Here is a 288,358-nt window from a genome sequence, read left to right as displayed (position 1 = left end):
TATAGTGCCTAACCTCCCTTCCCTTGCTAGGAAGAAGTATTATTATATAATAGGAGATATCTGGGCTTTGTCAGCAGACCCCATACCTTAGCCTATAGATGGTAAATCCACATCATAGGTGCTGTCTGGCTCTTCTCCCTGGAAATGTCCCTCTCCAAGTGTGCCTCACCTATTCGTGTACCCTACTCAAAAACCCAAGTATGCTGTCCAAACAACAGCTGCATCTGTATGTTTTGTTTAAGGGCTAAGGTCTGACCAGAACAAAATAACAAGGGGCATTGTTGTTCTTCCTTGCACGTAATGTTCAGTAAAATTCCAGGAAAATGCAGAGAGCGAGCACAGCGATGAGTTCTCCTGTGAAAGCAGTCATTGAAATATTGCAAAAATAAAGACGTATAGTAACCAGCGCAAAAGCAGTAGGCAAGCTGCAAAGAGCTCATGCTAACTTAGTGAAAAACAACAATGTCTCAATGGGCCACGTGACAGTACATTTGTTTTCCAGCTCTCTCCCTCATGTGTTTCTTGCCCCACTTAATACCTTCGCTCCACTTTGCTGGCTCCATGGTTTAAGCAATCATTTGCTTCTGCCCCATACTGAACGCTCTCCCTGCCCCGCACTGTGTTGCCTTCTCACTCTTGTGCTTCTCCCCACATCTGTATTTATTCTCCCTCGAGTACTGCTCATGGGAACAGTCCAGCCCGAACTGCCAAACCAGGTCCTCGCTGGACCTGAAACAAGCATTCTAAGACCGGTTTTGGGTTTCACCCCTCATCAGCCAGGATAGCTTGAATCCAGTGGCACAGTGACCCGGGCTTGGCAGTTCGGGCTGGACTGTTCCCATGAGGCACATGGTCAAGAATGATTTGTACAAAAACAAAAGAATGGGTGTCAAGGGAAAGAACGCGCAACCTGCAAAATTTCACACAATTAGTAATTTTGATCCACAATTGTCCTAGTGCGGTGCTTTCAACTTGAGGATAGGCACCCTAATCCTCAAAACAACAATCAAAGATTGATTCACGTATTTTCTCTTGTCGAAGCACTCGCAAATTAACCATCAACGTCTCCTGTTACAGTCACAAAACTAGATACACATTAATGTGGGCTTCTCTTCTTCTTTTATTTTCATTTGAATCTCCAAACTTCTTTATTCATAACATGGAAGAATGTTATGAATAAAGAAGTTTGGAGATTCAAATGAAAATAAAAGAAGAAGAGAAGCCCACATTAATGTGTATCTAGTTTTGTGACTGTAACAGGAGACGTTGATGGTTAATTTGCGAGTGCTTCGACAAGAGAAAATACAAGAATGATTTGTATATAGGCAGGTCTAAACTGGGGTGGCATGGTGAGCAAAAGAATGATGGATTTAACCCAGATCTCTTGACTGGGGGTGAATATTTTGATTTGTTCTGCGTTCCGTCCATCAATTGTGTGTCTTTTGAAAAAAAACTAAAGGCGCGGCCTCCACTGTGTTGTCCCGTGGTAATTTAAAAAAGCGTTAGGAGAGAGCGTGTCATGCCGGTAACAGCAGGCAGGTGAAAACAATTTAACTAAACAGTGCTCTGAGGCTGTAATTAAAGCCTATCTAGTAACAACGCATGTAAGAGGGCCAGTCCTTATGGGAGTTTACAAGATGAGACAAGGCCGTACTTAGAAGGAACTACTAAGCCTACAGACCAATGAAAAGTCACAGTCTACAAAGGACAATGAAAAAAGCCAATAAAAAAATATGGGCAGTGTGAGCGGAGCTTCAAGTATATACCTGAATACAGCATGCCTTGCAGAGCAATCCATGCGCTGCCCAGTCTCGACCTAAAAATCTATGTTTTTATGTTGAGGATCATAATTATACTCTGTGATTTCAACTCTCATACCTCATAACAATGATGTGATAACTATGAATCATTTTTCCCCCATAATTAACGGAAAATATATTACCACTGAAATAATGAAAAGGTCGGAAAGTGTTATGTAGTATTTTTCGCAAAACACATTTAACTTTAAAAAACACATAAAATTTAAAAACGACATATTATAATAATAAATAATGTTGATCTTTTGACATTTGCATACCATTCGACTGCATGGTTAATGATCGTGTCATTAGAGCCCCACACTTGCATTAGAAATGAAAGGGCTTTGTGAATTAAAAACTTCTTCCACATAAGGACTACCTGTTTCTTTTACTTGTAAGTCTCACTGGCATCCAGAAAGAAAGGCGGGTGTGTATGACTCATTGGAAACGGTATGGCAGCGTGTGCTCACAAACCTGTTTGGTAGTGGCAACCGTTCTGCTGCTGTGTAGAGCATTTATCTTGCTGCATTTTAAGGTTTTAATTTTTTTCTTTGCTAGTTTAGTACTTCACAATGCTGGGAAATTGAAAGAAAAAATTATGCCCATCTTTAGTCTTCTAACCTTGGTACAATCCTGTCTAGAAGTTTACAAAGTTGCCCATAGTTTATCCCCTAAATGTATACATAAATCACACACACACACACACAGATACTGATATCATTGTGGCAGAATAGTGCTACTATAGCTAAGGGAAGTTATTCTTTCCACAAGGAATTAAAAAAACGATTTCATATGAATTTTTGAAAACTTTAAATACAGTTGACCAAAATAACCTACTGAGATGAATATGTAGTTACACACAAACGTTGGTCGACTTTGGATTGCACAGTTGGTACTATTCACATTAAAGTATGTTTATCAAAACTGATCCCATCAAATTTCACTAAAAATGTGCCATTACATATAATCATTTTGACCCACATCTAAATTAATGTTAAGCCCCCAATATTTGAACTAAAAAAACTTTAAACATGTTTAAGACATGGGTAGGTATGTGCAGAAAGAACACATTAATATTTAAACAGTAGTTGAAAAAATATTGTGCTGGCCACACCAATTCAAGGTCTGCAGGGCAGGTTACCATCTGGTCAAATGGGAAGGACATTTCTTAAAGTACCTGGAAGTCGATGGAGCCTCTCATTACAAATAGCCCATTCATTCCTTTGGGTTTGGTAAAAGGAGTTACCATGCCCATAAGAATTATGTTTATGAGAATACTGCTACCAATGATATTGCACCCAGAGGATTTATCTGCTGCAAGCAGGTGAAGTTTTTGGGTGTACTACTTTGAAAAAATATGCAGCAATCAGCACTGTAAATCCAAATCCTACAATAAATTCCCCCAAACTCATAATCCATGTTATTTACGCGCTGCCATAATTTACTGAGACCCTCACTTTAAACTGGTAAACAAAATGAAAACAGAGGAAAATAACAGGTATTCTCACACATCACTCATAAGAAGGGCCTACATGAGCTATTTGGAACACACACAACTACGTCTAATCGAACGTACAATCACTCAAATGCATAGGCGCTGGAAGCAGGGATGCTGGGGGTGCTGCACCACTCCCTAAAATAACCGTGCTGGAGTTCATTGAAGATGCATGTATGCAGAGGTCAAATGTCAGGCTGTACCTTCTGACAAATGTATGCTAGCTCTCCTAAAATGAAGACTAGTGTTTACTATTCTTTCACTGACTGCAAAGTGAGAGGATTTTGTAAAGTGAATTATGTGAACTATGCAACAACCTTGCTTGCATCCCAGGAGTGTGACAAGAAAGGCTGTACGGTGTCAGGCTTTCTTCTAACACGCAACAAAATATAAATACTTGTAAATGAACTGTACCAATATTTCTTTTTGTAATTCTGGAGTGTGATTGAAACTATGATTTCAATAGGATCAAAACCAATCAGGACACTTTACTTGGTGATGCACAAATGATAAATATTCACTGAAATACGATTTCCACATATTGTTTGTGTGCAATATAGTTTTATCAGTAAAACTGTATGCCTGTGCAACATTTGTGGCTATTTCAATGGAAAATGTGATGTCTGTGAATGACAATACGCTACTACACCATGCTTTACAATTTATTTGCAACAGTGTGTTCCAAAGTACACCATGGATAAGTACCACTCCCTTACCACGATCCTGCTGAATGAACATGGCACATTTGCTAATTTTTTTCTCTGTCTGACCGACAAGTTACTTACCTTTGTAAACATCTTGTCTGGTAGAAACATATTCTGGTTGCAGATTCCTTACCTGTGGGCTGCTAGGCGTGGGGCTGTATCCGGTAGAGTTTAGATACCAGTACACCTCCACACCAATAGGTAGCGTCGGTCGACTCCACGTAAAGTCGTAGGCGTCGGGTTCATCGTGAAGTCTGTGTCATCTACATAGGCAACACCCCGGGGCAATGACGTCAGTACTTTTCATAACTTTCCATGCTAGAAGCATGGAGCCATAAAGAGACTGACCATGGTGTCTCAAAAAACAACTACGGCCAAGATGGGGAAACAGCCCTCGTACTAAGAACTGAACCACAGTTCGGGGAGGATGGGTGAGTTGGTAAGAAAACTGCGGCTAGATCATGTTTCCACCAGATAAGTCGTTACCGAAGGTAAGTAACTTGTCCATCTGATAGAGAGTGTCTGGCAAATGTGTGCAAGGATGCCCATGTGGCCGCTTGGCAGATGTCACTAATGGGGACAACACGCTGAAGAGCCATGGTAGTTGCCTTCACCTTGGTAGAATGGGCCCTAAGACTTTCAGGAGGTTGCTTTTTCACTAAGGCATAACATATTTTTATACAGAAGATGACCCCGCATGAAATGGTCCTCTTCTGAACTGCTCGCCCCTTCTTTGCCTCCGACGTACCCTACAAAGAGTTGGTCGTCCACCCGGAACTCTTTAGTGCGGTCAAGGAAGAATGATAACGCTCTTTTTGGGTCCAGAAGGTGGAGACGCTCCTCTTCCTTGGAAGGATGCGGAGGGGCACTGAAGGTGGGCAGAGTAACAGTTTGACCCAGATGGAAAGGTGTTACCACCTTATGCAGAAAAGAAGCCTTAGTGCGGAACACTACTTTGTCCGGAATGATGGTCAGGTAAGGAGGCTGAGATGACAGTGCCTGCAGTTCGCTCACCCTCTTGGCAGAAGTTATTGCCACTAAAAAGGTTGTTTTGATAGTGAGCAGCCAGAGGGAACAATTGTGCAGAGGCTAAAGCAGTGCACCCATTAAAAAGGTAAGGACCAAATTAAGGTCCCACTGGGTCATATTAGAAGGAGAAGGGGGAAACAGATGGGTAAGCCCTTCAAAAATCCATGTTCCAGAGGTGATTTAAAAAGTGATGGCTGATCTGACAGACGAAGAAAAGCTGACAGCGCTGGAAGACAGCCCTTCAGAGTGCCCAGAGCAGAGCCCTGCTGGGCCAAGAAGAGGATGAAAAGAAGGATATCTGATAGGGAGGCAGATAAAGAGTCAACGGACTGTTCTGTACAGTATTTACAAACTTTTTGCCATATGCAGGCATATACCGACTTCGTGGAGGGACGCCTGGTTGCCAAATAACCTCACAGACTTCGGTAGGAAGGTCAAAAGCTGTCAACTGTCAACGCACAATCTCCAAGCATGGAGGCGGAGTTTGGACAGGTTTGGGTGGAACACCCTCCCCTGCTGCTGCAACAGAAGATTCTCTTGAAGGGGCAGCCTGATCGGAGGATCAATGCTCATCCGCAAAAGGTCCGAATACCATACTCTAAGCCCTGGAGTGACCAAGAAACTCAGCGGCGAACTGCGCTTGGTCACGCCTGTTCGCATTGAATTTCAGCGGCGGGTGTTTGTCCTGTGCTGGAAAATCAACTCCAATGGCACCATGCGCAGCATAAGAGGCCGCTGCTTCTTTTGTGCCGCTCGAGTAGATTTTCCACTTGAACTGCAACTTTCTCAACGCGAACGGAAGGTTTCTCAACGCGAGCGGTTGCGACCACTCGCATTGAGAAATCCAACACCCCGAGTTGAGAAATCTTGCCTACAGGTGGATTTTTCTTTCTGGTCAACTTAAAGTTGGGGAGTGCGAAGTAGGAAAAAAATCAGAATTTTTGGGAACATCACGTGCTTTGTGGAGCGCAGAGTGCAGAAAACTCCGCAAATGGAGCAGAGTTCACCACCTGAGCTTTCCACACTCTCCGTGCCCAGTCCAGAGCCACAAGGATGACTTGGACCCGGTCACTCCTAATCTTCTTGAGCACTCTGGGCAGGAGTGGTATGGGCAGAAAGGCGTAAAGGAGGCCTGTGCTCCACTCGTGACGGAAAGCGTCGCCGAGCAAGCCCCGTCTTGGAAACTCCAACACACAAAACTGCTGAAATTACGCATTCTCTTCGGAGTCTAACAGATCTAACCAAGGCTCTCCCCCCTTTCGAAAGAGACCTTGAACCACCTCCAGATGAAGATGCCAACGTGATCCGCAAGGCACTGGCAGCTGAGTTTGTCCGCTCTGGCGTTCAGAAAACCGACCAGATGTTGAACCACCAGGGAATTGCCCTGTTGTTCCAGCTAAGTCCAGAAATGCAGGGTCTCTTGACAGAGGGTCCACAACCCCACTCTGCCCTGCTTGTTGCACATGGCAGTAGTGTTGTCTGTGAACACCTGAACTAGTCTTCCCTTGAGGGATGGTAAAAAGGCTTTCAGTGCTAATCACATGTAGCTCCAAGAGGTTGATATGGAGCTTGGCTTCCGCTTGAGACCAGAGTCCTCTGATCTCCACCTCTCCCAAGTGGCCACCCCATCGAGGAAGGGACGCATCCATCACTACTGTGAGATCTGGGTGTGGAAGAGAGTGGGATCCACCTATGACCAAATCGCATTTCTTCAGCCACCACCACAGGTCGTTTGTGGTGCCCTTCGATATCTGAACTAGGTGGATGAGATTTCCCCAATGCTGTGCCCATTGGAACTTCAGGTCCCACTGCAGAACCTGCATGTGTCATCTGGCATGGTCCACCAGCAGGATGTAGGATACAGGATGCAGGAGGCCATGAGACCCAACAGTCTCAGTCATCCAGGATAGAGGCTGAATCATCAGTATCATAGCCTGAATATCCCGGACTCGCCGGTCAGGAGGATAAACCTGAAACTGCACCGTGTCCAGAACCACTCTGAATAAAGGGAGCATCTGAGAGGGAGTCAGGTGTGACTGTGGAATGTTTATAGTGAACTGGCCTGGGAACCCTCTCTACAGCTCCCTTGGCCAAGAGAGTCATGACTTTGTTGCGTAATAAGGCAAGTTGATCCTCTGTCAGCCGATCGTAAATTGAAGGCATGGAGGGACGGGTAGTTTCGAAGGGAAGGGAATAACCCCTTTGGACTATTTGCAACACACACCTGTCCGAGGTGATATCTCACCAGTGGTGAAGGTGAAGGCGGATCCTGCCATCAACTGGACGTCCGTGATCCGGAGGGATCGGACTAGGAAGGTTTTGCAGTGGAGGAGGGGTTTGTGTCTAGACCCGACTTCTGGCTACCCGACTCACAGGGTCGGGGTGAACTGCGTACCTCAGCCCCGCAAATGTTGCAGAACAGGCGCGTTCCTCTGGTCGAGATAAGGCTGGCACAGTTAGAAGCCCCTACCGTAGCCACGAAAGAGGTGAAAAGCAGACACAGGCCGGGATGATTTGGTGAGGCCTAGGGATTTGGCCGGAGTCTGCAAGTCCTTAAAGTGCTCAAGCACTGCATCTGCCTTGTCTCTGAAGAAATTATCGCAACGCGAAGTGTGGTGGATCAAGTCATTACAGACAATGATGCCAGGTGGACTCGATGATAAGCTTGAAATGTTGTGCTTTCTCTAAAATGTTACGTGTGCTCATGTTTATTATCTTTTCATCCATAGAATCTGAATTTCTTCTTAGCATTTAGCCTGTCAAATATGACTTACACATGGCAACTCAGTCTTTCATTTTGCACGACTTTTCACAAATTCTTTTTGGGTTTTAGAACACTATCGCACTCCTTTTGACATTTCAGTGGTTGCTCATAGGCATGCATTATTTAACGTTTAACAGTTTTCCCATGTTTATATTGCCAAATTAAAATATTATTAGGGACTATCCCTTATTGTTTCTGGTATTCTAGAATCCCTTTTGCTTTCACAGTGTTGCCGAACACACCCACCTGTGATGGTGGTTTAGATCCAATCCACAGGAGCGACGAGAATATCCCAACACTCCCAAAGCCAGTCCACGGATGTGTGATTCAGAAACACTCACCCAGTAGAATGATTACGGGAGATGTGGGGACCCAAAACGTAGAAGGATATGTTTCAGATCCCCCAGCTGGCTTCCTCAGAATGGGTAGTGAAGAGGACACCTATAGAGGAGACATAGAAGAAGCTATTAGAGACGGACCTCCCCTCCCTAAGCCCAGAAATCTAGCACACTCTCCCAGTGCTGAAGTTAACTAAGACACACTCCTTTTCTTACCAGCTGGACATCTCTGGGGTCACAAAGAAGAATAGTACTGACGCAGCAGGGCAGGTTTTCACTAAACGAGGTTTCAGCAGGGCCGGAAGTCTTCAGGAACAACCTAGCCAGGGTAGGGGACCTGACTCTCTTAGGTGGAGGGAAATGGCGGGAGATTTATGGTTCTCTGCTATTTGCACTCAATAAGCAGTCTCTTAGGCTTCGTATTAGCAGCAGCGCTATAATAGGATATGGGGAACCCCAATGCTAATAGAAAAAACCTGTCTCCCAGGAACAAGAAACAATGTATCCGCCGTAACAACAACTGAGGCGGCCCAGATTAAGGGAACATCGTTCGCCACAATGCCTGGGGAGGAGAGGAAATACTGGAAACCCAGTAACAATCAAAACGCGGCTGCGTTTCCTTTGCGCTTACAGTGCGGCCGCGAGTGCAGTATGTGTTCTTCAGGGAGCGGAGCAATTCTCTCGCCCTTTCTTAGAACACACCGGTAAAGGCTCTTCCTCGAGGGCAGCGAGATGGAACCTCACAACACCGGGAAACAAGGATTAGGAAATCGCAGAACAGGAACTCTGCCTGCGGGGCATGGGAACAGGATCCAGGGAACCGAAAGCCAAGCACTGGCTTCTCGGCAAGACAGGCTATTTAAAGGAGGGAACGTGTACAAATTCCACCCCCTAGATAGCATGAAGGGAGCGTCCACAAAGTGTGTATCCAGTTAAGTTCAGCACTCACTTCTCTCCCTGAGCCCAAGTGACTACACAGGAAGCCCGACGTGTAACACACAGCACGACTTTGGCATCAGGATCGGTTCTTTGATTGTATTATTGCCGCAAGCAGGTCTTTATTCACTTTGTAAGATGGCGCCTGTGAGAAGTTGGCCTGGTATATGCTGCTCACTACTTCTAGTGATCACCTTGTACCATGCCCAACAACCCTTATGGTGGTGGTTGAAGTCAACCTTGATAGACCAGCTATCCTAGTGGTAGCGTGGACAGTGCAGTCTGCAGGCTAAACTCTTGAGGGCATGTGAAGCCAGCTGTTTTACCATATGTAACCTCCTTGAATACCAAATGAAAGGACACCACACAGATATATATTCAAAATGTATATGTATTTATTTACTTAAAAGTATCCCCTATACTCTTTATGAGCACAGAAGCACATTCGTTAAAACAAGGCAGTGTTTAAATATACAAAAGTTGCACAATTATGGATGGGCCAGGTGGCCAGCTAAACCATATACTAAAATAGTGGTATAAGAACCACAAATGGAAAGGAAAGAAGGCCTAGGGCCTTGGGAATCGCTGGGACGACAAGGAGCTAACTGTATTTAGTGACCAGGAGGCCCACAGGATGCGTGTGCAGTGTGAAAAGTTACACGCGTGCACCTATTGATTTCAATGGGTGCGTAAAAGTCACAAAGTTAAAGGAAAAGGAACCTTCCGGATGGACTAAAACCTAGCAACTTGAAACGTAGACACTAGAGATGTTTCTCTACACAGGAGCACCGGAGTGCCAGCGTTACCTCACCCACAGGAAGCGGGTGCATAAGTGTCAAAGTACGTCGGGTTTCGTCGTGCAGGTCTATGGAGCCTGAAGATGAAGATGCTGCAGGCGGCCAGGCAGGAAGAGTTCGGGTGGATCCAAAGGTGGATCTGAAGAGTAGACGACCTGTAAGCAGAGGGGACAGGGTTCAAAGTCACTAGCCAGTGACCGGCGTGGAACCAGGAAGGAACCAGGCGATGTTGGGTGCCAACAGGTGAAGAAGGGAAGCTTGTCTCCGCAGCCACGTGGAAGTGAAGAGATCGACGACAACCAGGAGTCACTCACGCGCTGTCCCACAAAGGCTCTAGCTGATGGCGGTGTCGGCTTCTCGATTGGAGCAAACAGGCCTTGGCTAATGCAAACCACGCAGGAGTCGATAAAAGCTTGGTGCTCTAACCAGCAAGGTCAGAGGGGCTGCTCCTTTTCACAGGAACAAGGGCCAGTCTGGAGCAACCAGACCAGTGGTGTTATTCATTGATTTCGTTGCCAAGATGGCCACTAGCCAACGGGCCAGTAACCGGGATGACGCATCGAGTGGCAAAAAGCAAAAGGGCCCCACGCAGATCTCGTGGATGCTGGAGGGCTGTTCTTTGGTGCAAATTCTGCTCGGTGTTGGGGCTTCTCAGGGCCCAAAGCATAGCATTGAAGATGCCTCAGGTGCTGCGCAGTCAGCTTCTCGTGGACGTTTCAAGATGGCCGGTCTCACATCTCTCGGTGCCTCCACGGGTCTCTTCTTTGCAGGGACTGTGGATCTGGCTCAGAGATGTCTGGGAGTTTGGGTCTTGTCGGGCTCTGGGCTCGGTCTCCGGCGGGAGGCGGCGGCAAAGCAGTCGTCGAGTTGTTGGATGGTGCCTGTATTCACAGGGTGGTCACTCCTTGACCACAAGGGAGATTCTCTTCAGTCTTCTGTGCAGCAGAACGTCGAAGTCCAGTAGTTCTTCTTGTTTAAGTCGAGTTTCAGGATGATCTGAAGTCTTGGGACACAGCTCCTACTCTTATTCCAAATCTAGGGGCCGGATTACCTGCTAGGTCCCTCCTCTGGGTGGGACCAGGAAGGGGGGTGGTTACACCCCCTTTCCTTTGTCCAGTTTCGTGCCAGGACTGGGGCTGGAGAGCCCCAGCTCCGGTTTGAACTGGCATATGCACAGGGACACCTTGTGTGCCCCAGGCATGTCTCAATCTATTCAGCCCTCCCTAACCCACTACACAAAATCCTGTCTGGGGTGGTGCTAGCACCTCCCCTGGCAGGAAACCCTTTGTCCAAACCTCCCAAGCTGGAAGGACTCCCAGCAGCAGGAGGGCAGACTTGTGTCTGTGGTGGCAGCATCCATTTTGTGATGCTGAGGCTCTGTTTAACTTTACCCGGGTTTCAGGTTAGGTACATGTCGTGTCCCTCTAGAAGGGTGGAATTTTACCCCCGTCACCAGAACTGGCGAGGGGATAGTATTCCAAATCGTATGATACCTTACTCGACATGTTTTGATAAAGCCAAATCAAAGTTAGCATTTGACCGCGAGGTACATAATGCACTTAAGAGTATATGGTATGGCAGTATCATGAAACAGCTAAAGGACGTTGTTCCGAAAGCTGCAGACAGGCTCAGCTCATGCCAGAGCACCATCTCACATGAAACCAAGCACTCTGCCTCCAGGATTGTTAAGGCCTGCCATAGGAGTGACTGATAGGTTACCATGTGTCCATATATGTTAGATATAGATATACTATATCTAAGTAAGAGGTGATTACACCAACTTACCCCAGCTGAGTGATCAGCCAGTTGTGTCAAATAGTGAGGCCAGGCCAGGGGTGGCATAATACATGCTGCAGCCCCTGGTAGGCCTAGGGTACACCTATGCCCTGGGTACCTAGGGTACACTGTACCGGGTCCAATAAGTTGATCCTTACCAATTGGGTGTATACCTAGGGTACATGGAGTCCATTTTAAAGGGAGAGCAGACAGCCTGAGACCCTGAATGGCAGGATCTCAGGCCAACTAAGTCGAAAAACCAGCTAGACACTAGGCAAAAAGTTGGGGGTAACCATAGTCAGATATCCACCTTCCTACAGCGCCCGCAAAAACTTTTGAGTTCCTGTATAGTCCTCTTTTCATTTAGCTTGACACATACGGGTCATCGAGCACCCGGCAGCCTTCCAGTGTTTTAAACAGCGGTCGAGTAAGAATGGTTGTTAAACACGGCGGGATAAACCCCAGTTTGCAGTTTTTGAGATTTCACGTTGGCGCTGCAGCAGCCATCATTGCGTAAGTTCTTGTGTACATTGCACATTATATGTTTATTGAACCGGGGATAGAATCAGTCACTTGATTGGGGTGCAGTAGCGCAGTAGTGTAGTATTAGCGGCAGGTTCTCTGGTGCATTCATGTACTTTTTTTGAGTGAGCGAGGCGTAGTATACCTCCGCTGTTGGATTATTTAAGAATCTTTATTTAACGTAGGTAATGAGTCTTAGTAAGGTTATCTTGTGCCATAAACTCACTACTAGCAGGAATTTTGGTATTTACTATGTGGGACAGTGTGGGTGTTTTAATGAGCTGCTTATTTGTTGTGAAATTCGTGTCGGCTAGGGTTGCGTGATATATTTTGTTTATCTTTTCCAGGTAGCTTGGTGGCTAGTCACTAGTATAAAGCATTCCGTGTCTTCTTGACTGTTGGAATTAAACCACAGAAGTTTTCTTTAAAACCACGAGAGAGGTATTCTTGTTTTCGTGATCAGTTTCATGCATGCCATCCACAGTCCACTTATTGATTGCCTTGCGGCACACTGAGTTTTGTGTTCATTTTTCACAGTCGGCTTCCAGTTTTTTCGTAACTCCAATGTCCATCAGCAGGTCTTGACTGCCACAGCTTTGAGTGAGTTGGTTATCGCCATTATGAGTGCAAGTAATTTATGAAATATGGGACACTTTGCTCTAATAACACGTTTTCTCAGCATGATTACATTTACTATTTCTTTATCACCTATGGTCTGTGCACTTTTTGGTAGACTGGTCTTGACAGTCTCATTTTCTTCATTTTTTTCATTTCCAATTCTTTTTGTGTATGATGCACTTTTTCACGTGAATGCACTGGTCTTGCCATGTGTAAGCATATATAGGTGCACTGAATCTTCTACCTTCACTGAACGTTATTGTGTTTGTTGTACATAATTTTTTCACAGCAATAGCAATGTATTGCATTATTGTTTGTTTGCATTTTTACAGTGGCCCCTGAAGAAGGAATGATTAAAATCCAGAAATGCATTGGGCTGGGCTGAGGGAATCTGCCAAAAATGTATCAGATTATGTTGTTATGTGCTGGACGCAAAGTACTACGCGTAGAAATTGATATTTGATTCATTGTATATCAATCTTTCGTGATGTAACTTCGACCGCAAACTTGAAATGGTTATAAATTAGTAACAATTGTTGTCGGTTACAATACATACGTTGTTTTTTCATTAATCTATGAAGTGTTTGCTTTTTAATGAAATTGAGTGAATAAGTGATTCTGTTGATTATGCTGTGCACCTGGTATACTGGTGAAGATTCACCTGTTGTCATTCTATTCACAGGAGCCCATGCGACGGGCTTGGATCAGGTGTCCAGGAAAACATCCACCAAAGCCTTGTTGAATGGCAGAAAGTGTTCCAAGGTGGAGACACCAGGCTTCAGGACCTCTGTCAAGATGTTCATCTTGACTGCCACCGTAGGAAGCTGCAGGTCCAAGACCTCCAGAGGCCTATCCACCACCAATGCAAAAGAGGCTTCAAAGCCAGGCTAAGGGGAGACAGCATGCCAGAATCTGGATAAGTGCCCAGGCCATTGGCATCACCCAGGTCCTCATACCAGTCCAGGCCTTGATTGGGTTATGGGATTTCTCAGGGATCATGCTGACCCTCCCAATCATCATCATCCATTCCTAGCCCTTCAGAATAGGGCAGGTTGAATGGCATGGAGCTTAACGGCTGGTTTCCCGACTGACTCCATGTCGTCTGGAATGACAATAGCAGGAGGTGTCGCCTGTGGGCGCTGGCGACCCCGAGGGCCTCTGCGTCAGATGCAGCGCAGGGGAAGGTCGAAGAGGTATGACTGGTGCCGGTCCGGATCCAGGAATGGATCCAAGAAGGAGCAGTGGCGCCGGGGCTGAAGCTGGAGGCATAGAACCCATAGGATCTCCTTGAGCTGAGCTTGCAGGGTCTGAAGGCATGCCGGCAGGGTCTGGCCACCCAAATATGGCGCACATGGCGTCATTAAATTCTTCAATTGGGCGGGGGGTCCCGGCCTCGGAAAAGGACGGAAACTCGGAGTCGATTTAGGAACTCGTTCCGCAGAACAGGGCCTCGAACGCTGAGGATCCTCCGTCGCGTCGTGCGACAGACTGAGGTGCTTTTATTGGTGCTTCTTACCTGACCACAATGACTTTGAGGAAGAAGACTTTGATCCCCCGGAGCGGTGTTCAGACCTTCCTCTCAACCGGGAGCGAGATTGACAAGGCTACCTCCGTGGAGCCGTACCGCAATTAGCTTTAAGGACCGCACCCTCAAAGCCTTCGGCGCCATGGCTCGGCAATCAGGGCTTTGTGTCGTGGTCGCACTCCAGGCACCAGAGACACAACAGATGGGGTCCACACGGCTTGAACCCCGAGGTCTTCTTGGAAATTCATACATACCAAAAGACTCGACAAAAAGTCGAAAAATGTCTGTCAAAAAGTGACACGGGGTATGTAGGAAGCTGGCTCTGTATATACTATACCAAAGTGAGGTATAGTGTGCACTGAGTCCAGGGAGTCCCCAGAGGTATACCAGAGGCTAAATTAGGTAAGCATTAACAGCTTGCTTTGTGGTAGTGCGGGCGAGCAGTTAGACTTAACCAGAGGGTGGGCTAAGCATTTATTATATTTACCCAATCAAGATTGATGGCAAATACAGAGAGACAGAATACAGACCATTTGGGTAAGAATAAACAAGCATTGAAAATGCAATAGGCCTCGCCTTTCATTAAGTTAAAGCCATTTGCTTTGCTAATGGTATTATATAGCAAAGCAAATGGCTTTAACTTAATAAAAGGCGAGGCCTATTGCATTTTCAATGCTTGTTTAACAGGGTGAACACCGTCCATCCCCACTGAATAATGTGCTGAACTCGTCCCGGTGTTATTTCCAAACACCGGGACACTTTCAGCAGCGCCTGCACGTTGTCTGCTTTTCACCTGCAACAACATGCAGGCAGGAACGGGATGGGGCTGCATCACGAACCATAGTTTGTTTTTTCTTGCTGCATAAATCATTCAACCATGTCGTATAATTTGGCCCTCCAGCAGCCCTGGCTATAAGGACTAGGAATCGATCCCCTGATCACTCACAAAAACAGTGACATGCGGTCCTATTTTCTAACATTAGATGAGAAAATTAGCAGTTGTCAGTTCTTCAGGTAGAATGCACAGGAATTTCACACCAATTACGAGCACAGAATTTAGTCTGCTTTTTTAAAAACATGACACAAACTACACACTACACTCCCACTATGATCTTTCGCAATCAACACTCACATCTTCATGGTCCCTTTCGGGCCCAGGTTGGTCCGCAGCACGTCCTGCAGCCCAGGAGCCGCGCTGATGTTAGCGGCCAGAGCTGGCTGCGCCCAAGCTACCTCAGCCTTAGGGTTGAGAGCTTTCACGGCAGACATGGCTGAATCGGGAGGGTTCCGGGCTGGTCTTTTGGAACGGAGCAATGCGTGGCCTCCAACACGCCGCCTCGGAAGGAAAGGGAGCAGGAAAGCGCGCAGCCGGCGTTTCCAGAACAGTCTAACGTGCTGCGCGCCTTCCCATTGGCTGTGAAAGGTTCCCCTTTGTGACGGAACTGTCTACTATTTAGTAGCATGTTCGTATTCAGCACTAGACCGCATAAAGGCATATGCAGCCATGTTAGGTGTAGAAAATAACTCATCCATGTTAAACTGCAAGTGTGTGAAAAGGGTTTTGCGGGTGGGGTGGGGCATGGCAAACTAAGTATGTCCCAGCAACCAGCCCGTTCATGCTTTGACCTAACATGTATACTATCAGAGGTGGCCACGCCCACGCAAATTGAAATCCTTCAACGCCAAACACAGCGTAATCTTTCAAGCTAAATAATTGTTTACGAAAGACGGCATTACCTTACCTCCCTTGTCAGGGGGCTGACTTTAAGCACTCTAATGTGAAATAGAACATTACAAAGACTAACAAGAGAAGAGCCCCCCCCCCTCCGCTGCCTGCTAGGCAACCTGCGAGGCTGGGCCAATCCCAGCGCGGCTGCGGTGACGTTGGAGCTATATGAAGCTCCAGGCGGTAATCTCTTGTCTTTATGGGGCCATGTGTTTGAAACATATGCCCCCATAAAGATAAGAAAAGGCTTTACTACAAACGTAAAGCAAGCGAGCCAGTCCAACTGGGACGGCCTCTAAAAGAGAAAAGTGTAAGTCACTAAACGCTCTTTTCCAATGGCTGGCCACCGTTTAGTATATTATGAAAAAACAATGGTTCTGTCGGGAGTGAACAAACAATTACTTTGTCTTATCAATGGATCAAGAGAAACAGAATCGAAAAAATGAATAAATCAATCATGAAGGAGAATATTCCCTCATTGGAAGGACCACATGAATTAAGAGATCCAGATCACATAAACAAATGACAAATTACAAATTACAATGAGATCAAATTTGATGGGTGGTATGCTGTTCTTTATATATAAATTGCATCATTTATATTGACACCCATATCTTTTATAGCAAAGCACGGTTACCAAAGTTGTACAACAAAAAGTGAATTTGTGAATCAGTGAAAAAGTGACATGTGTGATAAAGTTGTGCATAATACATACAAAGAAATAAATACAAACAGATTTTTATGTACACGATATAAAAGAGGCCAGTTTTGGAGAAAGGTAAAATGACCAGGTTTCAACATATAAATCGAGTTGTGTATGAAACCGAGTCTTGAACTGGTCCTAGCTATTGTCGTCGACGTTTCAACCCAATGCAAGCGATATTAATTCATCATACGGGTCTTCATCAGGACTATAAAACAAACCATGGCAACCTAGTCGAGAGTCTAGGATGGCCTAACATTCAAATGCTGTAGAGACGAGTCACTCATCAAATGAGGATTCTAAAAACGCAGCTTGCTCGCTGCAATGCTAAGTTGGTGGGATAAATCTACCAGCGTCTCAGAGCGCAGCTTAATCGCTGCAAAGCTACGTGGATGGAATACTGTCAAATGAATCCAATCAGATGTCGGAGTCAACGAAAAAAAAAAATCTACCAGCGTTTAGAATGAATTCAAAACTTTGCTGACAAGCGGTATCGAATCACGCTACCCGGCCACCTTTCGTTGTAGTGGGGGAGCCACTACAACGAAAGGTGGCCGGGTAGCGTGATTCGATACCGCTTGTCAGAAAAAGTTTTGAATTCATTCTAAACGCTGGTAGATTTTTTTCCATTGACTCCGACATCTGATTGGATTCATTTGACAGTATTCCATCCACGTAGCTTTGCAGCGATTAAGCTGCGCTCTGAGACGCTGGTAGATTTATCCCACCAACTTAGCATTGCAGCGAGCAAGCTGCGTTTTTAGAATCCTCATTTGATGAGTGACTCGTCTCTACAGCATTTGAATGTTAGGCCATCCTAGACTCTCGACTAGGTTGCCATGGTTTGTTTTATAGTCCTGATGAAGACCCGTATGATGAATTAATATCGCTTGCATTGGGTTGAAACGTCGACGACAATAGCTAGGACCAGTTCAAGACTCGGTTTCTTACACAACTTGATTTATTTGTTGAAACCTTGTCATTGTACCTTTCTCCAAAACTGGCCTCTTTTATATCGTGTACATAAAAATCTGTTTGTATTTATTTCTTTGTATGTATTATGCACAACTTTATCACACATGTCACTTTTTCACTGATTCACGAATTCACTTTGTGTTGTACAACTTTGGTAACCGTGCTTTGCTATAAAAGATATGGGTGTCAATATAAATGATGCAATTTATGTATAAAGAACAGCATACCACCCATCAAATTTGATCTCATTGTAATTTGTAATTTGTCATTTGTTTATGTGATCTGGATCTCTTAATTCATGTGGTCCTTCCAATAAGGGAATATTCTCCTTCATGATTGATTTATTCATTTTTTCGATTCTGTTTCTCTTGATCCATTTATAAGACAAAGTAATTGTTTGTTCACTCCCGACAGAACCATTGTTTTTTCATAATATTCATACCCAGGTTCTGAGGGACACAGGGTTACCCCATTGTTTATATAACACCGTTTAGTATAAACGGTGACGCCAACCAATGGAAAAGAGGGGCGGGGCTTAAAGCCCACTAGAGAAATCTCTTCAAATTATTAAATCTCGCCAGCGAGACTGCGCATGTCTGCGCAGTCTTACACCAGGCGAGACCTAAAAAGGTATACTTGTATTTTATTTCTAAGCAGGACTTGGTACAGGTAGATAAAATAAACTTCCAATTGTAAACTTTAACATATAAATAAAGTTGAGGATGGATTTGCAGTTATTCCAGGTTTGTATCACTTTAAAATGCAGTTTGAATTCCACAGTAATTACTTTCAGAATACTTTTTAGCTACTTTTGGATTACTTTGAGTACTAGGGGTGATATGCCTAGACACCACACCTAGGGTTCTTACAATACACAGTAAGTAAGATTTTTTATACTTTGCAGTTTAGTTCTCTTTTCATCATACGAAAATCAGTTCAAAATTTTAGGCCCAAAATCATTTAACATGGGTTCCTATAGGAGAAAAGGTGTTAGAGGTTTCTCAGGTAAGTATACGAATTACGAGGGGGCGTTTTGAGGGTTAGGCTCAAGGTTCCCCAAGGTCCAGATGGGCACTCGAGTTGCACCACCAGCGGCCTTAGGGGGGCCGGGTTCGGAGTGCAGGGGCCCAATGTTAGCCAATGATGCGAAGTGGGCCTTTGGTAGGGACTGCTGACTAGCAGACCACTTGGTATGGGAGCAAAGCTCCTGTGGTTAAGGTCAGCACTGCAGAGGCCAACAACCAGCACATGAGCTGCCCCACCAGCGCCCCTGGGACGGCCGGGTGAGGGTGCAAAAATGACGCCAGGGACCCTGTGCTTTTCAATGGAGAGCTTTGGTTCTGTGAAGTTGCTGCAGGCTTGGGCAGGGAGACTTCCTGAAGGCAACCCCAGGCTGGAGGTAAGCTGGGATCTTGGGGGATAATTGGACACCATCAGTTGGCCACCCAAAGCTGTGGGGTGCCGGGTGCAGAGGTGTCTTCTGACGTCTGGTTTTCTCGCAGTCAGGGGGACCCTTCAGGTTGAGGCTGCAGGCGCCGTCTTGAGGCTTGAGGGATGTCGGGGATCACCAGATCCCAGGTCAGTATTCCTGGAGAGGCCTAATTGTGGTGTTGTGCCACTCATACTCGGGCCATGGGCATCCGGTGCACAGTGGTGCAGAATAGCATAGTCACCTGAATGAATGAATGAATGAATGAATTTGGGATTTGTATAGCGCATGGCTGCCCGGAAGCGTCCCAGCGCTGTGATTGTAGACCAACAACTGAGGGTAGAGGCTAAGGAGGAAGAGAAAAGGTTATTGTGGGAAAAGGTGAGTTTTGAGAAGCTTTCGGAATTTCATATGATTAGGTTCAGACCGGAGTTGGATTGGGAGAGAGTTCCAGAGGGTTGCGGCGACCACCGAGAAACGGCGTCCACCAGTACGAGCTCTTTTAGTTCGGTGGACCTTGGCCAGGTTGCCTTGCGCTGACCGTAAGGGTCTGTTCGGGGTGTATGGGTAGAGCATAGATTTCAGCATTGGGGGTCCTTGATTTTGCATAGCTCTATGGGTGGTACAAAGGGACTTGAATTTGACCCTTTCGCGCATCGGCAACCAGTGCAGTGTCTTAAGGGCAGGTTTGGCTGAAACTCTACGGGGGGTGCCAGTAAGTATCCTTGCAGCGGCATTTTGTGTTCGCTGCAGGACATTGAGCGTGGCTTCAGGGGCACCCAAAAAAAGGGCATTGCAATAGTCCAATCTTGATAATATTAGACCTTGCATAAGCATTTTCTGGGAGGTTGCGGGAAGTAGTGGAAGAATCTTCCTGGTGGATCGAAGTAGACCAACACAGGTGCCGGCTGTTTTTTTGGCTTGTGTTGTCATGGAAAGATTCTGTTCCAGCCAGAAGCCTAGACTTTTGATTTCAGTTTTAGGCTGGGGGATGGGTCCTAGGCATGAAGGCCACATGGTAGTGGGGAGGGATGGTGGTTGGTGTCCCAAGAGCATAAGCTCGGTTTTTGACCCATTGAGCTTGAGCCTTGAGTTAGACATCCAGGCATGTATACCTTCTAGGCAGTCATGAAGGTTTTTGATTTTTTCTTCCTCGAGTGAAAATGATACGATCATTTGGGTGTCATCAGCGTAGGTGACGGCTTTTATCCCAAATGGGGAGACCACATCCTCCAGGGGGGCCATATATGTATTAAACAGTGTAGGGCTCAGTGAAGAGCCCTGGGGGACCCCACACTGGAGGGAAAGGATATCTGATCGGACGTTCCCTTCACAAACCTGGAAGGTACGGTTTTCTAAGAAGGAGGAGAGCCAACATAGTGCCGTGCTTCTCACTCCTAGTTCAGATAGTCGCTGTATTAGGATCTTGTGGTCCACCGTATCAAATGCAGCGCTTAGATCCAGGAGGATCAGTAAGACCGATCCCCCTGAATCCAAGATGCATCTAGCCTCCTCTACCACTTTCAGGAGGGCTGTTTCGGTCCCCTGGCCTGGTCGGAAGCCTGTTTGTGAGGGTCGAAGAAGATTATTGGATTCGAGGAAGGCTGACAATTGCTGGTTAACTGCCTTCTCTGCGATTTTACTCAGGCCAGGCAGGAGAGAGATCGGTCGAAGGTTGGATAGGTCTGATGGGTCGTGTCCTGGTTTTTTCTGTAATGCCTTGACCATGGCATGCTTCCAGCTGGGGGGAACCACTCCTTGACCCAGCGAGGTATTAATAAGGTTAGTGGCCAGGTGGGCTATGGTAGGTCCGACTTGTTTTAAGATTCGAATAGGAGCAGGGTCGTTGGGGGAGCCGCTTTTCAGGTCTGATAGGGCTTTCAGAAAGTCATCGTTAGACAGTTAAAGCTGTCGAGGGTGGGTCTTGGGGAAGAGGGGAGGGGGGCAGCAGGGGGATTGCTGTCTGATTTGGGCGGGAGTGACTGCAGAATGTTAGTAATTTTGCTTTGGAAGAAGCCCGCTATTTGGTTGCATCTGGCAACTGAGGGTTGTTGAAAGGAGGGGGGGGTGGGTATTTTGCGCAGTTCTTTGAATATTTTGTAAGTCTCTCGGGATGAGCTAGATGCAGCTTTGATTTTTTTGTCAAAGAATGAGGCTTGGGCTGCTTTCCGTGCTGCTTTATAAATCCTCATTGCAGTTCTGTACTCTTCCTTGATAAGGGGGTCCCAGTTTTTTCTCCACTTTCTCTCGTGGATTTTACAAATTTTTCGTAGGTTCCTGAGTTCTTGTGAGAACCAAGGCGACTTAAAGGAGTTATTTTTCTTTTTTAGATCTTGTTTCGGGGCGATAATGTCCAGAGTGGACGTGAGCCAGCTAGTAAGGTTTTTATCTGCATTAACCGGGTCAGGAAGTGGCAGGGGAGCGGAGCGAACTAGCTCCTGAGTCCAATGCTCAGATGATATTTTAGACCATATTCTGTCGTATTCTCTGGGAATTCGTGTGTGGGCCTTTCTTACTTGGATTTGCCAGATAAATGGGAGGAGAAAATGGTCAGTCCAGGGGAGAGGGATCGCAGGTCGAACCTCAGTTTTGGGGAGATTGGTGAAGAGAGGGTCCAGAAGATGACCTTTGATGTGCGTAGCCTCTGAGTTGATTAAATGAATATCGAGTGCTTTTAATTGTGAGGTGAGGTCCACAGCCGTTTTGTCTGTGTTGTCCTCGAAATGTAAATTTAAATCACCTAGCACGATGAAGTTAGGGAACGAGATGCAGGAGGAAGTAATGGACTCAAGCAGTGAATTAACAAAATTTCCTGGGCTGCCGGGTGGGCGATATATCAGAGTGCCCGTAAGTGATTTGTTAGGGGTTATCTAAAGAGAGAAATGGGTGCTTTCGCAATCCTCTATTTCTCCTTCTTGTAACCTACATACAAAGGAGTTTTTGTGGACAATTGCTAGTCCTCCTCCTATTCCCTTCTTTCTGTTTTGATATTGTATAAGGTAGTCCTGGGGGAGCATGTTAACAATGTCCGCTTCGGAGTGAGATGTTAACCAGGTTTCCGTGAGGAATAGAATATCTAGTTTTGAGTCTTCGATCAGCATTTTGATCTCTATGGCGTGTTTAGGGGCTGATCTGCAATTCAGCAGAGCTAGGCTGATACCATTGGAGGGCTGGTGGGTGGGTATCTCAGCAGACTCCTCATGGGGCTTGGGAGATGGTAAGGCTCCAGGGGAGGGAGTTGCCGTGCTGAATTGAAGGAGGTAGTCACGTGAGTGTGTGATCCGGGGGCTGTGAAAAACGGGCATAGTGGATGGCCCTGTGCCCGGCCTGGCCCGGACGGGCACAGACGGGCTTGCCTTAGGCGCGCCTTCGGCGCGCAAACGGCGCGCCCGCTGCGCTCGTCCGCTGCGCTTGCGTGGAAAGCCCATTTGGGGAGAGAGGAAGTGGGCGTGGCCTGACGTGTGGGCGTGGCCTCGCGTTCGAAGCGATGGCGGCCCTGGGAACTTGCCCCCGGTGCAGCGCTCGATCCGCTGACAGTGGGAAGTCTGGGGAGGTACTCAAGACAGAGGAGAGCTCTGTTTGAGCTGAAAGTGCTTTTAAAATTAGCTAAACACAATTATAACAATTTTAAAAAAACGAGTGAACAAGCCTCCGGCTTCCGCCTCAGAGGTAAACAATCCTAATGAAGGCGCTTTCAATCAGCGCTTCTTATAGGTCCAGAAGTGGGCGTGGCCTGACGTGTGGGCTTGGCCTCGCGTTCGAAGCGATGGCGGCCCTGGGAACTTGCCCCCGGTGCAGCGCTCGATCCGCTGACAGTGGGAAGTCTGGGGAGGTACTCAAGACAGAGGAGAGCTCTGTTTGAGCTGAAAGTGCTTTTAAAATTAGCTAAACACAATTATAACAATTTTTAAAAAACGAGTGAACAAGCCTCCGGCTTCCGCCTCAGAGGTAAACAATCCTAATGAAGGCGCTTTCAATCAGCGCTTCTTATAGGTCCAGAAGTGGGCGTGGCCTGACGTGTGGGCGTGGCCTCGCGTTCGAAGCGATGGCGGCCCTGGGAACTTGCCCCCGGTGCAGCGCTCGATCCGCTGACAGTGGGAAGTCTGGGGAGGTACTCAAGACAGAGGAGAGCTCTGTTTGAGCTGAAAGTGCTTTTAAAATTAGCTAAACACAATTATAACAATTTTTAAAAAACGAGTGAACAAGCCTACGGCTTCCGCCTCAGAGGTAAACAATCCGAATCCAGATTCTGGACTTGAAGTCTTTGCTTGAGCAAACCTGGTACTCATAGCAAACAAAGTCTGTAAGGTGATTGCAGGGCAGGTCCTCTGGGCTCTGGGGGGCTTCTGGACATGCTAGTTACTTCGCTGTAGGCAGGTCGGAGTCGAGACAGGCCAGTAAGGCTAGAGCCAAAGCAGTAGGTGTCCTCCTCTTTATGGGTCAGCACAGCACTTCAGTCCTTCTTTCTTCCTCGAATCTCAGGAGACAAGGTTCAGGGTTGCCCCTAACTACTAGATTTAGGGGCATTAAAGCGATGTGCAGGTTGGGACCAATGGGTCCCTTCCTTGGGGTGGGTACACCCCGTATTATGCCACCCTCCAGTGGAAGGGGACATGAGCCTCTTCCTAATTGGCTGAGTCCCCCAATCTTCAAGTTGGAGGGGACTGAGATATGTGCTTCACCGTGCCTCCCCCACCTGAAGGGTGGGGTTGGCAAAGGTGGGCACATCTCTCTTCCTAACTTGGTTTTCCCGCCGATTCTTCCACCCAAAGTGGGGGCCAGAATCGGTGGGAGCCAGTTGCACTTGTGCATCCAAAGGCAGGGACAGTTTCCAAAGGCGGTAGGCCTTTGAAGCCACCCCTTCATGGACCCAGCCCATCCTGGGGAGAAGGCATGACACCTCTGCCGAGATTGGGCTTTGTTTCTGGACCCAGAGAGCGGAGGCTCTCTACCCAGGGGTCCAGAAATCTGTCTTGTGGTGGAAAATGGGCAGTCGTTCAGGAACCACACCAAGGCTGGTCGATTTTCAGTGGGCATCTTTAAGATGCCCCCTGAGTGCATTTTACAATAAATTCCACACTGGCCTCAGTGTGGGTTTAATGTGCTGAGCAGTTTGCTACCAAATTTCCCAGTTTTTAGTAAAGCCATATGGAGCTGTGGAGTTAGTAATGACCAACTTGCAGGACAAATACTCTTTATGGCATTACTACACTTACAGTGTCTAAGAATGGCCTTAGACACTGTAGGGGCACATGACTCATGACACTCTGCCCTGACATAAGGGCTAGTGCACCCTGCTATAGGGGTGACTTACCTAGGCCTCAGGAAGTGGGTTGTAGGTTGACTCTTTACTTTTCTCTGCACCAAAACAGGCAGCCTGCAGTGGCAGTGTGTGGGTGGTAATGTGCAGGGCCTCTGAGATTGGCACTATAGGTGCTGCAGCCCTTAGAGGCCTTCCCTGGTCACAGTGCCCTTGGTACCTTTTACAAGGGGCTTACCTGTAGCCAGGGATGTGCCAATTATGGGTACAAATGTACAGTCTTGGGAAAGAACACAGGTCCTGGAAACCTGATTGGTAGGGACCCAGGGCACTTCAAGTCAGGTTGCATCAGATGTCAGGCAAAATGTGGGGGGTAACCATGCACAAAGGGTCACTTTCCTACAGGGTAGCTCTCTTCGACGGATCTGCGCTGGCTGGCGTGGAAAGAAAAGAATTAACGTCAGCGCAAAGGGGTAGCGCCTTTGTAGATGATGCAGACATCATAACGACGATGTCTATGACTACACGTGGAGTCAACCTACGCCACCTGTCGGTGGCAGGGGTACTGCTATCAAAAGTCTTCTGGATCCAGCCCGACGCCTGGAAGTTCAAAGGTAAGGAATCTGCAGCTAAATGTCTTTGTCAGATACATGGATTTTTGACAGTCCCTATGACTTCAGTGATGCAACACTGATGGTAGCACCACCACTCTGAAAATTGTTCCATCTCCACTGATCAAATGAATGTACTTTAAGACAGAGAAAGTGTAAATTTAGTCATAAAAATTCATACAAGTTTTGGTGATTCCCAAACTGTGATCCGACCCCTTTCCATCCTGGCACGAGTCTGAAATTTACTCAATCGAAAGGCTAGAGTAACTCCCTTGCCAAGATAGAAATGGAAATGGATCACTCCCACATTTGGTGTGATCTTAGGGAAGGGCTTTTCCCACACTGAAAAATATTATCAATGCAGTGAGAGAAAAGAAACGTGTGCATTAATACAGGGTTCTCCATTACCCATGATGATTTTTCTGCTAAGCAGAACTCAATACAGGAGGAATATGAGCCCTTAGAAATAGTTTGATGACATTCCCAGAAGTATAACTGGAAACGTGCACTTGCTCAGCTTTCCAGATACATTTCTGTAAATTCCAAAGAGCAGTAAAATAGCATTCACAATTATGTAGGCGCAATGCAGATTTACTACTTTTTTGTGAACTGGCCACTAAGTTTTCAACCGGCATTAACCGTACAATGAGTGCAAACATGACAATAGACCCGATTCAGGCAGGAGACGCATGAGTTTTTATGCCAAAAATGTCTACATTTCAGGTGTTTGCTGCTAAAATTGCTTCTCCTTCAATATATACGAATGGGGAAGCTCCATTATCTGATTTGTTTTTCAAAATCTCCCAGTTTTGAGATTCTTGGCATCCTAGTGTAGATGTCAACACTTAAAAGAATATAACACAAGGAGAAAGAAGTGTCTTGGAACAAACATATCATAGTAGTATAAACAAGCATTGGAAATGCAATAGGTCTCACATTTGCTTAAGTTAGAGCTATTGCCGTTGTAAATGGTGTTGCATTTGCGAGAGTTTAAGCAAATAGTATTTTAAATGACAATGCGTTTTATTTATAGTTTAAAACCGAAAACCTAAATAAAAGTTATTGTTATTTACAATGCCAATAGCTCAAATTTGCGTAAATGTGAGATCTATTGCATTGCAAATGCTTGTTAAGTAATGACAACAGGGAGGAGTGCTCAGTGGGTTGAATATTTGTGCAGGAAAGAGTCGATCTGCAGGTCACAAGTTTGAATACCTGTAGGACAGACTCTGCTGTAATTCTTCTAATTGAGAAGAATGTTTAACCGTTGGAGCAGGTCATCCAGAAACTACACTTTTTTTAAAGCAAGATTTGAGCAGTCAATGGTTTAAAGACCATAGGTGGTACTTCTTTCCCTGTTCTTTTTTTTTAATTTCTGTTTTTTGAGTTTCGAACAGAGTTAGTACAGAAATCTACCATGTGGCGGTATATTATCGACCACAACAAACAACACAAACAACTAGAAGTGATCAGTTCTATCATTGCACAGATAGTCAATAGATGAGCTAGTATACATTGCATATCTGATATTGCATGGAGAGAGCATATTATACATCAATATTACTGGAAATGATCGTAGAGTCTTGCTGAGAGGTCGTCAGTAGATACCGTCGCAGCGGTTCCCAAAGGTCTTTAGGCTTAGAGGAGGATGGTAATTCTTCCGCATACAGCTCGAGAGTCTCTTTACAATAAACCATATCTGTTAGCCAGCGGTCACATTGTGGGATTAACGAGCTTCCCCAAGTCATTGCAACCCGCCGCTTTGCCAACAATTATGCGATCCTTAAGAATTTACCCAGCGTGCCCTTAACATGAGGTACATAACTCAATAAGCACACCACAGGTATACATTGCAATTGTTGCCCAGATATATTTTGCAAGCGCTGTATAACCTCCTCCTCCCAGAACTTTGCGACCGCAGCACAGTGCCACGCCAGGTGCCAGAAATCTGCATCAGGTTGGCTACACCGTTTACAATCACTATTTTCCCGCAGACCAATCTTGCACAGTTTCAGGGGTGTATGGTAAACCTGGTGTACAAATTTAAAATGAATGATTCTGAGATTGCCGTTTGGCGTCAGTTTACCCGTTAATGCACATATATGTTCCTGAGCCACCAGGTCCAGTGGGGGATCCAATTTGCTATTCCACTTATTTAAGCTGGCATCCTCCTTCCTTACCAGTTCAGAGCGCACCGCCTTATACAGTTTAGTCACCAACTTATGTTTGGAAGGGGCCACTAGTAACAGTTGTAGCAGTTGCAATGTGGGTGGCTCCTCCGGGAAGGAGCTATAGTGATCTTTAAGCGCTAGCTTCAGTCGGTGAATGGTGAATTGGAACAACAATGATTGATTAGCGATATAGTGGAGGTCTTCAGCCGTAAGAAAACTACTTCCTATAAAGACATCCTGCATACACTGAATGCCCACCATTTTCAATGATCGAATAGCTCCTGTTTCCTGCATCACTGATAGGGAAGCATGGTGTGTGAGCAGGAGCGCTGGAGCGTACAATGGTAATTTAGCTGTTAATTTACCGATGGCTTGCCAGGCTGCTATGGTGGCATCAACTGTATTTATTTCGGCTCAAGGTGTGCCACTGCGCGTATGTGTGAGTATTCCGTTCAGTGGTATAGGGTGAGCTTCCCCATCTTCGACAACCACGTGGGGCAGGAAGGCATGCGGATTGTGCCAATAGTAAGCATATTGCGCCTGCGCGCATAAATAGTATATATAGAGGTCAGGGGCACAGAAACCACCCTGTGCATAGTCCAGAGTAAGTCTGTGCCAGCTGACCCTGGCTTGTTTTTCCATTCCATATTAGCCGTAGCAGTTGGGCACGCAGAGTGCGAAAGAGCTGTTTTGGTAGTGTAATCGGAATATTATTAAAGAGGTAGAGAAAGCGCGGTAATACGATCATTTTGATAATGGCTATGCGGTCAGCCAAGGAGAGGGCAGCGAGGACCACCTATCGACCTGAGATTCTAAATCCGCGCAGGATGTGCCATAATTGTCCCTGATTACTATCTCTGGATACTTCTTTCCCTGTTTAAGCAACCAAACTAGGGAATTCATTACCAAACTTAAGATACACGGACAACTACCTTATCTTCGGAAGAGTACAGGAGTTGCCTCTTTCCTTCATAAACCCCATACTAAAACACTAATGTACATAATATGCCTGTGTATGTAAACTTTTATGATTATATGCATCTAGATTTGTATTTCTTTAAATACCCTGGTATTTGTAATGCGCAAACTAATCACCCCTGAGGGTCTCAAGGCGCTGGGGGCAGTTTGGGAGATTAAGCAACCTATTACCCAAATCTTGCAAGAAAAAGCAAATTATGCGACACAATAGTATTACTTATTTAGTCCTGTTTACATATCACACCACTTGTGCAAAGATTTCACCTTATTGGTAGCAGATGAACAGCCAAATACAGCAGTAAGCAACTGAAAGGTGACCAGCAAACCTTTGCAATGGGGTTTCCCGGTGCAGGACCGGTATCGCCATGTTTAGTAACTCGACCAGTGCCAGCTAGAAAAAATATTTTGTTTAAATACGCAGATAATGCAGTTGACGATTTATTATCTATCATTACAAAATGAGGAATGTTTACAATAGTAGATTTATCAGTGTAGAGAACTTTTCTTTGTAATGTGAATATGCCCGGGTTCTACTAGGGGATACAGGTGTCCCCACTGTATAGACAGTGATGATTAATTATGTGGCAAAGCCATACTAATGCAGAACGCCACAGGACCGCATCATCCAAGTGGCCCTGCATACAGGCACTAGGCAGACAACCATTAACCCACACCCTACTAACCATGCAAAACAGCAGCCTCATACTACAAACCAAAGCGCTGTGAGCCACAATTAGATATGCGGGGGCTACATAAATACTACAACAAAATGCTCCAGTGAGAAAAAAGAGTTTCTGTCACCTTAAAAGGATGCACTTATCAGGTCAACCAGCCACACCTTGTAGAGGTGAACAGACAAGCTGAGGAATAGCCCAATCGCATTTTGCACAGTAATTGCACTAGGCACTTTCTGCAATTAAGGGATTGTTGGCGCTCAAGATCCTGGCAAAAAATACGTTATGCAAGCACCCTCTCTTCACCTGGCTGTCCCCCTTGGTGACGAATATATCATTTATAGAGTGCACTGGCCTGCCTTCTGAACGGGTCGCTCCCATTCATTTTGGTGTAACCCTAGAACTGACCTGGCCTTAAGCAATTATCTACAGTTAAATGGTGCCAGCAACAGCTCAGATGTGTGAAGGGCCATGTATTCTATAGGCTTGGCAGCAATGGGCATTACCAGATGTGATCACAGCTGACCCTAGTGCTTCGATTCCAAGAAAAAGGAATGGTTTACATAGAGTGGAGATACCGAGTAAGAGAAGACCAGTTACAAATATATATATATATATTTTTTAAATGCTGCACCTTTCAAAAGATCCAGATCACAGGGATGCGTAGACTCCGCATTTCATCCAGAAGTGAATACCGTTTACTGCTAAGGCAATGGAGAGCCTAGAGTGCGCTGTAGATAATTATTAATACTTTGACATGCCCTAATCTCCTGAGCTCTTAATGGCGCAAGTCTTCTTGTGACCCTAGTGGCTTCCTTTGCACTAATGGAGACACTTACTTAAGTCAGATGCCTTTGCAGGTACGCAGACTGTGGAAGAGGCCTAGTCAGCTTTCCATCCTTCCGTGGTCGGTAAAATGAGTACCATTAAATTGGTTAACATTAACCCCTGCAATTTACAGCCATTATAAAATGCGTAAATGCCGCAAGAGGGGCAAAATTTAAATAACGAAATCCACCAGCTTCTTTCTGAATGCCCAGCGTCTCAGAGGTTTAATGAAAAACAAACTCGACCGTTCCCACCTCTTATCTCTAAGGCCGGGGGAGGGGTAGTCAACAGCACACCGACCACTGAAGGAGCATGGTTATGGCAACACTCCCGCTTAACATACCCAGCACTGTTTAAACTCAACACAAGACAAAAGTTATGACTGTCGACAGAGCCGTGCAAACCACCATCACAACAGCAGGGAACAAGTTTACAGTGTGTAAAAAAAAAGTCAGAAACAAAAAAAAACTGCTTGTTGAAGAAAAGCATACAAAACTAGTAATTATGCTCCTGAAATGACGCAAAGCCCGAGTGCATTAATCATTAAAGTGAGGGGGCCGTATTGACAGAACCCACTGTCTGCCCCGGAGAACACTCGCCTTGTGCACAGCAGCTGCCAGGTTGATTTAGCTGGATAAAAAGGGGACACTTGTGAGCGCGAGGCAGGCCAATGTAAAGGGCAAACATTTGTTACCCCTTTTCGCGGCCGCCATTATTCAATGTGTACAAAAAAAATGTTTTCGACGAGGTGCGCAGTCCGGCCCGCTAGTAGTGGTTGTGAAAGTGGGAAAGTGAAAGCATGCATAGCATGCTTCAAGAACAAAAGAAAACTAGTGTACACAAACACACTGCCTCCTGTGACCGTTTGCAGCTGTGGAATGGAATAAAAAAGTGCTTACCCACTTATTAGAAGACTGTGTCTACCGCCGCCAGTAAAACATCCAATCCCGGTGGGCGGGGCCAAAAGAGGACAGGGTGGCAACCAGGAGGAATTAAAATGCCTCCGGAGCAATCATTACACTATATTTAGTATAATCCGTGACAACAAATGACGTGCAAGAATGAAAACTGTGGACAGATTTGAGACACGACTTCTGGAACCATTTTGATTCCAATAATAAATAAAATTGACCACTTACCTGAACTTGGCACCACGCTATCACGGGAATCCCGGAAGCACAATCTAGGCCGCCAACTTGGGAAGGGCGCACTCTAGTAAACGGGGGCATTCTCTATAAAACATGCGCGCTGCATGGACGCGAGCGCCTTAGGTGAGAGGTGAGTCTGCTCTTGTTTCCCCAGGGCTGGAGTGCTGGATTGGGTGATTAGCGACTTTGCTGCCACTCGTGATCGTGTTGTTAGGCTATTTTAATCTCTTGCACTTTTCAATCTACAGCTGCTATTGCTTTTATGAACCTGACATCACTTTTTTGTAAAAAGTTGACCGCTTACCTGCACTTGGCACCACGCAATCACCAGAATTCCGGAAGCACAATCTAGGCCGCCATCTTGGGAAGGGCGCGCTCTAGTAGACGGGGGGTATTCTCTATAAAACATGCACCCTGCGCGGACGCGCCGCTAGCATGCCGAAGGTGCACCTAAGGCAAGCCCGTATGCACCCGTCAGGGTCCCGGATGCGGCCAGCACCAGCCATGATGTCCGTTTTCCACCGAACGTACCTTCTGTACGCAGGTTCTGAAGCCGAGAGAAAATGGGGTTGCTCGGTGCGTCTATGAGTAAGTGTGGTCATGTTTGGGCGGTGCTGGATAATATGGCAAGCATCTGTCTGACTTGCAATTTTCACTTCAACCACACTGTGAGTCCGATGCCCATACCCAGTTACACACCTCCTGCCCCTTTGTCTGCTCAAGGTATTCAAGCAGCTCTGATTAATGCGTGGTCCATGGCCAAACATGCTGCTGACATCTTCGAGTTGTTGGTAGATAGCCAGTTAGATCTGTTATTTATAACAGAGACCTGGCTTAATGAGTGTTCTGCTCCGGTCATCGCCTTGGCGTCCCGACGGGGTATAAAATTACCAGGGTTGACCGCAAAACAGGCAGAGGAGGTGGGGTTGTGGTAGTCTTTAGGGAAAAGTGGACCCTTACTCTGGGACATGTACAGGAGTTTAGAGAGGGAGAAGCGTTGGTTTTCTCCCTTACTATTTCTCCGTATTTCTTATTGGGAGCCATGTTACTATATCATCCCCCTGGGCCATCAAACTCTTTTCTTAAAACTTTTGACGAAGCCATTGTGCCTAGAGCCCTACAATATTCTAATTATCTATTGCTTGGCGATTTTAATATTCACTTTGATTGTAGAGAGGCTTCCGACACACGTGCCCTTTATGAAATGAAATGAAATGAAAAGTAAATTTATAAAAGCGCGATTGCTGCCCGGGGTCGTCCAAGCGCTAGGAACCAACAGAGAAGGCGTGACAGAGTAGCTAGGTAAATTTACTGAGGGAGGTTAAACAGAAATGTTTTTAGCTGTTTTCGGAATAAAGAAAGGTTGGGGTTAGATCTAAGATGAAGAGGGAGTGAATTCTAGGACTTGGCGGCATTATGGGTGAACGTCCTGCCGCCAGACCTTGCCTTTTTTATTCTCGGAGCTATAGCCATGAAGGCTTGGCTAGATCGGAGGCTTCTGCTGGGTTGATACTGTTTTACTAGGTCACGGGTAATCATAGGACCTGTGTCCCAGAAAGCCTGGTGGGCAATACACATGGCTTTGAAGAGGATTCTCTGACGCACTGGTAGCCAATGCAGGCTAATCAGTCCAGCTTTGGCTGATAGTCTGCGTGGGAGCTGTAACAGTGTGCGGGCCGCACAGTTCTGCACTGTCTGAAGTCTACGCAAGGTGTACTCCGGAGCACCAAGGTAGAGGATATTGTTGAAGTCTAAGCGGGACTGTATCAAACCCTGGATGGCCACCTGCTTTGCCTCCATAGGTAGAAGAGGGAGGATTTTCTTTAGCATCCTAAGAAGGCCAAAGCAGGTAGCCGAAAATTTTGTAGCCTGGATGTTAAAAGAAAGGGTCTTGTCCAGCCACACCCTGAGGCTCTTAATATTGTCCTTGGGTGCTGGAGGGGTGCCTAGACAGGGGGGCCACAAGGAGTTGAAAAAGATGGGGTTTGAGGGGCCCAGGAGCATCAGCTCCGTTTTATCCCCATTGAGCTTAAGGGATGATGAAGACATCCAGCCCTTTACCTCCTCTAAGCACTTTCTTAGCCCACCTGACCGTGGCACGTCGGCCTCCTGCGCCAATGAGACCACCAGCTGGGTGTCGTCCGCGTAAGAAATAATCTTAACCCCAAATGGACGAACAACCTCAGCCAGTGGTCTCATATAGATGTGGAAAAGCGCAGGGCTTAAGGAGGAGCCTTGTGGGACTCCACACCTCAATGGTCTACTCATGGACACTGTCTCTCCATCAAATACTTGAAAAGATCTATCCCTCAAGAAGGACTTGAACCAAAGCCAGGCTTTATCCATTATTCCTACACTCGAAAGACGGCTCAGCAGGGTGTCATGGCTGACCGAATCGAATGCCGCGCTAAGGTCAAGGAGGATCACTGCCACTGATCCTCCCTGATCTAGTCCCTGGATCTGGCCCAATTGACCCAATGGATTAACTCCCCTTCTCATAATGGGGGACATACCATTGATGGGGTCTGTTCCAACTTTCCTCTAGTAGTTCAAGATCCCCTCCCGTTCTCTTGGTCTGATCATTTTTTAATTCAATTCTCTTGGACCACTGAGCTATCCCATTCTTCCACGAAAATTTCCGAGGCTAGGCCCCCTCCTCGTATTGAGCCTGATGCCTTCGGCAGAGTCCTGGCAGACACTCACCCAGGCACCTTTGGGGGCCTGACGGAAGAGGTGGGCGAATTTAATACTTGGGTGGCCAGAGCAATGGAGCATTTCTCCGCTCCTCTGGGTCATAAAATAGTGAGAAATCCCCGTCCCAACCCTGGTTCTCAAAAGAATTAAAAGAATTAAAAACATCCTGTAAAAAGCTTGAGCGTTGTTGGAGACAGGCATGTTGTCCTCTAGCTAAAATAGCGCTCAGGAAGGATCAGAACAACTATTATTCCATGATTAAGGTGGCCAAAGGCCACTTCTTTGCAGAGCGTATTGCCCAATCAAAAAATAATTCAAAAGAAATATTTGCAATCGTTCAAAGCTTTCTGAATCCATACGCGGAACAGATGGCTTTGACTATCTCTAATGATTGGTGTGAGCAGCTCTCGGGTTTTTTATTGATAAAATCCAAGCCATACAGGATAGTTTTGGGACCGCTATTCAATTGCAGGTGATTCATTCACACCAGACAGTCGGTAACTCTGACCCAGCCCTACCCTGTTTGACCACATTTACTACTATCCCGTTGGCAGATACTTTGGCAATACTTAAATCAGGGTCTCCTTTGGATCCCTGTCGAGCAAGGTTATTGGCTGCAGTAGCGGAGGTAGTTAATCCGGAAATTAACAAAATAGTCAATCTGTCCCTCTTGACCGCAACGGTCCCGCCTGAGTGGAAACAATAAAAAACTCCTCCCTATGTTGAAAAAAAACTACATTAAATCCCACTACCCCGGCTAGTTACCGCCCTATTTCACTCCTCCCGGCTGTGGCTAAGGTGTGTGAGAAGGCTGCTCACAAGCAGCTCTCGGAGTTTGTGGCGACTTCTGGCGCCCTCCACCCTGCCCAGTCGGGTTTCAGGGCCTCTCATAGCACTGAGACAGCCCTGGTCGAGGTGGTGGAGGCGATTAGGGAGTGCCTGGATGCCGGTGGCAGAGCAGCTCTGGTGTTATTAGATCTCTCTGCCGCGTTTGACACCGTACCTCACCTCCAACTGTTGGTGCGGCTGTCTCACATCGGCATCCCTGGTCAGGTGTGGGATTGGATTGAATCTTTTCTGGCCAATAGAACACAGCAAGTATGGCTGCTTCCCTGTTCCTCAACTCCGCGAAGTCTGACCATTGGGGTTCCGCAGGGCTCTACATTGAGCCCGCTTTTATTTAATGTCTATATGACGCCTCTTATCTACTTGGCGGAGGAGGTGGGTGCTAAGATCATAGCCTATGCTGATGATACCCAGCTCCTCTTCTCGTGGAAGAAAAACAATTTTTCTCCGACCATTGCTAAATACTGTCTTGCGGGAGTCTTTAAATGGTTAGCGCAGGCCTAACTGAAGTGCAACGAGGAGAAATCGGAGGTGCTCCTTTATGGATCCTTCCCTCCGCATTTCAGAGAGGACATCTGGCCTGTGGGTTATCCCTTGCCTAATTCTAAGGGGGAGCCCAGCGAAAAATCTGGGGGTCTGGTTCAGCGAGGAGTTACGATTTCTGCCTCAGATTAATAAATTTGCCAGTGTGTGCTTCGGCACACTTAAACGATTAAAGAAGTTCCTGCCCCTATTGCCCAAAGGGGCCAAAGAAATGGTGACTGCGCGCTCATCCTGTCACGACTGGACTGTGCCAATGCTTTGAACATTGGTCTCCCGGCATATCAGCTAAAAAAGCTGCAGATTGTCCAGAACGCAACAGCGAGAGATTTATTGGGGATCCCTGTTAGGTCTGGCATAAGGCAGTTGCTACGGGATCTGCACTGGCTTCCGGTTGACCAGCGGATTCTGTTTAAGGCTCTTACACTGACCCATGGTGCCCTCTACAAGGCAGGGCCGCAGTATCTTAGGAGACGCTTCACGTTCAATGTGCCACCCAGACATCTGCGCTCCTTAGGCCAATGCCTTGCTGTTGTACCTAGATACCGTTTGGCTAGAATGGGCGGCAGCTCCCTTTCTGTCAGAGCGGCCATGGCTTGGAATGCCTTGCCCTTTGAACTTCGCAGCATCAGTGACCTTAGGCTGTTTAAAAAACATTTTAAAACTTTGTTATTTAAATAATCTTTCAGCCGGATCAGCTCTCTTTTATCTCCTGCCTTTGGCTTTCGCACCGGGACACTTCAGAGTAGCCGTGCGCGTTATATATGGAGGTTAACTTAACATAACAAGAAGCCTTCGCATGGCAAGTGCAGCACATGCGCGCTGCTAACGCCAGGCGAGACCTAAAAATTCTTAACTTATTTAGAACGATCTTCAATAACCTATGCAACAATCTATGCAACTATTTGAAACTCTGCATTACTCAGGAATAGTTATCGGATTTGTATAGTACTATGATGTATTTTAAAGCACATTAACCAAATAATTCACTACTTCTGTGACTTTTTATGAGTTGGAGACATTTTAACTATTCCATTGAAACATTTTTTTTCCAATGAAAATAAATGGGAGTTTTGGTAGGTAGAACTGCAACATATGTTGCGGTTTTGTCGCAGTGTAGACAGGTGTTCCTATCAGTGGCGGCTCCCCCATAGGGGTGTGGGGGCGTTGCCCTACTGCTTTCTCGCAGTGCGAGAAGGCAGAAACATAAATGGTAATAACTACCATTTTATGTTTCTGCCTTCTCGCGTGCGAGAAAACAGAAGTGCCTGGTTGGAGGTGGGTGGTCCAGCTCGAGGGCAGGGGGGAGTGGCTTCCCCACTGTTGTGCATACTGACTGTCTGGTCGGCCCTGGGGCCGACCAGGCAGTCAGTATGCCCAACAGTGGGGAAGTCAATCCCCCCTGCCCTCGAGGAGGACCGCCCACTCTCCCTTTTTCTCTATGTAGGCTGCTGCATGCAGCAGTCTACATAGAGAAAATGGCCCAGGTGGGGCACACTCCGCTGCGCCTCACCAATCACAACGCTGCCATTGCAGCGTTGTGATTGGCGGACGGAGGCTGTCTTACCTGGCTGGTGATGACAATGCAGGAATTCAATTCCGAAAAGGCAGGACGGCGGGAGTCGACGGTGGACCCATCCAGAAGCTGAGGTGGCAGCTGCGCAGGACGGTAAGTTTTAATTATTTTACATATATGTTTTAATTTTTTTATTAAACAAACTCCTCCCGCCTCCCCCCATACCCACGGGACGACCCCATTTCCTCCCCCTCCCACCCATCATGCCTGCCACGACTGACCACGACGACCCCAGAGGCCCTCCAGGGTCACGGCATTATCTTTCCCCCGTGAATTCGTATAACACCAGCATGGCCAAGGTTAAGAGAAAAATCCGTTCACGCAAAGGTCAGGCTAGGGTGTAGCATGTGATAGGATCATTATCTGCATAAATGTCATGGTAGCGTAGGTCAAAACTACCAAAACTACCAAAATCCAACACATCACGCTCCTCTGACGGCTGAAATGTTAAACCGGGATTAAGACTCAAACTCCGAAATGCCATTTAATGTCCGCACAGGAGTCACCATTTGCAAACACGCGCTACCAGAATATTGTCAGTTGGCGCTACTTTATTTTCATGCACTGCGCAGCCTACAAATGGTAACCTTTTGAGAGTTACGCACACAGTTGGTTTACACAGCAATATCTTAGTGAAACAGTGCAGTGTCGTATCTACAAAACGTGTGCAGTGTACCATGATGTCGTCTGCGATGCAAACAGTGCTGCACTATCGTTTCAGATATCCGTACCGCTGCTGCTCATTTCTGCTTTAACATTTTTCTGTGTTTTCTAAGCCGTTATTTCAAGCACAGTGAACCGTCACCGAGGCCAGCAGCCCTCTGATTCAGAGCACACTGGGACCCGGGGGGACCGTGGCGCGAGCCGGGTGTCCCCCTGGGACGGTTCGCGCGATGGTACAGACCACGCAGCGAGTTGCGTAGTTAGGTAGGGGGTGGGGCTTATGTTTTCACCCTAGAGAGGCGGTTGGGCGGGAAACGAGTGCTGAGGTAACGAGACGGTTGTTTTTTGTGCCGTTTTTGCCTCAATTAATTATTTAATCTGGCATTGCTCTGGAGAACCTTGTCATGGCTGACGACTCAGCTGTTCAGAATGCGCTCCGTGTTCTGTATGAGGCAGGTCGTGTGGACTTACTGGCCCCTGGTGTTCCTGACTTAATGTCTTCAGCTGTGAGGCGCCCGAAGAGAGTGGCGGCGAAAGGTGTGAGCGACGCTGTGGCAGCTTGTCTTCCTGTCAGAGGCCGTGTGCAGGAGATTGCCACCAGCGGTGAACTCGCTCCTTTTTCAACTAAGGAACAACGCGGCAGGCCTGCTAGTTTGAGCGCCCATTCCCGGCTCCTGACAGCGCGCTGCGCCTCTGCACCATCAGTCACGGTGAGGGAGTCGGGGGAGGTCTCAGTGTCTCGGGTGGGACGAGCTCGTCGTCGAGTCAGCGCCAGGGGAGGCGCGGTTTCTAGAAGCCTGCCTGCATCATCACACAGAGGTATAGGTGGGAAGGGGAGGGGAATGTCTAGTGAGGGTGCTGATATTAGGTTTATTGAGTCTCCTTCTCCTGCTAAACGGGCGTAGTCTCCTTCTCCTGCTAAACGGGCGTCTTTGAGGGGCACAGAGTACTTTTTGAACAGACCCGGTAACATTTCTGGGCATAATATTGACATCGCTCCTCCTGTTTTGTCATTGGGACGTTCTGCAGCTTTGGTGGACTATCCTAGCGATAGTGGGGGGGAGGAGGAGGTTTTTCAAGAAAGGTCATCTTTTTCTATCCCTTCTGAGGCTTGTGGGGAGCGCCTAGCGAAGGGAGCTTATTTCGGTAAGCATTTATCAGTTTCTGGGGTGTCCCCTTTACCTAGAGGCCCCCCTGGGACCAAAGGTGTTTTTGCTCTTACATCAGCAGTTGGCTTGGGGCAGGTTACTCCTTCTTGTCTCCCTTTGGGCGAGGATGTGTCAGAGACTATGGCTACAGTGGTGCAGAGGTCATCGGAAGATGCTGGGCCCTTGCAAGAAGATAATGTTATTAACCCTTCAGACATTGTCTCCATTTTCCCGGCTTCTCGCCCCCCTCATTGTCACCCGCAGGTGGATTTTGATTCTCCTTTTGGTCCTCAACGTGGTCAATGGATTTGGGTTGACCATGCTGTTCCTGACTCGTCGGAGGCGGATGCTTCTAATCATGTCTCTGGTCATGGTAAGTTATCGCATTCTGGCACGAGCGGCGAGGAGGCGGTAGGTTATTTAGGCCAGCAGGCAGCTCAAGTTTTTCCTCATAAAGCATTTCAGAAACAGGTTTCGCCTTTTAGTAACGTGTCATTTTCATCAAGCGGATCAGGTGCGGATCTCAGTACAGCGGCCGGGCTCTCTAATCGGAGGCCTGTGACCAATTGGGAGTTTTACGATGGTGGGGTGGGTGATGGCGAAATGCCAAGTACAAGCAAGGATGTTTTGGAATTTGCAGAGGTGCAGGATATTCGAGGTCTGGGTTATTTTGAGGGTACTGAAGATGTTTTTCCAGAAAAGGATCTTGGGGGTAATGGTTGTTGTTCCGAACATGTCACTTTCGTGCCTTCAAAGGGTGCGGGGGCAACCAATTCTGCTAGTGTCTTACAGAAGTCAAGTGCGGATTTCACGTCGGATCAAGAGCGGCATCGCGATTATCAGCGTCGTGATGATCCTCGGGAATTTCAGAAGCGTGCTGCACAACTAACGTCAGGTAAGCCTCATTGGTGGGCTGCTTGGTCACAACCTTTGGTAGGCAATCTTATGCCGGGCTCGGTGGGGGTGGACGAGTCAAATACGTCTAAGGTGTTGGGGGTTGGTTTTGGTGGGGATACAAGGGACAAGGCTTTTCGAACATCTATTTCTGGTAATGCGGATAGTTCCAGCAAATGGTCTTCTTTGGGTAGTGGGGTTGCTGAGGTTGGTCCAGCTGGTTCAAGTCAGGTGAAGGTTACTGTTAGGACTAGGCAGAAGCTTCCCTGTATGGGTCTTGCCAAGCCTTTAGGCATACATCTGTCAGTTAACACCAAGAATAAGATTTGGCTGCATGAATTTGTCGACATTTTTAAACTCCTTCATAGGGATATCCAAGCCAGAGAAGGGTCCAAGGAGGAGGAGTGGGAACTTTCTAGGCGGCCCAGGGTCCCAAAGTCTATAGAAAATTGGACTGCAGCTTTTTTGATATATGCTAGCGTGTATTGTGAGAGGTATCCGGACAGGGCTATTTCATTGTTTAAATATATGGACACCATTCGTAAGGCACATTTGCAATTTGGGGGCTATGCATGGCTTAATTACGATGAGGAATTTAGAGCGCGGATCAGTATGTTTAAAGATAAACCGTGGGGTGAAGTAGATCAAGAGCTTTGGTTGCTGTGGATGTCCTCTGCTCAGCCGGTTGCGTCAATGCATACTGCAAGTAGTCTGACGTTTATATATCGGCCCTTTCTGCCCCGCCCCGCTCCAGTTGGGGCGGGGGTTACAGGTAGGGGTCACTTGCCGACACCAGGGGCCTGCTGGAATTCTAATTGGGGCTCATGCATTAGGCAATTCTGTAGGTTCAAACACAAGTGCTCTCAATGTGGCGGTAGACATGCCATCACCCACTGCTTCGCTAAACAGCCTCAAGGGGGTTCAGGGAGTTTTCCAAAGGGTGGAGGGGGATTCCCTCAACTTATGTCAAAGGGCTCATACCCCAATTAATCTGATGCGTTTGCTGCCTTGGTTGGAAGTTTATCCTGATTATGAAGCTGCGTCCAAACTGTTTTGGGGTTTTAAATAAGGTTTTCGCATTGGCTACCAAGGGCCTCGTTATCACCGTTGGGCTGACAATTTAAAATCTGCTAAGGAACTGCCCCATGTGGTGCAACAGAAATTGGAGGCAGAAATGCAAGCTGGTCGTGTAGCTGGGCCTTTTAGTCAATACCCCTTGGAAAATTTGATAATATCTCCGTTGGGGGTAGTCCCTAAAAAACGGGTTGGTGAGTTCAGAATGATTTTACACCTGTCATGGCCGGAAGGCCAATCTATTAACGATTTTATTTCCTCTGAGGATTCCAATGTTTCTTATGCGTCCGTGGATGATGCTTTGAGATTGGTACGGGAGGTTGGGGCTGGTGCAGAATTAGCAAAATGTGATATTCAATCGGCCTTCCGTTTACTCCCTATCCATCCATCGGATTTTGAATTGCTAGGTATGTTTTTTAATGGAGCTTTTTACGTTGACAAAGTACTTCCCATGGGGTGCTCAGTGTCTTGTGCTATGTTTGAAACATTTAGCACGTTCCTACAATGGTGTTTTTCGGTGAGGAGTGGCCACACACATGTCTGTCATTACTTAGACGATTTTATGTTCATTGGCGATGCACACCTCAAACAGTGTCGTAAAGGTCTTGAATTCTTTCAGGACTTGGCTGAGGAGTTTGGTGTTCCGCTGGCTCCTGAAAAAACGGAAGGTCCCTGCACTAAGCTCGTATTTTTGGGCATAGAGATAGACACGGTAACTATGATGGCTAGTTTGCCAGCTGTAAAGGTAGAAGAGATCAGGTTTTTTCTTTTGGAGGTTCTTGGTAAGGATAAGATTGAGCTTCGGCAAGTCCAACGGCTTTTGGGCTATCTGAATTTTGCTTGTCGGGTTGTTAGGGCAGGCAGGACTTTTTGCAGAAGGTTGGGTTTTGCGATGTCTGGAGCCTACCTTCCTCACCACAGAATTCGTCTTACCAAAGCCATCAAGGAAGATCTTCTGGTGTGGTTAACCTTTTTGTCAGATTTCAATGGAGTTTCTCTATATTTTCTTGGTGACAATACTATTTGGCAGATACAGATTTTTTCGGATGCCTCTGGGGCACATGGTTTTGGACTTTTTTGGGAGGGTCGTTGGTGTGCGGAGGCATGGCCACGCCATTGGTTATCACAGGGGCACAGTATTGCTTTCCTTGAGTTGTTTCCACTAATTGTGGCCCTGATGGTTTGGGGTGTGGAATTCAGTAACAGATGTGTAATGTTCCACATTGATAACATGGCTGTGGTTCAGCTCATAAATAATCAGAAGGCCAAAGATCTACGGGTTTTGAAGCTTTTACGTTTTTTCATGTTACTCAGTTTAAAATGCAATATTGTTTTTCGTGCAAGGCACATTCCAGGTCACAGTGTCAATAACTCAATTGCAGACGCCTTGTCTCGTTCTAATTGGCAGAAATTCCGCAACTTGGCGCCTGGTGCAGACACCGACAAAACTCCAATCCCGCAAGACATCTGGGTGCTGGGGGAATGAGGATCATCGATTTGGTCGAGAAATCGATAGCCCCTGCTACTAGACGCACTTATCTACAGGCTTGGTCTGAATTTTTAACTTTTACGAGATCACTCTGTTTTGAAGGCCCTTTAGTGGATTCCAAGTTCTGTATGTTACAGTTTGTTTTATCTTTAGTCAATAAAGGTTTATCACACACAACCATTTCTGGCAAATTGGCTGGGATTTCTTTTTATGGACAGCTATGGTGGGGTCAAGATTTAGTTGGGGATGTTTTGTTGCGGCGGATGCTAAAAGGTTTGAGCAGGGAGCGAATACAGTCCGGGCCTTTACGAGAACCTATTACTTTTGGACTGTTACAGCAGTTACTAGTTCAATTGCCTTTTTGTTGTTATGACCTTTGGGAAGTGTCGCGCTTTCGTCTATGTATGATTTGGTGGTTTTTTGGTGCCTTTCGTGTTTCAGAATTATTGGGGTTGTGAGGACAAATGGGGATTCGGTCCAGTGAAATTGATTTTCAACGTGGGGTGTCAATCAAGTTATTTTTGAAGAAGTCTAAAACTGATCAATTGGGCAAAGGTGTTTGGGTTAAGTTGAGTGGTAGTGGGGTTCAAGGATGTTGTCCTATTTGGGAATGGGATTCATTTGTAGGTTCCCCTGATTTGACACATGGGCCCATATTTTTGCATCAAGATGGGTCAAAAATAACTGATGCTCATTTATTGGCTGTTTTACGCAAATCCTTGAAGAGGATTGGGAAGGACCCCTTACTTTTTGGAACTCACTCATTTAGGATCGGGGCAGCTACGGAAGCGGCTAAATTGGGCTGGGACTGGGAGGACATTAAGAGGATTGGTAGGTGGAAGTCTGCATGTTGTTCTCGTTATGTCAGAATGTGATAACTTATCCGTTTGCTATGATGCAGGCTAATTTTTACTTTTTCTACCTAGGTCGTGCCATCACTTCTTTTTCCTCAAAAATGTGTACTTGGATCATAGGTCATTCCTTCGTCAAGTGGTCTGCTGTTTTTGCAGAACGGCAGATCTACGGCAGGTCGCTCGGACTTCCTAGCAAAGGCCACGAAGTTCTATGGAAGGGTAAAGGTGGGATGAGGTGGAGCAATTTGTTTTCTACGCTATCTGAATTATCAGCTGAAAGAGGTTTTCCAGACTTTTTAATAATACATTTAGGCGAGAATGATCTCGTACCTTTATCTGGGTTATCGCTCTTGAAACAAATGCAATTGGATCTAGCAGTCATCAAGAACAACTGGGTGGGTACGTCTCTGGTGTGGTCCGAATCTATTTATAGACAACAGTGGAGGGGGGCCCGCAATCATTCAGCCATGGAAAAAGCTCGCAAAAAATTAAACCGTGCGATGAAAATTTTTTGCAATGCAATGGGTATTCAGGTTTTGTCTCATGATAACATTACCAGTGTCGAGCATCATCTTTTTCAGGAGGATGGGGCTCATTTATCCCAGTTAGGTCAAGCCTATTATATGATGGAATTACGGGACTTGCTGGCGGGTTTTTGGAATGAGAATCGTTGGTGTGATCATCTTTTAAAATAGAATATGTTGGTTTTGAGCAATTTCCTTTTGGTGGGGGGCCAGGAAAACTCTTTGGGTTTTCCTGGGTGGCGGTTTTTTGGGGGTTTGGATAGTCTGGAGCGGGCTTATCCTTCCCTCTGGGGCGGGGGGAGGGTGGAAGAAAAGCTGGACAGGTAAACCAAAATGGTCAAAAAGGAAATGATGCCATTGGGGCAGTACATGGGGTCATTTATGGTAAATTTTGGTTGGGGTATTTTTGGAATTGTTTGTGGCAAAAAGGTTTGGGAAGCAATTTGATAATATTTATATTGTCTCAATAAGTGCTTCTTAGTTACCTGTCCTAATAAAGTGACCTTTTCTGCTAAGTCAAAATTTTGTGTGGTCTGTCTTATTGCGCGATGGGACCCGGGGGGACTGTGGCGCGAGCCGGGTGTCCCCCTGGGACGGTTCGCGCGATGGTACAGACCACGCAGCGAGTTGCGTAGTTAGGTAGGGGGCGGGGCTTATGTTTTCACCCTAGAGAGGCGGTTGGGCGGGAAACGAGTGCTGAGGTAACGAGACGGTTGTTTTTTGTGACCCTCCCTCCCACCCTCTTTTTCTGTAAAAAAAAAAGAAAAAAAAAAAAATATATATATATATATATGTGTGTTTATATTTATATGTATATTTATATATATATATATATATATATATATATAAAAAAAATAAAAAAATAAAAAATAAAAAAAATATATATATTAATGAAATTTTTGATCTTAAGTCACGTTAGGACAGGTGACATTTTGTTTCATTTCATGTGTGTCTTTCAGGCGTTTTTTTGGGGGTTTGGATAGTCTGGAGCGAGCTTATCCTTCCCTCTGGGGTGGGGGGAGGGTGGAAGAAAAGCTGGACATGTCAACCAAAATGGTCAAAAAGGAAATGAGGCCATTGGGGCAGTACATGGGGTAATTTATGGTAAATTTTGGTTGGGGTATTTTTGGAATTGTTTGTGGCAAAAATGTTTGGGAAGCAATTTGATAATATTTATATTGTCTCAATAAGTGGTTCTTAGTTACCTGTCCTAATAAAGTGACCTTTTCTGCTAAGTCAAAATTTTGTGTGGTCTGTCTTATTGCGCGAACAATCCAGACTGGTGCAGCTCCTAATACCAAAAGCAGTTTTCCCATCTGCCTGGATATTCCTTTGTTAAAGAAAGATACAGCCAGCGAAGAAACCCTCCTTCTACGATCCCTCGAAAACAAGCAATTAACCTGGTGGTGTAACGTGAAACCCTAGAGACAAATTGTTTCTCTTTCCACCTGCTCAACTACTGAATAGCGCCTGCCTCCCCTTCCACTGATCCCTCTAGGCTCTTTTCGTCGCTGACCGACTTTTTATTGTTATTGTCCTTCTCTGTCATATTGTTATGAGCTGGTATAGTCAATGCAGAGCACGCCAATAACCATTACCTGAGGTCTCTCTTCCTTAAATACTTCAGAAGAGAATTAAATGAATAGACACATCTGCGCTGCTTGTCAATGCGAGTCTTTAAATCAGAGATGTGAATTCTGAAGGCCAGTTTATTATCTAATGTGTAATGGTTGACCTGATTTAGTGTTGTGCCGATGAGCACAGGTCCCGATAAAGTGCTATTTTGCAGTTGAGCGCTATCGTCACTTATGTGGCCCCCCTGAGAGTGATTTGGGTGCTATCTGCAACTTCCACAAAGGTTACACATATTTAGGCGCTAGGATTCCACGCACAGCCAGGTCACACCACATTGCATGACCAGCTGATGTGTCACTGCACGGATATGTTTGTGCTGTTCCTAGGGGTGTTTGTGCTATTCCTAGGGGGGGTTTGTGCTGTTCGTGGGTGTGTTTGTGCTGTTCGTGGGTGTGTTTGTGCTGTTCCTAGGAGTGTTTGTGCTGTTCGTGGGTGTGTTTTTGCTGTCTAGAGATGTTTGTGCTGCTCCTAGGAGTGTTTCTGCTGTTCACTAGAAAGCAATTGCAGTTTTTATCGGTCAATGATCTGTGTGCTTTTTGGATCCATCCCCGGGGGTGAACCCCAGGAACCCCCGTAGGTGGTTCTGCCTCGCCGCTGTGAAGTACGACAATTATTTTACGCCTCGCCACTTTCAAATGTCACCAGCCGCCACTGGTTCCTATTAATCCACAACTCAGTGTTAGAGAAGAATGAAATGCTGAGGCTTCCCTGATGGGTTTGAAACCAGTGTCCTGGAGGTTACTCTAACATCAATGCCGTAGGAACTACACTTACATCCGTCTACATTTATATAGATGCTATCATTTGGTAATGGACTTATAGCTGGTATAATAATAAGAATAAAAAAAATAATTACTAAGTAAAGACACTCATTATGGTATCTTTCTAAAGTACTTTTCTTCGTAAGGTGAAAACATCGTCATTGCTGGTTATTGTACAACTAAAGAGGTTAGGCATTGAAAAAAAGGACACTTTTCCAATTCTAGAATATGGGTGGGCCAAGGGGGCACCCTTCGCGGATCTGGCTCCCTTTCTAGAACCAGACCTACATCCAGGGCCGTTTTCCGCGTTGACCTCCCAACCCATTTCTTCGGGTAAAGTCCGCGCTATATAAAAACACCTAAAATAAATAAATTAAAAGATTCAAAACAGCAGCCAATCTCGCGACAAACTTTCACCATGGCCAGTAACGATCTCGGGGCAGCTAAACCCCTAACCACACCCATTATTCTATGGCAGTCCACGGAGGCTCTGATTATGCTTCTCTTTGCTTTACTGCAAACACACAGCAGCCAATAAAACAACTTTAAACATCGGCATACCCCGGAAGTACAACCCCCTCCAGTAGTATGCCCCAATCACTGTCCACACTATCATATATAAGGTCCGAATCACGACATCACTTCCTCTTTCTTTGCTGCTGCAGCAGCAGATAAGTGCTTTTCCCTTACTTTTATCAGCTTTGGTAGAGTGTGGGGATATAGTTCTTTTAGTGAGATTTATCGCTATTACCTGTTGTTTTCATGGATATTGTGGTTTGATTGTGTGGCGGCGAGTCGGCTCCGAAGCGTGTGTTCTCGGCTCCGTTCTCGCTCAAGTTGTCGCGCCTCGCAGCGCGCGCGCGTCGATAGCCTGCTGCGGGCGTTAGGGGGCGGTGGAGAAGGAGGAGGCAGACGCGACACGCTCGTGCGCAGAGAGCGGTCGCGTCGTTATCAGGACGCTCTGGCTGTGCGCGCGAACTCGTTCTTCATTCAATTTGAACGAACGGCTCCTCGCGCTTAGACCTGCATGACTGCACACATCTCTGGCCTCAATTATTGAACGCTTACCGGAGCGTGTGACCGGAATAGAGCACTGCTCTAGGGGAGTGTACTGGGGTTGCTCCTTCCACCTTGATTGTAGCGCAGAACCTTTAGTTTAGGTTGTTCTTTTGTGCTCCTGTTGAGGAGCAGGTTCTGTCAGACCCCTGGGCTGCTCCCCCCCGTGAATCTCCTCCAACCCCTCTGAGCTTAAAGCAATGGCGTACTACGCCGAAGAGGAGGATCAGTGGGTGGAATGTGACAACTATGAGGACTATGAGGAACCTGAACACTTGGAGGAGAATTTGGTGGAAGCCCTGGATACCCACGTCCAGGGTTCGGTTAACATGGCCTTAATCAAAGCCCTCAAGCCTTTTACTAAGCCCCTCCTTAAGTATGGCAAGAGGAAAATGAAGTCCAAGCACAGCGATGCAGGCAATTCGCAGTCCTCGGCCAAAGTATTGGCGCGTATGGCAAAAAATGTAATGCAAGACCATGGTTCCATGGCTGCGTATGACACGGATGACTCGTTGCCAGCTACTACTACCACTTCTGACTCGGATGTGGAGTCAGTGAGACCCAAAAAGAAAACAAATAAGGTGAAGCATACCGCTTACAAGGCTGATGACAGCCAGGCTCCTAAAAATCTACTGTTTGACCCGCAGAGCCTTATTCACCCGCGATCCTCGGAATGGGTTCCCTGTCCTGAGGTGGCCCATTATGTGGGGGTAAACTTACGGCAGGGCTTCGAGAAGGAAGTGCGAGCCACATTGCGATCAGAATGCCCAAGGCCATCCCTGACTGGCAAGGTGACGGACACGCCAGAATTAGATCCTAATATGGCTACATTTATGCGAAAGTTCGCTAAAGACCCGAAAAAGGGTTTAGATAGAGCCTGGCGGGGGTGCCAGGATAAGTTGTTGGATGTTTCGGGACCCCTCACTAAAATTCTAGACGCGGCGGTCAACGCGAAAAACCAGAATGTTCCTTTGGACACCTCTGAGATTATGGAGTGGGCTCAGCGGGCCCTGTGTTTTCTAGGAAATGCCAATGTGGCGCTGTCAACCGAAAGGAGGCGCTCATTCTTTTTTTTTTTTTGAAAATTTTATTGAACAATAAATCAATTACAAGCATGGCCTACAACCACCAGGGCCGGCCGCTAGATTCAGAAAGGATCATACAGATGTTAAGGCAGTAGTCGACTCCCGGGGCCCAGCCCCGTACATGGCTCCGGATAGTCCTAGGGAAGCAGGATACATAGGTTTAACATAAATAACAAATAAAAACAAAAGGCGAGGCATAAGGGCAAAAAAAATGTGGGTCAGGCTACATCCGGGGGACTCTACTTCAGACCTTCAAATAGCTATCAAGAGGAAGGAGTACTGATAGGTCGGGGGGGGGGTCACGGGAGAGGAACGTCTATATTCGATTATTCCAAAAGTCGCAAGGAACCATCAAGGGTCAGGGGGACAAAGTAATATCGGTGTCCACTAGGGGGGGAATACAGATACCCCCGCGATACGCGTTCCATTACCCCCAGATTCTACCCCATGCCCCCGGTTTACCACGAGCCACATACACAGTCTTCTCCCTGAACATGCACCAGTCCATGTTCTCCTTCCATACGGACACGGTGGGAGGCCGCTGGGAACCCCAAAGCTGCGCTATATCTCTCTTGGCAATCATGTTCCCCAGGGCCGCCCACCGAGTCTGAGCCGCGTTATAATCATTGGGCTCCCACACATTCAGGACACAGCGACGCACCTCCGGCAGCAGCACAACCCCGGTGACTTGTCCCATGACCACATGAACCCGGCGCCAGTATTCCGCCACCTCGCGACACTCCCAAAGGATATGGAGAAAGGTGGCACTGAGTCCACATCCCCGCTTACAGAGCCCGTCTTCAGAAAATCCCATCGAGACCAAACGGGGACCCGTCACATACACCCGGTGGAGAATCTTAAGCTGGACCAGGCGGAGACGGGCTGGAATGGCCACTTCCTTGGGGGACGACAGTGCGGACTGCCAGTCCTCGTCGTCCAGTTCCACCCCATCCCCCGTCCACGCCTCCCAGAGGCGCACCAAGAGGTCAGCCCGATTATTGATAAGTTTTTTATAAATTAATGAGATAGTACTGTCGGGGACATGGCCATCGAGTATGCGGTCCTCGAGGGGCGAAGAAGCCGGGATCTTGGTCCCCTCCCCAAAAACAGAGAGCAGGGCATGCCGAATCTGGGCGTAGCGGAAGAACTCCCTTTCCGTAAGTTCGTATTCGCTCTGGAGCGCCGCGAATGTTTTAACCGCACCCTTAATCCATAAGTCTCCCACTCTACTAATACCAATCGTGTCCCAACGTTCAAACCCCTTCGTTGTCCAGAGGCTTCCCAGGCGGTCGGAGGCAAACAGAGGAGTAGCACATGTTAATCGCTCACTCCAGCCCAAGGCTACATTGGCCGCCTTCCAGATCCATACCGCAATCTTAGTAGGGCCCGTAAGGGTCCGTCCAGCCGAGCTGGAGTAAAGTGCCCTGTTATAGTTTCCGCCGGGAAGCAGGAATTTATCCATCTCATACGCCGGATTCAAGCCAGGCGCATACGTGGCATGGTTAATGGCCGATAGCTGTGAGGCCCAATAATACCTGCGAATGTCGGGAAGCGCGATGCCCCCGTCGTACCAGGGGAGAGTAAGCTTTGCCAGAGCGATACGCGCCCGTCCGTCCCACACCAGTCTCCTCTGCAGGCTCTCCACCTCCCGAAAGTAGGACACAGGAATGACATCGAAGGAGTTCTGAAGTGCATAGAGGAATCTAGGAAGGGACATCATTTTAAACAGTGCTGCCCGACCCAGCGGGGACAAGGGCAGCTTACACCACCGAGCCGTGTCCTCCCTCAAACGCCGAAGTGGAAGCAGGAGATTCTGCTCATAGCGAGCCACCGGGTCCATCGAGACATATATTCCCAAGTATTTAAAGCCGGACAGAGATAATTGGATCGGAAGCCGAGGCGGCAAGAGAGGAGGGTCACCGGAGATAGGATAGACACAGGATTTAGACCAGTTGATCGTTAGACCCGAATTTCTCCCAAAGGAAGTCAGAACATCAAAGAGAACATTAAGCGACTGCCGCGGCGAGGTGAGATACAGGAGAATATCGTAGGCGCTCATTCTTAATGAGAATAGATTCTCAATTAGCGGAGATGGCCACGACCGAACCGGGTTCTTTGGCCAATGGTATGCTGTTTGGCGACAAATTCGTCAAAGAGATGGGCAAGTACGTGGCCACTTTCTCAGCTTTAGACAAGGCGCAGGCTAACATCAAGAAAGTGTTCCACACTGGTGTTTTTGATAGGGCCGGACGCGCTAGAGGTCGAGGGTCCGGCCGAGGCTACAACCAGACCTCCCGAGGGGCGGAACAAAGAGGCAGAGGCGGTCAGAGGTCGCAGTTTTACCCCTCCCGCAATAGAGGTGGCCGAGGTCGAGGCCACAGAGGATCCTATCGAGGACAGCAAAACTCCGGAGATAACTCCTATTCAGGTAACGATGTTGAATGCCTCAGAATGCATGGTGGGAGGTCGTATTGCGTTGTTCCTTCACAGGTGGCAGGAGATTACGGTCGATCCCTGGGTGCTACAAACAGTCCAGGGTTTCCACAGTCCAGGGTTTCCACATAGAATTCTACACCACTCCGACTCAGAGTCGGGTGCCTGGCGACCTACATTTTTCCCTACAAGAACAGAGTTTCATCGACAGGGAAGTGGAGGCACTACTCCAGAAGGGTGCAATAGTGAGGGCTATGCCCCATCCTCGGGGTTTAGTAAGCACGATTTTCCTAGTCCTGAAAAAGGACAAAGGGTTCCGTTTAGTGTTGAATCTCAGAGAGTTCAACGCTTGGGTGGTGTATCGACATTTCAAGATGGAGGGCATCCATTTGCTGAGGGACATCCTCTTAGCGAAGGATTGGCTCGTTCGTTTAGATCTCAAGGACGCCTATTTGGCGGTTCCTATCTTCCCACCACACAGGAGGTTTCTCCAGTTTCTCTGGCGCGACCAATGGTTCGAGTTTTTTGCGATGCCCTTTGGTCTGTCTTCCGCCCCTTGGTGTTTCACCAAACTCATGAGACCGGTGGTCCAATGGTTGAGAGAACGAGGGGTCCGCCTGATCATTTACCTCGACGACATTCTAATTATGGCACAGTCACGGGAACTCTTGATGAGACATCTAACTTGGACTCTCCAACTGTTACAGGATTTGGGTTTCCTTGTGAATCTGGAGAAGTCGGTCCTGATTCCATCGCAATCGATGGAATTTTTGGGCTTTCAGATCAACTCCCTCACGTGCCAATTGCTCCTTCCTTTGAGGAAGAGAGTAGTTATCAGGAAGGAATTGAGGAAAGCGCTTGCCTCTCCGACAATATCGTTACGGACGTTAGCTCGCCTAGTAGGTTTGCTGGCGGCGTCCATTCAGGCGATTTTTCCGGGGCCCTTGCATTACAGGGCCCTTCAGAGACTGAAAATTTTGCATCTACGCAAGGGTCTTTCGTATGCGCAACAGATAGCCCTCTCACCGGTGGCACGTACGGAGATCAATTGGTGGTTAGACCATATGGAGGCCTGGAACGGCAGAGCCATTTTCTCCTCCAGCCCGGATGTCGTGATAGAGTCAGATGCGAGTCGCTGGGGCTGGGGAGCGCGGTGCGGGACCATGGAGACAGGGGGTCGTTGGTCTCAGGAGGAACTAAAGTTGCATATCAACTGCTTGGAGCTTCTGGCGGGAGCGTTCGCGATTCGAACTCTGGCCCCGCAGAAGGTGTCTTGTTGCATTCTTCTACGTATGGACAATGTGTCCGCGGTGAGATACATCAATCGACTCGGGGGGACCCGATCTCGCCTCTTGGCAGAGATAGCCAAGGACTTCTGGCATTATTGCCTGGACCATCGTCTGGTGGTGACGGCGGAATATATTCCCGGGTCGTCCAACGTGATTGCCGATTGGAATTCACGGCATTTGCGGGACAGCAGCAACTGGAGACTGCATCCCAACAGTTTCAAAGCGCTGAATCTCAAGTGGGGACCCTGTGTGTTGGACCTGTTTGCGTCCAGACTCAACAGTCAACTTCCGAGGTTCTCCAGTTGGCGGCCGGACCCTCTAGCGGTCGGTTCGGACGCCTTTCTTCACTCGTGGACGACGGGCATTCTATATGCCTTTCCACCATTTGCCATGATTCCGAGAGTGTTGGCTCACGTTCGCAGGCAGAAAGCAGAGTTAGTTCTGGTTACACCTTGTTGGAAAGCGCAAGCATGGTTTCCAACCGCCTTGAACTTGACTTGTGCGCCTCCGGTGCGTCTTCGGTCGTTTCCGGACATTCTCACGGATCCTCAGGGACTGCGCCACCCGTTAGTGTTGCAGAACCAACTGGGCCTCATGGCCTGGAGACTTTCAGGCGTCGCTGGCAGGTGCCGGGAGTTTCGCAAGACACTCTCTACTTCTTGTCCCAGGCTTGGGCTCCATCCACACACAAGCGATACGAATCGGCTTGGAGACGGTGGGTTGGTTGGTGTGGTGAGCGACAGTGTGATCCCGTGGGATCCGATATTCATCTAATCGTGAACTTCTTGTCGGAATTAGCCAAGTCCGGTTTGGCGTACCGGACGGTAAATAACTTTAGATCGGCTATTTCAGCGGGCCATCCGCATGTGGAGGGCAGACCGGTGGGGGAACATCCCTTGGTTTGCAAGGTAGTGCGAGGGATTCGATTGGTGAATCCTCCTCAACCTAGGTACACCGCACTTTGGGATGTGTCGGTGGTTTTGCGTTTTTTGAGGAATTGGCCGAATAATGAGGCACTTTCTAGAAAACAATTATCGGCAAAATTAACAGTCCTACTGTGCTTAATTTCATGTAGACGGGTGTCGGATGTGCGAGCATTGGATTTGGCAGGTAGAGTATTTACTCCTTCGGGAGTTTCCTTTACGATTTCCAGACGTACTAAGACGCATTCTCAGTGTATTACGTATCCTGCATTTCCTCATCATAGCAAGTTGTGTGTAGTCAAGTGTTTGAAGGTTTATGAAGATTGTACTAGGGAATTTCGATCTGATGTTTCAGGACAATTGTTAATTGCTCTTCAGCGACCTTTTCGCCCGGTCTCATCTGCAACCCTGGCCAGGTGGGTCACTTGGTTAATGGGCCTTGCGGGGGTGGATGTTTCCATATTTGGAGCTCATTCTGTTAGGGGAGCTATGGCCTCTAAGTCTTTGGGGGCGGGTTCCCGGTTGCAAGACATCATGACTGTGGCGGACTGGTCGGCTGATTCCACATTCAAAACGTTTTATCATAAACCTATTGTGGATGTAGCTTCGGTGGTGGTAAATCAACTTTAAACTAGCATAATCAGAGCCTCCGTGGACTGCCATAGAATGAAAAATTGTCTAGCAAGCGCGACAAAGAATTTTCAATTCTATTAAGGACACGGAGGCGAGGATTATCCCACCCAAGCAGTTAGAATGTTGGCATTCTTATGTAATTATTATGATGTTGTACCCACCCGATAATCCTGTACATTGCCTTCAAGGTTGTTTTGTACGGGTGTTACGATGTCAGTTTCCATTTCAGGAGAACAGACCAAGCAATCTTGAGGTCCAGGAGGTCTGGCATCGGCAGGGATGATTCGGTTCATCAGGGAGATAATTCATCTGGACAGAGGACAGATGTCGTCTTTTCCAGAGAGGATATTCAAGGTTCAAGTTTGGACGCACGTCGATGGAGAAATCGGTGGTCCAGTGTTCGACGGTCAAGTTGGTGGACTGTGTTGAAAAGTTTTTCATGCAAAGAAAGAGGAAGTGATGTCGTGATTCGGACCTTATATATGATAGTGTGGACAGTGATTGGGGCATACTACTGGAGGGGGTTGTACTTCCGGGGTATGCCGATGTTTAAAGTTGTTTTATTGGCTGCTGTGTGTTTGCAGTAAAGCAAAGAGAAGACACGGTAACTATGATGGCTAGTTTGCCAGCTGTAAAGGTAGAAGAGATCAGGTTTTTTCTTTTGGAGGTTCTTGGTAAGGATAAGATTGAGCTTCGGCAAGTCCAACGGCTTTTGGGCTATCTGAATTTTGCTTGTCGGGTTGTTAGGGCAGGCAGGACTTTTTGCAGAAGGTTGGGTTTTGCGATGTCTGGAGCCTACCTTCCTCACCACAGAATTCGTCTTACCAAAGCCATCAAGGAAGATCTTCTGGTGTGGTTAACCTTTTTGTCAGATTTCAATGGAGTTTCTCTATATTTTCTTGGTGACAATACTATTTGGCAGATACAGATTTTTTCGGATGCCTCTGGGGCACATGGTTTTGGACTTTTTTGGGAGGGTCGTTGGTGTGCGGAGGCATGGCCACGCCATTGGTTATCACAGGGGCACAGTATTGCTTTCCTTGAGTTGTTTCCACTAATTGTGGCCCTGATGGTTTGGGGTGTGGAATTCAGTAACAGATGTGTAATGTTCCACATTGATAACATGGCTGTGGTTCAGCTCATAAATAATCAGAAGGCCAAAGATCTACGGGTTTTGAAGCTTTTACGTTTTTTCATGTTACTCAGTTTAAAATGCAATATTGTTTTTCGTGCAAGGCACATTCCAGGTCACAGTGTCAATAACTCAATTGCAGACGCCTTGTCTCGTTCTAATTGGCAGAAATTCCGCAACTTGCGCCTGGTGCAGACACCGACAAAACTCCAATCCCGCAAGACATCTGGGTGCTGGGGGAATGAGGATCATCGATTTGGTCGAGAAATCGATAGCCCCTGCTACTAGACGCACTTATCTACAGGCTTGGTCTGAATTTTTAACTTTTACGAGATCACTCGTACCTCTCCCTCGGCACCCTGGTATTCTGAGGAATTGCGGCTACATAAATCTACCTGCAAGAGGCTGGAGAGAAATTGGAGGCGATCTTATTCTCCTGACAGTAGATCCAAATACAAAACCTCCCTTAAGGAGTACAGAAGAAAAATCATTGACCATAAAAGATCACACCTTGAGGAGAAAATCACCAGGGCTAAGGGTGCACCTAGAGTCATTTTTGATGCGGTCAGAGCCTTTACCGACCCCTTGGCCCTTAAGCGCCAACCACTGCTCTCCCAGGCTCTCTGCGACAATCTTTCGAGCTTTTTTGAAGATAAGATCGCTCTAATCCAGAACTCCTTTCCCAGCAACATCACTCCTCCCCAACTGAAGGCAGATTTAACTAGCTCCAATCCGGATAAAGTCTTTTCCAAATTTGAGCCGATCTCCCTAGATCAGTCTCTGGCGGAACTACTCAAGTGCAAATCTGGCTCCCCCCTTGACCCGTGGCCAGCGAAGCAGTACAAATCCCTCGCTCCTTTGCTCAATCCAGTACTGAACAAAATATGGAATGACTTTCTCCTGTCGGGTATCTTTCCAGACTCTTGGAAACATGCTCGACTGGTACCAATCATCAAAAAGGCAACCGCAGACCCCTCTGAACCAGCAAATTACCGCCCCATCTCCTTGCTCCCTGCCCCGGCCAAAGTGCTGGAGAAACTTGTATATGGCCAATTGGCTGGGTTCTTTGAGAAGAGCGGCGCCTTCCACATCTCCCAGCACGGTTTCAGGCCGGGTCATAGTACCGAATCTGCCCTCCTGGAGATGGCGGACGCTATCAGGTGGAAAGTTGACGAGGGTTCTAGAGCGGTGTTGGTGCTGCTGGACCTTTCAGCAGCATTCGACACCGTATCTCACCCGATCCTCCTCAACCGACTACAGGAAAAAGGTGTTCAGGGCAAGGCCTTGGAATGGCTTGCCTCCTTTTTGTCCAATCGGACCCAGGCTGTATTCACTCCCCCCTTCACTTCATGCAGTCGTCCTCTTAAGTGGGGCGTCCCTCAGGGCTCTTCACTAAGCCCTCTTTTGTTTAATGTATATTTTTCCCCGCTGGCCGAGATCATCTCCCAATCTGGAATACAGGCCACATCTTATGCGGATGATATACAGCTTCTTTTTTCATATGACTCCCCCTCTGAGTCTACCTTCGACTCACTAAAAAATTGCCTTCGGAGCATTGCCAACTGGATGGATAACAACTGCCTCCGGCTTAATGCTGGCAAAACCGAAGTAATATTTTTTCACCAGCCCTCCCCACTGGATCCTACTCTGTGGTGGCCTCTTGACTTGAGCGCCCCTCCTTTGCCGAAGGACTCCGTCAAAAACCTGGGAGTCATTTGGGATAGTGATCTCTCCTTCAAGAAGCAGATTCAATCTGTATCTGCGGCCTGCTTTTCTAAAATGAGGATGATGAAAAAATTCATCAACTTCATCCCTAACCAAACTAGGAAAACAATTGTGCAGGCGCTAATCACCACCCATCTTGACTATGCCAATGGCCTCTATTTGGGACTATCTAAAGGTCTCCTGAGGCACCTGCAAACAGTTCAAAATGCCGCAGTCCGTTTGGTCTGTGGTCTCCCCCTTAGAGAACACATTACCCCCTACCGCCTCCGGCTGCATTGGCTCCCAGTACATAAAAGGTCGGAATTTAAGGCCCTCACCCTTGCCCACCGTGCTATCAACGGGAAGGGTTCTGCTCATTTGTCCTCATGTCTCCGCCCCTACAGCAACGCCCGTTCTCTCCGATCGAGCTCTCAACATCTTCTTTTTACCCCTAGGGTTAAAAAGGCTCGAGCTGGGGGGAAAACGTTCCAAGTTTGCACTGCCTCCCATTGGAACAACCTTCCCTTGTACATCAGGAGCGTTCAAGAAGAACCTCCCTTTCGGAGAGCCCTGAAAACTTTTCTATTCTGCTAAATCTTCACCTTACAGCGAGCATTATACACGTTCTCACACAAGCGCCGGGACACCCCGTTGGGGTATCTGTGCGCTATATAAGCTAAATAAATAAATAATAAATAAATCACTCTGTTTTGAAGGCCCTTTAGTGGATTCCAAGTTCTGTATGTTACAGTTTGTTTTATCTTTAGTCAATAAAGGTTTATCACACACAACCATTTCTGGCAAATTGGCTGGGATTTCTTTTTATGGACAGCTATGGTGGGGTCAAGATTTAGTTGGGGATGTTTTGTTGCGGCGGATGCTAAAAGGTTTGAGCAGGGAGCGAATACAGTCCGGGCCTTTACGAGAACCTATTACTTTTGGACTGTTACAGCAGTTACTAGTTCAATTGCCTTTTTGTTGTTATGACCTTTGGGAAGTGTCGCGCTTTCGTCTATGTATGATTTGGTGGTTTTTTGGTGCCTTTCGTGTTTCAGAATTATTGGGGTTGCGAGGACAAATGGGGATTCGGTCCAGTGAAATTGATTTTCAACGTGGGGTGTCAATCAAGTTATTTTTGAAGAAGTCTAAAACTGATCAATTGGGCAAAGGTGTTTGGGTTAAGTTGAGTGGTAGTGGGGTTCAAGGATGTTGTCCTATTTGGGAATGGGATTCATTTGTAGGTTCCCCTGATTTGATACATGGGCCCATATTTTTGCATCAAGATGGGTCAAAAATTACTGATGCTCATTTATTGGCTGTTTTACGCAAATCCTTGAAGAGGATTGGGAAGGACCCCTTACTTTTTGGAACTCACTCATTTAGGATCGGGGCAGCTACGGAAGCGGCTAAATTGGGCTGGGACTGGGAGGACATTAAGAGGATTGGTAGGTGGAAGTCTGCATGTTGTTCTCGTTATGTCAGAATGTGATAACTTATCCGTTTGCTATGATGCAGGCTAATTTTTACTTTTTCTACCTAGGTCGTGCCATCACTTCTTTTTCCTCAAAAATGTGTACTTGGATCATAGGTCATTCCTTCGTCAAGTGGTCTGCTGTTTTTGCAGAACGGCAGATCTACGGCAGGTCGCTCGGACTTCCTAGCAAAGGCCACGAAGTTCTATGGAAGGGTAAAGGTGGGATGAGGTGGAGCAATTTGTTTTCTACGCTATCTGAATTATCAGCTGAAAGAGGTTTTCCAGACTTGTTAATAATACATTTAGGCGAGAATGATCTCGTACCTTTATCTGGGTTATCGCTCTTGAAACAAATGCAATTGGATCTAGCAGTCATCAAGAACAACTGGGTGGGTACGTCTCTGGTGTGGTCCGAATCTATTTATAGACAACAGTGGAGGGGGGCCCGCAATCATTCAGCCATGGAAAAAGCTCGCAAAAAATTAAACCGTGCGATGAAAATTTTTTGCAATGCAATGGGTATTCAGGTTTTGTCTCATGATAACATTACCAGTGTCGAGCATCATCTTTTTCAGGAGGATGGGGCTCATTTATCCCAGTTAGGTCAAGCCTATTATATGATGGAATTACGGGACTTGCTGGCGGGTTTTTGGAATGAGAATCATTGGTGTGATCATCTTTTAAAATAGAATATGTTGGTTTTGAGCAATTTTCTTTTGGTGGGGGGCCAGGAAAACTCTTTGGGTTTTCCTGGGTGGCGGTTTTTTGGGGGTTTGGATAGTCTGGAGCGGGCTTATCCTTCCCTCTGGGGCGGGGGGAGGGTGGAAGAAAAGCTGGACATGTCAACCAAAATGGTCAAAAAGGAAATGAGGCCATTGGGGCAGTACATGGGGTAATTTATGGTAAATTTTGGTTGGGGTATTTTTGGAATTGTTTGTGGCAAAAATATTTGGGAAGCAATTTGATAATATTTATATTGTCTCAATAAGTGGTTCTTAGTTACCTGTCCTAATAAAGTGACCTTTTCTGCTAAGTCAAAATTTTGTGTGGTCTGTCTTATTGCGCGAACAATCCAGACTGGTGCAGCTCCTAATACCAAAAGCAGTTTTCCCATCTGCCTGGATATTCCTTTGTTAAAGAAAGATACAGCCAGCGAAGAAACCCTCCTTCTACGATCCCTCGAAAACAAGCAATTAACCTGGTGGTGTAACGTGAAACCCTAGAGACAAATTGTTTCTCTTTCCACCTGCTCAACTACTGAATAGCGCCTGCCTCCCCTTCCACTGATCCCTCTAGGCTCTTTTCGTCGCTGACCGACTTTTTATTGTTATTGTCCTTCTCTGTCATATTGTTATGAGCTGGTATAGTCAATGCAGAGCACGCCAATAACCATTACCTGAGGTCTCTCTTCCTTAAATACTTCAGAAGAGAATTAAATGAATAGACACATCTGCGCTGCTTGTCAATGCGAGTCTTTAAATCAGAGATGTGAATTCTGAAGGCCAGTTTATTATCTAATGTGTAATGGTTGACCTGATTTAGTGTTGTGCCGATGAGCACAGGTCCCGATAAAGTGCTATTTTGCAGTTGAGCGCTATCGTCACTTATGTGGCCCCCCTGAGAGTGATTTGGGTGCTATCTGCAACTTCCACAAAGGTTACACATATTTAGGCGCTAGGATTCCACGCACAGCCAGGTCACACCACATTGCATGACCAGCTGATGTGTCACTGCACGGATATGTTTGTGCTGTTCCTAAGGGTGTTTGTGCTGTTCCTAGGGGGGGTTTGTGCTGTTCGTGGGTGTGTTTGTGCTGTTCCTAGGAGTGTTTGTGCTGTTCCTAGGAGTGTTTGTGCTGTTCGTGGGTGTGTTTTTGCTGTCTAGAGATGTTTGTGCTGCTCCTAGGAGTGTTTCTGCTGTTCACTAGAAAGCAATTGCAGTTTTTATCGGTCAATGATCTGTGTGCTTTTTGGATCCATCCCCGGGGGTGAACCCCAGGAACCCCCGTAGGTGGTTCAGCCTCGCCGCTGTGAAGTACGACAATTATTTTACGCCTCGCCACTTTCAAATGTCACCAGCCGCCACTGGTTCCTATTAATCCACAACTCAGTGTTAGAGAAGAATGAAATGCTGAGGCTTCCCTGATGGGTTTGAAACCAGTGTCCTGGAGGTTACTCTAACATCAATGCCGTAGGAACTACACTTACATCCGTCTACATTTATATAGATGCTATCATTTGGTAATGGACTTATAGCTGGTATAATAATAAGAATAACAAAAATAATTACTAAGTAAAGACACTCATTATGGTATCTTTCTAAAGTACTTTTCTTCGTAAGGTGAAAACATCGTCATTGCTGGTTATTGTACAACTAAAGAGGTTAGGCATTGAAAAAAAGGACACTTTTCCAATTCTAGAATATGGGTGGGCCAAGGGGGCACCCTTCGCGGATCTGGCTCCCTTTCTAGAACCAGACCTACATCCAGGGCCGTTTTCCGCGTTGACCTCCCAACCCATTCCTTCGGGTAAAGTCCGCGCTATATAAAAACACCTAAAATAAATAAATTAAAAGATTCAAAACAGCAGCCAATCTCGCGACAAACTTTCACCATGGCCAGTAACGATCTCGGGGCAGCTAAACCCCTAACCACACCCATTACTCCACTCCAAAGTGTGTACCACCCACTCATTATAGCAATACAGCTCAGATACAGATGCTAGCGGATTTCACAGCTAATCAGCACTCCAATATTCTATATAGCGCACTAGGATTGGCTAAGATGTCTACAATGCTCCAATCATAGGCCACCTAAAGCATTAGCAGTGCCGCCCCCTCCCAGGCCATCCTACAATATGTTCAGCCGTGGGATTGGTTGTTACATGGGCATAAGTTTTGCCGACAAGCTACGTCAGTTAAAAACAGATCAAAAATGGATGACGGACATTCTAACTGAAGCCATAAACAGTTTAACAGACGTCTGTAGCTGAACAGAATAGAGGAGTTTTCCCAATTGTAAAGAAAAGGCGGTGAACGCAGATCTATGTCTGATCGAACGGGTCATTGGTTCCGCCTCCAAGGCAAGTACTAGTGCAGGAAAACGACAGCCTTGTTATTCCCTTTCTAAGCCATATTAGCTTTGTGATACGTGGCGTTAGTGCAAAGGACATGCTGACGTCTCACCTGAAAATCCATTAGATGGGGGCGAGCCAGCAAAACTAATATATTTGTTTTGGCTCTAGGAGCCCATGCATAAACCGAGCCATAAAAATGATTGGCATGCAAAACGTGCAAGAGACATCATTTAAAAATATGACAGTCTCTTCGAATTCAGCAAAAATGTATTTCTTAAACAAGCAGACGCGTTTCTCCTTAATACGGCAGATTATGTCACTGCATTGAATGACATTTAGTAAGCGTACATTTTTATGCATACACTTAGGTGTGAGTGTTTCCTTGTACCAGCTCCTCTTCCCCATGTCCTGTTTCGCGCACACACAGTCTTTCTGTGTAAACATAACATGTCTTTCTGTGTAAACATAACATTTACATTTCCTATGGCTGTATTTTAATAACTGTATACCTTATTTAGGCTTGCCACCTTACCGAGATACAAAATACCGGCTATGTGGTGGTGTTTGAAGAGTCTGGAAATGCACGGACATGATACTAAATATGACATTGTAACAAAATCGTATGTATTTATCTGTAACATGTCTTTTCTGCCTTCGTTTACTTCAAATATTAGGATTCATCAACGCAGCCCTTGAACACATTTAAAAGTGCTTTCACATTATATTTGTTGTTTGAAGTATGTTCAAATAAGGCTTAAAAAAAAAAAAAATACCAGCTTTTCGTGATTTTGTTGATTTTTTTGTACCGTCCGTTCATTAAAATGCAGGTAGAAAACTGTTTGGATGCCAAACCTAACCTCCTTCAATCGGACATAAAATTCTAATTACAGTTCGCACATATGTGACCATTGCTCAGAGTAAAATGTGGAGATGCCAATATTTGATGAGTATGTCATTTTTAACACCTTTCTGACATACTGAGGAGCACTGTTAGACACCTGTATTGCAGGGACACTCAAAGTAGGCCTGGGGGCCGGTTGCTGCCCTCCTGACCTTTGATTACGGCTCCCTGGTGAACAGCAGCACTGAGCTGCTGTTCACTTAACAGCAGGATAATTCAGAAAGCTGCAAAACAAACGGGCATATTTTATTTACACGTTTTACACATCCGCTAAAGTAACCCTACGGAAGAAAAGAAAGTGCCCCAGACAACTTAACTTTAGCAAAACCTTTTAGTTTCAAAGACACCTTTAGTTTTAAACTCTCTGCTAACCAGTGTATTTTATTAACATGCCTGAGAGTATTTCCTCAGTAAATCAGATTGTCACCGCATTTAGAGGCATTTATTAGCAGTGATAGTTTTCAAGCATGATCTTGGAAAATTTAATGCCGCCCCCCTCACCCCCCCCCCATTCTGAAAAGAATGCTTTTAGTGAACCAAGAGGGAAGTCATTTGTCAGGTGCACCTTGTGTGTTGCCTTGGTCGTTATATAATTGGTACACCAGTACAGTTTATTAAATTAAACACAAGAAGGTTTTGTAATATACATATCCTATTTCTGAACTCATGTATTTTAAGGGGCTCTCAGATTTGCAAATATAGAAATAAGAGGCAAAGTGAAATTAACAAGTCGCCTAGGATCACACAATTTTATCAAGTCGGGAAAGTCAGGACTGATACCAAGTTTCACATTTTGCAATTCAGCCACCAGATGAGTATCTCTTTCCTTGTCATGTTTTACATTATAAGTTAATGCTTTAACTTTAATTCTTGATGCATGAGAATAGAGCATAGGTGGCAGACAGAAGTCACGTGAAGGCTCGGTTTGTTGTCCACACCATGCATCTGTTTCGAGTCCCCCTATGCTAGTCATTCATCACCCCAGTCCTCCTATTATTGGCATTGGTGCAGCCCTCGAGCATGCCACAGACAGAACTTTGCGACCCCGGGGTAATGTTTGTGAGTACCCATGCCGTATTGCCTTCAAAATAAAATATAGAGCTCTAAATTGTTCCCTGTCTTGAGCACCCACCCACAACCTGAACACACCCAGGCATCTAGAGGCGCCCCATTTAACAGTATGTGTTGTACAGCAGTCATAAGTTGCATAAAAAACTACTGAAATGCAACATCTTGCAGTAGTATTTTGCCTGTAAAATGAAGGACACAAATATATATGGCCGTTTAGGGACCTATTTCAGAGTCATTGTTTAAAGGCCTGCCCCCCCCCCCAATCTCCCTTTTTCCTGTTTCCTCATGTTGACATGTATGAGGTATTAACATACAGCATACATTTTTTTTAAAAGCTACATACTTTCCCCAACCTCTGATAGGCAGCGCAATATACTGCCAGTATACATGCCAAATGCTTTTTGGGCATCAAGCCTTACACTTGCTTTGAGGCAAAGTCTCTTGAGTTTGGATAGTGGGCTCCTTCCTGGTATGAATTTAGATTAGTCAACAGGTACTAACTCTGTTAACATCAGGAGCTACTCTCATTGCTAGAATTTTAGCAAGAATTGTCACATTTTATGTCCATCAGAGGTAGTAATGCAAACACAAGGAGATGATGGACGGAATTCTGAAACTTTTCAGACACTTGCCCCCCCATTCACAGATCTAGGTTTAATACTTCATCGTTCTTTAGCTCACTTCGCCACCCCAGTTCAGACCCAGCTAAATGCAAATCAGCCTTGACCCTGCTCCTCATGGGAACAGTCCAGCCAGAGCTGCCAAGCCAGGTCTTCCTTGGACCTAATAAAAGCATCCTGGGTCCGGTTTGGGGGGGGAACACCCCATATCATCCAGACTAGTTTGAATCCAGTGGCAAAGTCAGCAGGTTACAGCGCTCCGTCCATCATCTCCTTGTGTTTGCTTTGTTCGCCCTAAGTTGGCAGGGTATGCCCAGACGTGGGTCCCTTGGTCACTTTTCACCCTGGATTCAAGCTAGGCCTGGCTGATGAGGGGTGTTACCCTGAAACTGGTCCCAGGATGCTTGCTTCTGTTCCAGGGAAGACCTGGCTTGGCAGTTCGGGCTGGACTGTTCCCAGGAGGAACAGGGTCAAGACTGATCTGCATATGGCTGGGTCTGAACTGGGGTGGCGAAGTGAGCTAAAGAACAATGATGGATTCAACCCAGATCTGTGACTGGGGGGTCAGTGTCTGAAAAGTTTGTGCTTCATCCATCGTCTCCTTGTGTTTGCTTCAATCAAAGGTTGTAGCCAGTACAAGACTCCTTCTGGTGCATCATTGCCAGGCTTGTATGGTAAAATTGGCCCTACTTTCCATAGCGATATCAAAGGCTCCCCTATATGCCTCTAGCAATGTTCAGGCCAATGCATATGTGTTTTCCATGTAAAAGTTTACAAGTAGGCTATCGCGGACCTGAAGCTCTTCTATGCACATGTTCTGAAAGGCCTCATATGTTTCAGTTTGATGTAGCTGGAATTTGCAAATAGCTGACATCCAAAAAGAAGTCCAACTTTTGCCTCCTGCTGCGGTGTAATTCAAGTTAAAATTATATTTATTCAGCACTTAAAATTCCATAAAAATGTGCATTGATAAAATACATACATAAAACATATCCAATAAAATGTAAAAATAATTTAAAACGTAGATTCCATTAAAATCTTAAAAGTAGAACGATAACATTTGGCGCATGGAGCTTAACTGTTTATTATTTTCAGAGTGCCCTTTATAAAATTCAATATTCCAGTGCATATTTCATAAGAGGAGAATCTTTGTGAAAACGCCATTGCAGGCATATATTTCTTTTACAACCAGCTTAAGGCAGTAAAGGTTTTAGGAAGCCGGATCTGGGCTTGCATAGAATGGACAAAACAAATAAAGCGAAATGTACATTGTTTGGCTACATGATTAAATGACATGGTGGTAAATGGTGTTTTCAAGTACATTGAATGGGGAAAGCCACTTTAAAATGTATAAGATTAGATCTAAAAAGGACAAAGCAAACAGTTAAAAGGGTGTTCAAGCCAACACAAGTATGTCTCAAGGCTTTTAACTGTCACAATGCAGATGTAGACTTCTACAGTTTTCAAATTCAACATCTTGTTTAATCTTTTGTTGACACACAATTCTGAAAGCGTGTCTTCAGTGTCTTTTGCGTGGCTGTTAATTAAAGATAATTCAGTAAATGTTTCCGGGAGGCCTAAATTGTCAAAGCATTTTTTAACATATATTATATATATATTTGCCAGCCAAGGTATCTTAGACACGTTTTGGGGAGACAAACAATCAGTTATACACTGTCTTGTCAAGCCCACCTCAGGATTTAGCCAGTATTTCAGCTGAGCTAAAGTGGCACCAATTTGATTTGATCTTCTAAAAATGAAAGGCCCACTTCTTTATGACAAATGAGATCTGCTACACTTTTGGGGCCAGCCAGCAGTCTATATATGAAGCAGTTTTCAAAACGCTGGAGCAGGGGTCTGCAAACATTTCTGTACTGAGAGCAACATATGGTGAATAAAACCCATTAAGAGCTACTAATATTATTAGTGTTGTATAATATCATTTTTTATATGTATATTAATTCAACCAAGCAAAAGCTTTCTAATTTAATAAGCTGGGCTACACAGGTGGGCTACACAGGTGAGCTACTTGGAGATAGCTGGAGAGTTACAGTAGCTCACAAGCTAATTGTTGAAGATCCCTTCAAGTGTGTCTGAGTTATAATATCCCCATATCCCGCCCCATAAATAGTGGATGAAATGGATTTAGTTTTGAATAAAGTTATCGTCTCTGGCAATGGTTTTTGGATTAGTGTTCTTGAAAAATGGCTTCTGTGTTTCTTCCTATCTGTTGGGATTTCATCTGGATATGTGCCTTCCAGCTTACACGTTGGAACTAAAAGTAATCCCCAGATAATTACAAACTTGGGCCTTACTAAGCATGCCCCCACCCTGCTAAAATGCATGGATTTAATGATTAAGGGTCTAGATGTCATTGTATAGGATTTAGACTGTTTTATTTTAAGATCCTATTCCTTCATAAACTCAGTGAAGTGGTCAAGCATTTTCTGGAAGCTAATGGATGTGCGGGCAAGGAGAACCGCATCATCTGGGTATTAGAGTATGGGTAATGAAAGGCCACTCATCCTTGATATGGTCACCCCAGCTTTTAATAAATGTTCTGTTATACCATTTATGTAAATCAAGCATAAGAACGGCGCTAAAATGCAGCCTTGTCTTACCCCTCTATGGGATTCAATTAGTTTGTTTAGTTCCCCTTGGAGGACAAAGCACCTAGCAATTTTTAAATCGGCATGCAAACGTTTTATCAGAGTAATGAGGTCTAATTGAAAACCCATTTTCTGCATTATTACCCATGTTTTTTCCCTATTGGCTATCAATAAAAGCCAAATACATTCTCCCTTTTTTTTGCCTTAACATATTTATTAATAATGGGATGCAAATTTAGTATTTGCTCAGTAGTACAGATATCAAGTCGAAACCCACACGATTCTAAGCACGCCAGGATTACCTGCCCTAGGTTTTTAGCAGTAGCATCTATAAAGAATATTGGCCTGTTACAAGTAGGGGATGATTTGTCCCCTTTTCTATTTTTATTTTTTATTTTTTTTAGGTCTCGCCTAGGCAGCATGCATGCGCTGCTCTAGGAGGGCCTTTAGCCAATGGTCTGCTCCTTTTCAAGCACACTCGTGCATGTTCTGGCATCCACCTTCCGGGAGCGAGCAGCGGCGGCGTGGTAATTGAAAACATATGGCTCTCGCGCCGCCGCGGCTCGCTCCTGCAAGGCGGTTGCCAGCACAAGCACATTTGCCTGCTCTTTCGCAGCTGCCGGGCTGTGCCACGCCCCCTCACTCTTGTTAAATACACTGTCAGTATTCCTTTATCTTCTACGAGGGGAAATGTGCTTTGGAAAAAGGCGGTGCCCAGAGTGAGCATGCTACCACAGAGATGGCTGTCCTGTAAGATGTGCTCCGCGCGGCAGACCAGTGGAGTATTTATTGGAAGAGGAGAAATCGTCAATTCGCCTTCTTCTGTGCCGTTCCTGCGCCCCTTTTACCCATTACCTCACCATGTCCCGCTCAGCTTTTCTCACCAACTGTCCCTTCTTTGTCTTCCCAGCTTGCATCTCCTTTCTTTATCTCCTATTCCCTCAACCTTTTGAGCGTGTCTTCCTCCTTAAGCCGCTTGCACTTCCTTACCGAGCTCTCTATATTATAAAACATTCCTACGTTACAATACCCATTCCGATGTTTTTTTATCCAAAATATTGTACGTGCGCACGTTTTTTGATGGCACATAGCACATGCCATGCAGAGGAAATTTAAAATAAATTGAATGAACATGTTTGAAAATGAAGTTTAGTCAGCGATGAATCAACCAAGTCTACTGCTACCATAAATTTTTCAGAACATCTTTTATAATATTTACAACATTAAACTTGCGGAGCTCTACACAAAATTTTTAATGGCTGCACTGAATGTTGAGATTTTTTTGAATCATGGAATGTAATTATAGTGCATTACCTTTACTCCCTCTTTGGCTGCGAGAAGCTCCCTTTAGACACCAATTAGAAACTCTCCTCACACTGCCCAAGGCAGCCAGCTCTGTTTGTGTTCAAGTAAAGCGGGCAGGGCCCCATTGATAACGGAGTCCGCTCTTCCTGGGGGTCCCCACTCCCTGAACGTGTGGGAGAGAATGACATCCCCTTTAAAGTCAGAGGTGCCCCGCTGCCTGCTCCGCGCCCGGCCGGCTCTCACAAAGCCGCTTTATTCCTAACGTCGTTTGTTTGACACATTCAGGTCACTCGGAGCTTCCCGCGTGATGTTAATGCCAGTCATCCACCTGCGCACGCAGCACTGTAAACAAACACACAAACATCTATCTCTGTGCCGACGAACAGCAGCAGATAAAAAGGCAGAATTCCATGTAAATGGCTCGCCCATCTGCCAAGAGCACATTGTTCACAATTGTCAGGAAAACTAAAGATGATTCTGACACGGAACGGGAGAGCAAAACATCTGTTGAAAAGACACCCCTGACTTGAAAACTCCCCCCTCACACGCCCGCTCAATATTCAATGCATCCCAACAAAACAGGAGATGCACAGCTCCCACTGGCAGATGCTTTACCCAACTAGGCGCCTCTACCTGCCAGTCAATCCTCTCTCCAGCCCAGGAATCTACAGTCCCTCTCCTATCCACCCGCCACCTGCAGTCTCTCCATTATAGGCTTTTTTACTTGCATAACAAGAAGAAAATGCATCAATAGCATTTTAGGGACCATCATTTACACATGTAACAATAACACCAACAGCAATAACGATACGCGCTACTTTGTATTATTAGTAATAGTAGCAGCAGCTGTATTAATATTAGTTGTAGTTTAATGTTATTGTGCGTCTTTAGTTCTGAGACCGTCCGTTTTATTTTGCCCTCCCCCTTACATCAAGGAACTGGTCACAATTCCATGAAAGCGTCACTTTGCTTAATTGTTCTATACATATGAGTTTGCTATGCATCACAAGATGCACAGTAGTAGTTGTAAGTCTGGTTATTGTTATTTGATTCTGGCCGATGTTTCAGGTTCTGGCTCGCTGGGAGCTGCGGCAAGGTTCTTGACTCTGATCGCTGATCCTGACGTGGTGGTACCTGGTCTTGGGCTCTTCCTGACTCTTTGTCCCACCCATGGCGCATAGCCTGTTTATAATGTGCTGCAAAACTAAACACTTATAAGGTCCCAAAGGCGAGACCTATTGGCTATGCCAATGCTTGTTCTTTTTGTTGTTGTTTTTTTTTACAGATGAGGACCAAAGTTGCCTGTCTCCATGATTCTGGGATTTCACTCTCCAGGGCACTTCTCAGAACATTTGTTAGGATTGGGGCTCACAGTTGGATGTTGGTTTTGAATAAATCTACTCGAACGCCGTCCGGGCTGGGAGCTTTCCTTGGTGCTGATATTTTTAGGGCTGTTATTACATAGTCTAAACTTATGGGGCTGGATAGTGGTACAGGAGTTAAGTTCGCAATCGGTCTTTTGAATTTGATAGTCCTTGACCTGTGATACTAGAAGGTACCTGTAAAATGAGTAATCCAAATGGCTTTGGGGATCAGGGCTTCCACTTTGGGTGTATTGTGGCTGGGAAAAAAGGGTGGTTTATTATTCCTCAAATGTTTGGGTCGTTCTTAAAGGTAGCAGCTGCAGACCGATCCTCCCAAGCGTTTGGCCTTAACTTCCTTTTCCTCTCACCTAGTGTTTCCTTGAAAAAGCAGCAGGTGTTTCTCACCTCCGGAGAGCACCTGGAGACACTATTTAGGGTGTCTTTTAAGCGTTTGTGGGCTGCAGTGCTTGCATTGCTGAACCATTGATACAGGGGGGCATCCTTTGGTGGTTTGCTGGCTGTCAAACCCTCGCTAATTGCTGTGCATAGGTTATTATAACCCTTTAGTACCGCCTGGTTCAAGGGCTCCTCTGTCGGGCATACATTTATGGACTCCTTATTCTCCCGGACTATTTTGTGTGCAAAGTTTACTGGGTCAATATGTTCCTATTGTAGTCTCAAGCACCTGTTTTTCCCTTTTCCCACGGGGTTTCATCTTTGTATTTAGGTCAAGGGTACTACAAACAGAGTTGTGATCACTTAGGCACTTTGGGCTAATTTTGTCATCTAGAACCAAGGGGATGGCCTCAACTGAGGTAATCATAAAGTCTATTGTGCTCCCTTGGGTGTCCCCATGAAATTAGGGATATTTTCGCCGGCGTTTGCCCTGCGTTCTGAGAGAACTTGGAGGTCTTGCTTAGAAATGAGTCGCCCAGTGTGTTGTGTTTGAAGTGGGCCCTATCCAATTCCTCATCTTGTTGTGGAAAGCCGCATAGTTTAATATCACCCTTGGTGCAAAGTGACAGATTAACTGCATAAGGAAGCTGTCCAAAAATGCTTCAAGGTCTTCCATTGCCTTGTATGCCTGTGTGTTGAAGATATTATTATAGAATTTATATTCCATTAGCTAGGGAGAGAGATTTATGCTTGTAGGAACTGTGGTGAAGACCATTTAAGAACAACAAATACATAGACCATTTTTACATTTATAAGATTAGCTACCCACCCCAGCTTGATCCACCTACGAGTGATGCCACAGCAAATTGAAATAATGCATGGAAACCGTTTAAATGGTAGGGGTGTGTCATCTAAACTTCTTTCACACCGATTAAATCAAATGAAGACAGAAATTTAGCCAATTTGGATTGTCCAACTTGCTGCGAGCCCCTGCAATGTTCCAAGTGGCAACATTTAAACCTTTGTTGGGGTCATTTGGAGTTGAGGGGTCGAAAGCAAAGTTTGTTGTTTCTAAACCTCCTATTCCAAAGCCCTTCCCAGGCAGGATGGGAGTAGTGAATGCCTTGCAAGAGTTCCAGCAAGGTGCTGGATCTTTGTCCTCTGTGTCAATGCGGACACTGGTTATTGTTTGAAAATGAGGGGATACACACCGGGGGCCATTTCTCACCTCCAAAGAAATATTATGAACGGGCGTGTTAACATTTGGGTGGCCGGCCCTGGGAAGAGTTAATCATTTTCGTCCAGATATGCGAGACTCTTGAATATATTTGCTGCTAAAACCCACAGATCAGGTTAGTTACTCTGACCATTGAATTGCTGCTGCTGGTTTTATGTGACCCACCTATTTAACAAACGTAGTGTATGCAAAAAATAAAATAAAACAGAGGGGCAGGATTTTTATGCTGCGGTTTTTGTCATCCTAGTTTTCACCATTTCCAGGATTTCCCCTGCTCTCTAAGTTTTTTAAGTTTATGACACATCACCTGGCGAGTTATGTTTGAGTGGACTAATCCCATCTCACTTCGAGCAAAAATAATATAGTTGAACAGATCCCATTTAGTACTAACAATTCAGTTTAGCCAATGGGTTACCTTGTTCATTAGGGCTGTGGTTGACTCCACCATGTTGTCTGGTAGAGGGGGGACGTTCGAAAGGACCACCAGTTAGGGACATGCAGGTGGTGGGAAATGGATTACTGGGTACTGTGAACCTCTGGGTTGTTCTGTTTTGGTCTAGGTGTTATAGGTGTAGAAAGTAACCCTTGACCCACAGTTGCGGAATTGGCCTCTTCTGGTAGAGGGGCATGATTACTTCCCAATGCTGGGGCCTGCCTTAGGGACTTAGCCCTGGCATATATGTGGGGTGATAGCTTGCATTCTGTGGACCGATAAACCTCCTTGTCACTCCTTGATGTGAATGCAGATTGGGCTGAATTTGGAGTGGGCTTTATTTGGAGTGGACAAAGGTTTCAACCCAGCTTCCATGATAGTGGTTCTATCCATTATTGGGCGCAGCTTTGAATCCAGCAACATGCTGAGTGGTCCAATAATGGTTTCCCATATGGCCGTGTGTGGTGAGAATGATGAGGCTGAGGTGTTTTGGCTCAAATCCAACTGGTCTCGTCCTGCTTTCTTTAATATATATTTTTTTAAACTAGTTTCCTGCACTTTGTGGCCTGTTTATGATCAGGAGTAGATCCGTTGTCTCTACATTGAGTCTCTCACTGTACACATGCATTTCCCCTGCTTGGCCCTGTCTTTTCTACAACTGCCGAATACTCTTCATATGTACTTCCTGGTATTTCTGATATGGGGAAGTTAACACTGGCAACTGTGGTGCAAGAATTTGCTAAAGGGCTGGACCTGGTAAGTGAAGGAGTCTGAGATCGGGACAGGTCCTCTGCTGTAAAGGAGAGCCTTCTTTCCGCCAGCTTTGTTTCATTTGAAATCACACGAACTGCTCTAATCAAGAAACTGTCAATGGGAGTTGTTTGGAGTTGGGCCTGTGGGCAAGCCGGGGCAATGATTGCCATTTTCCTATTCCCCATTATCCCAGGTCAAGTAGAACACAAAAGGATTGCTGAAAAGCCAAAGGCTAGGAAGAGCCCTTTCGGGAACCGGTGGGCTACTTGAAAGGGTGGTGTCCCATCCTTTGCTGGGCTATGACGCGCTTTGCGTGTCCCACGCTGCGGGCCTCCTTTGATTATGTAGCTCTCCTGATGCTCAGTGGGACCCACGTGACCTCTCAGGAAATCTGGGGAATGATGTTCCATCCCAGCGAGTACGGGAGTACTCTGGCCGGCTTAGAAGTTGTGGTAGCAGTCTTTCTGGCAGTGTAATTGTTTTTTTAAATTTTTTTTATGAGGACGCCTTACGAATACAGTTAATGTCTTTTGATATACGTAAGTAACCCTCTGCAGTCCTCTTTATCCTATCGACTAGCCAGGCTATAACTGTGCCCACTTTATCTCGCTCACTAGTCATGTATTGTTTATTAGAACAGTGGAATGGTAGGAGCTCCATTGAAGACAATGGAGTGCTCCCTTCTTCTAAGGGCTGGTTAAAACCCACAGAGCAACATTCCAATGTTTTACCTAGGCCTCTCCCCTCGAGCTTCGAGAACACTTTGTTTTATTTGTTAGAACATTCTGCCCTTTAGTGGCAGAATGTTCTCATAGCCTTATAGCCCTTCGTCGCAGGGCTATACTGGCTATTAAAGTCACGTGGCTTGTTAAAGTCCCTCGTCTTCGGCTCAGGAGCGGGCCTTTAATAGCCGGTATAGCCCGCTACGGCAGGCTGTAAGGCTATATAATCAAACTTGTTCATGCATACATTTTTGCGACAAATGTTCAATTCGCTATACAGGTTTCCATGGGGCCACTTGTGGTTTTCAGTCAAATGCCTGAAAAGTAAATGAATGTCTACTTACGCAATGGGTGAGGACCTTTGAGAATGACGTAGAATAGCGAGGCATTGTAACATGAAGGCCTACCTAGTCGGTCCAGTAGATGTAACTTATTTGTCATTGCCGGCAAAAGAAAAAATAATCTCTGTTTACATCGCTTTTGAAAGGAGAGTCTTGAAATGCCTTGGATTGTTACATCAATATAGATATCCAACTGATGTCTGGCTCAATTTCGAACTACACAGAGGAAGGCACGAGTCTGACAACTAATAATCTAAATACTAGTTCTTTTGATGTGATCTTGTCTGTATGAAAGTAGTTTATTTTGGAATATGTGCGTTACCCTGCAAAGTTAAAACCGAAACCTCTTTTCATTTACATGTGCTGTTCTCACGCTTCTAGCAAATTCTAATTCTTCATTCAGACCGATCAGGTTTTGGTGGGCATCTGGCTCGTGAAGTGTCCCTACTTTTGACCAGAAAGCATTTAAGTAACTCATTCATATTAACTGTAGACCAATATGTTCCCTAATGAGTTTTGCCATTCTTAAAGTACTGTATTATTGATGCTAGACATGTAAATATGTAGGATAAGTTTTCTTTTGATATCCTCTAAGGTCCTAATGAATCTGCCTGCATTGTTATTTTATGTGACTGAGATTTATATAGTACCGTAGTGCCATTAGTTTTGCGTTGCATCGTTGTTCGATCTGGGAACCATTAATCCCTGGCCTTGATGATTCCAAAACAGCCTATAGTCTGTTTTTTCTTCAAGTGTATCATCAATAGTTTGGGTGCATTTACTGTTTTTGTATATGCATGAGTTTTCCTTGAGATGTGTGGCAACTGTTTCTACCTGTTCAGGTGCATGCCTTTGAATGAGTTGGAATGTATGTATCCTGCACAAGTTAGGCACAGTTTACTCCTTTTCTGGTAAGATTCTAACCACAGATTCCTCACTGATCCTCCCCGTTCTGCAAACGGTTAGTGCCCACTGGTCAAAACATTGATTTATATGGCTCTGAGTTTTTGGTGTGGAAATAGTCAAGAAACTGATTTCAGTGCGTCAGGGTGGCGCATATAAGGGCACCACAATGGCACTTCCTTTAAGCCGATTGACATCATCTACTGGCGCACAGAGGTATTGCTTAAGATTTTCCAGGTCCAGTCTGATTGATAAGTTCAAGTCCACCAAACAGCACAATCTGTTTGGTTGCGAAAGGCATATTGTGGACTTAACAAGAACTTGCTGAAGCGTTGACCCCACTCATTTCTTAGTATCGATTGGCTTTATGGTTACTCATTGCTTGCTTATTTGATGTATTTCCTTGTACATCTTGTATTTGTCCCTCCCCTGAAAGTAAGCTCTATACTGTTCTCTTGTTTGGCTGACTTGAGTCCTCCCATTGCTCATTTTTCGGTATCGTTTTTTTTTTTTTTTTTTTTTTTTTTTAAGGTCTCGCCTTGCTATCGCGTAAGCGATCACAAAGCGAGACTATTGTAAAAGGGCTTTTCAAAGTGCTCCCAAAAGCGGATTGCATGGCTAGCAAGCGCACAATCACGCGCATCGTGCCGCCATGCACTCCGCTTTTGGGAGCACTTCAAAGGGTCCGCTCCCCCGCCTGGAATGCGCTCCCCCGCCCCCAAGCGCGCGCGCGCCATGCTCTGCCGGGCTTGTCTTTTTTTTGTACTTTAAGCGCGAGGCGCGCGTGCGGCCAATGCTTGTCTCCATTGATCCCTTTCTCAATCTCACCCTCTCCCTGCCTTTTACAACTGCGGCCGCACCACTGGGCCCGCCCCCACTCCACCCTCCCACTCCCTCCTCGTCAGCTTCAGCGCGCGCTTGTTGTTCTTGAGATGTGCCAATTCCCCTCACACTTGTTTGATGGTAACATCTAAAATCGAAAATCTAGAACCGCATGACTTCTAATAGAAGGTAATACTTCCCTTCTGAAACCCTAAACTGAAAAGACCGCGCAGAGCACAGGCAAATGCATTATTGCAGAGGTTTGTATTTCTGAGCTTTCACAATCGTAATTATACAGTTTGAGACCCTGATCCACATGCGGTGCAATGACATGTCTGGCAGGCTCCACAACTCTTTAGTGTCTTCGCAAATGGTGGAAACATAAGAACAATCAACCTCCCGCCCCCCGCAGTTCTCTCCTCTCACCAGAGCCGTAATTGCACGCCCAGGTTCCGGGTTTAATTACATATCACACCTCTTATACAGTCTATCGCCGTCTGGGGAAACGCACAGGGGACTTTGATTTCGATTTGATTATGCATGAATTTACAAGACTGCACCCAGACGTTGCTTAAGAGAACAGAAATGATTCCCCTTCGTAATCATCCCAAAACACTATTTCCAGAAGCTTCCATCCCATTCCATAGATAACCAGTAAAAGCAGCCACCTGAAAGTCCCTGCTGCTAAAACTCGCGCAATGGTATCTTAGGTCATTAGCCACGTTTAGAAGGGGGGCGTAGCATGAGAAAGAAGTCTTGCCGAATAACAACAAGTTGAGTAATTTCAGGGCTCTGTCAGCGCTGCTCACACCTATTATTTTGCATGCGCTCAGCTAACTAGCCTGTAGAGATGGCGTCGAGAGCAGCAGCGCGGTGTCTGAGGAAATTAGAGACGCTTTTTGCCGTTTGCTTGAGGTTTGTGTCTGGCATGCCATTCCTGAGCGAGGGACGGACGGACGGCCACAAGTAAGGGGCAGTGAGACTAAACTGGCGAGACTGGGAAAAGTGCACATTTGTATATACATCTCCGGCACACAGTTGTGTGATAAGGAGATGCATAGGCTAAAAATACAGGATTGAACTAGTATGACATGCGTCTACCTTTCTTTATTATTACATTATAAGTTACCTCTGCCGAACGCAGCCGTGCAAATGTCACATTCGCATCCCCATCTGCAAGCCAACCCCTCGCTCTCTCTCTCGCTCTCTCTCTCTCGCTCTCTTTCTTTCACTCGCTCGCACTCTTTTTCTTTCGCTCGCATTCTCTCTCTATCGCTCGTTTTATGAACCGTTCATACCTGCCTGGTAAATTCTCCACCGTTTAAAAACACTTCTCTTTCCAACCCATTGGCCCGTACAGTGTAGCCTACTACCGTCTGAACACAAAGCCATCTAATGTAAGGAGGGGATGAGGACTGGGCACGTTGAAGGTGTTTCATTTCTACCAGTTGCATTTACGGTAGTTATGGAGGCTGGGTTTAGTAAATGCCAGTAGCCAATATCAAGCAGGCGCAAGAAAATTCAAGCGCACTGCATCGTAGTCTTTGCTTCCGCTGTCTGGAGTTTTCATCTTTGCTGCACCCGACGAAAGGGGATCCGTTGCTGTGAAAGTTGTAGAGGTGGCTTGGCAAGGTGAGGAAGGGGTTGCGATTCGATTTTCTGGGCTCATTTTTCCGTTCGTTGCCTTTCCGCTTCACTTTTTCATAAACGGCTGAGGTGTGTTATATGTTGTTATAGCTTTGAGGGCCTGGATTAGTAGGATTAGTAGGATTAGTAGGAACGGCCACACTTGTGTGTTAGTTAGTTGCTGCGTTTGTACGGTCATTGGCAGCTGGCAGGGGCAATGTTTGGTTTAAGCTGCAGAGGCCTCCCGATGAGAGCCCCAACACTTATTCTTTTACAAACTAAGCACTGCTGCCACAGCCTCTTCATGTTAAGCAAATACAACAGCCCGAGGTTTAGCTCCTGTGACTGGCATGCCCACAGAGCAAGTGAAAGTAATATAGCAATTTTATTGGGCCTGTCACATTCTAAGAGGAAACAGGTAATTGGAAAAACGATATTTTGTTCTTGGAGGCTCCAGGGCTATTTTTCTCGTTCCGAAATGGTCCTTTGAAAGTTTCTTGTTTTGTTGAAATGGAACAGAATGCCTACTAGACCCTGAATCTTTTATTGATAATTTTCTTTATGAATGAGCCCTTGGCGGTGATATTATTGTCTATGTAAACATGGTTTAAATGTGAGTATTAATTGTCAGCCCCTGTTTCAACGTCCACATCTGTTTCAACGTCCACATCTGTTTCAACGTCCACATCTAAGAGAAAGTCGCACTTTCAATTGGGAATAGGATGTGAAAAAGAGAGACCGAAAGTCTGGTACAGTGTGAAGTGTCAGCTTGTTTGCGCCAGCTGAGAAACGAAACCATGACAAGATAATTAAGTGCTTTAAGATCGGCAGTAAAGATTGCAATCTCTTTGTTCCCAGCATCAGTGAGATGCAAATGAACAAACAGCGTGAGGCCAAAGGTCTTATTTTTAAAAAAAACAATCCAGGTCACTGCTACAGTGAGAGGAACAACAAGCATTTGCAATGCAATAGGTCTCGCATTTACGCGAGTTTAAGCTATTGGCATTGTAAATGACGATGCCTTTTATTTATGTTTGAAAAACAAAAACACAAATAAAAGGCATTGTTATTTGCAATGTGAATAGCTCAAACTCGCGTAAATGCAAGACCTATTGCATTGTAAATGTTAGTTTCTTCTGCTTGGCGAATCATTCCCTCAGAGAGCTTGTTTTCCAGCACTCTTTTTGTCTCTCTCCCACACCTAAAGAAAAAGAAACGCCCCCATGTGCTCTGTTTGCCGTCTTTCTTGGCTGTTTGCTCTCTTCGGTGTACACGTTCCCCCCCACTCCGCCCTGCTCTTCAAGCTGCTGTCTCCTTGTTGTGTACTTCTCCCACACCCCATGTTGCCGTTTCCCTCGTGTGCTTCACCCTCTACCCCGTGTTGCATTATCCCTTGTGTGCTTCTCAACACTCCATGTTGCTTTCTCCTTCGTCTATTTCTCCCCTGCCCCTGTGTTGTTCTCTCCCTCGTGTCCTCAGCTGCTCCCCTTTGCTTTCTCCAGCCTATTAACGCCCCCCCCCCCCCAACCGCTCCTCCTTTGTACCCCCATTTGCCGCTATGGAAAATCCCTTTATTCGCTGTGTCTTCTTATTTCACTACCATTTATGGTGACTCGGTTGAGATCTATTTCTTTTTTTTTTTAAAGATTTTATTGTGCATAAAAGGGTTACAAACACGGGCCTACAACCACCAGGGCCGGCCGCTAGTAGTCAAAGTGTTCCAGCATATCAGAAAACAATGGCTAGCTCACAGGGGCTCCGCACTATCACAGTAAATCAGACTGCACATAAAGGAAATCAGAATACACACTTTTAGTATAAATAACAACAAAAAAGAAAAATACAAAAATACAACAAACAAGGCGAAACGACTTATGAAGGGCGGCGAACACCAGCCGGGGGAGTCAACACCCAACCACCCGAGGGCGGTCAATAAAAGAAGACCTGAGAGGGAGGGGGGGGCAACGAGAGAACCAAATCTGTACTCCGAAGTACGAGATGCACAAGGAACCCTCAAGGATCAGGGGGACGAGGCAACCCCGGACGTATCTACCAAAGGGGGAGCACAGATAGACCCACGATACGCGTTCCACTGCCCCCAAATTTTACCCCAAGCCCCCGGTTTACCACGGGCCACATACACCGTTTTCTCCCTGAACATGCACCAGTCCATGTTTTCCTTCCAGACGGACACGGTGGGAGGCCGCTGGGAACCCCAAAGCTGCGCAATATCTCTCTTTGCAATCATGTTCCCCAAGGCCGCCCACCGAGCCTGAGCCGCATTGCAGTCATTGGGCTCCCATACATTCAGCACACAACGACGCACCTCCGGCAGCAGAGCGACCCCGGTGACTCGTCTCATAATATCATGCACCCGGCGCCAGTATTCCGCCACCTCGCGGCATTCCCATAGGATATGGAGAAAAGTAGCACTGAGCCCGCAGCCACGCTTACAGAGTCCGTCGTCTGAAAACCCCATCGAGACCAGGCGGGGGCCCGTCACATATACACGATGGAGAATCTTAAGCTGGACCAGGCGGAGACGGGCCGGGATGGCCACCTCCTTAGGGGATGACAGTGCAGTCTGCCAGTCCTCATCGTCCAGCTCCACCCCATCTCCCGTCCATGCCTCCCGAAGACGCACCAAGAGGTCAGCCCGATTGTTTATCAGTTTTTTGTAAATCAGGGAAATAGTACTGTCGGGGACGTGACCGTCGAGTATGCGGTCCTCGAGAGGCGAAGAAGAAGGGACCGTGGTCCCCTCCCCAAAGACCGAAAGCAGGGCGTGCCGAACCTGTGCATAACGGAAGAACTCTCTGTCACTAATCTCATACTCGCGCTGAAGCGCCGCGAAGGATTTAACCGCACCTTTAACCCACAGGTCCCCCACTCTGCTGATGCCGATCGTATCCCAGCGCTCGAAGCCTTTCGTTGTCCAGAGGTTTCCCAAGCGGTCTGAGTCGAATAGAGGAGTGGCGCACGTTAAACGCTCACTCCAGCCCATCGCAACGTTAGCCGCCTTCCATACACGGACCGCAATCCTGGTAGGGCCCGTAAGGGCCCTACCAGCAGACCGCGAGTAAAGCGCTCTGTTATAGTTACCGCCGGGGAGCAGGAATTTATCCATCTCATATGCCGGGTTCGAACCAGGAGCGTACGTAGCATGATTAATGGCAGACAGCTGGGAGGCCCAATAGTACCGTCTAATATCAGGAAGCGCGATGCCCCCGTCATACCAGGAAAGAGTCAGCTTGGCCAACGCGATACGCGATCGCCCGTCCCAAACCAGTCTCCTCTGCAAACTCTCCACCTCCCTAAAGTAGGCCGCAGGAATGACATCGAAGAAGTTCTGGAGTGCATAAAGGAATCTGGGAAGGGACATCATTTTAAACAGCGCCGCGCGACCAAGCGGAGACAAGGGCAGCTTACACCACCGAGCCGTATCTGCCCTCAAACGCCGGAGTGGAGACAGGAGATTCTGCTCATAGCGGACCGCCGGATCCAACGAAACGTACACCCCCAGGTATTTAAAGCCGGACTGAGATATTTGGAGCGGAAGCCGAGGCGGCAAGAGAGGAAAACCACCAGAGATAGGATACACACAAGATTTGGACCAGTTGATTATCAGACCCGAGTTTTTCCCGAAGGAAGTAAGGACATCAAAGAGAACATTGAGCGACTTCCGCGGTGAGGTGAGATACAAGAGAATATCATCCGCGTACAATGAAACCCGATCCTCGAAGCCCGGGGCCCACCGGAGCCCTCTAATCGAGGGCTCCCATCGGAGCCAGGCAGCGAGCGGCTCCAGGGCGAGAGCAAAGAGCAGCGGGGACAACGGGCACCCCTGCCTAGTTCCCCTCCCGAGAGCGAAAGGCCGAGAAACCCGCCCATTGACAACCACCTGAGCCATTGGTCCAGCATAAAGGAGCTTCACCCAGCCAAGGAACCCCTCCCCAAACCCAAACTTCGCTAAGACGGCCCAAAGAAATGGCCATTCAATGGTATCAAAGGCCATCGTGGCGTCTAGGGAAACCAATATGGCCGGTTCAGCCAAGTACTCAGCCCTAGCAAGGACGCCGTGCAGACGCCGTAAGTTGAGAGCGGTATTACGATGTGGGATGAAGCCACATTGATCCGGATGTATCAAGTCACATATAACGCTCAGCAAGCGATTAGCGAGGACCTTAGCAAGGATTTTGGGTTCGGCATTCAGCAGGGAAATAGGCCTATAGGAGGCACAGCGGTCACGTGGCTTACCCTCCTTGGGAATCACTACTATAGTAGCCAGACGCTGGTCGTCAGGAAGGGAACCCCTCTCGAGCGATTCCTGAAACATATGACGGAGGAAAGGCGCGATTTTATCCGGGCGCAACTTATATAGTTCAATCGGCAGGCCGTTGGGGCCCATAGCCTTGCCCGAGCGGAGGGAGCGAATCGCAGTAGCTATCTCTTCGACAGACAAAGGGGCATCCATCAGCTCGCGGTCATCGACGGATAAGCCGGGCAGGGCAATATCCCGAAGCAGAAGACTAGAGTCGTCCTCATCTCTATCGGACACCGGGGAGTACACTGCACGGAGGTGGTCAGCAAAACACTCAACAATCTCACCAGGCTCAGTCACACACACTCCGTCCGACACCCGAAGATCCGGGACCACACGATTCACTCTCTCCTTCTTGTCCAACCAGGCAATCGGCTTACCCGCCTTGTCTCCGGCGTCATACAACCTGCCACGCTGCTCCCTATATATAGTCTTGGCAGCATCAGTGACGAGAAACTTATATTCAAACTGCTTCAGGCTGAGGGCATGCAGCCCATCCGGGGTGACACCCGCCTCCAAGGCTGCCTCCAGCCCCGATATTTCAGTCTCCAGCGTCACTACCGCCTCTCTCTTGACCCTCTTGGCCTCCACTATCTGGGACAGGGCATACCCGCGGAGCACTGCTTTGAAAGCTTCCCACAGGGACACCGAGGACAACACCGACCCCTCATTCTCAGAAAAATATTGATCAATCGACTTAATCAGGCTATCACGGAACTTGGGGTCTCGCAGGTACCAAGGGTTAATAGGAGCGATCCGCCCAGCGGACCGCGACCCGGTGTCGAAAAGCAACCACAGTGGGGAATGATCAGAAATACCCCTGGCCAGGTGTTTGACCTCTCGAATCCGAGCAGCCTGGGCCGCGGGCATAAGGAAATAGTCCAGTCTGGAGAGACTCCCATGGGCCCCAGAGTGAAAGGTGTACTGACACTGTGTCGGATGCATTAACCTCCAACAGTCCACCAGACCGAAGGTCTCCAGGAGCCCGCCCAGCCACGCCTGGGCAGCAGGGAGGGCCCTAGGCGGATGACGATCCAGGTCACCCGAGACAACCGAATTAAAGTCCCCACCCATAAGCAAAAGACTGTCAGGAAGCCCAAGCAACATACGACCCAAGTCTGAGAAGGTGGAGTTCTGGAGGCCCGGGGGAACATAGACTGAGATCAAGGAAAGGGACTGCCCCTCCCACCTCCCAGTCAGAGCCACATAGCGCCCTCTATCGTCTGGGACCACCCTGGTGATCTCCAACGGAAGTGAAGCTCGCAAGAGAATGCCCACCCCTCTCGAACCAGTGGTGAAACCAGAGTGGGCCACAAGTCGATATCCCCCCCTGTTCATAGCCCGACAAACATTGCCAACCAGATGCGTCTCCTGTAAGAACACCACATCAGGAGTCAGACGACGCAGATATTGCAGCACAACACCCCGTTTGTTACGGTCCCCCAATCCATTGACGTTCCAAGACATCAATCTCAACCCGTCCCCCCCCATCCCATCCAGTAGATCAAGGGCCCCCTAGCAAAGAGCTCAACACCCAAGGATGAACCATAGCCAATACTTCGCCTTGAAAACAAAAAACACAAATGCAAACAACCCCACCCACCCACCAACCCCCCCCCCAACTCCAACACCCCCCACCCTGCACCCCTGCGGTCCAAAAAACCACCCCAACTTGCAGTGTGCCTGTCGCCCTACAAACCCCATTCTACGAAAAGACCCCGGAGGAGGGAAGGGACCCGTCCCCGCCCGCTTCCCACACACAACATAGTGAAACAAAATGCACAAAAGAAGTAGAACCCAGCCGAACAGTACAACCTGGCAGAGTCCGGGACCATAAGTCACTCCAAAGGAGACCCACCACCCTTGGTACCGGCAGAGGGCCCAGTCCGGTCACCCCGGTCTGGCAGCGAATCCAGCCAGTCACTCACAGTCACAGGAGAGTCAAAAAAGGTAGTCCGATCTTCATGTTCCACTCGGAGCCTTGCAGGATAAAGCATAGAGTACTTGAGACCGAGGTCCCGGAGACGCCGCTTCACCCCCTGGAAGCCCATCCGCTGTTTCTGGACAAGTTGGGTGAAGTCCGGGAAAAAGTTAATGGACGAGTTCTCATGTCGGACCGGGCCATGAACCCATGAGGCCTGCAGAATCGCGTCTCGGTCCCTGTGATGGAAAAGTCTCGCAACGATAGGCCTCGGGGGGGCACCCGGTCGCGGCCGGCCACCTGGGACTCGATGGGCCCGCTCCACAGCGAAAAACTTACTCAGGCCAGCGGGAGCAAGATGTTCGAGGATGAGCTCCTCGACCAGAAGATCAACCGGGCGGTTATCGGAGGTCTCCGGAACGCCTATGACGCGGATGTTATTGCGGCGGGCCCGTCCCTCGAAGTCTTCCAGCCACCGGGCCATCAGATCATTGGCCGACTTGAGATCGCCGAGAGTGGCCTGCAGGTCCGACACGTCCGTCCCAAGGGAGGACGTCCGCACATCCAGCGATTGAACCCTCTCGTTGGTCTTAGAGAGATCCGCCCGGATTAGGGTAATGTCAATGGCCACCGTGACGATTTTACGGGCCAAGGCCTCGTACTGTGTAGCGATGGTCTCTCTGATGCCCGTAATGGCGCCCATAATGTCCTGCAGGGACAGATCCGGAGAAACGGACGGGCCACCACTGGTGTCCTCCGGGGGGACATTGGCTGTCCCGGGGGATCCTTTACCCTGAGTGTAGCGGTCCATGTTGTTCGTCTGGACCGGTCCCCTACGTAGGGATGTCTTGGTCTTACGCCTCTCGGGGTCTCCCTTGCCTCCCATGAGAACCTCGATCGCCGAAGGGGACCACCGAGGAAGCGTCGAGGTGGCACAGGCCAGGCAGACGCGTGTCGCACCACAGGCCGCAATATGGCGGAGCGAAGGGACCACCGTCAATGAGCACACTGGCAGCAGACGAAGCCACCGGCATCAAGCGAAGGCAAAATGGAAGCCCAGTCGCACCAAGCAAGTCCACAGTCCAGCCCCTCAAAGACCAAAAGTGAAACCGAAAGTGATGTGACGGCCACTGGCACCGCTCCGCTGCCGTTGTTGTTCAACTACGCCCCGGCTCCACAGATCACCCTCGCATCGGGCACTGCCGTAGGGTGGGCCTCAAAAGTTCAAACCACCATAACTCCGGATTGCCAGGTCCGATTTGATTTCCGAAAGGAGTTTAGTGTTCAGCCAGCATTCGTCTCCCAGATTCCATCAACCGAGTCAGGATAGATTCAGGATAAATTCCGAGGAGCAGCGAGGGTCCGGGGAGCCCTGTGCTCACGCGACCATCTTGGATGCGCGCTAGGCTCCTCCCCTGAGATCTATTTCTGGCATTTACTATCGTTCGGTGCTGCGGAGGCTTTCTACCTCGGGTGATAGCTGTGTGTAGCCTTCTTCCACTGTGATAGTGTCTACCTTTACTAGCGATGCCTTACTCTTGTCTACCACCAGTTTTATTAATTGTGACATTTACCGTTTATGCACTTTTGATGTTGCATCAAAAATGAACCGACATTTAAAAGTGGGGCAGTGATTGAAATGAAAAAATAGAAGTGCAGGTACTATGTAGCAGAGTACCTGCTTGTTTCTGAGAAGTGCCGGTACTCTACAATTAAAAGTATTGCCTCCTTCTCAAAAGTGCCGGTACTCCGTACGGGGCAGTAGTGGCACATGTAAAGCACTGAAGTGGGGAAACCTAGTTTGAAGCTATTTTTGGCGGGATCAGTGCTTTCCTGATGTAAACAAATAGGTCACGGCACTGAAACAATCATTCTTACCCCATTCTTTCTGGTACTTGATCGGGCTCCGATTTATGTACAAGGTGAACTGTAATTTAGCTCGTATATTTCGAAATTTTAATGTAATGCATCCTGCATTTTTTTAACAATTTGTATTATTTTTAACTGTCTTTTATAGTTATCTGAATATAATAGTTATTTGATTGAGACAATCATAGGACAGGTAGCATTAACAAGAGGGCACCGGGATTTGCCGGCATTTACAAGCGAAACACTGTGCCATTGTAAACAGAACTATATATTTTAGCAATGACAGAAGTATTCACATGTTAACCTTCAAATAAATCACTCTTCTCCTCCTGGGGTGGGTACATGGATTGGCAATGCCATATAGGTCTGGCTTGTTCATCTAAATGCCTTTTGTATTTTTGATGAGTTTAGGCATTCAATAAGTCGCCATACATGCATGTGTTGCCTAGTACTGTTTTCTGCATGTGTCTTGATTGGCAACTTCTCTCCTCGAGAAAGGGAGACATTGCAAATATAGACAGTTAGGAACGCAATCTTAATGGTTGATTGGCTTATCAAGTAGTTTCCTACTTAGTAGATTAAAGAAGTTGTCTCATATTCTTGTATTACAGAATACGTGTCAGATGGCTTTCTCCTGATGACACCCTTTTAGCAAGCTTTGGGTCGAAGTGTGGGCATAAACCCTTTTTTAAAAAAGATTACATCTAGATTTGTACCACTAAAAAGAATATACAGTGTTCACACATCCTGATTGGAAATACACCAGATGACTCTTATCTGCTTTTATGGCAAAAGTAGAACTAGTCCCTTCCGTTGAGCACTGCACCATCTGCATTTTTATTATTTTTGGACTGTTGAATACATTGAATATGTACTAAATAGAAAGGTCGTTTTTTGTAATTTGAACATTGAATGTATTTAAAGAAAAATAGCACAGTATTAATAAAGCTAGGCATAATCAGACGATATGTGCCTATGAATGAATCCCGCTAGACGAATGTTCATATTAGGGATCAGTTGCCATAGACCGAGTTTGGGTCTATGTTCATAAATATCCCTATACTACACTTATACGCAGACATTCGTCATGCACAACAAACCAGTTCACAAGCACACACTCGAGCACAGAGATACAGCGTTGACCTGCTTTCTGTAGAAGATTATTTGGAGAATTTAACAACAATAACCAAACAAACTTGAGATTAACCATGTTATGTTTTGCTGCTTGAGTAACGCAACATTAATAAATAACAACTAGCCATTATGTATAGCAGCACACATTACAATCTTAAGAGCATCAGAGAGCTAGATTTAGCTACTTATGACTTGCAATCCAGGACGCTTGTACAAAGAGCATTTTAAAACCGCACCCCGAGAAATATATTGGGTAAACTAATATTTCAATCACATCTTCTTTGTTCCACAGCTCTTGATGCTGCAGATTTGCTATTAAGTAACATTACAAATAAATGAAAACTTAAAAGGTTTTTTTCAGAGGGACTTTTTTAATTACATTGGACTGAAGAAAGACTTGACCGATCCGACCAGGTTTCAACATCACCTGGTATATTTTGGATACTGTACTCAACAATGAGCTCTAAACCCTATGGAGAATTTTTTTTTATTGAAATGCCTGATCTATAGTACAGGATCCTCACTACAGTTAATGTATACGGTTTCACTACTAGCAGAATGCAGAGCACTGCTTTCATGGAGGCCTCTGGTTGGCCAGTGAAGCTCCACCGAAGCTGGTGGATGCTGAGCCTGCTCCCCACTACCTCAGCCGCAGTGCGCTGCTGATGCAAGCACAGACCTATAATTACATGCACACACCCAGATTTAAAAGCAAACACATTAAGAAATCCAAAAGTACGCTTATGCATACACACATTGATATGCATAACAAACAAGTACAAACAAACAAGTACAGAGACACAAGCACACTTCAGCACACACATGCAGTGGTGCCCATCTAATCTAGTGAGCACTAGGAGCTGGCGCAGCTTAGATCAACGCCATTTTGGACACTCCATGATCACTGGACGAGGCTGGACTTTCAGGTAGAGAGGTGGCTTAAGGGATTCACATCAGCAAATGACCTCATTTCAACACTTGCCTGAGGAATGCCGATGTATATTGCTATGGTTGCATGCACTAGAACAGTCAGATCTATTAGCTTTGCCAATGCTATTTTTTTTTGTTTTTCGATTAGACTTCGGTCTTCTTAAGGCAAGACTTATTGGCATTGCTTGTTGTTTGGGTTGTGAGTTTCCGGGTTGTTTAGGACCTGTTAGTGTGAAAATAGGGAAATGAGCCTGTGAAAGAGCAAAAGAGGAAGCGTTAGTTTGCCAACAAGATATCTATGGATGTTAGTGTGAAGTATTCCGTGTGAAGCATGGATATTAAAATAAGGTCCAAGAGCTGATTGGGAAAGTTAATCGAACTGAAGTAGTGTGTGTCTGAGGGCAAACCATATGCCATTAGTCGGATGACAACCAGCTTTTTAAAAAGGTGTTGACCATTATCACCATCCGCAAATGCCTGGGAAGACAGTGTAATGAGACTGAGGGCTATATTCTCTTTGACCATAGAACAGTAAAACCAATCCTGCTTATCTTAGTTACCTATTTAAATTAGGCTGGCCTTTGGCTTTGTTTAAAACGAATGTTAATTGATGATTTTGACACATATGAACTTAGAGCTATCACAGTCCTGTGTGGAGAGCATTAGGGTTTCATTGACTATTTTAACATTCGAATGAAAGAAGGATTTCCGTGTGCACAACAGCTTTGTGGTGCCCAAGGAAGCTTTGGGCTGGGGTCTAGGAACTGAAATAAAGGCAAAGGAAACGGTGATATCAAAAAGGACTTCAAACGTTTTTGCATTGACACAAATTTCTTTGTGCGGGATGTATTCGAGCACCTTATTAAATGGCTTTGTCTGAAGCTAGTTTGTTCCGTGCGGTGTCTGTGGTAATTTTGTTTCGATCTCATTGCGACGGAGCCCATTGGTTAATATCCGTTTTCCAATTGAGTTGCCTGGAATGCTTGTTTGCTCAGGGCCGGTATTAGTTTGTTGGTTGTTCTTGGTTTAAAAATCTTGGAGAAGCAGACATTATCAATGTGTTCAAAGAAAAGAAGAGAAAACCAGCACTCAAATCTGAGAATAGCGCATGCATCAGTTTTAACTTTATCCATACCATACATTGAACAGGTGCTCAAAAGTAAGAGAACACAGCTATGCTGTAAAAATTTTTTTTTTAATTGAAGCTGTAGGGGAAAAACATACAGATTTGGCAGCCTTAGGAACAAGGGCTTTGCATTTAAGGTTTCCCGAGGAAGTTTTTGGGCTTTAGTGATTGCACTAGAGGATGTGTATCAACAGTTTTAGAAATTGTTCCTGTAAACATGTTTGAACACGTGAGCGATATAGAGCGGTAAGAATTTCATTTTTTTTGTGTTAAATTTTGTCTCTGAAAGTGCAAGGGTGTTTGCCACTGAAGGTGACTAACCCATCCTCTTGGAAAGTAAATCTTGATGGACCAGGTCTTCAAGCAAATATAGCTGTCATACGCTTGCTGACATACAGGATCCTGCACCCTAATGCCTGATAATCCTGCATTGTTGATTTATGGACTGAGTAGTTTAGGTGTGAATATGAAGCAATGCATGGGTATGTTTTTTTTCAGGTTATTCCTGTTTGGATCCGTGAAGCTAGAGGAAAATGGCTCCAGGCTTTGCTGGGGTTTCCTGTACAATAGAATATGGCGAGGATCAGTACCTCATTGTCAATTATGAAACACCCCTGAGAGATGGATGAAGCCAAGCAAACGGGTAGTCTCAGATATAATTTACTTGTGAAATCCTCTGTGATCTGGCAGATGGAGGATTCAGTGCTACACATAGGTAGAAACTAGACGGGGGAAAAAAAGGAAGCACTCTCTTTGCCCATGACGAGGACAGATCTCAACCGGCACAAAGGGAGAAGATGTCAAGGAAAGGAGCACCCTAATCAATACAAATTAAAAAGGGTCCTGACCAGGGAGGGAGAACCACAGACTCGTGTGTTAGTCACCCAGAAAAAGAGAAAGTGCCTAGGTTGCCGCAATCAAACCCTGGCATCTAAAGAGTACAGCTGTAAATTAAGTTGGACATGGACTGCTAACCAGGTATCACTGTAAATGCTACAACAAGGACATTTCAAATTTTGTATGATGGATCCTGCTTGCGCAGGCCATGAGACATTTTTTCCCCACAGTATTTATTTCCATTTCAACTAATGTAACATTTGCCAGCTATCATACAGTCAACATTTACAGCATAAGGAACATAGTAGATGGGTGCAACTGCAAGAGTAATCCAAACTGTTATACATTAGAAAGATAATGCTGAGGTGTTATAGTTTGTAAACTTTAATAACTAACAAAATGTTATCCGTATGGAATGGAGGAAGTTTAAAGGCGCGGGGAGGATGGAAGGACACTGTAGGAGGCGGTAGAGGGTATCCTATTTGCCAACTGTTATGCCACTAGCCTGGGCTTTGATGGGGTAGAGGATGGTTTGTGAATTGAGAGAGTGAGAAGCGGTAATGGGATAACGCATAGCCTGATGGCAGTTAAAGTGAGCAAGAGGATGCCACGTTCGAAATAACAAGTAGGAGGGTTCAGGGTGGTCTCTCGTCCATCTTGCCCTCCAAAAGTCTAAGGTATTCTTACCAACGCAGAGGTGGTGGAGTCCGTTTATTGTTATAGGTGTATTGTGCGTGGGACTCGAGCTCTGCATATGCAACTCCCTTTAAGCCGCAAAGCCAATTCCCCAGTGAGGAAGGGGCAGGAAGGTTGTTGACTTAAAACTCAAGGAAATTCATCATTTGGCCAATGCGAGGGCAAGATAAATAAATGTATGCATGTTTTGGGAACGTTTTGAGCGGTTGAAAAGTCCTAACCTGCAATGTGGTGTCACCCGAGGGAACTGCCTCCCCACCATCTCGAATATATGGGCCACATTATGTGCATGAAGTCTCCATTGACCTCAGGTCACAGATGACAAGTGTGTATGAACCCTGGGAACATGCAGTCTATCCTTGGGGGCGTCCAATACGTTTGGTGTAAGTAGTTAAATTGTAAGTATTTGATGCGAGCGCTGTGGTATATATTTGTAACTTTCCGTAGACATCATTGAGCATGGAGAGATCACTGCATCGTCCTCGTATAGAGAAATGATATGCAACCATCCTTCCAGTTGTATACCTCATTCAGGGCTTTTTGCCCATAGAACACAGGCCAAGGGTTCCATGACCATAGCAAAGACAATGGGGGACAGTGGGCACTCCTGATGAGTGCCACGTTCAATGACGAGTGGATCAGAGATTATGTGCCCTGTTTTCACACCTGCAGTTGGAATCGTTTGGGGATTTATCCGCGATGGAATTGTCCGGCCCAACCCAAATTTATGGGGCACTGTCAACAGGTAGGTTCACCCCAATGTGTTGAAGACCTTCTTGAAGTCCAGAGAGGCGACCCAGGGGCATACATCTCTGGTGCGCGCCCACGCCATTATCAAAAACAGTCTGCGCAAATTAAGTGTAGTATTGTGTCCTTGGATGAAGCCATTCTGATCTGGGTGCACTATTGATTGTGCTATTGGCACTAATTTGTGCACTAATATTTTCCCTATGGTTTTATAGTCTGTGTTCAACAGACCAGGGGCGATATGAGCCCACCAACTATGGATCTCTACCTGGTTTAGGGAATATTGTAAGAACAGCTTCTCCCATAGAAGACGGGCGCTGTCTCTCTTTTCGGGCTGCCTTACCCACTTGCAGTAATCTGGGGGTTAAGTGCGGGGTGAACGTGGCATAAAAATCCACAGGGAAGCAAGTTATCTCTGGCCATCTGTGTGGTTGCCAATTGGATCTCCTCAATATCAAATGGTGCTTCTAATTCTAACCGCTGTAAGGGGGTATTATTGCTAGGTGGAGGGTGTTCAAGTATATCTCAATGTGGTGTGCCTCTGTTATCTCGGGGGGCAGTGTACAGAGTACTGTTGCAATTGTCTTTTGTGTCACAAAGTGTCCTCACAGGGATACACCATGTGGGTTTATGTGGGTGGAAACTACCCCCACCCCAGCTTAAGAAGTAGTGGATTTTTCTCAAACAAGGTGCATCCTAGGTATTCGGTCCAACCAATTCTCAGAACGAGGTCAGCAGAGCAGTTAATGACATCTGTTCTGATGTGAATTCTATGGAGTCTTAAAAGTGTGAGTATACCCTACCAGTTGAGGAAGTTGGGTGCCATGTTTCACAGAGTTGCATGTTAGAGGCCCAGCGTTGGAAGTGTTGTGTGACCGTGAAGGATTGGGCCCCTGAGACTGTAGGGGCAAACCTGTCCTTGTCTATGTTGGGTGTGCTGTTGAAATCTCTGCACCAGAAGAATGGCAGATGTGCGTTGTTTAACAGTGTTGGTCTCAATTTGTCAAAGACGTCCGCTTGGTTGGTGTTAGGGGTGTACAGGGCTCTAGCGATAATGGTGACCCATCCAATAAGCCCTCTAAAATCATGCAGCGTTCCTCTGGGTTGATATGGAGTGCTGTATTGCAAAGGGAACCCCTGGCGCAATCCATATCCAGACCCTTCCCCCGCCCCCTCCCCTGTGTAGCTGGAGTACGTGGTCCGGGCGGCAATGCCTCACCAACTATTGTGTAGCTTCGTCGGTTCCGCTTGTGTAAGGTGTGTGTCTTTTCTGCACGATATTTGTATATGGCGCAGTTTCAGATATTAGTGAATCTTGTACTGTGTAACAGAGCTAGCCATATCCCTGACTTTCAAAGTAAGAACATTATAGTGGCAGTTCCAGGTGTTTATGCCCTCTCCCATAGTCTATAAAACATAGTCTGATGTTGTGGTGCCGCGCCAAGCATGTGCCCTCCCTCCCAGCATATGCATCTAGGTATAATGTGTGGATTGTCGAACAAAACAAATTAGTGAGGGTTAAAACCTGAAATAAAAAACGCTGACTCCCAGTCCCTGGCTGAGCTGCCAACAGGTGGTCGATCCTTTGCACCACCTTGCATTAATCTGTATCTCCTTGCCTGCTGGACGAGACATTGGGAGGGGGAGCTGACGTTGTAGGACATGTTGTACCCAGTTTGATGCAGGGTTGAAAGTGCCGTCCACATCGATAATGCCCACCTCTTGGTAAGTTGAGTGGTGTGTGTATTGGTTTGGCCTTCCTGCATTGATGCCCCTGTGGAAGGGCACATTCCCAACCAGACCATAGGGGTGATCACCCAATTACTGGCAAGTTCAAATGTTAAGGTTGTTAACAGCTGGGCAGTATGCAGTCTGAAGTAATTTGGGTGATGCCCGTATCCCCCCTAGGATCTGGCCTGCTTCGGCCAGGCCTGCATATCTTGGGACATGAACGGGTCTTCGATATATGTTGGTATGATGGTGGGTGCAGGTGATTGACTTAACTGTTCAATGTCTGCCATTGAACAGTTTTTTATTTGCTAGGTGCCTTTAGTGCGGGCCACTTGGAGGATGTGGACCTGATCACGATAATTCAAGAGATGAGCTACCACCGGCCTCTGCGGTGCTGTCCATCAGCCCAGTACTCTATGCTCTCGAGGCAAAGAGAAGAATGTTGATTGGCATCCCGCAGCACCGTGTGAACCAGAAAGTCTTCCAGGAAAAGTTCCACACTCTGGCCTTCTGCTTGTTCAGGCAGACTTACTATTCGAATGTTGTTACCCCTGGATTGCCCCTCAGTTTCATCAGTTTGCTGTTTAAATTCCAGAATTTCTTCCTGTTGTGCATGCATCTGTGTCTGCAGCTTTGTGACTGAGGGGCATAGGGTCGCACGTGGGGGATTTACTCTCATCCATCCTCTTTGAAATTCCTATGGTCCACCCATAACAGGCCTACATCTGTAGCTAGTGTCTAGTTTGGGCTCTAGAGCTGCTTTGGTGTCCACTATAAATTTGAGGATCTCGTCGAATTTTCAGTGTGCTCCGTTAATATTTGCGCAATTGCAGGGTGCGGTGTCTCCATCCTCTCTCTGTCTCCCCTCATTGTTCATGGCTTAGGGCGCATTGTTCCCTTTCGGCTTTACCATGTTGAGCTGCAATTAGGGGATTGCATCAGGGGGATGTGGAAAAAAGATGGCGTGCAACTATTCGTGGTTTCAGGGTGAGCAGGAAGCACTCTGTTTTCCCAAGTCACCCTGTCAGTATCTGCCTTGGTGGCCACTGCAGCAGAGGAGGGCATGGAGTGGTACCACAGGAATGTCCCTCGGAGATCGCCCTCTCAGTTATGTTGTGCCCCACTGGGCCTTCAATCTGATGGGGAGAGGGGTTCAAGAGTGAAACGTGTATTCTGGATGGAGGGGAGCTCAGTGCCCAGCGGTAGCTGCCATGGATCAGCTGGATGACCAGTTCATGGGGTATCCCTACCTCACCGGTCCCAAAGTGCGTTGGTTAAGGGCCTCCGGGAAACCATAAAGCCTGGCCTTTTTCTGTGTCCAGGGAGGAGGGAGCTGCCATGGCAGTCTATGCAGCTAGGCCGATTGCTTAGGCACACACCAAGCACTTGGTAGACTACCAAGCAGTGCGGAATGGTGCGTTCAGGCCTCTGAGGATTAACCCGCTCTAGGTCCCCCCCAATCATCTGGCCTTGTGCCAGGAATAGTGTAGATCTTTGCTGTGTGTGGGTGGGGGCACCTCTGTCCCGTATACGCCTGAGCCAGCAAGATCCCACAGAGTTCACCTACTCAGTTATGTTGTGCAATACTGAGCTCTCAGTCCATGGGGTAGGAGGGGGAATGGAGTGGCCGGCCACTGGAATGATCCGTGTTGGCAGGTGCCGTGGTCATACTGTCCGCGGGGTGTCCCCCACCACGTCTGTCCCTAGGCGCGGTGGTAGATGGCCTCCGAATCCCCGCAAAGCACATCCTCTCAGGGAGAGGATGTGGCCTAACTGGCCAGGGCAGTGGATACCCAATCTGGGGAACTGGGTTCGAGTTTCAGCAATGACGCAGATCACTCTCTCCTTGTGCCACACCAAAATTAATGTGTCCTTGGGTAACGTAACTGGTGCTCATGTAAAGCGCTCTGATACCTTCTAGTCAAGTTTGCGCTATATAAAACTTTGAAAAAATAAAATGGTCTTGTCCTGTGTCCGGTGCAGGGGGAGCCGCCAGGGCAGTCTGAGCTGCCAAACCCGATCACCCTCGCTGCTCGGCAGGTGCGCGGCAGACAGCCATGTCGTTTAGAGGGGAGAGGTGTGTGCAAGCCTTGAAGGAGCCACCCACACCGGGCCCCCTCAGTCCACTGGCCTCCTGCTGGGAATTTCATTGATGAAAGCAGTGTGGGTAGGGACAGCGCCATCCTGTTTGTACCCGGGTCTCTGGCACGCTGGAATAACGGACTCCCCTGAGCTTGTGTTGCAGCAAGGCCCCAGAAGGCAGGCCATCCCAGGCAGGCCGCAGCCTTCGGCCAGTCCCTGGTATTGCGCGGCTGCCTGGTGCTGGTCTCTGGTGCACTGCCTCGACCCCCCCCCCCGACCCCCCCCCGCCCTCGATACAGCTGCAGGGAGGGCACAGCAGGCTACTATTGTGCTGGGAGGGGGCTCGGGATGGTGCCAGAATCCCAAACTTGTGCGGTATGGTGGAGCTAAGTACTATGCAACCAGCTTGGCCGCCATCTTGGCCACAGCCTTCCCCCGTCCATAGGGCATTCTTAATAGAAAGCAACAGTTGCACTCTGGATTCTGTAGTGTCTCCGACACGTGTTAACCCTGGCAAAAGATATATTTTTCCTTTCCTTCACACTACATACTCCTACACAATTCACATTGGAGAAATAGTCATCCGTATAGGGCAAGGGCCATTGTCTCGAAGGCCTGTAACTCACAGGGGCAACTGAAATGGGTGAACACATGTCGTATTAAATATGTGCCAGGAAAGAGCAAGTTCACTGGAATTAACCCCACCGTGTCACCATTTTACCCATGTCGCCTACTTTTTGGTTCTAAAACAAAAAAAAAAGAGTCTGGCGACTTGACCCTCCCCTAAGATTAATGAAAACACTAAGACCAGTTAAGGGCTCAAATTTACACTTCTGAGATCTTTGAGGACTCTCCTTGAGCTCACCATAGATGTCCGCATCCTTCTATGATGGAGGGTGGACCCCATGATCACCAAACCAGGTGTGGGTGTGGATCTGTCATCCTTTTAACTCCAAAAGTTGGGTTATGCCACAGCTGATACTCCTCTGTAATAAAAACAAAATCCCTTTGCTGCTGTATCCTCCTTTGCCCCTGGAAGACGCAGCATGTTTGGTATTGTTTGAGACCTGTGAAGAAACCATTAGGCACAGATACATGCTAGATCGTGCATGGAGAAACAAAAGTGAGAAACTCTACGGATTTTTAGGTAAAGAAGGATAAGATGGTGGATGGAGGCTGGATGAGACCGCCAGAATGAGATGGATATACAATCGGAGTTAGGGCAACACTCTGTCGTTTTGGATGAAGCTAGGGACAAGGTAATAAGTGCAAGAACACAAACAGTTTAGAAGACAAGTGTATGAGATTCGAAAAACATGGCATAATGAGAAATTTAAAGCAAAGACTGAGAAATACATTAGTGCATAGCTTGTAGATGAGAGTAGAGAAAGCCAAAAATAGATGCATAGAGGGTGTTAGTAGGCAAAGAAAAATATAAAAGCAAGCGCATGACAGGAAAACAAAATGTGCTAAAATGTAGGGCTAATTGGGAATGTGAAGACCGAGTTACCAGATGAATGGAGTAAGAAATGAAAGGGAGCAAATTACTTTATAAAATGAAGGTGTTTAAAAAAAAAAAAAAAAAAAAAACCCACAGCCAGAATGCGAAGGGTGCTGCTAACAATCCAAATCCAGAGCACTTGAATCCAAACAAACTTTGGCAAGCTTACTTTGAACCAGATTATTTCTCCAGTAGCGTTATTTTGTGCGTGATCTTTCCACAAGAAGCCACAACCTGAGAAGATTTCTTTTATTGCTTTTGTGGGAACTGATCTGTATATCTGCTGCAAAAAGATATTATCTCGACTCCCAGCAGTTAAACCTTGGATGAAAATGCTTTTAAAAGATAGTGTGCCTGGCATGTCGTGTAAAGCTGAATAGAAATGACTTCATGCCACAAAGGTAAGATGTGCGACCCGACGTTCTGATGCATGAACCATGGCCTTTTGTTACAGCGTCCCCCACCCAGGACATTTGGGAAGCACGAGGTGAACTTGGATGGAGCAAGAAACAGGATCCATGTCACAAGCAGAATCCCACAGGAAAATGAGCGATGAGATAAAAAACAAGCATTGGCATAACCAATAGGTCTCGCCTTTTTGACCTTATAAGTGTTTAGCTATGCAGCACATTATCCTGGGTCCTGTGCTGCCAGGGATTCAAGAGCTATACAATTAGTACACACTTAAATTATTATTATTTTTTTTACAGTAGGTAAGGAACCATTTAATGTGTGTGGGGTAGAAGGGACGGGTAGAGACGGCCTGCAAAACAATAACACCTGCAAGAAAATAATTGCACTAGGCTCGACCTAAAAATATACAGGTTATTACTGGCATGTGCCGGAGAAGTGATGTGTGGTATGCTTTGAGACAATGTATATTAAAGAAGAAGTAGGCTCATAGCATTCTCAACAAAATAAGAATCAGTGGAGAGAGAAAGCGAAAACAAAACATTTGAGGTTCTGAATCCGAAAGAAGTTAAAGGACCCCGCTACCAAATCGGGGGATGCAGTGCGGAAGAGGAGCATCGAGGCGTGCCACCTAACGACATACTGCAGTAGCATCGAGGAGAGAGCCTGAACACATCCATGGCGGGATCCTCTAGATGGAAAATAGAGTGGGGGAGAGGTTTAACTGACCAAAGAGGGCAGCACGAAGGAGAGAAACCATGCAGAGGCCAGAAGAGAACAGATGAAAGGAGGGATTACGAGATCCTATAAAATGTGACTAACCGGAAACCAACATGCTCATTTTGAACCTAAAACTATTTTTGTCTTAGCACGTGCATGACTTCTTCCTAGCAGTACCAGCTCCAGTGCCTAGACATGTTTGTGTAAGAGTAGCTAAAGAAATGCAATTAATGAGATCGTTGCATTTGTTTATGCACAAGAGCGAGTAGAAGGGAAACGGAAGGAAAAAAAAAGAATGGACCAACAAAAGAAGAAATGGGTATGAAGAGAAAATGCAAAACAAGAAAAGGACGAGAGAAGAATGAAGACCAAACTAAAAAAAAAAAAGGTTGAAACAAAGGGTAAGAAAATAAGAGATGAGCATGATGAAGGGAAGAGCTAGAGGGGACGGAGAAAGTATAGAACGAACGTAGGAATGATTAACCGGCTCGGTAATCGGCACCAACAGGGAGTAGTTTACATACAAACGATGGTGAAAATTGTGCTCTGGAAACAGGACAGCCATAGCCGTGGACCACCGTGCAGAAACGCACTTAAAGCCTGACGAGAGAGATGCACAGACACACTTTGCACCAGTGAAACTAGACACAAGATCGGAGAGGCTAAGACTGGCGGTGCTACTCTGCAGGTCATGGAAAACAGCAGTTTATCATGGCGGGGGAGGAAGAGGCCGGCTGCAAGAAGAGGGCAGGGAGGGAGGTGGCTGTTTGTAAAAGATGGAGATAGATAGAGGAGACCGTGAGAAGAAAAGGCGGGCATAGATAGGCGAATGATGTGGGCACGGGGACTGGCGATAGATATCAGGGCGACAGGAGGGAGTGGGCGCAAGGGAAGGGACGGGGGTCACGAGAGCTTTCTGTGCTGAGAGGAAGAAGAGACCAGCGCGGTGTGCGTGCACTCCAAGGAATGTGAGGCATGCAGCTGGCACCCGGCCCGAGCTCCCTAGGCCAGGGGAGAGAGAAAGCGGGACATGCACCCGCCTTTGGCCAATTGCGTGCTGTTTTTCTTAGAAAGACGCACGCAAAGGCCAATAGCATGTGAGCAAAAAGAAAGCACACGCACAAGAGTGTCGTCCGAGTTGAAAGTGCTTATTAGAAGCCTCGCAGTGCAGCGCATGCACGCTGACTCGGGCGAGACCTAAAAATCGTCACCGGTGGTGAAATTGCTTCAAGACCTGTTGGGAAGAGCTTGTGGCTGCTGTTTCAGCACGTAGAATCGAGTTGCTTAACATTGAGTTAATGCAAGGCGGCCCTTTTTATAATGTTTTTTTTGTAGCTCGAAATGCATATGTGGTAACTTATTCCGTTCTAGAATGTAGCACTAAGTGCCAGATTTGCATTTACTTTCCTTTCCTAAAGCCGTGTGTAATTACTTAAAAGGAAATTATGTTAATTTGCATACCCCTTGTTATTCCACCAAACCTATCAATACTAGGTTGGTAAAGAGGGAATAGAGAACACATGTAAGGGGAAATTGGGAACTAGAAATGGAAAGAAAGAAGAGGATAATTAAGTGTGGGGGGGGTGAAGAGAATGCTATTGAAGAGGGGTAACAAAGTGGTGTGGGAAATGGCTGCGGAGGTCCTGTTTTTTTCTTTAGAATAGGCACACCCCAGTTTGAGACCCGTAACTGTCTTTTTAAAACATGATTATCTCAGCCTTTACAGTCGGCATGCGGTGTATTTCTTTATACTTGGGTTTTGTAACTTTTTCTCAGTCAGAAGGGCTAAGTATTTCTCTGTCATTGGCGAGCAGTAATTTTTCTCCCTGGATAACACTGTCTCCATCTCTCCTACAGAGAGTTGTGCTTCATAATTTCTTACATGCCCTTACTGTTCCAATTTATCAACCAGGGAAGTTAGACTTTTCTTATTATTTGGATGAGGTACTAACCAATTAACTCCTTTTTCTTTTTTCTTTTTTCTTTCTTTAGACCTTTGAGAGGAGGCAGCTCATGGTGCTCCACACATGGTGTTCAGCAAGTGATGCAAGCCAGCGTGGCAGTAGACGACTCAAGTCCATGCACGAACAGGATAGCGATACGCCATCAAAGAGCTGAACCAGCACCTTGGAGCAGCCATCCTGCAGCACCGTGGATACAGGCTGAGCCTGTGTTTTATGGCAGGCTCAATGCCAGGTACTTCTGAATCGTCTGAACTCGAACATTGCTATATGAGCTGCCTTGCACTCCACTGTTAAAACTGAAGGACCTTGTTGCTTGCTGATGTGGCAGCTGCATAAACCGGATCTGGACATGCAAACAAAACTTATATTTCAATATTTTTTTACCGTGCGGATTCCTGTTTATCATTCCAGAGCCATAGCTTGTAGGCTGGTACTAAACAAATCTGCACTCTCCACCTTCTCGAATACCAGGCAAAGGAGCCGCTCAGGGTTGTTGCTTTTATTGCCCTCACACAAGGGCAGAACCTGGGAGCCCAGGGTGCACTGTGTCTCCTGAGCTTGCATGCTACTGTGACCTGAAGGGAGCGAAGATTCCTGTAGTGACCATTGCGGATGGGGAAAAAGGCACTATGCTACGGATTCCTGAGAAAGGCACTCCTAACTTTTGGATTGGTTTTGTTCTACTACTGCTTCTCCATTGGAATCACTTTTTACAACAAATGGCTGCTGAAGGTACCTACTCACTGTGTGCAATTGCCTGTAAGGTGTTGTGGCACTGAAGAAGAAAGCATTAGTTTTCAAACAGTGCATCAGTATTCTAAATGTATACCCCTGTACTGACCTGTTCAACCTATGCTTTCCTAGAAATGGAACACCTTTTCCTCTGCTGTTGAACCAACATTCTGTACAGTCTGTCCCTTGGTTTCAACACCACAAGGGCGTTTAAACACTTCTGCATTACATTGTATACCTGCATAATGTTATTCCAGAACTTGCAACAGCTTTCAGGTCTGCCATGGTGCCTCACATATACTCCCAAGACTACCTTCTATCCCAGTATGCTCCCCCCTCACCCTTCCAAGCATTGCTCTACTAGTTCTTTATACTTGCATCACACATAGCTCATTATTAACAGTGTGCTTTCTAATGCTGGGTGCTAGACCCAGCATTGCCAAAGGACCACACTTTTGTCTAAACCGAATTGTGGAAGCACCACAGTATTCTCTGCTGACCCAAAACACCACCCGCTGCATTCCCTGCTTTTCATCATTCAGTGCAACCCTGCGTCATTCCACCACTTGAAACCCTGCATATTTGTCATGCTCTTTTTATCCTGATCTTTTCTGTGCCTTAAAGCGATTCAGTACTTCTTAATTCTTTGTTTCCTTTGCTGTCTACTCTGGCACCTCCTCCTAACTTCATGTTATGTTTTTATGTTTTCATGTTCTCACTCTCTCTCACTGTTAACCATAGCCACGATGGGATGTATGAACTTTAGGAACTTTCTAACTTTTTTACACAAGTGGCCAAACTAGTATGTGGGATGATGGAATCATTCACCTATGTGATATCGATTTCACACTTTTTTTTTCTCCATATGTTAAAGATTTAAGGGTTGTTTGTGCTTAACAGTGAAGAATTTATTCGAAGCATTATGAAATGGAGAAGACAATAACTATGTGGCCTCCTTGAACATTGGATTCTTTCTATACACTGGGATAGCCCTACCTCATGTTGGTACTTATATCTCCTGTATTCAAAACCACTTTCCGAGGTCTGTATAGGCAGACTGGTATCTGATGTATTACGGGTGATATGAGGGGACAATATTCTGGAATGGCTGCTGGTACGCAGCTACCAAAGAAAACTGATCATGTGCTGCCAAGTGGTGCTGGAAATATGTACGCACTGCTTCTAAGACACCCCCACACTCCCCTGAACCACGTATATGGCCTCCAGCTCGAGCTACATAGTTAAGAACAATATTGACGACTTACTTTGAGGGAGTCTGGTCTGGACTTGGTGGAAGAATGGAAATTTAGGTCTTTTGGCAATTTAATGGGCATATATGTTCTTGATCTGGGCAACTTCTTTTATACTCCGCATTGACTAAAGTGATGACTCCTATGTGGGGTACTACACACAACATGCCTGCAACAACAAAGATGCTGTCGATATTATTGATGCAGTGGCTCAATAGGCATACAATTACACATCATACAATTATATTACGCAAGGCATACAACCAGGTACTGGAGTGCTTAAAGAGTGTTGGAAGGCCAGGGAGGAGGATGAGTTGTCAGAGGAGCTGTGGGGGCGATGTTTGAGATTTGTGAAGCAGGTCTTGAAAAATGCAAGGCTGCAGTTTACTCAATCTAATTGCTTGCATCGCGCTTACTGGGCACCAAAACACATCCAGCGTATGAATGCCAGCTCCTCCCTGCTTGTCATAGGTGCTCAGAGATTGTGATTGACTTCTATCACATGGTCTGGTATGTATCATGGTCCAGTGATAGCTCATCACTGGTTGGACATAATGCACTCTTTGACGGAAATGACACATAGAATACTGCCAGTTGACAGAGTGCATTCATTATTCGTCTCACCTCCCACCACCAAACAGACGAAACCTGGCAATTGCTTTTAAGTGTTGCTGTGGTCCTAGAAAAGCGCAGTGTCGGCATGGCATGTAAGTCCTCTAATGCTCCTTTGCTGGTGGACTGGTGCAGGGGCCTGCATGGCATTGGCCAGGGCTGTGACAAGCTCCAAGTCCAACAGGCAACCTGATTGAGATGTCTAGCTTGAACATTTAGAAGCTAAATCAGATGAGACCACCATAAAGGTGCATATCTATTTAAGTGTGTATATCTTATGCCACTTACTAGAAGAGGATATGTAGTGCAAGTGGTGTTCCCCTTTTGTTCAAGCTACTACGCTAACTGTCACATACTAATAATGAATAAGATGACTGAAACACTGCTAGGCACAACATGAGGACAGGCGCTCAGGACCTTTCTTTCGACTGCCATGGTACCTGTTGAATATTAACAACTTAATTAAAAACTGTAACAGCCCAATGAGAGCTGCACAAGGGACAGTAAACAAACTGACTTGAATAGTTGTGCTTCAACCCCTAGGGTCCTTCTGCTCATGAACCCGTACCAAAACAAAGATTCTCAGCCCAGCCAACGTGTTTCGTCCCACAGGACAAAATGCGTTGACTGGGCTGAGAATCTCGATTTGCGGAATAAAATGTTGGGCCTCAACAAAGCTGGCTCCTGTGTGTTAATGGACTGAATGGAGAATTGTCAATTTAATTGACTGCTTCATATAATTTGGTCATAAGTGGTTACAAATGATAAGTGGTTGCTGTAATATTGGAAACACTAATTAAGGACCAGGAGCGTTTTCTAAGTAATAACAAATATATCAGTCCACAGTAGACATAAATCCAAAGAACAATCCACAGGCCAGGCTTTCAGCTGTAACGATATATGCAGTTTAATTCCATGAACAATCAAAAACACAAATCTGTTTAAAATCATACTGTCTTGACAGCCTACGCGTTTCGTCCTTTGCTGGACGTCATCAGGGCTGTAAGAAAAATAGATATAAACACTTATCAGTACTATTGAATACATCTTAATCTAAACATCAGTACTTAGTTCAATATCCGTCCAATTACTAAAAAGTTTTATAAAATTAATACAATGTCATCATGCCTATTTTCATTCTATATTGATTCTCCCAGGACTTGAACATCAAAATAACTAAGCAGCACTAACAATCCACAAACAAAACAATAATTTGTAATCATGGTATATTAAAAAATAACAATTTGCCAATCTTTGATTCTGACTCAATCCTTTTATTCAATTTAAATTTATTTACTGCTCTATTAAAGCATATGTAAAAAGTACAGTTGATAAGAGACATACCTAAAGTGTTGAAACAATCCATCCTTAATCTGGAAAAACTGATTTTCCTAAGTGTTCTTGTTAACAAGCTGCAATATCTAACTATATATATATATATATATATATATATATATATATATATTATTTGTTGTTGTGCGTGGCAATGATAATCTAACTGATTATTATCGCTCTGTTTCACCAAACCTACCTCTTATTTGTCTGTACTCAATTGTTCATATGGACTCTCCTCGAATTTTGTTCACCTGTGTATATTTATTATATTCCAACATAATGCCTATTAGTACCGTTAAGAGTTAAACACTAAAAAAGAAAAAAGGAGCCTACTATTAGTTCATAAATATTGTAGTATTTGGCATTTGATATCTACATTGTTTTGATAATCCTTTCTAAATCTAAACTCTTCGTTGTTCCTCGCATACTACGTTTATGTTTAGCACAATCCAATTCTGTATCTAAAAAAGAGTAAAAAACGACTCTGTAGTCCCATTTTGACTTATTCCATGTTGAATTACACTTGAACAAAATCCCTCAAACCATTAGTCCATTAATAAAGAAACACCCCATGTTCAATAGAAAGTGAAAATATCACTCAAGCTCTTAATCGGTTCTCAAAGAAACAACCCAGCTATTCTTACCCTGGAGAAGAAACTAGTGTTACCAAACCCAAATCTCTCATTTGTCATGTCTAAAGATGCTTACCTACTATTTGACACGAAGTGTCCGTCTACACAACCAGCCGATCCGATAAATCCCGCTGTTGTAGGAGTTCCCGCGTTCAACTACCTTTTAAATAGTGTGTGCACTAATCCGGTTAATCCAATTCCTTGACACCAATCACAAACCTCCTATCTTAACCCGACAATTTTACATACACGAATACCTGTTTATAATGTGGTCCAGCTCCCAACCGACCAATCAAATTCCTTCTTAAGCTATTTCTAATTCTTCCGCCTTTGTGCTGCATCACCAAGTTAATATCTGGTAATCTATAGGCCAATTGAGACTCTTCGTCAACCGAGTACCTGTTTACTATATGGTCTGACAACTCAACCGTCACGCCGTCCAATTTTCGACTCGCTACTTATTGTCGACTACTTCGATAAAATATTCCACCAATTAGATGATCAGTCCATACTTGTTCCATCATTGTTTTGGGCATATTTCCCCAGTAAAATGACAAAACTAAATAATACATGTTCATTGGACCTTGGACACCAATCACAGACCTCCTATCTTAACCCGACAAATTTACATACACAAATACCTGTTTGACAATGTGGTCCGGCTCCTAACCAACCAATCAAATCCCTTCTTAAGCTATTTCCAATTCTTCCGCCTTTGTGCTGCATCACAGAGTTAATATCCGGTAAACTGTCAGCCAATTGAGACTCTTCGTCACCCGAGTAACTGTTTACTATATGGTCCGACAACTCAACCGTCACTCCGTACAATTTCTGACTCGCTACTTGTCAACTACTTCGATAACCTATTCCGCCAATCATATGAACAGTTCATACTTGTTCCATGATTGCTTTGGGCATAGTTCCCCAGGAAAATGACAAAACTAATTGATAGAAGCTTCGATAATAATAAAAACGCCAACCAAGGTCTAATTGAGAACGCATGTCGTGTTCAGACTACACAATAATTATAACTGATCGAAACCTTAAAATAACAAACCCAATAATAGAAGCCTTGATAATAACAAAAGTCCCTACCAATGATATACCATGATTACAAATTATTGTTTTGTTTGTGGATTGATTGTTAGTGCTGCTTAGTTATTTTGATGTTCGGGTCCTGGGAGAATCAATATAGAATGGAAATAGGCAGGATGACATTGTATTAATTTTATACATTTTTTTTTTTAGTAATTGGACGGATATTGAATAAGTACTGATGTTTAGATTCAGATGTATTCAATAGTACTGATAAGTGTTTATATGTATTTTTCTTACAGCCCTGATGACATCCAGCAAAGGACGAAACGCGTAGGCTGTCAAGACCGTATGATTTTGAACAGATGATTTGTGTTTTTGATTTTTCCTGAAATTAAACTTCATACATCGTTACAGCTGAAAGCCTGGCCTGTGGATTGTTCTTTGGATTTATGTTTACTGTGGACTGATATATTTGTTACTACTTAGAAAACGCTCCTGGTCCTTAATTACTATTCTTATTATTATACAGTGGTCTAGGCAGTGGACCACGGACAGTTTAGCGTTAGCATTGTACTTGGTTGAACAGTTTAATTTGTGACTTGTGCACACAGATGCTATGCCCTCATCGCTTATGTTGCTTTATGTTATGGTAATTTTGGAAACAAGTCAAGTCGAATAAACTTTTTTTCGGCCGATATTGACCATAAAAGAACATTTACACACACCAAGAGTAAAAATATAAAAACTTATACAATACTTAGTAAAAGGACAGGTCCAATAATCCATATACAGTTACCATGTATGGGTCTCTGAGCCCTAATATATATTAGCCTTAATAAAATGTGAAAACCGAAGTCAAAACTACTGCGCTTTCATAGACCTGATTAAAGTGCATTCTATACAGTACTGACAAATAATTAAAAACGCCCACTAAAATATGACATTTCTAAGACTGGTTCAGTGCATGACCACATTTTTTCCTCACTGTAAGGCTGCTGTTAAAAAAACTCGCAACCCCGAAGCATATCAAAGGCGAAGACAACATTTGCAGATATATAAGATCTTAGTCCGAAAAAATCATCCCAAGAGCAGGGCTTTAGGGCCCCTGGTTAGAGAAACCCTTGGGGACCGTTAGACACCAGTGAATGCTATTAAACCTAATCCTAGTTAAAGCGATGGTGTAGATTTTAATGTAAGACCAGAGGTTGTTCAAGGGTCCCAGGACTAAATATTAAGTGTTGTCGTATTGTGGGTTTATTGAGTTCACTTATTTTTCCATTCCACCATCCTCTTTGTTAGAAATTGCCTTTTAATATCTTTCAGCTCACCAGGGTACATCTGTCTAGGATGTGTAAAGAGCTCAAGGCGCCCTATATTCGCCAGCTGCTGTGAAATGTGACCTAGCCAAGGAACTTCAGCGGCCCTATCAAGCCTCATGCCATCTTCTAAAACAAATTGTTTCAGGGTAGGAGTGGGGCTAGGCCATATTTTTAACAACCGTATTAAAGGGGCCACTGCTATGCGATCAGAAATGTAACCCTGCCCTAGTTCTTCGTGCACCATAAAAGTTAGGGTGCTGGGGGGTACAGATACAAGTTTCCGCAGATATTTTCAACCACCTGCAAATCGCCGGCCTCCTTATAGCCCCATACCTCGCTGCCATATGTGGCCATTGGTGTACATTTCTCATTATAGACCTTCAATAGTGGTCGTAATGGTTTACTTCTCCAGTCTCCAAGCAAAATACATAGTCGCTCCTGCTGATCTAGACTGGTGTTTTTTTTTTTTTTAGTATTTGCTGAGCTACCCATGACCCCTTTTCATCAAACAAATCACTCAAATAAGGAAATGTAGCAAAATGTGTCAGTTTTCCAACTTTGTATATGAGCGTACGCTTGTCACACTTTATCGGTTGACATTATAGGGGAAATTAATGGAGAGGTTAAGTGAAACCATAAAATCAATAAGTGTTTTCAAGTCTTTTCAGCCCCATTGGTGTCCTCCCAAGTAGAACTGCATCGTCTGCATATAAGAGAGCAGGGATAAGTTTAGAGCCTGCTCTAGAGACGTCTTTGTTAGCAGATGACAGGGCAGCCCCCAGATTGTTAATATATAAGGGAATCCAGACCGGGGCCAAGATGCGTCCCTCTCTCACCCCTCGCTTAACCTCCCAGGATTCGGTAAGAGAACCATTTTCATTGTATCTGGCCGAGGCAGTCAAATTTAAGTGGTACCAGTGCGGGAGAGCCACCAGATAGGCATTCCAATTTCCAGTAATAAGGGTCATGTTTTTGACCTATTCACTTGGTCGAAAGCGGACGTTAAGTCCATGAATGCTATGCACATACTTCCCTTTTAGCAAGTGTATATTTGCCGATCATCATAAGTAGATCTATTTATTGCTCCACTGTCTCCATTCCTTTTCTGAAACCGTATTAAGGTCTGAAATTACGTTGCTTACGTCTAAACATATTGTTAAACGATCCAAAATCACCTAACCCATGATTTTAGCGGCTGAGTCTAGTAACGAGATTGGCCGTAACAGGTAGGGCATCTCTGGTGTCCTTTTTAAAAATTGGGAAAATAAACACTGTGGACCATGAGGAGGTGAGCTGCCCGTTGTTGCTAAATTAAATACCCTTGCTAGGATCTTTGTCCATGTCCCTGGGTCAGCCTTGTAAAGATCCCCAAGGACTCCATCTGGACCAGGGGCTTTTTGTCCTGATATAGCCATGATGGCTTTCTGGACCTCAACTACCCCAAAGCTTAGCGGACTCTTCTCTTTACTGGGTTCCCAGGGGGTGACATTATTCTCCAGTATTTGGGGTGTCTTTCATAGATTCACATGCTTGAATATTCCCCGTCGTCGAAGTGGGAGTCCCACGGTATATAAAAAGCAATAAGTGTCATGTATATACATAAACATACATAACCACATAATAGCATATACATATCCAAATAAACTTTATATACAATTCAGAAATAACATATCAAGTGAAAATACCATAGGATAGCATTGACACATAGGAAAGCACTGAGAAAAAGAATCACTTTACTGACATATCATTGTCGTTTTATAGTCCAAACTCCAGCCAATCAGGCGCAAGCACCCTCTAGAACCTTCTCCTCAGAGGCTCAGGCCCTCAGATTTTCTACCGCACGTCGTGTGAAGGGAGTCTCCCTGAGCTCTGCTCAGTTCTTTGGTCTGGTTTGAGTTTTTCTCATCATGTCTTCAAGTAAGAAGTCTATTTTCCGACAGTCTCGTCGGCACGGGCTTCGTCATCGGCACCCTCGTCGACGGCCTCGACGGCGGCCTCGTCGACTTCGACGGCGGCTTTGTCGACGACTACTTCATCGACAGCGACTTCGTCGACGATCGCCTCGACGACGGAGGTGTCAAATTTTGCAACGATGCCTTTGGTGCCAATGTCTACACCAGTGCCAGTGTCGGTGGACACCTCCCTTGTTGCAGCGTCGCCATGCTGTGCTGGACTCTGTTATGATGCCACCGGTCACTCGGCCATCTCATCAGCTATTCCCCACGGTTGCTGAGGAGGTTTCGGACTCTGACGATGTTCAGTCCTCTTTTCGTGATGCTCGTAGTCCTTCTGAGCTTCACATTAAATGCCAAGATTTTGAAGAGGACGATTATTCGCAGGACTATTACTGTCAGGAGCAGGAGCAACATCACCCTGCACAAGTTCCCAAGGCGTAGCTTCCGTTGTCGCTCATCTCCAACCTTCAATTCATGTTGGAAGATTACAATCGCCGCTTTCCGGCTTCCTCTCATAGCTCTCCACGTGAGACGCATCTGCTGTAACGTCTACCCCTGTGTTGCCAACTATGCTGACCCCATCCGCACCTGCATTGGTTCCCCCTGCAACAGATGAGGTGGTGGACAATCTGGATACGGAGGAGGGAGAGCTTCATGATGACGACCCTATGGCGGACTGGGATGACTATCAAGTCAATTCGCCGGCGTTTCCTCCAACATCGTCAGTAAATTCACCTCCTGTCGACATATCAGGATTCCATCAACTGATGGACAGGGCAGCTCAACGTTTTCACCTTCCCATGTTGGTTAGGGAGGAGGTCTGCTTTCCGTACGAATTCAAGTCCCAGCCGCAGAAGCAGATACGAGCCGTGCCCATTATCGACTTTATCTGGAACGAGGGCATTAAACTGATAAACGCCTAACTCCATCCCGGCTGTCCTCCCGCGACTGGAGAAAAAATACAAGGCCCCGGACTCTTCCCCAGCTTGCTTAGTGTCTCCGCCTAAGCCAGACTCTGTGATCACCCAGGCGGCGCAACGTCGCTCCAAAAATCCATCGTCTCCGCTTTCGTCACCTCCGGATCGTGACGGCCGCCGCCTGGATGCCATTGCCAAAAAGTTTTCAACCATGGCTTCAACAGTCCGGGCAGCAAACTCTTTGGCCATCCTCCGGTCGTTACGATCGACAAATGAGGTCGGATTTGGCGGCTTTGGTTAAGCTTATCCCGGAAGATTCTAGAGCGGAAGCTCTAAAGATCCTGCAAGAGGGTGAGAGCATCCTCCGAAATAATCGACTGCTCCGTCGACATTGCCTCCACGGGTTTTCGTCAATTGGCTGGAGCGGCTGTTTTAAGACGACAGGGTTGGCTTCGTTCCACCTCGTTCCATCAGGAGGTACAGGCCAAGATTCTGGACATGCCGTATGACGGAGAATCTTTATTCGGCCAGCATGTGGAGGACGCATTACAAGCCATCAAGAAGGACACGGAGACGGCTCGCTCCCTCGGCACTCTCCAGTTCCGGAAGCAGCCCTTTCGGGGTGCGTGCGGCCGCGGCACCTCCTCTTCTTCTTCTCGTGGATCCTCTTCCCAGTACCGCTCCTACAACCAAGGACAACAACGTTATTCCTCACAGCCACAACAGTCTTACAGACAGCAGTCTGGCAAATCTTATAGAGGAAAGTCAAATTACAAGGGAAACTCTTCCAAAAAACAATGACTGGGTACATCAAACGACCCCTCTTTCAAGTTTTCCCCTTTTCCTGTTGGAGGACGAATCTCCCAGTTCTTTTCAACTTGGTCCTCAATCACTTCAGACCGCTGGGTTCTGAACATTATTTCAAGGGGCCATGCCCTAGAGTTTGTGAAGGTTCCCCCACACACCTCTCCATCCGGACCTCCTCCTGCTCACCTCAAAGAACTTTTCAATCAGATCCAGATAATGCTCAAAAAAGGGGCCATCGAAGTGGTTCCGAAATCACAAAAGGGGTTGGGGTTCTATTCCTGTTTTTTCCTCATACTAAAGAAATCTGGGGAGTGGCGCCCCATCCTCGATCTAAGGTCGCTCAACAAATTCCTCAAGGACCAATCATTCCGCATGCTCACGCTACAGGACATCCTTCAATTCTTCTCTCAGGTCGATTTTATGACAACAATCGACCTTCAGGATGCTTATTTCCATGTGCCCATAATTCCACGCCACAGGAAGTACTTAAGTTTTCGTGTGGGTCACAGGGATTTCCAATTCAAGGTCCTGCCCTTCGGCCACCGCTCAGCTCCGCGGGTCTTCACAAAGATCCTGGCCCTGGTGGTGGCTCATTTGAGACTGACGGGCATACAAATATTCCCGTATTTGGACGATTGTCTCATCAAATCTCAATCCTCCCACCAAGCGGCCCTCGATACTCAGCGCTGTCTCAATCTGTTTCAGTCTCTGGGCTTGTCGATCAACTTGCAAAAGTCTCAGCTCACGCCAGCTCTGGTCAAGACCTTTCTCGGCGCTACCATCGATGCGAGCACGGCTATGGCCTTTGCCTCTGCGGAACGTCAGGCACGGATTCGACAGCTTGCAAGCTCCATCGCAGCAAAGCAGTCAGTTTCAGTCCGCACATTAAAGTCTTTTCTGGGGATGGCGTCCTCATGCATCGCTGTGATCCCACATTGTAGACTGAGGAGCCGCACCATTCAGGAGGAATTGGACAAGCAGTGGCGTCGGGTCTCCGGTTCCTTCAACGACCAGCTCGTGGTGACACCTCGCATGGCTCAGGCGCTGCATTGGTGGACCCGTCCTTCCAACATCGCAGCAGGAACATCTTTTCTAACGACAGCCCCAGAACTCGTTCTTACCACGGACGCATCCATGGAAGGCTGGGGCGGACATCTTCAAGATTTATCCGTCAAGGGCAAGTGGACAACGGCTCAGCGTTACTGGCACATCAACAGATTGGAGCTGATGGCCATTTTCTTGGTGTTGAAATCCTTCCGCCTCCAGCTCCAGGGGGAGTCAGTCCTCATTCAGACGGACAACACCACCTGCATGCACTACCTGAACAAGCAGGGCGGAACAAGATCTCCGCTGCTTTCCCGTCTGGCTCAGAGGATTTGGAGTTGGGCCATAGTCAATCGGATTACGCTCCAGGCAGTTCATCTGCCCGGCATTTCCAATACTCTGGCGGATGCACTCAGTCGGTCAACGTCATCGACCCACGAGTGGGAATTGCATCATCCGACTCTAGACTTTGTCTTCGGCCTTTGGGGTCGCCAGACTATCGACCTTTTTGCAACCCCCTCAGAATACCAAATGCCAGACCTACGCAAGCTGGTTTCCCCACAAAGGGTCGTGCGGAAATGCCCTTTCGATAAATTGGTACAGGATATTTGCGTACGCTTTTCCGCCTATCCCTCTGATTCTTCGAGTGTTGCGGAAGATGCGGCAACAACCGTGCCAGATGCTCCTCATAGCTCCACGGTGGCCTCGGCAGGCATGGTTCTCGGAGTTGCTCCTCCTCTCCCAATGCGAACCCATCCTTCTTCGCTCGAGGCCGGACCTTCTAACAATGAACGACTGGCGGATATGCCATCCGAATCCCAGTTCACTCAGCTTGTCGGCTTGGAACCTGAACACCTTGAATTTGTTCATTTGAATACTCCACCAGCCTGCAGGGAGGTGTTAGCTAAGGCAAGGGCGCCCTCCACAGTGAAAACTTATAAGCTAAAGTGGAAGCGATTTTGTCTTTGGTGTGCGTCCGCTCGCATACATCCAGTGCACGCCTCCCCGGAACACATTCTGCCGTTCTTCCTGCAGTTAGCTCAGTCTGGACTGTCACACTCTACCTTAAAGGTCTTTCTAGCGGCCATATCTCGCTTTCGGCAGGACGCCTCGTCCTCTCTCTATTCATCTAGAGTAATACAGCAATTTTTCAAGGGTCTCTTCCGAATGTTCCCGCCCATTCGGCGTCCTCCACCCACGTGGCGTCTGAACATCGTATTGCCTCAGCTCATGAAGGCGCCCTTTGAGCCAATCCACTCGGCGGATTTCAAATTCTTAACTTGGAAAGTGGCCCTACTCCTTGCTGTGACTTCCTCCCGCAGAGTCAGTGACATTCACGCCTTTACAATACAACCTCCGTTTCTTCAATTCAGATCGGACTGTGTTATTCTCCGCACTAATCCGTCTTTCATGCCTAAAGTGCCATCCGATTTCCATCTCAATGAACCAGTAATCTTAAAAACCTTTTTCCCCGCATCCGCAGTCTCTGGCGGAGCAGAGTTTACACTCTCTGGACTTGAAGAGATGTCTTAAATTTTACATCAGCAGAACACAATCCTTTCGCAAGTCGGATCAGCTGTTTGTGGCCTACGGACGCACTTGTAAAGGTCAGTCGGTTACCAAGCCCACGATTGCCCGTTGGGTTTCTTCAGCAATCTCCTTTTGCCATCAAAGGGCTGGCAAGCCGCTTTCTTCTGGAGTAAGGGCTCATTCAACGAGAGCCATGTCATCTTCCACTGCCCTGTTCGCTGGTGTACGCATCCATCAGATTTGCCGGGCAGCTACGTGGTCCAGCAGGCACACGTTCACGAAGCACTACTGCCTGGAATCGATTAATGACACGGCTGTGGGACAAGCAGTTCTACGGAATCTGTTTAAATAAGGTGAGCCTCTGCTACTTCCCTCCTCCTTGGGTATTCTCAATTGCGTTTTAAATACATTGTCATTGTATTTCATGCAATATTATTACGGCCTTGTCAGCCGGCTGTTGCTTACTGCTCACTATTCTATTCAAGCATGTGAATCTATGAAAGACACCCCAAATACTGGAGAAGAACAAATGTTACTTACCTGTAAACTGTGGTTCTCCAGTATTGGTGTCTTTCATAGATTCACATGCGACCCACCCTCCTCCCCTCAGAGGCTCTCTTCTCCTCTTTCGGCTCTTTTGTCACTCTCGTGCTACGAAAATCTGAGGGCCTGAGCCTCTGAGGAGAAGGTTCTAGAGGGTGCTTGCGCCTGATTGGCTGGAGTTTGGACTATAAAACGACAATGATATGTCAGTATAGTGATTCTTTTTCTCAATGCTTTCCTATGTGTCAATGCTATCCTATGGTATTTTCACTTGATATGTTATTTCTGAATTGTATATAAAGTTTATTTGGATATGTATATGCTATTATGTGGTTATGTATGTTTATGTATATACATGACACTTATTGCTTTTTATACACCGTGGGACTCCCACTTCGACGACGGGGAATATTCAGAATGTTCAAAATGATTAGAGGAAACCAAAGCGTCCCAAGGCCCCCTACCTAAAGTGCAATTAGAAAGACAAAGATGTACAATAAAATCCCCCATTATAATAACCTCAAAGTAGGAGCAACTCTCCTCTCCATAATGGTCCAAGAAACCCTCAAGTGCGGCCATGTGCTTGCTATCATTTTCCCTGCAGAAATAATTATAAAAGTGAATTACCAACAGCGTGGGTCGCTTGGAAAAAAGTGAATTCCACTGATAATAAATGGGGGGGGGGGGGGGGGGGGGGGTGGAGAGAAGGAACAAAGCAACCTCTTCATCGTGCAAGCTAATTTAAGTGATATCAGGGTAGGCTAGACTCCCTTTGCACGTCCTACAGTAGAGGGAGAAGCCGCTTTATAAAAAGGGGTAAAACTGTCCAAGACAAAAGAGTCAGACGTATCCCGTGCTTTTTTGTAATGTGACAATATGACAGGACCTGATTGGTACAAGCCATGGCTCCTCCTCTTTTTCTAGCCGTTCGTCCCCCAGGACATTAATTTAAGGTTCAACAGACCAGGATGGGTGGGGACAGACTTTAAGGGAGTATTCATGACCTCCATAGATAATGGGAACACTTCCCTTGTTAGTTTGTATGTAGTCCCTGAATATTGCATGGGACTGTTGAGGCAGACATAGCTTTCCTCAGAAGTTGACTTGTTTACCATTTTCTCTTTTGTTTATTTTTTTTCTTTTTGTTTTTCTTTTCTTGACACATATATATCTCTATGCGCGTCTGTGTTGGCCATTGGATGACTTGCACACACAGTTTACAATATATTTGAAGAGGTTCCCAAACCACAGCTCCCTTGACGTATTGCCAATTGGCTGCGGCTCCCCATTATGTTACTATTTTTGGGTGGGTTCTCCCTGAAAATATTTGGGATGAAGCCAATGATGCTATTACAATCATAGTTGTAATAAAATGAAAAATATAACCGTTGTTTAATATAAAAAAACTTTAATTACTTAAGTCAGAAACAATACAAGGGAATCTCTTCAGCACTGGGGTCTGCATGTGGCTTAATGGGTGTACAAAATACTAAACAATACTACAGGAATCTGGGAGATTAGTCTGCGCCTTGAAGGCTATTGTCCTTGGAAATACACTGTTGTATATATATCACAGAGCTCCTTGGACGAAATGGAACTTCATCAGTAACAGATTCTGCTGAGATTCCAACCCTAAAATCATCTGTGCACTTTACTGGTGTGTGTTAAAGGAAGTCCGAGGAGCTGCTGAAGGAAAACACCAGATTGGTGTTTGATGAGCTGTTAAATGACCCTGAAGTGAAGACATGATTAACTCTAAACCCCTCTGACCAGATCACACCTCTAAGGAGCAAATTTTGGACGTTACGAGGAAACACCCAGTCATTAAATTTTGTTGGTACTACTGTGGCCAAGTGAAGGGCAACACAGGTCATCACTCCTTTCTTTGATGAGGAAGATGTACCTTACAGATTGTGTTTTTCCCGTTAGTTACTTTAGTTAAGCGGAGCCGAATAACATTTGTTGGGCTCTTCCCTGAAATAAGCTAAGAAGAAACTGAGACTGAATGATATTGGGAATGGTGGTCCGTGGGTCTCTGGCCTGTAATCTGAGGATTTCTGACCTACTAAATCCTGTCCATCTGCTTTAAATCCTTTTGCTCTTCTTCTGAGCTTGTTTTCAGTTCAGGCAGAGGTAGCCATGTTCTGGCACCATCACACCATCTGAAGACATAAATAAGCACATCACGCAAGCACAGTGCAGTCTCCTGCCTTCAGCCAGTCTTAGAAGGTCCTTTAGCTTCCTTAATATCTTCCTTGCATGCCCAACGACCTGCCTTGTGGTTTCCTTTTCTATCTCTCATTATACAACCAGGCTTTTATCAGAAAAGCGAGTGCTTACTTCCCACCTCACATGCCTCTGAGCTGTCACGGTGCCGAAGTGAGTCTGGTGTGTGGGCCTGACTTTGCTTGCACCTTTGTTTTGTGCTGGCAGAGGTTCAAAAACATACAAACAAATACCCAGTTGAAAAGAGTGTGACTGCTACGTTGGAATACCAACAACGGTAGTAAGAACATAGCTCCCTCCCCTGCCCAAGGGCTTTTATACTTCTGGACTCTGCAAAAGACACAAGCTGACACACAGTTATGTAAAATATTTTGGAAAGAGTAAAAAAGAAATCGTTTAATTACAAAATTCACTTATTTATTAAACTGTTTAACATCTTTTTGGTGTTCATTATAAAATGCCTTGGCGGTAAGCAATACTTTGGGAGCATGACCAGTAGTCTGAAAATACACTCTTCGTGACATAACAGCCACAGAAAATAAAAATCTCAATTGTGCTACAGCAGAAATGTTTTTAGAAAAATAAGAGGATAAAGTGGATGGAGTTATATTTTTGGAATTGGTAAGAGTACTACAAAATATAAGGAGGGGTGAAAAATGTCCGTAAAACAAAAAGAAGCAAGGTTTACTTTAACCTATTGCCACTAAACCTTTTGTTTCTGTGCTACAGAATAATGAATATTGCTGTCCAGGTTATTGATCTTGTTGGACGATGTTGAAAGCTTTAAGCCTGTTATTGTTATGAATGTTCTAAAATTAATCCAGTAGATGGCGATAAAGATTAAAAGATACCTTGCATTTCTGAACTATTTTGTATGGTTAACCCCTTCGCCGCAGGGGGATTTCCCGAACAGCGTGGGGGGGCGCGCACGGTACATGAGGCACAGTGGAGCTGTGCTCATGACAAGCTGAGCTCGTCACGACCCCACCCACTGATTGATTCTCCCGCACAGTGGGGAATCAATCGCGCGTGGGCGGGCCGTGGCCGTTATGACGAGCTGGGCTCGTCATGAGCATGCAAGCGGTTAAGCTCGGGATTGAAGTGCACTGTTAAAGTGTGATTTATATTGCTCTACCTTGCTTGCAGTGTCATCGGTGCGCATCTGTTTGCGGTGCCCCAGGCTAGTTTTGACGGCGCCCTGGGGTGCCGCGGCGCACAGGTTGGGAACCACTGTGTTAAGGTCATTTGTCTGAGGACAAGGATAGGACTTTTTGACATTTATTGTAAAGCTCCGTTTGTGAAGGAGGTGAACGGTTTGTTACATGAATGATAGGCATTGCACTTGACTGCTCCTCTTTACTAGCCCGTCCGGGTACGGAAACACATGAATGTGAGTACTTTCTATGGATTACTAATTCTGCTTACCACAGACCTCCGGTACTGGCGGAGACCATAATGGATAGGCAAATGGAAGTCAACCTTGAGGGTCTCGTATAATGCCCCACTGGATTCAGTAAAACACCCTGTAAAGTGGTCATTTTTAAGTGAATGGTCGTGATGCAGCAGTTGAGAGCTCAAAGTTGTAGTATCACTTGCTAAGGCCTAATTAACTTTCCACACAAGTCTTAACTGTAACAAATATTACTCTGCAGCAGCCTGGGGCCAGATTTGTGGGCCTTTTGGGAGAATGGCTATGTACAGCAAAGGAACACAGGTAATAAGACAACCCGAAAACCTGTTCATGTCAAGCTTAGCAGAAATATACTTGTTGCTATGCTTTCACGAAGGAGCTGGGATCTGAGCATGGACAGAGCAGTGGGAGAGGGGGGAAGCATCAAGTGGGGAGAACACAAGAAAAACACAGGGACTCCCATTTAGTGCTCCCAAAAAAAGTAGTTCCCTGATGTGAGCAGTGGAAGGACACAAGTCCTCCATTCAAATAGATAGTAAAAAAGCAATGTTCTGTGGAATGAGAAACTCGAGAAGAGGAAACCAGGCCTTCAATAAGATGCATCCAAATGACATGAAAGCCATACAGAGATGGCAGTGGGCTGGCTCTAGGACCACTAAGGTCCTGCCATGCCCACAAGAAGTCTTTTGAAAGCATACACTTCAAAACCTGCCTGTATGCAACGCCTAAAAGGTGCAAACGTTTTTTCAGGGCTGTGTTCTACCTCCTTAGGCTTTAAAAAAATTGTTTGTCTGGAGATCAATTTAATTCTGGGGCGCTTTTTGACACATTTGATTAGCAACTACATTGTGCATTTAGCAAATGGGCATTAGCAGGTAACTTCTACCTCATCAATCTGTCCTTTCTTTTTCTCTGTTGTCTAGATGGCACACGCTAAAGTACTTGTTTGTCAAAAAAGAGTGAATATCCCAAAAATCAATTATGAGACTTTCCCAATGACCTCCTAGTGGTCATCCCTATAAGTTAAAAGGACCCTCGCCCAGTAGTGTCACTAGTGGCATACATTATCCTAGGATCCTCACCAGAGCTGCCTTGTGTAACTGGGCGGGCTAGAAGTTGTGAGACAACAGAGCACTTAATTGTTCTAGGGAGGTATCTCTAGTTTTAAAAATTGCCTGGAGGTACCTTTTTTAGGTCTCGCCGACCTGCGTTGCCACGCGCATGCGCTACCCGCTCTGCGAGGCTTATTGTAATTGGAGATTTCAGAAGTGGAGTGTAAGCCCCACCCATCATTCTGATTGGCTGGCGTCATCGTTTATGTTAAATGCTGGCTTCCCATTGAAAATGAGTCTTCTTTGTTACCGCCCTCTCTCCTTCTCGGACGGCCCTTCTGGACTCGAGCGTTTACTTGCGGTGTTACACGGGATGCTTTAGTTAGTCAGGGAGCACTATTTTCTTTAATAAATAATGTGGGACAATGGCGGCACTTGAATTTGCAGTGCGCCCACACAGCATTTGCGGGACCATGGCGGGCGCTACTTGCATGCGGAGCGAAGCGCGCAATGCGCGCTCTTACTTTAATATTAGCCAACACCCCCCCGCACTTGTGGGACAATGGCGTGCGTTATTTATATAACATTTCCCCACAAAAGGGAGTGAAGAACATAACACTTGCATTGCACCTTCAGCGCTTTAGGAATTTCACTGCCGAATACCACCTGTTTATTGTTATTCAGCTCAGTGATGCCTGGTTTTTCTACCTTGGAAGAATGAAAAGATGAGGGGGTCTGCACCTTTGTTCGTGAAGCCAAACACAGTTTTTGGGAGTTGAAAAGTTGTCTACTAAGCCACCAGACATATCTCCGCACAAAATGTGTCTCCTGATCTGCAAGGTAAGAAAAGACAACGCACTGTGGAATGTTGTGGGAAACACCTTGCTGGCTGCAAACGCAGCTGCCATTTTGGGAGGCGCCGGGACTTGTTGCAGAGTATTTGCATACATGCCAACATTTTAGAAGAGGAAAGTGGGACATTTATCATTTAAAACAACTTCATGGAGAGAATATATTTCTCCATTGAGGCGATTTCAGGCATGAGGCAGCCAAAATAAAGCCATTATTGGCTTAAAAATATCTGGCGCCTCCTGCCTGAACTGGGTCTATTGCCGTGTATGCGTTTGCCAACGTCCTAAGACCCCCTGCGCAGGAATGCCGGGGCTCGGGCCAGGTTCCGAGGTTTGCTGCAAATACCCCCACAGCCACCAATATAACACTGCTAAGGAAGGGTTTGAGGCCTTGACAACATCCGATAGCTACCTATTACCAGACTGCCCGGGCGGTTTCAAAAGTCGTGCCCGTATCCTATGACCAGCAGCTCAGGATGCTGGCTGCGTTGTGAAGGCACGCTATCACATCTCGGCTTCCCGGGCCGGCCGGCTCATGATTTTATCATAATACGTGATGGAAAAACGGCATACTCACGCCTGTCCATCAGATTAGTGTTTTTATGCTTCTGTTACAAAGATCTGGGCACAGAAGCGTGTGACTAGTAATGGTGCTGACTCAGGCGTTCATCTTTCCAAAGTCAACATAATGTGTAAAGCCAGCTTGGGAAATGGAAAGTTCACTCTAACGAAAGGCGTAAGCATAATTTATGGGCTGCAGATTAATCATAACCGCCAGCTTCCCACAATCCGAACTGGCGTGTGTACCTCTCACACTTATTTCATTTATTTTATTTATTTATAAAGTTTGATATATGTGTTTCTTGCGCACTGTCAGGTGGACAGGGGACGGGAGATCTGCGCCAGGCAGACTGTCACGTAACATATGAGGAATATGTTACTCTCGGGGGGATGGTGTGTAAGTCCCCAGAAGTCCTGGAGTGCCAGGCAATTATTCCACCAAAGGTTCTAGACCAGAGGTTGGGAGGCCAGGTTCAGGACCAGCCTGACCTGAAGGGTAGGACTACTGTAACAAGTGTCCTGACCGGTTCTTCTTCCAGAGGTACCGCCCCAGTTGGTAGGGAGCAGGACTCTGGAAGGGGGTGCAGAGGGTGGGAGAGCCCACCTCTGACCCCGGTGCAACCTGAGGGGTTAAACCCTAGGTTGGGAGACCAGTTCTCAGGGAGGGGTCCTGAGCTGGTAGATGAGTTGCGTTACGGGGTCGCCTCTCAGAGGAAGAGAGGGCGGAACCCTAGAAGAAGAGGTAGGGGGAGGAGAGCCTCTCCCATGACTTTTGGTCAGCTTGAGGGTACAGACCCTAGGCTGGAGGATCAGTGGCAGTTTAGAACTGCCCTGATGAGGGGTAGAGTGGAGAATGGCTGCTATGTGCCAGGGGTTACTACCCCCCACTCTGTGATTAGGCAAAGACCGGTGGCACCTGGGTGGCCTAGGGCCTGGTCTTGGCCGCGGACAGCTTGGGAGTACCACTGGGGTAGCCCAGTTGGTCCAGACAGTGGTGTTAGAAAGAATTCCATGGGTTCACCGTGGCGTAGAACCGGAGGGTGTCCCTGCAGTTGCGGGCCCGCGTCCGTGTTCTATCGCCCCAAGCAGGGAAGTCCATCACGGTGGTGATTGGTCTGCCCTGCGTTTTGGCTGGAAGGGGGTTGTGTTGGACTTGGCCCTTCTGGCAGGTTCAGCCCTGAACTTTTTGCTTTTTATTGGTGACTTGGTGTGGTGATTTTTGGTTTCTGCGCACTTTCCCTGTGTCCCAGGGTAAAGTGCGTGCGCACTCTGAGTGCATGTGGTGAGATAGGCCTGCCCTCCCATAGGAATGCATGGGGAATGTATGTATCCCTGGTAGTTCCTGATGCGTGGGGTGTGCAGGCCCGAGTTTGGTATGTGCGGACTCATGTGATTGAATGCTGCGCGATGATGTGTGCGGCGTGCATGTATCTAGTGTGGAAGTGCCACTTCTAGAAGTGGGCACTTCTGTGTGGCGTGTGATTGGCTGGAGCTGGCTGGTGAGCCTGGCTCCAGGAGTCTGGTTGGGTCTGCTCCAGTGGTGAGTGTGAGATTAGCATGCTGATGGCTGGGGAGGAGTGCAACTTGGACCTGAATAGGGCAGGGCTTTCCCCCACACAATGCTGGCTCCGCCCCCTGTGGTGCGACTGACGACCCTAGCCCTGCCAGTGAATAGAGTGAGGGGCTGAGCACATCAAGGGTGCTCCCCAACCAGCTGCGACTGGTTTTCCCCCTCACCCTGAACCCAGAACAAAGGGTTTGTACTGTATAAAAATGGGGCTGTGTCCCCACAGAAACTGTTCACTTCCAGGATCCTGAGGGGGGCTGCCGCTGCTGGAGGCCAGGAGGAACCGCCACTTGGGACTGCCTTCCTGCCCTGGAGGGCCCAGTGAGCTGGCCCCTGGCTCAGCCTTGCCCCCTGCCCACCTTCCTAAGGACTTTGCTGGACTTTGCGCTTGTTGGTGTCCCTAAAGCGTCTGGAAGCGCCTTTCATTCCCTTATAGCGCTAGGAGTGCTTTAATTGGGGCCAGCAGCGCGGCACTGCAATTACCAGCGAGGGAACCCCGACGTAGGGATTCCCTGCTATTTTTGCGACATTCGAAGCGGGTGCCCACCCCACATTGTGTGCTTGTTGGCGGGTGCCCACCCCGCTGATTTAAGTATTCCTACGGCGGGTGCCCACCCCGCCGTATACTGCATACCGAGGGAGCCCACCCCTCTTATCACCGGAGAAATCACCGCGGCGGCCCGGTTCTCAAACAGGAAGTCAGGCAATCTGTGAGGGACATGGGCGTGGTCTAAAACAGGAAGCGGACGGGAGCCTACCCCGCGCTCCTGTGACGGGATCAGGAAGAGGAGCGTCAGCCTAGAGTCCGGACTGAGGGCGGGAGCCTACCCCACCTCCGTCGGGGAAGGAGAGCCCTGCGTCGCCCGGAGGAAGTCAGCGCGCTCCAGGGAGTGGTGCCGGCGTCCAAAGAGTGCCCGAGTTCCAGGGCGGGACCTGAGCCTTCGCCCCGGTGAGTGGTGTCGGGAACTCCTGAGTCCCAGAGGGGGACTCCATCGTGGTGCTGCCGGTGAGTGGGGCTCGGCCACTGGGTGGTTGGGGGTGTGTCGGGGCACGCTTCTCGGTGCCCGCCCCCCCCCCCCCTATCGAAGTCCGGGCCGGGGAGCGCCGTCCTCGTTCCCCCTCCCCGCTGCCCCGCCTGACAGTGGGCAGCGGCAGCCGTGTGCGGAAAAGCATCGTCCTCGAGTCCAAGGGACTCCAACGGTTGGGGCCATTGTGTTTCAGAGTCCAGAGGGACTCCAACGTTAGGGGCATAGTTGTATTTGAGCGCTCCTGCGCTCCCAACGCTACGGGGGCATTTCTCCCTGTCTAGAGCCTAGAGGGCTCCAATCCATTGCGGGGGCATATTTGTTTGAAAGCGCGAGGTCGCTCCCAAGTTGGGGACAGTGTTGCTTAGAGTCCCGAGGGACTCCAACGTTGTGGGCACATTCTTTTTCTCGAGCCCACGAGGCTCCAAGGGGGCATAGTAGTTTCAGAGCCCAGAGAGGCTCCAGCGTATGCCACAATTGATGTACAGGCACAGTGGTGCCCAAGTTCAGTGCCACAGCTGCCCAGCACTTCGTGGGCAGCTGCAACGTGTAGGTTGTGCGCAGTGACTTTGCGCTTTGCCTTGACTGCGTGCGCAGTCTGGTCCTGACATTGGGACATAGGGCGTCCTAGCCCCTACCAGGCCAGTTGGCCCAGGGACTGCCACAGGTGGCGGCTCATGTGGAGTTTTGCGCTGTTGTTCCTACCTGCACCTCTGAATGTGTTTTTATGCGTCATGTGCCTTGTTCTTACACCGCTGAATGTATTTTGTGCATCATGTGTTTTCCTTCCCTACACCTCTGAATGTGCTGCATCATGTGTAACGTGCTATTACCCCTACAGGTGTTGTGATACTTAGGTGGTTGGTTGTTTTCTCCCTAGTACAGGTGGTGCTAGTGAGGTCCTGATTCCCTGCGCAATATTGTCCTAAGGTGGTTAGGGTTGCGTAGGTGGTACTTACCTGATACCAGTAGTTACTGGTTGTGTGCTACATTTGCTATTTTGTACTACAGTATTATTCCTATGTTCTAAAAAGTGCTAACTCCTGACAGCGGTCCATGTGGCCCTGTCCCCTGTACATATAATCCCTTGTAAATTCTGCCCGTGCCTGTTGGCACATTGTAAAGTGTGTGTTTTTATCTAATGAGTTTTGGTAATACAAAGGTTATTTTTATAGAATACCTTGTGTGGAGTTTCCTTTGTGGTGGGCCTTGGGTGCTGTTGCTGGGTGCGCGCGCAAACGCTTTACACATCGCCTCAGAGATAAGCCTGACTGCTCGTGCCAAGCTACCAAGGGGGTGAGCAGGGGTTATCTTTGGCGTGTACCTTCCTTGCCCTGACTAGAGTGGTGGTTTCTGCCTGGCTTTGGCGCAAGCCCTAGCCAACCAGAAATCCCATTTCTAACACAATCTGATGTGCGGAGGCAAGGAGTTCAAGATTCTTGGGGCAATACCCGAGAACGCCCGGTTATAAGTTTTCTTTTTATGGAATCTTTGGGGTTTCAGCAGCAGAGTGCTGGAACTCCTAGAAGATCGGCCCCGCCAGAGATTTCCATCTTTTGGGCTAGGTACATCGTGGTGTTAAAGTGAAGAGCCTTGTGCGTCATGCACGCAATCTTGAGATCAATCTTAGCCTCCAAAGGTAGCCAGCTCAAGGATTTCAGTATCTGCGTAATGTGGCTATTTCTTCTGGAACCAGTGATGAGCCTTGCAGCGGAATTCAGGGAAGCCCTGAGCGGAGCCAACTTGTACCTGGGTAGCCCGCATAGAGTTGCACAGCCATAATCTAGCCTGGAGATTACTAGAGCTTGAACAGCAAACCTGAAGTCGTCCCGGGCAAGGAAGGGTTTTATCTTTCTTAGAATACTCATGTGGAAGTTGGCCCCTTGGGTGGCAGAGCTAATGTGTTCCTGCATGCTCAATGACTTGTCAAGTATAATTCGAAGAGACCTAGCAGAGTCAATAATGTGAGGGGTACAGTTGAGAGCTGTTAAGTGTTTCAAGACTCAGGGATGATGGCCGTCTCTTTGGTTGGTGCTATCGGGAGGAATTCTGTTTTGGAGGAGTTGAGCTTAAAATGTTGGGTAGTCTGCCAGGGTTGAGTTTTGAGAAGGGTAGAGTTCTGTGAATTGATGTCGTCTGGGGAAGAGATTTTCAGGTAAAGTTGGGTGTCATCGGCATACATGTGATACTGAATGTTGGAAGAATTGAGTAAAACCGTTATAGGCTCCATAAACAAGTTGAAGAGCGTGGGAGAGAGAGCAGATCCCTGAGGAACCCCAAGAGTGGATGGCAGGGAGTTGGAAAGGGAGTGATTGACTTTAAATCTTTGCGTTCTGTTGTTGAGAATGGAGGCACACCAGTATATAACTTGGCCAGAGAGACCCATCCTTCGTTCTAGTAAGTCAAGGAGGTTATCATGCTTGACCGTATCAAACGCTGAAGATAAGTCAAGGAGGATTAGAAGGCAAGCTTCATTTTTAGGGCGTCGTCTACTATGAGTAATAGCCGTTTCAGTACTATGGCCCTGGCGAAAACCTGATTGGAAATGATGTAAGAGCTGAATTGATCAATGTGGTTACATAGTTGGACAAGAACACATTTTTCAAGGAGTTTCGCTAGAGTTGGGATGCTAGTGATAGGACGAAAGTTATTAAGGTCCTCTTGGTCAGCCGTGGGTTTTTTGAGAATGGGCGAAACCTGCCCTGCCTTCAGACAGTCGGGAATCATACCTTGATGTAGGGAGGCATTTACTATTTTGGTCCAGAGGTGGACTAAGGACCCTTTTATCTTATTGATAAGTTTGAGGGTCACTGAAGTGGTTAGAGGGTTTCAGAGTACTAAGCAAGTTGAGAATAGAGCATTCCTCATAGAAAGTGAATTGGCTCCAGCAGGCGTTATTTTCCTCCATCACACTTCTAGGCGCTGCGATCTAGGACAAGAGCACCTCTGGTCGCTCGGGCATGAACTCTAAACGCTTTTCACAAAGATCAACCCCATCACAGCACATTTCGAACTACACGCTCCTGCACCTGTCCTGTTACAATTTTGCGCCCCACAACGGTGAACAAGGTGAGCTAGAAATCGCTACAATGCCATGCACTGGTAAGGTCTGGTATTTCCATTGCTACCACGCTGCAAACCTGTGACAGACAGAACGTGCTATGCAACAATATGATTGATTTTCACAGACTTGTGGTAAATATTTCATTACCGGTACTATTTTTTATGCGGTAAAGTCTAGTAAGAATAACTCAGTAAATATAAGAGGCAGAATCCGTGGTATTAGAGGTTCTAAAAGGCTTTATTCCTTTACAAAGGAAATACAATTCGAATTGCTGGCTTCTAATTCCATCACCACGAAAGTTCAGGAAGGAAGGGCATACATTATTGACAGATAATCAGTTTTATAGGAAATGCATTACAGTGAAACAGATGCAGGAGGCGTAACAGCTGATAATACAGATAAAATATGCATACGTAACTAAAAAGGCGGACATATAGGCGTAACTTAGATAACGTCATTATACATGATGTCACAAGTGGGTGGATCCATAAGAGAATCCTGCAATGTCAGCAGAAATATTTGGCAGAGATGCGCGCGCAGCCGCATGACGTGTGATTGACGTGCAACTAGAGGGTGAAGGAGACTTGACATTTAGCTCTACATGTGGAGACAGAAGTCTGGGGGGTCATGTCAACCTAATCCCAAATCATATCTAATATCCTATGTTTAAAGAACTGTGTTATCCAAAAGGAAAGGTCTCTAGGATAGAATCTATTCTATACTGACTGTTAGTGCGTGTACAAGCGTCTAAGTGTCTACATGAGATGCGAGGGGGTAGGAATATTCCATGGTAACAGAGGCTATGAATTACTTGCATGAGGACAGCGAGGCCTGGCCCTTTGCACGGTAGCTGGAGGAATGTTTACCTAAACTACTAGACAGGAATGCATCGGATGAGGAGCGGAGCAGATAATCTTGAAGGTGAAATACAGTTTTTGGCAGGCAACAGGCTGGATCAGGCACCGTTAGCCGCGCAGGGAGTAGGACAAAGTTCATGGATACAGATGCAGGCTCAGACTGGAGCTTTCAGAGGCAGAAGGCAGGAAAAGGCTTGATGACAGAATTCTGGGCCTACTCGCCTGAATCTGTAAAATGTGGAAAGTGAACCACATAAAGTCGGTGGCCTTTCATACTTAGGAATGAAATATCTGACCCATTCATGGCGGATCTGAAAGAGGACATGTTGACGGTGGACGCACATATATTTGCGTCTTCAAAACTGGAACTGGAGGGAACATACATGTACTTATAGCATGCACATGGAGCCGTTGGGGTCTACGATAGGGGACATAACTGATCACAAAATTCATATTTCCTCATTCCCTCCTTGTCCCCTACGGACCCTCAGGAGATATCGATCTTCATCAATCCATCGATCTGTTCATATAGCATCATTTGTTCTTCTTTCTTCTTCCGGGATCTTGAACGAAAACTTGGATGTGGGATACACGATGTGGCACACAGACCACAAATCGCTGGCCCACATTGTAGACATAAGCAGCAACTGAATAGTATGAGAAAGCCAATACCTAGGAAGGATAGTATTCTCCATCCCCAGGCTGACAACCGCTCCAAAACCAACCGGACCAAGTCCAGGTGCCTGGACTCTGGTGTATCTGGCTCACAATCTTATGAAGGCGAGTTATGGCTTTATATACTGACGGCGAATTTTCTGGTATGAAAACACAGCAACTTGATCCGATGACCCTACAAGCTCCGCCCCTATCGGCCAGGATGACGTCAAGGACAAGACGATTTTGAAGCACAACAATCCGCATAGCAGACTGCTCTTCTGTTAAATTGCCTAAGGCGGAAGTAGTCTCGTTCACTACTGCTTCAAGGGTTCTAGTTAATCTACGTATCAGCTTACTATTAGTGACTGTACCTATATAGGGAAAGAAACCTTTATTGAAATCTGTGTATTGCTCCCATGCTGTTTCAGTGTAATCGACAATTGGGAGATCTCTCTGCTGTCTATTGTGTACTAAATGGGTATTTCTGTGATAATCAGGAGGGGCTAGGAAAACAGGTGGCAGAAGGAATGCTATGTAACAGGTACCATCCCAATCTAGAGGTAGACGTATATATGCGGTCTGGCCACATATGAAGTAGGAATGACGGGAAGCTCTAAATGTAGACTTGCCTTGATCACTGAATTTTATTACAGTGGTGCATTTACTATGGCCCATGTGTATGGAACCATTCTTTCTTACACATAATTCCCTTTTTACTGGGAATACTGACATGGCGGGCAAGATTGGTGTAGCTTCAGATTCAACGTTCAGGATCATGAGGTTAAGTGTAAAATTACCTAATCCATATACTTCATTTTCTAGATCAGTTCCTGTTCTTTTGGGAAGTCCCTCCTTGTTAGGGTAGCAGACTTTAAGCAAAACTAGGTTCAGGTTTCCCCATACCCAGTTGTCTTGATAAACTGCGGATTTTGAATCTAGGAAATTAATCAAACTAAACCATGCTCCACAGGAGCCATTGTGTGTGAACGGATATGGAAAGAGGGGCAAAACTCCCTTATAGTTCTGATAGGGAGGGAGTCGGCCACATATCCAACAATTTGTGGCATTGCTGGTCTGATGGGAATGATGTAACATACTAATGAATGTGTTGTTGCGCAGCGCAAATCTATAGGACAACTCATGCGGAGGTAATTCGCTAAAAGAATGTTCTGCAGTTACATTGTAAGCACGCTTAAAAATAGGGTAATACATGTGCAATAGTATACTGGAAATGATGATCAGAAGACTTAGAAAAAACAAAATTAATAATGTTACTGTGCAGTGACTACGAAGTGATTTACAATACGCATGCTTTTTAAGCTGCATCTGTTGATTTCTTTCTCTATTCCGGTCTAGAGGATACATGTCAGAGACAAATTCAACCGATTCACCTTGGAGAGGACTTAAGCAATCAAATTGTCTGACTTGCTAGACCTTAATTTCAGTTTATAAAGTTCCGTTTTTGACTGCTCAACCAAGGGGAGCTTTGAGTCTGTCTGTGAGGGAATGCAGGGTTGAGTATTCACACTGGATGGTAGTCCATAAAATTTCTTGATATGACTCGAGTGCAACCACCCTTTACGTCCCTCGATCTTCACGGCTGTCCTTGTGGTTAGTAGAACAAGCTTTGGCGATTTCCACCTAGGCTCCAGTTGGGTCTTCCGGTCGAAATTCCGGACCAGAACCAGGTCGCCTGGAACCACGTCATGGGGCTTCACCTCAGTATTATCGGGAAAAGCTGCAGCTACCTGTGAACGACAAGATTGTAGTGCAGACATCAAGGAAGCCAGGTAATCTGTCAGCATATTACAGTCAACATCAGTGATTTTGCGAGGTATAGGCGTCCACCACATATTTGGTGGTCTACCGAAGATCACCTCGTACGGGGATAGCCCTGTTCGAGAATGTGCTACCATTCTCATGTAAAAGAGCGCAACTGGTAAGGCTACTATCCAATCGACACCTTTTTCTCTACATATTTTGGACAATCTAATTTTCAGAGTTTGATTATGGCGTTCCACAAGACCTGCTGCCTCGGGATGTCGGACACAGTGGAATTTCCATTGGTAGCCTAACAAAAGGGAAACGTGTTTCATTAGTTCGGATGAGAATGGCTGGCCGTTATCTGAGTAGACAACACGTGGTAAACCATACCGTGGGAAGAATTCTCGAACTAACTGTTTGGCAGTAGTCGGGGCAGTGTAATCTGAAACCGGGTAGGCTTCTGTCCAACGGGAAAGAGCACAGACAACTACGAGAACATATTTGAATCCTCGACATCGTTCCATCTGGATATAATCCATCTGGAGGACTTCAAAAGCATGATCGGGAGATTGAAATCCACCCTGCTCTACGGGGATGCTTTTACCTGGATTAAACTGACAACATATCATACAGGTACGAACTTTTTGTTTAGCTGCGGCTCGTAAATGTTTGTTGAACCAGATGTGTTGAATGCTGTCTAGCATAGCTTTTTCTCCTAGGTGCGCTGGACTATGTATTGTGTTAATGATGACTTGGACCATGGAGTCGGGAAGAAACCATATAGATTTTTCCTTCGTCATCCATCCTTGATCCGTTTGGATCCCTCCTAATTCAGTCCATTTCTTTATCTCTTCTGGTGTAGCATGTGTCTGTATGTCAATTACATCAAGGGCAGGATCCTTAACTGTCATGCAATGTGTTGGTGTCGGAACTATTGTCTTTGTCGCGTCAGTTATATGAGTCTGGTTCTGAGCAGTCTGTTTAGCTGTTCTGTCAGCTAGGTCATTACCCTGGGAAATGATATCGGTAACTTTTGTATGGGCTTTGCATTTCATAATCGATATTGCAGTAGGTAGATGAATCGCGTCTAATAGGGCTTGAATGAGGGGTCCGTGTTGGATGTGGGCACCGTGAGAAGTTAAATAACCTCTCTCTCGCCACAGTACGCCGAAGTCATGGACGACTCCGAATGCATAACGTGAATCTGTGTATATGTTGACTTTCTTATCTTTGGCTTGAATACAGGCTTGTGTCAGAGCGATGAGCTCTGCTGCTTGAGCTGACAAAGTGTTAATACAATTTGTTTCAATGACTTCAGTGTCTGTTGTAACTGCGTAAGCGGCCACTAACTCTCCTGTACTTGTTCTCATACATGAACCATCTACATATAATGTCAGGTCTGGATCTGATAGAGGGATATCTGTCAAGTCTTGTCTGGGTTTCGTCGTGATAGTAATGACTTCAACACAATCATGTGCCAAGGGATCTGTTCCGCCTACTGGTAACAGTGTGGCAGGATTTAACGTATTACAACGTCTGATTTCTATGTGTGGCTGAAACAATGTCAATTCGTAACCAGTGAGTCTCGCTATAGTCAAGTGTTGTGTTTGTGTGCGGTTCAAGAGAACCTCTACTGCGTGTGGTACTTGTACTGTCAATTGGTGTCCTAACACTATGGCATCGCTTTGTCTGATTGCTAAAGCTGTTGCTGCCACCGATTTCAGGCATGCAGGAAGAGCCTGAGCTACTGGATCTAATGTACTAGAGAAATAAGCACATGGTTTGTGTGATCCTGCTTGTTCCTGAGTGAGTACTGACAAGGCAGTACCGTCGCGTTCTGTAACAAAGAGTGTAAACTGTTTACTGTAACATGGTGTTGCTAAAACAGGTGCTTGGCATAAAGCTTTCTTTAAGCTTTCAAAGGCGTGTGTATGTTCTTGAGTCCAAGGGAGGACAGTCGATGTGGCTGCCTCCTGTGTTGTCAACTGGATGAGTGGTTTTGCTAGAAATGCATATTGAGGGATCCACTGCCTACAGTATGAAGTGAGACCTATAAAAGCCCGCACCTCCTTTTGTGTCTTGGGTGGTGGCATGTTAGCGATTAACTGGATGCGATCAGGTGTAAGCTGTCTTCCCTCCTTGGACAGCGAGTGCCCAAGGTAGACAACTCGCTGGACACAGAATTGCAGCTTAGAAGGGGACACCTTGTGCCCCTTGTCGGCCAGAAATTTTAAAACCGTCAGTGACGCTTTTTCACATTCAGGTTCGCTTCGGGCGGTGATCAGCAGATCATCGACATATTGAAGCAAGGCAGTGTTAACTGGCATGTGGATACTGTCAAGTTCTCGTTTCAGTGCTTGGCTATAGATGCTGGGGCTTTCTGTAAATCCTTGAGGTGCGCGTGTGAATTTAAAACTTCGTCCATTTAAACTGAATCCGAACAGATATTGACTTTCCGGATCTATTGGGACGCTAAAGAAAGCATTCTTGAGATCAATTACAGTGAAGAACGTTGCTTCAGAGTCAATAGCTGTTAGTAATGAAGAGATATCTGGGACCACAGGGTATTGTGGTACAATACATTTATTTAATTCGCGCAGATCAATAACTAATCGATATACTGGTGGTGCTTTTGGATCCGTTCTTTTAAGAATCGGAATTATCGGGGAATTGCATACATTGGAGTCGGTTTCAACAACCACTCCTTGTGCAACGAGCTCGTCAATGATTTGCAGCAAAGCCACAACAGCATCTGGTGGTAACTTGTATTGTCGCATTCGTGGTAGTACTACTCCTCTTTTTAGTGTGACACGATATGGTGTAATGTTCATGCAACCAACATCAGTGGGGCCTTGTGCCCATAAATGTGTAGGTAAATTCTGCAGCCGGTGATCCATGTCTCTGGACACGTAGTGACCTTTAAAGTCACGTAAAAATAGTCGTACTCCTTCCGGAGAACAACATATTATGGCTCCTAGAGCTTTCAATGTTTTTATACCTAACAAGTTTTCTGGACATGATTTAGTAAGCAATAAATCTGTAGTACGTGTCAATGGGCCAACCGTAAGTGGAAGAGGTTGTGTTACGTCATTAATTATAGGTTTTCCTGAGAATCCAAGGGAAATATTTTGTGAGCCTGAGAGGGGTGCCCCTGGAACTTCACTGCATCGTATAGTTGTTCTGCTTGCCCCTGTATCAAGTAAAAACTTTCTGTCTTCCCCTAATAGTTCACTATGTACATAAGGTCCCTCTTGGTCTACAGGGACCTCGATAAGGGGTAAGCCAACTTCCCTCTCTAGGCTATTTCATGTGTATCGTTGATAATCGGGATAATCTGCTTGTGCATACTGATACATCTGTTGTGTTGTTGCTTGTGTTGCAGCAATAGGCTGCGCTTGTGGTGGTGCTACGGTCTGTTGTGGAGCTGCCTGTTGCGGAGCTAGTTGTTGCGGAGCTAACCTAGGTTGTGCATGCTGAGGGATTTGTTGTTGATTCTGATCCTGTCTAGGTGGACGTGGTCTCTCCTGGGTTCTACCTGTGGCAATATTATGTTTCAGGACTGGACAATCGTGTATATAATGACCTTGTTGTTTACAATAGTTGCATGTCCCTTTCGTTGGACCTGCGGAATCACCCTTTTGATGACCATCAGCTGGAACTGACTGAGCAACAAGCATTTTCATTTTTGTATCTTTCATACGTCTTTGTTCGTGTTCTTGTTCTTCTCTAATTCTATTGTGGTGATATTGTAACATCTGTAACATCTGTGACGGGGTATTACCTTGCCAGGTACTTTCGAATTTCAATACTCTATTCTTGACTTGTGGTAGGGAATTTTCAACTAATTTTGTGTCAAACAGATGTGGATATGACTCGCTACTTGCTTTTATGCCACTATTTATACCAAAACATGTTTCAAATCGGGAATAGAAATCACTAGTGTCTTCATCTTGCTTTTGTTTACAGGCTGAGATTGCACCCCAGTCTTCTTTTTTCGTAGTTAATAAACGAGGCAGTACCTGCACTAGTAATCCTGGTAATGCTGTAGTCTTTTCCCCAAGCCCTGCTCCTGCAGCTCGGGCCCTTTCTTCGTTTTCTAATGCTGTCCAATCTATCTTTTGGTCTCCCACCTCCCATTCCTTTTCTTTGAGTTTCTCGTAAACACCGGCGGGTAATAGGACTTTTAATATTTTCATAATGTCGGGGTAGGTATACTCTCCCATGAGTAACATGTCTTTTATCTCACGGTGGAAACCTGCTGGATCCTTGTCATGGCTGGGTACTACTTTCTTCATTTCTAATAATTCAATTTTAGTTATAGGCGTGTACACAAACACGCGTGTAAAGTTATTACCTTCACCTCTGATTGGGTGTACTTCGCGTAACGGATTCTGTCTATCCATGTGATACATTTTTCTTCCCATAATGGGAACTGGAACGTGTTCTGGGCATACGAAAGTTATATACTGGTTTCGAAATTCTAGAATTTCTTTAATTAAATCAGTACCTGACCCTCTCCATTTATTCGTGAGTAGTTCTGTCAATATGTCAGGTAAGGGTCCTGGATCGGAGTGTTGGCTTTTATATAATATAAGGAGGTGTTGAATCATGTATATACTAGCTAAACGCTGTTCGTATGGGGCAAGATTCAGAAACGTGTGTGCTAGTGCGTCATCATTGTATTCGCTGGGACTATCAGCCCATTGTACTGCTGACCTGGCTAATTCTTGTTCGTCCATGGAATCGAGCATGTGGTACCCCCTTCGATCTCGGAGTAATTTATCAGCGGCTTGGAATAGGTGTTCAGGGGATCTTGTATTTAACATAGGGTTTGGAAAATGTCTATTACATTCTGGACGTATCGGACGTATCGGATCATTAAAGCCTCTAGTATTATTATGGGGTCTTCCTCTACCTACATAAGCTATCGTTTCTAATTGTTCTGATTCTTGCTCCTCCTCTTCCTCTGATTCAACTCTGTCTGCTTCTCGTCTTTCTTTATGTATTCGTTCTACTTCCTTGCGGATCTTTCGATACATGGCGATTATACACGCCTGTTTATCATGTTTCTCTTCTGATATGTTCTGACCCCATTTGGCAAGTTTTTGCATGGTATCATGATCTGCCCCAGGCCTGTCTTGGTTCCTAATCAGGCAATTTATAAAAAAGCGTAGTAGTTGTCTTTGTACATCCACTTTCTGGTATTCCATAGCTTCGTTAATACTTTCTGGACCTCGCCCTGTTTGGACAAAGCGATATATATTGTCTAGGTGTTCAACCATTCCTGGTATCGTCATTAAATACAATGTAGCTCGTCGTATACGTAGTGATGATATGAGCAATTTGTCCTGTTTACCTGGCACTGGATCGTATCTATAATCCACAAGCTGTTCTTTAAACATGTCGGATGTCGCTAGTTGGGGTGTACGTTGGAGTGCTAAATCTCTAAGGGTCTGTTTATTTCGCGGCGGTGTGGCAAACATGTCTGGCGTACCTCCTGTAGCACCATCTGAGGTGCTGGGCAAGAAAGGATTCGTTGGACGTAGGATAGAGATTGTAGATGCGGGAAAAACTGTAGAAACGGACGGACCTGTGGGAATGGGCGTAGGAGTCTGTTGTTGCGGGGATACAGACGGATGCTCTTGGTGTTGAACACCATCGGCGAGCGGTGTGTGTGGTATGGTATTAGCATACTCGGGAGCTACGTCATCTAAATAGGAGGAAAGGAAAACGTCTTTTGCCGTTTTAGGATGTGTTTTGGGATGTGCTTTTATCGGGAGCAATGGAGGAGTCAAGTCTTTTGGTATTTCCGGGGTAGCCTTAGGTAACCCTTCGGCCAGAAGAGGATACATACCATTCATAAGAGTGTTTCTTTGTCTATCTACTTGTTCTGATTTTACTCGGGTACCTTCCTCAATTAATAGATTTTCTCGGGTTTTATTTGAATTCTCTCTACCTTTCTCTTCCTGTCTGAGCGCTTTTTCTGTACGTCTATATGATTCTTTACGCCATAATTCAATGGCATCTTTCTGTGACTGTCTGGCTTTCTTTTTCCATAATTCTTCTTCTACTCTCATGATGCAATCTGCATCCCAGGTCCCCCGCTGCGGGCCATCTCTGATTTTCTGGCAAATCCTTGGTGTAGTCCACCCATAAATCAAGAAATAATACGGCATCTAGGCCATGCTTATGATACATAAAGTACCCTGGAGTGTCCCTAGGTGGAATGGGAACAGCTTCTTCGAGTACACCTTTTCTAGTTTTGATCTGTCTTAGTTTCGAAAAGAGCGGCATTTTTAGACCTTATTACTAGGACACACTTTATACAATAAACACAATAATGAACAGTCATTCACACCACAATATGTAGAACGTATTAAAACATTTAACATTTAACAGTTTTAACGAACGATGATAACTAATAGAAAACTAGTTACCGACATAATACTGACACTAGATAATACTTATTTATATGCAAGACATACTATATATACTGCTAAACAGTACAGATACACTGCTGAAACAGTGCAGACCGGATTTGTGTACCCAAACCCGTCTTGACCGGCACAGACTATGTGCACGTTAAATGCCTCCCCGGTAATGGTACTCACCGGGTAGCTCGGAACGGAAGGCCTCGGAACGGAACTGAAACTGGACCGGACTGGACTCGACTCGACTGGACTCGGAACTTCGGAACCTGGTGGGCCTCTGTATACCTCGGATCTTGCTCTCTCAGCTAGGCTCTGGTCGGGATACTTCGCACTTCTCACCGCCTCGTTTTTGTCCGTTCAGCTGTGGCAGGAGACCGGGCCTGCAACGCACCTCCGGCGCGTGAGATGAGAAAGTGTCCCTATTCGGGCGCCAATTTATGTGGTAAATATTTCATTACCGGTACTATTTTTTATGCGGTAAAGTCTAGTAAGAATAACTCAGTAAATATAAGAGGCAGAATCCGTGGTATTAGAGGTTCTAAAAGGCTTTATTCCTTTACAAAGGAAGTACAATTCGAATTGCAGGCTTCTAATTCCATCACCACGAAAGTTCAGGAAGGAAGGGCATACATTATTGACAGATAATCAGTTTTATAGGAAATGCATTACAGTGAAACAGATGCAGGAGGCGTAACAGCTGATAATACAGATAAAATATGCATACGTAACTAAAAAGGCGGACATATAGGCGTAACTTAGATAACGTCATTATACATGATGTCACAAGTGGGTGGATCCATAAGAGAATCCTGCAATGTCAGCAGAAATATTTGGCAGAGATGCGCGCGCAGCTGCATGACGTGTGATTGACGTGCAACTAGAGGGTGAAGGGGACTTGACATTTAGCTCTACATGTGGAGACAGAAGTCTGGGGGGTCATGTCAACCTAATCCCAAATCAGATCTAATATCCTATGTTTAAAGAACTGTGTTATCCAAAAGGAAAGGTCTCTAAGATAGAATCTATTCTATACTGACTGTTAGTGCGTGTACAAGCGTCTAAGTGTCTACATGAGATGCGAGGGGGTAGGAATATTCCATGGTAACAGGGGCTATGAATTACTTGCATGAGGACAGCGAGGCCTGGCCCTTTGCACGGTAGCTGGAGGAATGTTTACCTAAACTACTAGACAGGAATGCATCGGATGAGGAGCGGAGCAGATAATCTTGAAGGTGAAATACAGTTTTTGGCAGGCAACAGGCTGGATCAGGCACCGTTAGCCGCGCAGGGAGTAGGACAAAGTTCATGGATACAGATGCAGGCTCAGACTGGAGCTTTCAGAGGCAGAAGGCAGGAAAAGGCTTGATGACAGAATTCTGGGCCTACTCGCCTGAATCTGTAAAATGTGGAAAGTGAACCACATAAAGTCGGTGGCCTTTCATACTTAGGAATGAAATATCTGACCCATTCATGGCGGATCTGAAAGAGGACATGTTGACGGTGGACGCACATATATTTGCGTCTTCAAAACTGGAACTGGAGGGAACATACATGTACTTATAGCATGCACATGGAGCCGTTGGGGTCTACGATAGGGGACATAACTGATCACAAAATTCATATTTCCTCAGACTGACTCTCTTGATTCTTGTAAACCGAGCAAGACACATTGGTTGCTCATTACTGCATTTTAGATTCGCTTCCCGAGGTACTCAATATATCATATATAATATTGTTTCATTATTAAATGGGCTCTGTAAAAACGTGTTATGGTATGCCCCTTATTTTTTTGCAATGAGCAACAGAGAGCTGAGAAATGAACGTAATTTCAATGTTGAAATCCAATAATTCTACAAATGGATCGTTTTGCTGTGTCTGACTACTTTTTAGGTCTCCGGACCATCCGGTCGGCAGACCGGAAGTCCGGAGATTTAATGACTTGGGAGAAGAGGGGCTTGAACCCGCCCCTCTTCTGCCCTGTTCTCCATTGGCTGGCCTCGTAAATGCTGGCCAGCCATTGGAGAAGAGGTCCCGTCACTCCAATCATGCCCCGTCCTTTTCGGATCGGGGGGCGTGTTTTTTGCGAAAAGTCTCAGGGAGGAGACAACAGCAAAACACGCCCCCGAATCCGAAAAGGAGGCAAGGGAGCTGTGTAACCCCCGCAGGTAGGCGGCTGTCTTCACGAAGGGCCGGGCTCCGATGTGCCTGCTCCGTCGTAGAGTCCCGGCCGATCACGCAGGAAAGCCGAGCTCATTCGGATCCCAAAGTATGAAGCAGCACCCAAGGGTCCTCGTTTGGGTAAGGGGATCCCCAGGCAGCAGGGAATCCCGCTGGAGTTAACGGGCCGGATGGGAGAAGCAAGATCACAAGTCCGCCATCTTATCGGGCTTAGCGCCCCCTCGGGCAGTAGCTTTATATAGTAATTTAGCCCTAAATACTTTTAATAGATCACAGAAAATAACCGCTGCTTTACAAAGTAGCACACAACTAACCCAACTCTGCGTGTTACAGTGTATCTACACACAGTCATGACCTGCCACCCGCCTGTGATACATGTATCGCCGGACCCCTTCAGTCGAAAAAGAGATACAGTTGCATCTGGCGGATGCGGGTTCTGTAGGGGGCCTCCAGACATGCGCTGCTACACTTTATTTATAAAAGCACAAATGTGCCGTCCGGGGGCCCATGGCCGGGGGCGGATGTGCGTGTTTTCGATACACTTGGCTCCCTTGGGAACAGACTGCTCTAGCCGGGCTTTGAATGTTTTTTGTTTTCCTTGCATCGCCCTTGAAGTGGGGAGCAAACCGATGCAGCGTGCTTATCGGCATGGAACGGATGTGCCCGCTCATGCCTGGACTGTATCAAGTATTGTAGCGCTGCTTGGATTCGAACACCTCTCCTGCCCCCCTGGCCCGGGTAATCAGCCTCCCACTGTCTGGTTTCTCGGCCTCACCCCTTCACAGTCTAGATTCCTTCTCTGCTCGCCCCTTCAGTCCCTTCATCAACTTCACCACACTCCCCCAGGCTCTGTTTGCGCATCAGTGTTGTTATCACAGAAAGGTGTGTCTGGTTTACACTCTCCCTTTTTCTCCTCTCTTCACTCCCTCCTTCTCTCGCCAACTCCTTTCTTTCTTTACTACCCTGGTTCTTTTTTGCACACTCCCATTCTCTCCTCTCTTTATCACCCCTTCACATCTTAAATTATTTTCCCTGCTCTATACACTGTACCTTTATAGTACCCTTTCCACACGACGGTCTTCATTAGGCCTTTATGTCTTAAACTCTTGCTTCTCTCCTATCTGCACTGCCCTTTCATCTCGTTCTCTCTCTCCTACTGTCTTCGCTGCCCATTCCTCGTGTCCGGCCTCCTCGTTTCTCTTTCCTCCTTCTCACCGTATTCTCACCCTTCTCCACTGCCTCTTTGTCTATTGAACGCTCTTTGTCTACCCACTGACCTTTATCTCATACTCTCCCTTTCTAGTATCTCTTCTCTGCCAATTGTCTTTTCACCCTCCCTTCACAATTCTTCTCACTGCACGTTTTCCTTCCCTTCTGTCTTTATGACGCCCTTTTCTGTAGAACTTTTTCTTGCTTCTCTATTCGCAGCCTCCTTTCTGTCGTCCACTCTTCTCTTCTCACTGCCAATGTTTCTCTTATATTCTCCCCTGCTCTCCCTTCTTCACTGCTCGTCCTCTCTCTTCTTCTCACTGCCAATGATTCTCTTATATTCTCCCCTGCTATCCCTTCTTCACTGCATCTTTGCTCCGCTCTTTCCAACCCCTTCCTTCCTCCACTCACCTCTTCTCTTTTCACTCCCCCTTTTTAGGTCTCGGGACCATCCGGTCGGCAGACCGGAAGTCCGGAGATTTAATGACTTGGGAGAAGAGGGGCTTGAACCCGCCCCTCTTCTGCCCTGTTCTCCATTGGCTGGCCTCGTAAATGCTGGCCAGCCATTAAAGAAGAGGTCCCGTCACTCCAATCATGCCCCGTCCTTTTCGGATCGGGGGGCGTGTTTTTTGCGAAAAGTCTCAGGGAGGAGACAACAGCAAAACACGCCCCCGAATCCGAAAAGGAGGCTGCCTTTCTCCGAGGCATGCTCTGCCTCGGAGAAAGGCAGTGGCGTGCCTTTTGCTCTGCCCCAACAGAGCCGGTGTCCTGACCTTACGAAGGGACAGCTGCTTCGCCAGGGAGCAGATCTGCGCTGCAATTCGGCCCATAGCGCCATGAAGCCCCGTGAGGTGTGTGCGCGTGGCAGAGATGGACACGTGCAGAGTTGGCCCTGTGGGAGCACTCATTTACAGTTACTGGCGGGTGGGCAAAAAGATGGATGAATGAATAGACTATGTAGAGCAGATGATATCCCTTGTGTAAACTAGTAAACACAAGCATTGACAATCGACAACACATTTGTCTTTAGAGCGCGAGAGAACGCAAAGTGCATTTAAGCATCAGTATTTCGGGTTTCACCACAGTCCTCGTGGAGCGCGGCAGGCTCCCGGGCACCCCCGGCTGGGCTGTGGGCTGTGCAGCCAGTGCGGGGGCGCCTCTGACCATAGCAGGGCACACTTGTAATTTGTACCTCATGTATCAGTACTGTTCCTATTGTGAAGCGCTCTGACACCTTCGGGTAAAGTCCGCGCTATACAAAAACGCATAAAATAATTTAAAAAAAAGATGAAAAAAAACCGCCCCAGAGTGCGGGAAGAGCACGCCCTGATGATGGGCAGTGTCCCTGGGGCAGCACCGAGCCAGCCCCCGGCCCAGTTCACACCGGGGTTTGTGCAACACGGTGCCGTGGTGAGTGAGCCACCTGGGAACACAACCCCCCCCCCCCAACCCCCGTCCCCCCCCCCCCCCCGGCCCCACCTCCCCCCACCCCCCGGGCACAGCTCACACCGGGGTTTCCTGAATTTAAACTCCATTTGTGCAATATTGTGCCATTGGCAGGTAGCCACACGGGGAACGCCCCGCCCCAGAGGCGGGCAGACCGGTTCCTGGGCCCTCGGCGTGACCCAGCTTCCTTCAGAATACCCATCATTACATCACCGGTGGAATAAACAACCCGGAAGGAGCTGCAGATTCATAGTGCCCTCAGTGAATGGGAGGGGCGGGGCTTACCCTGACCCTGTGGGCACACACTGCCAGTCTGGCCTCGCCCCGCACCCATCCGTAGCAGGAAGTGCAAGGCTCACCCTGACCCTCTGGAGTCTGGGCACACTCTGCCAGCCAGGCCTCGCCCCTCACGGCCTCCCCTATCACTGGCAGGAGGGGCAGGGCTCCCCGTCCTGGACGGAGGGGCGTCGGGCTGAACCTGACCCTCTGGGCTCACTGCCAGTTAGGTCTTGCTACGCGCCCATCACTAGCAGGACGGGGACAGGAGGGGCAGAGCTTGCCCTGATCCTCTGGGTATTCACTGCCAGTCTGGCCTCGCCCCGCACCCATCACTAGCAGGAGGGGAAGGGCTCCCGGTCCTGGACTGAGGGGCGCCGGGCTCACCCTGACCCTCTGAGCTCACACTGCCAGTCTGGCCTCACCCCGCACCCATCCGTAGCAGGAGGGGCAAGGCTCACCCTGATCCTCTGGGCACACACTGCCAGCCTGGCCTCGCCCCGCACCCATCACCAGCCGAACGGGGGTAGGAGGGGCACTCTGCACTCCAGAGTTTCCCGGAAGTAGTGTGCAGCCGAAATCCAGCCGGAAGATTTTATACTCTGCTGAGCCCTAAGACTTGGAGAGTGCTGAGGAACCCTTCGAATATTTATTTATGTGTAGATATGAGGCAGATCTTACCATACATGCCAGCATGTGGGAAGAGGAAAGGGGGATATTTAAAAAACATCATCCTGAGAATGTCTTTCTCCCATTGACTTCTATTGTGGCTGCACGGGGTCTATAGGCGTGTATGGGATTTGCAAGTCTGCTGCTGCGGGATGGAATAGCAGAGATTGAAACAGAAGTTTTTTCCACACCTGTCAAGAGCGCATAGAAATCGCTATGCCAGGCAGAGGGCGCGTGGCATAAGTGTTGTGCACTGGCCTGCAGGATCAGGTTCCTGGCAGTGCATACTCCGAGTAACACGAGGCCAGCCCTCTCCCATCTGAAGCAACCCGAGCAGTCGGGTTTGGGCCTGTAGGAATCGGAGGCGGGAGGCTAGCCTTGACATCGGTACTTTCCCGCCGGAACCGGGAGGGTTCGATGTATGCATTACCCAAAGAGCCTAGACCGCTCTACAGTAGACATGTTTGTTACATGGAAGTTACAATATTACAAAGGAATCATTACAGAAAACAGTACAAGAGGTGTGACCAGGGTGAGCCGAGTATGTCTGCACCAGCATTTGGTAACAAATAATGTCTTAGCTAAAATCTTGTTGTAGTGGGCCTTCAAGTCCGTTTTGAAAGTCCAGACACCCAAGATGCAACGGGTCTGATGTGGCCAAACCCCTACAGGGTCATAAGAGTCCTCTGTATACTCTAGGAGTAAAGAAACCGACAAAACCTACACAAACTCTGCTTTAAGGCCGGAAAGCGCGGACCCGCCATGTGGTGGCATGCATCGTCATCGGGTTCCTCCGGGCATCACTCACGACGGGTTACAACTCTCTCAAAACTGCAGATGAGCGCTGCCAGTGTGCCCATGCGGCTGTGCCTACGCCAGCTGTGTGTGGGGGTGAAGGAGAGCAGGGAGTAATAATGAAAAGTAAAAGTGATTTAGACGTTGGCCACGTTCGTCACGCCACTATTATTGGGGCAGCGTTTGTAATCCGTTTTACATCTGTATTTAGCTTTCTTGCAGTGTCAAGGCTCAGTTAAGGTCCTGAGGACTGGCACACAGCTGTTAGTAGGGTTAGTAGGACTGGCATACACCTGTTAGTAGGGTTGGTTAGGACTGGCATACACCTCTTAGTGGGGTTAGGAATGGCATACACCTTTTTTAGTAGGGTTGGTAGGAATGGAATACAGCTGTTTGTACGAATGACATATTCCTTTTATTAGGGTTAGTAGGACTGGCATACAGCTGTTAGTAGGACTGGCATACAGCTGTTAGTAGGACTGGCATTCAGCTGATCGGCATGGCATACAGCTGTTAGTAGGACTGGCATGGCAAACAGCGGTTAGTAGGAATGGCATACACCTTTTCAGGGTCAGTAGGACTGGCATACAGCTGTTAGTAGGACTGGCATACAGCTGTTAGGACTGGCATACAGCTGTTAGTAGGACTGGCATACAGCTGTTAGTAGGACTGGCATACAGCTGTTAGTAGGACTGGCATACAGCTGTTAGGACTGGCATACAGCTGTTTGTAGGACTGACATACAGCTGATCGGCATGGCATACAGCTGTTTGTAGGACTGGCATACAGCTGTTTGTAGGACTGGCATACAGCTGTTTGTAGGACTGACATACAGCTGTTTGTAGGACTGACATACAGCTGTTTGTAGGACTGACATACAGCTGATCGGCATGGCATACAGCTGTTTGTAGGACTGGCATAATACACCTAAGTAGGGTTAGTAGGAACGGCAGAATCATGTTGGCCCGTTATCACTGTGAGGATGAAGCTGTATTCTCTTTTCTTTTTAATGTGTGCCTTGCAGACATTCATTAAAGCTACGTTTCTTTTCACCAAGAGGCATTTTTAAATCCCTTTTCTTACTTTACTGAGGAGAGCACTAACTTTCAGACAGATGTTCAATAAAGGGGCAAGTGTCAATTTACACGATAACCGAAGAAAAGAAGCTGAAAAGATACCCTGCACCACTTCGCTGCAGTGGTTTGGAAATGTCGCCACATGTCTTTGGATTCGCACACCAAGGGAGGGGTAGTATGGACGTCATGATGTAAAGAGGAAGGACTGTACACACTCCTCCGCTCTTGTTGGTGCGTCTTCAAATGTTAAGGACGTGGAGGGGCAGTTGGAGTTTTGACCAGATGGAAGAGTTGCTTCGGTCGGTTCTTGGCTAAGTCCAGGTGGGATGTGAGGTGGTTGGATTCCTCCCAGAAGATGTGTCTTGTACAGGAGCCTGGTATTTCTGAGACGGGTGAGGGTATTGGTGGAGGCCAACCATCTCCATGTTTCTCAGAGTTTTAAGGCTTTCCTTGCACAGTGCTTTGTTGAACGTTGGTGCTGATGGTTTCGGTCGGTCCTTTTTGCCTTGGAGTGGACCTACTTTATCGAGCAGATCAGAAAGGCATTCAAAGCTGCGGGAAGTCGAGTCATTCCCGTCCGTGGTGGGGGCGATGGGGAGCAGTGTCTTCGGAGCAGTGTTGCTAAGTATACCGATGGCCATGTTCTTGGAGCAAAGATGAAAGAAAAAGAGAAGGGAGGACGGAGACAGGATAACATGAGAGAGGAAAGCGAAGGGGAGGGAGTAAGGAGGAAAAGAGGAAGACAGAAATAACAAGCATTTACAATGCAACGGTCACGGCATGTTTAAGTTAGAGCTATTGGCATTGCTCATGACAATGCCGTTTCTTTAAATGTTTTAAAAACACAAACATAAACAAAAATGTCATGAGCAATGCCAATAGCTCTAACTTTACCAATGCCGAGACCATTGCATTGTAAATGCTTGTTATTTTAAGAAATGTCTAGGAAAGTTGGAAAACACACACGTTTTGATCGTGCTCATGCGTACACGAGTACAATAAATATTTGTTTGCCAGTATTCTATTTTCCTAAGTGCTTTTATAACAGTCAAAGCAATAGGTCCCTCATTTGCGAAATTTTAAACTATTGGCATTGTAAATGACTATGCCTTTTATTTATCTGTTTTTTAAAACCAACACATAGATAAAAGGTTTGTCATTTACAAAGCCAGTAGCTCAAAGTCTCGCAAATGCGAGACCTGTTGCATTGCAAATGCTAGTTTACTTATGTTTATTCTCTGGATCCTTTGGCAAGACTAAAAATAAGTCTGAAGTGTATGGAGTGTAAATGTGCCCCTATATCGAGGGGTCTAAGAGTTTCAGCCATATCTTGGCCAAACGGTTGGATGGTTTCTTCAGGTCCTGGCCATGTATTAAGATCCTGTGAGTGAACTCAACTTTTGGCCGCACTATCTGTGTGTTATTCACGCTTTCTGTATATGCATATTGTCGCATTCATGCCTCTTTTATTTGTGCATGCCAAATTATAACCATCAAACCAACTGAATTTCTGTTTGGGTTGCTTTTTTCACAGCAACACCCTAAAGTATCCCATGCAAAAGAGGCAGTCTGCGTGCCCCGTATGTACACCCTCATTCCAGCCCAAGATCACCAGTCCATAAAGAAATTATTAGGCTTCGCCTGCGTGTTTTCCAAGCAATATAAGGGTGGGGGGGCAGTATAACTATGGAAGATTTTTTTAAATCTCTGCATTTTCTTCGTGTGGCAAATGGTAATCCGTACTTTTGTGTCTTATTCCCAGAGTTTTCATTTTCCCCTCTTCATGACTCTTGTGCACCTAGTCATGATATTTGGAATGTCCGCTCTGAGCAGAGTGGCAATGCAATGTTACAACAAGAGGTCAAGGGTCGTCCTATCATGGTCCGAATATCTGAAAAAAGTGGCTCCGACAGGTAAGTGCTAGAATGCTGTGATGTACATTTGTGTGTAGTTGGGCTTAAAATGCCTCTTGTCTTCTATCCTGTTCTGACTAAACACTATTAACTAATGTCTTGTACCCAGCTCTGTAAAAATCGGATCCGCATTCGGTGATCAGTATCTAGAAAAAGTTACTCAATTTTGATGATCCATAGCACTTCATTGAGCAGGAAATATGGCTTTGAGCAAGATAATTTTCACGAGAAGCACACAAAGCATTTACAATGTCACTTTGATCTGATTTTAAATTATTTTTAATTATAAGGTTCTCATTGGTTCAGGTCACCTGTTCATTACAGCTCCATCGCCTAAACTGCCTCTGTTGTGTAAAACCCACATTAAAGGAGTCTGGTTATGGGTGTGGCCTGTTGTGTTGCATGCAGAGCGCCTTGGGCCAGAAGCACTGCCTCTCTTCATTCAGAATACCATATAAGCAGTCACTCCTTTATGCCATCTATATGTATTACCCCGTAAAGACTTCGCTATTCTAAGTAACACCCCTCCTATACATTCATAGGCTGAACTAACTACTACTGAACCATCACCATCACCCATATAGCCCCATCAACAACGGTTACAGTTGCCACACCAACATCCCACAACCTATTAAAAGCAATATACAGTAATTGTAAAACACCACAACCTAAACAGCTGGCATACACAATATAACTTGCCAATAAAAAATCAAGTGAGGGCACAAACATGCTCACTAGGTTCCCTGATCGCATCTTCCACCACCCTCCTGGTACTTCCAGGCCCTCCACACACTGTTCAAACCACCAGATAACATAGCAGCTTATGCAAAGGAACTCGCACCCAACTCTCAAACATTAATATTATCGAAACCATTTGTTTTTGCATTGTTTATTTAAAAGCACTGCGAGTAGGAATGTGGCAATCGTGTCCCCAGGAACAAAACCGCCCCCAGTTTGACAGACCACCAAAACACCCACTATCCAGTCTGGCCCTGGCTAGATATAGCCATTGCAGTCTGGCCAAATGTCTCAAAATAGACACTTGGCATAGAAGGTCAAGCACGATGTAGAGTTCTTCGCCATTTAGAAATGTTATTTGATGTGGTAGAAAGGGAGACCAAGCTCAAAAGAATTGCAGCAGCTCAAACCAGAACCAATGATCGCCTGAACTGCTGTGGAATGACCATACGAAGAATTGGAAAAAAAAAAAACTTTGTTGAACTTAGGTGTTGGAATAGACCCCTAATCACATATGAACCCAACATTCCAATCCGCAGTCACTGGGGAAATTAGGTTACTGCTTAGGGACACAGACTCTTTGATCAGATGTTAGAAGGTCCCCAAATGGTAAGGCCTTCAGCCTTTTCACAGTTTAATCTGAGTTCTTATTCATTGTGTGCAACCTCAAAAATGCAGCTATAAAATTGACCTGGACAGATAGAGTATCCCCCCTCCTCTAACCTTAGAATAATTGTTTCGTCATCTGCACAGATCATTAAAGAATGACCATGATGGGTGATGCATAGGCAAGCTCTACAAGTTAAACAATGTGGGGCTCAATGCAGAGCCATGAAACTCTTCACTTTTAATAGAACTCAAATCATACTGTAAAGGTGGGAGTGTCACAGCTTGGGATCTAGACAAAGTAAACTGATGTAGCGAACCTAGAGCTTTCCCTGCTAAAATGTAACAGAATGCCAAGAACTGCTTTGTAGATCTAAGAGCTGCTATGCCATCTTGAACCTTTAACCAATGGAAGATGGTTCATGATGACTAGTAAAGTAACGCCTGCTGCATGTTAAGGGTTAAAACTAGCTTGTCAGGAGTCACGTATGTTAGCAGCCAGGCGAAAGTCAAAGCTTATGGTTCATTCCATTACCTTCGTCCAAATGTAATGCAAGAAGTGGTGAAGAAGCTGCTTGGATTATCTGGTACGACATCAGGATCCTTTAACAATCCGTCCACAGTACCTTTCTTCCAGCTATTAGGTGTGATGGCGAAGTCAATGGATTGATTGTAACCTGTTATGGTATGGGCTTAGCAAACACGAGAAGGTGTGTTGGCACCTTTCCCCTGTCATGGGCACTGATTGTTTGAGGGTAGTGTTTGGCCGTTGGTCTGGTTGTGAACATGGATATTTGGGTACATGGTGGTATACATTATGTTCTTGTGCTCTTATCAGTGGAGTAGTGGAGCATGCCTGAGTTGTATCAGTTGAGCCCATTTTATGTTGCTAGTCTCAGCGTGGTGTAGAGATGTCTCTTAATACTATGTAGTGTCGCATGAGTACACCACCAATCTTATCAGATACGTGAGGCCTGATGCTTGTTTGTTAGAATTTGCGGTGTTTATCTTGGTCCCTTGTCTGTGTCATCATTTTACATACTTGTTGTTTGTGACTAATCTAGCTTTAGGTGTGGTGTTCCATGTTTTGATTTTGGATATTGTGTTTGGTTGTTGGTTCATTGTGTAGATAACTTTGCAAAATCATTGCTGAATGTTGATTTGGGCTTTTGTATTGTAAGGAAGGGAGGTACTATGTCTTGTGCTGTGAATGGTTCATTTGGTGTTGTCTGCCACCGCATCTAGGTGATGTAATAAGTCTTGTTCTCTGTATGCCAGCTACGAAGCCATCTGACAAGAGGTCTTAACTGGGCTGTAGATCTTCTGGGTTTCTTGATCGAAACATGTTTGGACCTTGCCTGTGTACATGTACTCTAACTGGAACAAATTACCTTGAAGATACTGGCCTGTAGTCACTGCCACTTAAATGCCACTGCAATGACTAGATTCTTATTGGTTATGTATTAAGCCAGCTGTTACGATATTGTGTTCTGCTATACTTTTTGGTAACCTTCCTCTCTTGTCTAGACTGACTTGTACATTTTGAGTTCAGTGCAGTCACGCTTCTGTTGGTGAAAACATCTGATCATCTTAGCTGCTTCTCACTAACTCTGATCCTTTTGTTTTTCCTATTAGCTCTGGCAACCGCACTAGACATTGGCCTGTCAAACTGGAGCTTTCTGTACATCACTGTCTCGCTGTAAGTATTTGCAGAGCATCCTCTGTCCTGGCACTCTCTATCTTGAACTTTGTGGGTGGTGAGGATTGCACTTTTGGGAATGGGTCGCAGGTGATAATGGGGGTAAAAAGAGCAGAATCTCTGCTGTCACTAGCCGGTAAGGTAACTCGGCGATTTTATTGTGGACTTCCAATGTGTCAACCTCATTTCACATTTATAGATTTGTGTCGGATAGGCTGAACCTTTCATCGTTTTAGTGATCAATAAGTTGAATTCCATAAATATGGGTAATGGAGTATACTGCTTTGCAACAACAAAACCGTGGTACATGTACTTTATAAAAACCTCTAACCTACACACCAATGTGGCCAGGGCGGAGCTGAGGGTGAGCTCTTTTGTGCAGGGTTGGCTTGCTCTTCCATGTTGTGGGCACTGATCGACTTCCTTGTTTACTCCTGTGAATGGTCCACTTCCGTCACTGAGCATCCATGAGCCTTACCTATACCTTAGACATTCACACTGGATTGGAGGCGATGACTCACCCTTTCATCAGGAAGAAGTAGGAACTGTACTTCTGATATTGGTTGTGGGCCCACTCATTTTCACCTGTCTGGATGTTAACCTTTTGCAACATGTAAAGCCTGCATCCACAATTTTTAGCGAAGTGGAATACAAATGACCTGCCCAGGTGAATTTTACTGATTTTTGTCTTCAGAAACCTTTAATTGATTGCTTTTTTAGGGATGGTGAAACTTTTTTTTATAGAACTGTAGCCATATAAACAATAATGGGATAGATAGATTAGATGGATAGTGCTTTAAACACTTGGTACTGCAAATTAAGTGTAAAGAAGCAGTCTGTGAAATAAGGTGCTTTGGAATCTATTGATGTCTAGGGAAATCGAGCCCATTGCATTACTTTTTAAGACCGTACAGCCATAAGAATATGCTGGACATCAATATATTTACATTTTGACACAACAAAGATTTAAGTGGCAAGGTTATAGATTGCGCAAACTGTATGTTTCCCTTGTAGTCTTGAGACCTCTTGTGGTGCTCCAAGGAGAGGGAGCGGCCACTGTCCCATTCAAATATCAGAGGCAACTGCCCTCAAATAACAAATAATGTAAAAAGTCTGCTGATTAACCCCTTATATACAGAAATATGCTGTTCAAAAGTCAATTCAAGATTAGTTTTTCTTCTTTTCTTTTTATTTCTTCATCTTCGCATATAGTCAAACAACTTCAGCAAAGATTCGTAGCCAACACGTGTTTCGTCTTTCAGTATTTCAACCACTGACTTGATCAGGGCTCTATGTATCCCTGTACTATGTCCTATAGTCGTGTCACTATAAATGCAACTGTCAAAGGCCCAATATCGATGTTTTGTGCCTAGAATTTCACCTTACTTGTGTTATTGGTCCACAGTTCAAATAATCATTCCTGATAGTCAAGGCATCCGTCTGTATTTCAGAAATACATTTTCGTCCTTTGATGGCAATTTAATTCATGCTGACGCAGGATTATAGGACATAGTAACGTTATACATGGAGCCCTGATGAAGTCAGTGGTTGATATACCGGAAGACGAAACATATGTTGGCCACGAATCTTTGCCGAAGACATTTAAATGTATGTGAAGATGAAGGAATAAAAACAAAAGAAGAAAAAATTATCTTGAATTGACTTTTGAACAACCTATTGCTGTATATAAGGGATTGCTCAGAAGGCTCTACAATATTTACATTTTGATGTGTAGGGTTGTGCCACTTAGTTTCTGAATATTTCTTGGCTAAGGCTTCATGATTTGTAAAATGAAATGATAGAAACCAACGTATGTTGGTGAAATCTCAGTCAAAAACATTGCATTCACGATTATAAGCGTTGGGTCCTGGAATAAATGAGCCAAAGGCTCTGCTAATTAAACCAGACTCTAGTGTTGGATCACAGTGACCAGGTTGCTGGATTGCCTGGTGAGACCAGCTGTCAAATTTACTCATGAACATCTTCACAACAATGGTGGTAATAGTCTCTCAAGTCTTTGGATAAAATTTTGAATTTCCAACCGAAAACTCTGCACTCTTCAAGGTCAGGGAGAGTCAATTTGCAGAGATATTTACATTGATTTTAGATCTATGTGCCGAAACGGAAATCGCATTATACAGCTCCAAGTTTCCGGATAAAAAATAAATAAATGGTTTTAGACAATCATTTTAATTGGGACTTCTCATCCAACACTACATCATCTGGAATACAGACAAATGTGTTACAAGCAGTTTTCTGGCAATCCAGTGTCTTTGTACCTCAGCCTTGTTTAATGGTATGTTGTATTTTATTTGTCCTCTGTCACTTTTGTGTTGCCCATCTTAAGTGCTTCTCTGCTCACTCGTCTCCCTTACCTCTCATATTCCACCATTCTAGGTACACAATGACCAAGTCTTCAGCTGTGCTCTTCATTCTTTTTTTCTCGCTGGTATTTAAGTTGGAGGAGCTGGTGAGTTCTCTTTTTCTGGAACCTTTTTATTTGTATCATGGTCCTGTTTATGGGAGAACTGTATTACCACTTGACAGGTAGGTGTTCGATTCACCCTCCTAACTAAAATTAGAAGGAACAGACTTTTGTTACAGACTACCAAACTCAAAGTGACTACATTGTAAACATGTGCTGTGAAAAGGTATGTACAAGTTGTGACCAAACAGAAAATTTAGCCGGGCAGACCCTGATAATATAGATAGGCTCCTCCAATTTAAGGCACCAATCCATGCCATCACTCAATTGTTTCAGCTTCCTTGGGGATGGTTATTTCCAAGTTCGAGCCATATCCCTTACCGTCCAATTAGCGTGCTGTCTCCACGATATTCCCCGCACCCCCCTTCAATTCATCCAACACCTCCAGCAAAGCCATTTTGGGCTACAACTGTATGGGAATGCCCAGAACCACAGAAAGGGTAGAGCCCACGCGAGCCCAGTATGGCGTAAGCCGCGGGCACAGCCATGTCATGTGAAAGAAATTGTGGAGTCTGAGTGGCAGTGAGTACAGACTGCTTTAGCTTATTATGCACACTTCAAATACCTTTGTGTGGATTGTAAGACTTAGAAAAATATATTTGGTGTGAATTTCCTTTTTTATTGACGAGAGTAATGACATTTCAGATTTGCTGGAGAGTCTGATGAATATATTGTTGACAGATCTGCCCGTCAATCTGATAAAGAAACCTCTTCCAAAGTGCTTCTTCAGTCAAAGAAAAATGCTTTAATTTCTAACTTGATTCTTTATGTTCATTACCAGAAAAAGAACGCATTTCAGATTACATAAACTCTTGCTCAAGCCCCAATCTACTTTGGTAAAGTTTTCCAATTCTCCGAATGTCGGTGATCTGCATTGTATGGTTTTAGATAATCTAGTTCTCGAAGTGGAAGTAGGTAGATTCATAGAAAAACAAAAACGTAGAAAGCATATTGGCGGAAACCAAGTCATGGAAATCCTTATTAACGGAAAGTCATTTATAACTGAGCATCGAAAACTAGAGGACACATTTAAATTGAAATGCATTCAAATCGAAAATGTTAAGGAGCATTTAACACAAATTAATCAAAACTACGGTAAAAACAGAACAGTGTCATGAGTGATTTATTGAATGTTAAACAATTGTTAGAATGTCACTAGAAATAGAACTCCGGGGCAATTTATATGGAAAAAAGGTTAAAGTTCCTGTAGCTTTGATAGTCTTACGCTGAACATACTACTCAGACTACCATTTAACATAGTGTATATATATATATGTAATTATCTACTGGCGGTCGCCAGTAGATAGTTATAGTTAGGACCGAGTTCCCATAGGAAATCTGAAAATTCTATTTTGAATAACTTTGGCGCCGGTTGACTTATCTTCGTGAATTTTTCAAAACTAATGGGGCGCTCCGCTCAGCTCCTACCCTGAAAGTCTCGGGTGATTCGTCAAGCGGGGGCTGAGAAAAAAGGGGGGGTCCCAAAACGCGTTTTCCCCATGCATTTTCCCATAGGATCTTTAGTCGAAGGTACAGCCCGAACGGCTGAACAGAATTACTTGAAATTTGGCAAAGAGGTAGTCCTCCGTTCAGACTGGTGCCTTTTGCTTAAATGGTGTAAATCCGTTCAGTAGTTCCTGAGAAAATCAAAAGTAAAATCACATATATATCTGGGCGGAGTCTAACCACACATCTCATCATGAGATCTGATTGGCTGTCAGCACTTCATCCAAGAAGTGTTGGCAGCTATCTTGGGACCAAAATACAGGATAGCACCTCATTAAAAGTCATTGCAGTTAATAGAAGGTTTTAAGACTTTAGTTACATTATAAATCATTTGTTGATGGTACCATACTCCTTTTAGGAATTGTGGTGTGTTCTAAGGTGATTTTACCATGTGAAAAAGCCTTCTGCTGTGATATCATGAATCATGTTTGAGAAAACTATTTTCTCATGCTTTTCCCACAGAGGTTTGGAAGGTGATCTATAAGCTAAACTAAGAGCATATTTTCTGTAAATTCCCATTATCTTTCTCAGTCATGTGAGAATGAAGTCTGACATTCTCAGTAAAACATGTACATCCAACAAGGGCAGAGACTGTCAGTTGATTCCTTTGTGTTCTACGGCAGCTTCCCAGAGTGTTCTAAAGAACAACTAGAGTGCTAACAGTCCTACTTATGACAAACGTATGGCACACCTGAAGCCATCTTGGTTGGAATAAAGTGGTAACTCTTAAAACATTTAATTTAACAAGGAACAAAATGAGGGGGTTCATTTTGCCATAGAAAGTATGATTAGTGCTGCAGAAAGAAAAATTAGGGCACATTTTGAGTGACTTCTCAAATCCTCTTCTATTTCATTAAAAAATTCTGACATGCAGACTGAAACATGCACTTTCAATACCAGCAGCAGACTTCCCTGGTGAGCAGTAGCTTTACTACAGTGATCTAATAAGCAACTAGAGTGCTAACATTCTGAATTTATGGCAAATGTGTGACACATCTGAATGCCTTCTTGATGGAATCAAAGTAAAAAACTGAAAGTATTTCCTACTGAGGAGACTGTAGTAAATGAGGAAATTAGGAAACATCATAACAAATAAGTCTCTCAAAATGGCCACCAGAGACAAAAGAGCCCAAATGTAGCCCAAATATCACCCAGATGTAGCCCAAGTATAGCCCAATGACAGAATGTCCCAGAGTGTTCTAACGAACAACTAGAGCGCTAACAGTTTTACTTATGACAAAAGTATGGCACACCTGAAGCCATCTTGATTGGAATAAAGTGGTAACACTTAAAATATTTAATTTACAAAGGAACAAAATGAGGGGGTTCATTTTGCCATAGAAATTATGATTAGTGCTGCAGAAATAAAAATTAGGGCACATTTTGACTTCTCAAATCCCCTTCTATTTCATAAAAAAATTCTGACATGCAGACTGAAACATGCACTTTGAATACCAGCAGCAGACTTCCCTGGTGAGCAGTAGCTTTACTACAGTGATCTAATAAGCAACTAGAGTGCTAACATTCTGAATTTATGGCAAATGTGTGACACATCTCAATGCCTTCTTGATGGAACCAAAATTAAAAACTGAAAGTATTTCCTACTGAGGAGACTGCAGTAAATGAGGAAATTAGGAAACTTCATAACAAATAAATCTCCCAAGATGGCCACCAGAGACAAAAGAGCCCAAATGCAGCACAAATATCACCCAGATGTAGCCCACATGTAGCCCAATGACAGAAGTGTGCAAAACACTTATTTTGTGTGTATCTGCAGTTTTATATAGTGCAGACTTGTCAGGTATTGGAGTGCTTTACATTAGCATTGGTTACATCACACAAGATCAAATTCATTTTGGTTGTAGACATGGGGAGATTAAGTGATTTAACCAGAATCACAGAATGTTGAGCTGAAGCAGAAACTCCAACCTGGTTCCCCAGTTGCAAAGTCTGCAGCTCTGGAAGTAACACCACATCCTCTCCCCTAGGTGCAACATTTAATCAAGTGGTCAACTGGATAAAAAAAATAAAGATATAAATTATTTTAAAGTGGTTTGTCGCTATTTGAAAACTCCGAAAAGATGTCCTCATTTTAGTTTTTTAGAGCACTAACCATAATTTTGATGCAAATAAGACCCTCTCATATATGTAATTTCTAAAGGAAATACTCTAGGTATTACAGTTTTGATTACATCAAGATGACGTCAGGCGTTCCACACTTTTGTAATAAATATAGAATGTTGGCAATCTAGTTGTTCATTGGGATACTGTTGAGAGGCAGAGGCCAGGGGCACGGACTCTGAAAATTGAAGCCAGGTAGGAGAGTGCAGAGGCAACAATTTTACCACACTGGGCAGGCAGGAAGGGCAGTGGCAGCACAACAGACTATGGAGGGCAGTGGAAAGGGGGGCAGGGGCAACAAACCAACAATACAGGACTGGCAAGAGAGGCTGTGGCAATATAATAGACCATTGTGGGCAGAAGGAAGAGGCAGTGGTAGTACAACCATACATGCCAACAGACCCGTTTCAGCCAGGAAACGTCCAATGTTGTTAAGCTCAAATGGGCTTTATTTGATCTGTCTCCTGTCTACAATCTCCTCTTTTTCAATGTAACTCAAAGGGGAAAATCAATACCCCAGTTTGTTTTTTCAAAATCTCCCTCTTACCAAGTTCAAAATGTTCGCAAGTATGGTACATTGGATCATGGTAGGCAGGAGGAATTGGGGTAGGGACATGGACTCTGATAACAGAGGACAGGAGGGACATGGAGAGGTGCACCAAACTGACCCTACAGGGCAGGCATCAGGGTTTTCAGCAGCACAATACACCACACAGCGCATGCGGGACGGGAGTGCAGCACAACAATCCATAGAAAGCAATAGGGAGGGGACAGGACCATGCACATGTACAACAGAGAACAGAGGGGAAAGAGGCAATGGTAGCTAGCTGACCATAATGGACAGACAGGAGAGAAAGCTGCAGCATAACAGACCATAAAGGGCAGAAGGGACGGATCAGGGGCATTACAATGGAACAGACAAGCCAGGAGGGAGGGAATAGGGGTCTGCACATGGAAACAGAGGGCTGGGGGCAGGGCAGGAGCAGCAAGATGACCATGGAGGTCAGGCAGGATGGGCACTAGAAACAAGACACACCATGGAGAGCAACAATGAGACTATGATGGCATACACACAGAACATGGAGGGAAGATGGTAGGGGGTAAGGGGCAGCTGGGGCCCTCACAACAGACCGCGCGGGGCAGGCAGGAGGAGCAGTTGCAGCACAACAGACCAGGGAGGGCAGAAGTGTGTGGCAGTAAAATGGACCATGGAGGACAGGAGGAAGGGGATAGGGGCATGGCATGTGGACAGGCAGGCTGGAGGTGGCAGGGACAGGTCACAGTCATCTGACAATGCTAGGCAGGTGGGAGGGGAGTGGCAGCTCAACAGAACACGCAGAGTAGATAGGAGTGGCAGGTCCATGGAACATGGTGGGCAAAAAGGATGGAGCAGGGGCATGCACAAAGACATCGGAGGGCAGGGGGAAGGAGAATAGGGGCCGCAAGCTAAGCACAGAGGCTAAGCAGGAGGTCAATGATGGACCATAGAATTGGGCAATGGAGGGCAGGAGGAGTGGACTGGTACATCATGCTAAATGGAGGGCAATGGCAGCACATCAGACCATGCATGGCAGGAGGGAGGAGGCTAGTCCATGGATTCAGACAACAGAGGATAGGGAGGAGGTGGATGGGGCAGCAAGCTAACTGTTCAGAGAAGGTGGGTATTAGGAACTTAATTGTTTTTAAAATGTGTGTCTGTGCTAACTACTTAAAATATGAACAAGTATGCAGCATAATCTCACTTTTATTCAGGTAGAAGAGGACGTTTGTGACTGTGACTCAGGGCTCACTTGGCAGAAACACCCCCTGACCCTCCACCCCCATCGCAAAATGTAATGCCCGTGAAAAGGGTAGGTGGACGCAGTGTTATATAGAACATAGTCCTGAGAGCACGATTGAAAATGAAAACTAGATATAGTATATGGTATAAACTATGCTAAAAAAAGTGTGATATAAGATGAACCGGGGCATGAAATATAATATGCAATACATTGTGCGCAATGACAGATTCATTGGAGAGCGCGAGATAGCACAGGCACTAGCGCGTGCTATGCGCCTTGGAGTGTAATATGCACAGGGCAGTGTTGTGTAACCTAACTAGTCTCTAAAGTTGTAATATAAAGTTCGAGGCATGTGGGCTGCTGAATTCATATCTGTGCATAGATCGCCGCCTAGTGTTGGGTCCGGATGTTGCACGTTGTTGTCCTGGAAGAGTCTTCGAAGTATCGTGAGATAGGTGACTCCTCCCCTGGACCACAGTACGCATGGGCATCCTCTCCATCCTCAGATTGTTTTTTTCCGCCATTGGGTTCGGATGTGCTTATCTTGACTCAACCCCTGGCCCGGATTGTAGATTTACCTGGAGCAGGAGTGAATTAGTAAGTTTCTCCTCTAATGTGTGCACTACTGGTCACCACAGCGTAAGGGTAGGGGAGAATGAAGGGTGTAGTCACTGCCAATTCCGCTTCAGCACAGCGCCAGCAGACACCAGGGCTAGCAATTCCTCGCTATCCTGCGGCCTCATTAATGTGAGGTCACTTAGCTTTCATAAACACGATGTATATGACCTTCTTATTGATAAACATCCTGATCTGCTGTTTATTACAGAAACTTGGCTTGATGCCAAAAGGCCTTTAGTTCGCGTCGGTACTGTTCCCGATCGGTATCGACAGTTACTTGCTAGTTTACTAACTTCAAAAACAACTTTTTCGCATCGACACCATCGACGATGGAATCGAGGACACCATTCAAGCGGTGTCCTGCAATGCAAAATATCCCCATGTCGATGTCCACCCGGTGTGCAACAAATGCCTTTCACCGGATCACGACGAATCCACATGTATGGCCTGTGCCCGATTCAGATCCAAAAAGACTCTTCGGAATCGACGAGCAGCGAGACTTGAAGCGCAGCAAGCGGCACCGGCCCCGACCAACATCTTCAGCGCCGAGGACGAAGATGTGGAAGGCGTGGAGAACCTACCCTCCAGCCCCGCTTCCGAACACAATTCCGGATCGGAAGACATCGAAGAACAACTTTCACAGGGATGAAGACGACACCGAGGTAGGAGACTACAATGAGGCCTTAGGGGCCGAAGACAGTAGCTCCGGTGACGAGCAAGGCCTACCCGTACAGACGGAGGATATCCCAGTGCGTCAATCTATGGCTCCGGTCGAGGGATCGCCTTCGGGCCTTACCCAAGACCTATCCCGCAGTTCTTCGGCCCCGCCCTCGGGCCCGGCCTCGGACATTCAGCGACAGCCATTAGTACCCAAAACGACTGGTTTTCCCTTCATCGAAACCGAAACCAAAAGTCGTGTCGGTTCCACAGAAACCGAAACTAAAAGTGACACTGGTCGGATCGAAGCCCACTACACCTTCGACGACAGCAAAACCCGTCGGCGCCGACCGCACCAAACGGGACTTCGGTGCCGAACTCGCAGCAGCCGACGTCGGCGCCGACATACGGAAAAAGGCCATCGGTACCGACAAACCGCCTCGGCACCCGGCACCGAAACAATCGGCTCCGGCCACGAAGGTCAAAATGGCCGCTGCGTCGCACACCACTTCGAAAGCAGCACCTAAGGCCCAATCATCGACGCCGTCGACGGCTACTACCTCTCCTCGACTCGATGACCCCGTGGCCCCGAAGAAGCCCACGCCTGCCTCTACAGAACCGCTCGGCGCCAAAGAACCGTCGGCGCTCCAGGTGCGACAAGTTGCAGCGTCCTTGCAACGCATCAAAGTAAAGGCAGCCCTCCAGGACACGTCGGGCCCTGAGCCGAAAACAGCTCAAAAAGCTTCTCCAGCACCACCCCATATCACCTTTGGCCTGCCGCCATCCACGGCGCCCAAAATGTTTGAAATAAGAACACGTGTCACCCAAACTAGGATCACACCTGCCGAACGCTCTCCTCTGGAGACGTCACCGTCCCACATCATCGATGCCGACACCGGCAGAATTATGCTCCACAAGCGGAGAATATCTTCCGAACACGCTTTGGACTCCTACCGGATCCCGCTAAAGAAAAAGCTGCCAGCGGATTCGGAACCCGTTCTTTACGAACGTCTCCATACCTCCTACCCAGATCCACAGTCCTTCTCTCCGACACACTCCGAAACCGACGTTTTGGAGGACTATATGGGTGACGACGTCCCCTACCCCAGAGAGATGGACCCTGAAGGCCAACAGGACCCTGACCAGGCTTGGGATGATGCTGTAGACACAGGTGCACCTATGGATACACAGGACACGCAGCTATATGGCGCAAAAACGTCTCCCACAGAGGACACTGCCGCATTCAACGCCCTAATTGAACGTGCTGCGGCAAATAATGGTGTGCAACTCCACTCTGACACAATCGAGGACGATTTTCTAATGGATACTTTCGCATCCTCAGAGAGAAATATCAAAACTCTACCCATGTTGAAGGGTGTCCTCAAACCAGCAAAGGACATTTTCAAAGAACCCACCAGGGCAAGAGTAATAAACCCCAGGATCGACAAGAAATATAGGTCGGCTCCTGGGGACCCTACGTACATTAGAGGCCAGTTGCCTCTGGATTCCATCGTAGTCGCAAATGCTCGCAAACGGGCGCACTCGCAGACAACTGGGGATGCTCCTCCCCCGGACAAAGAGTCCAAGGTGCTCGAGACCTCCGGCAAACGGGTTGCAGCCCAGGCAGCTAACATATGGCGTATTGCCAATACCCAGGCGCTCCTAGCTCGCTACGATCGCGCACACTATGACACATTAGAAACCCTACTCCAACATCTCCCTGACCAATACAAAGAGGGAGCAGAGATCCTCATCAGGGAGGGACAACTCCTCACGAACGCATCCATTAAGTGTGCACTGGATGCCGCAGATACAGCTGCCAGAGCAATAAACACCAGCGTCATGCTACGACGACACGCCTGGTTACGAATCTCCGGATTCAAACCTGAGGTTCAAAATAACATCCTCAATCAGCCGGTCAACCCCGACTACTTATTCGGGCCAGAAGTTGACACCACCCTAGAAAAAATAAACAAGCATTTGCAATGCAATAGGTCTCGCATTTGCGAGACTTTGAGCTACTGGCATTGTAAATGACAAACCTTTTAAATATGTGTTAGTTTTTAAAACAGATAAATAAAAGGCATTGTCATTTGCAATGCCAATTGCTTAAAATTTCGCAAATGTGAGACCTATTGCATTGCATATGCTTGTTTCCCATCCTGTTTACTTTAAAAATGGTTGTAGCTGATACGCAGCGCTTGAACCAGCTCTGGTTTGGACGCTATACCCGGCCAACTCTCTGTAATGAAGACTATGTCTAGATTCTGTGTCTCAGCAAACTCAAGTTTGTGCTTTATTAGTGAGAGTTTATGGTGGAGGGCACAGCCACGGATGTATGGAAATTATGGAAGGAGTAGAGGATCCCGAAGAGAGACGCGGAGACAAAAAAAAAAAACAAGCAGCTGATGGATACTTTAGCCTTAATGTGGCGCACTCGCGCATTTCTTTTGATGTGTACTCGGCACGCAAACATTATTTTTAATTGAAATTGACAACAACGGCGCCTGTGTTGTCAATTTCAATAAAAAAAAGAAAACACTGTTTGGGTGCCGAGTACACAATAAAAGAAATGCACGTAAATTAAAGCTCAGAAGGAGGAGGCTGTGGCCGGCGGCCGCCACTGTGTCTGCAGGCTCTTCGCCACTCATACCAAAGGCGGAAAAAAACGACTATCCGGAGGCACTGCATTTTGTTAGCCGAGGTATCGGGGCAAACTAAAACTCGGAAAACAGAATAAAAATAAAGTATACATCAACTCTAGACAGCTCGAGACAGTCACACTGGTAGAATGACTAATCCAATTGTAATAATGACATTTACATCAAGACTTCAGCTTCACAGTAGTAGCTGGACAGCATTAGGATTTTTTTACATCAGGACAGTAATGAATAATAAAAAAATGCATATTTTCCTCAAACAAACTGGCTTTGGTAGATCGGAAACGTTCTTGTCAATCCTCAGCAAGTCTCAGAACAGAATAAGCGCCTGCTCTCCTCAGCATCATCATAGACTGCATCTGTACAAACTTCCCTCACACAAGCGTAAAGTACACCCGCCACCCAGCATAACGGAACAGTGCCAACTTTTTTTCTTTCTCGTACACATGTACGTAGTACAACATCGGAAGCAACAGTGGAAGGTTTACTCAAACAAGATTAAATGGAAGACAATCGTCAACTTGTAATGCGGGGGAGAACATCTGAATTTTGTTAAAACATGTCCGAAGCGTCGACTTACACAATGAATACAAGGGCACAGTGGCACAATGGAGCTGTGCCCACCAGAGAAGTTTATGGTGGAGGGCACAGCCACGGATGTATGGAAATTATGGAAGGAGTAGAGGATCCCGAATAGAGACGCGGAGACCAAAAAAAAAAAAACAAGCAGCTGATGGATACTTTAGCCTTAATGTGGCGCACTCGCGCATTTCTTTTGATGTGTACTCGGCACGCAAACATTATTTTTAATTGAAATTGACAACAACGGCGCCTGTGTTGTCAATTTCAATAAAAAAAATAAAACACTGTTTGGGTGCCGAGTACACAATAAAAGAAATGCGCGTGAATTAAAGCTCAGCAGGAGGAGGCTGTGGCCGGCGGCCGCCACTATGTCAATTTCAATTTTAAACAAGCTTTGGCAACGCGGCCGCGACGAAAGTGAAAGTGATCGCAATCGCGATTACGATCGCGTGCAACGGAGGGCGCGCGTGCACGTTCACGTGCACTGTAGCTTTAGGCCACGGCAGCACTTTGAAAAAGCCTCTTTACAAAATGTCTCGGCCAGATCAGCGCAAGCGCTGAATCAGGCGAGACCTAACAAGGAGAAATAATGCATTTCTCCTTGTTGCGCCAATTTAAGACCAGGATTTTCCTGGTCTAAATTTTGGCGCTGCCTCCTGTGTAGGCCAGGGGCAGCGTCATGTTGTGGTGGAACGCCCAACAAAAACCCCACTGCACACCCTTTCACGCTAGCCATAGTGTGAAAGGGGGGGCCTTATGTATAAGGCAGGGTTATGACCTCTAGCAACAGAACTGAGCACTATATTCCTTGCTCTCCCCTAAAATGGGTCTTGTTTTTTTTTAAGATTACCTGGAAATATCAGCTTGTTCTTACTGCTAAACCAATTTGGTTTTTTAATTTCATTTCTATCGTAAATCATTGTTTGATATGCAGCTAAATAAAAGAAATTACTTTTAACTGTTGGGTTTTAACTTCATTCGTATCATCATGCTTGTTTGATACGCAGCTCAATTAAAGAACTCCCCGTTAGCTGCTGTTGTGTGCGCTTTAGAAATACTAATTTTAACCATGCGTTAGTCAGACAACTCCTCCAGGAATTGCCTTTCAAAAATTGTGAATTACAATTAATCACTGTCACACGAAGTACAAGTGACTATCGTACCCACGATGGAAAAGTCCAAAACTGGTCCTGCTCACTACACTAGACGATTACAAGTGGACCTCCCAAAAATCATAATCACCTATCACGGTGAGAGTGGTGCTGCAGTTTGGTGAAATAAACAATTCTATAGTATAGTTGTAAACCTCAACATTTTGTAGTACATATGAATCAATAAAATTATTTTTATTCCATAAGAATGAAAGAGAAGTGACTTGGGGGGTTGTATGTAAATATCATGCAAAGGATTGTGGGATATGTGGGTGTCGCGCTCGCCGTCTGGTGATGCTGCTGAGTTGCCTCATCTCACAGCAGCGCAGCCCATCTGAAAGGCTCTTTGCATCGATCCTGGAAGGATGGAAAGCGGAGTTGCTTTTGCTGTGATTCAAACATAGGGGTACCGCCTTCACACAGGTGACAGGGAGGTTGTGTGGTAACGGGGTGTGACCATGTGAGATGGTGGGGGGAGGGGGCGGGGCGGTGAGAGGGAGATGGGTGCGGAGACAATGGGAATTAATAGGTGCTAAACACGGTGCCCGGAGCATATTACAAGAAAAGTATTAAAAGCAGTTTAGGAAGAATCACTCGAGCCGGTCAGCGGGAGGTGCTATGAACAACCTTCATGCAGATAGGTCAAAGAAATGCGCGTGAATTAAAGCTCAGCAGGAGGAGGCTGTGGCCGGCGGCCGCCACTATGTCAATTTCAATTTTAAACAAGCTTTGGCAACGCGGCGAAAGTGAAAGTGATCGCAATCGCGATTACGATCGCGTGCAACGGAGGGCGCGCGTGCACGTTCACGTGCACTGTAGCTTTAGGCCACGGCAGCACTTTGAAAAAGCCTCTTTACAAAATGTCTCGGCCAGATCAGCGCAAGCGCTGAATCAGGCGAGACCTAAAAAGGACACAGACACTGCAAAGTCCATGGGGGCTCTCCAAACGCAGACCTTTTCGGAGTGGCTCCTTTCGTCGCCCCGGAAATAGAGGAGCAGGCAGAGGACAAGGGTCACAGCAAACCTACAACAAGGGCAACACACAAAGTACCTACGATAAAAACACCCGGGGTGGGTATCGTGGCTCCAGCACAAAGGGCAGAGGACGCGGATACGGCAATACCAGGTCCTTCCCCAAGAACAAACAGTGACGCCCTCTACCTTCCTCCCGACCACATAACACCTGTCGGGGGAAGGCTACAAAGGTTCCTGTCCACGTGGAACACCATCACCACGGACAGGTGGGTCAAAGATATTATCAAACACGGTTACTGCCTAGAATTAACCTCCACTCCACCCACAATACCACCAAAACACCGTCCTATGTCCTCAGAGCACTTAGCGCTATTACAGCAGGAAGTGCTCAGTATGCTGGAAAAAGGCGCAATAGAGGTCGTACCCGTCCACAAGCAAGGCACGGGGGTGTACTCCCTGTACTTCTTAATACCAAAAAAGGACGGGTCACTCAGACCTATACTAGACCCAAGACCCCTCAACCGCTACATTCTCTCAGAGCATTTCCACATGCTCACCCTACAACAAGTCCTCCCGCTGCTCAAACAGGGAGACTTCCTGGCCACGCTAGACCTCAAAGATGCGTATTTCCACATACCCATTCACCCCTCACACAAAAAATATCTCGGGTTCACTGTTCAAGGGCAGCACTACCAATTCAAGGTTCTTCCCTTCGGCGTAACAACAGCACCCAGAGTCTTCACAAAGTGCCTAGCTACTGTGGCTGCACATCTACGGAGGCAACACATTCACGTCTACCCTTACCTGGACGACTGGCTTGTTCAAGCAAAGTCAGCCCAGCAATGTGCCAGCCACATGTCCCGCACCATTCACCTTCTTCACAGTCTGGGGTTCTCATTAAATTACCCAAAATCACATCTCCAACCCGCACACGTACAACAGTACCTAGGTGCGACCATAGACACTCTGGCGGCCACAGCTCAGCCAAATTTAGTGAGGATCAACGGCATGCAAATGCTGATTTCCAAGTTCAAACCCCAACACTCCCTTCCTGCGCGAGTGTTCATGCAGTTGATAGGCATGATGGCCTCCTGCATCTTCATAGTCCCACACGCGAGACTACATATGCGCCCGCTTCAGGAGTGCTTAGCACGTCAATGGAATCAGGCTCACGGGCAACTAAAAGACCTAGTGTTGGTGAGCGGTCGGGCATACAACTCTCTGCATTGGTGGAATCCACAAAACCTTTGCAAGGTCTGACCGTTCCAAGAGCCTGTTCCACAAATAATACTGACAGCGGACGCGTCTCTCCAGGGATGGGGAGCTCATGTACTCAATTACACAGTGCAGGGACTATGGACAATACAACAAAAGAAGATGCACATCAACCTTCTAGAACTGATGGCAATCTTCCTAGCAATGAAAGCATTCAAAGTACACTTGTGCAACAAAGTCGTGTTGATCCGGACGGACAACATGACCGCCATGTACTACATACAAAAGCAGGGAGGAACACACTCTCCACAGTTGTCTCATCTGGCTCAGAGTATTTGGAAGTGGGCCATTCAGAGGAACATGTTCCTCATGGCGGAACACCTCCCCGGCAAGGACAACCAGATGGCGGATCTGCTCAGCAGACACAGCCACCAGATGCACGAGTGGGAGTTACACCCATCAGTACTCCAACCGTACTTCCAGCAGTGGGGTCATCCAGAGATAGACCTATTCGCCACAAGCGAAAACGCAAAATGCCAAAGCTTTGCCGCCAGGTTCCCACATCCGCAGTCGCAGGGCAATGCGATATGGATGAACTGGTCCGGCAGATTTGCGTACGCTTTTCCCCCAGCACCATTGATACCGCTGGTGGCACGCAAACTCAGACAACACTCACTAACACTCGTCCTGGTTGCTCCAACATGGGCATGCCAACCATGGTACACCACCTTTCTCGAACTTTCCGTGGTGCCGCATCAAAGGCTGCGGATCAAACCCGCGCATTTGACGCAGAACCATGGCGAGATTCAGCACCCAGATCCGCAACAGCTGAACCTGGCAATCTGGCTCCTGAAGTCCTAGAGTTTGGCTACCTGAACCTGCCACCTGACTGTATGGACATCATTAAGGAGGCTAGAAGACCCACTACCAGAGCTTGCTATGCAGCCAAATGGAAAAGGTTCGTAATTTATTGCACTAACAATGACATTAACCCGCTAGACGCATCCATCCAAAACATAATTTGTTACCTCTTACACCTATACCGATGCAATCTGGCATACACCTCAATACGTGCCCATTTGACCGCAATATCAGCCTATCTCCAGAACAGGCAGCACCTCTCTTTATTCAGAGTGCCTGCCATCAAAGCATTCTTGGAAGGACTCAAATGAGTAATTCCTCCAAGCCACCCACCAGCTCCAATGTGGAACTTCAACTTGGTCCTCACCAGACTGATGGGTCCACCCTTCAAACCTCTGCACTCATGCGGGATTCAATTCCTCACCTGGAAAGTAGCTTTCCTAGTAGCGATCACCTCTTTGAGGAGAGTTAGTGAACTCCAGGCACTAACCGTTCAAGAGCCATTCATACAGGTTCACGCCAACACGGTCGTACTACGTACCAACCCCAAATTCATGCCCAAGGTGATATCGCAGTTCCACATGAATCAAACTATTGAACTGCCTGTTTTCTTTCAAAACCCACAAACTGTCGCAGAAAGAGCACTCCATACACTGGATGTAAAGAGAGCCCTCATGTACTATATAGACAGGACTAAAGTCTTCAGGAAAACGAAACAACTTTTCGTTGCCTTTGCCCCACACCACAAAGGTAACGCCATCTCCAAAGCAGGTATAGCCAGATGGATCGTTAAATGTATTCAAATTTGCTATCAAAAAGCTAAACGCACATTAACGATTCCCCCACGAGCCCACTCAACACGTAAGTTAGGGGCCTCCATGGCTTTCCTGGGAAACATTCCCTTGCATGATATATGTAGAGCAGCCACCTGGTCCACTACACATACATTTACCAAACACTATTGTGTAGATGTGCAATCAAAACAGCAGGCAGCTGTAGGACAGGCTGTTCTCAAAACTCTTTTTCAGACCGCTGCAGCTGGCACTGGTGGCCGCCGCTAATAGAGGGTACTGCTATATATTCTATGCACAGATATGAATTCAGCAGCCCACATGCCTCAAACTGAATATGCTACTTACCAGTATGCATCTGTTCTTGGCATGTAGGGCTGCTGACATTCATATCGCCCACCCTCCTCCCCGGCGCCTGTAGCAGCTGCAGCTCTCAGAATTACTGTAAGCATGGTCATCACTTTCTGTATCTACTCCATCACTGCCACAATGGCGAAAAACAATCTGAGGATGGAGAGGATGCCCATGAGCACTGTGGTCCAGGGGAGGAGTCACCTATCTCAGGATACTTCGAAGACTCTTCCAGGACAACAACGTGCAACATCCGGACCCAACACTAGGCGGCGATCTATGCACCGATATGAATGTCAGCAGCCCTACATGCCAAGAACATATGCATACTGGTAAGTAGCATATTCAATATGTGCTGGGGAGTGTAATGTTGCATATGCACTGTGACAAAGATATGGATCCCAGATTGTAATATGTATGGCATAGCGCTGTGCGTTATAACATAGGCATCGAGGAGGGCACGTTAGATGGGGCAATATAACCCGTGCGAAGGCAAGTGTGGCATGACATATTCACGGGGTGGTGTTACTGTGCACATGGGCTAGAGAGTGTCATAGCATACGCACTAGCTGGTGGAATACAACACAGATGTGTGAGGCACTCGGCGGGCACTGGTGGGTGTAACACAGCATTGGGCTCAGCCCGGAGCACGCTGTGACTCAAGTGAGGTTCGTCTCCTTTCCAGAGAGTAAAATAAAGTATTACACATCCGGCGGTGGATGTGTATTTTATTAACGGTGAGGGGGGTTTCTTGCATAGTTTGGTAGAATTTTTGTCGAATCCCCTTTGAATGGCTTGGTGTGCGTGTTTATTAAATGTGCTCGTCAATAGCTGCCCATGTTTGTATAAATAAATGACAAGGGTGTCTACTTGGAGAGTACCCACCGGCGGGGGCGCCGGGATTAGGCACGGTAGGGCGTCAGACACGTCAGAACTTCACTAGCTCTACATTCCATGTGGATTCATTCTATGCATAGTCGCCTTTTAATGAATATCACGCAAATCGTCATGGTGATAGGTACATACGGTTTGTCCAGCATGTCTTAGGTGTTTCTATAAATTTTTTTTTTTTTTTTAAATAACAAAAAGCAAAGGCCTGCCCCGGGGGATGGGGTCCCCGGGGCCATAAGTGGCCTGAGGAGGGGGGCAACGCAGCCCCCTCCTAAAGCCTTTTTTTTTAAAAAGGCCATGACCCGGGGATTGGGGTCCCCGGGGCCGATTAAGGCCTTGGGAGGGCCAAATTTATTTTTTTCATCAAAAAAAATTAGGGTGCAGGCCCTGGGGGATGGGGTCCCCAGGGCCAGTAAATTATAAAAAGAAGGGGGGACACAGCCCTCCTTCTTAAAAAAAATAAATAAAAGACCGGCATCGCGCCGGAGGCCACGCACTCTGCAAATGCGCCCCCTGGCCAGTTGTAAGTTGGGGAATTAATTCCCGTTCAATACTGAGGGTTCCTGAGGGCCAACTAGCCCAACCGGTATCTCCAGTATGCGCCAGGGAGCTGCGTTGCAGACCGGTGTTCTGAGGCCATGCCCCTTTTTACACCTCTATGCAACGCAGCTCTGTGGCGCTTACTGGAGGTACCTAGTGGTCTAGTTGGAACCTAGGGACCCTTAGGATTCAAGGGGACTTAATCTCCCAACTTCAAACGGCCACAGGGCGTGTTTACACAGTGGGGAAGGGAGGGGACGGGGCCTAAGGTGACGTGTGCAAACACGCCCTGTGGCACGTTTTAAGAGGTAGTTTTAATCCCCTGCCCTATTATATACTAGGGGCTTACAGAGGAGGTCATGCTGGTCACAGGGGGACCCCAACACATAGTGTTCCCTAGTGTATGTAGGTGTTTACACTGTATTCTGAGTGTCTTTTAACATAGCACTGGCTCTAGGACTGGTTAGTTCGACTCAGTTACCACCAGTATCCGTCTGAAAAAGTTGAGGATACAGGATGATTTTGCAACAAGGCTTCTTTCTGCTCTTCTGTTTGTTCTATCTGCACGTTATCCTTCTTCCCGCACTTTTCTTCGTCTTTGAGGACTTCTGTTGCTTCTTTTTGCACTTCTTTTTTTTCTTTCTGTGCGTTTTTTTTTTTCTTTCTTCACATGTCCTATCTCTGTAGGCATAGTTAGAAATCAGCATTTAAAAAACCTTTGAAATTCACTGAAAAAAACATAGGTTTCAGGCACGTTATAGTTAGGAATTAGCATTTAAAAAACCTTAGAAATTCACTGAAGAAACCATAGGTTTCAGGGGCGTTATAGTTAGCTGGACTTTTCACTCGTATAAAACCATTGAAATTCCCCCGTTATTTGAGATGTCATCAATGATGTCATGAGTGATGTCACTGACCATGTCATGAGTGATGTAATATGTGACGTCATCAGCAGTGCATTGCGGGCGCGCGAGTTATAGTTAGCTGAACTAACTATAACGGGGGAATTTCAATGGTTTTATACGAGTGAAAAGTCCAGCTAACTATAACGCCCCTGAAACCTATGGTTTCTTCAGTGAATTTCTAAGGTTTTTTAAATGCTAATTCCTAACTATAACGTGCCTGAAACCTATGGTTTTTTCAGTGAATATATATATATATATATTTTTTTTTTTTCTTTTCAAAGCGCTCTGCTGCAAGGACGCACTCCACAAACAGATGGCTCTCAACCTTTTATTTTCATACCGGCAAGCTCATTCCGAAAGTTCTTGGTGCCTGACGCGTTTCGAAGCAGGGCTTCTTTCTCAAAGGCAGTCCATGTGGATTTCCGGTGCTGTTGGCGCACTGCGTTATGGGTTTGGCTTAAGTAGCTCCACCTAACATAGCATAGTGCATTATGGTCATCGCAGTGTGTCAAGTTCGTTATTCCCCTCAGAGGGTCCCGAAAATGCATACATAATTATGGTGATTCTTTAACCCTCAGTGGGCTTCAGACAGCACTCCGGTTATAATTGCTAAACTCTGTTGTGCGATAAAGATGCTGAAAGTTCACAGCTCCTCCGGCCCCACACAGCGGTGCAAGGGTGGTGCAGTCCTTCACGACCGAAGCCGTCGTGTTTAATTATTTTTTTTCAAAGCGCTCTGCTGCAAGGACGCACTCCACAAACAGATGGCTCTCAAAACCTTTTATTTTCATTTTAGCAATTATAACCGGAGTCGCTATTTGAAAACTCAGAAAATATGTCCTTATTTTAGTCTTTTAGAGCACTAATCATAATTTTGATGCCAATAAGACCCTCTCATATGTAATTTCTAAAGGAAATGCTCTAGGTATTACAGTTTTGATTACATCAAGATGACGTCAGGCGTTCCACACTTTTGTAATAAATATAGAATGTTAGCAATCTAGATGTTCATTAGGATACTGTTGAGAGGCAGAGGCCAGGGGCACGGACTCTGAAAATTGAAGGCAGGTAGGAGGGTGCAAAGGCAACAATTTAACCACACTGAGCAGGCAGGAAAGGCCGTGGCAGCACAACAGACTATGGAGGGCAGTGGAAAGGGGGGCAGGGGCAACAAACCAACAATACAGGACTTGCAAGAGAGGCTGTGGCAATGTAATAGACCATTGTGGGCAGAAGGAAGAGGCAGTGGTAGTACAACCATACATGCCAACAGACCCGATTCAGCCAGGAAACGTCCAATGTTTTTAAGCTCAAATGGGCTTTATTTGATCTGTCTCCTGTCTACAATCTCCTCTTTTTCAATGTAACTCAAAGGGGAAAATCAATACCCCAGTTTTTTTTTCAAAATCTCCCTCTTACCAAGTTCAAAATGTTCGCAAGTATGGTACATTGGATCATGGAAGGAAATGGGGTAGGGACATGGACTTGGATAACAGAGGACAGGAGGGACATGGAGAGGTGCACCAAACTGACCCTGCAGGGCAGGCATCAGGGTTTGCAGCAGCACAATACACCACACAGGGCATGCGGGACGGGAGTGCAGCACAACAATCCATATAAAGCAAGAGGGAGGGGACAGGACCATGCACATGGACAACAGAGGGGCAAGAGGCAATGGTAGCTAGCTGACCATAATGGACAGACAGGAGAGAAAGCTGCAGCATAACAGACCATAAAGGGCAGGAGGGACAGATCAGGGGCATTACAATGGAACAGACAAGCCAGGAGCGAGAGAGTAGGGGTCTGCACATGTAAACAGAGGGCTGGGGGCAAGGGGGCAGGGCAGGAGCAGCAAGATAGCCATGGAGGTCAGGCAGGATGGGCACTAGAAGCAAGACACACCATGAAGAGCAACAGTGAGACTGTGATGGCATACACACAGACCATGGAGGGAAGGTGGGAGGGGGTCAGGGGCAGCTAACTGACCACACAGGGAAGGTGGGAGGGGCCATGGCAGCACAGAAGACCATGCATGGCAAGTGGGAGGGTTAGTGGCAGCACAATGGCTATGATGGGCAAGAAGGAGGGTGCAGGGGCATGCACAAAGGATGATGGAGGATAGAAAGGAGGGTCAGGACCTGTGCACAGACAAAGTTCAGGGGGAGGGGCCTCACAACAGACCGCACGGGGCAGGCAGGAGGAGCAGTTGCAGCACAACAGACCAGGGAGGGCAGAAGGGTGTGGCAGTACAATGGACCATGTAGGACAGGAGGAAGAGGATAGGGGCATGGCATGTGGACAGACAGGGTGGAGGTGGCAGGGACAGGTTACAGTCATCTGACAATGCTAGGCAGGTGGGAGGGGAGTGGCAGCTCAACAGAACACTCAGAGTAGATAGGAGTGGCAGGTCCATGGAACATGGTGGGCAAAAAGGATGGTGCAGGGGCATGCACAAAGACATCGGAGGGCAGGGGGAAGGAGAATAGGGGCAGCAAGCTAAGCACAGAGTTTAATCAGGAGGTCAATGATGGGGCATAGAATTGGGCAATGGAGGGCAGGAGGAGGGGACTGGTACATCATACTAAATTGAGGGCAGTGGCAGCACATCAGACCATGCATGGCAGGAGGGAGGAGGCTAGTCCATGGATTCAGACAACAGAGGATAGGGAGGAGGTGGATGGGGCAGCAAGCTAACTGTTCAGAGAAGGCGGGTATTAGGAACTTTATTGTTTTTAAAACGTGTGTCTGTGCGAACTACTTAAAATATGAACAAGAATGCAGCATAATCTCACTTTTATTCAGGAAGAAGAGGACGTTTGTGACTGTGACTCTGGGCTCACTTGGCAGAAACACCCCCTGACCCTCCACCCCCTATCGCAAAATGTAATGCCCGTGAAAAGGGTAGGTGAACACAGTGTTATATAGAACATAGTCCTGAGAGCACGATTGAAAATGAAAACTAGATATAGTGTATGGTATAAACTATGCACCAAAAAGTGTGATATAAGATGAACCGGGCGTGAAATATAATATGCAATACATTGTGCGCAATGACAGATTCATTGGAGAGCGCGAGATAGCACAGGCACTAGCGCGTGCTATGCGTTGTGCGCCTTGGAGTGTAATATGCACAGGGCAGTGTTGTGTAACCTAACTAGTCTCTAAAGTTGTAATATAAAATATGTGCTGGGGAGTGTAACGTTGCATATGCACTGTGACAAAGATATGGATCCCAGATTGTAATATGTATGGCATAGCACTGTGCGTTATAACATAGGCATCGAGGAAGGCATGTTACATGGGGCAATATAACCCGTGCGAAGACAAGTGTGGCATGACATAATCACGGGGTGGTGTTACAGTGCACATGGGCTAGAGAGTGTCATAGCATATGCACTAGCTGGTGGAATACAACACAGAGGTGTGTGGCACTCAGCAGGCAATGGTGGGTGTAACTCAGCATTGGGCTCTGCCAGGAGCGCGCTGTGACTCTCAAGTGATGTTCTTCTCCTTTCCAGAGAGTAAAATAAAAAGTATTACACGTCCGGCAGTGGATGTGTGTTTTATTAACCGTGAGGGGGGTTTCTTACATAGTTTTTGTCGAATCCCCTTTGAATAGCTTGGTGTGCATGTGTATTAAGGGTGTCTACCGGGATTAGGCACGGTAGGGCATCAGACATGTCAGAGCTTCACTAGTGGTGTAAATACATTCCACGTGGATTCATTGTATGCATAGTCGCCTTTTAATGAATATCACTCAAATCGTCATGGTGATAGGTACGTACGGTTTGTCCAGCATGTCTTAGGTGTGTCTATAAATATATATTTTTTAAAAATAATAAACAGTGGCCGGCCCTGGGGATTGGGGTAAAAAAATATAATTAGGAGACAGGCCCTGGGGGATGGGGTCATCAGGGCCAATAAATTAGAATAAGAAGGTGAACCACACAGCCCCCCTTCTTAAAAAATTAAAATAAATAAAAGACTGGCATCGTGCCGGAGGCCACGCCCCCTCCTTGCAGCACTCTGCAAACGCGCCCCCTGGCGAGTTGTAAGTTGGGGAATTAATTCCTCTTCAATACTGAGGGTCCCTGAGGGCCAACTAGCCCAACAGGCATCTCCAGTATGCGCCAGGGAGCTGCGCTGCAGACAGGTGTTCTGAGGCCAAGCCCCTTTTTACACCTCTCTGCAACGCAGCTCTGTGGCGCTTACTGGAGGTACCTAGTGGTCTAGTTTGACCCTAGGGACCCTTAGGATTCAAGGGGACTTAATCTCTCAACTTAGAACAGCCACAGGGCGCGTTTACACAGTGGTGAAGGGAGGGGACGGTGCCTGAGGTGACGTGTGCAAACACGCACTATGGCACGTTTTAAATTGGGGATATAATTTCCCTTCAATACTGAGGGCCCCTGAGGGCTAACTAGCCCACCAAGTGCTTCCAGTAAGCGCCACTGAGCTGCATTGCAGAGAGGTGGTCCAGGCTGTGCCACTTTTTACACCTCTCTGCAACGCAGCTCTGTGGCACTTACTGGAAGCACTTGGTGGGCTAGTGATATATATTTTATGTTCTGACTCAAGGCCACTGAAGTTATGTGCTTCTGCAGCTGAGGCATTTTCTATTTAATCAAAGATTTATATCTTACATGGTATCTTACCCTAAATATTCATGGTTTAAACTTTGCAGTGACTGTGATGGGCAAATGTGCATCACAGCCCCACATGACATCTGCCTGTGGTGCTTGGGGTCGGACCATCTGCGGTTCCTGTCTTAGTATGTACCCAAAAGCTATCAAAGGAACAGGAGGTTAAGATGTTCATGGTGTAGGCTTGGATTGAACATTGACTGAAAAAGAGGTCTAGACCAACATCAAGAACACCGCAGTTGCCGCCTTTTTCAAAGCTGTGAAAACACAAGAAGAGGTGTCACAACCCCAAGCAACACTGATCTCCCAAGAGTGGCTCCCTCCCCCCCCCCCCCATGCCCCCACACTCCTCAAGCAGCCTCTATTCGGAGCCAGAACTCTCGGAGGATCCGGTGCCTGCAGCTCCATCAGACCCGGTACAGATCGTGGACCCGCTATCGACTGTGGTGTCTGCTCAGACTGGGTCCTTCGTACAGTCTTAACCAAAGTGCCCCATCCCTGGAAAGGATCCATCACTTTTTTTTTTCACTGCAATATGCCATGGCCCCCTCTAGAGTGCCTATCGGTCCAATGTTATATGCCTTTGGAGCTATTCTAATGCTGTTCTTTACGACCCTTGCTCTGTTCCTTCATTGCCACTTGTCACTTTGGCTGCAACTGTGGCACTGATCCCTGCTTCAGGCTCAGCACTATGCCTGACTCTTCCTCCTCTTACTAACCCCTCAGGCTCTTCAACTTTGGCAAAGACCTATCCAGTGCAGCAATCCCAGAGGTAGCCACCGGAGCCACAATCAACTCCTTGCACAGTAACCCTAAAGATTGGTTTTGTTGTCTCTCATGGAGTTTCCGTTCCTTTGAAGGGAGGCTCTGCGCCTTATAGAGGAAGGCTGATACTTTTTCAGAGGCTTTGACCCCATTGTGGATCCTGGCTTCGACACGGACGATGGGGAGGACGTTCTGTAATGCTGGACCTAGACTTTACTAACTTTAAGGATGCTTGTCTCCTGGACGCCTCACCTTAATGAGGGCTATAATCCGTAATATGATTACCTCCCTCAGAGGTCCACTCTTTTTATTTGGTCGTTAAGAAGTTGGCAGAGGTGTTGTGTCTCCAGCTTCCATCTTCTGAAACCAAGACCAGCCTCTTAGTAGAGGTACTACACGCTGCATCACACTCTGCGGACATTTTTCTTGCCTTTCAACAAGCCCTCACTGAGACCATTGTTCCTGAGTGGGAGAAGCCCACATCCTCTAAACTGTGCACTGAGCAAGAAGATATAGCCTGGCACTGGGTGACCCCACCTTTCTGTTGTGCATCCTTTCCTGGAGATCCTCATGGTCCAAGCATCCTGTTCATCCAGACTCTTCCCCCTATCTGATAAGTGTCCCAAAAAATCAAGCAGTTCACTAAGAAGTCAATTTCAGCCGGCAGTATGGCTCTGAAATCTTTAAATGTCACCTGTCTCCTGGGTTGCTACATCGCACCCTCTGTGACCTAGCCCAGTTAGTACTTTCTCGTTTACCGGATCACCTTCAACCCCGCTTATCAGATTTGCTTAGGAACAGACGAACTGTGGTGAAACTAGTCATTTTGTCCTGGCTGGACATGGCGGATCCAATTGTCTTAATTGCTGGAGGCCTCTTCATGTTTATACTAACCATATGTAACATTGTATAAAAAATGTACCGGCTAAATGAGTGATGTAAAAGCTATGTTAGTGTTGAAATATACTTTGTCGTCAATTGATTAAATGAATGTTAAACCTTTGTATCACTTAATAAAGAGAACTAAATGAGTGCATAAAGAAATGTCATTTGTGTAGCAATTGGTGCAGCAATTGTGGTATTTCTAGTCCTTGAGCATTTTCTGAGTACCAATATCTACCCTCTATTCTTGACTAAGATTTAAACTCTGGTCTACAGATTAGGCATTGTAATGTTAATAATTGGTGGGCACAACAGTGAGCGAGTTGAGAAACCTGAATGGACACACTTGTATGTTAGTGGCTGCAACCAAACTTTACATTAAAACGTTAAGATGAGGTTTCTGGTCTGCCTTTTGAGTCCCCGGTAGTCCCCAACCATTAATAATAGAGGTAAGACTAGAGATTTAAAGTAATACAGCTGTGGCCTTCTGGTGAAGCAATAAACTTACCTAGAATGTGTTTGTTCCAAAAATATATTGACCTTTCGATTCCAGGTTTCTCTGCTGAGTTATTCTACTTTACGTTGATGGAAGCAAGAATTGTCTTGGGAGTTGTATTATCAACCTTGTTAGAACTGGGGGTCTCTAGTTGGCTGAGGTAGGTACTTTAGGCCAAATAGGGACCCTTGCTTCTAAGTCCGGGAAAGGAAGGACACCTTCTCAGATAGCCCCATCTCACACCCTCGGTAGCTTGGCACGAGCAGCTAGGCTTATCTTCGAGGCAAGTGTGTAAAATATTTGCAACCATGCTCTCAGCAACCCAATGATGACACCACAAATGGACTCTACACGAGTTTCATAAAAAACACTTCTATGTTTATAGAAAAAGATATACGATGAGACCACACGATAAAAATCTACCATATGCGTACTTGTAATAATTCACCTTGCTGGTTATTAGGCCAGCAAGCCCTTATAGGTTCTTGCAGTATTAATGAGCAATTCTCTATGATCCCATGCAGTTCTAATGCAATGCTATTCAGTTCGTAATGTAAGAATCGGGCACTTTTGTAATGTCAAAATAATGCAGTTTGTTATGCAACAATCAGGTAGTTCGTTATGCAAAAGTAATGCCATACGTGACGCAACAATCGTGCAGTTTGTTATGCAAAAATAATGCAATGCGTAATGCAACAGGCAATTCATTATGCAAAAATAATGCAATGCATAATGCAACAATCTGGCAGTTCGTTATGCAAAAATACGGTGCTTTGGACTGTCTCTATGCCACTCGTACTGACTCGTGGTCAGCTTCTGCCAACATATGCCCCCAACATGGGTATGGTGCAAACCAAAGTGCAGCTCCACACTACGGCCCCGGTACCTGGGAGGTGCGACCTCTCTCTCCTTGCGACTTGGGTCTCCTATGCGACTTTGTTGATTCCGGTCAGTGGAATTCGGGGCCCGCCCGCGACGGGGTTGGTACGAGGTCCCGCCTTGGCAACGGCGGGCTCGGGCCGGCGGCACAGCTCCTCTGGGGATGCCAGTCCATGCCGATGGCAATGACGAAGATCTCAGGCTGCAACAGGGCACACGCGCACTGTCTCGCTGAGACTCAATTGCTTCGGGTTTGCACGGTCATAGGACCATCCTTACGAAGGTCTCAGGCGGCAAAAAGCACACACGGCATTGCTGAGACTCACTTGGACTCTGGGTGTGCATGATCACAGGACAATCCTTACGAAGGTCTCGGGCGGCAAAAAGCGCACACAGCATTGCTGAGACTCACTTGGACTCCGGGTGTGCACGATCACCGGACAATCCTCACGAAGGTCTCAGGCTGCATAAAGCACACGCACAGAGCGTTGCTGAGACTCACTTGGACTCCAGGTGCCCACGATCACAGGGTTTTTGTTACGAGTGTCTCAGGCTGCAAAAAGCACATGCACACAGCGTCACTGAGACACACCTGGAAACTTATGTGTTCCTGAGTTTCCACAACAGGGAGCCAGCTCTGCTCGGGCCCTTGGGGACAAGTTACTTCAGGACACAGCACACAGCAAAGTCCTTTCAAGCAGGGGGACACCGCACACAGCAAAGTCCCTTAGCCTCTCCTTGGTTAAATCAGCAAACTGCAGGCCAGCCCCAGAACACACAGCAAGGGTAAGTCATTTCCTTCAGTCTCTTCAGCTGTTTCTTCCTTGGCAGAGGTTCCTCTTGACCACAAAGTAGTTTCAATCCTTTTCAGTCTTGATCAATCCAACGTTCAGGGGTTTCAGCTCTCATAGTTCTACCCCTCAATGTCTTTGAAGTCTTTGTGTTCAGGGGGCACTGACCCCTGTTCTAACCAGTTCTGAGTGTCTCCCTGCCAGTGACAACTTCTTCCTTTGATAGTGGGGGTCTGGATCCTTAATCACTCAGCAGGAGATGAAGCCATTGTTTTATGGCGGCAGTCCAGGCCTCTTAACCTCCAGGGGCTACTCCTCCCCCCTTCACTCCAGATGTAGGTCAGCCTGTTGCTGTCTCACCTCCTCCCCCTGGTCAACACATTCCCCAGATCCTATCGCTTTCAAATCCAGACAGTCAATCCACAACCAGGCAAGAGACGCACAAAAATGTTAGAACACAAAAAAACAGCCACTTCTAAAAGAGTGGTTTCTAAACACACAATGCAAAAACCACCTTCACAGAAAGATGTTATTAAATTGTGAGTTCAGGCACACTAAACTTCACCTCTCCATCTTCAGCCTATGGGAAGATAGGCTGGAAACATATTACACAGCCTCCCCATTCTGTCCTATGGGCAAGATAGCTTTTTAACAGTGAAAAACTAAATGTAGAGTATTTTAACTGTTAAGACATGGTACACACCTCAGTACATGTCCTACTTTTCACATACACTGCAACCTGCCCAGGGGGGGTACCTTGGGCCTACCATAGGGGTGTCTGATGTGCATACAAGGGAAGGGTAAGGCCTGGCAAGTGGGTGCACTTGTCAGGACAACATGGCAGTTAGCAAACTGTGTGCAGGCAGTTCTCTCTTTAGGGCTACTTGTGTGGGTGGCACAATTAGTGCTGCAGGCACACTAGTAGCATTTGCATTACCAGCCCTGGCACACATAGTGCACTTTCTTAGGGACTTTATTTGTAAGGCCGACCTACCAATTATGGGCAGTCAATTACCATAACACTTTACACAGAGGGCATAAAGTGCCCAGAGTCCTAAAACCAACACAAACAGGAGGAAGGCAAAAAGTTCAGGGATGACCCTGCAAAATGGGCTTAGTCCACCACAACCCCCTTTCAGCCAAAACACAGGGTAGACCAATCACTACCTTGATGGGCTTTCCTGCTTTGGGCGATAGAACACGGACCCTGGCCCGCAACTGCAGGGGCATATTCCAGTTCTACGCCAATCTGAACCCAGTTGGATCCCTCTGTCCATACTTTGAGGGGCCCCTAAGCTAACCCTCTATAGAGCAATTTTATTCTTCAGCTAATTCTTGTAGTCCTTCTCTGTCTTTTGGGAGTGGATGCACTGATGTTTCTGTCAAGTCATGAGAACAGAGATCAGAGTTCTTGTATGTTGACAAACCGGTAGGATGATGCTTCTGTGAAGTTGCCCACTTATGTAGTGTGCAAGCGGAGATCTTTGCAATAGTAAGTAAATAAGTTGACATTATTGCGAGGCCACCTACTCTATTAGATCTCACACTTCAATTTTTAATTTCTAAGTACTTCCATTGAAGCAAGAAAATATTGATTCTTCTCTAAGGGATACTGTGATGCCAGTGGATCCACCAGATTTCTGAAATCATTTTTTAAACTTTCCTAGTTGATATATCCCTGAGGCTCTTCTGCTGGAAGGCGGATGCTGATTATGTTCTGAGGGTTTCCTTTCTAAATTCAGGTGCTTAATTATTTTACTGTGAATGTGTCCTCATCCTTTTGTCTCTTTTCTTTTTAAACAGCGGGCAGTTCTAATCCTAGTAGTTTTACTAATTGCTGGAGGTCTCTTCATGTTCACCTACGAGTCTACGCAATTCAACGTTGAAGGCTTTGTACTAGTCCTCATGGCTTCCTTTTTAGGCGGTATACGGTGGACACTGACGCAGATCCTAATGCAGAAGGAAGAGCTGGGTGAGTGCATCATGTGCTGGATTATAATCTCAATCATGCACAGGATAGTGTTGCGGAGGAATACACTTGCTAAAGAGAGGAGTGTGATTCCTAGCCTTGCTGCATGTCATCAGGGCACCTTGTAGGAGGTTGTCTTTTGAAAATCTAGTCTACTCTGGAGTTGTATCATGGCTGCTTCCATTGAGCCATTTCAGTTATCTGCAACGGAAAAGTCTGTAGTTGAACATATGGTGTCCTGGTGACATGGAACAAGGTGTAGCAGTTTGATGTATTTCAAGGATTTATGCGGTTTAATAAGGGTAGGCAGAGGTACGGGAAGAGAGAATGCTGGAGTGGTCAGTCATGAGGGTGTGTGAAATGGAGTGAATTTGGTCCATGAAGCAGCAGTTGAAAACAAGCAAGGGAGAATGGTGCAAGCTAGTTTAAGGGCATAAGTTAGGTATATTGTGAATAATGGAATGGGAATAAGCAAAGGGAAATTGTAATACAACAAATGTTCTGGTGGCTAGAAATAAATTCATGAATGTGCTTCAAACTGTTATTTTGCTGTTTCTTGCTTACTTTAAAACGTTGTGTGCGTAGAAAAGAATTATGTCGTTTACCCGTTGTTTCTTATTTTACACATTTAGGTCTGCAGAATCCCATTGACACCATGTTTCATCTTCAGCCCCTTATGTTCCTCAGTCTCCTTCCACTGTTTGTTTCTATCGAAGGTACTGGAAATATATTGTTCACTGTGAGGTGGGAGCGGGGTTAATTGGGAGCAGAGAGACTGGCAAAGAAAGGGGAAGAGTAGAACAGGGGTCGTCTTATGAGTTTGGGGGACGGAATACTCCGTCAGAATGTGGTGGATATCCCGTCTTCCGTAGTGCAAGTTTAATAGACTTTGAAGCAGTTGGAATACAGCCAACTGGAAATCTGCTATGCTATTTTTGTAGCAGAGTATCCTGTCCGATGAACTCTAGAATACGGCACTAAATTGGTAATGGCATAGACTCTGTATGAGATGATACAGGAGGCTTAGGCCATTAGCATCTGGATGCCACGATCTCTTCTTAAGACTGTTTTTTGAATACTGTTAAACATAAAGTATAATACGGATTTTACAAAAAAGCTTGGTTTTACCCTTAATCTTTTGTCGAGCTTCTTTTAATTTGACATTGTGGTGACTGCCACTGTGTGGACTTTTTCATAAAATGTCGCTATAAAGTTAAGACAAAAAAGCATTTGCTGCCGTGCTCCTTTTTCGCCACCCACATTTTATTGGATCTCATTTACTTAACTTGTCTAACTTTTTTGATAATGTAATGTACTCTATGCAGTTCTTTTTCCCTAACTCAGAGTGCAGTTAAAATTTACAGATTGCTTGCCAGTTACTAAAAACGTATCTGGTGTAGGAGAGCTTTCTGAACAGCTTAATCCTTGGCAATCCACCCTGTAGTATTGGTCTCTGTTTTGTGATCTGCATCGTTCCAACTAATAAAGGCATTTCTTCCCAACTCCATAATATTCAGATGTTTGGCTCCAACAGTGACCCCATAAGCTTCATCATTGCCTGGCAAGATCAGAATATAGATGATTCTTTTTGCCAAAGTCTTGTTGGAAGGCCAAACAAAAAATAATTTGAGACTACACCTCAGTGCCAGGCATTCTTTTTTTACCATTAAGCCTCTAACCCGAGGTCAGCAGTTTTTTTTCTGCCAGTATATCGTGTTACTTATGAAGTTCTGTCTGAACTACTCTGAGTTGAAATAATATTTTAAAAACCTTTTCAATTTAAAAATGTTCTATATGTCAAATATATTAAATGTTTGTAAATTAATTATAACATATTTTTACTATTTCTCCTAAAGTTTTTTAAAAGTTTTAAAAATGTCCTACACTTTACCATGGGGAGATCTCAGACGATGCGTTAAAAGTTACTAGAATTAACTTTTCATTTTTAAATTTGTTTCCAACCCATTTCAGGGGTGTGGAGACACATAGGTCTATACTTTGTGGAAGTTTTTGCTATTCACTATTTACAAGCGTAAATTTTATTGCAAAATGTTAGAGTAAATTTACTAGTGTATTTTTGCTTATGTGTAAATTGACCTTTGTGAATAGGCCATTTGGTCAATAAAGCACATTTGCTTGACCGCATGAAACAATTTCAAATCTTTTATCATCAGCAAATAAGAGACACCATTTGAAAAACACTAGTGGAATGCATCGAAGGAAGCTCCAAGAGCCGCAAAGATCTTCTCGATCGTTAAGGATTTCTCCTTGCCCAGAGCCACTATTGCCAACATCGCTGCCTCCCAGCAACTCAGTGACCACCTATCCAACTTCTTCCACAGCAAAATTTCAAACTTCTATAGCAACTTTGCACACCAACCAAATCCCAGAGAATTCATTGCTAAAATACCCATCAAAAACCAAGACGACCACCTGACCGAATAAACAGCCCTCACCAGAAACGACCACGCAGCAGGCATACAAACCATCCACTCATGGGCCCCAACAGACCCATGCCACCACCACATCTACAGCCTAGGAACATGTAGGCACCACCCTGATCTACATCATCAACACCTTAATCATGTCAGCCACTTTTCTGTATGAATGGAAACTTGCAGAAATCGGCACCTTCCTCAAGAAGCCCACAGCCGACCCAAATCAACTGAGCAATGTCCAACCCATCTCCCCTATCCAGCCAAAGTGATTGAAAAGGCCATCAACAAGCAACTCACAACCCACCTCGAACTTCACCATCTTCTAGACAACACTCAATCAGGATTCAGAAAGAACCATAGCACCGAAACAGCACTTAACGCAGCCACTGATGACTTTCGAATCATCCTGGACCTAGGAGAAATGGACGCTTTCATCCTGCTCGACCTCTCTACTCCCTTCTACACGGTCTCCTATAACGCCCTCATCAGAAGATGAAACCAGGTTCACATACAAGGATCTGCTCTCAAATGTATCTGTTCCTTCCTCACAGGAAGAATCCAATGGGTCAGACTGCCACCCTTCACATCAGACACCAAGAAATTGATATGCGGAGTCCCACAAGGATCGTTTCTCACCCCATTCTTTTCAACATGCATATGACACTTCTTGCCAACATCATCTGATTACAAGACATCCATGTCATCTCTTACGCCGATGACACTCAACTCAACTCATCCTCTCCCTGATGGAACAACCACTGCCAGAACCAACTTCACCAACTGCATGGCCATGGTAGCAGACTGAATGTGAACCAACTGCCTGCAGCTCGACTCAGACAAGATCGAAGTACTGGTTTTTGTCATCAGACTTTCCGTTGGGACTCCACTTGGTGGCCGTTTGAGCAAGGACCACACCCGCAGACCACGCAAGAAATCCAGGGATGATCCTAGATGTCAAGCTCAACATGATGACTCAAGTCATCGCAGTGTGCTCCTGCTCCTGCTACATCCTGTGCATGCTGTGAAAAATCTTAAAAGGGTTGCCTCAGAACCCCAGACGGTCTGTCCTGCACATACATCACCAGCAGGCTGGACTACGGCAACACGCTCTATGCTAAAATCGCAACCACTCCTACACAGACTCAGAACACCACTGCAAGACTCGCACTCCCATGCTGCACCCACATCACACTGCATCTCGAGAGGCTTCACTGGCTCCCCATTCAGAACCACAGCCAATTTGAACTGTTCACACACACAGTCCAAGCCCTACACAACACAGGACCAGAATATGTGAACAGTCGCATACACTTTCACCAACCCACCAGACACCTACACTCACTCACAGACATTCCTTGTATCTGCAAAAGCAAAACTGAAGGTTGCTCATTCTCCTGTATTGCACCCAAGACTTGGAATGCCCTCCCTCAACACATCAGCATATCCTCCTCACTTTTTTTTAAGTTCCTCAAGAAGCTGAAGATTTGGCTCTTCGTATAAGCACCCTGGGAACGACAAACTTAAACGCCTGCCCAAGCGCCTGGATAACCTCTTGGTGATTAGTGCGCTATACAAATCAATATAACACAACAGGTGTCCCTTTCTTGTGGCAGGCCTTAGACCAGTGCTTAATTTGCAATTGAATGGGTGCTGGTTCCGAACCCTCTGCTCAGAAGCCTGTGCCCAGTGCTATTAATTGTCAGCACTCAGACTATAAATGCTGCGTAGTCTTAAATCCACTTCATGCCTCTTTAATCTACTAGCAGACACTCCCTGCCCCTTTATCTAACTTTTGCTTGTTCCTTCTTTCTTCCTTTGTGACGGTTTTCTGTCTGTCTCTTCCTCAGCCTTTGTGTGTTGTGAGTTTTTCCCTCTCCCGCTCTCGGTAAATGTCTGATGTGGAAAAATAAGTGCTGGTCTCCAAAAATGATCTTCCTTTTTGTGATATCCAGTGCAGGACTGCTGTCCCATCAAGGCCTCCTTCCAAGTATTTGAAGGTTTTCGAAATTATTTACATGCTGATTCCCACCCCACAGATATTAATGAGATGGGTGGATTGTGAATTTTTTCAAACTATCCCTTTGCACACCGTGGAATTTGAGAACCCCTCACAACTTAAAAGGGGTGGCCGAATGTAGTGCAATGCAAAGGATTTTGCTGGGACTAGTCTCTTTGTGCATATGCAAACTGTAAAAGCTGCTTCTGTCTTAGTTTGCAATTGTTTTTAGAATTGAGACTTCCCTTCTGCACCTTTTTCTGTTGTTGGCACTTAATCGCTAACTTCCACTTCATTTTTATTTTTACACTTCAATAGATATTTACAATGTGATTTTGTAGTTACTATTGCCTTTGTACACAAAAGGTTTTACTTTGCAAATGCAAAGTCTTTTGTACATTTGACCCTTCCTGAAATGTTCATGTTACAGAATAGTTCTGAAATCTTTATAGATCAAACTTATAACAAGATGAAGTAAAATAAATTAAAGGGAAAAAATGAAATCAATCAGTTTACATGAATGTTTCCCATAATCTCACAAATATAGCACATTAGTTTAAACTAGAATCCCTTTTTCCTAATTTTTACTCCACCCTGAAGCAGACATAATGTTGAAAATAGTGCTATCTGAAAATTGTAATCCTAAACACAGCGTCCATTTTTAAGCAAGTAAAGATAGATATAAATTATTTAAAGTGTACCGTGTCGTCATACAGATGCTATGTATCTGTTCACTTCTCTCTTTCATCTTAAGATAACTATATCAAATCAAGTTACCAGTAGTCTAAAGACTTGCAAACAGGATCTGATCTTGACATAGATCAAACCACCTACAATTGACAGCTGTTGGTTATTAATACATTTATTTGGATCATCCTTATGATTAGAACCTTCATAAGCCGATTGTAGGAAATGTGATCTTTCTGCAGGGTACCCCAGATATTTAATCTTTTGCTGCACTTGATACTTTGGTCAGGTTTAGAAATCTGTGTACTGTACATCTTCTAACCAGGGAAAAAGTATGTGCCCCCCTTTCAACATATTGAAATTGACATACCCCTAATTGGCATATATAACTTGCCTATAAGTCCCTAGTTCCTAGCTTTGGTTTTAAATATTGAATGTTAAAGGCAGAGCCCTTCCTTTGACACCTAAACCAGGCACATTCCAATCACAGTGGACCTCTGTTTTTACATTAGTGTCACATTTCGCTGAATTGTCAAATCCTGCTTCAGATGTCTGCTGGGGTTTTACATGTAACACTTGGGGCGTTCGTCAAAGGGCTGAAACAGAATGCCAAACAATTCTTGTGTATTTGCTGTCTGGTCGCTTGCAAATCCTGCTTTGTTCTACCAGATTTCAATTTCTGGATCCATTGCTGTGTGTACAGGGACTGTGAGAAACTGGATTTTAGTAGTAGAGATGGGGATTACTACACTGCACTACACACACACACATGAACCTTTTTTGTTTCTTTAAAGTTTACTATTTATCGTATTGGTTTGGGGATTTTTGTTTTGCATTTCGACTCTTACTTTTTTGCTGGTACGTGAATACTTTACAAGTTGCCAGTAGGTTGAGCTGGTCTGCTGTCTGTCATCGCTAACAGGGGGTTGAGCTCAGATTCATCTTGTGATCTTGAAGGTTCACTCTGACAGGGGTGGGATTGTTCCTTGAGGTGTGTAGTTACCCAAAAAATAATCCAATTTCTTACACTGATGTTTAATTCCAAAACTAAATCCATCTGTTAAAACTTTTGATAAGTCCAATAAACACGGTTCATAAATCCACACTGCATCTTGCACCAAAACACTGCGCTGAACCATAAAAAAACATATTTAGTCCTCCAAACTGGTGATCCATCTATTCGAAAAATTGCTCTTTGCTCAGTATACAGTATCCGCTTTAGCTGAGAATATGCTGTGGCAGGTCACCTCACATTCTCTCTAATAGCCTTTCCATTGACATGAATAACTTGCCAGTTGAAACTAAACCAGGAGTATTTAAAGATATTTGCTTCCCATTTTTTATCTTGTAAAAATATCACCAAAGAGAAATAAGTTGTACTGCAGCTCCATATGCCTCATAATTAGGGCTCCCGGTTTTATGGTATTTGTTTTTTGACATTTCCGTCTGTATTTATCCATATTTATTTTTTGTCAACTTTATCTGTATTTATTCATATTTAGTATGGGTTTTGTGAAAAAAATAAAGCTGGAACTGGTATATTTCCACATTGATTTAACCAATGAATATGCAGTCATGCTTGAATGCCTGCCAGGTTTCAGTGATATGAAAACACGCAGAAGATAAATCAATGCACTTACATGAAAATATTCAGATTTCAGCATCAACCTTGTGCAGTTCTGCTGCTGTTTAAGCCTCTTTACTAAAACTCCTTTCTTTTTTAATCCCCTTACCTATCAATCCACACAGTTATTGGCCTGGCAGTCATGGCAAAGTGTATTTAGAATCACTCTAAAAGCACCCAATTTCCGTTTTTATCCCCATTTAAAAATAAATACAGACAAGAAAATAAATGGTTTTCTGTCTGTATTTATCTTTAAAAATCAGTAAAAACGGAAAACGGGGAGCCTTACTTATAATCCCGTAAATCGTCTCTTCAGAGTTGCAATCCTCCACAAGACTCATGAGGCACTTTAGAATCGGTGCACCAGGCTTGAATGAATCCGTGTGTAGTACGCCAAGTGAGCTTGAGTTGTCTGGAATGCAGTCTGAAATCATCCTGCTAATTAATAGAGTAAAATAATTGATTGTTTCTCATATCTTTTTTTTCTCTTTACCATCAAGTCAGTTAAACAAATTCCCTGTCAGAATGTATCGCTAATATAAACAGTGCGTGCCATTATACAGTTTTTCTATTATAGTTGATTATTATTTTTCACTTTGTGGGTGGCTCTTTCAGACGCAGAGATGCCTTAGTCCTCGATTTCTTCTTTTTTTTTTTTTTTTTTGAAACCGTTTATTACAAAATTAAAAAAATATACAGAGATGGGCCTACAACCTTCAGGCCGGCCGCTAGCAAGCAAGAGGAGCATTGGATACAAACAATAGCGCCCATGCCGCGGCGAAGGGAAATGCACAGGATGTAAAAGCGGTGGTAGCCACACCATCCGAGCACACACAACGGTTTCATTTTAATATAAATAACAACACAAGAACAAATCCACAAGGCAACCCACAATCGGAAACAGCAGCATGTGCTCCCCTAGCGGGGGGGACCCTACCAATCCTTAGGAGTAGCAATGGGGGAAAAAGGGCAAGACTGGGATTAGGAGGACTCCGTGCCCGGGACCGGGGAGCTAGACTGGCTAAGGGGATGGGGCCGGTGACGGATCGGGCAATAACGGCGGGGTACAGATTCCCCCGCGGTAGGCGTTCCAGGGGCCCCATACGTTCACCCATGTCCCAGGCTTACCTCTCGCAACATACACCATTTTTTCCCGAAACATGCACCAATGTTGTCCTTCCATGCCGAGACAGTCGGGGACCTCTGGGAACCCCACAGTTGAGCTATGTCGCGTTTGGCCACCATATATCCCAGAGTCACCCACCGCGTCTGTGGTACCGAATAATCGGTTGGCTCCCACACGTTCAACAGGCATCTCCTCGCTTCGGGCAGCAGCGACACATGCGTAACCACCCGCAGGACCTCATGCACACCACGCCAGAATCGCTCCACCTCCGGGCATTCCCACAAAATATGGAAAAAGGTCCCCAAAGAACCACACCCACGCTTACACAGCCCGTCCACAGCATATCCCATACGCAGTAGCCTTGGCCCCGTGACATAGACCCTATGGAGTATCTTGAGCTGGACGAAGCGAAGGCGGGCCGGTATGGCCACCTCTTTCGGGGAGGCCACCGCCGATACCCAGTCCTCGTCATCCAGCTCCAATCCATCGGCCACCCATGCCTCACGAAGGTTAGTCAGCAGTCCCGAGCGGTCATTGATAAGTTTTTTATAGATCAATGAAATCGTGCTGTCCGGTACATGTCCATCTAGCACTCTATCCTCCAGAGGGGAATACTCCGGGATGGAGGCAACGTCCGGGAATATGGAGCATAGCGCATGATGGATCTGCATATACCGAAAGTACTCCCTGTCCTGCAACTGGAATTCTGTCCGTAGCATCTCGAACGTTTTGAATCCCCCCCTCGTCCAGAGATCACCCACCCTGCTGATGCCTATCATGTCCCACTTTTCAAAGCCCTTCGAGGTCCACAGGGAGCCCAACTGCTCAGATGCGTATAGTGGCGACTCCCGGGTCAAACTACCTTTCCACCCCAGCGCCACATTAGCCGCGTGCCACACTCGTACCATGACACGACTGGGGCCCGTCAAACGTGTGTCAAGCGAGCCGGAGTACAGCGCTCGGTTATAATCACCACCCGGCAGTAAAATCTTATCCATTTCAAAAGCCGGCTTTAGAGCGGGCCCGTACAGGCCGTGATTAATCGCAGCCAGCTGGGAGGCCCAATAATACCGTTTGATATCCGGGAGGGCGATCCCCCCGTCATACCACGGGAGCGTCAGCTTCGCCAAGGCGATACGCGGTCTACCCTCCCAGAGCAGTCGGCGCTGCAGACTCTCTACCTCGCGAAAGTAGCGCGCCGGAACGACGTCCATTGTGTTCTGCAGAGCGTACAGGAAACGCGGCAGCGACATCATCTTAAACAATGCTGCCCGGCCGAGCGGCGAGAGCGGCAAGCGCCTCCAACGCGCAACATCCTCCTTCAGACGCTGGAGGGGGGGAAGCAAGTTTTGACCATATCGGGCCTCCGCGTCCAGGGCAATGAAGACACCCAGGTATCGAAATCCCTGCGGGGCGATCTGGATAGGACAGCCCCGCGGAAGGATAGGGTCCTCCCCAGAGAGAACATAGATGCACGATTTAGCCCAGTTGATGATAAGGCCGGAGTTAAGGCCAAATGAATGCAATACATCAACCAGCACTATTAGTGATTTACGTGGGGAAGCCAGGTACAGGAGGATATCGTCAGCATATAAAGATACGCGGTCCTCATACTCGGGGGTCCAGCGGAGACCACGAATAGAAGGTTCCCACCGCAGCCACTCCGCCAGGGGCTCCAAAGCGAGCGCGAAAAGGAGCGGTGATAACGGGCAGCCCTGCCGCGTGCCCCTGCCCAGCTCGAACGAGGCCGACACTCTACCGTTGACCACGACCTGCGCCAGCGGGCCCGAGTACAACAATTTTACCCAACTGATGAATCCTGGGCCAAACCCAAACTTCGCGAGCGTCGCCCAAATATAGGGCCATTCGAGCGTGTCAAACGCCATAGTGGCGTCCAAGGACGCCAAAATGGCCGGCTCTCGTATGAACGGGACACGTGCGAGCACCCCATGCAAACGCCGCAGGTTAAGCGCTGTATTGCGATGAAGGATGAAGCCGGACTGATCCTGGTGAATCAAGTCACACACTACGCCGACCAGCCGATTGGCCAACACCTTGGCGAGGATTTTGGGCTCTGCATTCAATAACGAAATAGGCCGATAGGATGTGACCCGGTCCCGTGGCCTCCCCTCCTTATGGATAACCACGATAGTAGCTAGACGCTGGTCTAGCGGGAGGGAACCCGCCGAGTGGGAGCGAGGAACATAGCACAGAGATGTGGCGCCAGCGTATCCGGTCGCAACTTATACAACTCGATGGGAAGACCATTAGGGCCCATGGCCTTGCCGGAAGCGACCGATCGTATGGCGAGGGCAATTTCTTCGGAAGTTGGAGCAGTGTCCAACGACACTCTGTCCTCCTCCGAAAGGGAAGGCAGCGCGATATCCCTGAGCAGGGCGTGGGAATCCTCTTCAGAGCGGGAGGACACCGGGGAATACACCCCACGGAAATAGTCTGCAAAGCAGGCGACAATTTCTTCCGGTTCAGTGACACACACACCATTCTGTTTCTCAATCAACGGGACAACTCGACTCGCTCTCTCCTTTTTGTCCAACCATGCAATCAATTTACCAGCCTTATCACCCACATCATACAATCTCCCCTGTTGCTCTCTACTGAGGCCCCTGGCCGCCTCCGTGACGAGGGCCTTATAAGCCGATTGCTTGAGTCGAAGAACATGTAATTTGTCATCCGTCACCCCATATTCTAGATCACCCTCCAACTCGGTTATCTCCGCTTCAATACGAGTCACCTCCTCCCGCTCGCGCCTCCGGGAATGGGAAATAAGGGACAAGGCCTCTCCCCTGAGTACCGTCTTGAACGCCTCCCACAACGAGATCGCTGATGACACAGACCCCACATTCTCGTCAAAGTAACGCTTAAGGGATTTAACCAGCTCTGCGCGAATAGTGGGGTCACGCAGATACCAGGGATTAATCGGGACCACCCTACCCTCTCCCCTCGGAAGAATATCAAAGTGCAGCAAGAGTGGAGAGTGGTCCGAAATACCCCGTGCCAAATGGCGCACCTCCCCTATCCTCCCAACGTGTGCCGCCGGAACCAGGACATAATCTAGCCGTGAGAGACTACCATGAGCCCCTGAATGGAAGGTGTACTGCAGCTGCGTGGGATGTTTCAAACGCCAACAATCCACCAGCCCCAAGGTATTCAAGAGGCCAGACAACCAGGCCTGGGCACGGGGGAGATCCCTAGGGGGGTGACGATCCACAGTTCCGGAAACAACAGCATTAAAGTCCCCCCCCCACCACTAGAATCCCCTCCGGAAGTCCAAGGAGAAGGCGCCCCAGATCCGCAAAGGTGGTCGTCTGCAGCCCCGGCGGGACATAGACAGACACAAAAACGACCACTCTGCCCTCCATTCTACCCACCAAAACCGTGTAACGTCCCCTGTCGTCATGGTGCACCTCATCAATCTCCAACGGGAGCGAGTTCTTAACCATAATGCCCACACCCCTTGAACCAGACGTGAAGCCCGAATGGGCCACAAGGCGGTAGCCCCGTCTATTCATGGCACAAAAGGAGTTGCCAATGAGGTGTCTCCTGCAGAAAAACTATATCGGGCGAGATTCGCTTCAAGAACTGCAGGACCACACCTCGTTTTATCCTGTCCCCCAATCCATTAACATTCCAGGACAACAAGCTCAGTCCCCTACCCCCCATCATAAACAGAAGCCATCACTCGTCCCCCAGAGAGCACTTTAGAAATGATACAACGATGTTTTTGCCTTGTGGTAGAAACGAACAACACCCCACCCCAACCCACCCACCCCAACAAAACTCCCCCCTCCCTGCACCCCTGCATGAGCCCAGACAGCCCCCCCAACTTGCAGTGTGCCTGTCGCCCCTATATAGTGAAACTAACTAGACCCCCTAGAGGAGGAAAGAGCACCCCTTCTAGACCCCACACAACCTCCAAAAGAGGGGAAAGAACAAAGACAGAAGCTTTGGTCGAAAGTGGCATCATAATCGTCCAGAGTGAGGTCCAATATCCACCCCTCAGTCCCGATCCAGTGGGCCGTCTCCTCCCGCCGCCCCCCCCCCCACCGTCCCGAGCACTACCCCCAGACCGAGTGTCCAGCCAGTCCCCGGCCGCCTCGGGACGATCAAAAAAGTGCGTGCGACCATCCACCTCTACCCGCAGCTTGGCCGGGAAGAGCATGGCGTATTTTAAGTTCATGTCCCGGAGCCGGCGCTTAACACCCAGGAAACTCAGTCTCTGTTTCTGGACCGCTTGAGTGAAATCGGGATAAAAGTTCACCTCCATATTTTCCAGCTTCATCGGCCCTTGCAGTCTGGAGGCTTGCAAGATCGCGTCCCTGTCCCGAAAGTTAAAAAATCCGGGCAATGAGAGGCCGCGGAGGGGCTCCGACCTTCGGCCTTCCCCCGGGAACTCTGTGGGCCCTCTCCACTGCAAAGAATTTACTCAGTCCCCGAGGCTGGAGATGGGTAACGATCAGGTCCTCCACAAACAGATCCGCCGCCGCTTCCTCCCGTCCCTCGGGTACTCCGATGATGCGGATGTTATTCCTCCGGGCCCGACTCTCGGAATCTTCCAGGCGCCGATCCATAAGCACACTCGCCTGACGAAGTCGGCGCACCTCCGTTTGGAGGGCCGCCACCTCAGTCGTGAGGCCCGACGCGGTGTGAGCCAAAGAATCGACCCGGTCGTTGGTTTTGGAGAGATCAGCCCTCACCAGGTTGACATCCACTAGGATCGCGTCGATTTTGTGGGCTAAGGTGTCAAACTGCTGGCCCACCGAGGCCTTCATCTCAGCAATGGCGCCCATGACGTCTTGCAGAGTCAACTCTGTGGGCAAATCCGGGGCATCCGGAGGGCACTCAGAGGACTTGTGCGATCCACCGGGAGATCCCTTCGGGAGGGTGTAGCGGTCCATGATGTTGGCCTGATGTGCGGCGCCACGCCGGGTCGACTTGGCCTTCGACCGATCGCCATCTTGTTTCGTGGCCATCGTCGCGGGTCTCACCCCCTCACCAGCCACGCAGTAAAGGGCAAGCAATCAAGGCCACGGGGTCCGGGGGGTCACCCCAGGACGGCGGAGCGGGCCACAGCGGGCAGGCAGGCTGGGTCACCCAGCGAGGCCACCCCAACACCAAGAGCGCCGCGATCCCACTTGCAAAGACGGCAAGGGGGCGCGAAAGTGAAAGTGAAAGTGCGGGTTACGCAACTCGCCAGGCCCAGCCCGCCGTTGTTGTTCACTTTGCCACCGGGTCGCCCCCAAACGCGAGTCCGGGGTCCGGAGCGAAGGAGGCCGCAAACTTCAATCGGTGCTCACTCCGGCACCCGAGGTCCGATTCGAGAACGGGAAACGGGTACCACCTCGGCTCAGGCTCACCGACACAGTCCCCTCAACCGATGCAGGATGAAGACAGGATAAACGTAGGAGGTCGCGGAGGTCCTCGGGAGCCTCGCACCTACGCGGCCATCTTGGTTGAGCGCTAGGCTCCTCCCTAGTCCTCGATTTCATGACTAGTAGCAGAACAGGGCAAGTCCTAATAGCGCCTCGATGGAGACCGGCGGTACCGGTCAAGATCCTTCATCTCGAAGACAGTCCATAAACAAGCTTTGGCAATTCCAGTTAGTCACGCTTTCCTTTACGTTCAAGCAAGACCGATTGCATTGCCAGGCCTTATTTTATGTAATCTAATCTTCAAGGTTTGTCAAAATGGATGTTGTTGTAGTCTTCCACATTTCGACTGCAATTTGTCTTGTGACCACTAGGTGACACTGAAAAGCAGCAATCTTATATTAAAAGGTGGCTCTGTTTGCAATGTTTTTGGGACCGGGCTAATGGCATATCTATTGAAGGTGATACCAACAGGCCATGGCAAAGCCACTAGGCCTCACTTTAGAAACACATTTGCTTTGCTAATAGTTTGTCATGGTACTGATGCTGTGGAGCATTACTAATAAACAAGAAAAAAAAAACTATGCTTCCCGCTGCATTGTTTTGTAGGCGTATACACCAAGCGTGTGCACTCCTCCAAAAGACCACAAGCAGTTTGTTTGCTTTTGAGTTGAACAATCCGAGTTGGATCAGTAATTAATTATTAAGTAAAAGTCAGTCGGCGGGTGGGTGGAAACAACCCGAGTAGGGAAAGAACGTAGGTGGGAAAGCAGCACGGAGAGTGAAATCACGGAGGAAGGGCAACCAAAATGGAAGGCAGGCACGCGTGCATGGTGAGGAGCAACACAGAAGGCGCAGGTGGAGGGGGAGGCAAGACAGATGTCACGGTGAGGGAAGCAACTGGAGAAAGAGCAACCGGGAAGGGGTGGAAGCGAACAAACAATAGGCGCACCATAGAGTTCAAGCGCACAGGCGAGCCCTCGAAGAACAAAGTGCAAAGAAGTGAAAGGCACGTAGGAGCAACTCGAAGGGCAAAGTTGTGCAAAACTGCATTTTTATAGTGTTATGAAAAGAAATGTGAAGAAAAGCCAGGCTTCGCATCTTTCCGAAGCGGATAAAAGGAGCTCCATTACATTTGGTCATCGAGACATTTGAATCCCTCCCAGTTATTGACAGCCAGCTCTGAGCAACACGCTATCAACCTTACGGACAGCTGTCAGCTACACGATGGAAAAGCTCTTGCCATTTTTGGGCCATTTCAAAGAAGAATGTGCAGCTTGTAATTGACAGGGGGCTACCATACCAGTGCTTCAAAAAGCACTGCAGTCTACATGCCACTTCCTTACCGCTCTCCTGCGAAATTGACGTCGTTCCTTTGCTACTTTTATTTTTTTGATGCTTGGATTTTTTTCTACAATTCTGCCGACTTCAGCGTAAGTTTAATGGCAGCGCCCCTACTCTGAAAATTGCTCCAGCACCACTGGAAGCAGCATGGCTAGGGGCTTGGAGCCTAGACATGGCCGCTCAGAGCAGTTGCAGGAATATATGAAATCTGAAAGGCACAAGCACCAACCCGGCCTATCATCCTTCTGAGGGTAATAAAAGAAAGCAATATTTAAGTGTGTGTGTGTATGTATATGTATATGTATATGTATGTATATATTATCTACTGGCGGTCGCCAGTAGATAGTTATAGTTAGGACCCTGTTTCCATAGGAAATCCGCAACATTCTATTTGGAATAACTTTGGCGCCGGTCGACGAATCCTCGCGAAATTTTCAAAATAGGTGGGGCGCTACGCTCCGCTCCTACCCTGAAAGTCTCGGGGGGGATTCGTCAAGCAGGGGCTGAGAAAAAAGGGGGGCCCCAAAACGCGTTTTTCCCATGCATTTTTCCATAGGACCTTTAGACACAGCTACAGCCCGAACGGCCGAACAGAGTTACTTGAAATTTGGCAGAGAGGTAGTCTACAGGTCAAGGAAGTGCCTTTTGTAGGTCTGGTGTAAATCTGTTCAGTAGATCCTGAGAAAATAGCATTTAAATCAATATATATATCTGAGCCAGCTTACGGTGCGCTTACCGTGCGCTTACGGTAAGCTTACCATACGCGTACGGTGCCGTGCGCGAGCGCGATTCTGATTGGCTGTTAGATCTTAGTAAACATTCGAATCGGTCGAAACCAGGAAGCGGCGGCCGCCATTTTCTCTCTCGCACTCTGAGGGGGGGAGGAAAAACAAAGGCAAAAAACATGTAAAGGGGCTGTTTATACAGCTCCTAACCACCTAGCCTTGATTAAGGTGTCCCAAAAGAACCCCCAATGCAAAAAAATCAATTTTATTTTTTTTCGAAAAAACGCCGAATACGCTTACCGTACGCGTACGGTAAAATTTATTTAAAAAAAAAAAAAAACTATCCACACTTTCCCCACCCCGTGTGCAAAAGGTGCCCCAAGGGCTCCTTTTGTGCATGGCATATTTTATTCATCGGGAACATTTAAAATATTACCTTTCACAACGAAGCGCATAATATGTCCTCCATGTGCGGACGGTGCGCGAAGCGCATCGTGCGTACATGGCCCATCAAGCGTAACGTGGGCACGCGGTGCGCGCCGTGCGCGCACGGAACGAACTGCGTTAAGTGGGCGCGCACGCCACGAACGGCGTAAAGTAACTTAGCATTTAAAAAACCGTACAAATTCACTGAAAAAACCATAGGTTTCACACACGTTATAGTTAGGAATTAGCATTTAAAAAACCTTGCAAATTCAGTGAAAAAAACATAGGTTTCACACATGCTATAGTTAGCTGGAGATTTTACTCATAAAAAACCAATGAAATTCCCCCGTTATAGTTAGTGCAGGCAACTATAACTAACGCGACCGCAATCCTCTGCTGATGACATATGTGTCTTTATGAAAAAAAAATATTTGTAATCTATGTATAGCTAAAATTTAATGGAAGAAGACATGGGCAAATAAGTGTCTAAATACAGTATTAGCATCAGCAGAGGATTGCGGTCGCGTGAGTTATAGTTGCCTGCACTAACTATAACGGGGGAATTTCATTGGTTTTTTATGAGTAAAATCTCCAGCTAACTATAGCATGTGTGAAACCTATGGTTTTTTCAGTGAATATATATATATATATATATATATATATATATATAGTATTTTTTTTTTCCAAACCTTTTTTATTGGCATTTGGTTTATCATCCTTCAGGGATATTATCGTAGAACAGTACCAATATACATTTTTAAGTACAGCATAACATTACCATATACAGGTGTACGTGTACTTCAGCTCGTCTCGTAAACCCTCCCCGGCTCCTAATTGTCAAGCTAATACCATGAATTCAAGGACTCGTGTGCATGGCTATTCTCATGGTGGTGTAGCACTCTAATGTTGCCTTTTTGCAGGGTTATCCCCAAACCTTTTACTTCTTCCTCCTATTTGTTTCTGACCTGTTGTTGTTGGCTAGAGGACTCTGGGCACTTCACCAATGCTAATCAGTGCTAAAAGTGCATATGCTCTCTGTGTAAATTGTTATGATTGGTTATCCAGGATTGGCATATTTGATTTACTGGTAAACCCCTAGTAAAGTGCACTGAGTGTGCCAGGGCCTGTAAATCAAGTGCTCCTAGTGGGCCTGCAGCACTGATTGTGCCACCCACATGAGTAGCCCTGAAAAGGTGTCTCGGACCTGCCACTGCAGTGTCTGCGCAGTTTAACTGTCATGTCGACCTTGCCATGCACCCACTTGCAAGGCCCTAACCTTTAATCTTCTTACAATTAAAGCACCCCTATGGTAGGCCCATGGTACCCCCATGGACAGGGTGCAGTATATGTGAAAGGTAGGACATGTACTGGTGTGTGTGTGGCATGTCCTGATAAAATACTACCAATTTTGTATTTCACTATTGAAAGGCTATCTTGCCCCATAGGATATAATGGGAAATGCTTTGTAAACATCTTACAAATAGAACTTCCCAATGATACAAGATAGAGAAATAAAGTTTAGGCTCTTTGAACTCAGAATTAAATAAAACATCTTTTAGTAAAGATGGTTTTTAAATTGTGTTTGAAAATGCCACTTTTAGAAAGTAGGCATTTTTTTAACCATTCTGTGTTCCTCTGCCTGTTAGTGTATTGACCGTCTGGTTTTGGAGTGACAGTAGTGCTTAATTTGTGAGAAACATAGTGCCGGGGCTCTCGACAGGAGGACACTAGAGCTTGCACCATCCGTTGCCTCTGGCAGCACTGCCAATGACCGCACCAACACACTACTAATCATTACACTCTTAAAAGTGTGACCATTCATTCTATTACAGGCCCCCCAAAGCTATAAGAATGGCTTTGAGGCATATACTAATAATTGGAAATTGAAATGGAAATAATATACAGAAGTTGTTGTGCTCGTACCTAAATTGGCAGACACCACTACCATGTGGCAGACAGTCAGAAGCCCCGGTGCTGGCAATTAAGTGCTGAAGCTGAGCACCGGAAAGCACCGGCACAGATTAAGTGCTGAGTGACAGGGGCTGGGAATGTGCATCCACTGTAGACAGCCACTGGGGTATTTCAGGTATGCCTGGCCCTTCCTGAATGACTCCGAGCTGACCTGAATAGCTCTTGGCTGAATTTAGAGTAGTGGGAGGAAATTTCCTTGCACCTGAATCGGGCCTGTCTCCCTTGAACAATACTGTCCCCACCCCCTATAGTCATACTACACTAGTGAGGACATAACTGGTTTGGACTGGGTTCAGAGACCCTTGCACCAAAGGAACAAAGACATTTTTGGGTACAAGTATTAGACCTAAAACCCCAGAACTTTAGACTACTCCTGGAATCAAGAGGAACCTTTGCCAAGGAGAAGAGCTGGAGAAACTGGTGGAGGGGTATTGCCATTTTGCTGTGTGCTGTGTGGGGTTGCCCTGCAGTAGCTGTGTCTGCCAAGGAAAGGACAAGGACTTTGCTGTATGCTGTGTCCCACTGCTTGAGGAAGATCGCCAAGGGCTTGAGTAGAGCTTGCCTCCTGTTCTGAAGTTTCAGGGACACAGACTTCACCCCCAGCTCCCCTGAACTTCCTTGCTGGGAGTTCTGACCTGCCAAGAGGTGCATGTGACTGTGTTGGGCCTCTGGATGTTGTTCCTGCTGTTGGGAGCTGGAAAAGCAATGCAACTACAAGAAAATCGACGCATTGCACAGCTGTTTTTCCGACGCAGCACTGCTGTGCGAGAAGAATCTCCACACAGCGCTGCTGCCAAAACCGATGCAGCGCCTGTCGCCGCTGCAAGAACTGATGCATCGAGGGATCGTGGCTGAGGAAACCGACGCAGTGCCGCTCAACGCCACCGCATCGATGGCCGACGCATCCCGGATTTCCACGCATCATACCTGTGCGGCAAGTTTTCCCGATGCATCACCAGCGTACCAGAACCATTTCGGAATCAACGCATCACTTCTCTTGCGTGCAGCAGAACTGTTACATCGCCTCCCCATGGTCTCAGAAACTGGCACGTCTTTGTTTTTCGACGCTTCCCATCTCTGGAGCTGTTTGGCCTTGTGAATCTTTTAGCAACTACAGGGACTTTGAGAGAAATCACGCATCCTTAGTTTTCTATGGGCCAAGTTGTTTTAAACCTTTGTCATATTCTTATTACATGTATGTTGGATTTTTGTCGGTTTGGTCTTTGAGTTTAGATAAAGATACTTTATTTTTCTAAACTGGTGTGGTGTCCATTTGTGGTGTTATCACTGTATTACTGTGTGTTTTGAGTACAAATGCTTTACACATTGCCTTTGGGCTAAGTTTGTCTGCTCGTGCCAGGCTACCAAGGGGGTGAGCAGGGGTTACCTAAAGTGTGTATCCCCCTTACCCTGACTAGAAGCAAGGGTCCATATTTGGACAAAGGTACCTACCTCTGCCAACTAGAGATCCCCAATTCTAACATCTAACACTGTACTTGGTGCATAACTATTGTATAACTGTCCGTCTACTTCTATAGATAAGAGGGCCTTCAGGAGAATGTCACTCAGTGTATATGGAACAATGAAAGCAAGAACAACTATTAATCAACTGATTATGCAGGGGAGTCCAAGCTACGTAATAGTACAAAAGTCCTGTTTGACATATAGCCCCTGTGGCATCTGCTCTGTGTCCTAGATGCACTGGGGGGTGCAGGCTCCACATAGAGACAACTCCAGATCTTCACTTGGTTACTCAGGTGTTACCATGTCGTATTCCAGTGTTTACCTTATTCCCAAATTTCCTCATTACTCCTATTGAGGTCCTCAACTACTTAGGCGTGTTCTCCATCAGACTGTCTCTACTCACTGCTCCCCTCCCCATTACCCTGTCACATTCTGGATTCTCCCAGGCCTCGAGGACCTCTCTCTAGAGCCCTGAAATCTACAATTGGGCGGTGTTTCAGCGCCCTCATTTTTTCTCTAGCCAAGACCCTTCCCTCTGTTCCTGCCCAGTAGGTCACATCTCATTTCCATATTTCATTTTTGGTCCCGTCTGCAGTTTTCTAGGCCATTGCTATCCTAGCTAGGACCCAGGCAAGCCCAGAAATCTATTTTCCACCTTTCGTTTAGGCGGCCGGGGGGTGGGGGGGCAGTGCGCCAGCGAACAAACCTCAATCATGGGCTTTAGTGCATGCCCCACCGTCGTTCCTATCCATCTCAACACTGCATAACATGACACAGCCCCAGGTCATATGTACAAAATCAGCATTGCTGAAGTCACACCTCTGGCCCTTGTGTGTAGTTTGCCACCATAGGCGACCCTGAACCTGTGGGGCGTCATGTAGGTCATGTGTATATAGTTAATCTGCGTGTATTTCAGTCTGGTGTTACGTCAAACCCTTTTGGGGTATGCAAGAATTTTGCCCTATTCCGAGTCCGAAAGGTCCCTATCCAATATAGTCTCCCAGCGATTGCGAAGCTTTAATAGGGGGACGCAGGACATCTCCGACAGTGAGGCATAAAACCACTTTACTCAGGACTTTGCTGCACCAAGTGTAAGTATGGAGTGCAAGACTGCATGTGTTGTGTGTTCCTCTCAACCACCGCCCCACAGCTCCCTGAATGCCCGCACCACAGCTTCTTATAGCAGGAACAGGCCTGGCTGAAGGCCGAAACCCTCATCTAGTTCCTCAAAGGGGGCCAACACGGATTGGTGGTAAGACTCCCACCGTCTCCAATCTGGTTTCAGTCCAAGCTTTCCTTTAAGATGTGAATATTGTTCTGGGTTGCCATGTGGTAGGCCATACAGCGGCAGGACTGGGGTATGTAAGGGGGCCCCCGCCACTTTAACCACGCAGCGGTACCAGCATTGCAGAGCTGTGGTCTGTAGCAGAGATTGGTGGGGGATGGCCACTGCTGTATCTAGCATTTTGGCCAGCAGTAGATCCGTACAAGTCCCAGAGTCCGTTTGGTCTGTCCCCCCAGAGCCCGTTTGGTCTGTCCCCCCCAGGGCCCGTTCCTTCTAGCCACTGCGCTAGCCCCTGTAGCTGAGAGACCAGGAACTAAAGCTCGAAGTTCGGTACCCCCAGGCCACCTTCTGCTATGGGGCGTTGCAGTGTTGCTAAAGACCGCCTCCATCTTTCCTTCTCCCATATAAGGCCCTGCAGCAGTGAGTCCAGCTGTTGGAACCATGTGGCGTGGCAACAAAACCATCTTAGATAGGGAAACTAAGGCTATAATTGGCAGTTGCAGAGAGCACCAGAAAGGTACACACGACCTAAGGGACTTGAAAGACCCATTAAGGTCTTCAGGGAGGTCCAGGGGATGGAGCAGCTCCACCACTGTGGGAAACAAATGGGTCTTGCCTCTGTTAACTTTTAGTCCTGACAGGAGCTCAACCTGTCCCACTATGTCCAGAGTTGTTGTAGAACCCACTACTGCATCATTAAGATAAATCAGTGGGTCGTCCACTTATAGGGAGATATGGGTACGCCGGCCCACTGTCAGACCCAACCCCTCACCACCCTGTCTGAATAATGCTGCCAGGGGCTCAGTCACCTCAGCGAACAGAAGAGGTGACAGCAGTCAACACTTTTGCGTGCCACGGAACATCCCATATTGTGTTGAAAAAGTGTTGCCTGTCTTGATCCGCGCCATAGGATGTTCATAAAGTACCGTCACCCATTTCACCTAACCCTCTCCAAGACCCCTATGCCTCATGGTCTCAAGTAAGTAATCCCACCGCACTGTGTCAAAGGCCTTTTCCAAATCTATTGATAGGAGGGCCGCTTACATCAGGGTGATAAAACACAGAGTACAACCTGTGCAGGCTGTATGATGGAGTCCGAAATGGGATAAACCTGTTCTGATCCTCGTGAGATTTTAGATTGCATTCCAAACTGTAATCACTGGTTTAGCGTCTGTGATAATATTGGGGTAATAACATTTTCAGCTTCAAAAAGTTTCTAAAACTCACCACTTTCATGTACTATTCTTTTTTTTTTTTTTACATTTCAAAACATAAAAGCCTACTAACATATATGGAATCAAACTGTTAAGACTGTACTTGGTAAAATGTTACACAATCCTTTTGATGGTGCGGCATTCTGTAGCGTGTGTTGATCTAAAGGAGATGCATACACCAACTTCTGTTGGATGGAAATAACTTTGTAATTGTCTTCAATCCTTTTATTCCATTTCAAGTTTGTTGCTTTTATGTTGGCTTCTGAAAGCTCTACCTCACAGGAGTATGATGACTTAACCGACTGGTATTGATAGTAGTTTTTCATAAATGTAGCATTTCCGTGTGACCTGTTCACCAGCTGTCTCTTTTCTCATCTTTCTCAGGCCTTCACCTGTCCACATCGGAACATTTCTTCCGTTCGAGTGATGTGCACGACATGCTGCTGCTGTTCGGCATCCTTTTGGCAGGTGGTTTTCTTGCTTTTGGGCTTGGTTTCTCAGAATTCCTCCTGGTCTCCAAGACTTCCAGCCTCACACTCTCCATTGCTGGGATTTTTAAGGTAGGGTGATTTTCACATTTGGTTAACACATCCATATTCTTCTCACATTTTTGGGGTTTTGATGCTGCCTTGTAGTATATTAATGAAATATCAACTGTCCATATTTTGTAGGTTTACCTGTAGGGTAGAATCAGTAGTACTGCAGTACAGGTGTGTGAAACCCGACGATTATAGCCAAGGCTCCAATTTTAAGTTTCCTTTGTTAAGCAGCTGTATGTGTAAAGTTTTTCTGATATTAGAAAATTGTAGACAGACGAACACGACCTGGAAAAAGATGCATACAGTATCCACAATCTAAACGGGAAAACCCAAGTTAGTTGACGATGGTGGTTTAGTGCATTGGTGAAGTAAGTTGGCTTTTACAGGCTATCTTCAGCATTTCTAAGTTGTATCTCAGATGCCCCATTCATAAGCTATCCGAAGTAGGTGGAATATAGCTGTACTGTAAAGTGCTCTGTGATTGCCTTGAGCAAGATAGTGAGAATTATCAAGGGGTGTTGGGGGAGAAAAAGTCTGATATTGTGTGCATGAAATGGAAAGGGGAGCGGGATGGAGGAACCACTTTTGTTTTTCTCAGGTGGCCTGTGGGAGCTTGGAGGCTCCCTATCGGTTACAGAGAAGGTGTTCCTTGAATAGAAGACCTGAGAGTACCAGCTTGTTGTCATTGACTGGAGTGGTCCTCAAGAGGCAAGGATGTGCCTGAGAAGTCGTAGGCAGACCGAGCAAATATGTTCTGATATAGCTTGATGAGGATGAATATGGATACCTGACAGCTGTTTGAGAGCTGTGTTATGCTAGTGATGCCGGCTCACATTTCCCTTCTTCACTCCTAGGAGCTCTGCATACTGCTGCTGGCCTCACGTCTGATGAGTGATAAGATGAGTCCGCTGAACTGGCTGGGTTTTGGGGTCTGCGTGTCTGGAATAGCTCTCCATGTGTCGCTCAAGGCCATACATTCCAAAGGTAATGACAAAGATTTGATCTGTCCATCTCCGACAATTCCCATGTGCAGCTTTAGATTTCGCCTCTGGTGTGCGAATTGTTGAGGAGCACAGCACAGCCACTGCAGCATTTACACCACTACTAGTTTGAATTCTTTTAGTAATGAGTGATCAAAAATTGTGTAAACTGTAATTGATGGTGATATGAAATGTGCACACAGTGGCATGTCTGTCATCAACCTGTGGTACCTGTGTAGCACAGTATATAGAGTCTGCGTTTTCATGTTATCATGGACATGTTGATGAATTCTTTTTTCAAGGAGAAGCATTAGGACACAGTAAAGAAATGTAATCAGAAAAAATAGAAAAATATTTTTACATGTGGCACTCTGAGTAAAGGGGTAGGTGTCTTAAACTTTTTGTATTGTCCTCTGTCAATACTACTCTGTACTAAATGATCCTAAAAGGTTAGAGTAGGAACTTGGAGTCCTACCTTGCTTTTGGCACAATTGTTTCTTTAGACTGCAGCATTCAGTTTTGACATTTGATTTTTTTGTTGTTGTTCTCTGCTGCTTTTGTCTTCGTTTTATTAGAGATTTGTTTCTGTGATTGATGTTTTTTATAGTCCGTGCCAGACTCTTGCTGACAGATGGAGACCATATGTTTCTTCAAGCTCTGCCAGCAAATTGATGGCAATATTTCGGATGATTCTCTCTGCCTTTGTCAGCCTCCTGACCATGACATTTGAGCATGTGCGGTTTTTGAAAAGGAACTGCAAGGTTATCTTCCCAAGGAATGCAGTAAAATGTGTTATCCTTGTTGAAGGAGAGACATAGGTCTAAGACTTTCCCATAGTCTAGCACTCCACGTCTGATGCCGGGCCTAAGAGACAGTCTTTCCCTCTAAAGTTGCTTAGGAGGGATGCCGTCTCTGCTTCTGCCACTGACTCATCCGATTTTCAAATCGGTGAAGATGGGTTTAATCTAGAGTTTGAAATATCTCGTACACCTGTCGGAGAGAGGGCTTGCCATATAGGATGTCATATTTGATGCAATTAAAGGCCCAGGGCAGGCCCTATAGCGCTAGTGCATCAACATAGCTTTTAGCATCTTTCCTTAGGTCATCTGAGATTGCCTCCACCACTAACCCCTGTGGCTGCACCACAGCTACAGTCTCTACAGTCTCTTATAGGGTTCTGTAGTAGGGGATCTCTGTGTATAGTCATAATCTAGTGAATAGTCCCGCCCATGTGCGTGGACCCCGGAGCAATAAAAAATAATCTCTAAAAGGTGACAAATCATGCAGACCTGCATACACCTTTAAGAGAGAATTTAATTTAAAGACAGATAATGCAGCCTATACCCACAGGCTACACTGTCCAGTACTTCAACTAGAATTCCACCAACATCCACAAACAGCACTGCCTGTCTAGTTTTTCTCCACATAGGAAAAAACCCTGCCTCTACCAGCAAAAGCCTCTGGAATGATAGAGAGGAAGGAGTGGACAGACAAGCCCCATAGGCTGCCATTATGTGGCTTAGAACAGGATACTGTGCCTTTAAGAACACTTTCCGCTTGTGTTTAGTAGCTGGTACTGTCAACATGCCTGGCTTGTTCGACAAGTGCCCGGAATGTGGTCGAAAGAAGGCTAAAACTGATCCACACGAGGTGTGCATAGGTTGCCTTCCCCAGTCCCACGTGCCTGAAAGCTGTACCATCTGCCACTCGTTCTCAGCCAGGTCCCTGAGGGACAGAATGAAAATCAGGCTTCAAGTTCTGGAGGAACGAAGACTGAAGGCACCAGGTGGGTCTGGAGGGGCTGATTTGGCCCATACTGAGGCCTCTGGGGGGCTCCCCAGGGGCAGGAAGACCAGTAAGCGCTCCCACTCCCCGTCGACGTCGAGGGCGTCGACGGCGACGTCGAGGAGGATGACTACCGTCTGTTCGCCGTCCCCCCAGGGCTCTGGGGAGAAGCGGCGTCGACGATCGCCGTCGAGGGACCTGAATAGGCCGCCGTCGACTACATCGGCGACGACGCCGTCGTCGGCTCCGTCCAGCGGTCGTCGTCGAGATGGGACCCGGCGTCGGCATTCGCCGTCGAGGGATCGCAGCTCGCCGTCGATGAAGAGGAGAAGGAGATCGACGTCGAGACGCTTGATGTCGCCGTCAAGGCGTAGGTCGCCGTCGAGGCGAAGGTCGCCGTCGAGGCGAAGGTCGCCGTCGAGGCGAAGATCGACGCCGAGGCGAAGATCGGCGCCGAGGCACAGGTCGCCGTCGAGGCACAGGTCGCCGTCGAGGCGCAGGTCGCCGTCGAGGCGACGATCGACGTCGAGGCGAAGATCGACGTCGAGGAGAAGATCGACGTCGAGGAGAAGATCGACGTCGAGGAGAAGATCGACGTCGAGGAAGAGAGAGTCACCGGGATCGGTGTACTCGGTGGTGTATACGCCTCCTCGGATGCCTCCGTCGCCACCTCCTCTCCCGCCTCCACCACCTCCACCACCACCTCCACAAACACCACCACCTCCACCACCGCCACCTCGGCCGCGGACGCTGCCCCAGCCTCTGTCGCTGCCACGCACCCCTGTGGGACCGCCGCCGGTTCCCCCGCGGTCGGTTTCCCTTCCACGGTACCCGACTCCGCCGCAGGGGACCCCGAAGCCACGACGCCCACGGTCGCCTGGACCAGCGAGACCGGTGGACAGGCCGAAGCTGAAGAGGTCGCGCTCCCGCTCTCACAGGAGGAGAAGATCACGGAGCCGTGGACGGTCCTCGTCGGACTCAAGACGACGCCGTAGGAGGTATAGGTCCAGGTCGCGCACGCGCTCCTCGGACAGAGACCTTTCCCCGACGTTGTCGGACTCCCCGGGGACGAGGGTGTCTCCGGTGGACGACTTGGTCTCGTTCCAAGAGGTGCTGTTGCGAGGGGCTGCAAAGTTGGGTATCACGGTGACGGTTCCAACACCCACGACGTCCGTGATATTCGAGACGCTTCATAAAAAACACCTGTCTCGCCCCCTACTGCCTCTTGTACCAGGACTGGTGGAACCCGCCTTGGAGCTGTTCCTCACTCCCGCGACAACGAAGGCCGCTCCTTCCAGGCTCATGAAAAAGTACAGGGCCCCGAAGTCTGATCCGTCATTTTTGAGAGTGGACCCGAAGCCGGATTCGGTGATCGTGACGGCGGCAAGAAAACAACATGCGACCGCCCCGTCCTCCACGGTTCCACCCGACAAAGAAAGCCGCTGGCTGGATTCTGCGGGCAGGAAGGTGTGTGGTACCGCCGCCACCACCATGAAGGCGGTGAGTGCAGGGGCTTTGTTGGGCCGTTACGACCGGGCCCTGTGGGAGTCCCTGCAGCAATATGCAGACCTCCTGCCACGGGACAAGAAGGAGGACTTCTTGGAGACGGTGCGCGAAGGCATGCTGGTGTCGAACCAAACGATCAGCGCAGCGGCGGACGTATCTTTATTGGCCGCCCACGCCTACTGTCATGGCGTCCACCAGCGGCGCCATTCGTGGTTGCGCCTGACGTCCATCAAGCCAGAGGCGCAGCAAAGAGTGGCCAACCTGCCCTTCTCGGGGGAAACCCTGTTCGGGAAGCATGCGGACGATGAGATGGCCCGCATGAAGGCTGAGGCGGAAACCCTGACGGCCGTCGGGTTGGAGAAGGCCGAGAAAAAGAAGCGCCCGTTCCAAAGGAGGTTCGGGTCGTCGGGCAGAGGGCGTGGGCAGGGCTCGGGACAGCAGCAGCCACAACAGCAGCAGTTCCGCAAGCCCTTCCAGAAGCGCCAGAGGGGTAGAGGAGGCCAGCAGGCTACTACCACAACCAAGGGCCCGGCCGGGTCTCGGCCCTAAGCGGTTACTTCCCCCTCAACCGTTACCCACTCCAGTGGGGGGAAGCATTCAATTTTTTCCGGCAGAGTGGAGAAAAATTACTCAGGACAAGTGGGTGCTGAATATTGTTTGCAATGGATACAGTCTTCGGTTTATCAGCCCGCCTCCAGCGATTCCGCTGGTCAGCTCTCGATTCCAGCTGAGAGAGCTCCAGGCGGAGGCAGACATCTTGTTGAGAAAAAAGGCGGTAGAAGAGGTACCTCTGTCTCAAAGGGGAAGAGGTCTGTACTCTCGGTTCTTCCTCGTTCGCAAGAAGGACAAGAACGAGTTCAGGCCCATTCTGGATTTGCGACAGGCAAACAAATGGATTTGCAGAGAGAATTTTCGCATGCTATCGTTGCACCAGATTTACCCTCAGCTGCAACGGGGAGACTGGCTCTGTGCCATAGATCTACAGGATGCATACTTCCATGTGCCCATAGCACGGAAGCACAGGAAGTTCCTGCGATTCCAAGTCTGCGCCAATCACTATCAATACACAGTACTGCCATTCGGGCTAAAGTCTGCGCCCAGGACCTTTTCGAAGTGCATGGCGGTGATAGCGGCACACCTGCGGAGGAACAAGGTGTTTGTCTACCCGTATCTGGACGATTGGCTGATCAAGGCATCATCCTTCGTGGAAGCTCAAGAACACTTCCGATGGACGTGCGAGCTCTTGCACAAGCTGGGGTTACACGTCAACATGTCCAAATCGGTTACGACTCCGGTCCAGTGCATACAGTACCTGGGGGCCTCCATCGATACGCGGTCAGCAAGCGTGTCTCCTTCGGAGGAGAGACGGTTATCACTCCTTCGGAAGGCTCAGGACCTCAGGACTGCTCCATCGACGACAGTGAGGAAGGTGTCTTCGCTGCTGGGATCAATGGCCTCCTGTATCTTCCTCACGCCTCACGCTCGGCTACACATGAGACCACTGCAGGAGTGTTTGGAGGATCAGTGGGATCAGAGGACAGGCTCTTGGGACGACAAGATACGACTGTCGCTGCATGCTCTTCAGTCTCTGAAGTGGTGGTGTTCAGCGGAAAACCTCCTCAAGGGGGTTCCCTTCCACAAGGACATTCCCACGACGAGTGTCGTGACGGATGCGTCTCTCCAGGGCTGGGGAGCGCATTCCGGGGACTTGCAGATTCAAGGAAAGTGGTCTGCGTTGGAATCGACATACCACATCAATTTCCTGGAACTCAGATCTGTCTTCCTGGCGCTGAAGGCCTTCCTTCCATCCTTCCAGACCAACTCGCTGCTGATACAGACGGACAATACAACTACGATGTATTACCTCAACAAGCAGGGGGGGTCGAGATCGCGCACTCTGTCGCAGGAGGCGCAGGCGATCTGGCGCTGGCTGCTGGCCAGAGGACTGACCATTACGGCCACGCATCTGCCAGGGGTGCAGAATGCTCAGGCGGACGCCTTGAGCAGGCTGATTCAGGAAAACCACGAATGGGTCATAAACGACGAAGTACTAGGAGAAGTCTTCGCAAGGTGGGGGACTCCAGACGTAGATCTGTTCGCCACCGCCGAAAACAGCAAATGCCGAGACTTCGCATCCAGGTACTACCAGCGGGGGACGCTGGGGAATGCGCTATGGATCGATTGGTCGAACAGCTTTCTGTACGCTTTTCCACCCATTCCCCTGATTCCGGCGGTACTCATCAAGCTGTCCCAGTCCAGGGCGCGGATGATCCTGATCGCCCCGGAGTAGCCCAGGCAGTGGTGGTTCACGGACCTTCTTCACCGGTCTCTCCTTCCTCACATGCGGTTGCCGTGCAGGCCGGACCTTCTCACGAAGTTCGGGGGGCGGATGGTGCACCCCAACCTCTCGTCTTTGAGTTTGGCGGCATGGCTCCTGAAATAGTGCAATATGGCCATCTGAATCTACCAGACGATTGTATGGACATACTTAATGAGTCTAAACGACCTTCCACTAGGACATCCTATGCTTACAAGTGGAAGAGGTTCTGTATCTGGTGTAAGTCCAAGAACTTTGATCCGACGACATGTAAGGAAGATGTCATCCTTCCATACCTTTTACATCTGGCGCAGTCTGGCCTTAATTTCCATTCTATTAAGGTTCATCTGGCTGCTTTGACTGCTTACAGGAAATGCCCTTCACAGACTTCCTTCTTTCAGATCCCTGTGGGCAAGGATTTTTTGGAAGGCTTGAAGAAAGTGTTTCCTCCTGTCAGACTTCCCTCGCCTTCCTGGGACTTGAATGTGGTGCTGTCCAGATTGATGAAGGAGCCTTTTGAACCCATTCACAAGGCTTCATTGCAGCACCTATCCTGGAAGGCGGCGTTCCTAGTGGCCATTACATCGGCCCGCAGGGTGAGTGAACTTCAGGCATTATGTTGTCAAGAACCTTATACTGTACTCACCCTAAATTTCTTCCTAAGGTTATCTCTGATTTTCATGTCAACCAGACCATAACTTTACCTACGTTCTTTCAGAATCCCTCTTCGCCAGCGGAAAGGTCTCTCCATTCCCTGGATGTTCGGAGGGTGTTGAAATTTTATCTGGATAAGACCAAGGATATTCGTAGGTCTGACCAATTGTTTGTTAATTATGGATCAGTCAGGACTGGTCTTGCGACCTCTAAGCAGTCAATTTCTAGGTGGATTGTGTCCTGCATACAATTGTGTTATCAAAAGGCTAATAAGACCTTAGGGGGTAAACCTAAGGCTCATTCCACCAGGGGCAAAGCTGCCACGACGGCTTTGCTGCGTAATGTTCCTATTGCGGAAATCTGCAAGGCGGCCACTTGGAAGTCGGTCCATACCTTTGCTGCGCATTACTGTCTGGACTCGGATGCCAGGGCAGATGCTCAGGTTGGGCAGGCTTCGCTGCGAAATTTGTTCGCACAGTAGTGGGTTTGTCTTGTTTGTTCTCCACCGCTGCTGTTGTGTGGGGATGGGCTTGCCATTCTATTCACTAGATTATGACTATACACAGAGATCCCCTACTACAGAAGGAGTAGTTTCTTTTCTGTAACTCCAGTTCTGTAGTAGGGGTATCTCTGTTATAGTCATAAGCGCCCGCCCTCCTCCCCGGTGGAGAGATATTTTTTTTCATATGAAGAATGCTACAGGTCTGGCGTGCTACGCCTTCAAAAAGAACTGAAAGTAAATGGGACCTGCTGGGCATTCTGGGATACTGGGGAAAGTTCTGGAAATCTGGAAAGTTTTCTTAAAGGCACAGTATCCTGTTCTAAGCCACATAATGGCAGCCTATGGGGCTTGTCTGTCCACTCCTTCCTCTCTATCATTCCAGAGGCTTTTGCTGGTAGAGGCAGGGTTTTTTCCTATGTGGAGAAAAACTAGACAGGCAGTGCTGTTTGTGGATGTTGGTGGAATTCTAGTTGAAGTACTGGACAGTGTAGCCTGTGGGTATAGGCTGCATTATCTGTCTTTAAATTAAATTCTCTCTTAAAGGTGTATGCAAGTCTGCATGATTTGTCACCTTTTTAGAGATTATTTTTATTGCTCCGGGGTCCACGCACATGGGCGGGACTATTCACTAGATTATGACTATAACAGAGATACCCCTACTACAGAACTGGAGTTACAGAAAAGAAACTACTCCTTATATTTGTCCCCATGTAACGTATGTTTATAATTTCCACAGACATTATAACTAGAAGGGCGGAGCTCCATGATTGTGTTTTTCCTGTTTGGAGCTCTGCCGTGGCTCCTTGGCAGAGGCAGCGACTGATGATGACGCATAGAGGTTCCCACCTCAAACGGGATGGAGTGTTGAAAGAGGCTGAGCTCCTCTGGCTTTTGCTGGGGATTCCCTAGTACAGTTACAGCTCAGTTAAAGACTGAAGCAGGCTCCCTTGCCTAGATGCACAGCAGCATCTTTCACTGTGGCACCATAGGAATGGCTGAGGTGAGGCCTGGGTAGAGCAGAGTGAGCCATGGGATTTCTTAATTCCGAGAAGAAGCTGTTATTGCTGCTGTAAAGCCAAGGGCTATTCGAGGGAGAAGCTCTGAACATGGTGCTCCACAGAACAGACCTCCGTCTTAGCACTGGGTGAAGAGCGATGAGGAACGGTACTGGTGTGCGGTACTGTTCTCCCAGAAAGTAATAATGGCCATTCGTTATTATATGATGCAAGCAAAATGCCTACATTTGCTGCCTCTGTTGCTGAGTATGAAGAAGTGTTAATCTCAGCAGACTTGCTTCTGTGGCTCATGATGACCTCTAAAGATAATAAAACAAAGGGGACTAAAAGAAAGAGACATTTATTTTCCTTGGGAATCCCCACTGGAATGCAGAGAGATCAGGCCCACGACAGGTGTAATTCTTGCACCGCTTTATTGTACATCTCTGAGGGAGTCAAAGTAGTGGTGACGTCAGTTTAGCAGATTGGTTCCAGTAGGGATAGTGTAGAAAAAGACCTCCAGATAATTATCAACAAAATATTCAGAACAAGGTCATTGTCAACTACGAACCTTCCAGCATTTTGCGATTACATCTGTGATCACATATTTGGAGTAAAATGGAGGACATGGGTAATGCGTCAAGAACCTCAAAGCAGATTGTTCAATGGTTTCCATAGGTGCCTGAAGGGAAGAACATCGAATGGTGAGAAACGCCGCCAGAGGTAGTTGAAAGGAGGTGACTGGCAACAGCACCATCATAGTTGATCTGGGTCTCTTCAAAGTAGAGGGACGAGCTCATGAATGCTATTGTGCAAAAGGGACTGACCATGATTCATATTTTCACAGACCTCTGTTGCACCATCAGCTTAGAAGTGGGACCACGGATGTATACAGAAATACTTTATTTCCATGAAAGGTGTGTGCAGCATCCAACAAAACTGAAGGTGGCTCTTAATGAGTCACAAGAATATTCATTCAACCCTTGGCCACCAGAAAATTCCACAAATTACCTAAACCAGAAGAGAATTCTGTTGCAAGCAACTCTGGTTCCAGTTGTAATTGATCTTTTTCCATCTCTTGATGCTTGTGACAGGCTGGCTCTGTTCATTGCACTAGAATCCCACATTCCAAAAGTGGGCTGCTGTTGTAGTTGCTTCTCCTGTCATAAGAAAGTGGTTGTGGTTATTTCACCATATTGTTTAGCATTTACTGGTCTCTTTTCTATTTCCTATACTCTTCTACCCTCCTTAGATTGTCTACACAGCTTAATTTGGTGGTAGGTTGTTAGTTTGTTGCTTATGTCCCATATGACGCTGAAGAAACTGTGCATAATTTCCCTTCTCCTCATGGCATATTGCTTATTTAAGTGGATTTATTGTATTTTTAATAACTAGTGTAAATGAGTATGCTTAATTACAATTACAAACAATTGAAATATAAACTGAAAAAAGCCTTCCTTTAGAGAGCATAGTTCTCAAGACATGAGTAACCACTAGTAAAGCCACCAGGTTTTTAAAAGTAACAGATGACATATGCTTGCTGTCCAACGGTGCATTGGCTGTGTACTATTTCCCTATATAATTGTTTATTTAAAGTCCTATTGGTCATTGTTGGCCAAGTTACTCACCTGGGACAGATTGCTGCCTTTATTCTGCGATTTATGCGTAGTTTTTATACGAGTATCCAGATATACTTGTCACAAATGTGGTCAGATATGGGTCTCACATGGGTAATTAGGATTTTGGGACCCGGTGACTTCTAGATTTCTGATTTCACATTTGGAATACCATGGTTTGAAGTCTTTAACATTTTAAGGTTAAGATGTTAATTTCTTTTTTTAAAAGATTGAGTTTTGAAAGAAATGTACTACAATAAAACATGATTTAGCTAAAAAGGCTTCTATTTTATTCTTGCCAGCTCAAGTGAGTGATACAATATTTACCTCCTTGCTTAAAATTTACGGAGTTTTTTTTAAGCATGCAGAATCTAGGCCTTTTGCCATATTCTTTTTGAATGACTCCATGCTTTATTTGGTCATGCAAGGTTTATTTGTACTGGCTTGGATCACGTTAAATAATAAAGGTTTTTAGGGATCATTGATTTCCACAATTAACATTCATAAACCCTTTAATCCTCATTTAAAACGGTATGGCTTTATGGTCGGACTAGCCTGTTACAAAGGTACAAGACATAAAGGGCGTAAAAGGTGGCTGTTAGTATTGCAGACTTAACATGCCAGATCTCTAACTAAAATCAACAAGAAGTATGATAGTCAGCCAGCAAGTGAGACACTGCCTCTGATTAAGTTTTTTTTTTTTTAAATAAAAGCTGTTTCAGAATTATAGGAGCATTATGAAAGCAGAGCATTAGATATTGTGAACTCTAAGCCTTCAGTTGAGTTTCGTAATGGAGGATTTTAGTTACAACGCTATCCCCCAAATTCATGCTCCTCTTCCCATAAAGAAGTTAATAATTTATTTGTAGCCGATTAGTGCCAATCGTTTCCATGTTTTCATTGATGAATGGTACTGGATTGATCATAACAACTGGACAGTTTAGGCATGTGCGATAGATAGTCTAAAGGTACATGAAGTTGTGCATTGGGCATGTATTTGTGTAGTCTTATTACAGTAACTTAGCATATTACAAAGCTCTTGATGAGATCTGATAAGTATCCTTGTAGCTTGCAGACATGGTGGTATTGCACTCAGCATAAAATACCTTTATAGATAGGGTTCCTGTATTCCTCCAGGCTATGAAAGCCACAGACATTACAAACAGGAAAATGTGCATGTTGGGGGGCGGAGTTAGCCAATCCTGCAAATGGCCGCTCTGTGAGCGAGCTCCCGCGGTTGCTGCACAATCCTGCAAATATCCTGCGCATACGGCCTGCTCTCTGTAACCGAATTGACGAAATCCTATACCGGAAGGTGAAGACTACGAGGTGCACAGGTTCACGCGATCCTAACTGCCCCTGACAAGACTGTCTTCGTCCGTCTTCTTTGAAAAGGTGCGCGGCCTTCGGTGTGCGCATGCGTGAGGTCCACGTCCCCGTAGCTGTGTTCCTGATCGAGCGGTGGTCTGGCGGTCACGGGAGCCTTTACGATCCCCGAGAGTGCTGAGCGATAAACAGACTTGGTTCCCCGACCCGTCCTGCAGCACGCCCTGGCCTACACATCCTCTGGAGGGGGTAAGGAAGAATCTGCTCCCCGCTCCCGATGGAGAGGCAGGAACCACCCAGCGCGTAACCCTGGATCGCTGTATGCGATCTCCCTGAGGCACGTCTGCGGGAGTGTGGATTGGGAAGCCCCCCGTGACTCTCTGTGCCTGCAGCCACTATTCACGCAGGGGTCCTTGGCCCGCCGGCAGGCGGCACCGGAATTGCTTCTTCCCATCTGGGTGCCTTTTCCATTGTGCAACTGACTGTGCACATCTGAGGATCGCCCCCCCAGGAGCGGCAAATATCCTCTTAGCTGTGCGGGGCTGCCAGTAACTACCACATGGGGTCTGTGGTGTGAGGGCTGTACTTTCAAGGTGCAGAGCGCGAGGGAGACGTAAGCTAAGGCAGGAATTGTGCACCTGAGAATCTGCGCCTTTCCCCTTTACTCTGTGCCTACTCCTGTGCCAGTGGGCCTCACATTGGCTGCGTTGACTGGGCCACCAGTGGCTGAACAAAATGCCTGCACGTTTCTGGAACGCGGTGGTGGTGGTGTAGTTCGTCAGCCGCACAATATCTGGCCAACCCATCACTGTCCTTTCATCACTCTTATGAACGTGCGAAACTGGGATCAACTGTTCGCTGCTGTGGGGTGTCGCTGTTCACGTCACGCTGATTGGTGAGGGATCCTGGTCCACGTGAAGTCGCATGCTGATGAAACAATCGGTTGCCCACGGTGCTGTAACAATGAGGAAGTCTGACAGGAATCAGCCTAAACTCCAATTTGACTCGGCGAAAAAAGTGGCAGATAACAGCGGGACAGACCAGACGCCAGCTCAGATGCCCACATCGGATGCGGCCTCCCCTGCCGTTGTGGACTTTCAATCCATGTTCACAACAATCCAAGCAACTCTGACCAACATCGATGGGAAAATTGACTCTTTGACCTACAGAGTCGATCGTATGTCTGAAAGTCTGGATAGACACACAGAGTGGATCGATATGGCAGAAAGGCGAATCTCTGACGCGGAAGATGCGCAACGTCAAACAGAAACGAAACAGGAAAAGATCGACAAGGCGCTCACAGCTCTAATGGCGAGATCCCGCCACAACAACCTGCACATTTTGGGAATAGCAGAATCAACAAACACGGGCAATATGGAGCGCTACATTGAGACCCTGCTGGTGACTCTATTTGGGAAGGAGACTTTCTCGGAGGACTTCATCATCGAATGAGCGCACAGGTCACTTGCCCCACCACCGCCTCCTGGGGCATGTCTCCGCGTCACAGATGAGGGGGGAAAACCGTGGTATTTGCCGACCCCAAAGAGGTGCTCAAATTCATACAATACAAGAATTCTCAGGCACTGCGCAGGAGATCACCCAGAGGGGAGCAAGAAGAGCAGGGGAACGCCTCTGATGTTGAATAATATATGAAGCTACCACCACCTGCACACTGATGACCCACTCTCCATGGGATAACCTCATTTACGGCTGGCATGGACACATTGGAGTGCTTCCCACGACCTCCTGGTTTGTTTTCCTCTTTTTGAATACGCTTGTGGGCGAGATACATACATATGGGGGGCAGTACTCTTAATAATGCAGACATTTGTACTATGGACAAGGCACTGGCTCGTCGCTTTACTTGACAGACTGTGTTGCATATATTGCCTCTTTAAAGCGACTCCCCATGTGATGGCGTCACTGGGGTATCCGGCTGGCGGCTCCCGTCACCCTGTGTGAACCACAACTAATTCTTGTTTTATTGTGGGTTTGTTTGGGGGGTGGGACGGGGGGCTGTTGGAAGTATTATGGGATGGCTTTGGCAGTTGGTGTCTGCTGAAGTGGGTGGGGGTGGCGGGATGGGGATGTTCTGAGTTGGGGAATGTTAATGTGATTGCACCGACAAACCAAGCAAAACTCATGTCTACCATAATCTTTGACTGTTGTGACCAAGTAATGAAACCTGCAGATTTATCATGTCTATCTAAAGATGGGTGAGAAATAGAACTGCCTGACGTGGAACGTCAGAGGGCTGAACACTCCCAAAAAAAATCAGGCCGGTATTTGCCTAGTTAGACCGACACAATATTCAGGTTGCTCTCCTTCAGGAGACGCATTTGACTACAACATCTGAGGCCAAGATTGCTCTTCGATGGGCTGGCTACAAATTAGCCTCATCGTATTCCTCATATGCCAGAGGGGTCCTCATTCTAATTAAGAAGGGCGTTTCCTTTACTCCTATCAACACACACACGGACAAAGAAGGGCGCTGCGCCATGGTACATGGTAAACTAGGTAACTCCCTGGTCACTCTGATTTAACGTATATGGGCCCATAATGGAAGAGCCGGAACCCTTTACACGTATTTCTACAGTTATGCAAGAGTGACCTCAGGCGGCTGTCCTTTGGGGGGGTGATCTCAATACTCACTTAGACCCACACTTCGATAAATCGAGCACGCATGGCCTGCTCTCACCCAAGATAGCCCAAAGTATCAATGATGCCATGCTTGAGTTTGGGCTCATCGATGTCTGGCGGCTGCGTAATAGCTCAACCAGAGAGGGTACACACGCTACGCCTAATTATGGCAGTTGGTCCCGTCTGGACTATTGGCTGCTAAGTGATAGGGCGAACGACTGGGTCCTGGATGTCACTATACCCCCGCGCACACTGTCAGTTCACAATCCGGTAAGGCTCGCACTTCAGATTGAGGGCAACACCCATCACCCCTATACTTGGCGCTTCAGGGCCCAGGCTCTCCTAGACCCAGTCTACAACGACACTATCAGACAAGCCATAGAACAATATTTTACTATTAACATGGGCACTGTAGAGTGCAGCTACACTATGGGAGGCTTTTAAGGTGACCATACGCGGGGTCTGCATCAGTACTACAGCTGGCATTTTAAAAGATATCCGGGGTCAACTGCAGCAGACCGGACAACAACTCACAGCGATAGAACGCCAATACACAACCGCGCCTTGCCCCGAAACACTCACACATTATACACAATTTATTTACCAAATACAACTCATTGGCGGAATTGGAGATCTGCTATAAAACACGTAGATATACTGCGTGAGCATACAGTGAGGGTGGATGTCTGGGCTGTAACCTTGCCTCAAAAATAAAGACCCAGGAAGACCATCACCATATTACCAAGAATACAGATTCCCGGGGAGTGGAACACTATGCCCCTATGGCAATACTAGATCAGTTTTGCAGTTTCTGCTCTGAGTTGTATGCCTCACGGGGCAATACATCTGATCAAGACTTGACAGAGTACTTATCAGATATAGCTTGCGCTTGGTTGGCAGACAACCGCCGGGAATATCTAGACCAATCAATAGACGAAACGGATATAAAAGTTGCTATTTGCACACTGCCCAACCAGAAAGCTCCAGGGCCGGATAGGCTCACAGCAGAGTTTTATAAGGAATATATTGATCTGGTAGCACCTCTCCTACTGGAAATGTACGCGGAGGCACACGAGGCTGGTGTGCTGCCACCGTCCCTTCGCGAGCCGCTAATTATCACTCTGTTAAAAAAAGACAAGACCCCAGATGCCTGTGAATCTTATCGCCCACTATCATTAATAAACTTAGATGCCAACATTTTGACAAAGATACTAGCTATACGGTTGCAACCCCTTATGCCTAACTTGGTCCTTCCGGACCAATCCGGCTTCATCCCGGAACGATCTACATCACACAATTTGAGGACTATCTTTGCCACGTTTCATGTCTTGGATCATGATCTGCCTGCTGCTGCGGTGATGTTGGACGCAGCAAAGGCGTTTGACTCCATAGAATGGATTTCCATGTTCCACATACTTAGACACATGGGGTTTCCGTTGTTCTTCTTGGGCTGGATTCGGCTCTTATACACAGACACATCCACTTTGGTCCGCTTCGGGGGCTTAACATCCAAACCATTTAAGGTACACAGAGACACGTGACAGGGGTGTCCATTGTCACCCTTGTTGTTTGCATTCGCATTGGAGCCGCTGGCATGCATAATCCGGCAGCGCCATAGAGAAGTGGCACTTAATTTCCTACAAAGACCAGTGGGCGTGTCACTTTACGCCGATGATATGGTCCTGTTCATAAGAGAACCAACACGACATTTAGGGGAAGTGCTGAAGGAATATATAAGATTTGGGCTCTTTTCCGGCTTGTAAATTAACTGGAATAAATCAATAATGATACCCCTCACAGCTAATACGCCACCACCAAGCGTAGAATACCCTTTAGTGTGGACCACAGACCCGGTGAAATATCTGGGCATCTGGGTACACCGAGACCCAGAAGTAGTAATAAGAGAAAACCATGGCAGAACCTGTGCCACCCTAGACCAACAAATAGACAGATGGAATCGCCTGCCGCTCTCTGGCTGATCGCATTGCAGTTATTAAAATTATTATACTCCTGTGCTTTCTATATTTATTTAGTAATATCCCGATCAAGCTGACACATTTTTTCAAGGGGGTACGATCCTCACTCATTCGATTGATGTGGGGGGAACAGGCAAGAGTGAGCTGGACCACACTGACACTGGACTGCGCCCAGGGGGGTTTCAATGCTCCGGATCTTTTTGTACATTACTTGTGTGCCCAAGCACAATATGCATGCTATTGGTTCTGACGGCATGTGTACACTCCACATGTTGCGGTAGAAGATGGAGCTGTCCACCCTGTCCCTATATCATGTGTGCTCACACACACACACGCAGAGGCATGCCGAAAACAGAAATAAACTCTATAGACACGACTATTGCATCATGGCAAACTCCCACTATATGTACCAGCAATGCCTATTGCACATAATGCTGCACTCTCCGTAACACAAGAAGAGGGCTCACTCAGAGCGTTGAGAGAAGGGGGCATGGTAACCATGCAAGATATATTTCCAGATGGACACTTTCTCACGGCGGACGACTTAGCCCATATTTCAAACCCTTCACTACTGTTCAACTTTACTGTACATAGACTGAGACAAGCTGTTAAGGCCCACTATGACACGTATCCGGCTGAACTGCCCACGATACGTGCTTTACAGATGCTACTGGTTGCGCTTTCACGGCGTAAACTAGTCCCAAAACTGTATAAAGAGATATGAAGTGACAGGGTCCCTGACCCGGACAAAAGTTTGGCCCGCTGGAATGATCGCTTAAACTCACCATTGTCCAATTGTCGGACTTGGAACATATTTGCAAATTAACTGGTGCCCTTACACCCAATGGCAACCTGCGCATTATCCATTTAAAATATATCCATCAGACTTACCACACTCCCGTTGAATTACATAAATGCGGCCCAAAGGAGACCAGTGCTTGTAAACTGTGCGGTCGCCCCGATGCGGACTGTTATTCTGGGAAGCTGTACTGAAACCCATTCACGAAATGTCTGAGATTACGCTACAGTGTACTGCACCAATTTGTTTACTATGTCATGTACCTCATTTAAAAGGGGCAACGGGTAAATTTGTGTGCATCGCACTGCTGCTACCCAAGCGCCGAGTAGCTTTACATTGGGAGAGTAAACTAGCTCCAAAACCCGAACACTGGTTGAAAGACATGGTCTACTGTAAGGAGAACCTTGCACTATATGCAGAAGAATTACCAGTAACGTCCAGACCCAGAGACTATGGTAACCTCTACGACAAAATCTGATGAGATTGACTGCTAATGATTCAAACACTAATCAATAATGCTTTTGGCTATAATCCTGAATAATTGTTGTCGCAACTGTACATACTGATATAGAAGGGTGGGTGGACATCCCGATGGTTAGTACGAGGTCAATCACAAAGTAGTTATATGTTCTGTTGCTATTATACTGCCTTTCACGGCAGTGGAATTGTATACTTTACTTGAAAATGCCAATAAAGAGATTTAAAAAAGGAAAGTGTGCATGTTCAGGATAACCAATTTGGTAATTAGAAGGCGAATTAAGCTGTACTCCTTCACTGTGTGCGCAGAAGTATCAATGGCAGGATTCAGCTGATTGCTTCCCTGCTGCAGGATGAAGATAGAGAGGATGAAGAGTGCTGGAAGGCCAAGCCATAACCCTTCAACATATCCGTCTCAGCCAGTTGGGGGATGAGGGAGTTGTCGGTAGGAGATTTGCTAATCTTTTGTCTTAAGAGTTCTCCTTAAGACGCTGAACCTGATATTGAAGCCTGCAGGGCCTATCTAATTTACCCTTATTAAAAGCTACATCTTTATAGTGCATGTCGGCAATAATGTTCACCGGAGGAAGAGTCCAACTGATCACTTCAGTTATGGGGTTCAGAGGTTTTTGGGTCTAATGAGTAAATGTCTTCTGCTGAAGAGCTAGATTTTACACCCTTGTACTTAAGGGGCACAAATCATTGTTCTTGCCTCATTTTCTGAGTCTGAGGCTCAAGATACATCATTAACAGTCTAGGAGGACAGACATTGCAGTTTGGTTACCCCGATGATCCATTTACTATGGACATTGCTCCAAAGTCCACATGTGACGGATTAGAGTTTTTTCCAGGGATTATACCACTGCACTGCCAAGAGGCAACAGGAAACGGTGCTTGGGTATAGAGCCTATCCAGTTCTTTCGAAATTCCTGTTTCTATTAGTCTGCGAACATCTGCCAGGGCTGCATTCCATCTCCAATTTAGCAGTTCTGAAAAAAAAATCTAATTGTGCTTAGTATCCAGATTGTCCTCACAATTGCTGGGGATTTGTTCTTGCTTTAAGTATAAAAATAATACAAGCTTCAGACACGAAGTAGATGTGTTCTTTCCAACCAGTTATAGTTCACATTCATCCTTCAGCATTTAACAAAATGTTCTCTGGAGCCACAACTTTACCCGCCTTCAAAGACACAATTGATTCTGTGAGATAGCACAATCTAAGTGCTTTGTTGCTGCACAATTATGGGCTTCACAGTCCCATATATTGGATTATGGAGAGAATTTTCAACTCTCTTCAGTTCCTAGAAATCTTGAAATATCCTAACAAAACCGATTTCATAAGTTATTGTCGCTGAATAGACTAGCTCAGAGTCTTACCTAGGCCCCAACAGCAAGAACTTTAAGGAACCCAGTCTTGTCCCCAACAAAGGTTCTGCTCTTCTGACAAGTACTGATGTTCACGGGTTCCTCGATGGACAAGCAATGCATATGTTTCTAAACCTAGCAGTCCAACATTCATGCTGATGAGGAAACTCTGTTGGGAAACGTGAATCCATCAAACTGTTGCATTTAGGCAACTTCCTCTCAAAATATGAGAGACCTGTATGTTTTTAACATGTGTTGCTGTAGAGACACATGCTCAGCATACTCCTGCCATCTACTGTTTGGCTCGGATGTTTGCATGTCGTTTTTCTTCAAAGAATTCTCTCGAATCACAAGATGTATGGTGACTCCTCCTTATGCGTACATTGTGCATGAGCACCACCTCCATTTCTGTCCACTGGGTTTGGATTTCAGAACCAGAGCTCCAGAATAGTTATCCTTTGACGTTTTTTATTTCGACAAAGATCAGAGCAGAAAAAAACATACTACCTCCATAACACAGAGGATCAACAGAATTTTCACAGCTGGGCCTTGAATCCTGGGGCCCCAAAGCCTCTACTCAACAATTTCTCATTCAAGAATGCACAGCTGGTGATAAAACAGACTGTTTCAGCACTTCTGCTGCAGTAATGCCAAACACTACTAGTCTGACCACCACCAGGTGTGGAATTGTCAGTCTTCTCAGCACAACACCACCAAGTGTGAGGCCTGCCTGGCGTTTAGGTCCAAAAAGACTCCCCGTCATTGAAGGGACCGGCGCTGGCACATTATAAGATGTAGAGACACTCGATGGAGGACCCCCTGGAAATCTCCAGGAAAGAAACCCCTGGCTATGAGGATGTCGATGCGACCAGGTCTTTGGACATTTCGTCTCTATAGGCTGTCTTCTACTCAGTTTGGATGAAGAGAAGGAACAATCCCACCTTGACTTCGAGGTAACACTACAGACTGTGAGCTTGGCAGACCCTCATACCAAACTCGCCAAAGTCCCTCCAGGCAAGGCAGAGCAGTTAGCCCCTCAAAGTCGGGTCAACCCTTTGGAACATTGCAGGGGTCCGACTTGTCCATGTCATGAGAAGCCCACAGAGTGGGCACTCCCCGCATCCACAGGGTCTCAACATTACGGACCAGCCGCAGAGGCTAACATTTCAGCCTCCTCCATGCTGAAGCCCTTACTGGCCTCAAACGCCAACAGGCCCCAAGATCCCACTGGTACTGAAAGCCGTCTCGGAGCCGACACTACCTTCTGCACCAAAACACTGGGAGCCAAGACTTACCTCGGCACCGAGATTGCTGACCTTGTAGGTGTCGCTTCTGAAGGCTAACCCTTCAATATCAAGGACCACCGGCTCCGAAGCCCCCACAATTCGGAGCATCCAATCCTCCATCAGCTTAAAGCAGAACTCAATGCCCAGTGCAAGAAACTATACATACATCCTCCGATGGGAAGAATTGCTACTGAGCCACCACCCAAGGTAGTTCTGACCCTACAAGAAGAAGCCGACCTTTGAACAGGCCTTGGCTTCATCACCAAAACTGACTCCCAACCATAGAAGAGACACAAATACAAGGCCACCAGCCCAATCTACTTTGCCCCTTCCACTCCACCCTGCCTCTTCTTCCTCCACCACCTCTCTTTGGACACACTAGCCGAGAAGCAAGGTGAGGGAAGGAGAACCCTGGGATGATTGTTCTGCAGACCCTCCTGGGTGCCATGACTCAGATCTTTATTCTTCCAAATCCCTGGAAGCAGATGCAGCAGTTACTTCAACCGCTGCTGCCTAAATACAGAGAAAGGGGAAAGGAAATTGGTCATTGAGGGCAAGACTATCTTTACCATGGCTGCATGTTGCGCCTTCGATGCAGGCGACACTGTAGCACGAGGAGTGATTACAAGGATCCTCATTCACTGCTGACAAGCATGGCTTTGTATTTCGGGGTATGAACCCGAGATGCAACAGCATCTACTTAATCTCCCCTTTGATGGAGAACATTTGTTTGGACCACCAGTTGACAAAATGTTACAGAAACTTAAAAAGGATACTGATGCGGCTAAAACCATGAGAACTTTATGTACCACTTGTCAAAATGGGGTTTTTCCCCAGACAATGTCATGCAGGTTCTAAGACCACTTCCCTGCATGCAAACTCTTGCCAAAGGCAACAGCAGCCCTATCAGCCCTGCTCCTCTAGAAGTTACACACCAGGGGGCATAGAGATGATCACAACACCCAAAGAAGGTTCCGGCAAAAAAGGCTCTAGTACTACAAAACATTGACTTCCTACAATTCCCACCCAACCACATAACATCTATTGAAAAATAATCAAAGATTTCCTGCCAAAATGGCAAGAGATCCCCTCCGACAAATGGTTTCAGGCCATAGTTCAATACTGTTATTGTCTGAAGTTTTACTCCCATCTCCCTCCCACCTCACACATCAAGGAAAGGGTGTTTACTCCATGTACTTTCTCAGCCCTAAAAAAAAGGGTCCCTCTGACCTATTCTGTCTCAACCAATGCATAGTGTTGGAAAACATCCACACGGTAACCCTTCAGGACGTCATACCTTTGCTACAGCAAGGGGACTTCATGGCAGCATTTGACCTGAAGTATACATATTTCAATATCCCAGCACACACAGGTCACCGACTTTACCTGTGCTTCGTTATAAGTGGTCAGCATTGCCAATTCAAGGTCTTGCCATTCAGCTTGACCACCGCTCGAAGTTTCTTTACCAAATGCTCAGTGGTGGTCACAGCACATTTAGGACAAGGGGACATTCACGTTTTCCCCTATCTAGACGATTGGCTGATCAAGAGCTCAAGGTCGTGACAATGCCTTGCCCATAGGCAAACCTTTTATATCTCTATTGCACACTTTGGATTCTCCATCAAAATCGCCAAGCCAAATCTCATCCCTCTGCGATTTACCCCTTTCTAGGGCCAACTCTCAATGCAGTGGCAGGCAAAGCCTGCCCCATCCAACAGAGCCATGGATTTCCAACAGCTTGTCCCACTTTTTCATCCAAATCGTAATTTATTAGTCAGAACAATTATGCAACTTATCTGCATGGTGGCTTTTTTTATCGCCATAGTGCCCCATGCCAGAGCACATGCATCCGTTTCAACAGTGCCTTGCAGCACAGTGGTCCTGTTGCAGGACCGGCCTTTGAAAGAAACTTTACTGTGGGTTACCTCCAGCATGGGAATCTTCCGGAACTACGCGACCAGAGCCATGAGTTCCGGAAGCCCGCAAGTGTAACCAGGCTTATCGAAAAACGCATTTGCCTTAATCACATATATGCGTGGTTAAGGCAAATGCGCTCTAGTGTTTGGAATGGGCGGGGATTTGAAAGAGGTGCGTCGGAACGGGAAGTTGACACAGACAGGCAAGTGGGGCTGGTGGTCGCTTTTGGGGGGAGGAGGGGCTTGGTGTAGCTTTTAAGAGCTGGGTTTTCAGGGGTTCATGGTAGTTTTCAGGGGTGCGGGGTTCGGGGTGGTTTTCATGGGTGGGGGGGTTCGTGGTAGTTTTCAGGGGGGGTCGGAATAGTTTTCAGGGGTGGGGGTTCAGGGTAGTTTTCAGGGCTGGGGGAGTCGGGGTAGATTTCAGGGTTATGGGGGTTTGGGGGTAGTTTTCAGGGTTATGGGGGGTTTGGGGGTAGTTTTCAGGGTTGAGGGGGGTTTGGGGTCGTTTTTAGGGACTAGGGGAGGGCAGGGTCGTTTTTAGGGCTCAGGGGGGAGGTCAGGGTAGTATTTAGGACTGGAGGCAGGGAAGTTTTTAGGGCTCGGGGTAGGAGGGGTTTGTTTTAAGGAGGGAGGGGGTAGTTTTTGGGCTCAGGGTGGGGCTCGGTGGTTGGAATAGAGGCATATTCGTGTTTAAGACTTGCGTTGTACAGACTGCGTGGAACCGGCATGCGTGGTAAACAAGCGTGGTTCCATCACACACACCTACAGCATGGATGAATCGCAAGCAGGATGTTCCCAATGCCTCAGCAGTACAAGCATGCAGGGTTACCACATCAACTATCTCGCGCTATGCTGCAAAATGGTATACGGGGAGTGCTGGTGGCGGAAGTGGACGACAGAGAGCAAGCAAAGTGGAGATCTTGGTACCAATGGGTGAAAGAGTGCAACAAGGAGCAGAGATGTGGGAGAAGCAACAGGGAAAGTACACGAGGGTGAGCACAACATGGAGGGTGGGTTAGAGAAGCACACCGGCGATAGACCACAACACTGAGTGCAGGGGGAGAGAAGAATATGAGGGAAACAGCTGGAAAATACATGCCCTCCCATAAAGTGCTTAACCTAAAAGAAAAAAAAGTAGTGCTTGGAAAGCAAGCAATAGAAGCGTTGAAGCCAGACAACTGGAAAAAAATGGAATAGAGGCTATGCTTCATGGGTGGGACAAACACAAGATTGACAAGGTGGGGCATGGGTAAGAAGCAGGTAAAAGAAAGTGACAGGAAAGCCAACCATTGGAAAGCAGAGGGTGGGCTCAAAGCTTCTTTATGTTCTTAGTAAGCCCACAATATGTTTAGCAACAGGTGCTGTATGCACTGCCTACTAGGCAAGACCTAAAAAGTTATTTCCAAAAATGTATCCATTTTCAAGAAGGTGCCCAAGGATTGGGTTCCATATTGACAAAATGGTGTGGAACTGAATGGGGGCAACCAGATGTCAATGGAATGGAGCTGGATGGACGGTCACCTTCACCACAGGCCTGCAGTGAACTCTAGTGATGGTCAGCTCTGGGGATTGAGCTCAAGACAAGGTCTCGGATTCCTCAGAGAGAGACCATTCGCCTTAGTCGCATGCTGGAAAACCATGGCTTTCACTGAGCCGACTCTTGGTTTTCGCCATTTCTTCTTGTCCTAATTGTGAGAGGGCTACCATCTATTCCTGCATTGCTACTGGGGTGATGATACTGCTTCCCCTCAGATCAAGTCCTTCAGGTGTTACACTAAGCTCGTTCGTTGCATACATGTCGGTCAAATGCAGTCGGTCTATGGTCTTCAGCTATGTTCACATTATCATTCTCCCCATGCCTTCCTTTAGTTGTACCTGGTCATCAGTCTAGTTCACCTGACTTTAGATGTTCCTCTTAATGGACTCTCTGATCACCACCAGTCTACCAGATTGTGACACCGCCTGCTTTGTGTTATTTGTCTCTAGGCAGCTCTCGCTTAACTTTATTTCCCTTTTGGAACAGTTCACTGATCGTGGTGAGCATTCACTGCCACTTTAGTTTGCCATGTGTCTTTGAATCCTTTTCTTTTCTGGCTCTTGTCTGTACATTGTTCACATGGGTGCACTGCTGCTCGCTGTCCTCTGGGGGGGGGTGGGGGCGTGTAACATTTTCCTCATTTTCCTCTGGGCACCATGCATCTGGAGTGTCATGCCCACTGCATTCTCCTATTGTCTTGTTGTTGCACTCCTCGAGCATTAAGCATCTAGTCTTGGGAGCAATTCTCACCCCAGCTTTACCCTAGTGACTCACTGAGGGTGGTGTCCACAACTTCCTTGTCATTTATTGTGGGCTTCTAAGGCCCCCAGATGAGACGCTATCTAGTGAATGCACACCACACTTTGCTGGCTGTCTATATCCAGACTGGAGACCACAAGCAATACCAGTCCCATGTATATATTAGGGGCAGGCTGAAAGATGCTTGCTACGTCACCCCACCAAAATCATCCCAACACTGGGTAACTCGCTACAGGTGGTGTGGCTCTTGCATTCTGTCAGGATTTTGAGTGCACGAATCAACTGTTTCACTCTCTTCTTTAGTATTTTCTCCCAAGAAAATAAAAATTCCATGCTGACAGGAAAATTTAATAAATGAAGAAATTTCCATGCCGTAAATGTATTCTAGGTATGGTTTCGAAAGCTGCTGACCATCTTTTGATGGTGTGCTGCAATTTGACGGCCTTTATGTATTGGAGAGAAAGGGGCCATAAACTGTTTATTTTTTATTTTTTTTAAATACCAGATTTTTTATTTAATTGTAAGAAAGCAATATTTGAAAAGTAACATTTTCATCTTTCACTCTGATAACCAGAGACCCCCATTTTAGAGATTACAATTGAAAGCTATTGCATTACATGTGTGTTTCAAAGCTGTACCGACCATCTTGTGTGTTGAAATAAAAATACCACTCCGATCAGGAAATGTCTCCAGCAAACATTAACAAGTACAGCCCACGTATTGGTTAACCTGGAGAGTGTCTCAGATGCTCCTTAGAGGCTACATCCATGAGTGATGGGAGCTCACTGATTTCTTAGCACCTGATGCTATGTATATCATGTATTGAGAATGAGAAGCAAGGAATCCTCGCTCACCCTCCCTTTTCAAGATACTAGATCACAAAAAGTCCAACGGATTGATGGCGGTACACACATCAACCAAGTTATCTGGTTAACCAGGTGCTTTCTGAATAAGCAAACCTCACACACTTTTCAGTTGCATAATTCCTTATATATGACCTTACCCTACCCTGATAAGATCAGGGCTGACTCTACCTGAACTTGAGTTAATTCTTTATAAGAAATTATTCCACATGCATTCCACAAAAAGTAATAGGCTAGATCTAAGTTAACGGAAAGACTGGAGTATAAAATGCTACTGTGGGATGACCCATTATGTGTTTAACAATGTCTCAAGCGAGTAGTGGAAGAAGGTTTGTATCACCGACCAAGCCCTTCATACAAAAAAAACAAATACCTAGAAACTAAACTATCTAGAGCAGGAAGAGGCCGGGCCCTGAGAAGCACCAACTCACTTCTCATACCTCCAGATCTGAAAAATCCAAGGGGCGCTCCTTCTCTGGAAACGCTACTATGATTTGGAACTCACTTCCTTAGGCTCTCTGCTGCAACCCCTCCTTTTCTTGCTTCAAATGGGACCTCAAATCTCTACAACATATCAACTACTTCAACACACTCACAAGCTTATCCATGTTTCCCAAACATCCAACCCCATCAACAGTGTCCTCGGATGTGGTCACTGGACTCATTCAGCGTTTAAACTCTTGCTAATGCCACTCAGTACCTTAATATTGTATTGTTCTAGACTTGTTTGACCCAATCAAATCCTCGCAACCGAACGTATTCACATAACCTGTGAAGTGCTCTAATACATTCTGGTCCAGCTAGCGCGATATAAAGCTTGAGAAAAAAAAAATGAAATACATTTAAAAAAAAGGATAATTCCAATGTTATCCTACAGCAGAGGTAGGCCTTGCAGTGGTGAAAAAACGAATGTAAGAGTTTACTACCAGGACATGTGAAACTTAAACGTATATTTCCTACCTTTTAAATACATTGCACCTTTTTCTCTGGGCTGTCCAGGGCCTACCCTAGGGGTGACTTGCGTATATTAAAAAAAACAGATTTGGGCTGGAAAAACGCGTATTTTTCCAGGTTGACATGTCATTTTAAAACTGCACAACTACAGGCTGCAATGGTAGGCCTGAGACATTTTTAAAGGACTCACTAGTCGCACATAATGTACGGGCCCTGAGCACAGGTAGTCAAACTTCACTAGGGACTTACAAGTAAATTAAATATGCCAGTTGGGTATAAGCCAATTCTAACATGTTTTATGGAGAGAGCACAAGGGCTTTATGCACTTTGCCACTGCTAACCAGTGCTTGAGTCCTAAGGCCAGCAACAACAAATTCAGCAAAAATTGAGGGGTGAAGGCAAAAAGTCTAGGGATGACCCTGAAGACAAAGGCCAAATATAACAGTGAGTGGTTATAAATAAACTTTTCCTTGGAAAAATTTTCCTACATCTCCTTTTACAATCACAACCAATTCTAAGTTTATATATCTGGGGAGAATTCCCTTGCTAGAGAAATATTTTAGAGGTAAGTAGCTATTCCTTCTGGTGGATGTAGCCCAGAGAATATATCAGTGGGCCAAGATTATGGAAGTAGCTGTCCATGTGCAGGACACAATGCAACCTGAACAGGTGCTCTCATGTTTTATTTGCTTTCCTTCAGTGTATGACAGGCTGACAATTAGATTTCCGTAAATAATGCTGTTTCACCCAACCAATGGGTTCTATGACTTCCACTTTTATTTTTCCTTCATGTTTGCCTCATACAGTATAAGCAAACCAGGAACTCTAAACTACACATAGGAAGCTTCTCATTCAATCCAAATGAATAATCGCATCAAATGTTGTTCATTGGTTGTTTTTGATCACGGTTACCACGCCTTTGTTTCCATGATTTGGTTTTCTCCACCTAATCACAGTTTTATTTTAAGATCTGAAAGCTATAACTTTTTTGTCTGCTCAAATGTAATAGAAAGTTGAATTTTCTGATACATGCTTTGAGATCTGTCCAGTTTCTATGTCCTTTCCCTCCCACAGCAAAATTTCGGCTACATGTCTGCCATCTTTTCTCTTGTTTTGTGACTCACCAGCTGTTTCTCTTTATCCAAAGGTGAGAAATTGCCCCTGACGTATAGAACTACCAACTCAGACTCTGGAATGGAGATGCTGCTACACCGTAGAGTGAACGATGAAACCGAATCCTCTGGAGAAGAACAGATGGAAGAGTCAAGCATAAAAGAGGCAGGGACTGGATTGAAGGAAATATCCAACAGAACAACCGCCTCTTCTGCAGGTCAACCCTCAGACAGACTGGAATCTGAGTTTAATACATGGACAAATGATAGCAAATGGGATTTCAGCAGTGAGGAGGACAATGACAGTCATAGATAGGTGCGAGTCTGTAAGGTGTTCTATTCTTCACTGGCATTTGTATCTGCTGTCACCATCTCACCCAGGTTCCGTACTGAGATGTGGCTGGCATGGAGCTTGTAAGGCATCAGATCGCGGACCATGTTGATTGTTGGCAAAGCCCTGCTTTATTGCATGACCCGTTTCTGACATTCCTTTAGCTTGTCAGTAATTGGTTCCGAACAGTATAAGTAGCTATAAATGTCTGTGCTGTGAGTCTCCTTCCATTGTAGATACATCCTTGCTAATAGTATGTCTAGTGTAAACTGTCTACGATGAAGCTACGGGAGAACATCAGGAGAACCTCTTGGTTACTACAGTTGAAAAGCTCTGTTATGAGAAGGTACTTTGTACAAAAAGAAGCAATAAGACACCAATGTTCTGTGTAATTGATGCATTGGATAGAATTATTTCAGGCTACTTTTGTAGGTCTTGCCCGGCCATATCGGTTTGGGGACATGCTAGCAACCTGAGTATTCTCTAGCCTTGTGACATGGCCCAAACGTAGAACGAATGATTACTTTTTGGAAAAGCGATCATAGACTTGGCATTCACAGGAAGCCTTAGACTCATGATTGAAGCAGGCAGAGCCCAACACAGAACAATGAAGGGGGAACCATTTGTTCACACTCAGCCAGGCTTTCTTGCACTGGAAGGCTGCCTTTTTCACCTTGGCAGCAATAACTTGATTACCCGCTGATTCCTTGCTCTTTACTTTTAGTGATAATCCACTGATGAAGAGAAAGCCAAAACGTGTTCATGAAACAACATGGGTACAGTAGTACAGACCTGTTAAAAAAAAAAAAAAGTTATTGTCATATTAGATGCATAAATGTTTACTAACACAGATAGTGATGCTCCTCATTTGTTATTGAGGTGTAAATGATGAACAAAACAAAAATTCACTTAATTTTATTTTATTTAAATGTGTGCCTCAAACAATACAGGTACTGGAGTACACCTGTCAGTACTGAAGAATAAATATAATTTTGGTATAGAAACCCTTTTCTTGTAAAAAATTGGTAAACCTATAAAAAATAATTTAAATTATTTCTAAATCAGAATTGCCTTGCGTGTATTCGTGTGCCACTAACAAAATTAGATATGAAGCTAAATAGACCATGGTAATCATTTCCTCTGAATTCTCCATTCTGCAGTAACCTGTTTTTTTGCAAAAACACTTGCCGTTTGGATTTGAGTTTCTACCGTCCCTGGCCAGCTTTCTCCCTTCCACATGCATTGGTGTTGCTTCTACAAGCCGGTCTGTAAGTTACGCAGAGATCTGGGAGCTAGATTGAGAGCTAAGCAATATTGTGGGAGTAAGCTCAAGAGCGACACAAACTGCGAGTATACATGATAAACTAAGATGCCAACCATATACGAGCGTAACAACTGTTGGAAATTGGAATCTATTACCTGAATCCTAGTTTAAATGAGACTCTATGCAAGGCTAAAGGGCCCTTTGAGCTAAATTACATTGATTGAGCAACTATCTATAATTATTATTAAATGGCTATTTGTTAAAGTATAAACATCTGCCCGAAAGATTGTTGCAATACTACAGAACACCAACGTTTACTTTGATGTCTACAGTATTGACTGCTAAGTGGGAAGGTGCCAAATATGAACAAATTTCATGTGTCAAGTGCCAGCTTTTCAGCTTTTTACAAACAATTTGAAAGACCCATTTTCAGCTATTTTTGTATGCTTTGCCTGGCCAAAGCAAAGTATGTTATAGCAAACTGATCATTCACTAGCCCCATGTGACATGGCCAAAATGTAGTAACATTCTGGAAAAGCAATCATAGACTTGACATTCACAGAAAGCCTAAGAACCTTGGTTAGGCCAGGCAGAGGTAAAAAAACTAAAGGAAAAAAAAACAGAAGTGAATGAGGAACCCTGTGTTCACACTCAGCCAGGCTTTCTTACACTGGAAGGCTGCCTTTTAAACGTTGGCTGCAATAACTTGATTACCTGCTGATTCCTTGGACTTTTAGTGATAATCCACTGACAAAGTGACGGCCAAAAAGTGTTCTGGAAACAACAGGTGTAAGGTAGTACAGACCTGTTTTTTTTTTTTTTTCATTAGACTCAATACCAAATGGGGGAGTAGAGAGGTACCTGGATAGAACCTACCTCCTGTATAGTTTTTAATAAACAATATGATTCTACCCGGTCTAGATACAACTATCTAGTGTTTTTATATTATTTTAAGTGATAATTGGTGAGGTGCGTTTAGTGATCCATGAAATGTCATGGGAAAGCACTGTGTTTTTAAAATACCCCTCACACACTGAGTCCCATAGTGTCATGCTTCATCATGGGGGTCTTCCCGTCCCTCTAGGGGGCGGGGCGTGCTACTACCTGCGAATACGGGGCAGCATTGATTGTTATGAAGGAATAGGCTATGTGTAGTGAGGATGTGTGAGTGATAGGGTTAAGTGAAAATTACAAAAAATAGTTACAAATTCCCTGGCTAGTAGAAAAAACCATTTTATTCACTTCTCTGGCTGGGAACATTAAAAAGGGCAATGTGTAGGAGGTGCAGGATCTTTCCTCGCTTCAGTATGTCGGCATTCTGAAGCGAGGAAAGATCCTGCAATATTGTTTAATCCAGGCTTCCTCCCCTCCAGTGCGTGCTCATGAAGCCTGAATATTACTCCTAAATAGTATACCAAATTGGTTATGAACCACAGGGGTCAATGCACCCTCATATAAATCTCTCTCCAGATCTACATACATTTTTAACGGTCTGGTTTTTTGGAATAATAGGCATACAAACAATTCAGAAAATCTTTATTGAGTGTAATAGAGATTATTCTTGGTCCTGATGAGTAAAGCAGTGGGGACTGCTTACGAAACATGTTGACCCAGTAGGGGGCTACACATTGTGATACACCTCCTACACATTCCCCCTTTTAATGCTCCCAGCCAGAGAAGTGAATAAAATGGTTTTTTCTACTAGCCAGGGAATTTGTAACTATTTTTTGTAATTTTCACTTAACCCTATCACTCACACTTCTTCACTACACATAGCCTATTCCTTCATAACAATCAGTGCTCCCCCGTATTCGCAGGTAGTAGCACGCCCCGCCCCGTAGAGGGACGGGAAGACCCCCATGATGAAGCATGACACTATGGGACTCATAGTGTGTGAGGGGTATTTTAAAAATACATAGTGCTTTCCCATGACATTTTGTTTTTCATTGTCATAATAGATGCATACATGGTTACCGACACACAGTGATGCTGCTCATTCGTTATTGAGGTGCAAACGATCCACTGATGAAGCAAAACTGATTCACTCAAATGATTTTTTTTAAATGTGCCTCAAACAATACGGGTAGTTGAGTACACCTGTCAATACTGAAGAATAAATATAATTTTGGCTTAGAAATCATTTGCTTGTGGCAAGAAATTGGTAGACTATAAAAAATATTTAAAATTACTGCTATGACATAATTGCCTTGTGATAATGGTGTGCATCTAACAATAAAATTAGATATGAAGCTACAGAGACCATGGTAGTCATTTTCTCTGAATTCTTCCTTCTGCAGTAATCCAATTTTTTGTTGTTTCAAAAATGCTTTCCGTTTGGATTTGAGTTTCTACCGTCCCTCACCAGCTTTCTCCCTTTCACACGCATTAGTGTTGCTTCTACAATCCAGTCTGTAAGATACACAAAGATCTGGGAGCTTGCTTGAGAGCGAAGGAAAATTGTGGGAGGAAGCTCAAGAGCGACACAAACTGCGGATACACATGATGAATTGAGATACCAACCATATATGAGCTTAACAACTGTTGGAAATTGGAATGTTCGAGGCATATGAGCTGCAGAATTCATACTACTGCATAGCTCGCCATCTGGTGTTGGGCTCGGATGCTTGCACCTTGTGGTTGTCTTTGAAGAAGTCTTTTGTAGTCACTAGATAGGCGACTCCTCCCTTGGGTGATAGTGCGCATGGGCATCGACTCCATCCTCAGATTGTTTTTTTTCCGCCATCGGGTTCGGATGTAACTTGCTGCACTCCGGGTCGACGTCGTTCGATTCCCCTTTGGCGCGCAAAAACTCAACCCGCTCGACCGTATTGTTTCGATCGTAAATCTCTCTCAACGCTTATCAAGTTTCGAAGACATTTTCGAGTCCAGTCGTTGACGTGGGGCGTTGGGCCGAACGGCGCCATCAACCAGCATATGGAAAGGACTCCATTAAAAAAATGCAAGTGTGAGGCTAAATTCCCACACACAGATCTCCACGAGGTCTGCAACCTTTGTCTCTCGCCAGAACACAAGTCGACACTGCCAGTCCTGGGACTCTTTCAGGTCCAAGAAGACTATAGGTGATCGCCGGGCTCGACGACACGAAATGTTCAGGTCAACCGTTCCAGCGCCTGAGAATATCTTCGAAGCAGGCTCCGATGATCCAGACACAGGAGACTAACAGCCCAACATCTCGAAAGCCGAAGAATCGGGATCAGAAGACCGGATGATTACTCCAGGTCAACGGAACGTGAGTACTGACGTCGACGCCCCTGCCCCGATAAAACAAAAGGCTCCAGTAACACCTTCACCTTCGGGTCTGGGTCGGCACCGAGACAAAACTTCAGAAGCCCCGCCTCTGGCCCCGGAAGCATCCAAAGTCTTCTGGCAGCTCTGGATCGAACCAGCCGCAACATGGTGCCGAAAAACCATTGTCGGCACCGAAGCATAAACCCAAGGTCCCGTCGGCACCAGAATCTTCGGCACCGAAACCCAAGGTAGTGAACTCTTCGGCACCGAAACAAACTCAATCGAAGCCTTTGGATCCGAAAAAACAAACTAAACCTTCGGGTCGAAAACTCCACCTAGGCAAAAGGAAACCAAAACACCTCCTAAAGCTAAAGAAGACTGGCTAAAACGCCACTCTGAGCCGAAGTCCTTGGCGCCGAAAAAAGACAATGGATCCAAAGAACTTTTCCAGCCAGATCCACCGGATCCTAGGCAAAGAACACTCCATATTGATCCCACTACTGGACAGGTCACCTCTAGACTACCTAAAAAGAGGAAATTGGACACCTGAGATACCCTCCAAGAAAAGACTCCTCCACCTTACCTATGAGGCCTTTCTCTCCACTTGCACAACCTCTAAACACTATACCTTCTGCAGCACACTCTCCAGTGCCTGCTTTTTCACCACAAGAGGAGGATGCAGATATAGGGGGTGATGATGACATACACTCACCACATAATACTGATACTGATGATGAAACCCACAGTATCCCACCTCAGGACCCTTGGGACAATTATGAGGTCCCAAAGGTACCCGAGCCAGATTCATATCCCTCCAGACCATCCCCTCCAGACGATAGTATAGGGTTTGCGCAACTAATAAATAGAGCTGCACAATACCATGGGGTCCAACTACATTCAGACCCTCTAGAGGAGGATTTTTTACTAGAGACATTCGCTCAGCCTCAAAAGACAACAAACACTCTGCCTAATATGCTCAATGGGATGATTAAACATGCCACTGAGGTTTATAAAGGCCCTGTTAAGGCTATGGTTCTTAATCCTAGCATTGAGAAAAAATACAAGCCAGCTCAAAGCGATCCAGCTTATATTAAAAGTCAAATCCCTCTGGATTCATTGGTAGTAGCAAACTTTTGGCGCATTGCCAATTCACAAGCCTTACTAGCAAGGTACGATAGGGCTCACTATGATGAGCTTGCAAAGCTCATTCAACACCTTGCAGACGAGCATAAGACCAAAGCAAATGATCTTATACAAGAGGGAAAGTTAATTACAAATACCTCTAAAATGTGCCCTTGATGCAGCAGATACAGCATCCTGCACAATAAATACAAGTGTGTTATTACGTAGACATGCGTGGCTGCGCATATCTGGGCTTAAACAAGAGGTGCAGTCTACCATCCTCAATCAACCCTTGGATCAGGAACACTTGTTTGGGCCCACTGTGGACACAGCTTTAGAAAAGAGGAAAAAGGACACAGAGGCAGCCAAATCCATAGGGGATCTACAAGCAACAACTTGGAGAGGTTCCTTTTGTCACTCCTTTTATAGGGGCGCCTCCAGAACCATTGGCACAGACACCACCTCTTCTACTTATAAAAGCCCCACCCAGACCTCCCCTCACAGAGGTTACATTAGGGGGAATTACAGAGGCAATAATAGAGGGAGAGGGCGTGGTTCTAATACCCGCAACTCCCCCCACCACAAAACAGTGACTTCCCTCCACAACCCCCCAACCATTCCACTCCAGTCGGGGGAAGACTATCACAGTTCCTACCTGTGTGGAATTCCATCACCACAGACAGGTGGGTAAGACAAATTATCCAGTATGGTTACTGCCTGGAACGTATTGCTACTCCCCCTAACATACCGCCCAGACAGCGTCCCATGTCCATGGAACATCTAGCCCTTCTCAAACCGGAGGTTCTCTCCATACTTCAAAAGCACGCAATAGAACCAGTTCCCCTAGAGCATCAGGGGACAGGGTTGTACTCCCTGTACTTTCTAATCCCCAAAAAGGACGGTACTCTCAGACCATTACTGGACCTCAGACACCTCAATTTCTACATTCAGTCAGATCACTTTCACATGATCACTCTTCAGCAAGTCCTTCCACTGCTTCAACAAGGCGACTTCCTTGCCACATTAAATCTCAAGGACACCTACTTCCATATTCCCATACACCCGGCTCAAAGGAAATATCTAAGGTTCACATTGAACGGTCAACACTATGAGTTCAAGGTCCTCCCATTTGGAGTAACAGCACCCAGGCTCTTCACAAAGTGTCTGGCGGTAGTAGTTGCGCACTTACGAAGAAAGTGCATTCACATGTTTCCGTACCTGGACAACTGGCTCATAAAAGCCAAGTCACACAGTCAGTGTGTACAGCACACCTACCAAACAGTTCAGCTTCTACCCAGTTTGGGGTTCACAATAAACCACACCAAGTCCCACCTACAGCCCTCTTATCTACATCAGTATGTAGGGGCCACAATAAAACACTTCCAAAGCTCTGGCATACCGCAATCCAGCCAGGATAGCCAGTATTCAAACCCTCGTCACAAGATTTCAACCCCAACACTCCCTTCCTGCTCCAGTGTTTATGCAGCTAATAGGGCTGATGGCCTCTTGCATTTCATTGTACCTCATGCAAGGCTTCAGATGCGCACTTTACAAGAATGCTTAGCACGTCTGTGGAACCAGGCTCAAGGTCAACTTACAGATCTGGTGTTGGTGGACAGCCCCACGCATCGCTCTCTACAATGGTGGAACACACAAAACCTTTTCAAAGGGCGGCCGTTCCTGTAGACAGTCCCACAGATAGTGCTAACATCGGACGCATCCCTCACCGGCTAGGGAGCCCATCTCCTAAACCATACAGTCCAGGGCATGTGGACCACTCAACAAAAAGGGCTCCACATCAATCACCTAGAATTACTAGCAATTTTTCTAGCGCTAAAATCATTCCAACCTCATCGCCTCATCCAAACTGTCCTAGCCCGGACGGACGACATGACAGCAAAGTAGTACATACAAAAACAAGGAGAAACACACTCTTTGCAGCTTTCTCAACTAGCGCAAAACATATGGAGATGGGCCATTCCGAAAAACATATATCTCCTAGCTGAACATCTCCCAGGAGTATCAGATTGCGGTTCTGCTTAGTCGTCAGACACAGCAAATTCACAAATAGGAACTTCATCCACAGGTTCATAGATCTGGTCCACACAGGACATAGATCCGCCACACAGGAAAACGCAAAATGCCCAACTTTCGCCGCCAGGTTTCCACACCTGTTGTCCAAGGGCAATGCGATATGATTGAACTGGTCAGGCAGATTTGTGTACGCTTTTCCGCCACTCCCACTCATTCCTCTAGTAATACGCGAGCTCAGTCAACAGTCTCTCAAGATGATCCTAGTTGCTCCCACATGGGCACGGCAACCATGGTTCACCACACTTCTCGAACTCTCGGTGGTTCCACACCAAAAACTGCGTCTCTCCCCGAAGCTACTAACGCAGAACCATGGAGAGATAAAACCCCCCGATCCAGGTCACCTGAATCTGGCGATTTGGCTCCTGAAGTCCTAGAGTTCGGTTACCTTAACCTTCCACCAGACTGTATGAACTTCATCAAAGAAGCCAGATGCCCTACTACTAGAGCCTGTTATGCAGCAAAATTGAACAGATTCGTCATTTAGTGCAATAATAATAAAACCGATCCACTGGATGCTTCAGTCCAGAACATCATTTGCTATTTGATGCATTTACAAAGATGTAATCTGGTATATTCATCCATAAGATTACATCTAGCAGCTCTGGCTGCCTACTTACAAAACAGACCACACCTGTCACTGTTTAGAGTACCTGCAATCAAAGCCTTTATTGAAAGGCCTTAAAAGAATAATTCCTCCCAGACTGCTACCCTCTCCGGTTTGGAATCTAAACATTGTCCTTACAAGACTCATGGGTCCCCCATTTGAACCTCTACACAAATGTGAACTGCAAAGGAAAGTAGCTTTCCTAGTTGCAATCACCTCTCTTAGGAGTGTAAGTGAGATCCAGACTTTAACCATACAAGAACCATTCTTACAAATACATAGTAACAAGGTAGTTCTTAGAACAAATCCGAAATTCCTTCCCAAAGTAATCTCTGCTTTTCATCTTAACCAATCTATAGAGTTACCAGTGTTTTTCCGAAACCCGGACTCTGTAGCAGAGAGAGCTCTTCACACACTTGGCATCAAAAGAGCTCTACTTTATTATATTGACAGGACTAAGCCTTTTAGAAAGACAAAACAATTATTTGTAGCTTTCTCACCACCTCATAAAGGACACCCCATCTCCAAAGCTGGGATTGCTAGGTGGATAGTCAAATGCACTCAAATATGCTACCAAAAGGCTAAACGCACATGATCAATTCCTCCTAGAGCGCACTCAACACGCAAACTAGGGGCTTCCATGGCATTCTTAGGAAACATACCCTTAGATGACATCTGTAAGGCAGCAACATGGTCTGCAACACACACCTTCACCAAACACTATTGTGTTGACGTGTAGGTAAAGCAACAAGCTTCTATAGGCCAAGCTGTTCTTAAAACACTTTTTCAATCCACTGCAACAGATACAGGTGGCCACCGCTAGGTGAGACACTGCTGTACAGTCTATGCAGTAGTATGAATTCTGAAGCTCGTATGCCTTGAACGGAAAATGCTACTTACCAGTATTCATCTGTTCTCGGCATGTAGAGCTGCAGAGATTCATACGCCCACCCGCCTCCCAGGAACCTTTAGCTGTTCCAGTATTATCTTAATTAGATACATTCACATGGACATCTCTTCTGTTTCTTACTAACTTCATCATTTCCCTTCATGATGAAAAACAATCTGAGGATGGTGTCGATGCCCATGCGCACTATCACCCAAGGGACGAGTCACCTATCTCGTGACTACAAAAGACTTCTTACAAAACAACAAGGTGCAAGCATCCGAGCCCAACACCAGATGGCGATCTATGCAGTAGTATGATTCTCTGCAGCTCTACATGCCGAGAAAAGGTGCATACTGGTAAGTAGCATTTTCCTTATTACCTGAATCCTAGTAAAAACGAGAATCTATGCAAGGCTAAAGGGCCCTTTGAGCTAAATTACATTGATTAAGCAACTCTTGATAATCATTAAGTGGCTATTTGTTAAAGTACAAACATTCTCGCAAAGCGTGTTGCAACACTACAGAACAGTAACATTTACTTTATGTACAGTGTTGACTGCTAAATGGGAAGGTGCCAAATATGAACAAAGGTCATTTGCCAAGTGCCAGCTTTTCAAAACCAAATTTGAAAGACCTATTTGCAGCTATTTTTCTATGTCTTGCCTCGCCAAAGCAAAGTATTTTGTGCAAACTGACTCACTAGGCCCTTGTGACATTGCCCAAAAGCAGTGACATTTTGGAGAAAGCCTTAGACAGATGGTTAGACCTGGCAGAGGTATAAAAAAAACTGAAGTGAAGGAGGAACCCTGTGTTCACACTCAGCCAGGCTTTTTTGCACTAGGCTACTCTTTTAACTGATGGAAATAAAGTGATTACCTGCTGATTCCTTTGTGATAATCTACTGATTAAGTGAAAGTCGATAGATTTTTATGGAAACTATATGGGCACAGTAGTGCAGATCTTTTTTTTTTTGCATTTTCAGAATTGGTGCATAAATGGTTACTACACAAGACAACAACGCATTCCTTATTGAAGTGCTAATGATTCACAGATGAAGCAAAACAAACTCGCTGAACTGCTTGTTTTTAAACAGTGCATGTCAAACAATGCGGGTACCACAGGACATCTGTCACTACTGAACAATCCATATAATCCAGGTTTAGAAATCACTTTCTTTTTGTAAGAAATTGGTAAACGTATCAGAAAATATTTTAAATTACTGTTAAAATATAATTGATTTGCAACAATGCTTTGCTGCTAACAATAAAATTAAGTATGATACTAAATTGACCATGAAAACAGTATCTGGTTTCGTAAGTATGTTTTTCCTACAACATCCTAATTCCAGTGATTGAATGCTATAATGCTTTGTTCTCATTAATCATTCATACATTGTCCGCAAGAACCGTTGTTTCCTTTGATACTAAATGGATCATGGCAATCACTTCCTCTAAATTCTCCCCTCTGTAGTAATCCATTTTTGTCTTTATGTGACATACATAGGAAACAGCAAGTTGGAGATCTAAGCAAAATTATGGGAATATTATTTAAGATGCTTTATTTTACATATGGATATCATGAGGGGTAGAGTTACAAAGCGAAGTTTTAAAGCCTCTTAAAACTTGCTCACCCCCTTGATTTTTGTAGGTCTGTCCTGGTGACTGCTTTGTAACTGGCAACCCAAGGTTTCCAAGAAATTTACATGCACATACATTACACAGTGTGTAGTTAGTTGGGTCAGAGTATCTATAGGAAGAATTTTTTTTGGGTGCTAATAACGAAGCCGTCATTTAAAAAAACAAAAATTGACAAAACTTTAAAAAAAAAAATAGTTCAGCCACCTAAGCTCCTCCCTGGAAAATTTCGTAGTAATTGTATTCATTGTCTGGATACATTCATAATAAGGTATCTGGATACGTAGTTACATACAGCTTGTATAAATTAGTTAATTTTACAGTGGAAACATTTATTTTAAGATTTGCCCTGGACATTTATTTTCCCCACCTCCCCTACTTGTAAGTGCCTCGCGGGAAGTCAGCCCTACTGAATCATGACCTGTGCAGATCCCATCTGTGGAAAATCCTCCCACATGCCCTTCAGAGAGAGCGCTCCACTCTAAACTAAGGTCCTTCTTCTTGGGAGTCAGTAAGTGGGGTCTCCAGACCTGAGTGCTTCCGCCTCCTTGTGTCCCAAGTCTGGAATCTAGAAGTCATCATGGATCGTGATCTATCCATGCTCAATCAAGTCAGTAAAGTAGTGGGCACTTGCTTTTCTGTCTTAAAATTGCTCTAAATGCTGTAAAAACGTTCAAGGTCCCACCTATTTAGGCCCATTGACATTTTTGGGATTTGGGCGTCTTGGAAAGATAACTGTCTTGTTTCTAAGGTGGTCGAAATGTGGCCACACCACCAGGCTGGTTTTTAATCTATAAAGAACTGTACAGAACCGTACATATTACTTCCTTCTTCAGAGCATTACATTGGCTCATCGTTTGAAAGAAGGCTCTATTTAAGTCCCTTTGTTTGGTGCACAGAACTCCTCATGGAAGTGCTCCAGGGTAACTTGCCGGGACCATTCTTCCATACTTTCCAAGATGCAATTTTCGCTCAGTGAATGCTTTTTGATAGCGTACCATGGATCTCATGAAGCCGGGCTAGTGCCCGTGCCTTTAACTTTTTTTGTGTAAAAAAGTGGAATAAATTGCCTTTCTTCATTGGTCAGGCGACGATTTTTTTCTTTAAAAAAAAAAAAAAAAATCGAACGACCTACATCTGCCAATGACCTCTTTTAATGTCCTATTTTGGCTTCTGCTAATACATGCACCTCTGCCCCAGTACGCACTGTTTTTGGGCAGTAGCGTGCATTATACATATTTGACCATAGCATTGTGCAGTGTTTGTTCTAGCAATCATCAGGGCGTTATTACCTAACAATCAGTTCTATTTAGAGATAGTTGAACCCCTCCAGCCACCCAGTGCTGCCAATCGCGCTGGCACTTCAAACTGAGCTTCTGACCTGACGCTCTGGTAATTTGAAACCTGACCTTGTTCCAATAGGTTTTTATGAGGACACTCCCACAGGATATGCATAAACGTACCAACTTGGTTTCATGCTGAAGATAATTATTGTTGTTGGTCATACCACACTTCACCAGCTGCTCCTGAAATTAATACATTTGAGGTAGGATTTTTAACTCCACTAACCTGAATCCCGCACTGATGGCCGTTTCCTGTGGGTACCTACATGCTTTTTCCCAGTCGCTGTCCAGTGCCTGTTCATAATTCTTCCATTTTGTTCTCCCCATTGTAAATGTCATTAGAAAGTTACTTGTGGCGTTCTAACAGCAATTGCAATGACGTGTTTGATCAGAGTATACAGTATTCTTTGCCCTACTGCAGAGTATTACTACAACTGATGTATAACCCGTCGGTGTCTGTAGTACTTGGAGGCTCTCTTATGACTTCCAATCTGTCTGACCCCCAAATCTCAGCCCGCTTTGATATGCCCATGGTATCCCACTTGCAGATCCAATCTCTCTGCATTACAGAGTCCCTTGGGGTGTCTCCAGGGTTAGTTCTCGATGCTGATCTGCTTTCTGATTTGGGGCCTTCCAGGCCATTGTCTGTGTTTTGGTACCCCTCTAAGCTCGTTCCACCATACAGGGCCCACGTAGGTCCTATCGGTTGTCTGTTAGCCATCAGTGATGGTTAAATCCTAAATACCCAGTTATTTATGACAGCATTTGAGATCATGAACAAGGAGTAAGCAACCAGGTTCTATTCTACTCGTTGTGTGGTGATCTTCAAACCTCTTTGAAAAGAGGTGGTGTAAATTGTAGTGTTCCTGCATCATACTACCCACTGGGTAATCTGGGTAATGATGCAGTATATGAACAAGAGATCTGGGGAATCTATAATATCCATCTGGGCACTGAAGGGAAAATAAGATTTATCTTTTTTGCTTAATCATTCATACCTCAGGAATTCCTTTTGCAGAACGCACATTTGTTTTAAGAGTACTCGTAAAAATTCAAATCAGCATCCCATTTATACAGTGGTTACCAAGTTTCCCACTAAAGGTTGAAACCAAACATCCTTTTTTCCAAAAATTTCCAAATTACAAATGTCTGGTATGCATTTCTTGTCAAAGCCCTTCTTCAGGGGTAAAATTAACGATTTCAAGTTTGAAAATCGAAAACCCCAAAATTAACCAAACATTTTCAAACCTGAAGATAATCACAAACATGTACATGTTCTTTCTTCTCTCCTTTGGCAAATTGACTATTCTGCTGTAAATTCTGACTCCTACTGTTCAATAAAGTAATCTTAAATCTTCACACGCTGTACATATCGGATAATTGTCCCCACTCCCTAACTAACAAAAACAAGGCTAACCGTGAAATATATGGAGAGAGAGAGATTCCTCTATAGAGTGACCTTCCATACCACAACAACAGCTCTCACCAACATTATTTGAGGGCAGAAACCTGTTTAAGGGACCAGCCATGCACCTAGGGTGAACAAGAGCAGCTAAAAAGAAAACCACTTGAGACCACAATATTTTGTTTTGAGAAATATTGCACCTTGGGCCATATTTTCTCATAACCCACTTCATTAGGAAAAACAACAGTTCAACAAGACCATAAAAACCACTTAAAATATGATATAGAGCTTTACTAAATCTTTGCTCCCCATACAGAGTTAGCTAGACATAGACTTCTTGATCATCCTCCATCCCCATTTGAAAGTATGTTTTTAAGCTCACAAATGTACTCGCAAGGATGAGCATGGCCGGCTCAGATGCAAACTGAAACAAATAGGTTAGAGGTATCCTTTGTAGGAAGGAAGCCCTAGGTGCTAGCAGCCATTGGAGAGCTGTGACTGGGCAACCGGGCCATAGCTTGGTCCCCTGATGCAGACTCCAACTCCTCCTTTATAAAGAGCCATCAGAATGGAGCACCCAGCTACATAGAGAACCAGGATGGCTCCATTGGTGTTCCTCTCCCCCACCTCCTGCCCACTGGCTAGAATTAAGGTCATAACACCCCTTGGTGTCCAAAACTGAATGGACAATGGAATACAATTTGCTTGTGCGAGATGCTTAGGTGACCAGAAGTATCACTACCAACATTTACTCCTCCCTGCCACAGGCCGGACATGGTTCACCTACCAGTTTGCATTTTCCTCCATTTTTTTTTTTTTAATATCTTTATTGTTTTTTTCTTAAATTACTTTCTTTTGCTTCTACTTACATTTTGCATGACAATACGAAATAATCATTAATAACACATAGCTCTGCGTTATACATCCTCATTAGATCACTATTCAGTTCAACACTGTACATTGCAGGAGCATAATCAGGATACGTCATAGTGTTCACAGGTGACATCAGCAAGCAGTAATCCATGCCACGCTATGATTGCCTGTCCACAGTTTTGCACTATTATTGCCAGTTTACATGTGTAATCGCTGGTTCTATACATTAACATGTGGTGTCCTAAACAGTGCGATGATGTACAGTTTATGCGTCGTCTGTAGATGTAACAGATGCCGATGTACAAATGCTCCAATACCCTATCAGAGGGGTTCCGTGGAAGAGAAGAAATAGAAATGTACCAATAAATCTTATACTAACTATTAAACATCTACTAACATCCTATTAAAAACAAAAAGAAATGGGGGGGGGGGAGGGCTGCCATTAATAAATGTGTTAATCTTTACTGGACTGTGTGGTGATCGGTGCATCTCTATCCTCGCAGTGAGTTAGCATTTTCCTCCATGATGCAAGCTACAGTACTGGTGAAGAGAAAAAAACTGACCTATTAGTTCATAGGTCATTTTGCAATAAATGATTCCATTTACAAAAACTGTATGCACAATTTACAACCACTTGCAAATGGAATAATAGTACATGAAGCCCTAAGCACTTGCCCTTGATTCTAGTGATGGCTTTATTAATACATGCAACCAGAGGGCACCTTAGTGGTGCCCCCTAAAAGCCTACAGACTGACTACTTGTGCTTTGGCTGACTGGTGTGGATCAGCCTGCCACCACAGACCAGTTTCTGACCCCCTGTAGGTGAGAGCCCGTGCTCTCAGAGGGCAGAAACAATGCCTGCTCTGGCCGGATGTGTTGTCACCCCCCTCCAAGCAGGATGGATAAGTAATCAGCATATCAAGGCAGGAGGCTTCAAAGGCCTCTGCTGACTTTGATGTGTGACCCAAGGCTTCCCCGGACAGAGGAAATGCCACCCCCTGCCCCGGCAAATTTGGCACAAGGACAGGTGGGAAAATTAGCTAGTCAGGAGACGTGACCCCCCCCCCCCCTCTCAGGTTAGTACCACCCCTAAGGTGGGCTATGTGTTGTGGACCCAACCTTAAAAATTCCACCATCATAGTTATGGCGGAATTAGGCTCTCTTGGTCAGGGTTATGTCCACTTACCACAGGAAGTGGTCTTATAGAGGGTGTAAACACCCTAAAGGTAAGTAGCCCACCGGCTACTACATCTCACTCCCTGTAATGCCCCTAAATTGAGTAGGTGGCACCCCTGGCCAGGACTTGAGATTTGATGGATCAAGAATAGAAGTATCCCAAGAGCTTAAAGAAAAGCGAGAACTGAAGACTGCTGTGGACCTTTGGCACAAAACCCTGCCTGGAGCACTAAGCCTTGACAATCTGGACCCATCGACTCGTCCTGCAGCTGACCAGCTTCCAAAAACCCCAGGAGACTGCCAACCTTCATAATTCGCCAAGCAAGCTCCCCTGGAGTAGAGGAGCTACTCCCTTGTAGCCTGCAGGCTCTGACACGCAAAGTCCGGTCTACTGAGTTACTGCTCCCCAGCCAGCCCGATGCAGCAGCTCCCCAGGAAGAGGACCCTGCACTCCTAAAGGTCAGATCTGATGTGTCCCCCACCAGGTGATAGGACACCAGAACCAGCTGGAGCCACACAGGACCAATACAGGAGTACAGGACTCCTTGCGGCAAGCTGAGACCCTAAATTTCCAGTCGGGACTCCCAAGACAAAGCAGCCATAGAGGGATGTCAGCACCACGGAGACCCACTTTCCTAGTGACCCAGCTCTCCTGATTTTGAACACTCAACTGGCAAGACCGACGACCGCAAGGTTCCAAGGAACACAGAGCCCAGCTGACCATTCCACTCTTCACCCAACTTTTCACCCGAGTGCCCCAGCCTGGGTACCGACAAGCCGACTGTACTTTCTTGTCCCCAGGACCCTTGTGACCTGAGCCCCCCTCATCGGGAGCTCCCGGACTTGTCCCAAAGTCAGCCTCTGCAGCCTGTTTCTAGGTGGCCCCCCTTCTTTCAACCATCGTAGCGCACATAGCTACCAACCTGACCAGGACCTCTGCAACTGTATACCCCAGGGAGGTAACGAGTAACTGCTGGTGGTACTTTGGACCTTGGCCTCCTACCACCCTAAGTCCGAAGGAGACCCCCAGAAACTGAATGCAAATAACCGTATGCTATACATGCCTTTTCTCCCATAGGAAAGCATTGTGAGTAAAAGCGCATTTAAGTGAACATTTTACTTAGCTGCTAAAATCTTGGTATAAAAACCTATATAAAAATACGACTTATTTTTCCAAATTGGTCTTGGATTTATTCTCTAGTGTGTGCGTCAACAAATGCTTACCACTACCCTCTGATAAGCCTAACTGCTCACCTGCACTACCACAAAAGAGAACATTTGGGTTATCATCTGTGCCTCTGTAAACCAACTGGGTTTGCCTGGACTCTTTACCCCTTTTTGTTCCACTATATAAAGAGCTAGCTTCATACAGGAGATAGTGAGTATAGCTTTGAAGTGACAACCTGTGTGAGCCAGGGATGCGTGATGTCCGCAGTGCTCTTCAACTTAGTTGTTGACTGTGTAATGCGATGCACAAAAAAGACCAAGCTAGAGGCATCAGATGGACCTTTTCTACACTGGGGGACCTCGACTATGCGGATGACGTAGCCTTGCTCTCTCACACACACCAGTATATGCAGGGAAATATGTCTTGTCTCAACATCTGTGGACAGCAAGGGGGCCTGAAGATTAACACACAGAAATCAGTAGTCCTGCCTCTCAACATCCCAAATCATTCTCTAATCAAGGTGGATGGTGAGGATCTAGCAATGACTGAAATGTTCACCTACCTAGGCAGTACTACCAAACATGATAGAGGGGAATGCAGTGGCATCCATAGCAGACGGAACAATGCCAGGAATGCCTTCAGGAAGTTGAACAATGTGTGGAGGTTATCTTAGTACAAAATCCTCACCAAGCTGAGGCTTTACCAGAGCTGTGTTTAGTCCACTCTCTTGTATGGATCAGAATGCTGCCAGATGACGAGAAGTGACATCACCAAACTGTCAGCCATCCCCACTGGTATCCTGAGAAGAATCTTGCGAAAAACAGCTCTCCACTGACCCCCAGAAGGCAAATCGCAGAAAGGCGCAGACCAAAGTACACCTGGAGGCGAACTGTGGAAACAGAAATAAAGACCCTGAATCACAGATGTGGCACCGCACAGAAAAGTACTCAAGACAGACCGAAGTAAAGGTCCTTTGTTGCTGCCCTACATTTCAGTGCATTTTTCAGTGTTTCATGGAGATGTGTTTTCTGAAGTTTTTAATCATCAGTTTGGATTGATTTATCTAGATAATATTTTGTTTCTTTGTAAAGCCCTTACTGAACATGAAAAATGTGTGAGTTTAGCATTATCAAGTGTATACATCAACATCAACATCTGGCTTGTCTAAAAATGAAAATTGCCGCCATCCTTCAATGGCTTTCTCTGACACTGTCAAGGAAACTCAACTTATATATTTATAATATTTTGATTACTAATTTATTAAATTATTTTAATGTGTGTACTCAGTGATGGGGGGTTCCTTTGAACGAAGCAGGCCTTTGTCTTTTCCCGATCTCCGTCACCAATGGTTGTAAATAGTCAGGGTACAGCCTGCTCACACCTCTTTTGTACCTATGTGATGGATGATCCTCTTGGAGACTGCCGTACTGTGAAGAGCATCACTCTAAGTAAGGTTTTGTCAGAAAGATGACTGGGCTGGAATACAAGAAAGAGAAATTAGCCCAAACAGGTTTGGGTTAAGTCAACTTTGGAATCAACACCCTTTCTCTGCGAAAACCATATAAGAGTGGGAGCTGCTGACCAACTTGTTCCAGTTCTAAGTTCTCTTTGACTGTGGAGGGAGTGCACCGCAGAGTACTCTTAAGACTACCGCGCAACTAAGTATTGGCATCTGTCTGACATCCAGCTTCCCAGAGATGAGGGAACATCACCTGTAATCATATCTGAAGGATGAATTGCTGAATTTGTTCTGGATACCAAGCTGGAGGAGTAGCTGAGTGTGGAAGGGGCTGCAATAATTGATTTTGGTCTTTCTAACAGAGACTTGCCATCTAACACAACCAATGAGATTATGCATGCTGAACAGTGCATGCATCTGCATTGAACGTGCCAGGTGTTTGGCAAGCTCCTCGTATAATCACTGTTTGTCACCACCAAGGCATCAGGAGCTATATGTCTGATTTGGTAAATCTGACAGAAGCTGGGATAAGTGCCTGGTTGTGACACCTTCTGTGTTTGTGCCCAAGAATGTGGATGGTATAACCACATCCCTGCTGTGCGAGTCTTACTGGTCCCCCAGAAGTAAAGACTACCAAACCTGAAGTATCCTCAGATGCCTGTAATGAGTAGATGACCCTTCATTGCCCAGAAGTGCCCCAGGGCTGCTCTGCTCAGGTTTGTGGCTTACACCTTGTGGGACTAGGTGCTGAAGATAGCACCTGGCAACAAAGGCTCGTTCAAGGGATTGCCATCACATACCAGAACAGCATCTCGAAGTGTGCCGCAGTGACCTGAGCCACGCATCTGTAGAAGAGGATTGACATCTTCCTCCACCTGCGTTGCCCCAGCATGACTGACCCCAAGAGACTCACCGGAGTTCCAGGACCGCGTCCACTGAAGTCTCACAGCTCACTGACATCAATCACTGTCTATGCCTGGAAGAGTGCCATGGTCAGAAGCACCTGCTCCTGCCGCAGCCTTCCAGGTGAACCGCTGCTCGGCATCTAGGAGGAATGCCAAGTGCTGTGTGTGGAAGGCCCAATCTATCGCCGGAGAATGCTTCCATGGAATAAACCAATGCAGCCCCCATGTCACTCCAACCAAGGAGGATGAGAGAAGTCCCTGAGACCAATGTAGTGTGTATTTATTTTTGTTTTCTGTGTAATTGTCTGGACATCCACCTTATTGAGCTGCTGGGGTGGCTCTGAGTGCTGAATCAGAGTACCACCAACACAGCCTCCCTGAGATGCTTTCGAACATTCCCCCATCACTACCTCTAAAAGTCAAGTGCTGAAATGGTTTTATGTGGAATAGTTTGCAGAGCCATAGTAGGACAAGCCCCGGCCCTGGGACAGTAGAGGCAAATGAACCCAGCCAGCATGCCCATGACTTAGCAAACCCTTCCTGCCCTTGACCTCCCGAAAGGGGTTGGACAGTTGTCTTCCCAATGTTTGTTGTCTGAAGTTTCCAGTCCAAAATGGTTCCATCTTCCTTTCCTGTTGTAGGAAAGTGGAATATTATGTGGTGTGGCTGGGTGGCCTTACCATGTAGTATTATCACAATACCCCAACAATGGTGTTTGGATTCACACTAATAAATTCTTAGCTCAGTCCTGATAGAGTGGCAAAGAGCAGTCGGGATTTACTATAGGAACATGTGTTAAGCATTTCAGAGTACCAACATGGACGATGAGTAATTGACATGACTCGAGAGGAATCTGACACCATAAAAATAGAATGTATTTTTATCTTAATTTAGACACCAAATCGAACAGGATTTCATACATCTAACCAGAGTTATAGATTTTTGAACTAATATTATATCAGTGCAGCAAAATACATTGACAAAATAACATTGCTTGTCAATAGCAAAATCCACATGTGACAATCCGTCACTTGCAGGTTGAGTTACTTGGAACCCTTATAGGGGAATGGCCATGTGGACCCCAGCACCAGGCCACAACAGTCATATCAGTTTTACCTTGCCCGTGAAGTGTGGGTGCAGAGTTGTTAAAGCTGTTCTTGGTGCTGGACAGGAGCCGCTGGTGGTGCTGTTTTTACCGCTTACATGGTACAGCAAGAAACAAAATGCAAACACACAACCGGTACACAGCTGCTGGTGTGGGATGATGGTTGCACGATGTTCTCTGATGCCTCAGCGACGAGTGTGGGGGTCGGTTACTGGACTGGAGGCCAACAAGCCTTTGCAGTGGTAAGCACATCAAAAAACTTCACTGGGCCTGGGGAGCAACGTAGCAGCTTGAGACTTTGGGGCAGGCAAGGCTACAACTCCCACAATGCACTGGACCCCCTGGATTTGAAAGATCACTTGGAGGGCCTAATGGCCAGCGATTCCTTAGATCCGATGAGGGTTTTTACCTGTAGTTTGCAGGGGACTAGTGCCACCAGTCCAGGGGAGACAGAGGGTGCTTCTGGTTGCCACAAGGTTCCCTCTCTTCAGGAGCGTTGAGTTTTGGACAAGGACAAGGGTCATTCACTCAGTTCCAAGTCTGTTTCCTCAGCGACAAAGTAGCCCTCTTTTGCTTTGTGCTGGTGAGCAAAATCCTGTTGTCGGCAACACAGGTCTCCTCTTGGTCCTTCCATGAAGTAAGTTGTTCAGATCTGAGTTTCTGGTGTCGGGGAGGTACCTTAAACCCTAGATTTAGGGGAGTGGGAGCTAGTAGCCAATGGGCAGCTAGTCCCTGTAGCTAGTCCTCCCCTGAGGTGATCACTTCCGGTGGTGTAGGTCACCTTTTCTACCCATAACCCACTATTTCTTCCCTCCTAAAGATGGCACAATTTAATTTTAGGTGTACAGGCCAGGCTGCTCACCCTAGAGGTGTGGCTAGCCTGTCTGTGGGTGTTCACCTCCTGCACAGCTCATTTCGCACCTTGCCCCAATGCAAATGTGCCTTTGGAAAGGGAAGGGCTGCTTCCGCCTCGAGGGACAGCTCAGATGCATATCAGAGGCAGTGCAGCCTATGAAGCTCACCACTCTGATGTGCCAATTCACTAGCCATTAGAGGAGGAGGGAGGTGTGACCTCCTTCCTACCCAGCCTTTGTCTCTGACTGCTGGAACTGATCACACTGCCTGGCAGGAGTTCAGAATCTTGTCTTGGCTGCAGCAGGCGTGGGAAAGGGTGGGACTGTCAGCCAGAACACAGGAAAGCTGGGGGCAACCAGGTGGTAACACCTAAGGAGCTCTGTGCATGCCACATCACCCAGGGCATGATAATCATATCAGGAGTGAGAAGGCACGTTGTTTGATACCAAACATTGTGTATTTTAGTGGTGTCTTCACAGAGCTGTCAATCTCGAGGGTACCCGATTGGCAGCCCATGTTATCCTATGGACCCCTAACACATAAATTGCTTTCCAATGAGGAATGTCACTATTGGGACATATAGGCTTGCAATTACATGTTCACACCTTAAATATAATGCACCCTGCCTCCTAGACAGAGAAAACCTTCCTTAGGGTTGCTTTACATACATTAAAGGCAGTGTACATGATTGTGCCACACATGGTGATGCCATAGTCGATTTCAAGCACTTTGCACTGCTCCTGCTGTCAGTAGTTTGCATGGATCACCCCGGGTGGCACAAACTTGTGTTGCAGCCCTGCGGACCCCTTTACCGTCAATGCCCTGGGTACCTCTGGTACCATATACTAGGGTCTTATAAGGGGGTAAAGCTTTTGCCAATTTGGGTTTACCAAGTCGAACATAACAGTTTTAGGAGAGAGCACAGGGACTGGGCTCTGGGCAGCAGGCTATCAGAATCAGAACCATAAGCATTTGGAGCAAAAAGTGGGGGTGACCATACAAAAAGGGGCACTTTCCTACACCTCTGATCCCATGTCCTGCCTGGACCATATTTAAGGTGGCTTTGTCTTGAGATGGATATTTGGCAACACATTCAAGCCCTTATTCTTCGTCACATTCATCACCAACTTTGAATCCTTTTTCCCTAAGATTTTAACTGTTTTTCTGCACCTGGATTCCTTATATGTATTCTGTAGGTCTGAAGTTCTGATGCCCAATTCTTTCTCCAGCCTGGTTCATGAGAGTTTTGGTGCCTTGCTTTGTAACTTCCTTCTTCTGCAATCGAGAGACCCAAATTCATCAAACAGTTTTTTTTGCCTTTGTGTTTTTTCCTCAAAACTGGGATTCCCTTAAGGAGGCAGTTGATACCTCGTGCATCCATATTAGGTACAAGTTGGCACCATGACTACTGAAAGGAGTCTCTCTTTCCTTGTGCAATCAAAAAGAAAACTTGAGAGACCGTTTCAACATCCATTCCTTGAGAAGTTTGAGGCAAAAAAAACCAAGCATTGGAAATGCAATCGGTCTCGCATTTGTTTGTGTTGAAGCTATTGGCATTGTAAATGGCAATGTATTTTATTTATGTGTTATGGAGTGTATTTATGTGGTGTGTAGTGGAACTATGTAAGTAAGTAAGTAAATATTTTATTTGTACATGATTAATTAAAATCTTTACAAGTCGAATAAAAAACATTTAAAAGGACAATTAAAAATTGCAAAGAGAATTAACCAAAGGGTATTTAAAAGTTCTCTCTGTCCTGTGCGTTTGCCAAGTTGATTCAGATTAAAGTGTTGCATTGTTAAAATCAACAGTCCTCAAGCTCTCATGTATCTGACTCCGGCCAGTTCAAAGAATTTTACGACCTGACAGTTTAGTTTTGTTTTGCTGGGATTGAAGCAAAGTTTGACTGCCTGTCTGCATGTCCGTATACCATAGGTTTTGAATGAGTCTCGCAGGAATTTGCATCTCAGATCTTTCAGTTTGGGGCAGATGCACACTGCGTGGACAAGGTCTTCCTTTCCTGCTTTACACAGACGGCATTGTGGATCAAGATTTTTCCTTATCCAGGGCGGTAGGTGAGGATATACCGGGATTACGCCCAGACGCATTTTTAAAAATTTCTCTTTCATTCTTAGGTTCATGCCCACATTGAGGTAAGCCTGTGGTTGCATTGGACCATAATCATTAAGGATTACCCAACCATGTGCTTTTTTTGTCAGGGCCTCCTTGTCTTCAGTTTTAGAGATGAGTCTAACTACTTTTTTGGCTGTTTTTTTAAACGTCACATGGTCTGTTGGAATGTCCCATAAGTTGGATAGGCCCAGCACTTCAAGAGAGTCAATTAAATACTTCCTCGCTGATGATTTTTGATGCTGAAGAGTCTCATCCCAGATGTTAGAATTTAGGGAATCATTGTTGGCGTTACGTATCTTGTGCCAGGCAGTGACGTATGCACACCGTCTTTCTAAGGTTTGTTTCGCGATGCCAAATTCCAGTCGTATTTGTGCTGAGGAGACTTGTTTTGGCAAGTTAAAGATGAGCCTGTAAGAGTTTGAGATGATTGTGTCCAGAAGAGTGGCGTCTTTTCCTTGAAGGGGTTCGCTCCCGTAGGTGAGTGTTGGTTGCAGTTTTGCGCGAAGTACTTGGAGAAGTGGATAGAAGGTCAGATCTGGGAGTTTAGTTTTTAAGGATTTTAGGGCAAGGGAGGTTGCCATTCCCTTGCCTCGCAGGGAGTCCAGCTGGGGTTTAAAAGTGATCTTCGAGTCCAGTATTATGCCCAAGTATTTGTAAGTTGTTACGTTTTCCAATCGTTCTCCATTTATATGCCAATTATGTTCCCTTTTCTTTTTGTAGTTTACTGCCATAACCTTAGATTTATTGAAATTTATCTGCAGTGCATTTTTATTTGAAAAATCGTAGATGGTGTTTAGAAGGTGCTGAAGACCAATGGGTGTCTGGCTGATGAGCACCAGGTCGTCTGCATACAGCAGGTTGGATAGTGTGGTCTTCCCTAGCTTTGGTGCATGGCAGTATTTTTTGTCTAGTTCGCCGGGCAGGTCGGCTAGGAAGAGGTTGAATAGCATTGGGGCTAGGACACAGCCTTGTTTGAGGCCCTTTGTTGTTTTTATTGGTTTTGAAAGATGTGTGCCTGCACCAAGTTTCACTTTAATCCAGGTGTCAGAGTGTAGTGCTATCAGTACGTTTAAGAGATGAACAGGTATGCCCCATTTGGTCAGTTTTTGCCATAACATGTTGCGGTCTACATGATCGAACGCTGCAGTATAGTCGATGAAGGAGAGATATAAAGATTTATTGTTATCTCTTGCTGATTCCATCAGTAGAGTCAGGGCCGTGATGTTTGTAATTGTTCCTTGGCCCTGACGGAATCCGGTTTGGGTGTTCGGGATTACCGAGTTTGCGGCGGCCCATGAGGTTAATTCCTCTAGTATGTTCCCTGCAAAGTATTTAGCTTCTACGTCAATTAGTGCTATCAGACGGTAATTTTTTGGGTCTTTTTTGCTCGAATGTTTATGGATTGGACTGATTATTGAACCATGCCATGACTCTGGTAGAAACTGATTAGTTTTTGCGTAGTTGAATAAAGATGTTAACGCGACGCTCCAGAACTCTACGTCGTTTTTGTAAAGCATTGATGGTAAGCCATTGGGTCCAGGGGCTCCTGTTGGTCTTCCTTTCGCTATTTGTCTTCTGATGTCTTCAGTCCCAATCGTCGATGGCTGTGGATCTGAGACTGTTGAGGTGTCGGCGGCATTCTTTAAATCGGTCGCTTTCAAGATGAAAGTGCTGCGTTTGTTGTTTGCTTCTCTTTGGTGGTATCCTGGTACTACCTCCACGTCATCCGTGCTCAACCTCCTTAGCACTTCCTCTTTAGTTGTAGCCTCGCTATTAAAGTGACTGGCTAGATGGTTTATCCATGCTTCTTCTGTGATGTTAGAATCTATGCCACCATGGTCAGGATTTTTTATTTCCTTGATCATTCTCCAGAATTTAGAGCTGTTTTTTTGTTTCGCTTCGTGGAATAGTTTTGCCCACAGTTGATCGTTTTTATTTTTCTGTTTCTCCCATTTCTTCTGTTTTAGTGTTTTTTTAGCTTCCCTCAAGGTTGCCTGCATATCTTTATTGTCCGGGTCTTGCCGTATCTTTCTCAGCGTGTGGTTTATTATTCGTTTTTGGATCTTCATGCCTGGAGAGAGTGATGTTTTATTTAGGTGTCCCTTGCCATACGGAGGCTTCTTTACTGGACCCTTAGATAATTTGTCTGCAACTTTTTGGGTGAAGTTTTGCCATTCTTTTGATGGTGTGTTCAGGCGCTTTACTGTTTGAATGTATAAAGATTTTACGTCGAGACTTATTGTAGTGATGTTGTTGGAGTTACATCGAAGTCGCCTTAGGTTTGATGTTGTGTCTATCTTTGGGCCGGTGTATGGTTCTGTGTTTAATAGTGCTCTTGCTTTTATACAGATTTCTTGGGGGAGGTGGTCACTAAGGTCGTTGACCCCTATCCTAAATGTTGTTATCATTGGGAACATGTTTAAGGATGTAAAGGTGTAGTCGAGATGGGAGGTGTGATTATTGGAATGAAATGTTGGGGCCGGTGGATTGTCGCCAGCAAGTCGCCCGTTAAGTGCCCTTAGGTTGAGGTCTTCTAGCTGTCTCAATAGTTTTTTTGAGTTGGTTGTTGATTTATCTGTTTTAGCCATGCTTTGTCTTGGCACGCCCCACGCGGAGCTGAGTTCTTGCTGAATGTTATTATCGTGGTCTGTGTTGATGAGGAACATATTGAAGTCACCACCGACTATGATCTGGTCGGACTGGTCTTCTTCGGAGATTTTTTGCAGTACTTTTATCAGTTCATTTGCTGCTTTTCGTTTTTGTGTAGGATGAATATAAGTATTTATTATTATAACCTCTTGAGTATGTTGTTGTAGTGTTAGCTGGGTTTTAACCGTCAGGATTCCGCTGGGGGGGGATATGTAAAACTCTGTGGGTCTTATTGTTCCTATTGTGGCTATGGATGCCAAGATGGCAAGACCTCCTGATCTGCGTCCAAAGATAGAATTTTTGCTGGCAGGGAGAAAGCATGATGTAAACCCTTGAATTTCGAATGGTTCTTCCTCCCAAGTTTCTTGGAGGAGCAGGAGGTCGAATTGGTTTAGGTACTGCAGGAATTCAGGGTCGTGTCTTTTGCTTGCCAGGCCGTTGATATTCCAAATACAAATTTTTATTTGTTTGACTTTTTCTGTAGTGCTCTCAGTGTTCAGAACCCTTTGTCAATTTGGAATAGCTGTATTAATGGTTCGCTGGATCAATGGCAGCTTTTGGGTGAAGATTGGTGGGTTTTGGTCATTTTGTAGGAGTTCCTGACCATTGACCGTTGTTGCCCCAAGTTTGGAATGTGCTGTCGGCGAGAAACTCCTTGCTCCTTTTAGCACTGAATTGGTCTTTTTTCGCGCCGGTGATCTGGGCGGAAGTAAAAAAGGTGCCGGGTATCGAGGTTGTTCTACAAGTCGTAAGTCGATCCCCCAATTTTTAAAGATTATTTTTTCTTCCATTATCTTTTTCGCTGTCTCGGGAGTATTCCACGTTGTTTTTGTCATTTCTTGGTGGATGATGTCGTTACTGGGGATGAATTCAATTTGGAGCAGGTCTGAAGAGTAAGTGTTCTCTAGGGTTGTTATTGAGTGAAGGAGTTTAAGAATGTTACCCCTGTTTAATATGTCGTCCCTGCCAAGGGACGTGTATTCTGGCGCAAAGAGAATGACAGTGGAATTTGCTTGGTTGGTGATGTTTTTGCAGTTTGGTTGGAAACTCACGTAGGTGTTGTGACTAGAGTGGGGTTGCCTGCTTATGCTGCTCACAGTTGGGCTGTTTATTTGGGTTCTTAATGTGTGCTCGACTCTTGTTTCGGTTATATTGCTATTAGTTGTGCTATTTGATGGTTGAATGAGTTCTGTATTATTAATGAGCTTAGTTGTAGAAGTGGTTTTTTGTGTTGAATTAAACTTGACTGTGGGGTCATCGATCTTTCTTGGTTCACAATTGTTTTGGTCAAGTAATTGGTTGTTTGTTTCCAGGTGAAATTTCTTGGCTGGGCTTCTGGTTGTCTTTTGGGCTGTGGCGTGAGGAGGGTTAATTAGCTGCTCTTGTATTTTATCTTGATCCTCTTGTTGTGGTGTATGTGGGCATGGCTCTGTGTCCGTTGCTTCAGAGGAGCTTTTGCTGTCTTCTTGCTGTGGGTTGGACTGTTTTTTGGTGAAAAAGTTGACGTTTGATATGAGCTTTTTCCTCCCTTTCCTTTTTTTCCTTCGAATTTTGTTCTGTGCTTTGTTGTTCTTTGGTGTCAGATTAGTGGGGGTGGCTATTTGGATTACTGGTTCGACGCCTGGGACCTTTAGCTGGGTAGAGGTCAATTCCCTGCTCTCTGCAGTTGGATTGGTGGCTGCTCCCGGGACCAGTGTTGGCTTGGGGTCCTGCGGTTTTTGTTTTGGAATTGATGCTGCACAACAATCTTGCATTAGAGGAATTGATGGTTTTTGTTTTGGAAATGATGCTGCATTACAATCTTGCGTTAGTGGAATTGATGATTTTATTTCTCGCATCAGGTCCCCTAGCATTGATGGCATTGTGGCTAGTTTGTCTAATATCAATTCACAGGAGCATGGTTGGGAGGGTGACTTGATCGTGTAGGTCGCTTCTTGGCCCCTTTTTATGAGACCGTTTAGTTCAGATATCTTCCCCTCAATGCCTAGTATAGAAGTAGCTATTGATTGTAAGACAGTTAGCTGGGTGTCCATTTTTAGCGATTGGAACTCTAGTGCTTTGGCAGTTGTTTGCAAAGTATTTATGATTATAGGCCATGGGCTTTCAGCTAGTGGATTTAACGTGCTATTGCTGTTCCCCTGGCTTAATGAGGTGTTTGGTTCGTCGAATAAAGTGTTGTACTCTGGCCTCAGGTTGTAAGAGGCGATGAGATCTTCCCATTCCTGCGTGGCCATGAATGTCATATCATTTTCCGCGGAGCAGGTCGTGGAGTTGAGGTCGCTGTAATGAGATAGGGAGCGACGCGTTTTTGAATTGGACTCGATTGTCCCGCTCTGGGCGCTTGTATGCCCCCCATGGTCTGGTTTTGTTCTTATTGGGGGCTCTGTTTGCGTAGTGGTTATGTTAGTCTGTTGGAGTTGTTGGTATTGTTCTTTTAGTAATGTTTCTTGCTTGGTGCTCAAGCTGTCCCGGTTTGTCCGGTTGTTTTGTTGCTCCGTTGAGAAATTTCTGTTTGTTTGTCGAGGTAACGCATCTTGGATGTTCCAACTGTTACCGTCCTTGCTGTCTACTGTCATGGATGGGCTTTGCAGTTTCTTGTCCTGGTTCTCCTGGCTGACCCAACTTTCCTGATGCGGTTTGTTGGTTTCAGTTGAGTGAAGTGCCTCCCTTGAGATGGTATTTGGGGAGTTGGCTGTCACGGCGGGTCCGCCCGTTTCTGATGTGGTCTCTCTTGTGCGATCGACCGTGTCCTTGTCACGTGTGTTAGCCAAGCTTTGGTGGTTTCTTCTGATTGCTCCTTGGTCTACCTTTGGCGGTGACGTTGCCGGACTCCTCAGAACTGGCGAGGTTTTTGAGACTGGTGGATCGTCTAGTATGGTGCTACTGCTCCCCTCTGTAGTCAGTAGGGCGTCATTTGTGTGACTATCAGAACAGGTATAAGTGACTGCCTCGGGTAGGAGAGGAGTTTGCAGACCCTCTATGCATCCAGTCTTAGAGTAGATTGCTAAACCTGGATCTTTCAGGAAGGAATATTTTGTGTATATCTTGGGTTGTTTAGTACATTTCCTTTTTGTTTCTGATGTTTCTAGTAGTCTCTCTATAGAAATGAGCTCCTTTGATTCGCTAAGAGATTTTAAAAATGACTTCGTCCTGATGATTGGGGGTTGCGATGTTGAGAGTGATGGGCCTAGTGCGGCGGCTGTTGGTAGTTCCGGGTCCGATTGTTGTTGATGGGCCGTGACAGAACTCAGGTTGGGGAAGTTGGCCTTTGATGGTGTCTTGTCCTGTTCTGTCCTTTTGCCGTCTCCATTCGTAGGTGAGGCTGGGTTTGGTGAGGCCGTTAGAACGCTCCTATCTGTCTTGACTGAGGTGTTTTGGGTGACCTCTACAAACCCTTGAAGACCCTCTTGAAGCGGTTTGATGTGCAGATCGAGTGCTCTCTTTATCTTCTTGGGCTTTGAGGGAGGATTCAGGTGGGGGTTGGGTAGCAATTCCCTGACTGCCAGATCTCATCTTTGTTGTCTTGAAGGCCTGTTATCTCGGAGGCCTAGTTTAGAGTAGTTAAGTTAGATTGGAATGAGATGGATAAAGCTGGGGGGGTGTGTAGATAGTTAGATAATGTGCAGAAGGGGTGCACACGATCAGACCCTCAAACCCTCAAACCCCTGACCCCCAGGACCGTGTCCGTATCCGTGTCCGGGTTGTTTGCTGTTTCCGGGAAGCAAGTAAGTAGACGCCTGGCGTCGTCTGTGGCGAGGGAGAGGTAACTTGAGGACAGGCGCTGGCAGTCCCCTCAGGGGGGGTCAAGGCGGGACGCTGAACACTAGGCACAACAATGGACAACACTGGACACGACAAGCAACAAACAACAAGACAGCGTCAGGAGATTACTCCTTGCCACATCCCGTTGTGTCCCACTGTCTCCCGCTGCGTCAGCTGTGCCGGTTTTGCCAGTTTGCCAGTCCTCTGACCCGTGTTCTCCCGTGCGTGCGCGCCTCACCTCGCCTCGCCTTAGCTCACTCGCTCACTCGGCACCACTGTTGGCCGGGTTCAGTCCGGCGATGAATCAGTGGTCCTGTCGTTTCTTTTCTTTTCTTTTTGCGGCGTCGGCTTGCTGATTCAAGTTTCAGGTTTTTTGGCTCGGACCACGAGGAGGGAGCTTGAGGGGGAGGGGTGGTGGTCGATGTGACTTAGAGAAGCGCGCTAACAGCTTGCACCTCTCACTGCGCCCCTCTCATCTCCTCTGATCGCATTGACGTTATATCTGCTGATTTCTGCTGATTTCTGCTGTCCTGCTGTCCTGCGAGGACTCTGCGCTGCTCCTCTCAGATCACGGCAGTGTTTGGGGGTGGTGAGACAAGGTAGCACCTCCTGTGCCTGCAACCTCCGTCCTCCGTCCGCATCTGTCACTGTAATGCAGGCGGAGACGTTGAAGCTGTAACGCCAGCTCTGTGTGCGCAATTTTAAGCACCCTTTTAGTCTCTTAAGGGTGATGCCGAGGTGGGGCGGAGAACAAACGAGCCGGAGCTACAGGGGCCGGAGCTGCCGGAGCTACGGGAGCTACGGGAGCCGCGGGGAGCGGGGAGGGGGGAGGGGGGGGGGCAGATTGGACTGCTGCACCAGCCTGCTCAACCCGACCCGGCCCAACCCAACCCACCTGTGTCTCTCTTGCTCTCTGCCGAATCGTCACGGCTCCGCAGCACCCGGCTCCACAGCTCCACAGCTTCGCTCAACTACTGCACTAGCAGTCCGCGGGAAAGCAGGCTCCTCCTCCTTCGTGGGCCCGTGTGATCAGCTCTCCAGAAGCGTGATTGAAATTCTTAGTTAAAGTAGAGCAGCAGGGCCGCATCCGTCTGCCTGCCACGATTCAATCACTATGTGGGTTGGATTGGATTAGTTAGTTGTGTAATTGTGTGGAGTGGAGTTGTGTGGAGTGGATTTGTGTAGTGGCACTATGTGGCATGGTGTGGAAATATATGGTTAGCAATTTTGTGACATTCAGTGTAGTGGTATTATGTGGAGTGGGATTGTGTGGAGTGGTAACTTGTGCAGTTTCATTATGTGGTGTGCAGTTGACTTTTGCGGAACGATGTGGAATTGTGTGGTGTGGGTTGGATGTATGTGGTGTTGTCGAGTTGTATTATGTGCTTTGGTGTTAAATTATGTGGTGTGGGTTGGAAATGTGTGGAGCTGAATTGTGTGGCATGGAACTTTGAGTATAGCTTTGCGTTTTTGGTGAAAGAAAAGAACAAATGGGTAGGGGCTAAGCATCAGATCTATTAGATTCTTTTTTAACAAGCATTAGCATAGCCAATAGGTCTCGCATTTGGGACCTTATAAGTGTTTAGCCATGCAACAGTTGATGTTGTTGCACCAAGGATATTGTGCTGGATAACTAAACACTTATAAGGTCCCAAAGGCGAGACCTATTGGCTATGCCAGTGCTTGTTTTACTAGCAGTGAAAGAAAGAGGAAATGCTGTTTTATTTTAAACTTTATTCGTTCAGAGAAGCTAAATACCCTGCACATAAACTCAGAGTTGTGAATCACAGGAAATAATTTACAGTTCTCTTTTGATCCTTTGAATTGATTTGAACAAAACTTTGAAATTTACTGGCTTCATAAACTAAGCTTTGAAATGCCAAGTTTTGTGAGGATCCATCTTTGGAGAAAATAAGTGAAGGGGGTGGTGGAAAAAATGGAGGAGTGGTGCAAAAAGAGTGGAGGAGGCCTATGTGGGGGATCAAGGGAAAAAGGTAAAGGTTGGAAACAGGTAGAGTGGGGGGGGGGGGGAAGTAGAGGGGGTGGGGAAAAAAATCGAGTTGAAACAAGTAGAGGAGGTGGGGGAAAAGTAGAGGGGGTGGGGTTGAGGGGTGGAAAGTCGAGGGGGTGGGGCAAAAAAGCAAAGAATGTGGTGGGCGGGGGGAAAAGCAAAGGGGTGGGTGAAAAAATGTAGAGGGGGTGGGGGCGGGGGAAGGAGTGTGTTCCAATTTTAGCTCCCATAGGTTATTCTGCTCATATTTGTGTCTACAGCCTGAACTACTGAATGTATTTACACTAAACCTGCCATGAAAGTGGCAATGTAATCAAAGAGTATGCTTTCAATGGATTGCTGTAAATCGGTTAAGTAGTTTTTGAGACATTAGCTTTTTAAAAAGTTGACAATCGGGATTTAAAGGGTTAATACTTGGGATTTGCGGGTCCAGGATTTAAAAAGCATAAAAGAATCTGACAGCATCAAGAAACATTTTCTCCTGTCATTGCTTTTGGATCTGCAGTCCTAGAGTTGGTACTGCGGCTCCTAAAGATATGATAATCTGTTGCAAGAGAAACATAATTACAATTTGTGACTTGTAGTCAGTGTCACCTATGCAATATACTCTCAGCTGAAAAGTATGATCGAGGGACCCGGGTATTGACTTTCTCCTAAGAAGCCTACACTCAGCCCCAGCAGCCTGCCAGCACGCACACGCCCTTCATGGGCAGGCCAGAGAATTGGCCACTCTACTCCCATTCAGAATCTTGGCCTCTCTGCTAAGTTTTCACATGTACCACGGCTACCAAGCCCATCCCCCATGTCATGTTTCGTCCAATCTGGACTTTTTAGCCAATTGAACATTGAATTCTGAGAAATGTGTGTGTTTTTTAAAGAAAACAGTTATGAACAAGGCAGCATGCAAAGTGCTGCTGGCTGTAGCAAAGACAGGGTGAAAGTGCCTCTCAAGAGACGGGGCCTCTTGGCAGCGACGCTCGTGGAGTGGGCTGTGACCGCCAAGAGACTTGTTCTCTGCCAAATCAAACCGCAGGCAGGGGGGGGAAGTGCGCCTACCCCGTGTGAGGCAGCTATCCCTCCAGCACTGGTGCCCTCGGGCCTGTTTCACCCTCTCTACAGGCTGGCCTGACTCTGGGGTTGTATGTCACTGCACACATTTCACATATTTTGTACACGGCTGACTATCCCATGCTCCCCGCGGGCCATTAAATGCGCAGGAATCAGTAACGAGTGGTGCGCTACAGTTTGCTAAGTGAAGTTCAAAGGTCAATCCCACATTAAACCCCATGTTCTCCAGAAGCCTGGCTGCTGCAGTGGTTTTTACCTAACAGTTTTACCACAACTGCTGCATGGCTTGAAAGATGGCGCGTGCCTGTGCCCCAGCAAAGACAATCTCGCGCCTTGAAGTGACTCTGAAGGGGTAACAACGTCACAGAGATATCACCCCAATGACCTCTCCAAGCACCTGCAGTGGCTTCATTGGTTCCGAAAATAAATTATGTAGAAGTCCTCTCTCTTGATATTGGACACGAGTGCTACCGCGTCTCTTTAACAAATAAATGAAATAACAACCCCCCCCCCCACTCTCTGACCCTTCGCATACCCCCCCCCCCCCTCACACTTCCACCAGACACACTCGCGTCACAGCAGCGCCGTTCCAAGATTCGTGAATTTTTTTTAAACAAGATTTAGCCAAAGGAGGAGATTTGGTCGTAAATTGGCCTTAAATCAAACACGGTGGTTATCTTTCGAAAACACAAACGTGAGTTAAGTGGTAGAACGCGGCCCCAGTGCGCGCGGCTGCGAGGAATGCCGCGCGCGCTCCCTTCTAACCCTGCATTTACGACCTTGTTAAGGGCTGTGTAATAGCGCTTAAGGTTTACTAGATTCTTTCCAGCTATATTCTTCTCCTTCTGGGACAGCTTTATCCCTGTAAAATTATGCCTCGTGCTGGAACTTTGATGGAAAGTAGCTACGCAAAGGCAGCAAAAATGCAGCGAGACGCATTTGATCCCAAACCCGGACTGAGACGAGGAGAAACTATTCAGGAAATGTTAAAAAAGGTGAAAGTCAGAGGGGTTCTAGTGGTTCTTCCACACACGGGCGCTCTCTGGAGATTTACACAGAGTGCGCGTGAACCTGACTTTTTCAACATTTACAGACTACACAACTCCTTCAGAGCATTGCAGCTGAAAAACGGCTTGTTCTTTTTCTGTTTTATATCATCCACTTGCCTTCGCAGCAAGGAAAACCCGAGCCTTTCCCCTACATCTTTCATCCATTTGTTTGTTCGCTTTCCCCCTCTCCACTGCATGCTTCTCTTTATCCAGATGTGTCCTCGATGTGCAGCAGTTAGTCTTAATAGCAGTGTCTTACGCGATATTCTGCTCTTTCAAGGTATGTGTTTAAATAAAACGGAGCTGCATTGCAAGGTCTGCACTGCATTGAGCCCTATCTATGTGCGCGCGTGGGTGCCTGCGCTCGTGGGCCTCCATGTGGGCACTTGCGCGCTTCTGCGCATGTGTACCGTCGCGCACGTGGAGGAGGGCGCCTGAGGTGACATCTACCTTTTAATTGGTAACCACAAGCAATAGGCCGTGGGCGGAGCAAAGGCAGGACATGCACCCGCCTTTGCCCAATTGCGTGCTGTCTTTCTCAGAAAGACGTACGCAAAGGCGAAGAGCCTCTGAAGGAAAACAAACCACACGCATGAGCGAGAGGTGAGCTTTCCAAAGCCCTTTTACTATTTACATAAAGTCTTGAACTGCTACAGACTTGACCTAAAAAGGAAAGAGTTGGAGCTATTGGCATTGTAAATGTAAATGGCTCATACCTATGTGTTAAGGATAGGAGTGGATGTATGTGGTGTGTACCAATTATGTGGGTTTGATTGGACTTGTTAGTTGTGGGATTGTGTGGTGTGGATTTGTGTAGTGGAATTATGTGGTATTATGTGCAGTTGTATTATGTGGATCGTAATTATGTATTTTTTTAGTGTATTGGAATTATGTGGTATGAGACTGTAAGTATGTGTAATGGTATTTTGTGTTGTGGAGTGTTATGTAGAGGAGTTTAAAGAAGACATTGTGTACAATTGAATGACTCTTTTAAAAAAGAATGATCAAAAATGTCTTCTAGTTTTTGTTGTCCTTGCAATGCTGGCAACCTCCTCCTGCCTGTTATAATGCTTGTTATAGATTTTTCTTGCTATGCAGGAACATAAACAATAGGAGGGTGGAGATTGAGAAATAGTACCTGATTACAACACGAGCAGCGGACAGACACTAGGAGATAATCAACAGATGCCAGATTCTGAGGGCACACTGAGGTTGTGCTGAAGTGGTGCTGAGGTGGTGGTGTGCTGGTACAGATGTGATGCTCAGGTGATGCTGAATGAAACTCAGGTAGTGCTAAGTGATGCTGAGGTAGTTGTGTGCTGGTTTGGAGGTGATACTGAATGTTACTGAGGTGGTGCTGAGTGATGCTGAGGTGGTGCTGAGTGAGTGCTGAGCTGCTGCTGAGGTGGTCGTGGTGCACTGATGCAGAAATGGTGCTGTGCTGACGTTTATGTTGTGTTGTGCTGAGGTGGTACTACACTGATGCTGAGTTGGTGGTGAACTGATGAGGAGGTGATGCCGAGGTGATGATGAGGTGGTGCTGAATGATGCTGAGGTAGTGCTGAGTGATGCTGAGGTGGTGCTGAGTGAGGCTAAGGATGGTGGTGCTGCGCTGGGTCTGATGTGGTGCTGAGCTGGTTCTCAGGTGGTGCTGGGATGAGTTGTGAGGAAATTTGATTACGGCTCCATCTTGCGTATTGACACCATTGTGATGTTGCCCTCACTCAGGCACCGACGACCTTCGTAGCGTTTCTTCGTACTCTGAACTGTAACATGTTAAATTACCTTTTTCCCTTCTCTCTGAGCAAAGTACATTCTGGGACCCGGCTCGAAGCAACTAATTTCGGTGATAACCATCTATTGACCCTTGGTGATCCTTCTCTGCCTTCCCTTCGTTTTACGAATCACCACCTGCATCACACAAACACATCCTGTTGTAAATTAATTAAACTTAGGAATGCTCATGCCACCTGGCCTATAGGGTCAGGTAGAGAACACGACCCTAGGGAAGGAATTTCTATTACCTGTTATCCTGTATCTTGTAAAAGGAATGTTTGCTAGCGGATGACATGTTTTGCACATTGAGGGCGTTGTTGCTCTAGGGGATTTAAGCGCTATAAAAGACTGTGAGCCACAGATTGAAGTGGCAGTCTCCTGAGAACCTACCACTGATGTACTTCTAGGACAACTGTACCTAGCTGCAGCTAATAAATTGAAGTTCCTATGCCAACAGAGTGTTCCGTGTCTCTGTACAATTAAGCAGGCAAACTCAGAAGATTTCAGGCATACCCTGCGCCACCAGGCCTAATTCAGCCTGGTTCTTCAGTTGGTGCTGTGCTGAGGTAATGCTGCGCTGATGTTGAAGTGGTGCTGCATTGGCGCTGAGTTGCTGCTAAGGTGGGGCTGCTTTGGTGCTGAGCTGGTGGTGATGCACTGATGCAGAGATAGTGCTGTGCTAATGCTGAGGTGGTACTTAGGTGGTGCTGCTACACTGGTGCTCGAGTGGTGCTGAGCTGGAGCTCAGTTGGTGCTAAGTGATGCTGATGTGGTGATGTGCTGAAGTGGTGGTGCACTGATGTGAATGTGGTGCTATGCACATGTAGAGGTGGTGCTGTGCTAATGCTAAGTTGGTGGTTCTGAGTGACATTGAGGTGGTGCTGAGTGATGATGAGTGGTGTTGAGTTATGCTGAGGTGGTGGTGCTGCACCGGTGATGAGGAGGTGCCGAGTGATGCTGAGTTGGTGCTGCGCTGATGCTGAAGTGGTGCTGCATGGGTCTTGATTTGCTGCTGAGGGGGTGCTGCGCTTGTAGTGGTGCACTGATGCAGAGATGGTGCTATGCTAATGCTGGTGCTGAGTTGGTGGAGCACTGAGGAGGTAGTGCTGTGCTGTTGCCGAGATGGTGCTGCGCTGATAAGGAGGTAGTGCTGTGCTGATGCTGAAATGGGGCTGTGCTGATGCTGAGATGGCGGTGTTCAGGTGGTTCTGTGTTGATGCTGATGTGCTGATGCTGAGGTGGTGGTGCTGCGCTGTTTCTGAGGTGGTGCTGAGCTGGTGATCAGGCGGTGCTGAGTGATGTTGAGTTGGTGCTGTGCTGAGGTGGTGGTGGTGCGCTGATGCTGAGGTGGGTCACGTTGGTTGTGGTGCACTGATGCTGGGATAGTGCTGTGCAGTGCTGATGTCAAGGTGGTGCTGCACTGATGCAGAGTTGGTGCTGCACTGGTGGTGCACTGATGAGGAGGTGGTGCTGTGTTGATGCCAATTCCCACAATTGAATTTAAAACCAACCTCAGCAACTTCCGAGTAATTCCGTGAATATTCTACCGACCGCAGAGACCTAATAATATGGCCGATGCCCAGTGGAGCTACCTAGGTAGCTATAGAGGAGGTTGGCTGCGGATCTCCCCCCTCAGCCGTCACCTACCCAGCCGGACATTGGACAGACTTTCTTTCATCTCTCCGCCGTGTCTCCTTCCTCCCCCGCCTTCCGACGAATCAGCCGGCTTGTTTGACTTTCACTTTGTCATTTTGGTTCCCATGAATTATCTTCCCCCTTGCCGGTCTTTCCTGACTTGATCTTCATTCCAACCACATTTTATTTTTCCCCTCTTCCTTCTATACCCCATAGGATGTGTGTATATGTTTAAGCTATGCTCTAGTAACTCATGTTACTGTGTAACTGTTTTTTTCCCTATGTTATACTAGGCTCCTGTAACTGACGTAATTTTGTAACTCGCTAATCCTCATGTAAAACTCTCCGATAACTCTGGGTCTAGCCTGCGCTATATAAAACTCTGCTAATAAATAAAAATGAAATAGATGCCAAGGAGGTGCTCAGGTGATGTTGTGGTAAGGCTGAGTGATGCGGATTCCCTCACCACCTCTCTTTAACAGTGTCCCTTAAGGCTCCATAACCGCTAATGTTCAGATGCATTTAATTAGTTATAAAGCACCACACATACCAGTGTAGGGTGTCAGAGCACTTTGCATCACACACAAATTACACAGAGACAATCATAAGTGTATAAATTAGCGCAAAGGAATTGTTACATAATACAGAGGACTACAGGGTGTAGGAGTCACAAGTCATGCATATTGGTAGGGAGCATTGCTAAAGAGTGCTTGGGCCCCAGAAGCACAAACACAGAATTGAAAACAGAACACCTTAGTTGGGGGTGCTCTTAAATAAAAACAATCGATTTCCATCTAGATGAACCCTTTTTGCAACTTTAAAATCTCCTCCTATCTGTACTTTGCAGTGCATGCAGTTCTTTGATGACAGTTATACATTCACTGTTCCGTTAGGATTTTAATTTATAAGCTGCAAGTAACAGAACAGCAGTAACCCATTGACCTATTTACATTTTATGCACTTTGTAATCTGCATGGTACACTTTCTTTGCATCTGGCATATTAACCCTCTGGCTACCTTGCAATGAGTTAAAACTTTTTCCATTAGACAACACTGATCTCTCCAGCAAGAACATCAATCACCTGAGTTATCTTGACATTTTTATTGTCTGGAAATTGTAGGAGGATTGTGTGGAGTGCTTTTAAAAGTAAAATAAACTAGGAAACATTGCTCCTCTGAAGTCAATATCCAGTGTGATCCACCACACAGCCCTTGTGCTGGCCCTGTGTTCTTATTCTGCTTTTATTTAATGTAATACATTCAAATGCACATTTTAAAGGGGACATTTTTCTAGAAGGAAACATTTTGGCCTCAGCGCAAAAACGATGAGGAGAAGCTTCCAACTCTTCAGCCAGCAGCCAAGCACAAGTCCTGGAGGGGAGGACAAAAACACAAGCAGTATGCATATTAAATATAATTTGAAGCTGTGTTTAAGTTTTGGTTGAACTTTTTACATGATTTAAAGCTGCAGTAGCTAGGAAGCATGGCTGGCTGCTGCTGCCTTCAGATAGGAAGGACATGATGTGAATGCTGCAATAAAATGTAAGCAGTTACGTCTGAGCACCCACAGTGTAACAAGAGGTTGAAAACATAATAAAATAGTCCCCCTCACGAGCAGATCAACAGAACAAAGTGTAATTATATTGTACTAAGTCCCTGCTCCTTGAAAGAAGGAGGAACAAAGAGGCAGGACTGGCCACTAGTAAGCAAGTATTTTTAAAGGACATTGAAGCAAACAAATGAGAAGCAAGGAATGGCATTTGGCCCTCAGAGATATACGTATACTAAAGTATACAAGAGGTCGCACGCTTACGCTCGACCTAAAAATGGAAAGCCTTGTCTGTGTGTGATTTAGAATGATTGCTGGGTTTGTACTTCTGAAATGCTATATCGACCAGTTGCTGCTGCACTTGTAAACTGCATTTATATACCTAGTTTAATTTGAAAGTTAAATATTTAATCTGAAGAGTTTGTTCTTTCATTCAAACATGGAATATTTATTTGCAAAATAACTCGCAACCATATTGAAGTAAAATGTTTGTAAATCTCATCCTTATTAAACTGAATTGATATTTTAACTTTCAAAACCAAACATCAGCAAACCGTGTTTGACCCTTTTTCCGTTCCATCATCTTAGCATTCTTAATTGTGATTTCACGCAAAACCGTGGTCCAAAGCTACAGTTCATGTTCTAACCACTGTGTGAAGCCGGCATTTGAAAAAACGGTGGGTCTGATGTTGGATGCCAGACTTTTGGCTTTATCAATGCTTGTTTTGTGTGCTGTTTGTAAAACTTTATTGTTGGGGAAGCTGCCAGGCCCTCTTCAATCTAAAACATAAAAATGCCACAACATTGGCTAAACGAAAAAAAATATATATTATAGTCTTAAACATCACACATTGCCATAGTAGTCCTTATCACTGTAGGGACTACTTTGTGTGTAGAGTGCTCCTTTTGAAAGGACAGAATGCCATCACTCACAGTGAAGTTAGTCAATGGCTGAAGTGGGCTGACCCTATGCTGTATGCTATGGTTGGAGGAATTTAAATGTGAATGACACAGTAACGAACCAATAGATGAAGAGAGTTGCCTGCAAGTCGCTTTACGTGTAGTTTTAGTAAAATTGAAAGTTCTTGGATAATGCCAGACCTGCAAATGACACTAGAGCGCAAGCACGAAGGACTGCAAAAATAATAATGTGCCAGAAATAAAAATAAAAGCGGAAATGCAGGAATTTAATATACTTTTTCCTGTGACAAACTTGGTTAGACCGACGTGACCTGTGACTGGGACGTAACAAAGAACGAGTTTTAGTGCGCCTAAGTCGCTACAAAGAACTTAAACACCCTCCGTCCCGCCTCCCCCTCCCCTCCCCCACTCCTTTAGGCTTCTGCACACATTGCACAGAGCTGTGCTATTGACTGCAGTGCCAGACTGCATGACTCATGTGGGTGGGTCTGTTTTCTCCCATCTCTACAGCATTCCTTCTTGATCAAGCATCTTAATATTGCTAAATCCCATAATCGATGGGTTGTGCTTTAAATGCAAATTTAATTTTCACAGTACATAAATCATTGTATGTATTTGTGCTTAACAATAAACGTCTGGATTTGCAGGAAACAGATAATGGGATGGCGGTAGACATAAATGTACAACATTGTGAACCTCTTATCTCCCTATCATGAAATCCAATATCGCTTCAATTGAACAAGTTAGAAGAGAAAACATAATATGGCCAGAAGGATGGCTCAGTGAGATACATGCTGGAGTATGTGTGAACGGCAAGTCGTAGGTTTGAATCCTGTTATATTTCATATCGTAAATTGAGGCCCAAGTCATTGATTAATACTAATGTATGTTACTGACCTTGTGGTCGAGGATTTAAAAATCCAAATTATCGAAGGACACAGGAGGTAAGCAGTTGTGTGAGAATGGAAAGCCAAATATCTCGGGCGTATTTACATGCCCATTGCGCCGCCGCTGCGTCAATTTATTTTGATGCACCGGCGGCGCAATGGGCTTCCACATATTTACAAGGCCATGTAAAGTCACCGTGTGTCTTATTTTTCTTGGTCTTGTAAATATGTTTTCCTTTAACGCATAACTCTGCATGAAAGGGGAGTTCCATTGGTGTTGTTGTGGGCGTTCCCACACAACATCCATAGAACTTGATGCATTCCCAGATTTACAAAATTTTGTAAACCTGGGAATGCGTCAGAACCCTACGCGTAAGGAGGCACAACGAGGAGAAATACTTTTATTCCTCCTCGTTTTTCCTCTTTCTAAAGGTGCCGCATTCTGCAGCTCGCATAGAAAGAGGAAAATGCCTTTAATGATTGTTTTTGTGCAGGAAGGTGTCCCTTCCTGCGCAAAAATCATCCCCACAATGCAGGCGTCCTTACAAAATGGGAGTGTCTGCGCTGGTGCACGGTTGCTGTTCGTGCGTTGGCGCAAGGGAGAAGGACAGGAATGCGCCGTATCGTGTAGATACAGTGTATTCCTGCCCTTTCATTTTGACACAGGGCAGCACAGCAGGAAAGCTTGCTGTGCTGCTGTAAGTCAAAATATTGTAAATGAGGCCCTAAGTTCTGTGAGGTAACCATGAAAACGGTAGAAAGACACAGGTAAACATCAATGGGATCAGATGTTTCGCATTTTGAGTTACAGCCTTGGAGTCACGCTGTTACAATATGAAAAAGTGTAAACCATGAGGGCAGCCATCTAAGGGTCAGGCTTGTACTCAAGCGATGGCAATGACAATTTAAAAAAAATGCTTTCTGCAGGGAAAATCTATAAATTATTGATGTGCATACAGTGAGAATGTATGAGATTATTGAATGTGCGACGAATAACTATTTTGAAGAGCTAAAATAGTAGTTCTTTACAATGGATGGTGGAAGGATACATCTAGAAAGCCAATTGCAGTAAGATAATTTTAATACTCTGTTTTTGGCTGAGCCAAATCCATTTCTATTGGTATGTTAAACTATTGGTAACAAAAGGTCCCCCAGAAGACTATCAGCTGCCCATAGCCAGATCTAAAAAGGAACCTTCAAGAGTGAGATAAAAAACACAGGAAGTGCAGAGAGGTGGAAGAAAGATGCATGAGGTGCTATCAAAACTAGGCAGCCTTTGTATTTTCCAGCTCTTGAGGTGTGCTCCTAGGAAAAACTTTAGATCCCTATGTTTTTTTCTTTAACCAAAGTAAGCATTGCTCAAGGGTACTTGAATGGGCACTGGCAATACGGGTCACTTGGTGTTGTAGTGGATTCTTGCACAATGGCAGTAAACTTTAGTCGCATAGCTGTGGTGTGCACTGAAACCAAAGTTGCTAGGTTTGTTGTGGGCATGCTTGGCAGAAGTCTGGCTATGTAAGCTATTTTAATGGAGGCGGCCATTGCACAGGGTTCACAGGGTGTTCACAGTTGTTTGGGTAGTGAAGTAAATCAATTGACTCTGTACTGGCTTTTCTGTTGCATATTTTAGAGTTTGGGAACCATTTTTAGATGGCATCTGAGACATCGCATACACTGTCTGTTGCTTTCATGTTGTTGGCTAAGAGCCCGCCCATCGCTTACCATTCGCTGGCTTTCTTGTCTCTCTCATTGCTTGCTTTGTCAGCTTCCATGGTTTTACCTTCCTTGTGAGAAGTTGGCCTGGTATATGCTGCCCACTTTTAAAGTGGGCACCTTTTACCAGTCCAAACAACACTTATTGATGATTAGGTTAAAGACAACCTTTATTGAAAGCTATCTAAGTGGTAGCTATGGAGAGCAGCCTTCAGGCTAAGTTTTGAAGGAATGTAAAGCAGCTTGTTTTACCAGATCAGAACCTCCTGAATGACCAAATGAAAGGAGAACCACACAAGAGATATATAAAATATATGTATTTATTACTAAACACTCTCTACTAACCTCTTTTATGAGATTAGAGCACAAAGCACACAATATTAAATCACTAAAACAACAGTAAATAGTACAATACATAGCAGGCTCCAGGGGGAGACCGAACCATATACTTAGAAAGTGGTATAACAACCACGACTTAACTAGACACAGTGCCTAGAGCACATAGAATCACTGGGACTCCAAGGAACCACCCAAAGTAGTGACACAGGGACCCACGGAGGACGGGTGCAGTGTGTGAAAACAGGCGCGAGCTCCGTACAACTCTATGGGAAAGTCGCGGTTGGAATTTTAGAGATTAAGGACACTTCGGAGAGGACTTTAAGCAAGCCCCTTGGAACATAGAAGGTTCTAAGGCCAGCACCCTTGAGAGTACCGAGATACCCGTGTTACCTATCCCAGAGGAGCCGGGTGCATAGGAGGCAAGTGGTGTCAGAAGAAATCTTCATTGGTTTCAATGGCGTGATGCGAAAAAGTGCTGCTGCCGGGAAGATGAAGTGTCCGGTGGAATCCAAGCCTGGATCTGAGGTGAGAAGAACCTGAAAGCAGAGGGGACAGAGTCTGAGTCACTTCAGGGTGACCAGGGGCACGATAGACGAATGCCCACCGATGTCGGGTGCTTCAGGTGAGATGATGCGACGCTTGACTCTGCAGCCCCTGTTGAGTGAATCCTCCCGAGGCGTCTTCGCGATCCCTTGCCGGTTGGCTTGTGGGTCCCCAGAAGACTTTTCTACAAAACCAAAGGGCTTCCCTGGTTGCTCCAGGCCTGCCCTGACTTACCCTCGCTGGGTGAGTCCCTCAGACCTTGCTGGTCTGCACCGCTGACTTTTTACACTTTCCACGAGACTTGCTGTTGCCAAGGCTTGTTGGCTCCAATCTGGTCGCTGACACCTCAGTAAGCTTCAGACTTCGTGGGACACGCCGAATCCAGCTCCTGGTTGTCGTTGACGCCTCCTGGACCTCGTGGCTGAAGAGTCAAGACACCCGTGATCACCTGAAATCACCCGACGACTGTGGGCATCCATCTTCCTTGCCCCGGGTCACTGCCAAGTGACTTTGAACACTGTCCCCTCTGCTTTCAGGTCTTCCTTCTTCTGAATCCAGCCTTGGATTCCACCGGATACTTCTTCTGTCTTCACAAGCAGCAAGTCTTCTTTGGCTCCCATTGAAAACGACGCCGCGACCCGACACCAAAAGACACCTATGCACCCAGCTTCCCTGGGTGAGGTAACTCCAGCACTATGGTGCTCCTGTGTGTGTTGGCTCTATAACTACTTACCCTGTAAGTGACTTGCTTGTAGACTCTCCCGAAGTATCCTAAAACTTTAAAATACCAACCGCGACTTGCTCCATTGAAGTCAATTGGGATCTGCGGCTGTGTTCTCACACTGCATGCGTCTCCCGTGGGTCCTTTACTTACCTGCCTTGGGTGGATTAGTTAGGCCCCAGCACTTCTGAAGGCCCTAGGCCTTGTCCCCTCGCAAATCGATATTCCTAAGTCTCTTTTTTAGTATATGGTCTGGTACGTCCCTAGGGCCCCAGCCATATTTGTGCTTAACTTGTTGTGAAATGTTAATGTTGATTTGTGCATATGTTCCTGACTTCTAATCTCATAAAGAGATTAGTAGAGTGTGTCTAGTAATAAGTACATATATATTTTATATATTTATACCTGTGTGGTGTCCTTTCATTTAGTAATTCAGGAGATTATAAGGTAAAACAAGCTGCTTTACATTCCTCTAAAGACTTAGCCTGAAGGCTGCTCTCCACAGCTACCACTAGGATGGCTTTCTTTAAAAGGTTGTCTTAAACCTATCTACCATAAGAGTCGAATTGTACTGGTGCAAGGTGGCCACTTTAACTAGTGACCAGCATATACCAGGCCAACTTCTCACACCCTTCATCTGTTTTAGCCATAAGAGGGGCTTATGGTCTATCTGAACAATGAAGTGACTGCCAAACAAGTATGGCCTCAGCTTCTTCAAGGCCCAAACCACAGCAAAGGCTTCCCTCTCAATAGCCGACCAACGCTTCTCTCTGGGGGTCAACCTTCTGATAATAAAAGCTACTGGCTGATCGTGACCCTCATCATTCAGTTGTGATAACGCAGCCCCTACCCCCAACTCAGATGCATCAGTTTATACAATGAATTATTTGGAATAGTCAGGACTTTGCAGAATGGGAACAGTGCACATGGCCTGCTTCTGGTCATCAAATGCCGTTTGACAGCTAACTGTCCACTGAACTTTCTTAGGCATTTTCGTGGAAGTTAAGTCATTCAATGTGGTCACTATGGATCCATATCCTTTGACAAACCTCCTATAGTACCCAGTCAGGCTCAAGGAAGCTCTGACCTGAGTCTGGGTGGTTGGAGCAACTCAGTCCATGATGGTCTGGATTTTGCTCTGCAATGGTTGAACCTGACCTCCACCCACAAGGTGAACTAGGTATACAACCTGACTCTGCCCTATCTGGCACTTGTTGGCCTTGATAGTGAGTCCTGCTTTCTGCAGGGACTCCAAAACATTTCTCAGGTGGACCAGGTGATCCTCCCAGGTGGAGCTAAAGACAGCAATATCATTTAGATAAGCTGCACTATAGGCTTCCAGGCCTGCAAGGACTTTGTTCACCAACCTTTGAAAAGTGGCAGGTGCATTCTTCAAACCAAAGGGCATCACCACAAATTGGTAGTGCCCACTAGGGTTTGAGAATGCTGTTTTTGGCTTTGCATCCTCAGCTAATCTGATTTGCCAGTAGCCAGCTGTCAGGTCAAGTAAACTCAAAAACTTGGCTGAGGCCAAAGTATCTATAAGTTCTTCTGCCCTGGGTATTGGATGGGCATCAGTCCTAGTGCCTGCATTGAGACCCCTGTAGTCAACACAGAACCTCATCTCTCTCTTCCCATTCTGGGTGTGAGGTTTTGGTACCAAGACTACTGGACTAGCTCAAGGGCTATCTGAGGGTTCAATTACTCCCAAATCCAACATTTTCTGGACTTCAGTCCTGATGCAGTCCCTGAAATGGTCAGGTTGCCTGTAAATCATATGTTTAACAGGCATACTATCACCTGTGTCCACTTCATGAGTGCACCAGGTAGTTTGACTTGGAGTCAGTGAGAACATATGTCTAAACTGATTCAGAACATGTCTGCAATTAGTTTGCTGCTGGTCAGTGAGGCTGCCTGCCAAGGCTACACCATCAACTGAACCATCATCAGGGTTCTGTGAGAGCAGGTCAGGGAGTGGATCACTCTCTTCCTCCTGCCCCTCTTCAGTAGCCATGAGCAAGCCCATGTCTGCCCTGTCAACATATGGTTTGAGCCTGTTCACATGGAGCACCATATGGGGGCTCTTGGGAGTTCCAAGGTCCACCAGGTAGTTAACCTCTCCCTTCTGCTCAACAATTTTATGAGGGCCACTCCACTTGTCTTAGTGGGCTGCTGGGGCCACAGGCTCCAACACCCATACTTTCTGTCCTGGCTGATAAACAGTCAACACAGCCTTTTGGTCATGCCAGGCCTTTTGCAATTCCTGGTTAGCCTCAAGGTTTTTGGATGCTTTCTTCATGTACTCGGCCGTCCGGGAGCGGAGACCAAGTGCATAGTCCACAGTATCCTGTTTAGGGGGTTTGAGAGGTAACTCCCATCCCTCCTTCACTAGACATAAAGGACCCCTAACTGGATGTCCAAACAGAAGTTCAAAAGGGCTGTAACCAACACTCTTCTGAGCAACCTCTCTGTAGGCAAAGAGAAGGCAGGGCAAAAGTATGTCCCATCTACGCCTGAGCTTTTCAGGGTGACCTTTAATCATGCCCTTGAGGGTTTTGTTGAACCTTTCAACTAACCCATTGCATTGTGGGCGATAAGGCGTGGTACATTTATAATTTACTCCACACTCCTTCCACATAGCAGTCAGGTAACTAGACATGAAGTTTTCATCTCTGTCTGATACTACCTCCTTAGGAGAGCCCACCCTGGAAAAGATTCCCAGGAGGGCTCTAGCCACAACAGGAGCTGTGGTAGTCCTAAGTGGAATTGCTTCTGGATACCTAGTGGCATGGTCCACCACCACCAGTATAAATAAATCTGTGCCCAGATGCAGTGTGAGGATCCATGGGACCAACAATGTCAATCCCAACCCTTTCAAAGGGAACCCCCACCACAGGTAGTGGTATCAGGGGGGCCTTTGTAGTACCACCTGCCTTACCTCTGGCTTGACAGGTGATACAGGAGCGACAAAACTCTTGTGTCCTCTGACATATGTGTTACAACAAACAAATGATGGACGGAATGCTGACAATGCATACATTCTCCCCCAGTCAAGAGATCTGGGTTAAATCCATCGTTCTTTTGCCCACTACACCACCCCAGTTCAGACATGGCCATATGCAAATCAGTCTTGACCCTGTGCCTCATGGGAACAGTCCAGCCCGAACTGCCAAGCCATGTCTTCCCTGGACCGGAATCAAGCATCCTAGGACCGGTTTCTGGCTATCAGCCGTCATCAGCCAGGATAGCTTGACTCCAGTGGCGTAGTGAGCACGGGTCCCACGTCTGGGAATACCCATCCCACTTAGGGCGAAAAGCGTTACAACAAACAATTGATGGACGGAATGCTGACAATGCATACATTCTCCCCCAGTCAAGAGATCTGGGTTAAATCCATCGTTCTTTTGCCCACTACACCACGCCAGGGAAGACATGGCTTGGCAGTTCGGGCTGGACTGTTCCCATGAGGCACAGGGTCAAGACTGATTTGCATATGGCCATGTCTGAACTGGGGTGGTGTAGTGGGCAAAAGAACGATGGATTTAACCCAGATCTCTTGACTGGGGGAGAATGTATGCATTGTCAGCATTCCGTCCATCATTTGTTTGTTGTAACGCTTTTCGCCCTAAGTGGGATGGGTATTCCCAGACGTGGGACCCGTGCTCACTACACCACTGGAGTCAAGCTATCCTGGCTGATGACGGCTGATAGCCAGAAACCGGTCCTAGGATGCTTGATTCCGGTCCAGGGAAGACATGGCTTGGCAGTTCGGGCTGGACTGTTCCCATGAGGCACAGGGTCAAGACTGATTTGCATATGGCCATGTCTGAACTGGGGTGGTGTAGTGGGCAAAAGAACGATGGATTTAACCCAGATCTCTTGACTGGGGGAGAATGTATGCATTGTCAGCATTCCGTCCATCATTTGTTTGTTGTAACGCTCTGACATATGTGGCCAAAGAAAGTGAGGGACAAGCCTGTCCCAAGTCTTGATTTGGCCTAGGTGACCTGCTAATAGGATCTCATGTGCCAGTGTAAATAGGTATAACCTACCTCCTGGTAGCACTAGGCTTGGGGTCTCTACTCTCTGAGTATGAGTCCATCTTCCCAGTAGATCCTATGGGACCCACTGGCACTCCCAGCAGCTCCTATGGGACCCACTGGCACTCCCAGCAGCCGCTTGCTGTTTGAGGGGTTCAAGAGAGGGGCAGCTCAGCTGCTCCTGGCTCAGATCTGCCCTGGAAGGGCCCCCTGTCCCCAAGAACTCACCATGATCAGGCTCAAGTTCCTCTGACACAGTTCCTTCTTCAGGACTAAGATCATCTCCCTCAAGAGACTGATCTGTACTCTGAGGCCGGGGGGAAGACACTGCCTTACTCATACTGCTCCTTCTCTTGGAAGGCACCTGGTGCATTGTTCCAGGAGGGTAAGAGAAGTCTCCAAGGTCAAAGTGAGTGTGTAGAGTGAGGAGAGAATACTCCTTGTTGTGATACTGAGTGCCCTCACACACCCTTGCGGATGTTTAGCATCATCATTGGGCACAATTGCTCCTCGTGGGGGTGGCGCTGCAGTCCCTCACGGGCCCATGGTTAGGGGCTCTCTGTTGGAGTTCTTTTAGGAGTTGCCGCATTTGTGAGTGTGGGTGTGTGGGTAGGGGTGTGTTAGTGAGTGCAGATATTAAAATTGAGGCAGGGTCCAAAAAGAAGTTTAATTGGGAGGTCCCTGGTTCAAATTAAAAACTTGGCGGGGATGGAGATGCACGGTAGTGCTTATAATGAGAGGGGAAACTAAACCAAATAATGTCCCACTTCTCTCAACCCGTATAGTGTAATAACAAAAAGTGCTGTAGGAAGGATTAGGTCAACATGTTTCGCGCCTTTAAGTGGTCCCTATTGGATCCAGGAGCGCTTCGTCAGGACCAAAAGAAAGAAATATCAAGGATGGGTTCGGGAAGAGACAACCCGTAATCCCACCTGTTACCTAGGTCTGGTACGCTTGACAATTCGTATTTCAGAATCCGTTATTGTACGAAATTCTTGTTCACAGCCTAAGAGGAGACATAACAAAGGAGCGGGGGGGGGAAAAGAAAGAAAGAAAACAACAGAGTGATACATCAAGACTGTTGATAGAACTCAGACACTAGTGCACGGTCAGTGCTGTGGTGCCCAGTGCATGAAACCCACCGAAAATTAAATACAGTGGTCATGCTAATTATGTGGCCGGGGTACTACCCAGTGTTAACGGACATAATGTCCAGGGATGAAGGTGCTATCAAAAAAATGGAGTGCGACACACGCGGTAATAAAAACACATTAAAAAAACAACACTGAAATGGTGAAGACAGGTATGCAGCTATCTCATCAAGGTAACTGGTACGATGCTGCGATGCCTAAGCATTACCTAATGAAGAGGGATCAGTCCGGTAACGAGAACTCAGTTACCGCAGGGGGAGGAGGGGAATGGCTCTAATCTCACGACGTGGTGCACATGCCGATCGTGTGCAGTGACTATGGAGGAAACACCAGTGAGATATCTGGCACGGTGTGGCCTGGCTGTTGAGTGCACGAATAGTGAGTCGGGCAGGGAGGAATACATAAGGATATGCACTCATGCAAAAAAACAACACAATAACATAGAGCGCGGGCGCAAGCCTACCCCCTCCCATTCGGTGGTGGGCTCCGTCAGCGTGAGCCGCGTCGTAAGGCTGCAAATAGTAAAAAAGGTATTGTGCTCGGTAAGAATGCAGAACTCGTACCTGAATCGAGGTAACTGCTGGGGCGTCCCGAGTAGAAGGTTCTCATACTCACATAGTCTTGTGGCCTTACGTGGCGGGGAGACCTACCCGTGCGGTGGTTCAGCCGGTAACATCGGTGTGTCCTGACCAATGGTTAAAGTAGTGTATCCGGGTCGGAACGTGTCCACGGGTGATGACGTCCCTGCGGACGCGGCCACGGTACGGGGTACACGTTGAAGGCTCGCCAGGGGTTTGGCTAGTAACTACGGCGGCCATGATAGAAAGGTTGTAAACAAATGGGAGGTGAGAGAAGGTAGGGTCCCGTTGCTCAGTATTCATACCAATGCGCCAAAAAGAAGAATGACGTGGGGGATCCCCGCGTGTTGAAAAAACCGACTGGAAAGGTACTGGGACCTCAAACGGACTCAGATGTACTAAGCCCATAAGAGGGAAAAAAAGGGGGGAGACCATAACGTACTATACCACGAAACACAGGTCAAGTGATGTTATCGTGATGATCCTGTGTGTGTGGAAAAGAGGATACCGCCCTATTGTCTTGGTGTGTGAAGCTAGAATATATGAAAGAGCTGCTCCTCTGGTGATGTGAGGGACTATACCATCATCATGTCATGAGTATCCCAATCATGGACCGATGACTCTATAAATAAAAATACACATGTAAATAGTAACATCGTGTCCATATAGACAAGCCAGATCGCCTGTCATAGAGCCAATATCTAGGTTAGTAAGGTTGATGGTGTTGTCGATGCTCAGATTCTTATGATCGTGTTGAAGGTGATCATGCTAAATCATTGTGTAGTGGTGCTCAATATAACATACTGGCTAGGATCATCTCGTGATTACCACTAATGAGATAGTTCAACCCAGGGGATGTCATCATTCAGTCCCCCTTTATTACTTTTCAATTTGAACACCCATCGTTGTTCCTGCCTAAACAGTGTGGATGTTGACCAACTGGGATTGGATTCAATGATAGTCCATCGTAAACTCTCAGGGGAGTGATTATTTTCCAAGAAGTGGCTTTGTAGTTTGGTTGCTGTGCGTTTGCACCGAATCGTGCTCTTATGCTCACCGATTCGTGTTTTGATTGGTCTCGTAGTCATGCCAATGTATATTGAGCTACAGGGGCAGGTAATCATATACACACAGTTCTTCGTATTGCAGTTAGTATGGTGTAGTTGCTTCCATGGTTTTTCAAGTCCCAGATCAATTTCCTTGGTGGCGCTAGTAAGTGAGCATACTGTACATGACCCACATGGATAAGTTGGTCAACATCCACACTGTTTAGGCAGGAACAACGATGGGTGTTCAAATTGAAAAGTAATAAAGGGGGACTGAATGATGACATCCCCTGGGTTGAACTATCTCATTAGTGGTAATCACGAGATGATCCTAGCCAGTATGTTATATTGAGCACCACTACACAATGATTTAGCATGATCACCTTCAACACGATCATAAGAATCTGAGCATCGACAACACCATCAACCTTACTAACCTAGATATTGGCTCTATGACAGGCGATCTGGCTTGTCTATATGGACACGATGTTACTATTTACATGTGTATTTTTATTTATAGAGTCATCGGTCCATGATTGGGATACTCATGACATGATGATGGTATAGTCCCTCACATCACCAGAGGAGCAGCTCTTTCATATATTCTAGCTTCACACACCAAGACAATAGGGCGGTATCCTCTTTTCCGCACACACAGGATCATCACGATAACATCACTTGACCTGTGTTTCGTGGTATAGTACGTTATGGTCTCCCCCCTTTTTTTCCCTCTTATGGGCTTAGTACATCTGAGTCCGTTTGAGGTCCCAGTACCTTTCCAGTCCGTTTTTTCAACACGCGGGGATCCCCCACGTCATTCTTCTTTTTGGCGCATTGGTATGAATACTGAGCAACGGGACCCTACCTTCTCTCACCTCCCATTTGTTTACAACCTTTCTATCATGGCCGCCGTAGTTACTAGCCAAACCCCTGGCGAGCCTTCAACGTGTACCCCGTACCGTGGCCGCGTCCGCAGGGACGTCATCACCCGTGGACACGTTCCGACCCGGATACACTACTTTAACCATTGGTCAGGACACACCGATGTTACCGGCTGAACCACCGCACGGGTAGGTCTCCCCGCCACGTAAGGCCACAAGACTATGTGAGTATGAGAACCTTCTACTCGGGACGCCCCAGCAGTTACCTCGATTCAGGTACGAGTTCTGCATTCTTACCGAGCACAATACCTTTTTTTACTATTTGCAGCCTTACGACGCGGCTCACGCTGACGGAGCCCACCACCGAATAGGAGGGGGTAGGCTTGCGCCCGCGCTCTATGTTAGTGTGTTGTTTTTTTGCATGAGTGCATATCCTTATGTATTCCTCCCTGCCCGACTCACTATTCGTGCACTCAACAGCCAGGCCACACCGTGCCAGATATCTCACTGGTGTTTCCTCCATAGTCACTGCACACGATCGGCATGTGCACCACGTCGTGAGATTAGAGCCATTCCCCTCCTCCCCCTGCGGTAACTGAGTTCTCGTTACCGGACTGATCCCTCTTCATTAGGTAATGCTTAGGCATCGCAGCATCGTACCAGTTACCTTGATGAGATAGCTGCATACCTGTCTTCACCATTTCAGTGTTGTTTTTTTAATGTGTTTTTATTACCGCGTGTGTCGCACTCCATTTTTTTGATAGCACCTTCATCCCTGGACATTATGTCCGTTAACACTGGGTAGTACCCCGGCCACATAATTAGCATGACCACTGTATTTAATTTTCGGTGGGTTTCATGCACTGGACACCACAGCACTGACCGTGCACTAGTGTCTGAGTTCTATCAACAGTCTTGATGTATCACTCTGTTGTTTTCTTTCTTTCTTTTCCCCCCCCCCCGCTCCTTTGTTATGTCTCCTCTTAGGCTGTGAACAAGAATTTCGTACAATAACGGATTCTGAAATACGAATTGTCAAGCGTACCAGACCTAGGTAACAGGTGGGATTACGGGTTGTCTCTTCCCGAACCCATCCTTGATATTTCTTTCTTTTGGTCCTGACGAAGCGCTCCTGGATCCAATAGGGACCACTTAAAGGCGCGAAACATGTTGACCTAATCATTCCTACAGCACTTTTTGTTATTACACTATACGGGTTGAGAGAAGTGGGACATTATTTGGTTTAGTTTCCCCTCTCATTATAAGCACTACCGTGCATCTCCATCCCCGCCAAGTTTTTAATTTGAACCAGGGACCTCCCAATTAAACTTCTTTTTGGACCCTGCCTCAATTTTAATATCTGCACTCACTAACACACCCCTACCCACACACCCACACTCACAAATGCGGCAACTCCTAAAAGAACTCCAACAGAGAGCCCCTAACCAAGGGCCCGTGAGGGACTGCAGCGCCACCCCCACGAGGAGCAATTGTGCCCAATGATGATGCTAAACATCCGCAAGGGTGTGTGAGGGCACTCAGTATCACAACAAGGAGTATTCTCTCCTCACTCTACACACTCACTTTGACCTTGGAGACTTCTCTTACTCTCTATAGCCTGTACTTTGGCTACTACTATCCTTCTCTATATATAGGAACTGTGAACCACCCATGGAATAAATATACGACTTTCAGGAGCACTGGTACAGGACCTTTTCAATTCGCTCCTAGTCCCCTCTCTCATTGATTGGTTGCATTGTTCCAGGATCCAGGGCCTTTTCAGTGGAATTCATTTTTGCCTGTGACCTATTCATAGCAAACACATCTGCAGGGATGCCCAACATTTCTGTATGTGTCCTGAGTTCCACTTCAGCCCAAGCTGAAGTTTCCAAATCATTGCCCAATAAGCATTCAACAGGGAGGTCTGCACTTACCACAACCTTCTTAGGGCCAGGTACCCCTCCCCAGGTGAAATTCACAACTGCCAAGGAATGGTCTGTCCTGAGATTGCTTGCATTGGTCACCTGGTACATCTCACCAAGTATGATTTGTTCAGGGTCCACAAGATCTTTTGTCACCATGGTGACACTTGCACCTGTGTCTCTGAATGGCAAGGCCTACTTTCCATTGATCAAAGGCTGCTGTCTGTATTTGCCCAGATAACTGGCCCTGACAAATAAGGAGGCCATATCCATGCCTCCATCACTGGCCTAGCCAGAGTTCCAACACAGCCTGAGTTGGAACTCTGACAAGGCCAGAGTCCATCTCAGATCCCAGGGTTAACCCTACGACACCCTTATTTTGCATACCACCACTTTGAGCCGAACTAGGGGGAACAGTTGCCTAAGGGACAGTGGTGGCTGGAGTTGAGTCCTTGGACTTTGAACAATCATTTGTCCAATGGGTCTTCTGTTTACAGATATGACACCATGTCTTCTTCTTGCCTTATTTTTGTTTGATTGTGATTCCCCACCAGATGAAGACTTTTGGGGCCCTTGAGAAGACTACTGTACTTTACCCTTCTCCCCACCCTTATCTGAGGTTTTAGAATCTTGCTTCTTGGAGTGACCACCTTGGTTCTGAACGTTCTGCCTCACCCTGGTCCTGACCCATTTGTCTGCCTTCTGGCCCAATTCTTGGGGAGAGGTCCACCAGGTACTGATGCAACAGCTGATTTTGACAATTATTAAGGATCTGCTCCCTCATAATTAAATTGTACACTCCTTTAAAATCACACACTTTACTGCCAAATAACCAGCCTGCTAGAGCCTTAGTAGCACAATCTACAAAGTCAGCCCAGTCCTGAGTCTGTGACTTCTGGGTGTCTCTGAACTTAATCCTGTATTGTTCAGAGGTTAAGCCAAACCCATCAATGAGAGCACGTTTCAAGACTTTGTTATTATCAGCATCCTCTTCTCTAACAGTGAGGAGCTTATCTCTACGTTTGTCAGCAAAGGAGAGCCACAAGATAGCTGCCCACTGCTCTTGAGGGACCTCTCTAGTGCAGTTATCCATTTGTGGATGTCATCCCCACTCTGGTAGGGAGGGACTATCTTGTTCAAGTTCCTATGGTCATGAGTATTTTCTCTACCTCTAGGGACATTGTTGCTGCCAACATGGGGCTCTAGCTCCAACCTTCTGGAAGCTCTCTCGAGCTGTAGGAATTCCCTGACTAAGGCCAATTGTTCCCTCTTGATTCTGAGTTTGGTCCTCTCATACTCAAGTAACTGACACTTCTTCTCTTAAGAGGAGTCCCTTTTATGAGAAGCAGAGGTCCCCACAGAAGTACCAGAATGATTAGATTCCTGAGAAGGAGATCTTGATCTTCTTGGTAAACTATGTACTCTTCCTGGTGGAGTAAAGAGAGGGCCACTGGGGCCTTCTCCCCCACCTGAAGGAAGAGTTGGATTTTCCAGGTTAGAATCATCTTGATCCTCCTGGTCAGCATTTGAGTCTGTCTCATAGAAGTGTTCACTTCCTGGTCTGTCCTCATCTGCTGCCCCACCCAACTTGCCTGTCTCATCAGACCCTGGGGTCTTTCTGAGGTCATATAAAAGCAAAGTCTCTATGAGACGTTGAGTGCTTGCATTTCTCCCTGTCCTCAGCTTTCTAGATGCACACATTTTTCTCAATTCCTGAAATGAGAGATGGTCATACGTAGCTAGCAAGGAGCCACTGGCTTCTGGCCTAGAAGACATACTAGTGGTATGTGGTGTAGGGACCTACCTAACCTAGTGGAAACTAAACTCTTGAGTTGGAGAAAGGGTGTGCTAGACCCTTGACTACCCAACTACAAGTTCAGTAGAACTTACTTATTCTAGTCTTGATTTATATGTACCTAATACCTTTAGTGGTTTTCAGTTACTCACTCAATGAGATTTATCTGGTAAAACAATAGCAAGCTTGAATTCCAACCGCTGCACACCAATGTGAGAAGTTGGCCTGGTAAATGCTGACCACTAATTAAAGTGGGCACCTTGTACCAGTCCAAACAACCCTTATTGAGGATTAGGTTAAATACAACCTTTATTGAAAGCTATCCAAGTGGTAGCTATGGAGAGCAGCCTTCAGGCTAAGTCTCGAAGGAATGTAAAGCAGCTTGTTTTACCAGATCAGAACCTCCTGAATGACCAAAGGAAAGGAGAACCACACAAGAGATATATAAAATATATGTATTTATTGCTAAACATTCTCTGCTAACCTCTTTATGAGATTAGAGCACAAAACACACAATATTAAATCACCAGAACGACAGTAAATAGCACAATACACAGAGGGCTCCAGGGGGAGACAGAACCATATACTAAGAAAGTGGTATTACAACCACGACTTAACTAGATACAGTGCCTAGAGCACGTAGAATCGCTGGGACCCCAAGGAACCACCCAAAGTAGTGACACCGGGGACCCACGGAGGATGTGTGCAGTGTGAGAAAACAGGAGCGAGCTCCGTACAACTCTATGGAAAGTCGCGGATGGAATTTTAGAGATTAAGGACATTTCAGAGAGGACTTTAAGCAAAGCCCTTGGAACATAGAAGGTTCTAAGGCCAGCACCCTTGAGAGTACCGAGATACCCGTGTTACCTATTCCAGAGGAGCCGGGTGCATAGGGGTCAAGTGGTGTCGGATACCTTCGTTGTTTTCAATGCCGTGATGCTAAAAAGTGCTGCTGCCGGGAAGATGAAAAGTGTCCAGTGGAATCCAAGCCTGGATCCAAGGTGAGAAGAACGTGAAAGCAGAGGGGACATTGTCTGGGTCACTTCAGGGTGACCAGGGGCACGTTAAACGAATGCCCACCGATGTCTGGTGCTTCAGGTTAGATGATGCGATGCTTGACTCTGCAGCCACGGGGACCAGGAGACGTGAACGATGACCAAAGTCTGAAGGTAAGCTGTCCCACGAAGGATGTCGAGTGCTAGGGGGGTCAGTGTCCGGATTGAACACCAACAAGCCTTGGCTACTGCAACCCATGCGGGCAGAGGAAATAAACTTTGGTGAGGACCAGCAAGGTCCTGGGGACTCTCCAAGCAATGGAGAGTCGGGGCACGTCTGGAGCAACCAGGAAAGCCCAAAGAAAGTCAAAGTTACCTTCACAGGACCCACAGGCCAATGGACCAGGGATTGCGAAGGGACCTCGAGCTGAATCACAAAATACCAGCCCATGGAGCACTCGTGGAGTGTAGGCCGGAAATCTTAAGAGGAAATACTGCTCGGGTTCAGGACTACACGTAGCCCAAAGCACAGGCTCAGGGATGCCAAAAAGCATATGCTGCAGCAAAAGTACACGGTGCACAGGGGTTCGGGTTGCACGGTCCCCACGAGGGATACAGGTCTCAGGATTGCTGAGAGAACTGATCGACCTCAGGGACACTCAGGAACCCACCTCCTGTGTTGCAGAAATCTTCGGAGTCCTCAGAAGCTCGGAGATGCAAACCAGTCAGATGCGTTAAGCGTGCCTGCCTTGCAGGGGAGTAACTCCTTTACTCCGAGGGAGATTCTTCAGTCATCCAGCATAGTGTAGGAGATCGTCGAAGTACTTGGTTTCTGTAGCAAAGTTTAGTCCAGGTAAAATCTAAAGTCCTGTAGTCAAGGGATCCTACTTAATACCCAAGGAAGGGGTGGGACAAACTCTGGGGACCCACCTATGGGAGGGTAAGGACAGAGGGGTGGCTACACCCATGTCCTTTGTCCAGGTTCGCACCAGAGCAGGAGCAAATGGCTCATGCAAACGGTTTAAACTGGACTATGCACAGGGACACCAAATGTGCCCCCAGTGCAGACTTCAAACACTCTGAGTGCACACACCCTTCTCCAATACACTAAATCCTGTCTGGGAGGGGTCACACCTCCCTGTGACAGGAAACCTATTGCCAAGCCTTCCCCTGCTCAAGCTTGGCTCAGCAGCAGGAGGGCAGAATCATGGCTGGCAGCATCGATTTTGTGATGCCCAGGTCGAGAAAGCTGGTACCGGTAGCCCAGTGACCAACAGTAGTGGTTCTAGAAGGGAGGAATCATCCCTCCCACACCAGTTACTGGTGTGGAGGAATGATTCCAAAGTGTTTGACACCAAACACGACATGTTTCTAAGCAGCTATTTTAAAGTTGGAATTTACCGCAAGGTTATAATGCACTTAAATATATATGGTTGGTTGCATCACAAACAACCCCGGAAAATAGGTTCCGAAGGATGCAGAGGGGCTCTGCTCATGCAGGTGCACCCTCTCACATGAAACCCAGCACCCTGCCTTCAGGTTTGGTAAGGCCTGCTATAGGGGTGACTGATAGGTTTATATGTGCAGTGATTTAGAATAGAAAGTGCATGTGTTTTCCGGCTATCTCCCTCATGTACCACGTGCTCCTCTTTCATGCCCTTGTATTCTCCTCCTGCCCTCTCTTAGTCTCTGTCTCTCTTGCTTCCTCCACATTAACCCACTTTTTCTTGTTGTTAATTTCCCAGCCCGCCTCCGTTGTACGTGTGCTTCCTCGCCTCTGCCCGCTCACCCTCACTTTTCAGATTCCATCCCCATTGTTGCCCACCCTCTGTTGCAGTTGTGGCTGCTCCCAGGAAGCAGCAGTGAGGCGGGGAGGGGGGTTAAAAAATAAATGTACTTACCTGCCAGCCGCCGCCTTTCTTCCTGGCTTCTTCTGTGCAAGCAGGAAGCACCCAGGCTCCCTATAGCAAATAACAACGCTGCAATGCAGTGTTGTGATGGGTCTGAGTGCCATAGTTTGACACTCAGCCAGGGTATGGAAGCCTGGGCATGTTCTCCACCCAGGCTGAAATGCAGCCTGGGTGGAGAACATGCAAAGTACGCACCACTGTTTGGCTGGCACGAGAGGACTGGCCAATCAGTCATTGCACACTCACAGAGTGCCCGCCACTCCTCGCCATGCTCTGAGAGCAGAGCAGATCTGCCCACCCCTACAAAACGATGCAGCAGGAGCAAATAAAATAATAATATCAAGTTGTTATCATTTTATCTTTCCCTTGTTTACACTGCGAAAAGCAGTGGGGTGACGCACCTCCGCCTTAGCAGAGGAGCCGCCACCACTCTGTTGTCCATTTGCTTCCCCATCCTCGTCTGCCAACCATCCATTGTCTGTGTGCTTCCCCATCCCCCACCCTCCCTTATCCGTGTGTTGCCCTAGTGTTGTCTCTTGCTGGTGCTTCTCCTCCTCTACCTGCATCTTTCTATCCGGCCCTCCCTCCCTTCGGGTTGCCACGTCCCTTACCCAATCCCCCACCCCAACCCACTCGCCTATTTATTTATTTTTGTTTTAAGAAACGCATTAGCGATATGTCCAAAAAGTGCATTTGTGTTCTGTCAAATAGCGCATTTCGGGCGATTTTTTATTAACTAATCTGTCTCGGATTGGTAATAAATAGAATAAAATGCTTGCCTCCTTCTGTTGGCATGTGCATCCGTGTTGGCATGCGCTTACAAATGGATGTGACAGGCACTTATTTTTCTTTATTTTTAGCCATGTTGCTGAACAGCATGGCTAAAAATCATTAGCAAAGTCAGAAGGTCTCCTACGCAAGCCCTACAGGCTTTGCTAATTCTTGTTTGATAGCGGATTTCACTTGTGACATGCTTGGCATTACTGACTAGCTGTTGTAGTGTATTTGGGTTTAGGGTAGTGGTCGTGCAGGGTGTTGTCTTTTAGGTTTTAGGGTTGTGTTTATGTAGTGTAGAGTAGTGTATTTGGGTTTAGGGTAGTGGTCATGCAGGGGGTTGTGTTTTAGGTTGTAGGGTTGTGTTTTTGTAGTGTAGAGTAGTGTATTTGGGTTAGTGTTGTGGTGCAGGGGGTTGTCTTAGGTTTTAGGTTTGTGTTTATGTAGTCTAGAGTAGTGTATTTGGGTTTAGGGTAGTGTGGTGTTTGTGTAGTGTAGGGTAGTCTTTTAGGGTAGTGTAGTGGTGTTTGGGTAGTGTAGGGTAATGTAGTGCATGAGGGTAAGGGTAAAAGAGTAAACAATGCGTAGAAGTTGTATACTTAGTAATATACTGTGAAGTAAATGCACATTTAGTACTTTTAAATGTATTTGTGAACTAAAAGCATGCGCAGTTAAATCTTGCGTAGTAATGGTATTTGCGATGTAAAAACATCGTAGTAAAAACTTGCGAAGTAATGGTCTGCTAAGTAACATCATATATTCCTTCAGTTGAATATTTAAAGTGTTTAGAAATACTGTAATTTCTCGAGTCTAGAGTTGTGTGGCCTTCTGTGTACTTTGTGGATTCTTTTGGACCTTCCTTTTTTGTTTTAGTTTTATAAAAAATAAAAACTTTAAAATTGCATTATCGAGTCAAAAAAAGACCATGGCACAGGTATAAACAAGCACTGGTAAGGCCAGTAGATCTGTCCCTGTTGATTTTGTTATTGGGAACCGTTGTGTAAATTTTATAAAAGAATGAGCACCCAACCCGTTGTATATTGTTTTATTGTATTTTCAGTTTGCTTGTAAAAGGTTTTGGCACTGATTTCAACATTTCAAAGTAACAATCATGTCTCTGCACCCATGCGGAAAATCGTGAAGAAGCTAAAAACACCTCCTGATTGGAAACACATTTCCAGCAGGGAACAACACCAAGCCAACAGCAGGACTGTGAAAGCCAACATGAGTTGCATAATGAAAAAATGCAACAAGCCATGAAGACTAAATAATACACATGGACTGAGGAATGCGGTGCAAACAAAATAGCTACCATACCTGTCATCATCTTAAATACTAAGCAGGGTTTTAACAACGCCAGTTTTATTACTAGAAGAATACTGAAAACATCCCTGTCTGTGGCAGATTAATATCATATAAAGTCTTGACTTAACAGCTACAAGTACATTTTACAAAAATACTTGAGCCAGCCAGATAGGCAAGAAAGAAGACATATTTGTAAGTTGATTTAATGACTTTCGATAGTAACTTCTGTGGGTAAAGAGTAAATAAAGTACTTGTTTACCATGTTCGTTCCTAACTTTGCCAACATAACTCAGAAGAGGAAACATGCCTCTGAACCCCAGTGAACATCAGGAAGAGGGTGAAAATGCACCGTGAAACTTCTTGTAACATTAAAGTAAACTTTATTTGGAAATGCTGCTGTTTAAAAACACATACAATAGGGAACAAATATATAATAAGTTTAGAAACAGGCATACTTTACCATGAAAGCACCAGCATATCAAAAGAGATGTGTGGAATGTGCACTTCAAGGTATATACATTATTATTTCACGCAACGCAGTAAAGCAAGGGAACTTGCTGCGCTGCGTTGCATGAACTTGCTGCACTGCATTGCCTGAAAGGGAGAGAGCAGAAATGCCCCATATTTAAAAAGATATAGAATAGTGGTTCATAACCGATTGACTTCTGGGAGCCCCCACTTAATCATTACTGGAACCTGGGCCCCTCTACTGAATCAGTTTTGGAATCCAAGGACCCCCACTGAGTCATTACTGAAAGCCGAGGACCCCGGCCTAAGCATTTCAATGATTTGAACCGCAATACACACAAAATACAGAAACAAGTATTAATCGCATTTTAATTGTAATGGGAAGGCTGGAGCTTTTATAAATTCAAATGAGGTCACTCATCGTACATACTATATTCAGTTTGATGCACTTGCAGCTCCCATGAATCAATCTGAGGATACTAACTTACTCTTTGACCTCCCATTACAAATGACTTCACATTTACAGAATGTTTTTAAATTTTAAATGTTGCTTTTTTATTTATATACCCTTTATTAATCTGTTAATATGATTTAATTTTCTAAGCAGTCACAGACCCCCTGATTAGGCTTCGCGGGCCCCAGGGGTTCTCAGACCACTGATATAGAGCATTTCTGCTCTCTTTGTGTTGGCGAACTGTATGCTGACTAGCGAACATGGAGACACCCTTGCGGCATAGTGCAAAGATGCCTGCATCACGGGCAGGATTGTTTTTGTGCAGGAAGGGACAATTATACATACTCTTATAAACAGCCACACGTGTCCTGACCTAGATTCTCTGTTATAATTTCTTGTTATTATCTGCAGCTGTGCAATTGAACCTATAGAGACCTCAACTCCCAGAGTGCACTGGTTTGTTAATTGAAAGAACAACACAAAAATCATAGAGTTCCGTGCTCATGTTAAAAGCCTGCAGCATTTTCATTTATGTTCGTATTCTTGCTTCAAACGTACACAAGCCTTGATGTTATGTTTGGAAACAAGATGGAAAAAACAAACTCTAGACACATTCTTTTGAATTCTTTAATTGTGCTTGGTTTATGAGTCCTATATACATTCTCTTGCTTTCACACAAATGAAATGTGTTTCTTTTACTGAGAACACTTCTATTGATGATCATTTCTTTTATGCAATAAATCACTGAAAGAAGCAAGTGACGTAAATGAAAACGAGGACATGTTCCCAATAACCAGGCATTGGGATGGATCATATAATCACGTCTTACTACAAATATCTACCTCTGCGAATTGCACTTGGCTTCTGTCAACACCAGTGGGCCACAAATGAAGTCATCAGATATTGAATCAAACAGTGAGAGAGCTGACCTCGATTGCTGAAGATCCACGCCTACATATCAATCTCGTCCAACCAGTTGCAAAGCCAACAAGTCACAGAGTCGTACTCATTTTTTTTGTGGGCTTTTTATATAGTGCAAACTTGACCAGAAGGTATCAGAGGCTTTGCATGAGCACCAGTTGCGTTACAGACGGACACATTCATTTTCTTAGGCACAGGGAGATTAAGGGCCATATGTATGAACACATTTTCCCATAGACACAGAATGGGTAAAAACCCTTTGATACATCTGGCCCGAAGTGATTTGCTGAGAATCAGAGGATGCTAAGCATCCCTGCCGAGACTCCAACCCAGTTCCCCAGCTTCGAGGTCGGCGCTCTAGCAGCTAGGCCATATCCTCTCCCTGCTCAGCTCTTCCATATATGTACATTAAATTGCCATGAAAGATGCACCCGCTCTTAAGTCAAACTTAAAAAGGGAAAAACGTAAAAAAAAAAAAGCACAAACACTGCCCATATCAAAATCCCTCTCTTGACTTACACGTACTGGTACAAATTAAAGAACTAATTTTACTTTTCAGGGCACTAAGGTCAGTTGCAAGAGCAGCCATAAATG

The 288,358-nt window shown here is 46.2% G+C and overlaps 1 protein-coding gene across 4 annotated transcripts; it reads left to right on the top strand.

The window, feature by feature from the left end:
- Window positions 1–60,141: 60,141 nt before the first annotated feature.
- On the top strand, window positions 60,142–229,145 carry SLC35H1 (solute carrier family 35 member H1). Of its 4 annotated transcripts, none has more exons than XR_014966848.1 (11): window positions 60,142–60,313; window positions 97,429–98,132; window positions 141,992–142,142; window positions 145,122–145,185; window positions 147,583–147,655; window positions 175,535–175,703; window positions 176,333–176,416; window positions 197,772–197,947; window positions 198,781–198,910; window positions 225,327–227,864; window positions 228,806–229,145. XR_014966848.1 is itself a non-coding variant. In XM_085619392.1 (10 exons), exons 2-10 carry the CDS (start codon window positions 98,013–98,015, stop codon window positions 225,605–225,607), a joined length of 1,248 nt encoding a protein of 415 aa, XP_085475518.1. In that variant the 5' UTR covers window positions 60,142–60,313; window positions 97,429–98,012; the 3' UTR covers window positions 225,608–227,960. The 4 variants fall into 4 exon arrangements, 1 of the variants encoding a protein (XP_085475518.1); XR_014966847.1 differs by having other exon boundaries at window positions 225,327–227,933; window positions 228,755–229,145; XM_085619392.1 differs by lacking the exon at window positions 228,806–229,145 and having other exon boundaries at window positions 225,327–227,960.
- The last annotated feature ends 59,213 nt before the right edge of the window (window positions 229,146–288,358 follow it).

This window comes from Triturus cristatus, chromosome 7, assembly GCF_964204655.1.
Source record: "Triturus cristatus chromosome 7, aTriCri1.1, whole genome shotgun sequence".
In the NCBI taxonomy this organism is placed as follows: domain Eukaryota; kingdom Metazoa; phylum Chordata; class Amphibia; order Caudata; family Salamandridae; genus Triturus; species Triturus cristatus.
Note: the sequence above shows the minus strand (reverse complement) of the source record. Positions and strands in the feature narration are given on the sequence as shown.

What these genes read in the sequence shown, in the direction of transcription:
- SLC35H1 (XM_085619392.1), top strand. Translation starts at nt 98,013, where the DNA reads ATGGGGAAAAAGGCACTATGCTACGGATTCCTGAGAAAGGCACTCCTA. An exon ending in CTGTACATCACTGTCTCGCT is followed by an intron (nt 145,186 to 147,582) that starts GTAAGTATTTGC and finishes CCACCATTCTAG; the next exon opens with GTACACAATGACCAAGTCTT. An exon ending in TATTTAAGTTGGAGGAGCTG is followed by an intron (nt 147,656 to 175,534) that starts GTGAGTTCTCTT and finishes CTTTTTAAACAG; the next exon opens with CGGGCAGTTCTAATCCTAGT.